Genomic DNA, 286,613 nt, shown 5'->3' on the forward strand with positions numbered 1-286,613 from the left:
TTTAGTGTGCACAAATCTAAGAGAGAAAACACAGGGGGACCCAGTCATGGGGAGGGGGCCCATTTTGGTCATTTTACTTCCTGGAACTCTGCAGGTTCTCATAGGAAATGTCAGAGGAAAATCCCCTAGAGTTTCCAGGAGGGGAGAGTAGAAGACGCGTTTTGAAACATGCCAGAGCATTCTGTTCTTGAACAAGATCTGCCCTCAGAGGAAACTTAACATTTAACCAGAGCCTAACCTGCTGGGATTTTTATCAGAGCCTAACTGACCTAAGGGAAGGGAAATACCCAACTCCAGCCAGCTCTAGCATTCCCTGTGGAGGAGAGGGAATAGAGAGGTCCAGCCTACTCTACTGGCTCTGCCCCATCTAGAAAACACGGGGGAGAGAGATAAGAACCCTGTGTGAGGTTCACAAGCCAGGGGCACACAGAATCACTGAAGCCTGCGGCTGAGTCATAGGATTACAGAATGCTGCCCTTCCTCCAACACCTGGCCACTCTTTCATGCAAAGCCTATGTAGAGGTGACTGGGTGGCTCAGTTGGTTAAGCATCTGCCTTCAGCTCAGGTCATGATCCCAGTGTCCTGGGATCAAGCCCCATATCGGACTCCCTGTTTGGTGGGGAGCCTGCTTCTCCTCTCCCTCTACTGCTCCCCCTGCTTGTGCTTGCTCTCTCTCTCTCTCTCCCTCTCTCTCAAATAAATAAATATTTTAAAAAGAGAAAAAAGGAAAAGCCTATGTACAGCAGTTCCTTTTACCCAGTCCATTATGTCCAGTCATCAAAAAATAATTATGAGACCAATTAAAGGCCAAAAATATGGTTATATATGGCAAGGATTATGGAATTAACAGACAAGGAATTTATTTTACTTTTTAAAAAGATTTTATTCACTTATTTGAGAGAAAGCATGAACAAGTGTGGTGGGGAGGGGGCAGAGGGAGAAGGAGAAGCAGGGCCAAGCAGGGAGCCCGATGTGGTGGGCTTGATCCCAGGACTCCTGGATCATGACCCAAGCCAAAGACAGACACTTGACCAACTGAGCCTTCCAGGTGCCCCCAGACAAGGAATTTAAAACAATGATGAGCAATAGGCCAAAAGAGCTCTGGTGGATAAAGTAGATAGCATGTAAGAATACATGGGCAGTGCATGCAGAAAGATAGAAATTCTAAGAACCAATAAGAAATACAAGAGATAAAAAACACAGGAAGAGAGATGAAGAATGCATTTCATGGGTGTATTAGTAGATTAGATACAGCTGAGGAAAGACTCTCTGAGCTTCAGGATTTCTCAGTGGAAATGTCCAAAACTGAACAGTAAATAGAAAAAAGACTAAAAACAAAACAAAAACAGAAATCCAAAAACTATCAGGGACTACCATACACATCATGGGAGTACTAGAAGAAGAGAGAAAGGAACAGAAAAAAATTTTTTTTGAAAAAATAATGACTGAGAATTCCCCTTAAATTAACATCACACACCAAATCACAGATCCAGGAAGGTCAGAGAACACCAAGCAGCATAAGTGCCAAAAAATATGACACCTAGGGGTACCTGGCTGGCTCAGTTGGTAGAGCATAGGATTCTTGATGTCAGGGTTGTGAGTTTGAGCCCCACATTGAGTATAAAGGTTACTTTAAGAAAAAAAATGGCACCTAGTCATATCATTTCCAAAATACAAAAAGTCAAAGATAAATTCAAAAATCCTAAAAGAGCTGGGGCAGGTGGAGTGGGGAAATGTAAGGAGAACACTTATAGAGAAGTAAAGATAAGAACTATAGGGGCGGCTGGGTGGCTCAGTGGGTTAAACCTCTGCTTTCGGCTCAGGTCATGATTTCAGGGTCCTGGGATTGAGCCCTGCATCCGGGTCTCTGCTTGGTGGGGAGCCTGCTTCCTCCTGTCCCTCTGCCTGCCTCTCTGCCTACTTGTGATCTCACTCTCTGTCAAATAAATAAATAAAATCTTTTTAAAAAAAAAAAAAGAACTACATCTAAGGGGTACCTGGGTGGCTCAGTCAGTTAAGTGTCTGCCTTTGGCTTGACTAATGATGTGGGGGTCCTGAGATCAAGCCCCGCATTGGGCTTTGCACTCGGTGGGCAGTCTGTTTCCCTCTCGCTCCCTCTCACTCTCCCTCTGTACTCTCCTTCTCTCTCAAGTGAGTAAATAAAATCTAAAAAAAAAGAAAAAGAAAAAGAAAAAACTACATCTGATTTCTCCTCAGACACGATACAACTGAGAAGAGAGTGGAGTAAAATATTTTAAATATTGAAAGAAAAAAAAACAATCTAGCATTCTGTACCCTATGAAATTATCCTTCAGAGATGAAAGAAAGGTGTGCCTGGGTGGCTCAGTCGGTTAAGTGTCCTACTCTTGGTCTCAGTTCAGGCCCTAATCTCAGGGTCATGACTTCAAGTTCTGCCTTGGGCTCCATACTGGGTGGAGACTACTTTTTTAAAAAATGGAGAGGGGTGCCTGGGTGGCTCAGTGGGTTAAAGCCTCTGCCTTCGGCTCAGGTCATGGTCCCAGGACCCTGGGATCGAGCCCCACATCGGGCTGTCTGCTCAGCGGGGAGCCTGCTTCCTCCTCTCTCTCTCTGCCTACTTGTGATCTCTGTCTGTCAAATAAATAAATAAATAATCTAAAACAAAACAAAACACGAATAAATAATCTAATTTTTGGAGAGAGGGGAAAATGGAGAAAGGTAGTCAAAAGGTAAAAATGATCCATTATAAGATGGGTAGGTTCTGAGAATATAATAAACAGCATGGTTACGAAGTTAATAATACTGGATTGTGTATTTGAAAGTTGTTGGTGGAGTAAACCTTAAAAGTTCTCATCATAAGGAAAAAAATGTAGCTATGTGAGGTAATGGATGTTAACTAAACTTGTGATAATCATTTCAGAAAATACAGTGATCTTTTTATTTTTTTTTAAAGATTTTATTTATTTATTTGACAGAGAGAGATTACAAGTAGACAGAGAGGCAGACAGAGAGAGAGGAAGAAGCAGGCTCTCCACAGAGCAGAGAGCCCGATGCGGGACTCGATCCCAGGACCCTGAGATCATGACCCGAGCCGAAGGCAGTGGCTTAACCCACTGAGCCACCCAGGTGCCCCTACAGTGATCTTTTTAAAAGTTTGATTTCTTTTTCCCTTTTTATCTTTTTTCTTTCTCCCTTTTTAAAAAAAATTTTTAAATAATCTCTATGCCCAACATGGGGCTTGAACTCATGACGCTGAGCTCAAGAGTCGCACACCCCACCAACTGAGACAGCCAAGGCACCCCTTTCTTTTTGCTTTTTAAATTGCAAATATATATAGTAGTCCTTATTAATATGTAAGTCCTTATATATTATTCTTATTAAGGATTGTCCTTATTAAGAATTCAAACCATAGGGGCACCTGAGTGGCTCAGTCAGTTAAGCATCTGCCTTCAGCTCAGGTCACGATCCCAGGATCCTGGAATCAAGCCCCACATCAGGCTCCCTGCTCAGCGGGGAGCCTGCTTCTCCCTCTCCCTCTGCCTGCCGCTCTGCCTACTTATGCTCTTCCTCTCTAGCTCTCTGTCAGATAAATAAATAAAATTTTTAAAAAGAGAGAGAGAATTCAAGCCGTAGAGAAGTTTGGTGTACTCCAGGGTTAATTTTATTGTTTAAAATAGGCATTATTATCCCCATTTTATAGGCAGGAGAACAAACTACCCTGAGGCCTTCCAGGCATTAGGAAACAGAGTGTGGACTAGAATTCAGAATTTTTTGTTTCTAAGGGCAGGGTTGTTCCCCTGGCTGTATAGCTTCCTGGCAGAAGGACCCTACCTCCTACCCTGAGCTAATCAAGAAGAAACCTGCAAAGGCCTTGGCAAAACTCTCAGCAGACAGGCCCTGATCCACATCGGACAGAACATTCAGTCTGATGCATGAGAGAGGACTGCCCTTGACTTCACCCGCAGCACTTGCTGTCACGCTGCACCTGTCTCACCCACCCAAGAGAGTGTACATATCTAAGTGCAAATATATAAGTTAGTCTAGAGGTAACTCTGAATTGGCTCTGACTTCATTAAGTGATTCAGGCCAACTACACAGCACTCTGTGATTTTTTTTTTTTTTTTTCCAAGAGGCTGCACACCCAGTGTGGGGCTCCAACTCAGGACCCAGACACCAAGAGTCACATGCTCTACTGACTGAGCCAGCCAGGGGCCCCAGCACACTATGGTGTTTTTAAACAAAATAAGCAGCAGGATGTCTCTCACCAGGAGCGTATGACAACTCAGAGGAGATGGGTAGCCCTGAGAGTGTTCCTGCCAGTGCTTCCCATGCTCGGCCTTCAGGGTTCTGATTTGCCTTTGCAGGAATCCCAAAATAGGGAGTGCCTCACCCTTTTACTTGTTTGTTTACTTATTTATTTATTTGTTCATAATTTTATTTGACCTTTGTCAAAGGATTGCTGTATCCAGGGAGCTATTACAGGTCACCAAACTTTGGTTTTCAAACGGGAACGAACACATTAGGAGCATTTCCTGGGCATTCGAGCTCAGATTTCTGCCCAGCCCCGCCAAGTTCCTACTGCGCGTGCACAACTGGAGATTGCTGGAAAGCTACAAGAAGTGGGAAGAGGTGGGATGAGAGAACCTGAAAGCTTTTGCCCCCATCCGGGTGAGCCAAACTGTAAAACATAAACTGGGAACTCTTCCCCCAAATCAGAATAGAGCTCACTGGCTTGTCAGAGCTGGCTGGTACTTGGTAATTCTCTTCCCCGGAGTGGGTTGTAACGGTGCCTACAACTCCCTATGGTATGGCATGGGGGTGTTCCCCAGCTTTCAGATGCCAGAGGGCGCAAGCTCAGGTCTCACGTGCTGTACTGTAAGTTTTCAGCATGTTGGGTGTCAAAATAATTGGACCCTGTGACCAGAAGTGTAATATATTGTGGTTTTACCCTTAACCCTGGAAGGACCTTGGACTGACTCCTCTCTGCAGGTTCTAGAAACTTCCCGCATGCTTCTGGGCATTGCCTTAACACCCTCCACCTCTACTCACCCTGCTGGGGAACACATGGCCCCCAGGGGTGTGATGCTGCCAACATGAGCAACCCTGTCTGAAAATACCAGTATCACATGGCCACCCCAGTAAGTGGTTGGTCAGGTGGGTATAAGATGGTTAGGGCTGTGCCCTCTGGTCTGGAGATCATTACCAGTATCACTTCTCCCCACCTTTCCAGCCAGTCCAGTTCACTTTCATCTGTTGCCTAGACTATTATAATATCCTTCTAATTTGGTGATTTTTAAAAAAGATTTTACGTATTTATTTGAGATAGAGAGCACAAACAGGTTGCGGGGGTATAGAGGCAGAGGAAGAAGCAGTTCCCGCTGAGCAAGGAACCCCATGTCAGATTCCAGGACCGCAGGATCATGTCGTGAGCTGAACACAGATGCTTAACTGACTGAGCCATCCAGGCACCCCTAATTTGGTGATTCTAAAGCCTCTGCCTTGGCCCTTCCAGCCAACTTAGTAGTCTTTTTTGGTTTGTTTTTTAAGATTTGTTTATTAGAGAGAGAGAGCAATTGTGCAGGAGGGGGATGGGCAGAGGGAGAGGAAGAGAGAATCTGAAGCAGACTCCGTGCAGAGCATGAGCCAGACTCTGGGCTCAATTCCACGACCTATGGGGTAATAACCTGAGCCAAAACCAAGAGCTGGACACCCAACTGACTGTGTCCCCCAGGCACCTCCTTCATAGTGTTCTTAAGCAACCACCTTTAGTGCATGTGATTGATTAACTCAGCCTTCCTCTGTATATCTATAGATCACACATTGTTTCCCAGAAAGACTCAGAACTAAACCCTCTGACACAATACTATAACCACCACTACTATATCCACCACCACCATCATAACCACAACTGCCACCAACAACGCCACCACCATCACAACCACCACCACCATCACAACCACCACCACCAACAACAACACCACAACCACCAACAACAACAATAGCATCACCATTACAATCACCACCATCGCAGCTCTGGTTCAGCCTCACCTGCAGACTCACCAGATGTCAACCTCAGGGCCTTTGCACTTTCTGGTCCCCGGCCTGGGACCCTGTGCCACTAGAAGCCTGTTCAGCTCATTCAGATCTCCGCTCAGATCCTCCTCAGAGAGATCTCCCCAAACAAAAGTAGCTGCCCACTCCTTTGTCACTCCAGCAACTTGTTCTGCTTCATTACTTTTCACAGCACTTTGGTTGCCTGGCTTGCTTTATTTATTTATTATTGCTCATCCCCTGCCCCTCCCTGTTTTAGTACAAGATCAACAAATGCAGGAACTTGCTGTTTTTGCTGCTACCTTCCCAATGCCTAGCACACAGGAGGCACTGAATGACTATTTGTTGAATAAATGAACTCCTCCTATGCCCAGCACTGAGTATTTTTCAGACTTTGTCTTATTTTACCCTCCAAAGTACCTCCACTATTGTTATCCTCATTTTACAGATGAAGGAACTGAAGCTTAGAGAGGTTTCATCATAGTGCAAGGTTATCTAGGGTATAGAGGCCACTTTAGGCAACAAGCTTGAGAAATGGAAAAGCTAAGTGAGGCCAGGGACACACAGTGACGACCGGGCTGAATGCAAACAGATTCATCAGGGAGCCCACCTCAAAATACCCACAGGCCCTCGCTGACCAATGGGGTACTTACTTGGTACAACCAGGCACAGGGACCAAAAAAGGGAATTCTGTACATTCCCATACCTGCTCATTGTTCCCCTTCACTACAGCCCCTACCCTTGCCTCCCAACAGATAGTCTCCCCTTGGCTGCCCTGCCCACTGCTCCCTTGAAGTGCACTAGATAAACTTCTGTCTTTGTTCTGCCTCAGGTGAATGCTTTCACTGCCCATGCCATCGCCTCTACCCGACTGGGTTGCCCCACGTTTGGTGGCCCTTATGGGGCCCCTCTGCCAACCTTGGGGACTCTCCTCAGAATTTCCAGGTATTTCTGGGGACTTTCCTTCAGGGGACTGAGTCTAGTACTCTTTGGGGAACTGACAGTCTCTGCTGAGGTTATTCCAATGTGAAGTCCAAGGAGGAACCTGCCAGACTACCCTTGCCCAAAAGCTTGAGGGATTTCCCCTCCTGCCCTTTGGAGGGATCCTTGCCTCCCTCTCCTTAGGCCCTTGGGTGGTCTAACCCTATCCCTCCTCAGATGACTGAAGATCTCTGGCCAGGGTGGCTCCCAAGTGTGCTCTGAAGGTCTAACAGTAGAGGGGTTGGACTGTCCCTGCCCGCGATGCTGAAGGACCGCCTTCCTCCCCTCTCCCACTCCATCCCTCCGGAGGCCTCCGTTCCCTCCCTGTGGCTCAGCTGGCAGCAGCAGCTCATCCAGGGTGAATCTACACCCGTTCTGGACTCAGTTGGGGTCCTTTCCTGATGCTGGCTGCCTCTCAGCCACCTTGCTTCTTTAGGGCCTTACCTTTCTTCCTTTGTTCCGACAGGGTCAGCTGCCATCCTGGTCTGTGGGCAGAATATGTTCCTAAGAGTCAGTGGCAGGTCCTCCTCGTCCTTTTTCTGACCCAGTTTGCTCCCCCCCGTGTCTAGCTTTCCCTGTTGCAGGGGACACCCCAGCAGGGATTCCAATTACCACTTGCCACCACCTTATCTCCTTGCTGGGTTGCCCCACTGGAGTCAGTTGCCCTGGGGAAAAAAGTCCTTTTTCAGGTCAATAGGGTCCCCGCCCCCCCGCCCCGCCCACTGAAATTGTGACCACTAGTTGGCGCTCCATTCCCTTTAGTGGGCAACTCTTTGAGAATCCCTCCCAGTTTGGGACAAATCCCCTCTATTCCTTTAGACTTGCCCTTTGGCTGTAATCTTTTTAAATTTTTATTTATTTATTTTTTAAAAGATTTTATTTATTCAGGGTGCCTGGGTGGCTGAGTGGGTTAAAGCCTCTGCATTCCGCTCAGGTCATGGTCCCGGAGTCCTGGGATCGAGCCCCACATCGGGCTCTCTGCTGGGTGGGGAGCCTGCTTCTTCCTCTCTCTCTGCCTGCTTCTCTGCCTACTTGTGATCTCTGTCTCTGTCAAATGAATAAGTAAAATCTTTTTTAAAAAATTTACTTATTCATTTGACAGAGATTGCAAGTAGGCAGGAGGCAAGCAGAGAGAGAGAGAGAGAGAGAGAGAGAGAGAGAAGCAGGGTCCCTGCTGAGCAGAGAGCCCGACTCTGGGCTCGATCCCAGGATCCTGAGATCACGACCTGAGCGGAAGGCAGAAGCTTAACCCACTGAGCCACCCAGGTGACCCCCTTTGGCTGCAATCTTAAACACTGGAACAAATTTGACCCCCCTCACAAAGACCTAAGGAAAAAGGTCTCATCTTTTTATGTAATGTTTCCTGGCCGCAGGGCGAATTCCCAGATCAAAAGGTAGGGCCCCTCCATGGAACTCTGTTTGATAAACACAAATACAAGAAAATGTCCATAATTTGATTTCAGTAGGCTTCCTCCCTTTGGGACTTTGCAACCCAAAAGATGGTTTTCCTGAAAAGGAACCTGGTCTTGGCTATCCTGGCTTCTTCCCTCAGGACCCCTGGCCTCAATAGCTGTGCTCCTAGTAATTGGTTCCCTCTCTTTAATCTCTTTGTTAAATGTGTCTCTTCTAGAATCCAACAATTCCACGTACAAATGATGATGGTTCGGCCAAGATTCCAGCCCATCCCACTGGAGGATCCTGTGGACCTGGCCACCAAGAAGTTTCACTCAAATCACCGATCAGCACGTTAATGTAATTCCATGCATTTGGTCTAACCCCCCCAATGGACCAACAAATTTAGGTAAGGACGGCGTGCTCCCCTCTTCCCCTCTGCCGCCTGGTCCAGCATGAAGCAGCTACTGAAAATGAGACCTTTACCCAAATGCCAAAGATTTGTCACTGTCAATCTGTCAGGGGGTGGGGGACTATAGAGGCTGCTTTTGGGCAGTAGGGTTGAGGAATGGAAAGCTGAGTGAGGCCGCCGGTCCACGGGGACAACTGAGCTGAATGCAAATAGGTTCATTAGGCAGCCCACCTCAAAATACCCAAAGGCCCTCGCTGATCAACAGACTACCGACAAATGGACACAGAACTGAAAAAAGAACATTTTATACATTCCTATACCTCCTCACTCCTCCCCTTAGCTCTAGACCCCACCAGTGTCTCCTTTGCTTGCCGGCAGACAGTCTCTCCTTGGTTGTCCTGCCCACTGCTCTCCTGCAGCGCACTAGATGATCTGTTGTCTCCTTTGTTCTGCCTCAGGTGAATCCTTTCCTGCCCTGCCACCTGCCTCCACCCCATCCGGTCGCCCCACCCAGGGCAGAGCTGGAATATGTCTCCAAGGAGGCGGACTTGGGTGCTTCTGTGCCAGGGCGACGGTGGACTGTGGACAGCACGGTCTGAACCTGAAAGGAAGCAGGAGGGTGTGGTGCTCAGGATGGTGGGAATAGGGGACAGGCAGCACTTCCCCAGGGGACCCCTCCTTCCCCCGTCTGGAGCTGGTGTGTCCTTGAGTCCTTATTTCTTGAGACTTTCATATGGTGATGGTAAGGCAGAGAGCAGGACAAGGAGGAACGATCTAGCCGCTCCTCCTCTCTGTCCTGCCTCCCCCGGTAATTCTTCTGAAAACTTCCCATTGGAGTACGGGGTGGAGCCTGGGCAGCTGTGACAGGGCAGCTCCAGGTGGAAAGGACTTCCAGATCCTTTGAGCCAACCCTTCTGTTTTGTAGAGGGCATTCATCCTGTGGTCTAGAAAAGGGGGAAAACATAGTCTGTATGTGAAGGGGATGAGCAGAGTTACAGAAATGGGTGAGGGGTATAAAACGTGAAAAGAGTTTGTGGAATTCCAAGAACATCTCTATGGGGATTCACTAAGTTTGTGGGGCCTGAGTGTGGAATAGTGGGATTGGGGGAGGGTACAGCTGAGGCTTTCCACCTCACAACCCTCTCCTCCGCTCACTGCCTTCACCTCCTGATGAATCAGTGCCCTACCCTGTACTTGCAGCTGAACCCAAATTACACGAGGCAGGGTCTCCCTCTCCGCCTGGGGAACCGTGCCCGAGAACCCGAGATCCGGCAGCCACTGGTACGACGCTGGAATCTCACAGGGCTGAGGGGTCTCCTTGGGAAGAGGCAGGACAGAGATAGCAGGTATCAGCTGTAGGCCAGGGGGTGCCTGGGTGGTTCAGTCAGTCAAGCGTGGGACTCTGGATTTTGGCTCAGGTCATGTGCCATAGGGCTCCGTGCTGGGCATGGAGCTGCCTGAAGAGCCTCACCCTCTCCCTCTCCCTCTGCCCCTCCCCAACTTTCCCACCCTCTCTAAAAATCATGAATGGATGAATAAATAAATGGAGGGCAGGATGTTTGTTCACTGTTATAATCCTAGCACCTGTACAGGGTCTGGAACACAGGAAGTATCAAATATTTTTTAGAAGAAGAAGTAGTTGAGGGAGAGGCACCTGTTGTAGTTGGAAGCAGAGGGCATAGAGGTGGGGACCCTAGAGTCAGAAAGAGGGTTGGGAGACCTGTAATCCTGGGGGAGCGGGTAGGTCCATGTCCAGGAGGAACTTCTTGCAGACCCTGGGAATCCCAGTTCCCAGCTGCTTCTCCCTACAGCTCCCAGCTTAGTTCTCAGGACTGACGCAGCATGTGACATGGCCACTTTCTGCCAGGAGCTGTGGCACCATGACCTTTGTGCCGTTTTGTCTATAAAGGGGACACTGACCTGGTGTGCAACTTCCTGGGTGGGGAGCTGTGTGTGGAGGCCTGGAAGCAGTAGGTGGGACATGGTGCCCCTGAGGAAGCCGGGTGGGCGGGGAAAGGTTACAGCCCTACATTCTTCCAGAAGTCAGCAGCCTGGGGAACGGTGCCTTGGGTGCCCCTCTGAATGGGGCTCTCCCTGGATACTTCTGCCTTAGAGAAGAACATTAGGAAGAGGAGGCCTCAGGAAATCAAAGGCCAAGTGTATCTTCCTTCCTTTCAGAAAACAAAGAAGACCTTGTGCTTCCAGCTATCTAAAATCTGAGGAGAGATAACTTCTTTCCAAAACAAGTTCACTAGCATTTAAATGTGTACCAACCTCTGCATCTTCAGAACCAAACCAAACCAAACCCAAATCTCCTTTCCCTTCCAGTTACAGCTCCCACTTGGATCTGGTTTCTGCCCCCTCATTCCACAGAAATGGCCCTCTCCAAGGTCACCACTGGTGCTGTCACACAGCCCAAGGCTTCGTCAATCCCTTCCTCTCTGGACTGCACAAAAGCATGGAGTCCCTCCATGCTCTTGGTTTCTGTGACCCTGCTTAGCTTCTAGTCCTCAACCTCCTGGGCCGGGCTGTTCCAAGGCACTAGCCATCTTGGAAGAAACAGAAAGAAAGAAAGAAAAGATTTTGGGGGGCCTGGGTGGTGCAGTTGGTTAAACATCCGCCTTTGGCTTGGGTTGTGATCCCAGGGTTCTGGGACTGAGGTCCGTGTTGGGCTCCCGGCTGAGCTTCTCCCTCTCCCCCTGCTGCTCCCCCACCCCGGCTTGTGCTCACTCTTCCTGTCTCAAATAAATAACTAAGTAAAATCTTAAAAAAAAAAAAAAAAGATAGTGGGTTAAGTGTCTGACTCCGTTTCAGCTCAGGTCATGAGTCAGCTCAGCATGGACTCGGCTTGACAGTCTCTCCCTCCCTCCCTGTCCCTCCGGCTCTTGCTGTCTCTCTCTCTCTGTTTTTTATCTCTATCTCCAATAAATAAATAAAATCTTAAAAAATAAAATAAAGCCTTTAATTTATTGGAGAAAGAGAGAGAGAGAGAGGCAGCCTCCCCACAGAATGGAGAGCCCTACTTGGGGCTGGATCCCAGGACCCTGAGATCATGACCTGAGCCAAAGGCAGACACTTAACTGACTGAGCCACCCAGGCGTCCCTATTTTCTCTCTCTCATTACTAGGTTAAATTATTTATAATAGATTCAGTGCCCCGCATGGAGCCTAACATGTGCCTTAACGCACGACCCTGAGATCAACACTTGAGCTGAAACAAGAGTTGGAGGGTTAACCGACAGAGCTACCCAGACCCCCCAAAGATTTTATTTTTTTCAAGTAAGCTCTACACACACCGTGGGACTCAAACTCACAACCCCAAGATCAAGTGTCCTATGCCCTTCCAACTGAGGCAGCCAGGAGCCCCGGGGCACTTCTCTCCTTAACTGTGAGCAAGGCAGCTCTTCTCAGGGCCCTGGAGCCTCTGCTCTTTGAAGCTCCCTCCTCCCCAGCACAGCCCTCCTCTTGGTCACTTTAGTCCCCGTCAGAAGTCCCACCCTCAGCTCTATCTCCAGCCACTTTAGCCCGGGGGCCAATCAATCTCTCCACCTGGGCGAATCACAGGTAACTTCAACCCCAAAACTGAACGCGCCATCACTGCCCCCAAACTCACTCCTGGTCTCCCTGCTTCGGGTGGGGGAGGTATGTCACCTGGGGTAGAGAATCCTCTGCTTTTTTCCCACTCATCTTTCATACCCCATCAGTTGCCAAAGCCCCACACTTTTACCTCCCACATCTCTGGTGACCTCATGTCCCTCTGTCATCATCACCACCCCCACTTCTGGCCTCTGGCAGCAGCTTCCTGGTTAGTCTCCCAGGCACTTCTCAGTTTGGGCACTCACCCTCTTCCCAGGGCACAGCCAGTGTGACCTTAAAACAATGACAGTGTTAGTATGTCACCTGTTCTACCCCACCCTTCAAAGGCTTCAGAGAGCCCTCAGTTTGTTTCTTTGTTTGTTTCTTGATTTATTGTTAGTCATCTCTACAACCAATGTGGGGCTCCAACCCTGAGATCGAGAGTCACATGCTGAGCCAGTCAGGCGCCCCTCCCTAAGCCCTCAACAGAAGGCTGACTGGGGCTGCTCTGGCAGGTAGCCTGCTCTGGCAGGAGCCTGCTACCTCTCTAGCTCCATCTCTCCTGGCCTTGCAATTCCTCAGAGATGTTCCGAGATGCCAGCATCATCCCTGTAAGGCTCAGCCCTTTGCTGGGATGCATCCTCTCTCTGTCACTCTATCTAGAGAACTACTCCTTCCATCTTCATAGACAGTTTTTGAATCCCTGGACTGGGTTGTAGACTCCCCAAAGCTCACTGTGATTCCCCATTTATTTATTTATTTATTTACTTACTTTATTAAAGATTTTATTTATCTATTTGTCAGAGAAAGCACAAGGAGGACGAGCTGAGGGCAGAGGGAGAAGCAGGCTTCCCACCAAGCAGGGAGCCTGATACTGGGCTCTATCCTGGAACCCTGGGATCATGACCTGAGTCGATGGCAGACGCTTAACCGACTGAGTCTCCCAGTGCCCCTGTGCTTCCCCATTTATTAACCTTTGTCACATTGGCAATTCGTTATTTGACAGCTGCCTTCTCTGCTAGTCTGTGAGCGGCAGCAAGCAGGCTCTAAAGGGCTTGTACTCCTCTGAGCTACATTCTAGGACAGAGTGGATGTCTCATCAATGATTATTTGTGGAAGAAGTGAGAGTTCTGCCCCGGTAGATGAGGGGTGGTGACTCGTAAGTACCCAATGTTCCATCTCTAAATTCCCTCAGAGCCAGAAGCTGTGAGAGAAAACCCAAAGAGGGGTTGGTTGGTCTGAAGGCTACTTAAAGGAGAAATCTCCTTGCAGAGGTTGTGGAGAACACAGCTGCTGAGTGACCCACTTCCGTGGTCTCCCAGATGGTGAGCCCCTGCCATCCCTGGTTCTAGAACAAACAGGCTGTTGGCTTCTTTAAAGAACAGGGGAAGATCTCATTCCTCATGACCAAGATAAGGCCACCCAACTCCTAACCATTGCTTCACCAGCACTTTCTCAGGATAAATGACTCAGGACTCAATCTGGGCTAGATCCTCCTGGGCATAGGGTGGGAAGCTCTTCACCCTTCAGTGAGTGAAAGGTGCCAAATAGGACCCAGCTAGAAAGAACTGGAGTCCTGGCTTGAGATCCCATCAGGACTGGTGTTCTGGACCTAAAGACAGTGGCAGTTTGGGGAACTGAGGAAAGTAGATGCAGTTAGAGTCCCCATTGCTTGGAGAATACAATTAGGAAGACCAAGGTGAGGGTCATAAAGTCCCTATTCAAATACCACCTTCTCCATCAAGCCCCAGACTTCTCCGTGTTCTCCCTCTCTCTCTATCCAGGCCACTGTAGAATAAGGAAAAAAAAAAAAAAAAAAAAAAAAAGAAGGTTACTACCTTTTCTGCTTTAAAAAAAGTTTCTATAAAATGTGAACTCTAGAATAGTGATTTTCAAAGTTTAAAACATATCAGCATCACTAGGAGGGTGGTGGGTCCCTGGGCTCCACCTACAGAGTTTGGGAGGTCTGAGCTGGAGCAGAAAGGAATGTGCATTTCTGACAAGTTCCCAGATGGTGTTGCCGGTGCTGAGTAGGGAACCACACTCTGAGAAACACTGCTCTATGGAAACATATACTAGCCAGATAATTGGTACTATTTCGCCTTTCTTCTGAATAGGGCTCAGGTGTCATAGTCCTCCAATATCAACCTGTTCAGGCTCTGGAGACATTCAGGTGCTTCCTGAAGAACACCCCTTTCTTGTGATCTTCCTCAGCTGGGGTAAGGTTCCCCAGAGGCTGGAGTCTTCCTCTCTGTGCAGAAGCAGAAGTCTGCTCCTTTTTTTTTTTTTTTAAGATTTTATTTATTTTTTTGACAGACAGAGATCACAAGTAGGCAGAGAGACGGTGAGGAGTGGGGGAAGCAGGCTCCCCGCTGAGCAATCCAGGACCTTGAGACCATGACCTGAGCCGAAGGCAGAGGCTTAACCCATTGAGCCACCTAGGTGCCCAGAAGTCTGCTTCTTTTGGGGGTGTATCCCCTTCCATGCACTTTCACTCCTCTTCTCCAAAGCTCCATGCTGCTCTCATTAATAAAGTGAAATCTGGGAAGAGGGAAGGGAGAAGACAAAATAGGTCTGTGTGATGAGGATAGACAGATGTCCGGATGTCTCCAGAAACTGCTGGATTCCAGGCAAGGTCCTGCCCCTCATTTGCTATGGGATCTTAATAGAGTCACTAACCTTTTCTGAGTCTCTATTTTCCAATATCCAGAGGGACCGGAAACCTTCTCTGGCTCTATCTTGCCTCCCAGAGTTGATGGGAGGGATCTGATCCTTGACATCGCTTTGGAAAGAGTAAACCTCAACACAGGTCTCACTTTAAGAGGCTTTCTCACATAAAGTTAACTTTATGGGAAAGCTACTTCCTCATACCTTTACCCATCCACTCTTTTTTGAACAGATGTTTCTGCTTTTTGTCTATTGTCTGCATCAAGATGACAGGACAAGATGACAGGACTACATATTGCATATGATCAATGGCCTATTAAAAAAGAAATGATTTGGGGCACCTGGGTGGCTCAGTTGATTAAGCATCTGACTTTGGCTTGGGTAACATCTTGCTCTCGGCGTCCTGGTATGGAGCCCTGCACAAGCCAGCCCAGGTTTGGGCTCTGTGCTTAGTGGGGAAGTCTGGTTCCCTCTTCCTCTCTCTCTGTCTCTCAAATAAATAAATAAAATATTTTTAAATTTTTATTTATTTATTATTATTATTTTTAAAATAGTTTATTTATTGGACAGAGAAAGCGAACAAGAGAACACAAGCAGGAGAAGTAGCAGAGGGAGAAGGAGAAGCAGGTTTCCCACTGAGGAGGGAGCCCAATGTGGGGGCCCATCCCCAGGACACTGGGATCATGACCTGAGCCGAAGGCAGACAGTTAACCAATTGAGCCACCCTGGGGCCCCAAATAAATAAAATCTTAAAAAAAAAAAAAGAAAGAAAGAAATGTGGGAACCTGGGTGGCTCAGTGGATTGATCATCTGACTTCAGCTCAGGTCATGATCTCAGGATCCTGGGATCAAGCCCCATGTCGGGGTTTCTGTTCAGCAGAGAGTCTGCTTCTTCCTCTTCCTTTGTTCTTTCTTTCTCTCTCTCAAATATATAAATAATATCTTTAAGAAAAAAAATAAGAAATGATTCTCTGGAGTTGATTCTCTTCAAGAGTCATTCATTTATTCATTTATTTATTCCATATTTTAGAACACCTAGTATGAGTCAATTACCATTTAGCTGATGGCTAAAAATTAAACAGCCCAAAATACAAGTAAACTTATTGCTATAGACTCGAATGTCTGTGTCTTCCAAAATTTGTAGGTTAATCCTAACCCCCAGTGTGATGATAGTAGGAGGTGGGACCTTTGGAAAATGATCAGGTCATGAGGATGGAGCACTTGTGAATGAGATTCGTGCCCTTATGAAGGAGAGCCCAGAGAGCTCCCTTGCCCACCATGGAAGGTTACATCAGAAAGATGGCCTGGCTGGCTCAGTGGGTGGAGCATGTGAGTCTTGATCTCAGGGTTGTGAGTTTGAGGTCCATGTTGGGTGTAGAGTTTACCTGAAATAAAATCTTTTTTTTTTTAAAGATTTTATTTATTTATTTATTTGGGAGATAGAGTGAGAGCAAGAGCGAGAGCGAGAGAGAGAGAGAGAGAGAGAGCACACAAGCAGGGTGTAGCAGCAGAGGGAAAGAGAGAAGCAGGCTCTCCGCTGTGCAGGGAGTCCCATGCAGGGCCGATTGCAGGACCCCAAGATCATGACCTCAACTGAAGACAGAAGGCAGAAGCCCAACTGACGGAGCTACACAGGCGCACCTAAAAATAAAATCTTAAAAAAAAAAAAAAGAAGATGGCCATCTTCTACCAGACACCAAACTTGCTGGTACCTTGATCTTGAACTTCCCAGCTTTCAGAATTGTCAGAAATACATTTCTGTTGTTCAGAAGTCGCTTGGTTTTGGTATTTGGTTATAACGGCTTGAATGGACTAAGATCCTTCTCAAAATACTTTTTAAAAAAATTTGAATCTGGATATTGTTTCATCTTTCACTACTCTAAAACAAACCAAGCACCACAGGGCAACAAAGACAAATATAGGCATATACCTATTTTTAGTGAGTGAATGAGACTACTTAAGTTCAGATTTTAGAGCTGGAATGGGCCTCAAAATAGAGAGGCCAATGTTTTATTCTAGAGATCTTTTGATATTATTTTCCCTGCAGATTCTGAATTTGGAAATTTTTACCTACCAGAAATTAATGAATTTAGTAAAAGAGTGGGGAAGGATATGCATTTTAAAATACTGAAAGCTGTTCATAGGACCCCAGTAGTATATTTGAGTTTAAGGATTCCTGGTCATGAACAGTCTTTTCAGGTCAGTGGGTTTGGCTGTTTAGCCCACCTTTTTTGGGAGCAGGGATGGGTGATTAGTTTAATGTATGTATCCTGGAAGAGTTTTAGCGAAAGTATTTCTCCTGGACCATTTTCCAGTGTTGAGATTTGTTTTCAAAATATTTTATTGGGGCGCCTGGGTGGCTCAGTGGGTTAAGCCTCTGCCTTTGGCTCAGGTCATGATCCCAGGGTCCTGGGATCGAGCCCCGCATCGGGCTCCCTGCTTAGTGGGGAGCCTGCTTCCCTTCCTCTCTCTCTGCCTGCCTCTCTGCCTACTTGTGATCTCTTGTCTTTCAAATAAATAAATAAAATCTTTAAAAAAAATAAAAAAAGATTTTATTTATTTATTTGACAGAGAGAGCCAGAGAGCACAAGCAGGGGGAGCTACAGAGGGAGAGAAAGAGAAACAAGCTCCCCACTGAGGAAGGAGCCTGATGCAAGACTTTTTCCCCGGCACCCTGGGATCATGACCTGAGCCAAAGGCAGATTCTCAACCAACTGAGCCACTCAGGTTGCCCTGAAAAATTTTTTAAAGATTTTATTTATATATTTTAGAGAGAGAAAGGGAGATGGAGGGGGGTGGGAGCTAGAGGGACAGGCAGGGAAAGAGAGAGAGAGAGAGAGAGAGAGAGAGAGAGAAGCAGACTCCCTACTGAGCAGAGAGCCCAGCAAAGGGCTTGATCCCACAGCCCTGAGATCATGACCTGAGCCAAAATGAGGAGTCAGATGCTTAACAGACCAAGCCACCCAGGTGCCCCCCAGCATTGAGATGTTTGACCCATTTGTTCTATAGGTAACATACAGCCTTCATTTGCTCACTGCTTTTTACCTGGTTTGTCTTTGCTCCTCCAAAGAGCGACTACAAATGACTGTAAAAGGCGGGGACCTTTTTTTTCCCCTTAGATTCCTAAAACTCTATGCTGTATTTGGCAGAGATTAAATGTTTGATAGACTTACACCTTAATGAGGGAAATATGGAGTGCTGAAGAGGAGTTTGGAGGACTATCCTCGACTTACGGCTCTTCTCCCATCTCCCATTCAGGATATGATGTGAGTTTAGGTCTCTAAGTTCCCTAAGATGATAGTAGAGATGAATGTTAGGTTAAAAATGTTAAGTCGAGGGACGCCTGGGTGGCTCAGTTGGTTGGACGTCTGCCTTCGGCTCAGGTCATGATCCTGGAGTCCTGGGATCAAGTCCCGCATCGGGCTCCCAGCTCCCTGGGGAGTCTGCTTCTCCCTCTGACCTTCTCCTCGCTCATGCTCTCTCTCACTGTCTCTCTCTCAAAAAAAAAAAATAAATAAAATCTTAAAAATGTTAAGTCGAGGGAAGGGAGCAAAAAAAAAAGAAAAAAAATGTTACGTTTAAGTTGGGGCTGAGATAGTTCCCTGAGAAGTCTTAATAATAAATGAACTAACTGCCAAAGGAGGGGTCCAGATGGGCAAAGGATGAAGAGTTTGGGCTCATGGTTCAGCTTCCAGGCAATCACTTCAAACAGCACGTCTCTAATCAGGGACGACACAGAAAATTAGAGCAGAGCCACAGATTCTGTCCAGCTCAGAATTCTTTCGGTGTCCTAAGTTGTATTCATCTGCCTAGAGCCCAGGCAGGCTTCTTAGACTTGCCCCAATTTGTTTGCAAGCATCCATTTAGATAATTCTAAAGAATCTGTGAACCAGAGGAATTGATATGTGGCCTTTCCTTTTACTTCCTAGCTTCTTCCTTGTTTTCTCATGAAAAGAGACGGGGGGATAAATAAAACTTAAATTAAATCAGAAACTCTATATAGTCCTGGGACAAATTTCCTGTTAAGGAGAGAATCTAATGATTTAAATGTAAACTCAACTGGAAAACACCAAACACACAGCAGTATTTTCAAAACCTGTACCACTTGGGTGTCTGGGTGGCTCAGTGGGTTAAGCTGCTGTTTTCGGCTCAGGTCATGATCTCAGGGTCCTGGGATCGAGTGCCACATTGGGCTCTCTGCTCAGCAGGGACCCTGCTTCCCTCTCTCTCTCTCTGACTGCCTCTCTGTCTACTTGTGATCTGTCAAATAAATAAATAAATAAATAATCTTAAAACAAAAAACAAAAAACAAAAAACCCTGTATCACTAACTCATAACACCTTGTCAGATGGCAGGTTGCCTTTTTTTTTTTGGTTTGGAGAATATCTGGTTGCTAATGGGCCATTGAATGCTACGGCTAGGAGGCAACCTGGGCAGGGGTTTTTCTGAACTACAGCTGAGAGTATGGTGCCTGAGCCTGTGAGCCCTAAAGCCTGACGGTTTGGGTCCCAACTTTAGTTCTGCCATTGACTAGGTATTTGACTTCAAGTAAGGGACTCAACCTATCTAAGCCTCCGTTTTATGATCTGTAAAATGGGGTAAATAACTCAGTCCCTACCTCACAGGGTCCTTATGTGTGGATGGGACAAAGCATGTAAAATTATACTGTTAGAACATATGGGGGGTGCCTGGGTGGCTCAGTGGGTTAAAGCGTCTGCCTTTGGCTCAGGTCATGATATCAGGGTCCTGGGATCGAGCCCCGCATCAGGCTCTCTGCTCAGCAGGGAGTCTGCTTCCTCCTCTCTCTCTCTCTCTCTGACTGCCTCTCTGCCTACTTGTGATCTCTGTCAAATAAATGAATAAATAAATAATATTAAAAAAAAACATATGGGTTAATTGAAGAAATCTACACATGCATAAGAATTCCAGCACCCCACAGCAAGTCTTTGGCTTCCTAGGAGTCAACAGCTCACAACAACTCACGAGAGCCATGTAATGCTTGTCCAATACCCTCAGAGCAGAGAAGAAGAGGGAAAAAATGGTCCAGGGAGGGGAAGTGACCTTCCCAACGTTACACAGAAAGTTAGGGGGACAGCCTGGTTTAGGACTCGGGTTTCAGAATTTCTCCATGAGCTTTTTGCAGTGTGCCTCCCTGGACATCCTCCCCTCAGGACAGAGCCACCAAAGTAATACCAAAGCCTGTGTACCTGGGGAGTTACAGCTTTGTTGCTAGGCAGTGGTGGTGGGCTGGAAGGAGATCAGAATTTAGGGTTAGGGTGTCAGGGAGTTGCTTCGGATAAGACGGAGAATCATAAGGTAGTCAAAACTATTGTGAATTGAATTTACTGAATCGCCTGATAAATGGGACTGAAAAACAGGAGCATGAAATAATAAAGCTTATATTTCTGCTTACCCTTCTTCCAAGCACCTCAAAATTTTTTTTTTTTAAATTTTTTTTTTTTTTTTTTTTTTTTTTTAATTTATCAGAGAGAGAGAGGGGGAGAGAGTGAGCACAGGCAGACAGAATGGCAGGCAGAGGCAGAGGGAGAAGCAGGCTCCCTGCTGAACAAGGAGCCCGATGTGGGACTCGATCCCAGGACGCTGGGATCATGACCTGAGCCGAAGGCAGCTGCTTAACCAACTGAGCCACCCAGGCGTCCCAAGCACCTCAAAATTAATAGAGTTCACAAAGATCTTAAAGTCTCAAAGTCCTTTGTCTTCTGGGTAAATTTACCTCCACCACCTGCAACCCAATTCAATAAGGTGTCATAAGGGTTTTGTTTCCTAACAGGTAGGTTTCCTCCTCCAGGCTATTTTAGGAAACAATTTAAAGAGTTTGTAAAGTTCTTCCAGAGCCCGGGATGCACAATTAATTGGAGGGTGAAGGACTGAAAGAAGGCTGTGGAAGGAGGCCAGGTGAGTAATTAACAGCTGGCTGAAATATCCTGTTTCTAAATACGTTTGAACCCCTGGATACATAATTGCTGAGTTACATAAGGTGATTCAATCCTTTGTGAAGGTCTCTAGTAAAATAGTTTGTCTGGGCGTGATTTCCTACTATGTCTTTCAGTAAAATGAAAAAGGTACACCAGATGATCTCCATCACCTCTTACAGTTTGTGAACATTCTACTAGTCTCCTTGCTTTCTAGTAGGGACAGAAGCCACCCAGAATTCTTGACAACACACAGTTGAAGGACTTTGATCTTCTGTTGCATGAATCCTGCAGGTACCTGGCTAAGTCCTCATGACAGGTTAAATTCTAGGAGTGTTATTCATGTAATTTCAAGGGAGGGACTGGTAGTGGGTTTAAGAATGTCTTGGGACAGCCCCAGTATAAAGTAGCAAACCATTTTCCTAGCAAAAACAGGCCAAAGTGGGGAAAGGCAACTCAGTTTTATTTCAACTTATTTTAGGAGCTCTCGGTTTGAGGGCTGAACTAGTTGTAGAATTATCAAGTTGACCTTAAATAGTTGACCTTTGTGGGTCTCACTTTGTCTTTTTTTTTTTTTTAAAGAAAAATAATAAATTACACAAACAAAACACGAATACATCCTCTTTGTAAACAGTTCAAACAGTGTGGTAATATATAGAATAAAAAACAAAAGTTCCCTTTACCCTTCCCCATTCCACTGCCCTCCCCAGGGATAACCAGATAACCACTGGTGTCAGTTTAATTGGGATGTGTATCTTCCCAAGCCTTTCTTCTTCTTTTTTTAAGATTTTATTTTTAAGTCATCTCTATATCTAATGCGGGGCTCAAACTCACAACTCCAAGATCAACAGTCCTATGCTCTACTGATGGAACCAGCCAGGTGCTCCTTTCTAATTTTTTTTTAAGCATTCAGTAATATGTAAATAGGGACAAAGTTATTTTTTCCTACTCAAATGGTAACGTACTGATTATGCTATTTTTTTTCTATTGTGCACCTTTTTTTTCACTTAGCAATAAATCTTGGAATCATGCCATATCAGTACATATAAATTTGCCTCATTTAAAAAAATTTTTTTATTTATTTATTTGACAGAGAGAGAGAGATCACAAGTAGGCAGGGAGGGAGGCAGAGAGAGAAGGGGAAGCAGGCTCCCCGCTGAGCAGAGAGCCCTGTGCAGGGCTTGATCCCAGGACCCTGGGATCATGACCTGAGCTGAATGCAGAGGCTTAACCCACTGAGCCACCCAGGCACCCCTATTTGCCTCATTCTTTTAAAAAACTTTATAGTATTCCATTATATGAATGTAGCATGCATTGATTTAAACGGTTCCCTATTGTTTCCAATTTTGGGAGGCCCCCTACATGATGTGTCAGTGAATTTCTAAACATTCCTATCTGTACAAATTTGCAATATTCACCTGGGGAATAAGTCCTAGACATGGAATTACTGGTCATTCAGTTTTGAGAAACTTGGCCCAAATGCTGCTATCCACAGAGGTTTTGGCAATTTTATATGGCAACATGGAATACAAAGGTGTATTCTTTAGCCTTGGTCAGTTTAAGGGGTCTTTCACTATTAACATTATAAAGTAAGTCTTCTTCTCTGTTTCCTCATATTTCAACATTCGTTTGTGTGTCTACCACACGGTAGGTGCTGTGTTAGGTGTTGAGAATATAGCTATAAATTAGACCAAAGCAACCCTTGCCCTTGCTGTATGTGGCGTCTCTGGGTCTCATACAGTTGCTTGAAAACAGAAGACACTGAGTAAATGTTTGCTGAAAGAGCTGGCCTCCAACCGAGGAAAGGCAGATGTCAAAAAGTATTTTGGACATTATGCGAAGTGAAATAAGCCGGTTACAAAAAGACAAATACGGCACGATTCCACCTATATGAGGTATCTGAAGTAGTCAAACTCTTAGAAATAGAAAGTAGAATGGCACTTGTCAGGGATTGGATGGAGGGAATTCGTAGTTGTTCAATGGGTATAAGAGTTTCTGTTTTACAAAATGAAAAAGTTCTAGAGATCAGTTGTCCAATACGCATATAGTTAATCTTACTGTACAGTACATTTAATATAGTTAAGGTAAATTTTATGGTAAGTGTTTGGCCACCATTTAAAAAAAGAAGTATTTTTAGACACAAGAGGTAGTGAGACAGATGGCTGGGAAACAAGCTGAGTCTAGCCTAGGATGGGGTGATGAGGAGGGTAGGTTTTCTCCAAAACATAGAAAAAACCCAACCAGTCCACACTTCGTTCCCGGTTCTCCCACCTTTGTCTGGAAACAGGTGACCCTAAAATCTTACATTCTGCTCTTGATAAATCGTAGCAAAGTTATGTTTCTATGCTTTTTCTTCTGAGAGCCTCTCTGATAACCTGATAAGTATCCGTTCTGATACCGCTTACAGGGCGTAAGCCAAAAGAGAATCTTAGCTTCCTATCTTTCTGTAAGCGGTCGCTTCTTCAATAGGCAGAACTGGATAAGGAGAAAGTTCTGATCAAGTGAGGCAAACTGGGACCAAGTAGGAGACTACATTCCCCAGCATGCGCTGCTCTCTTAGGACGCAATGACGGAAGAAGACGCGATACTTTAGCGCCAGGAATGGGGCGCGGAATGAGGGACAACTACACATCCCAGAACGCAAAGCGCCCCCACTCTAGTTACAGTCCGGCTTGCTTTTGGGTAACTGGCGTTCGCGGCTAAAGGGACGCGGGGGCGAAAATGCAGCCCCGCTGTGTACGGGACTTGACACTGCCAAAGAGCAAGGAGAGGCGGGGAAAGTGCCTCAAGCCCACTCAAAGTAGCTCCCGCGCACGTTGGCGAGGGTTTATGGGCCCCCTCCCTTATTTATTGTTTCTCAGAGGCAATGCCAGGCCCCTATTGGTCGAAGACCTCGAGGGCAGGTGGGAAGTCTGTGAAGCCCCAAATCGAAATTATCTGCGTCTCCCCATTGGTCTTCCTGTCGAGCGCAGGCGCGAGGGCTCCGTCTTCAATCCCCAGGGACGGGTGAGCGGCAATTGGCCAAAGCCCGCGAAGTAGGAGTCCGGATTGGTAGTTGCTAGCAGGAGCCTGGTTTCTTCCTTGACTTCTGCGAGTGAAAGTGTGTGATTGGTTTAAATCCGCGGGCACCTGGCGGTGATTGGGCGGGAGTCACGGGCTGGGTACGATCATTGGCTGATGCTCGGGCCATCCCTCCTCGGGCGGGCAGCGAATGATGAAATGGGAACGGGGAGGGGAAAGGCCGCGACGTGAGCGCGCGACCTCCGGCGCCATTTTGTAGAGAAACAAGCGGAGTTAACCGAAGAGGGGGTCGAGGAGAGCCGGAGTCGGGGACTCAGGAGTTTCCTGTGTCCAGCGCTGCCGGAACCGCCTGAGGTGAGGTGGGCCAGGGTCGGTGGCTGGGGCCGGCTGGTGGTGTCAGCTGCGGAACGCGAGCGCCGGTGGACGAAGGAACGGGGGTGGTCCAGGGGCCATTGGGAGCGTTCCCCGGAGCTCCGGGGAGTGAGGGGCAGTCGGGACGGGGAAGTGGCGAGGCGGGAGAGGGCGGACTCTTCCCACGGCTCGCGGAGTCTTTGGGCTCTGAAGAGCAGAGGCCGGGACGAAGGCTTCACGGAGCTGAGGGCAGAGCGCGGGGTGGTCCCCCCGGCCCGGGCCTGGAGGCTCTGAGGGCGGCGGTGGCGGCAGTTCGGGCGGCTGGGCCTCGCTTCGCGCGGGCTGCACCCTCCTCAGAGCCCACGAGCTCTTCAACTGCCCCTTTCTCTCTGGGCTTCCGGATGGGTGCAGTTGGCTTCGGCCCCCGAGGCCTAGTTCCAGAGGCGAGGGTCGGTGTTTGGAGTAGTTGCAGGCTCCTGGTTCTTTCTGGTCGACCTGGAGCTGGCAGTCCCCCTCCCTCTGCCCCCAGCACGTTGTCAAACCCCCGGTGTTTCGAGTATCCGCCGGTGGGAGGGGCGGGCGGGAGCCAGTACTTCCTCATTACTTCTTGCCACAGGTTTTGTTCCACTCGCGCGCCGGGGCGCTCAGACTTTTCTCCGAAGTCGGCCCTCACTCACTTGGGCCGGTGTCTGAGATGTAGTGGCGGTTTTGCTCTCCCACGGGAAGTGTTCCCTTAGAGAGCCGAACGTTTGTAGGCCTCGACGCTGGGGAAGGATTTCCTTCCTTCCTACAGGTCGTGTAGGGAGGTTGCTTAAGGCCAAACGAAACACTCTTATTCCATACCAGTCCCTCTTGCAGAATTCACCCAACTAGCCTCACACAGATGACTACCCCCGTTAGGAGCACGATTTGCAGTTAAAAATAAAAAAAAAGATGCCTGATAACCTGTGAGTTTGGAAATGCTGTGTTTAAAATAAACTTTGAGAAGTAAACTTTTACCCTGAAGCCACGCAATCAAACGCCACATTTCTTAGGACTCTAATAAAAAGTCTGCGTTCTTCCTGTAAGCTGAGTAATGATACTTAATTTTTCTCCTTATTTCTTTATAATTCTATTGCCTTGGGAGATTTATTTTAACAGCGAATAATTTGAGTAAATACACTTGAGTATTTTGCCGGGGGGGGGGGCGGGGAATTCTGGCCATTGCTTTCATGACAATCCGTTTGATAGGAATACGTAGGAACCCCCCCCCCCCCCAAAAAAAAAAAAGGGAGGACAGGTCAAAAATTAGAAAGCAGGGCAAACACATGAACAAACCGGTTTATGTTGAGGTATTTGGGTATAATATGTTAGTAATCTGTGGCTCAGGTTGACATTCTCACCCTTCTAAAGCTGGGCAGAATAGTATTTTAGCTATTAATAAGATATATGGTAACAGTTTAAATTGTCTTGTTTTAGGACACTGCAGATTGTTACCTTGTCTAAGGAGAAAATGAGCTGATGATACATAAAGTTTTAGGCTTCTAGTTGTACTTTGAAATGGTAGCATGTTGATAAAACCTGTTGAGTTGAGAGGGTTGGTCCCTTTTCAACAAGTGTGGGTCCCAAGTCCTTCATTGGAAAATTAACTCTAGAATCAAGGCACAAAGACTTGACCATTAATAACTGAAAACATTTCCCTTTCTTGCCTAAGATTGTATGTAACCTTAGAAGGCAGGGTTTTGTGGCATGTGGTGGAACTGAACTGAAATGCACTTGGTTTCTAAACACTCAGATGGATTAGTTTTTGGCTTAGGTTTTGTTCTTTTTTCTTTTTCTTTCCTTTTTTAAATCTCTCTCTCTCTCTAGTCTCTGAGTTTCTGCTGGGCTTGTTTAAATCCCGGTCTCTTCAACATGGAATCTTGTCAGGCTAAGTACTGTGACATTCTTCTAACTTGGGGTTATGTCATTTAAAAACAAACTACTGTGTGAAGGCAGGAGAGGAAATGCTCGCTATCTCTTCAAGACATTTCTTGAAGACTAATCGCATATTACTCTTGCATGTTGCTTTTTCTAAGCATGTTTTTGGTTAGATTCTGATAAGCAGTCATGAAAAGCTTTCTTTTTAACCAGCCTAAGGTGATGAACTTGAATTTTTATTTCATTCTACGAGGTAGCAAATCTTTTTGGCATTCAGTGCCATGGTAGGGAATTTATCCATAGTAATTCTAATTGAATGCTCACATGTTCTTTAAGATACTAATTTTTGGTAAGATGTTGTTTATACTTCTGGAATGACCGAAAATAATAGCCTGCCATTTTGAAATGATGTGTTTTATGAACTTAGTATCCTTTATTAAAGTACAAAACTAACTTTCAAGTCATTTAAAAATATTAGCTGAGGCACTTCTTAAATGGCTCTGTGACCAAACTGAACTTCCTGCTGGGACCTTTCAAAATGGCATCCCACTGAGTCTTATTTTAAGACCTTATATATAGAAAAATCCTACAGTTTCTTTTCTGTTTGCTCACAATTTTAAGAGGCGTGTTTCAAAGCTAAAATGGGCTCAAAACCTTTATGCAATAGTTTAATGTACTTTTCACTCTTACATTTGTAAGAATGTAGTAAAGCAAATAAATTGTTTATTGAAAAGCCCGTTTAAGGGACCCCTGGGTGGCTCAGTGGGTCAGTGTCTGCCTTCCATTCAGGTCATCAAGTCCCATATCAGGCTCCTTGCTCAGTGGGGACCCTGCTTTTCCCTCTGCCCACCATTCTTCCTGCTTGTGTGCTCTCCCTTTTTCTCCCTTTCCCCCTCTGACAAATAAATAAAATCCGGGGGTGGGGGGAAGCACCTTTAAGAACTCAGTAATTAGAGGTGTAGACTTAATCTGAAACCCTGTGTTGAGATTTGAAGGAAATGCAGCGTCTTTGGAAGTGTAGATTTAAGAAATGCATTTCTGTGTTTAATGTTGGAAAGCTCAGCATAAATCTCCAGGATAAAATGTTTCAGTTAATTTTGTTAACAGTTGTTAGGAGGAAATTCATAAAATGTTGACTGAGATGTTAAACTGTCTGCAGGAGAAGTGTGTGTGTGTGTGTGTGTGTGTGTGTGTGTTGTGCTAATTATATAAAATATAAAAGGGAGTGAAGGCATATTTTGAAAACCTCATCTTACTGTTCTTAATCCTCATCAAGAGCTCAGCATTTTCCATTTCAGATAGTTTTAAAGTTTGTCACCTTGGATTTATAACTCAGTTTTGAAATGCAATGTTAGTTTTAAATTTTTAGACTAATCATAAGAACAGTTAACCCTTCGTTTCAGACCCTTTCTTTCCTTTATCTATCCTCAACTTGGGCTTGAACTCATGATGCCAAGATCAAGAGCCCTGTGCTCTATTTACTGAGCCAACCTGCCCACCCCCCCAGCTTGCCTTTTTTTGCAATAGCTATATTTCTTTTCTTGCTTTTTTTCTTTTGAAAGAGCTTATTTATTTTAGAGAGAGTGCATGAGTGAGCAGGGGGAGGGGGCACAGAGAGGGAGAGAATCCCAAGCAGACTTGGGGTTTAATCCCAGACCCAGAGGTGGTGACCTGTCCTGAACTGAAATCAAGAGTTGGCACTCAACTGACTGAGCCACCCAGTCAGCACCCCTTTGCAGTAGCTTACTAATCTTCAGTATCTTTCCCTCATGATTTGTTTGTTTTTAAAATTACATACATAATATGTAAATGCATTCCAAATGTAAATAATTCCAGGAATATAGTTAACTCTTTACTGCCGAATTGCCTCCTAAATCACTGGTTTGAAAACAGTGATCCTCTGCTCAGAAGTCCTTCACATCCCATGCTGGGTGCTGTGTAAGTGTTGATCCCTCCCTACCTGTGGCATCATTTTAGTCTTTTTTTTTTTTTTTTTTTTTAAAGATTTTATTTATTTATTTGAGGGAAAATGAGTGAGAGAGAGCATGAGAGAGGAGAAGGTCAGAGGGAGAAGCAGACTCCCCAAGGAGCTGGGAGCCTGATGCGGGATTTGATCCTGGAAGTCCAGGATCATGACCTGAGCCGAAGGCAGTTGCTCAACCAACTGAGCCACCCAGGCGCCCATCATATTACTGTCTTACGCTATAGTCACAAGACTGTTTGTAGTTCCTAATACATCTTTGCCTCTTCTATATGTAATGTCATTGTGTCTACCAAAACATCTGTCATTCAAACTTGTATGTGTCTATATACATCTCTGCCCTGATTTTCCTATACCTCTTGGGCAGTTTCACTTACCTATAGCATATACTGTTTTGCCTTATAAGTTTTCTGCCTCATAGTGGGTAATCCCCCCACCCCCCCCAAACATGTTACTGCCCTGAATTGTAATTGAGTGATGCTTCATTTTTACACTTGGGTAGATTTATAGTGTTTTTCTTGGGACTGTATACTTCTAATTCTGTTGATATCTTTTAGATGGTTAAACTTTAAAAGCTAGCCATATAGAATTATGGTATCATCCTTTAGGAAAGTGAAGCCAAGGAAGGTAAGGTGACTTTCTTAGTTTAAGGTCAGGCAGACCAGGTTTTCCTGCTCTACCCTAATGCTCATTCCGCTTGAGTTCAGTACAAGGGAAAGAATGATGTATGAATTCATCAAAAAAGAGCATAGGGTCACCTGGGTGGCAAGGTCGGTTAAGTGTCCAGTTCTTTCTTTCTTTTTTTTAATCCACTGAGCCACCCAGGTGCCCCCTTCTTTTTTTTTTTTAAAGATTTATTTGAGAGAACTTGTCAGAGCAAGGGAAGGGGAAGCTGACTTTGCTAAGTGCACAGCTCAGTGAGGGGCTTGATCTCATGACCCTGAGATCATGACCTGAGCTGAAATCAAGAGTTGGATGTTAAACCAACTGAGCCACCCAGGTGCTCCAGGCGGCTGACTCTTGACCTCAGCTCAGGTCTTGATCTCAGGGTTGTGAATTCAAGCTCTCCTTTATGCTTTTTTTAAAATTTTATTTTATTTTTTTTTAGTCTTCGTGGTTAACCATTTGTTTTTTGAGAGTATCATTGTATAATTAAAATCTCTGGAGTCTTTAGCACATCATGACTATCTCTATTAATAATAATTCTACAGAATTAAACTGTTTCTTAGGTAATTACCTAGGGAGATTTTTTTTTTTCTTTGCTCCTAATCTGTGTTTCCCCCCATTTTATTGACATAATTGACTCACAGCACTGTATAAGTTTCATATGCATAGTGTAACAGCTTGACCTAGATATATTGTGAGATACTGCCAATATTTATTTGGATGAGATTTTCTTTTTTTTGGAAGAGATTTTCTTAGTTGTGACCAAAGCAAATACAGATTTTTTTTTTCCTCAGCAGTTTTTTTGTAGTACAAGACAAAAGATTTGAATGTTTCTTCTTTTCAGTGTGAAAATGTAAAACTCATAACTGACACAAAGATGGTCTTTCCTGTTACAGTTACTGTGAGTGGTCATATTTAACTCAGTGTAAATTAACTTGCACTTCCTTTAAGATCTCCAAAGTATAGGGAGGGATTTAGGTTTTAATGAATAAGTTTTTTCTTGGTATAGTTGCATATGTATATAATATATATATACTTAATATGTATATATTTAACCTATCTATATTCTTTTTTTTTTTTAAAGATTTTATTTATTTATTTGTCAGAGATAGAGGGAGAGAGAGCGAGTGAGCACAGGCAGACAGAGAGGCAGGCAGAGGGAGAAGCAGGCTCCCCACCCGAGCAAGGAGCCCGATGTGGGACTCGATCCCAGGACCCTAGGATCATGACCTGAGCCGAAGGCAGCTGCTCAACCAACTGAGCCACCCAGGCGTCCCTAACCTATCTATATTCTTAAGATTTATTTATTTGAGAGAGTGAGAGTATGTGTAAGTGTGTAAGGAGGGGGACAGAGGGAGAGAAACAATTCCACATGGACTCCTGAGCAGAGAGCCTAGCTCCAGCCCAATCCACCCATGAGAACACAACCTGAGCCAAAACAAGCAGTTGGATACCCAACCAACTGAGCTACCCAGGCACCTTGGTGTAGTGATATTTTAAAAGTAGCTCAAAGTCGGGGCACCTGGTGGCTCAGTGGGTTGAGCCTCTGCCTTCGGCTCAGGTCATGATCTCAGGGTTCTGGGATGGAGCCTTGCATCGGGCTCTCTGCTCAGCAGGGAGCCTGCCCCCCCCCCCCCCGCCTGCCTTTCTGCCTACTTGTGATCTCTGCCAAATAAATGAATAAAATCTTAAAAAGATAGCTCAAAGAAGGGTACTTTTAGTAGTCAAGTATATTGACTTATGTAGCTTTATAATTTTGTAATTACTATTACAAAATATTACTATAATTTTGTAATTACAGATGCTTCTGAATATTCAGTTGATTCCACAGCAGGAACTTGATTGTTTCCTAATTTTGTAGTAGACATACTTCTTGGTTCACTTTCTCAGTTTTTAAAAAATAGGGGTTTATTGGGGTTTTCGATAGGCTCAGTCTGTAGAGCATGGGTCTCTAGGTCTCTGGGTCATGAGTTCAAGCCCCACGCTGGCTATAGAGCTTACTTAAAAAAACAAATGAAAAAGATAGGGATTTATTTGCTAACTATGTCATACTGTGCTGGTGTATGGATTGGATCAAGTCTTGTAAAATTCTGGAAAGTATAAAAGACTATTAAATGTTCTTTAAGGGTTACTATTAAGATTCTATTGAGTCTGGTAAAACTGCTTATTCAAAGTAGCATGGTTAGGAAGCAGTTCAGCTCTTGCTCCATTTGTTATTCCCTCATTTCAAACCTGTTTACTACTTGTTGACCATTATACCTTTGAATATTTCCTTAACTCTTGTCAGGTGGGTTCCCAAAAAAATGTTTTATACTAGGCTTTTCTAAGCTCAGTAATACATAATTCTGGGATGTTCATGATTGGATTATTCCCACTTGTTTGTGTTCTTTAGTTTGGGTAATAGTTACCATGTGTATACCCACAGTTATGGCATGAATATATTTTTCTTTTTAAAAAGATTTTATTTATTTATTTGGCAGACAGAGATCACAAGTAGGCAGAGAGGCAGGCAGAGAGAGCAGAAAGCAAGCAAGCTCCCTGCAGAGCGGAGAGCCTGATGTGGGACTCGATCCCAGGACCCTGGGATCATGACCTGAGCTGAAGGCAGAGGCTTTAACCCACTGAGCCACCCACGCACCCCATGGCATGAATATCTCAAGACTATTTCCCTTCCCTTGGGTGACTGGCTGGTTCAGTTGGTAGAGTCTGTGGTTCTTGATCTTGGGGTCATGAGTTTGAGCCCCACATTGGGTGTAGAGATTACTTAAAAATACATACATTAAAAAAGGAAACAAATAGTGTTTAAAAAAAAAAGGGAGACACCTTGCTGGCTTAGTTGGTAGAGGTTTCAAATTTTCTTAAAAAAATTTTTTTTTTTATTTGAGAGAGATGGAGCAGGAGCTAGAAGGAGAGGGAGAAGCAGACTCCCGCTGAGGAGAGAGCAAAGCCAGATGCAGGGCTCTATCCTGGGACCATGACCCAAGCATAAGGCAGATGATTAGCCGACTGAGCCACCCAGGCACCCCGACCTTGCAAATCTTGATCTTGGGGTTGTAGATTTGAGCCCCATGTTGGGTATAGAGATTGGTTAAAAATAAAGTCTTGGGGGGACACTTGAGTGGCTTGGTTGGTTGGGCATCTGTCTTGGTCATGACCAATCCCCACGTTGGGCTCCCTGCATAGTGGGAGGCCTCCTTTTCCCTCTTCCATTCCCCCTGCTTGTGTTCCCTCTTTCAGTCTCTCTCTGTCGAATAAATAAATAAAATCTTTAAAAAAAAAATATGGGGAGCTTGGGTGGTTAAGTCAGTTAAGTGACTTGATGATTTCACGTCAGGTTTGTGAGATCAAGCCCTGCATCCAGGCTCTGAGCTTTGATGGAGTCTGCTTAAGATTCCCTCTCTCCCTTCCCCCACACCTCTGCCTCTCTCTCTAAATAAATAATAATGAAAATAAAATCTTAAATACTCCTCTTCCCTTTTCAAACAGGCAAACATGCCAGAGATTGTAGGCATTGAGGTTATCTGTTCAAATGTAAAATGTAGAAATTATATGAAAATATTTAGTCATGCCCAGTCACTAAGCCTTATGGCAACCACAAAACATTGGTACGATACCTTAATATACTAACTTAGTTGTGGAATATTTGTATAAAACTTTGTAGAGGTCTTCTGTGTGTGAGTTTCAGTGACTAATTCTCTCATAATGTGCTATTATTATCTACCTTGCTTCTACCCTTGGTCCCCTATAGTTTGTTTTCAGTTCATCATCTAAAGTGATTCTTCCGTTTTGAAAATCCTATCTTGTTATCCTGTTGAAAACCACCTGTTGATTCTCCATTTGTCTTTAGTAAAAGCCAGAGTCCTTCATTACTTACAGGATTTAACTCTGCCCTATACCTTCTCACATATTCTGCCTTCTCCCCAACTTACTCTCTCTGCCTCCTGTCCCCCCACCCCTATTGGTTTCCTTCAAGTACCCTTGGCCTCCTTGCTTTTTGCCTTACACATGCCATGCACTCTCTTAGGAAGCCTTTGCACCAACTGACCAGTCCTTCTGCCTAGAACATTTTTTCTCTGATCTGTGTGCATGGCTAACCCCCCCCCCCCCCCCCCCCGTCATCGGGGAGCCTGCTTCTCTCCCTCTGATGTGTTCTGTGCTTGTGCTCTGTCAGATGAATAAAGAAAATCTTTTCTTTTCTTTAAAAGATCTTATTTATTTATTTATTTATTTGTCAGAGAAAGACAGAGAGGGAACACAAGCAGTGGCAGAGGAGGAAGCAGGCTTCCCACACAGTGGGGATCCCGATGCGTGGCTCTATCCCAGTACCCTTGGATCATGACCTGAGCTGAAGGCAGACGTGTAATGAATGACTGAGCTACCCAGGTGCCCCTAAATAAATAAAATCTTTAAAACAAACAAAAAAAGACTTCTTTTTCAGTAAGGCTCTCTCTGGCCACCACACTAATTGCAGCCCTTCAGTCTCCCTATTTGGTTCCCTTTACCTTGCTGTTTTCTTGTCTGTAGTACTTAGCATCTCCTAACATGTTTCTCATATATATATATATATTTTTTTTTTAAATTTATTTTTATTAGAGAGAGAGAGGTCACATGTAGGCAGAGAGGAAAACAGAGAGAGTGGGGAAAGCAGGCCTCCCGCTGAGCAGAGAGACCGATGTGGGGCCCAATCCTAGGACCCCGAGATCATGACCCGAGCCTAAGGCAGAGGCTTAACCCACTGAGCCACCCAGGCACCCCTCATATATATTTTTTAAAGATTTCATTTATTTATTTGACAGAGCAAGAGAGGGAACACAAGCAGGGGAGTGGGAGAGGGAGAAGCAGGCCTCCCGCTGAGCAGGGAGCCTGATGTGGGGCTCGACCCCAGAATCCTGGGATCATGACCCGAGCCAAAGGCAGATGCTTAATGACTGAGCCACCCAGGTGCCCCTCATATGTACTTTTTAATATTTCATTTTTTAAAAAGATTTTACTTATTTGAGAGAGAGAGCAGAAGTAGGGGGATCAGCAGAGGGAGAGGGAGAAGTGTACTCCCCTCTGAGCAGGGAGCCTGATTTGGGGCTGATCCCAGGACCCTGGGACCACGACCCAAGCCTAAGGCAGATGCTCAACCAATTAAGCCACCTAGGCGGCTCTTTTCATTTTTTAAAGTAATTTCTCCTCCCATTTCGGGGTCGAATTCACAATCCTGAGATCAAGAGACATGCTATACTGACTGAGCCAGCCAGGTTCCCCCCTTTCATTATTTCTTAAGATTATTATTTCTCACCTCCAGTGGAAATGCAGTAATTTATGAATGTCTGTTCACCCATATGTTTCAAATACCTGACACATGTAAGTACTCAATAAATATTTGACTGGGTTAATAACGTATAATAAAGTTCCATAAACTGTTTTCTGTGATAAGTTGTGGTAGCCACTTAATATAAGTCGTATAATTTCTTTTTTTTTTTTTTTTTTAAAGATTTTATTTATTTATCTGACAGAGAGAAATCACAAGCAGATGGAGAGGCAGGCAGAGAGAGAAGAAGGCAGAGAGGGAGGAAGGGAAGCAGGCTCCCCGCTGAGCAGAGAGCCCGATGCGGGACTCGATCCCAGGACCCTGAGATCATGACCTGAGCCGAAGGCAGCGGCTTAACCCACTGAGCCACCCAGGCGCCCAGTCGTATAATTTCTTATTGTCTGATGAATTTAAGTTGTGCTTGGCTTTGTGTTAACTTTGTGGAGAGCCAGACTTGAGGTGCTTACATCTGGGGCTTACCCTACAGAAAATCGATGCAAAGCCATTTTCTTAGCAAGGGCACTATTGGTGTTTGGGCAGGATAGTTCTTTGTGGCGGTGTCCATCTTTGGTTATTTCATCTCTAATTCTCATTAAGTGCCAGTGTCTCTCCTACTCCTACAAATTTCGGAATGCTTTTGGAGATTACATTGCCTTCTAGTTTATTCCAGTAAATAACCTCTTGAGGAAGATTTCTTTTCATCGTTCTTTTATTTACTTTAGAGTCAATTATTTTTGGTGTAAATTACAAATTTCTTAAAATTGAATTTTGCAGTGTCCCAAATGAGAAAACTGCATGAAGAGGAGGAATAGTGTATTTCACTGATTCTAAAACATTGTCAACATTTTAATGACTCTGAAATTGGATGTATCATAATCTTTTTTTTTTAAATTTTTATTTATTTATTTGACAGAGAGCACAAGCAAGTGGAGTAGCAGGGAGAGGGAGAAGCAGGCTCCCTGCTGAACAAGGAGCCTGACACGGGGCTCAATCCCAGGACCATCAAGACCTGAGCTGAAGGCAGTCACATAATATGCCCACCCATATTTGGGCACCCCAATGTTTCATGTTAGAAAAGTATTACCAAGTAAACTTTCTTAATGACACATAAGTAGAGATGCTTCTGTAGTTAAAGACTAATTAATCTTGGGGCGCCTGGGTGGCCCAGTTGGTTAAGCATCTGGTTCTTGATCTCCGCTCAGGTCTTGATCTCTCCAGGTTGTGAGCTCAAGCTCTGTGTTGGGCTCCATGCTGGGTATGGGAATGGGCATGGGCACGGGCACAGAGCCTACTTAAAACAAAAACAAGACAAAGACTAACCTGAAATGAGATTATGGAAAATTATCTCTATTTCATGGGTGATGAAGATGAAAGAAGTTTCCCAAACTTTGGCTACATTTTGCTTGCTGTTATATCTAGTCAAATTGTATTTTAGGGAACTAGAAATTGATACAGTAATGGATTTATCAGGGTTCTGGAATGTTTTCAGTGCTCTCAAAGCCGGTTGGCAGTGATGGTGAGGAAGAGCTGTGGAATAAACCCAAGGCATGTATGTCTCTGGGAGCCAATGTAAGGGATAATACGCAGGAAACAATAGTGAGAGTGTGATTAAATTTTATAGTGCATCATAGATACTAAAGAGGAAGAGAGATAGATTAGTAGATTATCCTGTAGATGATCTGAAGTGGTTGGGGAGATTTTGGAGGGGCTAGGGCTTGAGCTAGGCCTGGTCTTATTACCTCATGCATTGTCCACTTACGGAGGATTCTTAGCTTGACTCCTGGTAACCACTAACTTCCCTCTCTTAAAAGTTATTAATGATCACTTAGTTGCTAATTCCAGTAATTTATAATTCCCATATACTTTTTGTACACTGCCAACTATACCTTTATTTATTTATTTTTAAAGATTTTATTTATTTATTTGACAGAGAGACACAACGAGAGAGGGAACACAAGAAGGGGGAGTGGGAGAGGGAGAAGCAGGCTTCTCGCTGAGCAGAGAGCCTGACACGGGCCTCCATCCTAGGACCCTGGGATCATGACCTGAGCTGAAGGCAGATGCTTAAAGATTGAGCCACCCAGGTCCCCCTATACGTTTATTTTTAAAAATATTTTTATTTTTGGGGGCGCCTGGGTGGCTCAGTGGTTTGGGCTGCTGCCTTCGGCTTGGGTCATGATCTCAGGGTCCTGGGATCGAGCCCCGCATCGGGCTCCCTGCTCCGCAGGAAGCCTTCTTCTCTCTCTCTCTCTCTCTCTCTCTCTCTCTCTCTGCCTGCCTCTCTGCCTACTTGTGATCTCTGTCTGTCAAATAAATAAATCTTTAAAAAAAAATATTTTTATTTTTGAGAGAGAGCAAACATGTGCATGCGGGTTGAGCGGGGAGAGGCTGCAGGAAAGGGTGAGAGAATCTCAAAAAGACTCCCTGCTTATTCACCTTGACATCCTTTGTTGTTTAATTCTTTAGAATCTTAATAATTTTTTTTTATCCTGAGAGATTAAACAGTAGACTTGTTAAGAAAACAAAAGTGAAAATGTAAACAAAATTTTAAAATAAAGTTAAAAAAAAAACAAACAACTCTCTGCTTAGTGGAAAGCTCATCACAGGACTTGAGATCATGACCTGAGGTAAAATCAAGAGTCAGATGTGTAACTAACTGAGCCACTCAGGTGCCTCTGACAACTATACCTTTGTAAAATCTCTCCCCCATGGTTTTCATAGCGTATGGATGTATAAGTTATTGGTTGTGGCATAGCAAAGTACCCCCAAATTCAGCCATTTAAAACTTGTTCTTTATTTCACAGACACAGTTGGCTGATTGCTTTTGACTCAGTGTCTTTCACAAAGTTGCAGTGCAGGTATCCACAGGCAGTAGTCAGCCCAAGGCTAAAGGGTGGAGAGTTCTTATAAACTCACTCACCTGGCAGTTGGCAGGCTTCAAATCCTTGCTGACTGTTGGTTGGCAGACATCTGTTGCTTGTCACATGTGCCTTCTCCATAGGGTTACTCACAGGATGGCAACTTGCTTTTCTTGGAGCACGGGCTCAGAGAGTTAAACAAGGTAGAAGTCAGTCTTTTTGTAGTTGAATCTTTGAAAGGACTGTTTTCTTCTTTTGAAACCACTCTTAAGTAAGGTCCATCCCACTTGTAAGGGGAGGGGATTACATAAGGATAGACCTTATCTATCCTTATGCAGGGATTGTTGGGGTTATTTTAGAGGCTGCCTGCCACAGTGGACATTTGTCAAAGATTCGTCCTTGGAACTCTTTTTAGGGAATGTTATCTGTTCATGGGTTTTACTTATTGCCGCAAAGTCGAGGAGGACTCTGCTTGGCTTCTGATAATATGCAGTCCAAGTTTCTTCTGCCTGTCTAGCTACTCTGCATTTCCCTTCTTGAGTTTATCTTATTTCTTTTCTTTTTAAAAAAAATTTTATTTAGTTTTTTATTCATGAGAGACAGGCAGAGGCAGAGGGGAGAAGCAGGTTCCAGGGAGCCTGTTGCAATACTCAATCCCAGGACCCTGAAATCATCACTTGAGCCAAAGGCAGACACTTAACTGACTGAGCCACTCAGGCATCCCGAGTTCCTTCCTCTTTTCCAGCCACCTTTAAAATGCTAAGCTTTGGGGCGCCTGGGTGGCTCAGTGGGTTAAGCCGCTGCCTTCGGCTCAGGTCATGATCTCAGGGTCCTGGGATCGAGTCCCGCATCGGGCTCTCTGCTCAGCGGGGAGCCTGCTTCCTCCTCTCTCTCTCTCTCTGCCTGCCTCTCCATCTACTTGTGATTTCTCTCTGTCAAATAAATAAATAAATAAATTTAAAAAAAAAAAAAAAAAAAAAAAAAAAAAATAAAATGCTAAGCTTTGGGGCGCCTGGGTGGCTCAGTGGGTTAGGCCGCTGCCTTCGGCTCAGGTCATGATCTCAGCGTCCTGGGATCGAGTCCCGCATTGGGCTCTCTGCTCAGCAGGGAGCCTGCTTCCCTTCCTCTCTCTCTACCTGCCTCTCTGTCTACTTGTGATTTCTCTCTGTCAAATAAATAAATAAAATCTTAAAAAAAAAAAAATGCTAAGCTTTTTTAGGATTCTAAAACCCTTATTTTCTTTCTATACTTCTCCTTTGCTGTTTCTTTTTTATTTTATTTTTTTACTTATTTGGGAGAGAGACAGAGACCGAGAGGAGAGCACAAGCAGGGGGAGAGGCAGAGAGAGAGGAAGAAGCAGACTCCCGACTGAGCTGAGAGCCTGACATGGGGCTGGATCCCAGGACTAGAGATCATGACCTGAGCCGAAGGCAGACACCCAACCATCTGAGCTGTGCAGGCTCAGATGTCTCTCTCTCTCTCTCTTTTTTTTTTTTTTAAAGGATTTTATTTATTTATTTGTCAGAGAGCAAGCGAGAGCGAGCGAGAGCGAGCACAGGCAGACAGAATGGCAGGCAGAGTCAGAGGGAGAAGCAGGCTCCCTGCGGAGCAAGGAGCCCGATGTGGGACTCTATCCCAGGACGCTGGGATCATGACCTGAGCTGAAGGCAGCTGCTTAACCAACTGAGCCACCCAGGCGTCCCTCAGATGTCTCTTTTAAATGTTGATAACTCCCAAATCTTTTATTTGCAGCTCACCCTTGCTGTGCTGCAGGCTGAAATTCTCAACCAACTGGTGGGTTTCATTTGTATGTGTCACTCCAGATATGTCCGAAATAGAATTCCTCATTTTCTTTCTTGCCATGTAAACTTTCTCTTCTCAGTTTTATGTCAGAAGTAAGTGGAACCCAGATGCTTAGTGGAAATGTTTTTGACTTTTCTTTTGGTTCACCTTTCTTGCTTATTCAGTTTCAGAATCCTTGCAGTTCTTTGCTGAATGCATTCACTTCTCTTCCCTTCTAATATGTACATTTTTAAATATTTTATTTATTTGAAAGAGAGCCCGAGCAGGGGTTGGGGCAAAGGCAGAGGAAGAGAGAATCTTAAGCAGCTTCCATGCTCAGCGGGGAAGCCCAGCATGGAGCTTGATCTCAGGACTCTGAGATCATGACATGAGCTGAAATCAAGAGTCGGAGGCTTAACTGGCTAAGCCACCCAGGTGTCTAGCTTCTAAATTTTTTTTTACCTGATCCTGTCCTTTGTTAGTAGGCAAAGTGGGTTACTGTTATATCAAACAACCCCAAAATATCAGTGGTTTAACAGAGTAGATATTTCTATTCAGATAACTTTCGTTGAGAATGTTCATTAGGTTACCTTTCTTGTGGTAATTCAGGAACCCAGGCTCCTTCCATCTTAGGCACTGCTTTTCTCTAGAGGGAGGGTCCAGAGTAGGTTTTATGGACAAGGTCTGGAAGTGGCTGGTATCATTTTTTGGCTTGCATTTCGTTGGCTAGAACTCGGGGTTTCTTGGCCACACCTATGCAAGAGAGTCTGAGAAATGTAATCTAGCAATTTAGCCAGGTAGAGGGAAGAGATTGGGTGAACATGTAGCTAGTTTCTCCTATTCCCTTATTCCCTAAAATATATTCCCTGTAGCTTCTAGGATTGTCTTTTTTTTTTTTTTTTTAAGATATTTATTTATTTGAGAGAGTTCACAAGCTGGGGGGAGGGGTTAGAGGGAGAAGTAGATTCCCTGCTGAGCAGGCAGCCTGATGTGGGACTCCATCCCAGAACCCTGGGATTATGACCTGAGCCAAAGGCAAACACTCAACTGACTGAGTCACCCAGGTGCCCCCCAGGATCATCTTTATGACAGAATCCAGAAGTCTGAAATGGGTTCTATACATATGAGAAAGGAAAGCCACAAATTTGGTGTCATTTAACTCCAGAAGACATTTCATTTTGGCCGGTGGCAGGGTTAGTGTGTGGGGGTTGTACTTAAGGCTGTGATTTATTACAGCAAAAGGATACAGAGCAAAATAAAAGGGAAAAGTCCTGTAAGGTGAAGTCTGAGGAAACTAGACTCATGCTTTCAAGCTGAACCTCTCCCAGTGCCTTTCCCAGTGGAGTCATATGGGGCATACTTAATTCCTCCAGCAAGGAATTGTGACAACACATGTGTGTGAAATGTTGCCCAGCAGGGGAAGCGTGTTAGAGAATCAATGCCTAGGATTGTTACTGGGGACTTGTCATGTGAGCACCTTTTGGCTACGATATACTAAAATTCGAGGTTCTCAGAAGGAAGGCCAGGTGTTCAGCATAAATCACATTTTTGGGTAGAGTTTAGGCACAGGGAGCCACTCTTAATTAGTTCTGGGAGTGGGGATTAGTTTTTCCCCATTCAAGTTATGGCAGCAGCCAAAGGCCAACTTGTTAAGTCTAAGGATAGCAGTCTCAGGCATTCTGTGTTAACTGTTTTCTGCTCATTGAATGAGGTGGATGGTCTCCATGGGAAGGGATTTTGTATAATCTTGGAATACGCAAAACTTTGTTGACCTGATATTTTACTTAAATTACTTTTCTATTTCAGTAGGGGGAAAAAATTGCAGTTTCCTTCCTAGCTCCTTTCATCTATCCTTTCAGATAGTTATTTTTGTATCATTTTAGATGCTCTGCATATAAGGACATATACATATGCAGAATGCTGTTCTGTAACTTGCTTTCCTCCCAATAGATAATTTCCATTCTTTCTAACTCCTTTTTTAAGTTATTACATAATATTCCTTTTTATGATTTACTTAACCATTGCCCTTTTGATAGATATTTAGGCCATTTTCAGATGCTATGATGTTAAATTGTTGTTTGTTTCATGGAGGAAAAGGGAATGAATATAAAGATGACTGCTGAGTATTCAGTGCAGAATTGGGGCTTTAGGGTTCTAAAACTCCTTTTACTCATCTTTTATGTAAGGTTGGAGATACCAGGGTTTGTTTGTTTTAGGAATTGGTATTAAATTCCTAAAATTGGTAGGAATTGGTATTAAAACAATTATTTAAGCAGTGATTTTGGAGGTGCAACACAGGGGGTTTTGTTTTTGTTTTTTGAAATCATCTTACCTCTGCTGTCCAGTTCTTTAATGTTCTCTTAAATACTGTCTTTAGGGATGTCTGGGTGGCTCAGTCAGTTTAGTGGCTGCCTCTTGATTTTGACTCAGGTCATGATCTCAGGGTTGTGAGATAGTTGGGTTCATTCTGGGTGTGGAGCCTGCTTAAGATTCTCTCTCCCTCTCCCTTTGTGGGTACCCCCCCCCCACCTCCCATTTGCTTGGAAGATCTCTTTCTAAAAATAAGCATAGAGATAGAGATATATATAGGTACAGATATGGAGGGGCATAAGGCTGGCACAGTTGGTAGAGTATGCAACTTTTGATCTTGGGGTTTTAAGTTCATGTCCCATGGTGGGTGTAGAGGTCCCTTAAAAATAAATTAAAAAAAAAAATGGTGAACAGGGGCACCTGGGTGGCTCAGTTGGTTAAGTGTCTGCCTTTGGCTCAGGTCATTATCCCAGAGTTCTGGGATCAAGCCCTGAATCAGGCTCCCTGCTCAGTGGAGAGCCTCCTCCTCCCTCTGCCTGCCACTCTTGCCTGCTTGTGTGCTCTATCAAATAAAGAAATAAAATCTAAAAAAAAAAAAAAGGTGAGCAAATACTTAAGTCTCATTATGCTACAATTTGACCTTGAAAATTCTCAACTCTGGAAAGTACCATTCCAATTTAGAAGTAGTCTAGCTGAGCGATTTCTTCTCATTTTCTCCAATTATGGAAATACATCTATATCTGAAATCAAGAGTCGTATGCTTAACTGACTGAGCCACCCAGGTGTCCCTGGGTGTTGGAGTTTTAATAAACTGGTAGTGTTGGGTCTTGCCTATTTAGCTTCTTGAAGTACCTGTTGATATTTAAACCTAGAGCAAGTTATGTGATAATGCCAGGATTGCTGGGTAAGTGCAATGGGAGATCAAATTGCCTTTACAAAGGTATCTTTGGCCCAACTGGAAGTTAAGGAGAGAAAAAGGAACAAATGTGAAGGGCTTTCCTTGTCATCTTAGTAGAGATTGCATTAAGGTTTGATACACTTCTTCTTCTTCTTCTTTTTAAAAGATTTTATTTATTTGAGAGAGAAAAAGAGAGAACACGAGAGGCAGGAGGGTCAGAGGGAGAAGCAGGCTCCTGGCAGAGCAGGGAGCTGGATGTGGAACTCTGTCCCGGGACTCCAGGATCATGAACTGAGCTGAAGGCAGTTTCTTAACCTACTGAGCCACCCAGGCACCCAGTTTGAGAGCGAGAGATCTCAAGTAGGCAGAGAGGCAGGCAGAGAGAGGGGGAAGCATGCTCCCCACTGAGCAGAGAGCCCGATGTGGGGCTTGATCCCAGGATCCCGAGATCATGACCTGAGTGGTTAAGCACAGCCAGAGGGGGAAAGGAGCAGAGGGAGAAGCAGACTCCCCCTGCCCTGTGTGAAGCCTGATGTGGGGCCCACTCCCAGGACCCTGAGATCATGACCTGAGCTGAAGTTAGACACTCAACTAACTGAGCCATCTAGGTGCCCTGGTTTGGTATACTTTTAAAAAAACATTTTCAGGGTGCCTGGGTGGCTCAGTGGGTTAAAAAGCCTCTGCTTTCAGCTCAGGTCATGGTCTCAGGATCCTGGGATCAAGCCCCTCATCAGGCTCTCTGCTTGGCAGGGAGCCTGCTTCCTCCTCTCTCTCTCTGCCTACTTGTGATCTCTGTCAAATAAATAAATAAAATCTTTAAAACAAACAAACACATTTTCCAGAGCTATTAGTAAGGTTAGTGGTTCTCAACCTTTAAAATGAGTAAGAGTAACCTGCAAAGTATGCTTAAAATACAGTGTTCTGGGGACGCCTGGGTCGCTCAGTTGGTTGGATGACTGCTTTCGGCTCAGGTCATGATCTCGGAGTCCCGGGTTCGAGTCCGGCATTGGGCTTCCAGCTCCACAGGGAGTCTGCTTCTCCCTCTGACCTTCTCCTCGCTCATGCTGTCTCTCACTGCCTCTCTCTCAAAAAAATAAATAAAATCTTAAAAAAAAAATCTTAAAAAAAAAATCTTTTAAAAAAATATTCTTTCCTCAAGGATTTTGATTCTGTTGGTGTAGGGTGGTGCTTAGGAGTCAGCATTTTATGTATGTATGTATGTATGTATTTATTTGACAGAGATTACACGTAGGCAGAGAGAGGAGGAAGCAGGCTCCTGGCTGAGCAGAGAGCCCAGTGCAGGGCTGAGCCAAAGGCAGAGAGAGGCTTTAAACTACTGAGCCACCCAGATGCCCCAGGAGTCAGCATTTTAAATAGGTCTCTGTCCCATCTCCCAGATCTTTTTTTCTTTTAAATTTATTTAAGTAATTCCTAAACCCAGCATGGGCCTCGAACTCAACCCTGAGATAAAAATCGAGCCACCCAGGCACCCACCCATCTCCCAGTTCTTAAACACAGTTGCCTTCGTTGCATAGCAGAACAATAAAATCTGTATTTATTCTCTTAAGCCCCTTGAGATAGTGTTTACTTTTTTCTGTAGCATCTAAGGTATTCATATGGAATGGAGTTAGGCTCAAGCATTTGAATTAATAGGAGTGCCATTGTTAGCAAATGAAGGTTTTTTATAGAGTGTCCTGGAATGAAATGGAAGGAGATCATTTGGGAAATTTTATACAATCCTTATGAAATAAGGAATGGTGTAATAGTAAATTTTTCTAATTAAAAATATTTTCATAGTTTAATGAAATTGAACTTGTTTCTGCAGTCAGGTTTATGTCGGTTTTATGGTTTGAAAAATCTACATACATTTTAATGATCTCCAGATTATTGACAGTTGTCGTCAGAGAAATTTCATTTGCATAAATGTGGTATATTTAAGATCTCTTTAGATCCATTCAAAGACTTAAAATTGGAATATTTAATGTTTATTTGAGAGATAGAATACAAGCTGGGGAAGGGGCAGAGGGAGAGTTTTTTTTTTTTTTTTTTTTTAAGGATTTTACTTATTTGAGAGAGCACCCCCATATGTGTTAGCAGCTGGAAGAGGCAGAGGGAGAAAATCTTCAAGTAGACTCTCTGTTGAGTGTGGAGGCAACACAGGGCTCAATCCCAGGATCCGTGAGGTCATGACCTGAGCCAAAACCAAGAGCTGGACGCTCAGTACACTGTGCTACCCAGGCAACCCAACATTGAAATACTTAAAGGTGATGGCCCTTTATCTTCTTTTTGGACAAAATATGATAATTGATTTTTAAACATTTTTGAATGTATTTGAGCCCAGCAGTAAAAATAATTAGGTAAAAGTAATGATAAACATTTAATATGAGAATTTGTGTACATTGCACATTGTAAGACATTACAGCTGTCTCACATGTTACCAAAACAGAGAAGACAAGAAATAATAGGAGTTTTAGTTCCTTCTCTCAAGAACCTGCTACTCAGCCTTTCCATATCATCATGCTGGACCAGTTAGTCACATCTTGGCTGGCCTGGCTGTACTCTGTGGCATATGTAAACTTCTCCAACAGTTCTGTGGGAGATTGACAGCTACTTGCTTTTCAGCAAACTCTTATAGCAGATGTTAGATGATAGAGCATCATCTATCTCATCCACTTTGCTTGTCCCGAATACTTCCTTCTGTTAACCAGCTGATGTTATCAAAGGGTAGACTGATTTGAGCTGCTCTCCAGAGCAATCTAGGAGACTGTCTTGAGGCCGTAGAAGATTGTTACCTCTCAGCCCTTAAAGATCTACCGTTTTGGGAAAGCTCTGCTTTAGATGAGGCCTTATTTTTACAAATGGGAGGGGGCGGTATAGAGGTTCAGTCACTTTTGATCTAGCCTTTTGTTATGTGTAGTTGCTTGTCCTGTGGGTTTAAATTTTGGATTTAAAAAAATTGCTACTACTTAAACTTCATTTTATAAAAACTACTTTATAGCCATAAAAGCTAAAATACTGTTGAGTATAAAGTCAGCTTTTAAAAATCTTAAAAAAAAAATAAAGTCAGCTTTTGGGGGACACCTGAGTGGCTCAGTCTGGTTGAGCTTCTGGTACCTGTTTTCAGCTCAGGCCATGATTCATGGTTGTGGGATTGAGCCCTGAGTGTGGTGCAGGGATTCTGCTTGAGATTCTTTCTTTGTCCCTCCCTCTGTGCTCTCCCTCTCTCTTGCTCTCTCTAAAATAAATTCTTTAAAGAAAGTCAGTTTTTGGAAATCACATTACATGCTTGTAATCTTTGTTTTAAGTTATAAAAGTAATACATGTCCCTCATCCCTAGTTTTATTTTTTTTTATTTTTAAGATTTTATTTATTTATTTGACAGAGAGAGAGTACAAGTAGGCAGAGTGGCAGGCAGAAGAAGAGGGAGAGGTAGGCTCCCCACTGAGCAGGGAGCCGGATCATGACCTGAGCTAAAGGCAGCCACTCAACTGACTGAGCCACCCAGGCCAGGTGTCCTATCCCTAGTTTTATTAAGAAAAATTTCACATGTGCAGAAGGATGAAAATAGTACAGTGTAGAGCAACATACTTGCTTCCTAGATTCAACAATTAACATCTTACCATAATAACTTTTTCTGTTATTCGTATATTTCTCTCTCTCTTTTTAAAAAAGATTTTATTTATTTATTTGTCAGAGAGCATGCGCACAAGCAGGGGGAGAGAGGAAACAGGCTCCCTGCTGAGCAAGGAGTCGGATACAGGACTCGATCCCAGGACCCTGGGATCATGACCTGAGCTGAATGCAGTGGCTTAACCGACTGAGCCACCAAGGCATCCCTGATATTCGTGTATTTTTTATTGAAGTATATTGGACAGTGTTAATTTCAGGTGTACAACATAGTGATGTGACAGTTCCATGTTACGCTTATCACAAGTGTTGCTACCGTCTGTCAACATACAACATTATTACTATACTATTGATTATATTCTATATGGTTTACCTTTCATTCCTTCATTACTCATTCTGGAACTCTGAACCTCCTGCTCCCCCTCACCATTTTGCCCATCCCTATTTATGTATTTTTACTGGTTTGAAGATACATACACTTGCATATATCTCCTGAAAATTAAGACATCCTTTTTCTTTTTTTTTAAGATTTTTTTTTTTTAAGATTTATTTATTTATTTGACAGAGAGATCACAAGTAGGCAGAGGGGCAGGCAGAGAGTGTGGGGGAAGCAGGCTCCCCGCCAAGCAGAGACCTTGATGGGGCTCGATCCTAGAACTCTGGGATCATGACCTGAGCTGAAGGCAGTCGCTTAACCAACTGAGCCACCCAGGTACCCCATGAATCAACTTTTTTAATTTAAAGATTTGTTTATTTGAGAGAGGGAGAGAGAAAGAGCATGCGGCGTGTGAGTGGGGCGAGGGGCAGAGGGAGAGGACGGAAAACCTCAAGCAGACTCCCTGCTGAGTGTAGAACCTGACTTGGGGCCTGATCCCACACCCATGAGATCATGACCTGAACCAAAACTGAGAATCAGACACTTAACTGACTGAGCTACCCAGGCACCCCTGTGATACAGTTTTGTTGTGTATAATCACTGTATTGTGTATTAGAGCTCTAGGACTTATTTATTGCAAATTTTTACCCTTAAACACTCATTTCTCCACCCCCTGATAACTACTTCACTCTGGTTTTTTTTTTTTTTTTTTTAAGATTTTATTTATGACAGAGAGAGAGAGGGAACACAAGAACAGGGTTGCTGGAGAGGGAGAAGCAAGCTCCCACTGAGGAGGGAGCCTGATACAGAGCTTGATCCTAGGACGCTGAGATCATGACCTGGGCTGAAGGCAGATGCTTAACAACTGAGTCACCCAGGTACCCCTTGAGTTTGGTTTTTAAATTATTTATTTATTTAGATTGAGATAGAGTCTACAAAGAATATTATAATAGTGTCAGGTATACAACAAAGAATGATTCAGTATTTCTGTATATTGTGATGTGATCACTCTGATGAATATAGTTAACATCTAGCACTATCCAGGTGCAGTTTGTTAAGTGTCTAGCTCTTGCTCTCACCTCAGGTCTTAGATCCAAGGTTCTTGAGTTCAGGCCCTGTGTTGGGCTCTGTGCTGGGCTCCACCCTGGGCTTGGAGCCTGCTTAAAAAGAACAACAAATCTACTACCTCCCATAGGAAAAACATTATTTTTCCCTTGTGATGAGAACTTTTAAGATTTACTCTATAATTACCATGGCCTATGTTACATCCTTAGGACTTAATCATTATAACTGAAAGTTACCTGTTGACCACCTTCATCATAACCACTACTACCACCATCACCCCCTTTTACTTCCCACCAACCACAATATTCTGTTTCTGAATTGTTTTTAAGATCCCATAATAATGGATATTATATAGTGTCTGTCTTATTCAGTCTTATTTATCTCAGCATAATGTTCTCAAGGCCTTCCATATTGTCACAAATGGCAGTATTTTTTTTTTTCCCTCCAGGACTGAAAAGTATTCCTCTGTGTGTGTGTGTATCTTTTTCCATTCATCTATTGACAGACACTTAGGTTGTTTCCATAAATTTTTTTAAAGAGTTTATTTTTAAATGTTATTTGATTTTATTTTTTCTAAAAGATTTTATTTATTGATTTGACAGGGAGAGACACGATGAGAGAGGGAACACAACCAGATACACCAGTACCTCGGCATCTATCTCTCACATGGTGAGAGAGGGAGAAGCAGGCTTCCCGCCAAGCAGGAAGCCCGATTCAGGGCTCAGTCCTTGAACCCTGGAATCCTGGAATCCTGACCAGAGCCGAAGGCAGACACCCCTAAACATTTTATTTTTAAGTAATTTCTATACCCAGAGTGGGGCTTGAACTCACAACCTTGAGATCAAGAGTCACACGTTCCAACTGAGCCATCCATGCATCCATGGTTGTTTTCATATCTTGATTATTAGAATATTGGTGCAGTAAACATCAGAGTGCATATATCTCTTCAGTAACATCTTTTCATTACCTTTGGATATATACCCAGAAGTGGATTGCTGGAATGTATGGTAATTTTATTTTTATTTTTATTCTTTAAGATTTTATTTATTTATTTGGCACAGAGAGCGCGATTACAAATTACAAGTAGTTAGGTAGAGATGGGGGGAAGAAGCAGGCTCCCTGCTGAGCAGAGGGCCCGATGCAGGGCTTGATCCCAGAACCCTGAGATCATGACCTGAGCCAAAGGCAGAGGCTTAACCCACTGAGCCACCCAGGTGCCCCTTTATCCTGATTTTGATATGCGTTTCCCTTGATGATTAGTGATGAACACCTTTGCAGATACCTGTTTGCTACTTTGATGTTGTCTTTGGGAAAATGTCTGTTTAGGTTCTCTGCCCATTTTTTAATTGGATTTTGATTTTTTTGTTACTGAGTTGTAGGAGGGTTTATTTAAATTTTTTAAAATTTTTTAAAATAAGTTTAGTATAGAGGTGCCTGGGTGGCTTAGATGGTTGGGTGTTTGCCTTTGGTTCAGGTCATGATCTCCAGGTCCTGGGATCAAGCCCCATGTCTGGCTTTGAGCTCAGCAGGGAGTCTGCTTCTCTCTCCCTCTGGCTTTCCTCTTGTACTCTTTGTCTCTCAAATGAATTAAATAAATTTAGTACATTAACCTCTTATCTGGTACGTGTTTTGCAGATATTCTCTCATTCTGTAGGTTGCCTTTCCATTTTGTCTTTTCTTTGGTTGTGAAGAAACTTTTAATTTTGATGTCGCATTTGTTATTTTTTTTGTTTGCTGTGCTTTTGGTATCATGTTAAAAAATGAAATCATTGCCAAGACTTGCCCTGAAAGTTTCCTTTGTGTGTTTGTTTGTTTGTTTAAAGATTTTAATTTATTTGACAGAGATCACAAGTAGGCAGAGAGGCAGGCAGAGAGAGAGGGCGAAGCAGGCTCCCTGCTGAGCAGAGAGCTGGATGTGGGGCTCCATCCCAGGACCCTGGGACCATGACCCGAGCCGAAGGCAGAGGCTTTAATCCACTGAGCCACCCAGGTGCCCTCCTTTGTATGTTTTTGTCTAGGAATTTGTTTGGTATCAGGTCTTATGTTTAAGTCTTTGATCCGTTTTGAGTTAATTTTTGTGAGTGGTGTAAGATAGAAGTCCACTTTGATTTTTCTGCATGTAGTTATCCAGTTTTCCTAGTACTGTTTATTGAAGAGACTATCCTTTCTCCATTGGTTGCTTTGTCTCCCTTACCAAGTACTGTTTGACTGTATGTGCTTTCTGTTCTGTTGTTTTGGTCTGTGGGTCTGTTCTTATGCTGGTACCATATGGTTTTAGTTGCTGTAGCTTTGTAGTACAGTTGGAGTTCAAGAAGTGTGATGCCTCCAGTTTTGTTCTTTTATTGTGAATACTTCATTTATTTATTTGACAGAGAGCAAGTGAGAGCCAGAGACCACAGGCAGGGGGAACTGCAAAAGAAGGAGAAGGAGGCTCTCTGCTGAGCCAGGGACCCTCATGCAGAGCTCAGTCCCAGAACTTTGGGATCATGACCTGAGCCGAAGGCAGATGCTTAAACAGTCTGAGCCACCCAGGAGCCCCTGGTTTTGTTCTCTTTCTCATGATTGCTTGGGCTTTTGGGGATCTTTTGTGGTTCCATACCAATTTAGGATTTTTTTCCTATTTATGTGAAAAATGCCATTGGAATTTTCATAGGGTTTGTGTTGAATCTACATGGCTTTGAGTGGCATGGACATTTTATTTATTTATTTTTTAATTAAAAATTTTAAAAGATTTTATTTATTTCACAGAGAGCACATTAACACCAAGGAGGGTGGGGGTGGGGGGAGAAGATTAGAGGGAGAAGGAGCCTGATGCATGGCTTGGCCCCAGGACCTCAGAATCATGACCTGAGCGAAAGGCAGATGCTTAGTGCACTGAGCCACCTAGGCACCCTTGACATGGACATTTTTTTTTCCAAAAAATTTTTAAAATATTTTATTTATCACAAGTAGGCAGAGCGGCAGGCAGAGAAAGAGGGGGAAGCAGGCTCCCTGCTGAGCAGAGAGCCCGATTTGGAGCTCGATTCCAAGACCCTGAGATCATGACCCGGGCAAAAGGCAGAGGCTTAAACCACTGAGCCACCAAGGAACCATTCAGTTTTTAAATTAAAAAAAAAAAAAATTATTTTATTTTTATTAGTTTTTTTTTAGTGTGGGAGGGAGGGAGAGAGAGAGGATCTTAAGCAGGCACCATGCTTACTGCTGAGTCTGATATGGTGCTCTGTCTCACAATTCTGAGATCATGACCTGAACGGAAATCAAGTTTCAGATGCTTAACCTGCTGAATGGGTGGTGTGGACATTTAAGAGTATTAGCTCTTCTAATCTATTAACATTTGTATCCATTTGTTTGTGTCATCTTTGATTTCAACAGAGTTTTGTAGTTTCACTGTATAGTCAAGGGCTTTCTTTAGATTCAACTAAGACTTTTTTTTTTTTTTTTTTTAAGATTTATTTATTTGGGAATGCATTGAGCCAAAGGAGGGGCAGAGGGAGAGAATCTGAAGTCAAGCCAACTCTCTGCTGAGTGTTGGAGCCCGTTGCTGGCCAGACAACCTGGAGATCATGACCTGAGCTGAAATCGAGTCTGACACCTAACTGAGCCACCTGGGTGCTCCCGAAGAGTTACTTTTTACTGTTTTACTTCACTTTTTCTTTTTACTGAGATAGACTTACCTGAAAATATGTGTCCTTTGAGTTCTTGAGGCAAAAAGAACTCATAGGTATGGAGAGATACTTTTTTGGGGGGCGGGGATACATTCCTAATAGTGGAATTAAAGGTTTAAGGATAGCGCAATAAACACTTTTTGTAGTATTGCCAATTTAAATTTCAAGAAATGTTGTACACAATACCGTTGTTAAAAGTCTGATGAGTCCTCTTTTTGCCTGTCTTCTTGTTAGTATGTTCTCGAACTTGGATAATTTTATTGGTCTGATACAGAAAATGAGCTATGACCAGAACATGAAGAAAGCTTCTCTAAGATTTATAGCAGGCAAGTCTAGTTGCATGTAATGGATAGATAGTAATGCAATTTGTCTTTAACTTCTCACATGTTATTTAGAATGAACAAAAAACATCTTGGCACATTTTCAGGCCTCTCCTATTCTTTTTTGAGGAGCACGTGTAGGGATATGGTTGGTCCAGCTTTTGCTGTGTATAACATGAAACAGAACAAAACAATGTAGTGTTTCTAATTCGTTTAGAAATTGTTAAAGGTAAAGGTTTTAAATGCCCTTAAGAGGGTCTTTTAATCTTTGTGAATTTTCTGATTGTAATGAAATTATGAGCTGATTTCACAGCATGAAGTTGTATGTAAGTTCATCTGTTTTCAGATTTTTGTGTTTCAGCAGCAATACTTGATGAATTCATAAGAAAAATTTGTGGTTTCCCTCCCCCTCACTTTTTTTGTAATACAGAATAGTTACTTGGACTCAGCCCATGGTTGGAATTAAACTGATAAGCATCCTGTCATTTTCTGCTTTGGGCTTCCCTTTCTAAATCTTCCTAGTAAAATTCTCATCAATGTGGGAAGGAATTTGGGTTCTGAAGCCCTTACTTGCCTTTGAGACAGTGATTCAAATACCTGAAACATATACCCTAAGGTACAGCTGTAGGACCAAACTGATTGCAAAACCGTGCATGAAAGTTAATGCACATTAACTTAGTTAAATAAATGGGATCTTGTAAATAGGCTGTAGATGCTCTGGGAAGAGGAACAGAAAATGGAAAATGTCAGATGAATGTTTTTTTCCATGAACCCTAATTCTAAGTACTTTCCTGTTTCTCAAGGGTATAGTATAAATAATCATTTTGAAGTAGATTTATAAATAGACATCCAGATAATACAGGTTGTCTTGCTAAACTCCAGCTTTTTAAGGGGGGATACTTCTTTTTATATTGGCCCTGCCTACTTTTCAGACTTGGCATCTTCTGTAATTGGTGGTTGAGACATACTAATTTTTTTTCCCTGAGTCTTTAGTGGGATTTCAGGTACTAAGATGGAGAGATGATAATGTTTTAACTCTTTTTCTCCTAGTAAAAAACTAAATAAAAAATCTGATTTTTATCCTTTTCTTTTTTTAAAACAGGTGCCATGTTTCAGAACAGAGTAATACCCCTGGTAAAGAAGAACTGAAGACACTGTACAGACATCAGATATAGGCTAATTACAAGGAAAGCATTAACCTGCCTCTGAGGTGACTAAAGGGGAATAATGGTGATTTTGCGCCGGGCTCGGCCGCCTGCTTCCGCCCCAACCAGCAATGAATCTTGACTCGCTCTCGCTGGCCTTGTCTCAAATCAGCTACCTGGTGGACAATTTAACCAAGAAAAACTACCGAGCCAGCCAGCAGGAAATACAACATGTAAGTAAACATAGAAAACAAGTACCATTAAAGGAATGAGTGTATAGTAGAAAGAACGTTCTCCTCAGCTTTAATATATAAAAGAGATTTTATCCCAATCTTTTTTTTTTTTTTTTTTTTTTTTTTTTTTAAGGAGTCACAGATACAAATTTTTCTGTAAAAATTATGAATACCTGACTTGGTTTAGTCTCATTTTTTTCTTATCTACATTTTAAAATTGAGAGAGAGATATATATTTCACAAACTGTAAAGCTCCCCCTTATAAAATGTGCAATTCAGTAGTTTCTAGTGGATTCACAAAGTTACTTAATCATCACCATCTAAATCTAGAATGTTTTCATCGCCTCAAAAAGAAATACTTGAATCCATTAGCAGTTGCTCTCCCTCCCCTCTCCAGCTCCTGGCAACCACTAATCTTTCCGCTTTTCTGGATATTTCATATAAATGGAGTCATAACAGATGGGGCTTTTTGTGCCTGTTTTCTTTCACTTAGCGCAATGTTTTTAAGATTCATACATCTTGTTGGGGCACCTGGGTGGCTCAGTCAGTTAAATGTCCGATTCTTGATTTTGGCTCAGGTCAGGATCTCAGGGTGGCGAGATTGAGCTACTCCTTGGGCTCTGTGCTGGGTGTGGAGTCTGCTTAAGATTCTCTCCCTCACTTCCCCCCCCCTTTAAGAAAAAGATTCATCTATGTTGGAGTCTGTGTCCATACTTCCTTCCTTTTTATGGGTAATAATACGATGTGAATATTATTTATAAGAATAATAGTTCTTTGAATATTCTCCAGTTTATCTGTAAAATGGATATTTAATTTGTTTCCATTTTGTGGCTGTTGTGAGTAGTGTGGCTTTCAGCATTTGTTTATGAGTTTTTGGATGGATATTTGATTTTAATTTTTTGGGTATATGTGAAAGAATGGAATTGCTGGGTTATAGGATAACTCTCACTTCCTGAAGAATTTCCAGACTTTATCCAGGGTACCACATCTCTTCATTTCCACAAGTAGTGAATGAGGGTTCCAATTTTTCCTCATCCTCACTAACACTCATTATTTTTTGTCTTTGTTTATACTCATTCTAGTGGATGTGAACAGGTACCTCATTATTTTGCTTATGTAGCTAATGGTGTTGAACATCTTTTCATAGGCATTTTGTGTATCTTTGGAGAAAATGTCAGTTCTCATCCTTTGCCCCCCAGTTTTTTTGCCATTGACCCCCTCCAATATTTACTCTTTTTAAAAGAAGATTTAATTTATTCATTAGAGAGAGTGAACGTGCTCATGAGTTGGGGAGGGGCAGTGGGAGAGGGGAAAGCAGACTCCCTGCTGAGCGGGGAGCCTGATGTGGGCTTCCGTGGGGCTTGATTCCAGGACCCTGAGATCATGATTTGAGCTGAAGACAGATGCATAATGGAATGAGCCACCCAGGTGTCCTGATTCCCCAAGTTTTAAAAATTAAACTGTTCTCAAGTACAAGTGTGTTTTATAGAGCATTTCATTCAATCTTTATGAGAGTTAAATAGTATACTATATTTTAGTTGAAGTGATGGTACCCCCTTTTCATTAATAAATGGAGTATTATACTTAAAATTGTATATATTATTAAATTAAAATTCATTAGTTGTGTGACAGTAGGTTATCTTCTCTGAACATTATTTTCCTCATTTGCAAAATAAGGCTAAGTATAAAATTTGTCTGACATCCTTCTTAGGATTAAATGAAGTTAAGAAGAGCACCTAGTATAGTTCCTGTCCTAAGCATTATTTAAAAAAAAGGAAATTCTCCTTTTTCTACATTATAAATTAACAGTTGTTACATAAGGTAGGTAGTACATACATACAAGTTGTAAATGAAATAGGTGCCTGATTATTTGAGCTAAATCTAAGAATTAATTGTTCAGGAGTTTTTTCTCCTTTCCTTGTTTTTGGGGTGTGTGTTTGGAGGTAATTTAATTTTTATTTTTTATTCTTTTTTTTTTTAAGATTTTATTTATTTATTTGAGAGAGAGAGAGAGACAGATCACAAGTAGTCAGAGAGGAGGAAGTAGGCTACCTGCTGAGCAGAGAGCCTGATGCAGAGCTTGATCCCAGGACCCTGAGATCATGACCTGAGCTGAAGGCAGAGGCTTAACCCACTGAGCCACCCAGGCGCCCCTGTTTTTTCATTCTTTTTTTTTTTTTTTTTAAACATTTTATTTATTTATTTGACAGAGAGATCACAAGCAAGCAGAGAGGCAGGCAGAGAGAGAGGAGGAAGCAGGCTCCCTGCTGAGCAGAGAACCCGATGTGGGGCTCGATCCCAGGACTCTGAGATCATGACCTGAGCCAAAGGCAGAGGCTTAACCCACTGAGCCACCCAGGCGTCCCTGTTTTTTCATTCTTAAAGATTTTATTTATTCATTTGGGGGAGGGAGGGATAGAGAGCACGAGTTGAGGGGAGAGGCAGAGGGCGAAGGAGAAGCCGACTCCCTTCTGAGCTGAGAGCCTGATGTGGGGGCTTGATCCCAGAACCCAGAGATGACCTGAGCCAAAGGCAGACACTTAAGAGTTTGAGCCACCCAGGCACCCTTTTTTTTTTTTTTTAAAGGATTTTACTTACCTGAGAGAGCACTAGCAGGGTGAGGAGCAGAGGGGGAAGCAGACTCCCTGCTGAGCAGGGACTCAGTCCTGGGAGTCCAAGATCATGACCTGAGCTGAAGGCAGATGCTTAACTGACTGAGCCACTCAGGTCTTTAAAATAGGTAATATTACTAACCTGATTACCCCAGCTACCCACTCTTTCTCTGCCCACAGGCAACTGATGTTTGCTGTTTCTTTTTCTTTTTTTTTTTTAAAGATTTTATTTATTTATTTGACAGACAGAGATCACGAGTAGGCAGAGAGGCAGAGAGAGAGAGAGAGGAGGAAGCAGGCTCCCTGCTGAGCAGAGAGCCCGATGCGGGACTCGATCCCAAGACCCTGAGATCATGACCTGAGCCGAAGGCAGCAGCTTAACCCACTGAGCCACCCAGGCGCCCCTGTTTGCTGTTTCTTAAATGTTCTTCCAAAGATGCTTGCACATAGAAAATAGTAAAATATTATTTTTATAAAGCTAAATCAGGTTAAATAAAGCTATTTTTTAAAAGTTAAAAGAAAAAACTTAGTAAAATACTTTCATTCTTTTTTCACATATTGGCATATGATAGTTTTCTGTATCTTGGTTGTTTCTTTTTAATTTTATTTGTTTATTTTAAAGATTTTATTTATTTGTTGGAGCACAAATTGGGGAGGGACAGAGGGAGAAGCAGGCTTCCCACTGAGCAAAGGAACCTGATGTGGGACTTGATCCTAAGACACTAGAATCTTGACTTGAGTCAAAGGCAGAGCATTAACCGACTGAGCCACTTAAGTGTCCCTGTTTCCTTTTTAACTTACCAGTCTATCGTAGAAATTATTCTTGGGGTGCCTGGCTAGCTCAGTCGGTAGAGCATCTGACTCTTGATCTCTTGGGGTTTTGTTTGAGTCCAGTTGGGCGTGGAGCCTTCCTTAAAAAAAAAATTATTCCTTATCCTGTACATAAAAAGTTTGTTCTTTTAAGGCTGTATAGGAAACCATTATATGGATGAAACATTTATTTCACTATTTATGGACATTTAGATTATATACTTTATTTTTTGCTTTTGCTATTGACAGTGCATTAAAACTTTTTTTTTATGTATGTGTTATGTAGGATAAATTCTTAGAAATTCATTCTTGGGCTACTCTTCTCCTTTCCTTTCTGATGGAAGCGCTGAATTCTTGGAATTACTCATTTCCTATTTGATTTTTTTTCTTTTCATGTAGTATTTCAGTGTATGTAGTTTATTGTAATAATCAGCTTTTTATGCTTATAGGGTTTATTGCAATTAATGCTTTGATGAATTACAGTGCTTAAGTTCATTGTTCTAATACCTTCAGGGGTCTTTTTAGTAGAGAACAAAATCTAACCTCCTCAATCTGAATTTCAGGGTCCTTTAAGTCATTCTAAATCCTGGAATTTTCATCTTTGAAGAAACAAATCCAGTAACACCTCATCATTAAAGACTTATCAACCTTTTTTCCTTTATTCAGATTAATTCCTTAGGATAAATTCTGAAAGCTGTGTTGGTCAGAATGTGCCCTGACAATTTTATGCCGCTACTATTTAATCATCTGCTATGTACCATACGTTAGTTTTTTAGTCACCTTTTTTTTTTAAAGGTTTTATTATTTGAGACAGCCAGCATGTGCATGAACTGGATGAAAAGCAAAGAGGGAAGGAGAGAGACATGCAGACTCCATGCTGAACATGAACCCTAATGCAGAGCTTGATCTCACAACCTTGAGATCATGACTGAGCAGAAATCAAGAGTTGGATGCTTAACTGACTGAGCCACCTAGGCGCCCCCTCTCACATTTTATTTATTTATTTATTTTCCTCTCTCACATTTTAATTTAAAACATGTTATGGGGTGCCTGGGTGGCTCGGTTGGTTAAACATTCTGCTCAAGTCATGATCTTAGGGTAGATTAGAAGGAACACTACTTGGGGCTCTGCACTGGGTGTGGATCCTGTTTGACATTCTCTTTCTCTCCCACTTTGCCCCTTCCCAGCTTTCATGGACTCATATTTATGCTCTCTCTTAAAAACAAAACAAAAAAAACAAAACAGTATTTTTTAAACATGTACTATCTAGTTAATACTCAAGTTTCTTGTTTTGTTTCATCTAAAAAATTTTTATCACACATGGGTTTGAATTAGGATCCAAATAATATGTATGTTGCATTGGCTCTTATCAGATCTCTTTTAAAATCTTTGGTTTTCCCTCACTCTTTTTTTCTTGTAGTACTTACTTTGTTAAATCAGATTGTTTGCCTTGTTTGTCTTGTAATTATCCAGAGTGTGAATTTTGCTGTAGTGGTGTTTAACATGTTCTTTTATTGCAGTTTCTATTTTCTGTAAGTTAGTATATTTAGAAATGCAGTCAGATTAAGAGTTTCCGCCTTTTAGGACGGTTTGTAGTTGATGATGGTGTGTACTTCCATCAGGAGCTTTGCAGTGTCTGGTTGCCTCTACTTCTGTGATTTTTAGCGGGCTTTGTTCATTGACTGGATTCATTAATTTGTTAGGGATTGTGAAATGTTGTTACTCTTATTGTTAAGCATTCTTGAAATAGTTATGTAAAGGGAAACTTACCCTTACCAACTATATGGCTACCTGAGATACATTGTATATAGGAAGGGCAAGATCAGTGCTTGATTCTCTATTTATTTGCCAGTTATCAAAGTAACTTCTTTCTGAGCATCTTCCAAACATGACCGATAAATGAGTTTTTTAGTATTCTTGGGAACTCATGTATTTTATTTAAGGTTTATCTTTTTAGAGAGCAAACATGCATGCATGCACGTGTGTGGATGGGAGTAGGGGTAGAGGGAGAGAATCCCAAGCAGACTCCCCTCAGTGCAGAGTCCGATGTTGGGCTCGATCCCACAATCCTGAGATGATCTGAGCTGGAATCAAGAGTCATTCACTCAACTTACTGAGCCACCCAGATGCCCCAGGAACTCATGTATTTTTAACATATTTGATATATTTGAGTTTATTGAAAAGTATTACTGATGAAACTCTTTGGCCAGTGAGTGCTTATTCTTGTTGGCTTTGGAGTCCCCTGTCCTCCTATTTTGTAATATTTATAGTCCTTGATATCATTTCAGAAGCACTGGAAACTAAAATATTCTAGAGTCATCTTGTGTATTTTTTGCTTTGGACCTGGAATTAGCAGTTTCTTTTTTTTTTTTTTTAAAGATTTTATTTATTTATTTGACAGAGAGAAATTACAAGTAGATGGAGAGGCAGGCAGAGAGAGAGAGGGGGAAGCAGGCTTCCTGCTGAGCAGAGAGCCCGATGCGGGACTCGATCCCAGGACCCTGAGATCATGACCTGAGCCGAAGGCAGCGGCTTAACCCACTGAGCCACCCAGGCGCCCCTGGAATTAGCAGTTTCTTTAAGAGGCCTTGGTTTTATTTAGTGGGAAATGGGATATGGAGATTGTCTCTTGAGTTAAGAAGTGATTAAGAGAGACAACTTAGGTCATGTGAAAAAACTTTATTTAGTACTTCATTAAGTGGACAATCCTCTTTAGGAGGACTACAAAATGGGGCAGAAGGAAAGAAGCTATTTTTATAGGATAATAAATAAAAAACAAGGAAGAGACATGGAAAACATCTGGTTGGTTGGGGCCACATAGTCAACCTTATTTAAGGTGAGAAGGCACAGAGTTGGCTTGACCTTTGGGTATTGGTTAACTGATACACTGATAAAAATATATTGCATTTCTGGTCGAGTGGAGCATTTATAGAGATTTGAAAGTTACCTAAGTTTTGATTTGCTGACACAGCACACTGGGTAGTAATGGCACCATTTTGGGCTTAGGAAGTTATTTCAGCGCTTGTGTTTGCTCACTGATGATCAGTTGTTCAGTATTAGGCCTTTCGATGTACAAAGCTAAAGAGCAAATATACGAAGAGTTCATACTGATACTTCTGATATTTCCAATTTATCTTTACTTTAAAAAAAAATTTTTTTTTAAGGTTCCATTTATTTATTTGACAGAGAAAGAGAGACAGTGAGAGAGAGAACACAAGCAGGGGAGTGGGAGAGGGAGAAGCAGGTTCCCACTGAGCAGGGAGCCTGATGCTGGGCTCCATCCCAAGACCCTGGGATCATGACCCGAGCGGAAGGCAGTTGTTTAACGACTGAGCCACCCAGGCGCCCCTTATCTTTACTTTCAGTTCATGATTGGAAATCTCTCTCTGTCTTTTTTCCCCATGCACAAAATTCCATTTTCAGTGATATAAAAAGCCGTTTACCCTGTTCCACACTGTACAGTCGAGTTCAGATAAAGAGTCCTGACGTTGTTAATAGCACTATGGTTATGGAAAATAGTTTACTTTTTTAGGAGGTAGGGGGGAAGGGAGGGGAGCTCTTAGGCTATCCCAGAGGTATTCCTAGACATATCTCAGAGATAAGGTGAGTTTGGTTCCAGGTCATTGCAGTAAAGTGAGTCAAGTGAATTTTAAGAGTTCTGTTATACTGTAGTATAGCCTATTAAGTATGTAAAATCATTATGTCTAAAAAGTATACACTTCTGTTAAAAAATACTTTATTGCTAAAGCATGTTATCATATAACCTTTGAGCAGAGTTAATCTTTTTGCTGGTGGAGGGTTTTACCTTTTGTTGATGGCTGCTGACTGGTCAGGGTGGTGGTTGCTGAAGGTTGGAGTGGCTGTGGCAGTTTCTTAACATAAGACAACAGTGAAGTTTGCCACATTGATTGATTCTCCTTTTATGAATGATTTCTCTGTAGTGTATGATGTTCTTTGATGGCGTTTTACCCACAGTAGAACTTTCTTCAGAATTGGAGTCAGTCCTGGGCTCCTGGGTGGCTCAGTTGGTTGAGCGCCTAACTCCTGATTTTGGCTCATTCATAAACTCTCAGGGTCCTAAGATGGAGCCCCACATTGTACTCTCTGCTCAAGGTGGAGTCTGCTGTTCCTTTTCCTCTGATCCTCCTCCTGCTTGTGCATGCTTTCTCTCTCAAATACATACATAAGTAAAATCCTAAAAAAAAATTTGAGTCTGGGTGCCTCGGTGGCTCAGTTGGTTAAGTGACTGCCTTCAGCTCAGGTCATGATCCCAGAGTCCTGGGATTGAGTCCCACATGAGGCTCAAGCTCTGAGGGGAGTCTGCTTCTCCCTCTGACCCCCTTCTTTTCATGCTTGCTCTCTCTCTCTCAAATAAATAAAATCTTTTTTTTTTTTTTTAATGATTTTATTTATTTGTTAGAGAGCGTGCGAGAGTGAGCACAGGCAGACAGAGTGGCAGGCAGAGGCAGAGGGAGAAGCAGGCTCCCTGCCGAGCAAGGAGCCAGATGTGGGACTCGACCCCAGGACACTGGGACCATGACCTGAGCCGAAGACAGCCGCTTAACCAACTGAGCCACCCAGGCATCCCAATAAATAAAATCTTTAAAAAAAAAATTAGAGTCCTCTCAAACCTCCTTCTTTATTAGCTAAATTTATGTAATATTCTAACCTTTTTTGTCATTCCAAATCTTCAACAGGAGTAAATTCCATCTCAAGAAACTTTGTTTGCTCATTCAAAAGAATCAGCTCCTCATCTGTTAAAGTTTTATCATGAGATTGCAGCAATTAAGTTAAATCATCAGTTCTGGTTCTCTTGCTATTTCGGCCCCATCTGTAGTTACTTCTTACACTGAAGTTTTCATCCCCTGAAGTCATCCTTGAGGGTTGGAATCAACTTCTTCCATTAACTCCTGTTAATGTTGGTATTTTGACCTCTTCCTGAATCTTGAATGTTCTTCTTGGATGGCATCTAGAATGGCAAATCCTTCCCAAAAGGTTCAGTTTACTTTGCTCAGATCCATTAAAAATATTGCTATCTGTAGTGGCTCTAGCTTTAAGAAATGTATTTCTTAAATATTAAGATATTTCTTAAATAGCAAGACTGGAAGGTTGAGGTGACTACTTGATCCATATAGGCTGCAGAATGGATGTTGTGTTAGCAGACTAGAAAACAATATTAATCTTGTTACACATCTTGATCAGAGCTTTTGGGTGACTTGGTACGTTGTCAGGGATCAGTAATATTTTGAAAGAAACCTCTTTCTGAACAGTAGGTCTCAACAGTAAATATTCAGTAAACCATGTTGTAAACAAATGTGCTGTCCTCCAGGTTTTGTTCGATTTATATAGTGCACAGGCAGGGTCACTTTAGCATAATTTGTAAGGGCCCAAGGATTTTCAGAATGGTAACTGAACGTTGGCTTCAACATACAGACTCCTGGTGCACTAGTCCCTAACAAGAGAGTCAGCCTGTCCTTTGATCCTGGTGCACTAGTCCCTAACAAGAGAGTCAGCCTGTCCTTTGAAGTAGGCATTGACTTTTCTCTAGCTGTGAAAGTCCCAAATGGCATCTCATTCTAATAGAAGTCTGTTTCCATCTTCATTGAAAATTTGTTGTTTAGTGTAGCAGCCTTCATTATTTGGCCAGATCTTCTGGACAACTTGCTGTAGCTTCTTTATCAGCCTTTGCTTTACCTTGTGCTTTTATGGAGATGGCTTCTTTCCTTAAACCCCATGAGCCAACCTCTGCTAGCTTCATATTTTTCTTCTGTAGCTTCCTCATCTATGTCAGGCTTTATACAGTTCGAGAGAGGTTAGGGCTTTGGCTTAAGGGAATGCTGTGGCTGGTTTGATGTGTGTAGACCCCCAAAACTTTCTCCGTACCAGCAGTAAGACTCTTCTTTCTTATCATTTGTATGTTCTTTGGAGTACCACTTAATTTCCTTTAAGAATTTTTTTCTTTGCATTTACACCTTGGCTAACATAGGCACAAGAGGACTAGCTTTTGGCCTTTTCGACTTTAAACATGCCATCCTCAACTGACCTTAATCATTTCTATCTTTTGATTTCAAGTGAGATGTGTTTGACTCTTCAACACTTAGGAGGCCATTGTAGGGTAATTAATTGGTCTAATTTCAGTATTGCTGTGTCTCAGGTAAAAGATAGAAGTTTGGGGAACAGCCAGTTGGTGGAGTAGACAGAACACACAAGATATTTATTACGTTTGCCCTTGTATATGGGCGTAGTTCATGGTGCCCTGAAACAATTCTAATAGTAACATCCAAGATCACTGATCACAGATGACCATAAGAAATATAATGGGAAAATTTGAAATATTGTGAGAATTACCAAAATGTGACAGACAAGAAGCGAGCAAATGCTTCTGTAGAAATGGTACTGTAGACAGTTGCTGTAAATCTTCAATTCGATAAACAAAAAACATTATCTACAAAGTGCAATGAAATGAGATATGACTAGTATCTCACTAGAGAGGTACCATCAGATTACTATATTATAGTTATTTAGAGTAGTTCTCTGCATAGTTCTACCACCAGGTGGATATAGTTCTGGCTTCATTGTTTATTTATTACTTTAAATATTTAGATAATACGTTTTTAATAATTTAGTTTTGTTTGATAATTATGTAAAATTTTTGTTCCCAAAGTTATCTGTAAAACTTTTATTTAAAAAGCGATTTAGTCTTCCTAGAAATGTGGTTTTTGGTTGTTTCAATTCTTTTTTTTTTTTTTTTTTAAGATTTTATTTATTTATTTGACAGAGAGAGATCACAAGTAGGCAGAGAGGCAGGCAGAGAGAGAGGAGGAAGCAGGCTCCCCGCTGAGCAGAGAGCCCGATGTGGGACTCGATCTCAGGACCCTGAGATCATGACCTGAGCCGAAGGCAGCAGCTTAACCCACTGAGCCACCCAGGTGCACCTCGTTCTTTTTTTTTTAAGGTGGGCTCCGTGCCCACCCATTGTGGGGCTTGAACTCAACTACCTGAGATCAAGAGTAGTGTGCTCCATCAACTGAGACAATCAGGCACCCATTACTGGAAATATATTATATATTGAAATGGATTCAAGTAAATCCAAAATATTTCATAGAAACCCAAAGTTATTCATACAGATAGGATAATGAAAACTAAAATCAGTATTTTTTTAAAAGTTAAAATTGTTTAACAAGTATGATAAATATGAAGATGCTTTATTACCTCTGTAGAGTGTATTACAGTCTAAAACTGTGATTATTGTAAGGTATAGAGTTACTGCCTTCAATTTAAATTTCAAAAATCTGGGGCGCCTGGGTGGCTTAGTGGTTTAGGCCTCTGCCTTCGGCTCAGGTCATGATCTCGGGGTCCTGGGATCGAGCCCCACATCGGGCTCTCTGCTCAGCGGGGAGCCTGCTTCCCCCCTCTCTCTGCCTGCCTCTCTGTCTGCTTGTGATCTCTATCAAGTAAATAAATAAAAATCTTTAAAAAAAAATTTCAAAAATCTGATACTTATTTTTGAAGTGGGGGAGGGGTTCTCATGACCCTGAGATGATGACTTGAGCTTAACTGACTGAGCCACAGGTGCCCCAAAATTGGTACTTCGTAGTTGTGTAGAATCTTGTTTTTTTTTTAATACCTTTGAGATAATCTGTTAGGTTTTGTATTTTTCTTTTTATAAGTCTTTTAGAGCGTTTGTGTGAAAATCTATATCCATACATACACACACACACACACACAAAATCTGCTTTTTGGCGCTACGTCGCAGGCATAAATCATCAGGTAACTGCTGATTATCAACATTCTACCCAAAGAAGAGTGTAACAAGTATTAATAGAGAGGGATTTTTGTTGTTTCTTACTATGGAGGTTACCTTTTGTGGACAACATTATTAGGAATTTTCTTACAGTGAGCTAAAATAAATGTTTGAGGCTCTTTCTCTGTATAAGATTAATTATTTCATGTAATTACCCTTCACACAATTAAATCTTTAATTCTTTCTCATGTGTTCTCTAGGGCAGATAGTGTCCCCTTTTTCTAACCATTTCACATGGTTTTCTGAATCTCTACCACTGTAAATGCACTGTTTGTTAATGTTCCTCTTAATATGTGATTGTAGATGAGAATTTGTTACTCTAACTACAGATCAGATCATTATAGAAATATTGTAGTTTGCTTTTGATACAGTTAATTTATTTTCAATGTAGCCTAAAGATTCAATTACCAGATTGTAATGTACTTAATCTAAAACTGAAATATTTTACTGGTCTCCCCTGTTCAGTGAGTGGAATGGTTTAAATTTTAAGTGAAAATGCATAGGACTTGATCTTGTGGGAGCAATGATATCTTATTTCAACATCTTTGCAATCCAAGACCATGCTTTTAAAATAGCACTTTAGTGGGAAAACAAAACAGGAAAAGTTTTCTTCTAATGAAGGGGCAGCGTGGTATCACTGAATGAACATTCTGTTTACCTAGCAGTTACAAAACACATCTTCAGATCATACCACTATCCTGCAACTTATGTGTGAAATTTGTTAGTCATTGCAACCTTGATTTTCTAAAAAGAATCTTTATCTGTATTAATGTGGTATTGTTTGTCCTTCCTAGGGTTGTTGGTAAGATTGAGTGACTGTAAAAGCAATTGTAAAATTACATAATATTGTAGAAGTCAGTGGAAGGATGAGAAGAGACAGTCATAAGATTGTTTATTCTAGTTAAAAATTTAAACATTTTTTTGTTTTTTAAAGATTTTATTTTTTTATTTATTTGAGAAAGTGAGGGTACGAGCCAGGAGGGGCAGAGGAGGAAGGGAGAAAGTATCTGAACAGACTTCCCACAACCTTGCTATCATAACCCAAGCTGAAACCAAGAGCCTGAAGCTTAACTGATTGAGATAGCCAGGCACCCCTGTTTTGTGTGTTTTGTTTTGTTTGTTTTGTTCTTTGGCTTTTAACAGTCAAGCAGAATATCTCTTCCATCTTTAGATTGGTGTAATAGCAGATAAGTTGGTAGGTTCCTTAACCATTATCTAGACTCTTGAACTTGACTCCCTCTGACTTTTTTTGTTATTAAATGCATTTGCATACTATCTACTTTTTTTTCTTTTAAGATTTTATTTATTTGACAGAGATCACAAGTAGACAGAGAAGCAGGCAGATAGAGAGGGGGAAGCAGGCTTGCCGCTGAACAGAGAGCCCAATGCAGGGCTTGATCTCAGGACCCTGGGATCATGACCTGAGCTGAAGGCTGAGGCTTTAACCTACTGAGCCACCCAGGCGCCCCTGCATACTATTTACTTTTTGCCTGAAATGATCTTTCCTCAAGCTCTTTCTGTGATTGTTGTTACCTCAGTATTTTAAATCTCAGCTTATATGTTACATCTTTAGGGAAGGCCTTTCTGAGGCACCACTCCCCCCCCTATCCATGTCACATAACCCTGTTTTGTTTTTTCCTATGACAGTATTATCAGAAATTCTTCATACTTTTTTCCCCTGTGAGATCATACTTCATGAGAGCTATAAAGCCCATTGCTCTCTCCTACTGCTACATTTGCTGTACCTTGCATAGTATCTAGTATGTGGTCAAATACTTGTTAAAGCCAGATGATCTCTTTTTTTCTTCCTAAAGGTTTCATTTATTTGTTTGACAGAGCAAAGCACATGCCCACAAACAGAGTGCCAGGGAGAGGGAGACGCAGGATCCCTGCTGAGCATAGACCTCCCTATGTGGGCTCGATCCCAGGACCCTGGGATTATGATCTGAGCCAAAGGCAGAGGCTTAATAGACTGAGCCACCCAGGCGCCCCAAAGCCAAGTATTCTTGTTCATTTTAGGGAGAGGTCCATTTGGTGGTTGGAGCATAAGTAATTTTATTCCTGACTAATTTGAATTGCCTCTTTAAGATGTTTTTAGCATTCTAGGGGATAGGGAAAAAAATAATCTCTGCTTTTATAGGACTTAAGGAACTGTAAGAGCCCAGAGAATCAATACATTGTGAATAGGTTCACAGTAATTTTTTGAGATGTCGAGGTTCTTATTATTTGATTTTATTGATTTTTAATTTTAAATATCTGTAGGACAGTGTAAAAATTGGTGTCTTATGTTTAACTACCTGAGTTTTCGGGGTGGGAAAAACTGAAACTGAAATAAGTTAATTTAACCAGGTACCACATAATTACGATTCAGTGGAAAGCATATAGGCTCTGGAGTTGGACTATGAATTCTGATTTCTCAGCTCATCCACTATGGGATTTAAGGCTCATATAATCTGATGCAAGTGTTCGTCTCTTCATCTATAAAATTGCAGTAAATTTTGACAGAATTGTTGAAGATAAAACCAAGGAATCTCAGTACCATACTTAGCCTAAAGTGTAAGAAAATATTACTTGTAATATCTCAAAAAAGCATTTGATAAATGATTATTCTGTACTTACTGTGTGCTAAGCTCTTTTCTAGGTGTGAAGAAATGAGTATCACAGCACAAATTCTGTGCTCTTGTGCAACTTAGTCTAGTGAGGGACATAGAAAATAAACAGAAATTATCAGGTGGCCATAAGCTCTACGGGGAAAAGTAAAACAGGATAAAGTGGTGATGGTGGGGCTGGTCATGTAGCTATGAAAGGAACTGAGAGAACAGCCCATATGTAGATGCCTAAAACTTTAAGTTAGAATAGCAAGTACCAACATTGGTAAATTTGAGAAACGGCAAGAAACTAATGGAGCTTGTGGGCAGCATCTAAAGATCTAAAGTACTGAAGTCAGACTTTATTTTTTTGTATTTATTTTTTTAAGTAAGCTCTATGCCCAGTGTGGAGCCCAGTGCGAGGCTTGAACCCAAAACCCTGAGATGGAGACCTGAGCCGACATCAGGGGCGGCATGCTTGACCCAGTGAGCCCACCCGGTGTCCCCAGACTGGTTTATTTAAGTCATTGCCTTGTCTATTTTAAGGAGTTACCGTTGCGTTAGAGTGATTTATAATGCATAGAAGAAGTGAAACTTGAATAAATACAGTTTGTTACAGAATTGTTGCCTTACAACTTTAAAAAAAAGAAAAAGAAAAACATTCTCTATTCTTATTACATGTCATTTTTGCTACTTTGTGTTTTGGTTTAGATACTGACCAAAGTGCACACAGTTATTTATATGAACTAATTAATTTATTCTATTTTTCCTGTCCGTGACTGTAGGAAACATTTAAAAAACAATTATAAAATATTGGCACCTCCATTTTATTAATTCCTATAACTCTTAATCAAAATGAACAATTAATGTATTTTGGGATTTTGCATAGAGACTTTTTTTTGTTAAATTCTCTTTAATGGTGACTATAAATTTATATTTTTGGTCTTTATAGATTGTGAATCGGCACGGTCCTGAGGCAGACAGGCATTTATTACGCTGCCTATTTTCACATGTGGATTTCAGTGGCGATGGTAAAAGCAGTGGCAAAGATTTTCATCAGGTATTGGGGCTTACAGAATTTATGTTTACTTAGATTTAATTGTTCAGTGAATTGCATCTTGGGCATTGTGTAGCAAATAACACCTACAAGTCATGCAGAGTCATCTTAGCTGACTGAATGAATGAAAGGTATTGGGACTTGTCCTTTTTTTTTTTTTTTAAAGATTTTATTTATTTATTTGACAGACAGAGATCACAAGTAGGAGAGATGCAGGCAGAGAGAGAGAGGAGGAAGCAGGCTTCCTGCGGAAGCAGAGAGCCCGATGCGGGACTCGATCCCAGGACCCTGGGATCATGACCTGATCTGAAAGTAGAGGCTTTAACCCACTGAGCCACCCAGGCGTCCCGGGACTTGTCCTTTGTTTTCGTCCTTCCCCTCTCCTGCCTGGCTGCAGACCATTAATAGCTACCTAGGTCCGGCTTAGATTGCTGGGGATCAGACCTGTCTGTGGGAAACAGGAATGGGGGAAGTCCTGCTTGACAAGTAAGTAAGGCAGAGAGGGGATCTCTTGTTCTAGATAGAATTTCTTTGGTTTGATTTTCAGTCTGGTAATGGTTTGTCATTATATTGTTCCTTACAGTTATCTGTCAAGGGAAACTATTTTGTAAAGGTGTTGATATTTAACTTGTTGCTAGTAGACTCTTAAGTAGTTTAAATGGGATTTTTAAAGAGCTAATTTTGATAAGGTATGGAAACAATATACAGTATTGGATTATGCTTTAATGTTCTGAGTACCTCTGCGTCTGTGAAGAGATGAATGTTAGTGCTAATGAAGATTCACTTTTTATTTTTAAAGACTCAGTTTCTGATTCAGGAGTGTGCGTCGCTGATTACAAAGCCAAATTTTATTTCGACGCTGTCCTATGCCATTGATAATCCATTGCACTATCAGAAGGTTGGTATTGCTTTTGTCTTAGTAGTCTTAAGAATATGACTTTCCTTTTTTTTTTTTTTTTTTTTTTTTTTAAAGAATGTGACTTTCTAAAAAGGCTTTAAACCTTGATCTCATAGTGATCTATTTTAATTTAAAATTTTCAGTAGTTTGGGTTTTTTTAATTTTCTAGCAAAATCAAGACAGTTTGATAATAAGTAGAGACTTACTAAAACCAGATCATGTGAAGTCTTAAGATTGTCATTTCACAGTTCTAGGATATGGGGTGTTGTTTCTGATAAGACTACAGAATTCTTTCACTCCTGTGTAGTACCTTGATTGAGTGAATAGGTGTTTTTATCTTGAAAATCATTACGTTCTTTTTTCTTTTTAAGTTCTTCTTGTTTTAAAATAAAGTTTGGTTTGTTTCAGAGTTTAAAGCCTGCACCCCACTTATTTGCCCAGCTGAGTAAAGTTCTCAAGTTAAGCAAAGTACAAGAGGTAAGTGATTTAAGAAGAGAGATAGGCAAAATTGGAATTAAAACAGTTACTTGACTCTTTGAACAACCTAATCCCTATTGTTTCAGGTAATTTTTGGCCTTGCCCTCTTGAATTCTTCCAGCTCAGATCTCAGAGGTTTTGGTAAGTTACTTTTTTCTTAAAGATCCTGTAGTGAAATTATTTCTTTAAAACCCATGAGTTTTTGAATCTTGAGGCTTCATAGTTTAGACTTCGTAAAATAATCTAAGATTATTTTCTTTTAGTTTGTCTTAAACATGAGCGGGTGAGGGGTGAGTTGGTGAATGAAGATGATGGTCATCTGTGTTCTGATGTGAGTTTTTACCTGTTGTGGTGCAAAAGTAACTTGTGGTTTTTGATTTACCTGACTTCTAGCTGCCCAGTTTATCAAACAGAAGCTTCCTGATCTTCTGCGTTCTTACATTGACGCAGACGTCAGTGGAAATCAAGAAGGTGGCTTCCAAGATATAGCAATAGAGGTCCTACATCTCCTCCTCTCCCATCTCCTCTTTGGGCAGAAGGGAGCCTTTGGAGTTGGACAGGAACAAATAGACGCTTTTCTTAAGACGCTGCGCAGAGGTAAAAGAGTATCTATTGCTTACAAAAGGTGATTTCTTAGGATGAACACAAATACATGACAGAAGGATTTTAGAATACACATGAAGACGATGATTTACTTTTCATTTTTTAAGAGAGAATTTTGTAATTTCACATATGAAAGTGATTAAAGCCCCATAGGAAAGGTATAAAATGAACGTAACTTCAGTAATCTTGTCCTATAGATAACAATCTCGGTTAAGACTTGGTATGTTTCATATAGTCTTTTTTTCTCCTTTAAGGTGATGGAGACTATGTTGTTGGGACATACTCTTTTTACTTAGAAAAAATTGGTCATTATTGATATGCCCACTTTAGTTCTTGGACTATTTGAATTGCTATGCTAAGATAACTCCTGGTCCTGTTGTTGATGTTCTTTTCTCTGATTTTTGTTTTGTGGAGCTGAGTAGTCTTCTTAAAACAAATCTTTGATTATACACTAACCACTATTTATTTTCACTCTTACCTTTTAAAAAAAATCTTTTAAAAGATAGATTTATTTATTTGAGAGAGAAAGAGAAAATGCCTACCAGCTGGGGGAAAGGGCAGAGGGAGAGGGAGAAAAGAAGCAGACTCCCCACTGATTGCCCAGCTGAGTCCCAGGACTCTGAGGCCATGACCTGACCTAAAAGTAAGAGTTGTGTACTTAACTGACTGAGCTACCAAAGTGTCCTTTAATTTAAAATATTTTTAAAGTACGCTTATCTATTTAAGTAGTCTCTGCACCTCATGAGAGGCTTGAACTCAAAACTCTGAGATCAAGAATTCCATGCTGTATCAACTGATCTAGACAGGTGCCCCCTATATAGTTGAATTTAATTAAAAAAATTTTTTTAACAGCTACTTTTTTTTTTTTTTTAAAGATTTTATTTATTTATTTGTCAGAGAGAGTAGAGGCAGGGGGAGACGCAGGCTCCCCCGCTGAGCAAGGAGCCGGATGTAGGACTGGATCCCAGGATCCTGGGATCATGACCTGAGCTGAAGGCAGCCACTTAACTGACAGCCACCCAGGCGTCAGTTTAATTTTAAACTGCATTAACTTCTCAGTGATAAGAAATTTTCTTCCTGAAATTGATAGTGATATTCTAATTGTCTCTGATGTCTTTTTTGTATGGAAACTGATAGTCCTACTGTGAAAATTTGAAGTAATATTTAGGATGTGACTTGGTCTCTAGGTGTTGTATTAGGATCCTAATACAAAACTTAAAAATATATACCCAAGCAAAAGCATCCATATTTTGGAATTGGTGTTAAGGTCCTAACTTGGATGAGTTGGATTGGGAAAAAACTTTGAAAATGAATGTGTGGAAGATTCAGGTTTGGGGGCTTCTAGAAAGAGTAAATGAGGATAGTTTGTTTTTAATCAGTATAGCAGTTGTAATCTTTTGTCCTTCAGATTTTCCCCAGGAACGCTGTCCCGTGGTGCTTGCACCACTTTTATACCCTGAAAAACGGGACATTCTAATGGACAGGATCCTGCCTGATTCTGGAGGGGTAGCTAAAACCATGATGGAGAGCTCCTTGGCTGATTTTATGCAGGAAGTAGGCTATGGCTTTTGTGCAAGGTTGGTATAAAACGTACTGAACTTCTGATTACTCTTGTGCCAGATATGATGTAATAATTCTTTAAGGCAAGTTCCTAAGATTAGTTAATGTGCCCTCATCTTTGTCTCTGAGTTTTGCTTCTGAATTTAATCTTCCACACATAGGCATACCTCATTTTGTATGCTTTACTTTGTTGTGTTTCACAGATACTGCACTTTTTCTCCAAACTGAAGTTTGTGGCAACCTGTATACAGCAGGTCTGTTGCCACCATTTTCCCAATAACATTTGCTTATTAGTTTGTCTTTGTGTCACATTCTGACATTTCTCACAGTATTTCAAACTTTTTCATTACTATATTTGTATAGTAATATAGTAATATTACTGTATAATGGTGGTTTGTCATCAGTGATTACAACTCACTGAAAGCTCAGATGATAGCTAGCAATTTTTATCAAAAGAGTATTTTTTAATTCAGGTATGTACATTTTGTTTAGATGTAATGCAATTGCACATGCAGTAGACCTGCAGTATAGTGTAAACATAACTTACACCGGGAAGTGAATAAGTTCGTTTGACTTGATCTGTTAATGGTTGTGTAGAGCTAAACCTACAAAATCTCCCAGGTATGCCTGTATTAATTTATATATATATATATGTATGTGTGTGTGTGTGTGTATATATATATATACACACACACAAATATATATATATATATATATATTTCTCAAATATATATATATATATTTGAGAAACTAGAGGAGGAGAGAGATATTTATATATATAAAATTTATATATATTTATATATATAAATATCTCTCTCCTCCTCTAGTTTCTCAAATTTAGAAATCAGAGGTTCCTACTCGAGTTGCAGATAGACAATTCTAGCTTTTATGGGAGAGAAAGCATTGAGACAAGGCTTCATGGAAATTTTATCCTACTTGATGTGTTTCTCTTTTCTCTTCCCTCACTGTACCTTCAAATCCCTACTGTACCTTCATTTTCTCCAGTTTCCTTTTCTTGTTTAACAAAGCTGCTGCTTCAGTGTTTTTGTCTCTTGCTAGGGACACCAAAGGAAATACTTTCACCCCTTTACTACTACTATTACTATGATAAAGTGGATTGTCAGTATTTTCTTGTAGACGACTTCTTCCTTTTTTTTTTTTTTTTTTTTGAGAGAGAGAAAGTAAGTAAGTGAGAGCATGAGAGGGAAGAAGGTCAGAGGGAGAAGCAGACCCCCCCTCCCCAATCAAGCTGGGAGCATGATGCGGGACTTGATCCTGAGAGTCTGGGATCATGACCTGAGCTAAAGGCAGTTGCCTAACCAACTGAGCCACCCAGGCGCCAGACTCAGTATTTTCTTGAGAGTTAATTAAGGGTATTACTATGTTCTGTTTTGACTTTGACTTTTTAATGTTTTTCAAACTTCACAGAAACCAAATTTCCATTTATTTTTGAAAATATATTTGTTGGGTGTGACTGTGTGCCTGGCATAAAACTTTTATTTAGTTAAAATTCAAGGAGCAAAGTAGAAGAGTTAGGATACATTTTCAAGGGTTTGTGCATATCAAAATAATCAAACTCACCTCGAGTTTCAGCATTTTATCTTACATTTTAAAAAAACAAATGTGTGTGTGTGTGTATATATATATATGTATATATGTATATATATATGTATTTTATGGCTGGGGGAGGGCCAGAAGGGAAGGAGAGAGAGAAGATTGATTTCCACACTGGGCTCTATGTCAATGTCATGACCCTGAGATCATATTGTGAGCTGAAATCAGGAGTCTGTAGTTAACCAACTGAGCCACCTAGGTGTGCCCTAAATATCAGTATTATAAACTTGATTCTATTGAAGGTGGAGGAAATTAATTTTGCTTTTGTGAAGGATAATCATTACTCCTGGCTTGTATTTTCTTCCATTGATCTTTTAAACCTTTTCCATTTTCCTATTTTCTTTCAGTTCTGTTGTGAAATAATTGATACAGATATACATCACTGTACAAGTTCAAGCATATAGCATGATGGTGTGATTTACATATATGGTTTGATTTACATATATTGGAAAATGATTACCACAGTAGATTGAGCTAGTTCTTATCTTTTTATATAGATACAGTGAAAAGGAAAAGTTTTCCCATTTTCTTAGTTAAGTAGGTACTTTTTATATTTCTAGCTATATAAAATAACATGGAATAAAGTCATACTAGGAAAAGTCCAAGGATTTCACTCAGGGCTTTTGTATATTAACATTTCTTAACCTTTGTATTGAAGGCGGAAGCGTTTTCCTGAGGTTTAATTTCTGTTTCAGTATTGAAGAATGTCGCAATATAATCATGCAGTTTGGTGTTCGGGAGGTCACAGCTGCCCAGGTTGCCAGGGTTTTGGGGATGATGGCTCGAACTCATTCAGGATTGACAGATGGAATTCCATTACAGGTAAATATAGAAATCAGCTGTTCTACAGTGTGAATTAATATCCTGTCCTCTTTACTTTCTTTATTAAATTATAGTATGATTGATCTGCCAACCAGAGCTGAACACATTAAGTAGTTGGGTTTGTTTAATTCAAATTTTACTTGTACAGAGTATCTCTGCTCCTGGCAGTGGGATCTGGAGTGATGGAAAAGATAAAAGTGATGGAGCACAGGCACACACATGGAATGTAGAAGTCTTGATTGATGTTCTCAAAGAACTGGTGAGTACATGTAATCATGATTTTATATGCATGATGTTAATATGATAGAGCCCAAAGAAATCAGATTTTATTTTATTTTATTATTTTATTTTTTAAAGATTTTATTTATTTATTTGACAGAGATCACAAGTAGAGAGGCAGGCAGAGAGAGAGGAAGGGAAGCAGGCTCCTGCAGAGCAGAGAGCCTGATGCGGAACTTGATCCCAGGACCCTGGGATCATGAGCTGAGCTGAAGGCAGGGTCTTTAACACTGAGTCATCCAGGCGCCCCAAGAAAGCAAATTTTAATAAATAAAATGCTTAGCTGAATGAGAGCAGCAGTGTTTTGGGGTTTCCCAACTTCCTTGGCTCCAAAGTAATGAACTTTACAAAGTGATTATCTTCTGGAGATAGTTCATAATTACATACCTGTTTTGTTCATTAGGAGTTGTTGCTGTTCAATTCTGAGTGACACTGCTGAGTTTGGTGAAGTCCTGGTGTGTGGTTATTTTGAAGAAACAAATTTAGTGCAAAGTAGTGATTTTATAAGGAATTACTGAGAAAGGAGGCCTTCTGAATGTTTTGTGGAAAGTACAACAAAAATTCTGCTGTCTTGTTCATAGTGGATAAGGATAATAAAATTCATATTTCTCTTACTACTTTAACTTACAGAATATCCATAAACTAAATAATTTGACCCCAGATAAACAAAGTATCTTTCCTACAATGTAAAAATGCTTAAGTAAAACATGTAGGAATGAAACCTTGAGAATTGGGGATGATAAAGTGTAATCAGTGGGGGAATAATGGAGTCAGGATGTATGTAATATCTTCATTCTCATCCATAAAATATCTAGGAACAAGATACAACTTTGAAGACTAGAGATATAGATATAGAGATATCTATATCTATATCTATATATATTTACAACATAATATTCCTTGTAAGGTCTCAGGACATTGATCCTAATTCTCATTTTTAGTTTTCTATGTTAGTGATTTATAGATATAATTGGGTTACAGACGACTTCCATGGATTTTTAAATTTTTCTTGATAGGTAGATTTATAGTATTCAGATTTATTCTCCTTTAGTAGTAGGAAAAAATAATACTTGATCATGGCACAAAATTTGGAAATGAAAAAAAATTACCAGTTTTATTACGTATGGATACCACTTTTTTATTTTTAAAGATTTTATTTATTTAAGGGAGAACACCTAGCCAGAGTGAGAGAGCACGAGCAGGGCAAGGGCTGGAGGGAGAAGCAGACTCCCCACTTAGCAGGGAACCCGATTTGGGGGCTCCGTCTCAGTACCCTGGGATCATGATCTGGGCAGAAGGCAGACACTTAACTACTGAGCCACCCAGGCGCCCCCCCAACTTACTGTTTTGATTTTATCTTGTGATCACGCATAAGTAAAAAATGCCCTTTTCACTCAGTAGTTCCATCATTGTACTATATTGCCTTACTGAAATTCTCTTTTAAAAATTGCAGATAAGGACAGTATTTCATGTTACCAATCCTGTTTGCTGTTTTCAGAGCGTGCAAAAGGCTATAAAATTGAGAGCCTGCACTGTGGGTTTGAACTGTTGAGTTAGTAATCTCTTTTCTTCCTTCTTGAGTTTTTTACATACTTTTTGTGGCAGGGAGCAGAAGACAATTTCATTTTGGGTCAGCAATTTGATTTCTCCATTGCCCAGCAAAGATGAGAGGAAGAAACCAAGGAGATTCTTACATCTTACCAAACTTAGCTCTGGATTTACTAAATTGTCTCTATGATAATGCTGTGTAATAACACATTATTGGTTCTGTTCTGTTATAGTCAGTACTTGAAACAAATGTTAGAAAGAAGAGAAAATCTTATTTTCTGAATGTTGTTGTTCCCTTAGAGTGAATACTACTTTTGAAGTTTGTTCTTTGTACCCTTGCTTTGTAAAGCAAGCATTGATGTCTTCATGGCTTGCAAGGAGTTGCCTTAGAGCAAAACTAAACTGTCCATGGTACTTCGAGGATTTTTTTTTTTTTTTTTTTAAAGATTTTATTTATTTATTTGACAGAGAGAGATCACAAGTAGACAGAGAGGCAGGCAGAGAGAGAGAGAGGGAAGCAGGCTCCCTGCTGAGCAGAGAGCCCGATGCGGGGCTCGATCCCAGGACCCTGAGATCATGACCTGAGCTGAAGGCAGCGGCTTAACCCACTGAGCCACCCAGGCGCCCCTACTTCGAGGATTTTTAAGTATAGAGTGTGCACAGCCTTTTTCTTTTCAAGCATAAAATAAATTTAGTACTTTGTGCAGAGTGTTTGGTAAATTATCTTCTGTAAACTTGCTTCCTTTGCTTTCCCCCTCCCCCTTAAGATTTTTATTTATTTGAGAGGGAAAGAGAATGAGAGAGAGTGAGCATGAGAAGGGGAAGGTCAGAGGGCGAAGCAGACCCCTTGCTGAGCAGGGAACCCAATGCAGGCCTCCATCCTGGGACTCCAGGATACTGACCTGAGCTGAAGGCAGTCGTTCAACCAATTGATTTCACCCCGGCGCCCTGCTTTATGTTTTCTTAAGGAGTCTTATACTGCTTTTTGGAATACCTTTTCATAGAACATTTTTTTTTTTAATGGCATTTTCAGTCATTTTGACATAAAGAATTTAGACCACTTTTCCTGATGCATACTTGGTATACTTTGTAGGGGAGATCTTCAGTTAATTAAGAATGGTATTTGGGAGGTGCCTGGGTGGTTCAGTCTGTTAAGGATGGATTTGATTTTGACTTAGGTCGTGATCTCGGGCTTGTAAGATTGAGCCCTATATCAGGCTCTATGCTCAGTGTGGAGTCTGCTTGAGATTCTCTGTCTCCCTTTCCCTCTGCCCTTACCCCACACTTGAGTGCATGTCTTCTCTATCTCTCTCAGTAAGTCAGATCTTTTTAAAAAAAAAATGGTATTTGGGATAATTGACTTATCTTTGCAACTTTGTTCCAAGGTAGTGGAATCTGGGGTGTAAAAACAGAGAGGCATTAATTGAGGAATTTTGCCAAACTGGGATGGGATTGTTTGTTGGACTAAGTTACCCACTCCCATTGGCTGTAAGTATGTCATGAACTAAAAGGTTGGAGTGCCTTGCTAGTAGAACCAATTTATTTTAAATATTAAGAATTGTTTTTCTGGGACGCCTGGGTGGCTCAGTTGGTTAAGCAGCTGCCTTCGGCTCAGGTCATGATCCCAGCGTCCTGGGATCGAGTCCCACATCAGGCTCCTTGCTCCGCAGGGAGCCTGCTTCTCCCTCTGACTCTGCCTTCCACTCTGTATGCCTGTGCTCGCTCTCACTCGCTCTCTCTCTGACAAATAAATAAATAAAATCTTTAAAAAAAAAAAAAAAAAAAAAAAAGAATTGTTTTTCTACGTCTTTATAAATTCCAGGTTATGATTATTTTGAGTTTATAATTAGAACATTTTAATTTCTGATTCAGTTTGGCTTTTTAGGTAAAGCATAGAAATATGTATACTTTTTGTTCATTAGGTTTCAAAATGTTTTTGTTTTAGAACCCGAGTTTGAATTTCAAGGAAGTAACTTATGAACTGGACCATCCTGGATTTCAAATTCGTGACAGTAAAGGACTTCATAATGTGGTTTATGGCATTCAGCGGGGTCTAGGTATGGAAGTGTTCCCAGTAGACCTCATATATAGACCTTGGAAACATGCAGAAGGCCAGGTAAGTGATTGCTGTTCATTTGTAGAAGGGGAGGCAAATAATGACTTCCTTCTTACGTAGTGTCTTCTGTACATTGGTTAAAATAATCTTTTTTTTTTTTTTTTTTTTTTTTTTTTTTTTTTTTTTTTAAAGATTTTATTTATTTATTTGTCAGAGAGAGAGTGAGCGAGAGCGATTACAGGCAGACAGAGTGGAAGGCAGAGTCAGAGGGAGAAGCAGGCCCCCTGCGGAGCAAGGAGCCCGATGCGGGACTCGATCCCAGGACGCTGGGATCATGACCTGAGCCGAAGGCAGCTGCTCAACCAACTGAGCCACCCAGGCGCCCTAAAATAATCTTTTAACGTAGAATTTGTCTTGTGCAGTACAGAATAGTAGAGACATTAGTATTTTGAAAAGGAGATCATCATAGTCGAGTACTAGTCAGACTTAAAGTGTAGCAAACCATTTTTCCAACTATTTCTGTCCAAGACCATTTTTTCTCCTACCTTTCATGTGTTTGAATTGTCTGTGGTTTTGAAGAGCAGGTAATTAAGATTTAAAACAGAAATTGTCAGAGCGCCTAGGTGGCTCAGTTGTTGGGCATCTGCCTTCGGCTCGGGTCATGATGGTGGGGTCCTGATATCGGGCCCTGTGTCGGTCTCCCTTTTCAGGGGAGGCCTGCTTCTCCTTCTCCCACTCCCCCTGCTTATGTTCCCTCTCACTGGCTGTCTCTCTCAAATAAATAAATAAAACCTTAAATAAATTGTCATTTTAATAAGATTAAGATTAGTCTGTGGAAAATACTTCATTTTCATAGCATTTGAATTCATTTATGGTAGTAAGAACTTTTTTTTCTCTTGTTCCAGCTCTCCTTCATTCAGCATTCCCTTATAAATCCAGAGATCTTCTGCTTTGCTGACTATCCCTGTCATACGGTTGCCACTGATATTCTGAAAGCACCACCAGAGGATGACAATCGAGAAATTGCCACATGGTAAAGACTCACCTCTAGCTTTTCTTGCAATACAGAATTAATAGGGAATAATTATGTAGTTAAAAATTTTACTGGAACAGTAATTTTAGTGAGCCTACTTAAACTTTAAATTTTATAGAGGGTTGTTGATGGATAAAAGTGTATTTTTAGTTTCCTTATCACTAGATAGTTATGTTTTTCCTCTGTAAGGTCTGCCAGTGGGTATTCTCTGAAACTGTCAAATATTGGAAGGAAGTTTGTACTTCTCCCTTAGTTTAGACCCCTTTCTTCTGTCTACAGATATGCTTGCTTTCTTTTCTTTGTAAGTAGTCACGATGGCCAACCCATCAATTCTAATCCTTTCAGCTAAATTACCTAGTTTATTTGAGTTCCAATTCCTAATTTCTGAGGGAGAATCTGACTCTGGCCCAGTACGTTTCTCCTGGAACTCAAGTCACTCCTCTCTAGGAATGTGAGGTAAGGATGGTGAAAGTACTTGCATTACTTTGAAAAACAAACAAACACACAGACACACACAGACACACACACAGACACACACACACACACACAGACACACACACACACGGTGAGGGGGGGGACATGGGCTGGATTGCTCCCCAAAGGTAACTGCTTTGTTTCTTAACTTTTTTTTCTAACCAGTTTTCTGAGACCCTTTCACAACATGGAACAAATGATTGAATTTTGGGGGCTCTGGGTGGGATTTTTAGGGCACTTTAAAGCCCTTTAGTTATTGCCAGAACTTCTAAAGTGAGAGATGATAAACTTCCTGTAACAGGTTAGTTAATACCTGGCTTTTCTGGCGAGATGGTCTCTGTAGCAACTGCTTGACTATTGTAGCACAGTATAAATTATGGGTGTAGTTCTTTCAACAAAACATTTACTGAAACAGGCAGTAGGTACGATTGATCTTGTGGATGTAGTTTGCTGATCCCTGTTCTGAAAGATTGACTCCCAAACAGTAGTTTGTTCTAGTTTGTCCTTTTCTCAGGTGCTAGCAACATTGGATATGCAGGCTTGATTGATATTTTTTTCCCCATCAATTCCAAGTATATAGCAGTATTTCTTTTGTAAAACTGCAATGTCATAGCTCATTTAACAATTCCTTAACATCAGGTTTTGTCTCAAAAATGTCTTAACAGTTTGTATGATAAAGAGTCCAGACAGGGTTTATATGGTTTCTTTCATTCTATAAATCTACCTTTTCTCATTCTCTTTTTTGAAATATAATTTTGCCGTTGATTTGATGAAGTAATAGGATTTTTTTATCCTTTAAACTATCCCATGGTATGGGGTATATGTTTCCTCATGGCATTTAATTTGATCTCTGTCCCCATAGTTTTCCTGGACTAAGGGTAGAGTAAGATACTGAGATTTGATTAAAGTCAACCACATTCAGCTTCTTGGGGCAAGAATAATGCATAGGGAATGCTGTGGACTTCTGAATTTTCTTGACATCAGAAGGCACTTAAGTTAGACCTTGGCATTACCAAAGTAAGTTTTCAGGCTCTATTTTTGTGTAGAATTTTTTGTGTGTATAAATTAGGTCTGTGTTCACATTTTGGGTTTATGACTATTCCTAAATAAACTCTGTGATGTTGTTTTTATTTTTTATACCAATTATAAAAATCTTTGATGGTATCTCCTTGGTAAGAATGATCCGTGATTGTATAAGTGGTCTGTGGTGTCCCCTCTCCTAAACCACTTTTTGTCAACTTGGACTGCCTTTGAAATTCGTATGAAATTATACCAGCATATGATTTTAATATGAACACCACCAATTTAAACACTTTTCGAGTTGACAACAACTCAGTTTTATTGTGATAGCTGGTAACACTTATTTGGAAAAGACATTTTTGTGTGCTTAGGTTTTCAATGACAGTATCTTACTTCCATTCTTCTTAGGAAGAGCTTGGATTTGATTGAATCTCTGCTGAGGCTTGCAGAGGTGGGGCAATATGAGCAAGTCAAACAGCTCTTCAGCTTCCCTATTAAACACTGTCCAGACATGCTGGTATTGGCCTTACTACAAATCAACACCTCTTGGCACACCTTGCGCCATGAGCTCATTTCTACTCTGATGCCAATTTTCCTCGGAAACCATCCTAACTCTGCTATTATTTTGCACTATGCATGGCATGGGCAGGTAAGAAATAGACATTTTTTTTCTCTTAATAACTGACATTCTTTGGAGCATGTTCAACTAAATGGTCAATCTTCAGTTATGACACTTTTGAAAAGTGGCACTTCCACAAAGCTTACTTTATCTTTTAGCATCATATGAATGTTAAAGTCTAAAACTTCAAAGAACGAGAGGGAAGAAGCAATAAACAAACAAACAGATAAATAATTCGGTACCACGAAAGCTCTGTACTACAAGGGCACCAGTGTGCTTTTGATAATAGTAAGGAGCTTAATTATTTATTATGGAGCCAGAAGGTGCTCATGTCACTTTTTAACAGTAAACAGAAGATTATAAATCAATTTACTTGACATTATTTTGTCTTTTATCCATATTTAGCATCTACATTTTATTTTAGATTCTGCTGAAATGCCCTTTAAGCCCTGTGCTTTCCCTCCCAAAGTCTTTAGAATTGATTTAATCTGTAAATATATTTTGTTCATTGAATTTTTTCCCCTAATGCCCTATTATATTTTTAATAATGACAAATTCAGAATCTGTAGAAAAAGCAGTTATTTATATCAAGTGCCCCCCTTTTTATTTTTTCATTTTATTTTTTTAAAGATTTTTATTTATTTATTTGAGAGAGAGACAGTGAGAGTGAGCATGAGCGAGGAGGAGGTCAGAGGGAGAAGCAGACTCTCCATGGAGCTGGGAGCCCGATGTGGGACTCCATCCCGGGACTCTCGGATCATGACCTGGGCCGAAAGCAGTGTCGTCCAACCAGCTGAGCCACCAAGGCATCCCAAGTGCCCCCCCTTTTAAAGATTTATTTAATATTTATTTGAGAGAGAGAGACAGAGATAGGGGAAAGAGCAGAGGGAAATAGTCTCTAAGCAGACTCCCCATTGATTGTGGAGCCCAACACAGGGCTCAGTCTCCTGACCCCGAGATCCATGACCTGAGCCGAAACCAGGAGTCAGACGCTTAACCAACTGAGCCACCAGGGCTCCTCTCACGTGCCTTTTTTTTGTTTTTTTTTTTTTTTTGGCTATTTTTTTCTTTAGTCATTTATATTCTCACTAGTTCACATTATATTACAAGTACTTTAAAAAATTTGTTACAGGGCGCCTGGGTGGCTCAGTGGGTTAAGCCGCTGCCTTTGGCTCAGGTCATGATCTCAGGGTCCTGGGATCGAGTCCCGCATCAGGCTCTCTGCTCATCAGGGAGCCTGCTTCCTCCTCTCTCTCTCTCTCTGCCTGCCTCTCTGCCTACTTGTGATCTCTCTGTCAAATAAATAAATAAAATCTTTAAAAAATAAAAAAAGATTTGTTACGAATCATTTATATTGAAAATGTTAAGTTTAGTTCTATGCTATTCAGTCAGCCCTCCATTTTTAGACTCAAATTACATGGTAAACTTAGAGTTTACAGAATGTTTAACAAGCATTTATCCAAAAGCTTTGCAGGCCAGGTATTTTTAGGTCTTTATCACCACAGGTATAAGGTAGAAAGGGCAGACCAAAAGGAGCTGCATCTCCTCACTCCTTGTTTCATTTGGATCTTCTGTCGCTCTAGGACCGTAACTGGAAAGTGATTTAGGTATAGTGATAGCAGTTGCCTTGCCATTCCTTCTCTGAGAACTAGTCACTAAATTCCAACTTAATTTCTTTAATTCAGCTGCAAGTCTTTAGATCAGTCCTCAAAGCCAGGCTGTTTTCTGGAAATAAAATTGGATAATTACAGAAAAACGAACATTCTCATTTGTGAAAATAGCTAGATGTTGTAAAATGTACGAGTACCATTCCTGGAATACTACACTGTGCAACATGAGAAATGATGACCTTAAACCAATTTTAAAAGCTTACAGACCAGTAATTCTCTAATTTAGCAATAAGGAATTTATACAGATTTGATGTATCCTCATGTTCACATTGTATTCTGTTCTGTTTGAAAATGTATTGGCAGATGTTTTATAGGATACATTTTTACTGAATGACTGTATGACCCAAGGTTTAGGGACAGGCTTTCATTTGGAAGATCTGGAAATAACTTGATTTTCTTATAGAGAATGTCTCTGCAATCACTGCTTGAGGATTGAACTTAAAGTCTGCACTGATATACCTCAATTTTACATATACATAGCAAATTAGATTAGCTGGGTGTTTGCAGTAGTGCCTATGAAAATGTTTAGCAGTACTGATATGTAACCCCCGTTTTTCTTTTCTTAGGGACAGTCTCCCTCAATCCGCCAACTTATTATGCACGCGATGGCAGAATGGTACATGCGAGGGGAGCAGTATGATCAGGCCAAATTGTCTCGAATACTTGATGTGGCCCAGGACTTGAAGGTGAGCTTGGAGGGACAGGCTAACACTTTTATTTATTAATGAGAAAAGAAAGCTTTTTAAATAAAGATGGGTTTGTTTTGGAGAGAGAGGAGGAGTATGAGCAAGGGTGGGGCAGGGCAAGTGGGGAGTGGCAGAGGGAGAGAGAAAACTCAGGTTGACTTCTTGCTGAGTGTGGAGGCTGACACGGGGCTGGTTTTATGACCTTGAGATCATGACCTGAGCCAAAATCAAGTTGGGTGCTTAGCTGACTGCACCACCCAGGCACCCCAGAAAACATTTTTCATGTAACATAGATGCCTTAGGAATACTTCAAATTTAACTAGTATTAGCTAGATTAAGTTGATATTTAGTTTGCCTTGGTAAGTACAAAGGGTTTGGAAGGAAAATGGTTTTAGAAAGGTAAGAAATGAGGGTGCCTTGGTGGCTCAGTCAGTCAAGTTGTTGGCTCAGGTCATGGTCTTGAGATTGGGTCCTGGGTTGGACTACTTGCTGAATGGGGAGTCTGCTTCTCCCTCTGTCTCCCTGCCCCCATCCCTACTTCTTGCTCTCTCTTAAATAAGTAAAATCTTTGTAAAAAAGTGAAAAAAATGTTTTCCGTTCTCAGTACATTTGATTGAGTTTTGTTTTGTCTTCTGTGATAGTTGCAAGGCTATTTTATTTTTTTATTTTTAAAAGATTTTATTTATTTATTTGACAGAGATCACAAGTAGGCTGAGAGGCAGGCAGAGAGAGAGAGGAGGAAGCAGGCTCCCTGCTGAGCAGACAGCCCGATGTGGGGCTCGATCCCAGGACCTTGGGATCATGACCGGAGCCGAAGGCAGAGGCTTTAACCCACTGAGCCACCCCGGTGCCCCAGTTGCAAGGCTATTTTAAAGCAAGTGATAATTCATGTAGTATGCTAGATATAATTTGTGGGGAAACTGGTTGGGTTTCACCCTTTTGGAAGTTTTATTAGCATTCATGGTATCTTTTGACAAGTAGTCTGACACTTGATGTCTTTGACCAGTAGGTGCATAGTACTGGTGTTGAAGTTGTGCTTAGGTTGGAATAAGTCTGAGTTTAAATTTTTAAAAATGGAGTATTGATTGTTTTTTATGCATTGTGTCTTGCTCTGACTTAGGTTGAGTTATTTTCAAGAAGCACAGGGTAAAGTCATGTGTTTGTCCACCTTTGAAATGTGATCTTATTTTTAGTAAAAACTAATATCACCAATTAATTATACTAAGCTACTTAAAAAATGATGACCAAGAAAATATTAGCAATATGTTTTATTTAGACTTGTTTGTGAAAGTTAAAGCAGGGAACAGAGACTAGAACAGAATGAGAGAAAGATACTTAATTTTAATTGCTTATATAACAGGTTTTTTTTTTTTAAGATTTATTAATTAAAAAAAAAGATTATTGGAGGGAGAGGGTGTGTGCATGTTGGGGAATGGGGAGGAGGGGGCAGAGGGAGAGGGATAAACAAAAATCTCAAGTGGACTCCCTAATGAATGGGGAGCTTGCTGTGGGGCTTGATCTCGCTGCTTTGACATCATGATCTGAGCCAGAGTCAAGAGTTGTAATGCTTAACTGTCTGAGCCATCCAGGCATTCTGACTTAAAGTTTCTGATATTCTTTTGTTTTAGGCCTTGTCAATGCTGCTAAATGGTACTCCATTTGCCTTTGTTATTGACCTTGCTGCACTTGCTTCACGTCGTGAATACCTCAAACTTGATAAGTGGCTCACAGATAAAATTCGAGAGCATGGAGTAAGCAGGATTTGTCCATTTATTAGTGCTTTAAAATTTTGATGGCTTAATTAGTTGAACAATGGCAATGAAGATATTATTTTTTGGATTTTAGTCATACTGTCTTTTAATAGTCTTTAATCTGAAAACAATTTATCTTAAGTCTCAAAGCAGTTAAGAGCAGTTTCACATGAACTCAAAGATTTTCTTTTTTCTAGGAGCCTTTTATCCAGGCATGTATGACTTTTTTAAAGAGACGGTGCCCTTCTATTTTGGGTGGACTTGCTCCAGAGAAAGATCAGCCCAAAAGTGCTCAACTTCCTCCAGAAACTCTGGCGACAATGTTGGCCTGTTTACAAGCTTGTGCAGGGTAAGAAGAGTATGTTTACATAGGACTGTTTAATATTGGAATTGGATTATATGAATAAATTGTTTGGGGAAAGAGAAGTTGAATGATTAAAAGTGACAGCAGCTTAGATAATCCAGTCATTTTTAAATCCAAAGTGCTGTACTAAAAATACATATTAGATCCACTTGAGTTGATATTTTTGTATATGAATGTAAGGTGAGATTTAGATTCATTGCTTTGCATATGGATGTTCAGTTGTCCCAACACATTTGTTACTCTCTTTCGAATTGTGTTCTGAAAAGTTGCCTGAAATGTGGGGGTTTATTTCTGGATTCTCAGTTCTGTTGATCTGTACATGTTGATCTTTAGACCAGGACCACGCCATCTTGATGCTATAGCTTTTCAATGAGTTTTGAAATTGGGGAGTGTGAATCCTTTTAACTTTGTTCCTTTTCAAGATTGTTTTGGTTCTTCTGGGTCCCTTATATTCCCATATGAATTTTTCTTCTTTCTTTTTTTTTTTTAAAGATTTTACTTATTTATTTGACAGACTAAGATCACAAGTAGGCAGAGGCAGGTGGGAGGGGGGAGCAGGCTCCCTGCTGAGCAGAGAGCCAGATATGGGGCTTGATCCTAGAACCCTGAGATCATTACCTGAGCCAAAGGCTTTAACCCACTGAGCCACCCAGGCACCCCTCCCATATGAGTTCTTGTGAAGTTGTGAAGATCATCACTGGAATTACATTGAATTTTATATCATTTTGGGAAGTATTGCCATCTTATTTTTTTTTTTAAAGATTTTATTTATTTTATTTGACAGAGAGAGAGATCACAAGTAGGCAGAGGCAGGCAGAGACAGAGGGGGAAGCAGGTTCCCTGCTGAGCAGAGAGCCCGAGTCCTGGGCTCGATCCCAGGACACTGAGATCGTGACCTGAGCCAAAGGCAGCGGCTTAATCCACTGAGCCACCTGGCGCCCCAGTATTGCCATCTTATAATACTAAGTTTTGTGATTCATGAATTTTATTTAGGTCTTCAATTTTTTTCAGTGATGTTTTGTCCTTTTCAGTGTATAAATCCTAATCTTTCTCTGTTGTTTGTATAGTTTCTTTTGTACAAGTCAGGTAATGGCGTGAATAGTTCTTTCTCCTTCCCATCTTTTTTTTTTTTTTTCCCCTACAGTGAACCTGCAGTCTGATGTTGAATAGAAATAGCCAGAGCAGACATTCTTGTCTTGTACTTGAATTTAGAAGGTGTTTAACCATTAAGTGTAATGTTGGCTGTGGGTTTAGATACCCTTCAGGTTGAGGTGTCCTTACCTTTAATTCTAGTTAGTTGCATGTTTTATCATGAAGGTATTTTATTAGATGCTTTTGTCTGTATCTCGTGAGGTGATTGTGTGGTTTTTGTTTATTTATTTTGTTATGCATATTAATTGAGATTTGGCTGTTAAAAAATCTTGCATTCACTTGGTCTTTGTGTATACGACTTTTTATATGTTGCTGAATTTAGTTTGCTAGTATTCAGTGAGGGTTTTTGTGTCTGTGTCCCTAAGGGATATTGTTCTTGTTTTGTTTGGTTTTGATTATCAGGGTAATAATAGCCTCATGAAGTGAATTGATACATGTTCTTTCCCTTTCCTTTTTAAATTGTTGTGAGAAAAATTGGTGTCAATTCTTTAAATGTTCCGTAGAATTAAGCAGTGAAGCCGTCTGGTCCTGAGCTTCTGTATCTTGTTACAGATGTAAACAGATGTATACAGATTTTTTTTTTAAGATTTTTATTTTTAAGTGATCTGTACACTCAGTGGTGCCTTGAACTTAACAACTCTGAGACCATGAGTCACATGGATCTATTGACCGAGCTAGTCAGGTGCCCCTAGGGAAATTTTCATTTTTTTTTTTTTCCTCTTTTGAATTAGTTTTGGTCATTTTTGTCTTCTCTAAGAGTTTGCCCATCTTGTTCCTTTATACAGTCTCCTTATACTCTTTCTCATTTCTTTCAGATTGGTGGTGAAATCCTGTTTTTCAGTTCCTGGTTTTAATAATTTGAATCTATTTCTTTCTTTCCTTCCTCCCTCACCACCCTTTTCTTGTCATTGTGGCTAAATGTATGTCAGTTTTGTTAACCTTTTTCAAAGAAGCAACTTTTGGTTTCGTTCTTATCTGTTGTTTTTCTTTTTTTCATTTATTTCAGCTTCTTATTTTGTGTTTAGTTTGAACTTCTTAAAATTTACTAAGATGAAAAGTTTGATTTTCTGTTTGAGATTGTTCTTGTTTAATTTGGGGTATTTATGGCTTTGAATTTCCACCTATGAAATGCTTTAAGTTTGGTATTAAGTCATCTGAAAATATTTTGTAATTTTCTTTGACCCATAAAAGTTTGTTATATTTAATTTTCACATATTTGGGAATACCTAGTTTCTCTTAACTAATTTTTAGTTTTATTCAGTTGTGAGTGGAGAATATGCTTTACATGATTTTATAGTCTCTTGAAATTATTGAGTTTTATCATGTGGCCTAACAGGGGTCTATCCTGGAGAATTTTCCATGTGCCCTTGAGAAGGATGTGTAAAGTCTGCTGTTTGGTACGGTGTTCTGTATGTTTGTTAGGATTAGTTGGTTTAATAGTTTTGTTGAAGTCTGTGTTCCTTGTTTAACTGCACTGTGGTTCTTTCCATTATTTTTTTTTTTAAATGAGGTATAATTGACATTGTGTCCTTTTGTGTATGTGTTGATTTGATACATTTATATTTTGCAGTATACAGTTAAAATAGTGTTAGCTAACCTGTCACATCATGTAATTATCATTCTTTTTTTGTGTGGTGGGTACAATTAAGATCTTGTCTCTCAGCAACTTAAGTATATAATACAGTATTGCTGACTATCAGTTATTGATAATAGAGTATAGAAGCCTCCAACTATTTTTGAGTTGTTCATTTCTCCCTTCAGTTTTCCCTTCATGTGTTTGGGGGCTCTGTTTTTAAAGGTATGTATGCTTATGATTATATGTCTTCCTGTAAGAAGGATTGGCCTTTTAATTATTATAAAATCCTTTTCTTATTTCCTGTTATGGCTACATTTTGTCTCTCATTAGTGGAGCTAGTGTAGTTCTCTTTTTGTTAATGTTTGCATGGTATCTTTTTTCATCTTTTATCTTCAAGTTATAGATGTCTTAATCTAAAGTGTGAGTCAGTTCTGGAAAACATATAGTTGGATTATTACTATTTTTTTAATCCATGTGATCATCTCTTAATTGGAGTATTTGATCTATATATATTTAATGTGATTACTGATAAGGTAATTTATTCATGTAATTTCTATTTTCCTGTATATTTTATGTCTTTTTTTTCTTTTATTTCTCCATAACTGCCGCCTCCACTGTTAAAACGGGTATCTTGTAGTATATCATCTTAATCCCCTTGTTGTTTCCTTGAATATATGCTTTTGAGTTATGTTTTCCCTTTGTAGTTAACCTGTTAAAATTAACATCTTAACTTAAAACAACCTAGTTCTGATTAATACCAACTGAATTTCAATAGAATGCAAAAATTTACTCCTATAGCTCTGTCCTCTTTCTCCTTCGTTGGGCTGCTATTGTTAGATTATACCTCTCTACAGAGTGGTATCATCAAAAAAGGTATAATTATTACCTTGTGCGGTAATTAAATCAAGCAAGAGGTAGGTCTCTGGCAAGCTGTTGACGCTGTTCTCTGTTTTGCAGGGTGGACTTTGTTAAAACTGTCAAGAGAAAGTCTTGCAAATGGATGTTAGAAGATGAGAGGGTATAATTGATTATTATGCTCAGAAACACTTGGTAATTTAGGATAAAAATAAGTACAACACATCCAAATATAGAATGATAGTTCAAGTAGCTAACAGAAGGATCATTTGTCAGATTGCTTATGCCACTATAGAAGGAGATATGATTGTTTTTGCAGCTTATGCTCATGAACTTCCAAAGTACAGTGTGAAGGCTGGCTTGACAAATTACGCTACAGCATATTGTACTGGTCTGCTACTGGCCTTTAGTAGGTTTGGCTTAGACAAGATCTGTGAAGGCCAGGTGGAGGTGACTAGAGATGAATACAATGTGGAAAGCATTGACGGTCAACCTGGTGTCTTCACCTGCTTTTTGGATGCAGGGCTGGCCACAACTGCTACTGGAAATAAAGTTTTTGTGGCCCTCAAGGGACCTGCGGATGGAGGCTTGCTGTCCCTCATAGTACCAAATGATTCCCTGGTTTGGAAAGCAAGGAATTCAGTGCAGAAGTACATGGGAAGCATATGGGTCAGAACATTGCAGATTATATGCATTACCAAATAGAAGATAATGAAGATGCTGACATGAAACAATTCTCAGGGCACCTGCTTGGCTAAGTCAGTGGAGCATTTATTTGACTCTTGATCTTGGGGTTGTAAGTTTGAGCCCCACACTGGGTATGGAGATTACTTTAAGAAAAAAGAAAAGAAAAGACAGTTTTGTCAATATATAAAGAACAAAGTAACTCTAAACATGGTGAAGATGTGTAAGAAAGCTCATCCTGCTGTATGAGAGAATCCAGTCTCTGAGAAGGAGCCTAAGAAAGAAGTTAGAATAGGTGGAACTGTCCCAAATTCTCTTGGCCCTGAAGAAAGATGCAGTAGCGCAGAAGAACTCAAACTTTCACAGAGCTTAGGAGCAGGCCACTGAGAGCTAATAAACCAAACCATAATTTCTATGAAGATTTTTTAGGTAAAGACAATAATAAACTTACCAAGCCAGAAAAAGAAAGATCAAGGAAGAGATTAAAAAGATATAAATTAAAAAACACACACTGTGTTTTATATTTATCTAGGTCACTGTGCTGGTGCTCTTACTTGTTTCATGTGAACTCAGGGTACTGTGCAGTGTCCTTTCATTTCGGCATAAAGGATTCCCTTTATTTCTTGTTAGGGTAGATTATTTAAGAATAAATTCCCTCAGTTTTGGTTTAAGTGGGGGAAGTTTTAATTTCTCCTTTGTATTTCGAAGATAGTTTTATAATACAGGATTCTTGATTGCTACGCCTTTTCCTTCAGTTCTTTGAATATGCCATCCCAGGGCTTCCTGGCTTCCATAGTTTCTGAGGGGACCTCAGCTGTTAATTTTTTTTTTTTTTGAGGCTCCCTTGTATGCACTACATTGCCTCTCCTTGCCATTAAGCTGCTTACGTTGTCTTTTTTTCTTTCACCAGTTTATGTTTCTAGGTTTAGACCTTGTATGTTTATATTACTTGGAGTTTGTTGAGCTTCTTGGGAGTCTAGATTAATGGTTTTCATCAAATTCAGGAAGTTTTTAGCTGTTACTTCGACAAATACTCTTTTTGCCCCTTTTCCATCTCATCTCCTTCTGGAACTCCCATTATATATGTCTTGATACGTTTGGTAGTGTTCCACCTGTCTCTGAGTTTATTTTTTTCCACTTTTTTCTTTCACTTTTTCAGGCTGGATAATCTTAGTTATCTTCAGATTCTTGGATTCTCTTGCCTGCATGAATCTGTTCTTGGGAACCTGTAGTGAAGTTGGCAGTTACTACATTTTTCTTTTCTCTTTTCTTCTTCTTTCCTCTTCTTTTCTCTCATTTTTTCTTTTTGAAGGTGTTTTTTTTTTTTTTTTTTTTTTAGAGAGAATGAGAGAGAGAGAGAGAGCGAGCGCATGCGCAGCAGAGAGAGAGAGGGAGATCCTGCTGTTGAGCAGGCAGCCCATTTCAGGTCTTGATTCCAGGACTCTGGGATCATGACCTGAGCCAAAGGGAGACATTTAACTGGCTGAGCTACCCAGGCCCCCCAGTTATTGGATTTTTCAACTCTAAAAGAATTCTTTCTTAAAAATTTTACTTACTTACTTAAGGAAGTTACTACACCTAGTGTGAGGCTGAAACCCATGACCCCAAGATCAAGAGTTGCATGCACACCAACTAAGCCAGCCAGGTGCCCCAAGAAACAATAATTTCTAGATGCTCTATCTTGAGGAACATCTTTTTTTTTTTTTTTTTTTTTTTAATTCAGAGAGTGAGAGAGAGCATGCTCAAGTGGGGGGAGGGGCAGAGGGATAGGGAGAAAGAATCCCAGGCAGGTTCCGTGTCGAGCCCCATGTAGGGCTCATTCCCACAACCCGAGATCAGGACCTGAGCCAAAACCAAGAGTAAGATTCCCAACTGACAGAGCCACCTGGGCTTCCCCTCTCCCCTCATAGGATTTTAATTTTTAAGCAATCTACACCCATCATGGGGCTAAAACTCAAAACCCTGAGATCAGGACTTTGTATATTCCACCAACTCAGCCAACCAGCCAGCCCTTGAGGGGCACCTTTTAAAAGTTTTTCTTGTAGTTCTTTTTAACATGCCTTACTTCAATTCTTTTTTTTTTTTTTTTTTTTTTTTTTTTAAGATTTTATTTAGGGGCGCCTGGGTGGCTCAGTGGGTTAAAGCCTATGCCTTCGGCTCAGGTCGTGATCCCGGGGTCCTGGGGAACTCTGCTTTGTGGGGGACCTGCTTCCTCCTCTCTTTCTGCCTACTTGCAATCTCTGTCTGTCAAATAAATAAAATCTTAAAAAAAAATAAAAGATTTTATTTATTTGACAGAGATCGCAAGTAGGCAGAGAGAGGGAGGCAGGCTCCCTGCTGAGCAGAGAGCCCTGTGTGGGGCTCAATTGCAGGACCGTGGGATCATGACCTGAGCTGAAGGCAGAGGTTTTAACCCACTGAGCCACCCAGGTGCCCCTACTTCAGTTCTTGAAACATATTGAAATAAGTGATTTAAAGTCTTTGTCTACTAAGGCCAGCATGTCTTTTTCTCAGGACAGGTAATCTCTCCCCACCCCCCATCCCCCGCCCCACCAGAATTTCTTACTAAATTCTGATTTTTTTTTTAAGATTTTATTTATTTATTTGACAGACAGAAATCACAAGTAGGCAGAGAGACAGACAGAGAGGAGAAAGCAGGCTCCCTGCTGAGCAGAGAGACCGATATGGGGCTCTTTCACAGGACCCTGGGATCATGACCTGAGCTGATGGCAGAGGCTTTAACCCACTGAGCCGCCCAGGAGCCCCTCCCAGGACAGTTTTTGATGATAGCATTTTATTGCTATGTGCAGGCCATGCTTTACTGTGTTTTTGTTTTTGTTTTGCATGTCTTGTAATTTGTGGTTGGAAACTGGTAAGTCAAAATAATGTTTCAGTTCTTGAAATCAGGCACCCGCCCCCACCTCTGTTTTTTGTTTTGTTGCTTTTTTTCTTTCATTTAGAGAGTTTTTGGAACTATTTCTGTCATGTTCATATTCTTTTTTGTCACCTTAGGCCATTGACATTGGGTAGCCTGGTGATCAGCTAAGACTTGGGTGATTTTTTTTTTCTTTTCTTTAAAAAAAAAAAAGATTTTATTTATTTAATTGACAGAGAGATCACAAATAGGCAGAGAGGCAAGCAGAGAGAGAGGGAGAAGCAAGCTCCCTTCTGAGCAGAGAGCCTAATATGGGGCTCGATCCCAGGACCCTGAGATCGTGATTGGGTGATTTTCTTAAATGCCAGAATGAGCAAGTTACTCCTTTTCCTGTGTTTTTTGTGTGTGTGCATATTGGGGCACATCTTAACACTAATCACTTGACAACTCCTTGTTAGCCTTTATTTCCTTCTTAGAGCCTGAACATCAACTTGAGGTAAGAGCTTGGTCCATTTTAGGTCTTTTTGTGGTAATATCAAAGATTGACATATTGGCGTTGCTCAATACATGTCCAAGGACTTCTTGATTCTCTGGGAAAATTAGAGTTCTCCATTTCACCCATGGGAATCTTATTCCCCAGATTTTCCTTTTAAGTTTTTTGTTTAACCTCTTATTTGCTCAAACTGTTTTCTTCCACCCTAGGCAGCCAGAAAATTAAAACAGTTCCCTTTAAATGTATCAACAAATATCTCGTGAGGGAAAAGGCTGTGCTTGGCCAACTCCTAGGTCAGATAGAGATAGTCTTGCCATTGTTGTCTCATAGGGTTCTCTGAGGATGAGGCTTTGGAGATGCCTCAATCCAGTTCTGAGCCCTGTCCTGTGATTGTCAGGCTGCTGGTTTTTCTCTGTAATGGTAGGTTTTAAAGGTTGCTGTCCAGCTGGAGGGGACGGCATGGAAGTAAAGCAAATTGAGATACCGGAAAGCTTTTATTACCAAGATTCAGTCTTTATGGAATAAAAATTTCCGGATTGTTCTATATCAAGAGTTCATGTATCATATATATATTATGTATCATATATGTAAGAGTTCTAATATAGTTGATTCCGATAATTTTTGCCACTTTTCTAGTTGCTTTTATAGAGTAGAGAATATTTGGAGATCTTTTCATTTCACCATTTGCTTATGTACTGTGTATATTTTGTAATTTCTGAAGCATAATAAACACCTATGAGTCTACTGTGCAGCTTAACCGGTAACATTTTTGGAGCTAACTTTGTCTTCCTCTCCAGTCCTGTTTTCGTAAGCTATCCCATATAGATCTTGAATTTTATTTTGCTTTTCTATGCTTTTTGAGAAATTTGCACACATATATCCCTAACTGGGTGTTCTCAGCTAGGGAGTATTTTCCTTCCTCAGAGTTATTTGATATTGTTATAGATTGTTACAAGCAGAGAGAAATGTGTTAAGGACATCTGGTAGGTAAAGGCCAGGGTTGCTGTTAAACATTTTACAGTCCACAGTAGAGCCTCCCAACAACAAAGAATTATCCATTCCATAGTGCTGATGGTGCAACAGTTGAGAAACCCTGCTCTGTAAGTTCTTGATGTTCTAAAATTTAGTTTTAGAATGTTGCCTTTCACATTTGTACATTGTAATCCACCTGGAAGTAAGTAAACTGGAATTAAATACTGGAAATTTAAGGGCATATTGAAATTGGATAAAATGTTTTGTATTTATTTGTAAGGAGGTGGTTTACCCAACTCCAGGTTTTAATTTCTTTTGTTGCTGTATTATAAGAACCTATCTTGTTGAAGAATTTAATGATGCATGTAAATGCCAAAGAAGGGAAGTTCTTCCAGTTAATAAATACAGAAATAATTATGATGGAGTTATAAACTTCAGTGGCTGCTAAAAGTCATGAAAGAATGTTTGAGGAGCAGGACAATCACCTGATTTGAGTCTCCCCACAAATTACCTTATAATAACAAAGGGGGAAAGAAGCAACATTTCAGTGGCGAAGCCTGGCATATGCCACATGAATTTATAGATCAAAGTGATCACCAGCTCTCTATATCATGTCTCCTAATTAAATGCACTGAAGGGACATCTGACTCTTGTTTTGAGTTTAAGCCCTACATTGGGTATCGAGATTACTTAAAACAATAATATAAACAAAAAATAAAATGCACGGAGAAGAATGTAATGTAACTTATGTGGTACTCCTGCAACAAACGCATCTAAAATACAAGATATCAGACAAACTCATATCAAGGGATATTGAATAAAATAACTTTTTAAAAAAATCAAGTTGGAGGAAGACAAATAACAGCTGATGAATTTCTCTAGTTCAAATAAGTGGTGACAGCAGTGCAGTGGATTGGATCATGACGCAGGGGAATAATAGCAGTGAAGTATCTTGTGGAAATGATGTAATTTGAATGTGATTTATTTGTGTTAAACTTCGACATATATTATTCTATGTAGTTCTATAAGAAAATGTCCTTGTTCTTAGGATAAATGTAGCGAAGTATTTAGGGACCAAAGATAACGTCATCACATACACTTGGAGGAGAGTATAGAAAGACTGGCTAAACAAATTGGGCAAAATGTAACTAATTGGTGAGTAAAGCATTTATGGGAATCCCTAATAATATTCTGGTCTCTTTAAGTTTGAAATCGTGTCAAATATAAGCAAGTTTTTTCCAAATAATAAGGAATATTTTAATTAACCATAGCCTGTCAATCTGAGATACCCACTGTTTAATATTTTAATATCTGAAATGATTCATATCATTAGTGATGTCTTAACAGTTGAAATTAGTTTATTTCCTTTTTGTGTTATTGTGTCTTAAAATTGAAGGCATTTTGTATTTATTGCAACATAGTGATTATTATTTACTGTTGGAGACCATTAACCCATGGCATAGATGTCTTTGGAATTATATATTTATTTATTTATTTATTTAGTTGGTTATGGTTTCTTTTTTTAACTAAGAGGGATCTTTGTGGCTCTTACTCCCACCTTGTTCTTGTTTGGTAACCATTTTCATTTATATTTGGGGGTTATCTTTGCATTTTAAAAAAGTATTCGTGTATTTTCCTCTTTACTACAGTGAAGGGAGAATATTGTATATTCTATTACAACATGCTTTCATTTGATCAGGTATCCTACAGTTTACTCCATAGAATCAAAAAACTTTCTTATTACTTGTAGTTGCTGCATAGTACTCCATTGAGTAGATGTTTGTGCTTTATTAAATCAGTTTCTGATTGGTGGACATTCTGATTATTTTTGCTATATATCATAAGTAGTGTTACAGTAAATAGTGTTTGCAGCCATCGTCTTTGCTAGTGTTTATTTGGGACCATTAGAAGCAGAGCCTATTGGAATAAATGGAAATGCATGTATAGTTTTATTAGTTACTGGAAAATTTCCCTCCCTAGGGAGTTTTTCATTCTATATAACCACCAGCAGTGAAAATGTCTATTTCCTCATAGCCTTGCTAGTGGAGTATTTGGTAATCTAAGAGATCACACTGGTATGTCCATGAAGTTTTAATTACATAGGAGTAGGCATTTGAACTTAGATATATGGAGGCTAGAGAGAGCTATTCATGTTTTTTTCTGTTTTAAATGTCTTTGTTTGCAGCATCTTTTAGAAATTAACAGTACTAAAGTAAATAAGTAAACTCAAACTTGTAGTACTTGACATCTCCCTCTTCTTTTCCATGATCTGTTAATATTTTTCTTTCCTGCTTTAATAGATGAGAAAAACCCCAACTCATTGTTCATTTAAATTCATAATCCATGTTGGAGCCACTGTGTCTTTCATATTGGTTCAAGCAAGAATTTTGTAGATTGTACTGTAGTGATTTGATGTCCAGTTTTATATTTCGTTTCCCAAACATGAAATAATGCTCTTCTCTGACTGACTACTTTTACTTCTTGATGGCAGTAGTAATATTCCAAATTTAGGAGGAAAGATTAAAGACAGAATCAAGTTTGTGTAGAGTTTAGAAATATAAGAGTTTTCTACAGTTTTATGAGGCAGTGATACCTTAAGATGAGAAGGTGGGTTTTTCATTAAACAAAACATTTATCCTACTTGACATTTTAGGAATCAGTTCTTTATGTGCTTGACAGGTGTAGTGACTACATGTATATGGTATTTTTATCTATACTTAAATAAATGTTTTGTATTTATGAGAAACTAGTATTGAGTTTCTTACCTGTTGGCTTTGCTATATTCAGGTTTGGGCATAATTTTTGGCAAAATGGGTGAGTATATGTAATGTTTCTTGGCGTGTTTTTTAAAATAAATTTGTTGTACCATACAAAAGGTTTAGTTTCAAGGGTATAAATTAGGTATCTCCACGAGAGAGCCATTGCTCAGAAAACCCTTGTTTAATGATGGATTCAAAGAATGGGGTATGGTGGAAATTTATGTTTTTTTCTGTCATGTTCTGTCAGGTTTTCTTTATTAGAAAATTAGGTATGGGGGTGCCTGGGTAGCCCACTTGGTTAAGCATCCGACTCTTGATCTCACCTCAGGTTTTGGTTTCAGGGTTGTGAGTTTAAGCCCCACATTGGGCTCCACACTGGGCATGGAGCCTACTTAAAAAGAAAATCAGGTTTGTTTCTTTAGGTGTTCTGACTAAGTGATATTTTTTGTTTCTCTTCTGTCGTTAGGAGTGTTTCTCAGGAGTTATCAGAAACCATCCTTACCATGGTGGCCAATTGCAGTAATGTTATGAACAAGGCCAGACAGCCTCCACCTGGAGTTATGCCAAAAGGACGCCCTCCTAGTGCTAGCAGCTTAGATGCCATTTCTCCCGTTCAGGTAAATGAATGCTACAACTGGTACATCTGTGTGTGTTCATAGACTTGGAATAGAATAAACTTCCACCTCATTTGTAATTTGTCAAATGAAAATTTGTCTAAATTTATTACCTTATAGATACCTGCATGTCTAGCATCCACTACTACATTTTAAAGGAGATCCATAAATAGGCATTATAATTGAGGATAGACTTTAATCATTAAATAGAACGTGACTCTGAGAGGAAAGGTACAAAACAATTTATTTAGGTAAATGATAAGGGCTTCTTTTTAAAATAAGAGTAACTTAGACTTGAGAAATAAGCACTGCCTTTGAACCTGATGTGTCTTGTTTGTAGCTTCACGGGCCAAGCAACAGTGCTAGAGCATAAGGACTTGTTATAACTGGGGCTCTTCAGCTCTCAACTGAACTGCTCTTTTAAAAACAAGGTACATATAAGTTACTCCCTGACACCAACCACCCTCCTTCTCTCTGGGAGCAACATATTCCACTTCTCTTTTCATCTGCATTGATTGGCAGATTGGGGTTTAAGAAAAGAATGTTTAGTGATTCTTCAGGGGCCACTTTATAAAAGGCATTTTGTGTACCATTTTCTATGTCATGAACGTCTGAAATAATGACACAAACTAAGAAGCTTGAAAATGCAGTTATAGATATTTTAAAAGATCTTTTGGTGAATAGCTTACCTTGTTTTTTGTTTGTTTGTTCTAAATTAGAGCTGATCTCCTCCAGCCCTCAAGATCTTCATATTTTGAGTAGATTTATTTGTTTTGACTGAAAGATTTATTTCTGATTGCTAAGTTTTTCGTGTTGAAAGTTAAATAATGTAGTTTGAGAGATTCTTTCTGGTATAAAGGGACTTATTGGAAATTTTGAAGACCTAACAACTGTCCTTGTGTCACTGCTGAGTGCTGGCTGCAGGGCAGTTCATCTTAAGTGTTACTCTTGAAGTTTTGTATCCCTCATTAACGGCTCTGATGCTTTGTTAGAGGCTAACTCTTGAAACCTACTCTGTGATATAGTAAGAAAAAAGACTAGCACAGTTGACTTGATTTGAGGATTTAGGTATTATGATTGCTCAGGGTTTTGCAGTTTACTGATTAAGCATATGAAGAGCTAAAGATTTCTTTACCTGTATCATATGTCTGTATGTTCTTAAAGTATGTTTAATTCATTTTTATAATGTTTTTCTTTAGATTGACCCTCTTGGTGGAATGGCATCTCTTAGTATAGGTGGTTCAGCTGCCCCTCACACCCAGAGTATGCAGGGTTTTCCTCCAAATTTGGGTTCTGCCTTCAGTACCCCTCAATCACCAGCAAAAGCATTTCCACCCCTTTCAACCCCAAATCAGACAACTGCTTTCAGTGGTATTGGAGGACTTTCATCACAGCTTCCAGGTAAGGGGGAGCAGTGGTGGATGAGAGTGCAGATTATTTGTAAATCTCATTGTGCTTTAGGGTAAGGTGTTCAGAGTCACTGTTGTAATGAAAGCTGTTTAAATTGTGAGGTGGTTTCATTCTTCAAAGCTGGGAAGAGAACACTATACTATTATAATATTAATTAATTCAGATGATAAGGATTCTGTTTTACCAAGTGATAATATAGACATTATCAAGTGTGTTATTGACATTCTGAAAGATGGAGGTTCAGATAAAGAATTCACAGCTTTATGAATCATTCAGTAAATAATAAAGGTAGAAAATATTTCACATAGGAGATTCACGTATATGTTCTGCTTCGTTATACCTCACCTACCTTGAAAATGATAGTAAATCCCTAAAACTTTTTTAGTTATTTTAAATGTTTTGGCTTTGAACTTTATATTGAAGTAAAGGTTAAGTTTTTTCCCCTCTCCTGTACCCACTTGTTTCCTCCTAAGTTATCTGCATCTTTTATCTTCAGGGTATAAGTTTCAGTGTACCAGAATTTAAGGACTGAAAATGTGATGACTCTGTAACCTGATTAGTAGTTCTTTTGTGTGTTCTAGCCCTGATTGTTGATTTATTTAAGTCAAAATTAATTTCCTTAATAAGGCCTTCTTATAAATTCTGTTGGCTATAGTTGAGTGGAATAAGCAGGTCCTGGCTCATGCTAACTGGAAGATACAATGAAATTCTTTAGTTTTCAATCAGTGTTAAAAGCAAACCAGTTCCTCTTAGTTTGACTGTCTTATATAGCATATCACCTATGAGAATGTACAGTTAAGGGTGGCTCAGTGGGTTAAGCCACTGCCTTCTGCTCAGGTCATGGTCTCAGGGTCCTGGGATCGAGTCCCGCATGGGGCTCTCTGCTCAGCAGGGAGCCTGCTTCCTCTTCTCTCTCTCTCTGCCTGCCTCTCTGCCTACTTGTGATCTCTCTCTGTCAAATAAATAAATAAAATCTTAAAAAAAAAGATTTCTATGTTAGTCTTATTAAGAATATAAATAAATGAATAATTCTATATGCTGAAGACATTTTTGTGTTTTCCTTTTTTTAAAAAAGATTATTTGAGAGCGAGAGCATGTATGTATGCACAAACGGGTGGGGGCAGAGGGAGAGGGAGAAGCAGATGCCCTGTGAGGGAGTCTGACACAGGGCTGGATCACAGGACCCTAAGATCATGTGCCAGGCTGAAGGCAGGTGTTTAACCAACTGAACCACCCCGATGCCCCACCTTGGCCATTTTTATCTACTTTTATTAGTTTAGATCTGTATAAAATTAAATATTGTTATAAGCGAATTTACAAAGACACTGTCTTTCTAAATAAAAACCTAGATCTTTGATGTAAGTAAAGAATATGAGTAATGATAAGACTTCTGGCTGCCTCCCTTTTTTCTAGTAGGTGGTCTTGGCACAGGCAGCCTGACTGGTATAGGAACTGGGGCTCTTGGACTCCCTGCAGTGAATAACGATCCTTTTGTACAGAGGAAACTGGGCACCTCTGGACTGAACCAGCCTACATTCCAGCAGAGTAAGATGAAACCTTGTAAGTGGTAGTGTTGTCTGTGATTGTGAAGTGTGACTGATGTACATAAAGCTTTTTAGATTTCCAGTTTGTTGCCCCTACAGTTATGTGGACAAAAAAATTGACTTAATATGTTGTTAGTAGGGGTGATTATTTGATGTGCCTTGTAGGTCAGTGGGAATTAATTGACTAACTTGAGTTACTGAAGTAAAAAATTGAGTTATCTCTCCACCATTGATGTGGATTGTTAGAACACTGTGATGGTTAATAAGAGGTAGCATCTTTTAGGGGTGTTACTCTAAAAGTAAGAAATACAGTAAAAAGCTGTTTTTAGCATTTAAATGTATGTATATAAATCTTACACTTATTCTAAAAATGTGTTGGTGGTGTTCTTTTGTTGTAAACAATTCAGGAGCAGCTATGAGAATTTCAAATTTTTGTTTCAGCCTGACAGTTTTATATAAGGCAGTTTATTTTAAGGTTAAAGCTTTATGGTATATATAGCCTTACATGTAATAATCATCGCATGACATATCTGATGTAACTTGGAAGACAGCTTTTAAAGTTTCACTTCCTTAGTAAGTTAATTCTCAAAGTCAAAAGTCCTCTTTGTATAGATGTAGGTATCATTTACCTATAAATCCCCATGTTGGGACCAGATATTCATTATATAGGATTTGAAAGTATACCAGTTGACTTGAAAACGTTAGTGTGAAAGACTTGTCTGAATGTTATGTTTTGTAGCATGCTTTGTGTTTACATCAGTGTCTTAATGCACATGCATTGATAATTCTTATATGTTAGATGTCATTTTTATTATAAAGTAGTAAAGACTTGTTAATGCCAAGTGAGGTTGTGTTAAGGACAAGTGCAGTGTGGATTTGAATGTAGTGAACTTTCATGGTTTGGTAAAATACTGAGGTAGAGCTACGTTTGTAAGGCACTTGTTAAAATCTTTTATATGTATGCAAAATACTTGAATATTGATCTTTGACCACTTAATAATTTCTTCATTTTCTTTTATTTTTTTTCCCCTTAAGATTAAAAGGGTATTTTTCTCTTTTTCTCTCTGTATAAAAGTGGGCCATTGGGGAAAAGGCTTAAATGCCCACTGGTTGCCTTTCTGTTTCTAACAGCGGACCTGTCTCAGGTGTGGCCAGAGGCAAATCAGCACTTTAGTAAAGAAATAGATGACGAAGCGAACAGCTATTTTCAGAGAATATATAATCACCCACCACATCCAACTATGTCTGTTGATGAGGTAAGTGTCTAGGATGTTATGGTTTATATAAATCTTAAATCCCCTTTCAGAGTTTTTAGAAATTCAGCTCAGAGTGTTTTGGTATGTGTATGTATACCCTTTGAGATATAATATTCATCTCAGGCTCAGTATATTGTTAAATATCTTGATTAAGAATCCTTTTTTAAAGATTATCTATATATCATATATCTATTTTTAAAGTATATCTATTCTTATCAGTAATCTCTACACCCAGTGTGGAACTCTACCCCCTATGTGGAGCTCGAATGCACGACCCCAAGATCAAGAAATGCATGCTTTTCCAACTGAGCCAGCCAGTCTCCCCCCCACCTTAAAGATTATATTTTTAAAAATATATTCTTTTTTAACAGTTCTTTGAAGAATATTTAAGGAATGCTTTTCATCATAGTTTCCTTTATGCGTGTTTTGTTTTTGTCTTGCTTTTTCTAGGTATTAGAAATGTTACAGAGGTTTAAAGATTCTACCATAAAGAGGGAACGAGAAGTCTTTAACTGTATGCTGAGGAACTTGTTTGAAGAATATCGGTTTTTCCCCCAGTACCCTGATAAAGAGTTACATATAACAGCCTGCCTGTTTGGTGGGATAATTGAAAAAGGACTGGTCACTTACATGGCACTAGGTCTGGCCCTGCGATATGTTCTTGAAGCCTTACGCAAGCCTTTTGGTTCTAAAATGTATTATTTTGGGATTGCTGCACTAGATAGGTTTAAAAATAGGTGAGTGAATAGGTTTCCTATGAAGCATTTATCTCCCTTTTTTAAAGATTTATTTATTTCTTTGAGAGAGAGGGCATGTGAGAACGGGAGGAGAGTAGAGAGGGGGTGGGAGAGAATCTTAAGCTGACTCCACACCAAGCCCTGGGCTGAACAGAGCCCCACATGAGGCTTGATCTCACCACCTTGAGTTCATGACCTGAGCTGAAACCAGGGTTCCGATGCTTAACTGACTGCTACCCAGGCGCCCTGGAAGCATCTTTATTTAATACACAAAGAAATAATAACTCACTTACCAAGTAATTCTTGCCGTGCCCCATCATTATATGTATCTTAACATCTGTATGAAGTAGGGGGGGGGAGTGAGAACAGTTTTTTACAATTATCAGATAAGTGGTAGGAAAAGTGTAAATTGACATAGTGTTTTTGTTGTTGTTTATTTAAGTATGCTTTAGTGAAAGGCACCATTTTAGATTACAGTACTTTGAGTTTTGCAGAATTTAGAACCACTATTACAATCAGAATCTTGAAAATTTGTTACTCCTAAGCAGTTCTCTTATTTCCCCTTTGTAGTTCTTTGACCCCTGGCAATCCTGGATCTGATTTCTTTCTAGTTTTCCTAGTGTTCTATAAGCAGAACCATGGAGAGTATGTATGAGTCTGACTTCTTACAGTTAGGCTGATGCTTTTGAAATTAATCTGTTTTACTCTATGTTTCAGTAGCTTCTTTTTATTGTATTGATTATGTATGTATTGGTTAACTGTGTTACTGTATGGATTAACTGTGAATTGTTTTTCCATCTAGCTGTTAATGAACATTTGAAATTGTTCCCAGATAGTGATTTTAATGGCTTGTTGTAATCAAGTTTTAACTGAAATATAGGACCTTTAAAAAACAAAGGATACTGTTTTCTGATGTAAAAAAAAGTTCATAGATATTTCTCTCCCTCACTCTCATGCTCTTATCTGGCAATCTCTTCAAGTAGGTGTTTCTTAGGTAGAATGGGGCAAGTGGCCTAGACTAGCAGTTGAATGAAAATCTGTTAATTTTGCTGCTTCTGTTTGTACATGAGGTGATGAATGAATGAATGAATGTTTTTGTTGGCAGATTGAAGGACTATCCCCAGTATTGTCAGCACTTGGCTTCTATCAGTCACTTTATGCAATTTCCACATCATTTACAGGAGGTAAGTGTCTTTAATACCTAAAATCTCTTTAGTAGGAGAGCTTACTTTGATTGATTGTGGATTTGCTGGGACTGGCATTAAGATTTCTTAATGATTGGCATTATATAAGCATGCATACTATTTGTTGCTCATTTTTTTTTATTTGTTGCTCATTTTGCAGCTTAATAATAGGTTATGAAAAAATTGTTTTTGGATGATATTTTCTAAGCAGTGGTTTTGCTTCATTTAATAAAGGCTTTTATCAGTTATTTTAGCCTGATACTGCTATTAAAGTATAGACATCATCTGCTGTTAATAAGAATTCTTGCATGGGATACCTGGGTGGCCCAGTCAGTTGAACCATCAGAGTCTTGGTTTCAGCTCAGGTCATTATCTCAGGACTGAGCTCTCTGCTCATTGTAGAGTCTGCTTTGGATTCTTTTCCCCTCCCCACTCACATGCTCTCTCTCAGATAAGTAAAGTCCTATAAAAAAAAAAAATCTGCCTGATTTGCGAATTCAAGCTTCATGTTGGGTATAGAGATAACTTAAAAAAATATATAGTCTTATTACCACCTGCTTAGATTCCTTTGATGTACTTGTTAAAAAGGAGGCAGTCCCTGAGGAAATGAACATGGGATAGTGTTCATTTTCTTAAAGATTTTTTTTTTTTTAAATTTATGAAAGAGAAAGTGTGAGTGCTCATGTGAGTGGGGGTCAGGTGAGAAGCAGAAGGAGAGGGTCAAGTGGACTCTGCACTGAGCATGGAGCCTGATGTGGGGCTCAGTGCCACCCTGAGGTATGACCTGAACCAAAATCAAGAGTCAGAAAAAAAGGCAAAAAAAAAATCAAGAGTCTGGTGCTCAACCAACTGAGCCACCTAGGTGCCCCTAGATATTATATGTTATAAGCCACTTTATGTGATTATTCATGAAATTTGTAAGCTTTTGTTCTAGTGATTGATTTTAGATTAATTGGTTAGTATTCATACCTTTGTCTTATCTTTGGTCAAAACCTTGCTTATAGAGAACAAGAAAGTTAATCTTTATTAACTTTGTTTTGCGTAAATCAGAGAAATGGCTTTATAATGTCATATTTACACAAATCAGAAAGATCAGAGTATGAATCTACTTTTAATTTTTATTAGAATTTAGTCCAGTGTTTTCACCAAGTCCAGCTGGGTTTGTTTGTAGGAGGGGAGAGTTTTTGTGATGGTTTAACCTAAAAGATCTATGGAGGGAAGCCACAAGTGTTACTCATTCAAGTGAGGGGTTTGGGGGAATATGCCATTACTGTAGTACAGTACAGGAAAGCAGAGTTTTGTAAGGCTAAGATGAGAAATGTGTTTGGAATTCAGAGCTGGGAATATAGACCTAGAGAGTGTGGAGACGAGAGGTGGCCTGGAAATGATCACACAAAGCAGTGATTCCTAGTACCTCCTATAACAAGATAGTTAGAGGGTGAGAGAAAGGTTATGTGTATTTCTGTACTTAGTCAATTTATTTTATTTATTTGTTTATTTATTTATTTATTTTTTAAAGATTTTATTTATTTTTTTGACAGAGATCACAAGTAGACAGAGAGGCAGGCAGAGAGAGAGAGAGAGAAAGAGAGAGGGAAGCAGGCTTCCTGCGGAGCGGGGAGCCCGATGCGGGGCTCGATCCCAGGACCCTGAGATCATGACCCGAGCCGAAGGCAGCAGCCCAAACCACTGAGCCACCCAGGCGCCCCAATTTGTTTATTTTTTAAAAGATTTTTATTTATTTGACAGAGAGGCAGGGAGAGAGGGAACATAAGCAGGGGGAGTCGAAAAGGGAGAAGCAGGCCCCCCACTGAGCAGAGAGCCTGATGTGGGACTATCCCAGGACCCTGGGATCATGACCTGAGCTGAAGGTAGATGCTTAACGAGCCATTCAGGCACCCCTTAGCCAATTTAAAGTGCTATACTTTATTCAGAGATTGTCTTTCCTACTTGAAAATGCCCTTTATTTATCTTTTTTTTGAAGATTTATTTTTTATCAAAAGCAAGGGAAATGATTAGAGGACAGAAAGTCTTAAGCAGACTCCCTGATGAACATGGAGCCCAACTCCTGGCTCAATTTTAGGACCCTGAGATCATGACCTGAGCCAAAACCAAAAGTAGGGTGCTTAAGTGACTGTGCCACTTTAGAAGCCTTGAGAATGTCCTTCTTAAATAAAGTTATATATCTAGATAGTAATTTGTTTGTTTGTTTGTTTATTTGTTTAGAGCTGGGGAGGGACAGAGGGGGAGAGAGGATCTTAAGCAGGCTCTTCACCCAGGGGAGAGCCTGTTTTGGGGCTTTATCTCACAACCCTGAGATGATACCTGGACTGAAATGAAGAGCCAGATGCTTAACTGACTGAGCCACCTGGGTGCGGCTGGGTAGTAGTTTTTGTTTTGTTCAGGCATGGACTGCTGGGAATAGGATTAGGAGCCTTTTATCAGTTTTCTAATTTGTGTGTGGAAAGGAGGTTGAGTGGTCTATGAAATGGAAAGAAGTCTGCCTTCCTGCTTCTTTGGGTCTAGCTGACTTGGCTTTCAACAGTGTGTTTCTTTGTTTCATAGTAATATAGTTATTGAGAAATAACTCATTTTTGGTCCTTAGGTTTCTTATCAGCATCCAGTAAAAGAGATCAATGTAGTATAGAAATTTAGGGGTGCCTGGGCGACTCAGTTAAGCAGCTCCCTTCAGCTCAGGTCATGGTCTGAGTCCTGGGATCAGGTCCTGCATTGGGCTCTCTGCTCAGAGGGAAGCCTGCTTCTCCCTCTCCTGCTCCCCCTGCCTATGCTCTCCTGCTCTCTGTCAAATAAATAAATAAAATCTTTAAAAAAATTAAGTATAGAAATTTAAAGATGTTAAAGTTTACATATATTAAGGGATTTATGAAAGTATATATGCAGGCATTGGTGGTGGCTGTTTTGAAAGTTGTTTTGCTCGTCTAGTTCCCTTATAATATTGTAAGACATAATTATTTTACCTTCCAAAGAGCCCTATGGTATCTACTTATGTATATTATGTATAGGAATATGGACCAGAATGGGGCAGGGAGTAAGGGACATCCCCTCTCAGAAGTTAGAGGAGTATAATTAAGCACTTTCAGTTTTGATTAAGAAGTCTTTTTAATGTCTTACCCTCTCCCTTCCCCTAGTATATTGAATATGGACAACAGTCTAGAGATCCTCCTGTGAAAATGCAGGGCTCTATCACAACCCCTGGAAGTATTGCACTGGCTCAGGCCCAGGCTCAGGCCCAGGTTCCAGCAAAAGCTCCCCTTGCTGGTCAGGTTAGCACGATGGTAACCACCTCAACAACCACCACTGTTGCTAAAACGGTTACAGTCACCAGGCCAACCGGAGTCAGCTTTAAGAAAGATGTGCCAGTAAGTACATCTCTTTTCTTTTCCTCGGGTCTGTTAGTGTTGTAATGTCTCCAGTAGTGAGCATGTATTTTAATTTTATTGTAAGTAACACATGTCTACTGAAAGTATAAAGACCAGCATTTCTCCCTCTGTATCTTCCCTCCCCAGATTTCTCAAAGACAGGCACTATATCAATACATATTCTGGCCAACGCTTAGAGTATATAGCTGTATATATCATGTGTATGTTTTTTTTTTATTTTGAAAGAATTGGTATGCATTTTTCCCTGGGATTTGTTAAGCAGGCATTTCAGTTTATGTTTCTGTTTTTTGTTTTTGTTTTTGTTTTTTAGCCTTCTATTAATACTACAAATATAGACACGTTGCTTGTGGCCACAGATCAAACTGAAAGAATTGTAGAGCCCCCAGAAAATATCCAAGAGAAAATTGCTTTTATCTTCAATAATCTCTCACAATCGAATATGACCCAAAAGGTGAGCATGATATAATAGCTTATATACCATTGTGAATGCTATCTGTTCTTACCCTAATAGGTTGGGTGATTTATACTTGATATTCTGCACCCTTTGTAATACTTTAAAGGTGGAAGTAATAGAATCAAAACAAAGGGAATGAGGATATACAACTAGTGGCTGTAGTTTTTGCAGACATTAAGTAGCATTAGTTTTGCAGCAAGTTTTACAGGCTTTTGAAATAAACTCAGTGGTCTCGTCATGGTGGAGGGTTTCATTTGTACCACGTTGCAAGTCATGTTTTCCCAGAGACCATTCAGAGCTTTTATTAGATGTCTAATAACTGAGGTAACTTTGTACAAAGCACAAGAAATGACCATTGCTTTTCAAGATTATATATAAGGCATTGGAAATGCCTATGTTAGCTGGTAATATTAGCCTGAACAAGTAATTTTTGAGATATTACACATACACCATCTTTCAAAATCCCTCCAGAATTGATTGGGGGATAAGCCTTTAGTGTCCTTTTGGAAGAGAGGTTTCCTGGAGTTGGAAATTTAGGAAAACATAGTTCCGGTGTTAGGTCTCTTAATGGCAGGTTGTACATTAATAATTTATGCAATTTTGGTCAAATGGAGAGTTGGGAATGGTGGAGGTGAGGGACTTCATGTTTTATAATTTTAAAGCTGAAAGGAGCTATAGATTTTTAGTCCTAGTCAACACACAGTTTGAGAGATGACTGTATACTAACATGGAATTGAATATACAGTACTTCATAGCATGTGTCTAATGTGGGGGGGAGATGAAGGGTGGCGCTTGAGCATCTGATTTTGCAAGGAGCCACATGCTACATATTGTAGTGTTCACAACAAAACCCCACAAAACTGTATTATCTTTTAATTGTGTACTTCTGTGTTGCATTGGTTGGCTAGGTTGAAGAACTAAAGGAAACTGTGAAGGAAGAATTTATGCCTTGGGTTTCACAGTATCTGGTTATGAAGAGAGTCAGTATTGAGCCAAACTTTCACAGCCTCTATTCAAACTTCCTTGACACGCTGAAGAACCCTGAATTTAATAAGATGGTTCTGAATGAGACCTACAGAAACATCAAAGTAAGATTTAGTTCTTGTTTTTTATTCATTACTGTTTTGAATTTGGAAATACTTGATTATACAAGTAGATTCATGAAGAATTTAGTTACATAGACATGTACTGTTTACTTGGAAAGTAATTCTCCTATTCTGATTTTGTTTTCATCATTCCGTGCATGTTTTAAATTTTAGCCCTGTTAATGTCTCCTCTTCACACTTGTAATATGCTCTGAACTTTAGTCCCTCAGGTTCTTTTTAATTGTCTCATAGAAATCCACTGTCTGTATATTTATTGCTGATGAATATTTAGATTGTTTAATAGTTTATGTATTATAAAGACAGTGCTGCAGTGAGCCTTTGATTTCTTATTAAGTGCCATGTATCTCTGTACCATAGCCTCAATTATAGCTGTTGTGAAGGATTCTCAGCAGTTCAGAGTCCGAGTTTTCCTAATGTGCTAACACTTGTTCCATAAAAGTAGGTATTTTATTTCTCAGGAAGAATAATGTTTCAAGAAAACCAGCATACAGCTGTCATCATTCTTTGATGAATCACTTGGGGTAGTGGTTTAGGAACTAGCACTATATTTAAACCTGTGGATGGGAATTTTCCCCATTCTTGGTTACGCTGTAGTGCAAAAGAATTCCTGGCTCTTTCTGTTGCACAGCTGACTTTGTGCCGTTCTGCTGTTGCTGGATAAGGTTAAGGAACATAACTATATTCACCCTTTTTTATCTGATTAAAATTATGATTGGGATATGAATGTACGTACATATTATGGAGCAGAATTTCAAGATTCTTTTAAACAAATTGAAATTACAACTTGATAGCCATAAATTTTAAGGTGTAACATGTTGCACATGGATTTGTGTACGTTCCCCCAAACAAACTCATGTGGTGGTTATATCCTGTTTAGGAAAGTAACAACTAGAGAATTAATGAAACAGATATTCTAGAAATTTTAAAAGAAGCGATTAATGAAATAAATAGGTATTCTAGAAAATTTAAAACAAGCATTTAAGCATTATTATACTGTATTTCAGAAAGCTATTTTAGTTCTCTGTAGAGATACATAGTGACCTAGATAATGCTAAAGATTGCACTCAGTACTATGATATTGGTTACATTTCTCCATATGCTTATTGTCTTGAATGACTTGGAAGCATTGGTTTATTATCATTTGAATTGAATTTGGCTCTTCAAAACTAGATTTGCAGTTGGGTGTCTGCTTCAAAACTCACTAAAACCTTCAATTTTCAAATACTTTTCTGTAGGACTATACATGACCCCTTAACCTTGTGTAGTTATACTCTGATAATACGGAATAGATCTAATGTAGGGCCATGTTCTCAGAATTGAGGGCTCATTTTTAACGTAGGATAAGGAGGAATTCCAAACATTCAGTTGAGAATTTTTTTTTAAGCTCATTTTCTATCTTTCTTAATCCTGTACCATTTCAGGTGCTCCTGACCTCTGATAAAGCTGCAGCGAACTTTTCAGATCGTTCTTTGCTGAAGAATTTGGGACATTGGCTAGGAATGATAACACTAGCTAAAAATAAACCCATCTTACACACTGTGAGTTTCAGGGGGTCCATGTAAAACTTGAGAATGTTCATACAGCATATTTTGTTTAAAAATCTTGACTTTAGGGGCGCCTGGGTGGCTCAGTGGGTTGGGCCTCTGCCTTCGGCTTGGATCATGATCCCGGAGTCCTGGGATCGAGCCCCACATAGGGGGAGTCTCTGCTCAGCAGGGAGCCTGCTTCCCCTTCTCTCTCTCTGCCTGCCTCTCTGCCTACTTGTGATCTCTCTCTCTCGTCAAATAAATAAATAAATAATCTTAAAAAAAAAAAATCTTGACTTTATTTGGGGCTATTTTATTTATTTATTTTTAAAGATTTTATTTATTTATTTGACAGATCACAAGTAGGCAGAGAAGCAGGTAGAGAGAAAGGAAGGGAAGCAGGCTCCCTGCTGAGCAGAGAGCCGGATGCGGGGCTCGATCCCAGGACCCTGGGATCATGACCTGGGCCGAAGGCCGAGGCTTAATCCACTGAGCCACCCAGGTGCCCCTATTTGGGGCTGTTTTAAAGATGATTGGGTGTTTGTAAGAGTTTGGCCCATGTTTTGAATCCACTTGCATCTCATGATCCTGCATTGCTAAGCGGGATAAGCAAAAGCCAGTAAGGTCTGACTGTAATCTCTTTCTGTAAGGCAAGAGTCATACTATATTGATTCCTAATTTGGAAATGAGTTTGGCAAGATAATTTTTTTTTTTTGGTACTTTGTGAAGGGTTTTGAAATACATGCCCAGTTTTTAAAAAAAATACTTTTCTTATTCTAGGACTTGGATGTAAAGTCTTTGCTGCTTGAGGCTTATGTTAAAGGACAGCAAGAGCTGCTCTACGTAGTTCCCTTTGTTGCCAAAGTCTTAGAATCAAGCATTCGTAGTGTGGTGAGTATATTTTAATATTTTATCGGTGGTTGATTTTTAAGAGTTAGCTTGTTTCAGCAAAAGTGCAAGAGATTATGTCTTTAGTTGCTGTGAACACAGAGCAAGTTTAGTCAGGCTTCCTTAGGGAAACTCGGATTTCGAGTATGAGAGGCTAAAGTAGCATGATTTTAAAGGATCTGGTGTTTTCCTAAAATACATAGATGGGAAACCCAAGGGTTTTGTTATGGCCATATGGGTATAAGTGCATAACTTTTATATTTTTTAATTCTTCAAATTTTATTATTTATCCTAAGATTTTTTTTTTTTCCATGTGATGAAGAGAGACACACAGTAAGAGAGGGAACACAAATGGGGAGAATGGGAGAGGGAGGAGCAGACTTCCCGCTGAGTGGGGAGCCCAATGTGGGGCTCCATCCCAAGACCCTGGGATCATGACCCCAGCAGAAGGCAGATGCTTAAGGAATTAGGACCCAATGCCCCTTACACCTGTTTTTGTTTTTTAAAATATTTATTTGACAGAGATCTCAAGTAGGCAGAGAGGCAGGCAGAGAGAGAAAGGAGGGGAAGCAGGCTCCCTGCTGATCAGAGAGCCTGATGTGGGGCTCGATCCCAGGACCCTGGGATCATGACCTGAGCCGAAGGCAGAGGCTTAACCCACTGAGCCACCCAGGCACCCTCTCTATAGCTGTTTTATGTAATACAAGTTAAAAGATGATTTTGGTGGCCCCCTTAACATAATAGCTTTTTCTTTAGGTTTTTAGGCCACCCAACCCGTGGACAATGGCAATTATGAATGTGTTAGCAGAGCTACATCAAGAACATGACTTAAAGGTAAATTTATTGCTGCTTTATCCTTTAGAACATTCTGTGTCGTCACATTATTAAAATTTATAGGAGAAGTAGAGGATAGTTGGGGTAAACCCTAATGTTTGGGTAAGAGTAGTATGTATTGTGAATAAATCTACATTAAAAAAAAATTCTTTTTGAATATTTGAATTATGCAGTTAAACTTGAAGTTTGAGATTGAGGTCCTCTGTAAGAACCTTGCACTAGACATCAATGAGCTAAAACCTGGAAACCTCCTAAAGGATAAAGATCGCCTAAAGAACTTAGATGAGCAACTCTCTGCTCCAAAGAAAGATGTCAAACAGCCAGAAGAACTCCCTCCCATCACAACCACAAGTAAGTGTCATAATTAGCCCTCTCCTTACCAGAAGGTTTTCTTAAATGGTACGTCTTCATGCATATAGAAAGTTGTGATTTTCCATGTAATGTGGTGCTAAAATTTTATATACTTAGGTGAGCCGCCTAAATTAAGTAAAAGTTAGTTATGTGTAGGCATTGTCTTAGGTATTAGAATTCATATGGTATTCTTAATTAAGCATCATTAATCATAACCCAACTAAGGTTATCTTTTACATTGTTTGAGGTCTCAGAAGAAACTGAATGGTATGATGGTCTCTGTTATTCCTCAAATTTTGGGCTGGCCAGGCAACCAGTTAGATCTGCCAGGGGTGGGGGGTGAATTATTATACTTGGATCATATAGATTGGAAGTGTGGGAGCTGTAGAAGTGTTGGGGAAAAAAGATTGGGAGGTGTGTTAGGATAAACCAGCTTTCATTCTCTCTCAGTCCTCAATGGCTAAGAATCTCCAAGTAAAACCAGGGAACAGCCTAGACTGGAAATAGATACCTATAAGAAAGAGTAATTCAACAAGGGTTGGGCTTCTTAATGAAGCATGTCCTCACAGTTGATGATTTGCTCTGGGGCATTGTCACTGACATAGTTTTACATACTTTGTTCAAATGTCTGTTTAAAACAATAGAAGTTTTCTTATAATTGAGGGTGGAAAAAATGTGACTTGTGCCATTCCCCCAAGTCCTCCAAGAGACTAATCTCTTTGAGAGCCTGCTAATGTTACAATAAAATCAAGAAGTATGCTTTTTATTAGCTTTTATTTTATCTCTTAACATTTAGCAACTTCTACAACACCAGCTACCAGTACTACTTGTACAGCCACGGTTCCACCACAACCACAGTACAGCTACCACGACATCAATGTCTATTCCCTTGCAGGCCTGGCACCACACATTACCCTAAATCCAACGGTATGTAAACACTGCTCCATACCCCATTTCCTACTTTGTGACAAGATAAACTGGTCACCTTCCTTTTCTTTTTGCCATTTCTTCTGGATTCTTAGTGTGTAGACTTTTGTGCAGAGAGCAGGAACTGGGAACTGCTCTGTAGTATAGCTTGGCTTTTTTCCTACTCTAAAAATAGTTATTGTGACTAGACATGGTCTATATTTGTTCCTCATATCCAAATCCTGAGATAGTAAGTAGCTGGCAGTCTAATCACAATCGCCAGGAATTCCTTCCATAGGTCAAAAGATCTTTAGTGTGTTTATAGCTTTTTGCTCTTTATTTTCATTATCATGTCACCCTTAGCCTTGCATTATGACCTTTCCTGGCAGATAGTTTGAACTGAGCTGATTCCCGTGTGTGTCTCTGAAATCTCCAGGTCAGGGTCTAGAAGTGGGACTTAACACTTTTAGTTATATTTCTTTAGCCTGGTTCTAGGAGGAAGTTTGATTTGGTCTATAAAATTCCTACATTTGAAAGGTAGTATGTTACTCTGTATGTTCAGAGTGATGATTATCTTTTATTCTGCTTACTTGTTCAGAATCAGGTACTTGGAGTATTCATGGTCTTTGTTTTTTAGAAACTGAAAATGTTTACACATATAGGAGTAACATGAATACAGTGAGCCCCTTTTTATTTAAAGAACATAAAAGGCTTTTGAAAGAGATATTTTAACCCTCATCCTATTTTTTGCTGGGGTTGGGGGCTAGATCTACAAATTGTGGTTCCCTTTATAACACTGTCAGTAATCTGAATACTTAATGTATCCCTCATGAGTATTTTTTTTTTTTTTAAGATTTTATTTATTTAACAGAGAGAGATCACAAGTAGGCAGAGAGGCAGGCAGAGAGAGGAGGAAGCAGGCTCCCTGCTGAGCAAAGAGCCTGATGCGGGTCTTGATCCCAGGACCCTGGGATCATGACCTGAGCCGAAGGCAGAGGCTTTAACCCACTTAGCCACCCAGGTGCCCCCCCTCATGAGTATTTTAAAAATTTCTTGCAAGGACCTTGAGTTAAAGAGACCAACTGAGTATTAGGGCATAGTTTGTTTTAGAGATAAAAGATTGGAAATAGTTTTCCAAGTGAAGCAAATTGGTAGTGTAAAATGTTTGGTATTCTGAGGAATTATTTGTGGTAGTGCTTTTTAAGAAATCTTTTTCTCTTAGAAATCTTTGATTCATTTGCATTACTCCAAGCAGCTAAAGAAGTCACTTTCTTTAAATGCCCACATGGGGCACCTGGGTGACTCTGTTAAGTATTTGCCTTTGGCTCAGGTCATAATTTCAGAGTCCTGGGATCCAGCCCCGTGTTGGGCTCCCTGCTTAGCAGGGAGTCTGCTTCTCCTTCTGCCCTGGCTCTTGTGCTCACTTGTTCTCTCTTTCTCTCTCTCAAATAAATAAATAAAAATCTTTAACAAAAGAGTACTTAAGGCACAAATTTTAACTAAGGAAGCAGGTAATGATCCAGTAATAAAAAATTTGCCCATAAGACTTTTAAAAAACCGAAGACTCTATCTCTTATCATATATCATAAAGTATCCGAATACTGCTCTCTTTGTAGCTTAGCTTCTATTTCTTGTGTTCTTCATTGGTTTAAGTAGAAATTGGTAGTTAATGGTTAATACTGAAGTAACTTCCAAAATCATGAGTGTGATTACTGATGAAAGTTGGGTTGTTGACTTAACTTGTTTTTTCCCCACCTAGATTCCCTTGTTTCAGGCCCATCCACAGTTGAAGCAGTGTGTGCGCCAGGCAATTGAACGGGCTGTTCAGGAGCTGGTCCATCCTGTGGTGGATCGATCGATTAAGATTGCTATGACTACTTGTGAGCAAATAGTCAGGAAGGATTTTGCCCTGGATTCTGAGGAATCTCGAATGCGAATAGCAGCTCATCACATGATGCGTAATTTAACAGCTGGAATGGCTATGATTACCTGCAGGGAACCTCTGCTAATGAGCATATCTACCAACCTGAAAAACAGCTTTGCATCAGCCCTTCGTGTATGTTGGTTATGTTTTTGGTATAGTACCTTACTGCTTGCCTGAAAGACGTTCTTTTTCTTCACATATCACCAGATTTGATGTCTTTCTTTCTCTTAGATTGTAAATTCTGTGAGGTGAAGCATCATGTTTGTTTTTGCTTACTATTATATCCCTCAACATAGTGTTTGGCAGGTAGTAGATATCCAGATATTGTTTAAAGAAATGAAGAATTTTTAAAAACGCGTAAGTTAGTAATCTTGTTTTTGTTTATCATTAAGAATTTAGATTAAAACACTTGGAATAAGACAATACAAAAGTGACTTTGTATGTATACACATAAACACAAACATGCACTCTTTCTTCAAGTAACTCAGTTATTAATTTTGGGTCTTACATGTCATGATTACTAATGACTTTTATTAAAAACTGCTTTACTGTTCACGTATTTGTTCACCATTTTCATAATTGCCTGATAAGTAAAATGTTTTGGGTGAGTTCTGTTTTTATCTTAATACAGATGAAGATGATGATTAGGCTATTTCATGGTCATAGCTAATAAGTCATAAGTCAGAACATGTAAAATTTGTCTAGGCACTGCATTTCTTGTTTTTTTACCTGTCTTGTCCATCCACAGAAAACTTTTTAAATTGTTTTCATTCTGTCTTTTCCCCTTCCAATAGACCGCATCCCCACAACAGAGGGAAATGATGGATCAGGCAGCTGCTCAGTTAGCTCAGGACAATTGTGAATTAGCTTGCTGTTTTATTCAGAAGACTGCAGTAGAAAAAGCAGGCCCTGAGATGGATAAGAGATTAGCAACTGTAAGTGTTTAGCATTTGCCATTTAAGTTTTTTTTTTTCCTGTTTAAGAAAATGCCTCATAACAAGAACCTCAGTGACTTTTTTTTATTTGCAGGAATTTGAACTGAGAAAACATGCTAGGCAAGAAGGGCGCAGGTACTGTGATCCTGTTGTGTTAACATACCAAGCTGAGCGGATGCCAGAGCAAATCAGGCTAAAAGTGAGAACTGGGGCTTTGTCTCTCTCTTGCCCATCTTTGTTTTCTTTCTGCTCTAGTTGCTTAAACTCTTCACCAAGACTAAGACAGTAGGGTTAAATGTTAGATGTTTCTGAGACAGATCCCACCTCAGCCTATCATTTGAAGGCCATCTGTGGAGAACACATGAAGGTGCCTTAGATAGGGGTGTCTGGCTGGCTCAGTTGGTAGTGTGTGACTCTTGATCTTAGGGATGGAGTTCAAGCCTCACATGAGGCATGAGGGATTAAAATTAAATTAAAATTACCTTCTCTCTCTCTCTCTCTTTTTTTTTTGGATACTTAATTATTTCTTCTTTTTTAAAGATTTTATTTATTTATTTGACAGCACAAGCAGGGGGAGTGGCAGGCAAAGGGAGAGGAAAAAGCAGCCTCCCTGGCTGAGCAGGGAGCTTGATCCCAGGACCTGGGATCATTACCTTAGCCAAAGGCAGACACTTAACTAACTGAGCCACTCAGTGCCCCAAGATAAAATTACTTTGAGAGATAACTTAAAGATAAAATCTTTAAAGGATGTGTGTATGTGTGTATTAATACAGATAACCTTAGATGTATACACCTCCCAGTTGTTGAAGTGCTCCCATAAAGAGTTCATGTCCCTGTTAGTTTTTGTGTTTCACAACTTGGTCTTCCCTTCTGGTACTTAAGTTTTTATTGCTACCTGTTGGTGAGAAGATGAGGTGAGAAATCTGATCATTTTTACCAGTTCCTTTGGAGAATTGCACTTGGTATGGTTTTATTTGAGGCATTTTCCAGTGGAAAAACTCAAATGAATTTATAAATGACGGGCACTCTTTACATGATTCAGCGAAATGGGAAACACTGTGAATTGTGTGCAGATGCGTGCATACTGAGTCATGCATCAAACATCAATATGTTGTAGTGACTCCTGTATCCATTCTCAGAAGAACCCCTGTGCTTACTCCCATGCAGACTTTCCACTTTGAAAAAACTTGCCTTTAGTTTGTGAAGAGGATCCTGTCAAAATAGGTTTTCTTCTTCACAGGTTGGTGGTGTGGACCCAAAGCAGCTGGCTGTTTACGAAGAGTTTGCACGCAATGTGCCTGGCTTCCTGCCCACAAATGATTTAAGTCAGCCCACAGGATTTTTAGCTCAACCCATGAAGGTAAATTGTTGCTTGGGATTAAGTCGAATGTTTAACATTTTAATTTGAATGTTTTTAGGTGTTAATCTGTCACTTGCTTCCTGTGAGCTTAAGTTATAGGGGGAAAATGTACCCACAGTTACTGAGCATAGCATATGTGCTGTGTTCATATGGGGGGTTTTTTAAAAAAAATGCATGAGGTTCATTTTCATGTTTGGCCTAACTAGAGGAATTTACATGGTGACCCCCACGGCTTTGCCTGTATTTTGTAAAAACATTTTCTAGTTTGAAATATATATAGAAAAGTTGAAGATGTAGGGATGGGAAAACATTTTCCCCCTAAACCATTTGAATACGAGATACCCTGATACCCCAGTCACTCTTGAAAACTTTGGTGTGTGTTACCTAAAAAGACATTCTGTAGTATAGCTGTTGAAATCAGGAAGTTACTACAAATACAGTAATACCTAATCCTTAGACCTCATTCAGGTTTTATGAAGTGTCCCAGTATCACCTTTTTATAGTAAAAGGACCTATTTCGGAATCATACATTTCAGTTAGTTTTATTTTTAAAATTTACCCTAGGTTAGTCTGATCCAGCACCTCAGTTTTTCCTCCTCTTTCATGACCTCAACATTTATGCAGATTATAGGCCAGTTATTTTTTAGAATGGCCTGATTTGCATTTTTCCAATATGTTGTCAGGAATAGATTCAGATCCAGCATCTTTGATATACTTATCACAGAAATGATGCTGTGTTCTTATTCTATCATGCTTTGACACTTGAACTGAGTACTATATTTTTCCGTTGTTCAGATTACCTAATTTCCTAGGCTGTGTTCTACCCCATTATTTATTTTGCTTGCTTTGATTGTTTGATTGTGTTGATGTCTGGTGGGGTTTCTTCAGTCAAATTAAATACCCCTCCCCTCATCCTTGCTTGCAGTGCCCCACCTAATGTTATTAAGATCAAATAGTTCAGGAAGGGGACTGGAAGAGCCCCTCTATGTTTTGATGGGGGGGGCGCCCCTGGGTGGCTCAGTTGGTTGAGTGTCTCCCTTCAGCTCCGGTTATGGTCCCAGTGTCCTGGGATCGAGCCCTGCGTTGGGCTTCCTCTTTGGTGAGGAGCCTACTTCTGAACCCTCTCCTCTCAGCAGCTGTACTCACTAGCTATTGCTGTCTCTCAAATAAATAAAATCTTTGGGGGGGGGGTTGTTTTTTAAAAACAAAAAAATTCAGGGATGTAAACATACTAAAAGACTTTTTAATTGATGTATAAGCCGGTGAAAAAAAATCTTAAAAATTATTGCTTATGACTTTCTTGGTTGTTTCCTTTTCTAAAACAGCAAGCTTGGGCAACAGATGATGTAGCTCAGATTTATGATAAGTGCATTACAGAATTGGAGCAGCACCTACATGCCATCCCGCCAACTTTGGCCATGAATCCTCAAGCTCAGGCTCTTAGAAGTCTTTTGGAGGTTGTAGTATTATCTCGAAACTCTCGGGATGCCATAGCTGCTCTTGGACTGCTCCAGAAGGTTAGTTCTTAAATGCTACTTTTAAGAAGAGATGAGTTGTGAAGCAAGGGCAGGAAGAGACTAGGTTTGTAAATAATAGTGACCCATGCCATCATCTCCTTAGGTTATCTTAAGATTTTAAAATTAAGGTAAAACAAGTTGTTTTTCGTAATAAGCAGGTAATTTTCTCTAGAATGTAGTTGTGACAGTTACTGATGGTGAAATGGGAACTTTTTTTTTTTTTTTTTCTATTAAGATCTTTTGAAAATACAGTTAAGAAACTTTAAAAGATAGCAGTTTAGATTTGGAGGAATATGTTGATACCAAGTACTTGGGTAATGTGGGAAGTTTGGCAGGGAGCATTAGACTTTGACTGTTTTGGGACATTGGGCCTGTCATGTGAAGAACACAGTGAACATAAACTAGATAGAATTTAGAGAGAGAGGGAGAGAGAGAGAGTGTGTGTGTGGGTGTTAGGGTAAGTGAAAAGCATTTTGGTGAGCGCATTGTTCACTGGAGGCTTTAGAGGGTGTGTTGTAGTTTTTGTTAAGGTTTGTGTTTTGTCTTTGATAGTTGGGTCAAGTACTATATTATCCATGTTTGTGAATACTGTTTTTCTTCCATAGGCTGTAGAGGGTTTACTAGATGCTACAAGTGGTGCTGATGCTGACCTGTTGCTGCGCTACAGGGAGTGCCACCTTTTGGTCTTAAAAGCTCTTCAAGATGGCCGGGCATACGGGTCTCCGTGGTGTAACAAACAGATCACAAGGTCGGTAACCATCTTAGAGAAGAGTACTGTTTATTGGACTGTTTCTAACATACATGCCCTGTTTATGTCCAGACATTTCTTTTTTCTAGAAGTTAAGCGAGACATTTGTTCCAGTCCTGAGTAGTGAGAATTGTTGATTGCTTGGCCGTTTCCACTTTGGTGCCTATGATGAATGTGAAAAACCAGTACCTTGCTTTGGGGGATAAATTGTGTATCATTGGTTTTTAAAGGTTTTAGTGATTTCATAGCAGTAGTGTTCGTATATAAATATTTCATTGTCTTAAATGGAATCCTTTGTTTTCTAGACTTTGAGAGCAAAGCTTGAGTTTTAACACTGGGTTGTCTTTTTTCTATTTTATTATTGGCTGTTTTGAATCTTAGATACTAATTTGCTGTTGGTTCTCAAAGCATCCTTAATTTGGAATAAATTACCATTGAGTAAAATTGTTTACTTGATAACAGTATGGTTAGGCCTTTAAAAGAAATACTTTTTCTAGGTGCCTAATTGAATGTCGGGATGAATATAAATACAATGTGGAAGCAGTGGAGTTGCTCATTCGTAATCATCTGGTTAATATGCAGCAGTATGATCTTCACCTAGCTCAGGTATGGAGGAAATTTTCTTAAACAGGAAAGGTACTCTGGTTAGTTGGGATGTGTGTTTGCTGTAAGTGTTGTCTATCTTACATTGTGCTTTTTGTGTTGCCAGTCAATGGAGAATGGTTTAAACTACATGGCTGTGGCATTTGCTATGCAATTGGTAAAAATCCTGTTGGTGGATGAAAGGAGTGTTGCTCATGTTACTGAGGCAGATCTATTCCACACCATTGAAACTCTCATGAGGATTAATGCTCACTCCAGAGGCAATGCTCCAGAAGGGTGAGGATGAAGTGTTTGGGGATCTTTGTGTATTGAGTCTATGAAGGAGCTTTGAAAATGAATGTGCAGACTTAATAAGTAATATTACCTGTAAAAACTTGCTGTACATATAGTATGTGGGAAGCTTTAGTTTGACCTAATATTGTCTCTTGAAGTATGAAGCCTTAACTAACTGCCCAGCCTTCTTGCTCTAGAGCAAGCATTATGTACAGTACTAGACTTGGTATCAAGAGCCCTGTGTTTAAGCCCTGCCTCTGCCACTTTAAAATTGGAGTTTTGATAAGTTGATTTACCTTTTCTTGAATGAAATAGAAATATCTCAAAGAAACGTTGAAATTAAGATACATAACAAACCATGGCACATGGTAGGCGCACAGTGAATATTTGTTGACTATGAACATCGATCAGCTCCATTTCAACAGGCACTATTTTTGGGGGGTTAAGAAGTGGCTTAACCAAGGTCAGTTATTTGTGTATTATGTGGTTATGAGTAAACAGAGACCGAGGATAGTTTTGTTTAAATATGGAAGTCACTGTTTTGGTTTCTATTAAATAAGCAAATTGTCCAACTGTGTCTGTCTGTGAAATCGCGACCATGAGTAGACTGATTTTCACTCTGGATTTATTGTACTAGATTGCCCCAGCTGATGGAAGTAGTGCGATCCAACTATGAAGCAATGATTGATCGTGCTCATGGAGGCCCTAACTTTATGATGCATTCGGGAATCTCTCAAGCCTCAGAGTATGATGATCCTCCAGGCCTGAGGGAGAAGGCAGAGTATCTCCTGAGGGAATGGGTGAATCTCTACCATTCAGCAGCAGCTGGCCGTGACAGTACCAAAGCTTTCTCTGCGTTTGTTGGACAGGTAGAGCTTTTGGAAAGAAAGGTGCTTTTTATTCAACATAAGTAGGGTGTGATGCCTCCAGTATTTAAGCTCAGTATTACGTCAGTTACCTCCATACTCATGTAAACCAAAAATTGTCGCCATCGTTACTCTGTTAAATTGATAAAGCCTATTTCTTTTCCTCATCTTTGGGTGCTAACCAGTAAATTCAACATTTCATGTTCTCTTTAGTTCTACTAATCCCATTTCATTTGTCATAGTTACAAAGTATGGGATCAGATAATGAATAATGAAATTGCTAGATGTATGTCATAATTTTACTGGCTTGATAACTAGGGCCTTATGGGCTAACAAAATTCTCACAATAGCTCCTTTTTTTTTTTTTTTAAAAGGTTTTATTTATTTATTTATTTATTTATTCGAGAGCACAAGTAGGCAGAGAGGCAGGCAGAGAGAAAGGAGGGGAAGCACGCTCCCTGCTGAGCAGAGAGCCTGATGTGGGGGCTCAGTCCCAGGACCCTGGGATCATGACCTGAGTCGAAAGCAGTGGCTTTAACCCACTGAGCCACCCTGGCGCCCCTAGCTCATGTTAAAAAAATAATAATAAGAAAACACTAAAAACTTAAATGGGTGGAATCTTTTCTTATATTTTCTAAATTAAATAGCTTATTTACTTAAAACTGACTAACATGTTCTTTTGGAAAATGGCTTTACTGTATTTGTTTTCATTTGATTTGATCTAAATTGAACTTTGAATTAAAGTAGGAGGCAAGTTCCTAGAATAATTAAGTTTGGAAAGAATGTTTGTGAACAGGAGGAACAGACAAAAATGTAGAAAGAGAGCTGCAGTACCATTTAGCATTCTGTTTTTGATCGTTACTGTCTGTTTTCAACCACTGGAGGGATTCATACCCAATAGTCAGTGTGTCCTAATCATACTACTTAAGGGCAAGAATGGTACTTGTGCTGACTGCCCTTAGAATTCCTTTAGTAGGACTATTGTAATGTTTATTCAGGGAGCGATATTTGTTTATCTGCTAATTTCTGCAGATTGACCATTGTATTTCTTTAAACTGAGATGAAAGTTTAGGAGTACTACCAAAGAAAGATTGCAAATTAGTTCTATTATCAGATAAATTACAGTGTGTAAGAGCTGATTTAAATTTTAGAAGTTAGAAATTGGATTTACTTTTTAAGATGAATTTTAACTTAGTTAAATAAATCATACAGTACAGTAGCTCTGTACCCAACAAAATTCTAAAATATACATTATTGCATGGATGTTACTGAATGTTTATAGTTTGATTTCTGATTTGGATAGAAGAACTCTGAATCACTTGGTTTTTGCGATCATCAATATTTCATGGGTATGGATGTGGCACCTGTCTCAGCTCTTCCTGCTGGCTTTTTTGCTCTTGTTTCTTCTCTCTGCTTAAGAAAGTATAATTTATACTTTTCTGTTCTCTTTTGTATCCTTTTGAGAATTCTTTCCTCCTTGTGTTCCCTCTTGATCACAGCCGTTTGTCTTCATTACCTTAACCCCCTGTTAGTTTTTCAGATTTCAATGTACCAGAAGTCCCTCTGCTGAACTTCTCTCTTGCCTAGAGTACATAAATGTCAGTTCAGTTATTTTATTGCTTATCAAGGGACAGTGATTTGTTTTAAAATTTCCAAGATAACGGTCAAGTTTTCTTTCTGGGCTTGGTTTCTTTAAGTAAGCACTGACCTCCCTCTCTCTCTCTGCACCCTTAACTCTTTTTGTACTGTCTTGTTTCATACTAGCTAAATAACTTTTCTGCTCTGCTTCACTTCCAAATCATATGTCATAAAATTTGTACTTCTATACTTTAAAAGAACATTTTATTTTAAACTGAATTTACTTTAAAATAGACTTCAGTTTTCCTTAAAATAGCCAGATTAGATCTGTGGCTATTTTTTTGGGTACCCATTTATCATACAAATTATTACTTGATTTTCCTGTTGCAGCTGGCTGGAGTTTCAAAAATTTTGTTATTGGTTGAGTCAGTTGGAAGAAGTTAAATTCTGTGGGAAAATAAAATACGAAATATATGGCATTTAATTTCCTACAAGGGGGAAGTATGAATTGGCTAGAATGTCTTTATATGATTTTAGTGGGCTTCTGAAAGTTGGTTTATTTGTCTACTTAAATTTCCACATTATTTGGCTGTACACTGTTCACGGTTGCCATGTTATTATCTCTTCTGTTCCATCTTTGCTGTTCTCCATTAAACTTAAAACTGAGGAATTCTGTCATTGATCCTTAATGGAGAAGTCATTTTCATGACACCTTTTTTAAAGTAAGAATTAGAAATGTGACAAAGAGTGAATAAGAGAATACCTCTTAAGCATGAAGATTAAAAATTGATGTGTATTATCTCATTTTTTTTGTTTTTATCTATCTATATATATTCTCATTATTGTTCCCTTGGTAGATGCACCAACAAGGAATCCTGAAGACTGATGACCTTATAACGAGGTTCTTTCGACTGTGTACTGAAATGTGTGTTGAAATCAGTTACCGTGCTCAGGCAGAGCAGCAGCACAATCCTGCTGCTAATCCCACCATGATCCGAGCCAAGTGCTATCACAACCTGGATGCCTTTGTCCGACTCATTGCTCTGCTAGTAAAGCACTCAGGGGAGGCCACCAACACTGTCACAAAGATTAATCTGCTGAACAAGGTCTGAACTTCTTTTTTGCCTTAGTCTTGGTATACTTGAAATCTGCGTCAGTGGTTCTCAGGGTCCAACCTATTCCCCCAGAACATTTTGTAAGATCCCTTCAGTCCTGAAATTAAATTTGTAGGTAGTAGTATAAACATAATCACTAAATTTTAGAAGAGTTTAGTACTTTAACTTAAGACCACAGGTGGTGGGGGGGGGGAGCAGTGTATTTCAGTATGTTAATGTTTGGTAATGACTACATCGGAAGATACTTAGATAGTATAAAATTTTCACCTGTATACAGAATCACTGTGAATGGAATACTAATAATACACTGATAATACAAAATAGTTTTCTTTTGACATACACAGTGGAGTTCCTGGAAATTTTACTATTAAAACTACAAAAACAAACTTAGGGTTTGTGGATAATTACCACACAGGTTATCCTGTCTCTTACTCTTTGGTGGGAAGATTAAGTGGAATGCAGGATGGCTCTTTGTATGAGACATTTCTGCAATTCAAAATCGTCTCTGGCCCTTCCATCTCCTAAATGTCAAACGTATAAACCATTTTGCCTCATCAGTTTCACATCAGACCAGAAAAATAAGGTTTTTTTAGATTGTAGTAATATAATGGAATATGATGTACCATGCCTATTTTCAGAGCTCTTGAAAAACCAGTGGGTTTGTGGAGAGTATACAGTTCTGGTTGAAGATTATTGAAATTCAAAGAAAATACAAAATTCTACAGGCCACATCAAACCAGTATATGGCCCCTTTGGCTGCCAGCATATAATGTCTATTCAGATGGCATGTCTCTTTTTCTTTAATGTGGGGCACAAGAGTATGGGAAAAAAAAGCATGTCTAGGGAGTGATAAAAGTGAATTATCTTCATGATTTATAGGCTCTAATCTGTATATTCTGTAGGTCCTTGGTATAGTAGTGGGAGTTCTCCTGCAGGACCATGATGTTCGGCAAAGTGAATTTCAGCAGCTTCCCTACCATCGAATTTTTATCATGTTGCTCTTGGAACTCAATGCACCTGAGCATGTATTGGAAACTATTAATTTCCAGACACTTACAGCTTTCTGGTGAGTATTACTGAATTTAATAGAGATTTCTCGTTAAGGATTGCTGTTCTTAGTGGTAAAATTCGAGAAGTAGTACTCTTGTGGATTTGAGGCATGTTGATTTTAAAACTAGCTTGTGTGTTTTCTAATTACACTGATGTGTTTGTATTTAAGTTGGACCTTGCTTCTGATGAAGGTTTTTGTCTTTCAGCAATACATTCCATATCTTGAGGCCTACCAAAGCTCCTGGCTTTGTGTACGCCTGGCTTGAACTGATCTCTCATCGGATATTTATTGCAAGAATGCTGGCACATACGCCACAGCAGAAGGTGTGGCTGCAGTTTATCTTCTACAGATGAAGACTGTAACTACTTGGAGCTTATTATTAGCACTCTTAGTCACTTAGTAATAATTGTACTCCTTCCAGGCTTAGTCAAGAATTATTTAATGTGGAGTAAAGTTATGGAGAAGGTTTAACCAATACTTGACTGCCTGTGCCTAGAAGTCATTCCTCAATGATTAGGGTATTGCTCCTCCAGGTCTGTTGTGAGCAATGTGTTAATCTTGCTTAAGAACTTTAAAAAAAAAAGTCAAAACCTTGGAGTAGCTTTAAATAAAACTTGGGTAATGGAGCTCTAAAACCTGCCAGTTTTACAGGTTCTCACTCTAAATGCTAAAGCTTTTCACTCTCAAGAGTGATGAATACCACTGGTCTGTATTTGAAGAAATTAGTATCAAGTTCTAGTAAAGAGTTTTTAAATTGTAATTACAAATAAACACAGTTAACATGAGAGGTTTCTCTCCCATCTTGCAATTTAATGGCATATGAATAGAAAGCATCCCTGATTAGCCCTTAAGAAAATGTGACTACTTACGTGGTTGGCAAAAAAGAGAGTGAGATAATCCTTAAATGGAGTGGGTTTTATTTGGTATTCCAGGAGGAGGAACACAGTAACATAAACTTGTCCAAAAGAACATAGTTTGTATAGTTGGGAGTTGATGACAGGCCATGTTTGGCTGAGAAGATTTGTGTTGTGAACTTTTTATAAACTGCAAGTTACTGGACAGGAGTTGGAAGTGGGAAAGGAAATGGTTGAGACCTAGGACTTAATTAAAAGAAGGAGTTAAGAAAACAAACCTCTGTCAGTTTCTTAATTGACTGTTTTGTTTTGTGTCTGAAATTTTCTGAGTTTTCTGAGTTTCCTTGTCCTCTTTAAATTTTGCTATAGGAACAAGGACCTCTATATATCCTGGAATTTCTGGAGGCACCCCCCCCCCCTTTTTAAAGATTTATTTCTCTTTAAAGAGAGAGTGTGAGCACATGCATACATGGCGGGGGTAGGGGCAGAGGGAAAGAAGCTCAAGCAGACTCCGCATGAGGGGGGAGCTGGACAGGGAGCTCCGTCTCCTGACCCTGAGATCACAACCTGAGCCAAAATCAAGAGTCCGGTGCTCAGCCAGCTGAGACACTGAGGCACCCCTGGAGCCATTTTGTTGTAAATATTATTTCTCACTGTTGCCATAATTATGCTTAGTCCCTTTTCATGCCAGTCTTTGCAGTATTTAATGTCCGTATTCTCTAGTTACATTAGTATGAAGATGATAGTAAGTCACAGTGTAGCTGCCTGGGCATCTTTTTGATGATAGAAGAGCAGCTGAGTATAATTACGGCTCATGTACATTTCTTTCTTTCAGGGATGGCCTATGTATGCGCAGCTACTGATTGATTTATTCAAATATTTAGCGCCTTTCCTTAGAAATGTGGAACTCACCAAACCTATGCAAATCCTCTATAAGGTAATTAATTTGCAGTTACACATTAAAATACTTTAAACTTAAAATTTTGAACACTGTCAACTGGGAATATGAGGCCTATTTTTTTTTTTATTAAGTAATGCTTTTATTTTTATTTTATTTATTTTTTTTTAACATTTTATTTATTTATTTGACAGAGAGAGATCACAAGTAGGCAGAGAGGCAGGCAGAGAGAGAGGAGGAAGCAGGCTCCTCACAGAGCAGAGAGCCCGATGCGGGGCTCAATCCCAGGACCCTGGGATCATGACCCAAGCCGAAGGCAGAGGCTTTAACCCACTGAGCCACCCTGGCGCCCCTAATTAATGCTTAAAACAAAACAAAACAAAACTGTATTTATTTATTTGAGAGAGGGCATTGGGGAGGGGGCAAAGGGAAAGGGAGAGGGACTTCTATCCAGGACTTGATCCCAGGACCCTGAAATCATGACCTGAGCTGAAGTCAGACACAACCGACTGAGTCACCCAAGTACCTCACTTTTCCTATTAAGTTTTTAAAGAATAACAGATCCTCAGGAAAACACAAAAATCAAGTGTATTTCATAACCAGTCCCCACAAAACATATTCATAGGTTCAACTTCAATAGATGCTGCTAGTTTTACAAAGTATATGTGTCCATTAACTCTTATACCAGAATATCCCTGGTATTGTCTGTTTTTTGTTTTAGCCATTTTGGCAGTTGTGCAGTTAGGATCTCACTGTGAATGAATTTTGCATATCCTTGATTTTTTTAATGAGTACAGTGGCCATTTGGGTATCATTTGGTGATGTTCCTTTTATAGTTTTTTGCTCATCTTTTCACCAGATAATGTTTTTCTTATTTTTAAATTGGAATTCTTCATATATTCTGGATATGAGCCCTTTGTTTAATACATAATCAGATTATTTCCAAATCACTCTTGTGGCTTACCTTTTTATTCCCTTAAAAATAGGTGTCTTTTGAGGAATGGAGACTTTCAATTTAATGTAGTAAAAATGATCCAAGTTTTTGCTTTCGTTAAATGTTGGCTTTTGTATCTCATGTTGGCTTTGCCAGTCCCAAATTGACATCTATTCTGCTTGTACTCTGTTCATTGCCCAAGAACCTACATTATTCTGGCTTTTGTGTTACCATAATATGATCTGTCTCAAATTTAATAATTGTGTATGGGTGAGGTTCATTTCCTCATCCTTCCTAGTAATGCCACCCCACAGTAAGTAATATAAGGCTTTTGAGTACCATTTTTTATTCCCCATTGAATTGATTGGGCACCTTTATCAAAATAATTGACCATTTGTGTATGCGTGTCTCTGTAGTTGATCTGTTTATCTGTTCCTAGGCCAGTACCAAACTGTCTTGATTTGTAAGACTTACTAAAAACCAGAGTAATGAGTAGAGTAAATTGTCCTCACTTTGCTTTTTTAAAGATTATTTTGGCTGTTTAATGTCATTTGCCATTGCATAAAGAACTGTATAGTCAGCTCAACTTCTGAAAGCTGGCTGGGATTTAGATTGAGATTGCAGTGGATCTATAGATCACTTTGGAGAGAATAGAGAACCTCTTAATAATATTGAGCCTTTCAATCTTGAACATGGATGTTTCAATTTAGTTAGGTCTTTAATTTTACTCTGTAATGCTTTGTAGTTTTCCAGCATAGAGGTTTTCAGTCTCTTTCTTTAGAATTATCCTTAGTTATTTGATGTTTTTTGTAAAATTGTAAAATACCTTTAAAATTTTTTCTTGTTTGTTGGCAGCATATAGAAACAAAACTGATTTTTTTTTTTATATATATATATTGCCCAGCTACCTTGTAGCTGTGTATCTAGCTACCTAACAAAATTTACTTTTTCTGAGAGTTTATCTGTGTCTTTTGTGGGGAGAAGTGTATTCTTTTTCTTTCTTTCTTTCTTTCTTTTTTTTTTTTTTTTTTTAAGATTATTCATTTATTAGCCTGCTCACATGCACAAGCAGGGGGAGCAGCAGGCTGGCTCTCTGCTGAGCAAGGAACCCAGTGTAGACATGGATGTGGGTTATGACCTGAGCCGAAGGCAGAGGCTTAACAGACTGAGCCTCTAAGGTGTCCCAGGAAGTATGTTCTATATACACAGTCAATTCATCTACATACAGCAGTGGATTTTTGCTTTATTTTACCTGCCTTATTGTCAGTGGCCAGTAACTCCACAACTGTTGAGTAGAAGATAGAGATAATGTCGTGTTTGTCTTCTTAATGATCGTAAAGAAAGCTTTCAGTAATTCACCATTATGTTTTTAAAAATCTACAGTTTTGTTTTGCAGATGCCATTATCTGAATAAGGAAATGCCCTTCTATTTATAATTTGTTGAGTTTTAAAATGTCATTAAATGGGTATTGAGTTACATTGAATGCTTTTTTAAAATGAAAAATTTTTTTATTAATAACTCCATCAAATGCTTAAGCTGCCATTGCATTTGGAACCATTTCATCATGATATATCACTGTGATTTCTGTTTCTAATATTTAAGATTTTTGTGTGATTTTTCACATCAAGCTTCGGTATCAAGAGTATGCAAATCTCATTAAAAGAATTGGAAAAAACTGAGATTGGGAAAATTGTATTCATTTTTCCTTAAGTGCTTATAATGAAGATTTTGCTGGTAAAGCCATCTAAGCCTGGATTTTAATCTTTTCAAGGATACCAGCTTTGTTTCGCCCTCCTTTAGTACTTTTTACAACATGTAATTGATTTTCCTTTTTTCCTTTCTTGGTTTTCATTAGTTGTTTTTTCCAGCTTCTGAAGACAGAATTTTTTGCCTTTTAATTAATTAGTTAATTTATTTTTGCCAGCCTCTTAAAGCATACACATAAAAGGTGTAAACTCCCCAAAGCTGGTTTTTGGTGATTTCCAGATGTAAATATTTTGGTAAAAAGCCTGTAATTTGTTACCGTAGTATATACTTTTGTCTTTTTTACTTACGGTAGTATAAATTTTACTCTTATTTCCTAACTTAATGCGGGAAACAGCCAATGTTTTTTTTGTTTCTTTCTTTCTTTTCTTTTTTTTTTTTTTTTTTTAAATAGGGTACTTTGAGAGTGCTTCTGGTTCTTTTGCATGATTTCCCTGAGTTCCTTTGTGATTACCATTATGGATTCTGTGATGTGATCCCACCTAATTGTATTCAGCTAAGAAATCTCATCCTGAGTGCCTTCCCAAGAAACATGAGGCTCCCAGACCCATTCACTCCTAATCTGAAGGTAAAGTTCCAAACAGTGCAAGGAGAAGTAAGTTATATCTTAGAATTTGAGCCCTTTCTCTAGTGGTAGACCTGTTTAACCCCTCTCTTCTCAGGCATATACACACACAAGTTGTTAGGTGAGAATGCTGTTGGGTGGTGGGGGGAGATCACGTTATTAAGCTTGCTGAATGTTAGTTCACAGTATTTGCCTAGCTGCTATTTTAAATTAATTTTGATAGTAAATTCATTTTTATAGAACCTTAATAGAGGTGTTGAACCAGTTATTTGCTGGGTGGCCCTGGTTTACAGAATTGTAGAACAGAACTTTGTAATGCTCATATTTCAAAGGTGTTTTTTGTATGTGTAGCCCTGATGTGGCTACTGTAATTTTTATGTATTTTGCACTCTTTTCTTTAATATGCATTATTTATTTATTTACTTGTAAGTAGCAAGTATGATCTGTTCTGCTGGGGCTTTTTTTTTTTTAAGATTTTATTTATTTATTTGACAGAGAGAAAGAGAGAGCACAAGTAGGCAGAGAGGCAGGCGGGGGGGGGGGGCAGGCTCCCTGGTGAGCAGAGAGTTGGATGCAGGGCTCGATTCCAGGACCCTGGGATCACAACCCGAAACGAAGGCAGAGGCTCAACCCACTGAGCCACCCAGGGCCCCCCCGCTTTAGAAAAAGATTTTATTTCTTTATTTGATCACAAGTAGGCAGAGAGAGGCAGGCAGGGAGGGGGGTGGGGAAGCAGGATCCCTGCTGAGCAGAGAGCCCGATGCAGGACTTATCCCAGGACCCTGAGATGATGACCTGAGACAAGGCAGAGGCTTAACCCACTGAGTCACCCAGGCACCCCTGGGGCATCTTTTTAAAAACTAGAACTGTTAGGATGAGGAATCTCCTCTGTATTCTTTTTTGAAATCCAAGTCCAGGAAACAAACTTTTAGTGGTATACGTTAAACCTCGTTGCAAAAGTTACCTAATCCAGCCTTAATTTAGGAAGGTACCCTGCCCTAATTTAGAAAGATATATATAAGAAAATTTATTACAGAATGAGAGATTTGTATCATGTTGGAGATATTCTTTTAATTAAAGATTAATAAAAAGTGGCAGCTCTCATCAGGACATTTATAATGTACAGTTTTGGGAAAACACTCCTACCACTTTTTATTTTATTTTTATTTTTAAAAGATTTTATTTATTTATTTGACAGAGAGAGATCACAAGTAGGCCGAGAGGCAGACAGAGAGAGCGAGGAGGAAGCAGGCTCCCTGCTGAGCAGAGAGCCCGATGCGGGACTCGATCCCAGAACCCTGAGATCATGACCTGAGCTGAAGGCAGCGGCTTAACCCATTGAGCCACCCAGGCGCCCCAATCCCACCACTTTTTAAGGCAGAGACAAAGAATTTACTATTAACTCTACACACACTTCTGGTTTTGATTATTTTATTTGTCTGCTGCAGGTGGATATGTTGAGTGAGATTAACATTGCACCCCGGATTCTTACCAATTTTACTGGAGTGATGCCACCTCAGTTCAAAAAGGATTTGGATTCCTATCTTAAAACTCGATCACCGGTCACTTTTCTGTCTGATTTGCGAAGCAACCTACAGGTTAACTGGTTTGATTTAAAACTTTTAGCTTTCATAGAAAGCATTTTGTAGGCATAGTCCCGTGGATGGCCTATTTGGGAACGAGTGTTTGTTTTGTTTTTTTAAGATTTTATTTGAGAGAGTGAAGAGGAGCATGAGCAGGGGGAAGGGCATAGGGAGAGGGAGAAGCAGACTCCTAGCTGAGCAGGGAGCCTGATGCAGGACTCAATCCCAGGACCCCTGGGATCATGACCAGAGCTGAAGACAGATGTTTGACTGAGCTACTTACGTACACCTGGGAGTTAGTGTTTTCAACTGGATTTAAAATTTTTAAAACATAAATGTTATTTCTACTGGTTGGATGAGATTATATGAGATTACCTGAATTATGCATTTTACCTACTTCATTTTATCACTGACACAAAGCTATTGCCTTGGAAGAGGCAACCGGGGAATAGGCTTGTTTTCTTTAAGAATAATACTGCTGATAATCATTCCCTGTCAGTCCTCCCAAGATTGTTCTAAATGGATTCTCGTTGTTGGGTGTACAGAAGAGGACTTGAAATTGTGTTATCTTTCCAGTCTTTCCATACCAGAAAACTACTTTTTCCCCTCCAAATATTTTTTTTCTCTAAGATTTCATTAATTTCCAAAATGAATGTGGGGCTCAGACTCACAGCCCGGTTATCAAGAGTCTCACACCACCTGCTAAACCAGCCAGACGCCCCTCCAGATATTTTAATGTAGTTGAGATAATGCATAGTCTGATTTACAAACTTTACTTGTTTGCTGATACCTTTTCAAGTTTTGGCTTCCAAAGGGAAATCGTTTTTGGTACTGACCCAACCATCCTTAGGCAACTATGTATTTGTTCAGCAACCTCACAAAGTCATGCAAATTTCTAAAATATAAATCACAAATGTTGAGAGCAGTTCAGCTCTTCTATGAAGGCATGAAAAGGGCTAGAAATATTGAATCCTGTGTGAAAATAAGTAGCTTTGTTTTGTTCGTTTAGGTATCCAATGAGCCTGGCAATCGTTATAACCTCCAGCTCATAAATGCACTGGTGCTCTACGTAGGGACTCAGGCCATTGCACATATCCACAACAAGGGTAGTACGCCATCAATGAGCACGATCACCCACTCGGCTCACATGGACATCTTCCAGAACCTAGCTGTGGACTTGGACACTGAAGGTGAGTGAGGCCAGCCAATTCTGAGAGTTAAGTTCTCTGCACCTTTTGCCATAGTCTGATCATAAAAATATTTTAAGCCACAACTGACAGTTATTTTACCAGTATGTTTATGGCTGTATTTTTTAAATTTCAATCCCAGTTATCAGTGTTACATCAATTTCAAGTGTATAGTACAGTAATTTAGTAGTTCCATACATCACCCAGTGGTCATCCTAAATGCAGTCCTTAATTTTCATCACCTGTTTAATCCATCTCTATACCCACTCCCCGTTAGTAACCTCCAGATTATTCCCTAAAATTAAGTCTGATTCTTGCTTTGACTCTTTCTCATTATTTTCTTTTGCTTGTTTCTTAAATTTGCCATAATGAGTAAAATCATATGGTATTTGTCTTTCTCTGCTGGCTCTTTTAGTTGTATACTATCTGCTTAATGCAAAAAAATTGGAGAAATGGAAAGAAATATCCAGAATCCCTACCACATTACTTAGTATTTCAGTTTGTATGATTACACTATTTTTTTTTTTTTAGTGTGAAAATGAACATTTTCTTTTTACTAGCCTCTCTTTAAAAATAAGCTCATCTTAGATTGTTTTGTTAGCCTATGTTTCTCCCCAGCATTTATTAGTGTCTGTTAGGCAACTTGTTAAATATTAGGTATATAAAAATTAACATAGGATTTTCCTTAACCTGCTTTTTGGAAAGTTGACAGTATAGAATTCTTCCCAAAGGTTGCATCTTGCCTGGTCGAATCACATTTCTTTTGGTCTTCTATATTCATTCTTAATAGAGACCCCAGTAGGTACTAATCAACTACATAGACTTGCTTATTTTAACACAAAAAAAAATTTTTTTTTAATTTATTTAAAAAAATTTTTTTTTGAAATTAGGCTCGAGCCCCACAGGGGTTTGAATTCAGGTGACCCAGCAATCAACAGCTGGATGATGCTTAACCAACTGAGCCACTCAGGCACCCATAACATACATATACTTTAAAAAGGATGCCTACTTTTAACTTCACTGTTACCAGTTCTGGAGGAGATAGTTAATCTTGATGCACAAGCACTTGCTTGTCTGTTTGTGAAGGGATCTGAAACAATAGAAAATCAAGATTTAACAAGACTGAACACCATTATGTCCATACCCAGCAAAAAAAGGGGGAGGGGTATAGCCTTTAGTGTTAAAGCTCACTTGAATAGCCTTATAAACATGAGTAATAATCAAGCAGAGGCAGACAACCAAATCCAGTTAATATGTATTTATTCCAATATAGTCTAAACTAGCAGTTCTCACAAAGTGTGGAGTGGAAGCCCTAAGGGCTGGTCATCCCCAAAACCCTTTCACATAAGGGCTAGGAGGCCAAAACTACTTTCACAATAATGATGTGTGTGTACTCAAGTTGTCATGAGTGTCCAGTGGAGTTCTCCAGGGGCGACATAAAACACAACATTGGAACACACTGAACATGGGGCAGAAGAATCCAGCTGTCTGTTAAGCGACATTAAAGAAATCTGTGAAATTGCTATTCTTCCCTATTTTTTTTTTTTTTTAAAGATTTTATTTGACAGAGAGAGATCATAAGTAGGCAGAGAGGCAGGCAGAGAGAGAGAGAGGAGGAAGCAGACTCCTTGCCGAGCAGAGAGCCCGATGCGGGACTCTATCCCAGGACCCTGAGATCATGACCTGAGCCGAAGCCAGCGGCCTAACCCACTGAGCCACCCAGGCACCCCAGTTTTTGTTTTTGTTTTTTTTTTAATTTATTTGACAGAGATCACAAGTCAGCAGAGAGGCAGGCAGAGAGAGAGAGGAGGAGGAAGCAGGCTCCCTGCTGAACAGAGAGCCCGGTGCGGGACTCAATCCCAGGACTCTGAGATCATGACCTGAGCTGAAGGCAGAAGCTTAACCCATTGAGCCACCCAGGCGCCCCTTCCCTAATTTTTTTAAATGCTTATATGCAGGGGTGTTTTTAAATATTTAAAAAAATGAAGATACAAAGTAACAACCTCCCATCCCAGAAATGGAAACACTGGGGACTCAAGACCTACTGGTTGAAACTAACGGATACTGTGAAAACCTGTATCAGAAATCCAAACCTTAGGAGTTATAGCTCAGTGGCAGAGCATTTGAGTGTAGAAATCCATACCTTAGCCCCTCAGAATGATTTGTCTTTTTATGTTGGCTTTTCATGTGAGACAAGTCTGCAATAAAATGAGTTTTCTGAATTTCTAGGTCGGTATCTCTTCCTGAATGCCATTGCAAATCAGCTGCGGTACCCAAATAGCCACACTCACTACTTCAGCTGTACCATGCTGTACCTTTTTGCAGAAGCCAACACTGAAGCTATCCAAGAACAGATTACAAGGTAAGGGAGATGTTTTTCAGATAATTCTATGTGGTGCCTCTTCCCCTTTGTTACAAAGATTTTTTCCCCCATGTAGTCAGTATTGAGTATCTTTTACCTGTTAAATAGGAGATACAGTTGTGAGCAAAATGGACATGGTTCCTGCCCTAGCAGTTGACTAGTCTGATAGACACAAAATGACAAGTAGAGAATTACAAATTCTAATCATTGCTAAAATAAAAGGTCTTTAACAAAAGGTACTGGCATTTTGATTGAAAGTCAGCAGTTTTTCCTCAGGTGGTGGTAGTGGTGATGATGTTTTTTCATCCAGAGTCCTGAATCTACAGTCCTGTTAAAAGCCATCTAAAGAACTTGGGCTTTTCTTTATCGTCTAGTCTAGGAGAAGTTTGAAAGAGAAATAACCAAATCATACGTGTTTTTCTTTCCCCCTTTTTTGATGTAATGGTAGTTTAGGAATCTGTGCAGACTGCTCAGTCCGCATAGCATTGGAGATTGGGCAGTGGGTAGATTCTGGTGAAAGAGATAAACACATTGTAAAAAGTGGGACAGACCTATTATCTGATACGGTTATTTTTACCTTAACTCAGTCTTCTAGACTAACTAATGGGAAGAGGGGCAGGATACAAACCCAGGTTTTCTAATTCCAGAATCCACCTGATTAACCATACTATATATATAGACATTACTCCCCTTGTCATTAGTAAAGCTAACCTTTACACGTAATTTCATAATCAAGGAGAAAAGTTAGGAAAAAGGGTAAAGGAGAAGTGGTCATAAATTTGTAGGTTTCTCTGTGCAGTAACTAACCCTTTTTTCCCCTTCAGGGTTCTCTTGGAACGGTTGATTGTAAATAGGCCACATCCTTGGGGTCTTCTTATTACCTTCATTGAGCTGATTAAAAATCCAGCATTTAAGTTCTGGAACCACGAGTTTGTACACTGTGCCCCAGAAATTGAAAAGTGAGTTCAAAGTCATTTTTTATTTAAGAATGAGAAACAGAAGATGGCTCTAACTGGGGTGGGTGATTAAGAAGGTTAATGATAGCCAAAGCTCAGGTGACCCAAGATACTGCCAGGTCTGAAGTTTTTCTCACAAACTTGTAACTGTCTCTCTTTTCAGGTTATTCCAGTCGGTTGCACAGTGCTGCATGGGACAGAAGCAGGCTCAGCAAGTAATGGAAGGGACAGGTGCCAGTTAGATGGATCTGCATCTCTGCTGTAAATGTGTCACAGCCTGGAGGTCCCACTGCACCAGGTTTATAAACTGGCTGAAGAACCCTTTCAGCTCCTCCTGACTTTCCCAGCCCTTTGGTTTCCGGGTACCTGCCCCAATTACTGTTTGGGTCAGCTTCCTATGTGGGCACGTTCCAAAGTTTAAATGCTTTTTATTGACTCTTGGCCAAAATTTAGAAGATGCTGTGAATATCATTTTGAACTGTGTAAATATATGAAAGATAAAACCTTTGTCTGGAACTTCTTGGGTTTGTGCAAAATGTGTCCAAGGCTAGTAGGTAAACTTGATACCTGCCTAGCTTGTAACTGAAGGCTGTTGATGCCATGCACTTGTGTGGGGATATAACATAGCTCCATGTCTCTGACATTCCTGGTGTCCCAAAGAATAGCAAAAAAAGCCAGTTTAAATATTGTGTAACTTATTTTTTTAATGTGGACAGGGGACCCTGAAAATCACAAAGTTGTTAAAAATGTGTATGTGCTACTATTTGGTATGCTTAGGGAACATGGGAAGAGCTCACAATCGAGAGCCCATGGATTTTTGTTTTGCTTCTTCCCCAAATCTGAAGCTGACTGCTGGGAGAGCATCATTTTCTCATTTCAGCTGGAGAACTTACCCCTTTAGGCCCCAAGATACAGTCAGCTCTTTTTATAAAGGGAAACCACATCACGCCTACAAGTGCCCCTAGCGCTCTCTTCATACTTGTAAATTGCGGGAAAGGGGACTAAAGCATATGAATTGCCCTTCCTCCTTCCCAGTGAATAGCCATATAGGCTATGTTGAACAAAAAAGTCAAAAGGACCAATACAGCCCCTTTTGTAAAGATTTTGAATGTTTTGTAAATGTATTGGTCCATGTGTTGTATTTTGTAGCCTTTCTAGCCCCTGGGCTCTAGCTCCCTTACTTGTATGTGTATGCATACTGTAGTCAAAACATTAAAGTCATGACATACGTGTGAGTCCACTGTGCCTTTCTCAGTAGCAGCAGCCAGTGCTGGTGGTGAGGAAAGTGGACAGCCCCGTCTCACAGAGCCAGGGGCCATGAGGAAACATCACTTCTTGTTGAATGATGAGATCTTTCCCACTAACCTGGCATGTTTCAACAGTAGAAAATCACTGGAGCAGGTTTCTGTGATAAAAGAATTACAAAAGATTTTTCATAGCCTTTCTCCTTGTGGGATTTTGATATATTTAAAATTTATGCCACCTAAAAAATACCTTACCTTTGATTGTCAAGTTCTATGGCCACAGAGGACAAAAAAGTTCAAGATTAAATAGAAATTTTAACAAGTAAGGTCTGAATGTCATTGGTGTCGTGTCTTAGGGTTCCTTCCCTTAAGGTTGAGCTGTGCCATCGCCATACAGCTCATCAAACCCTCAAACAGGAAACAGTCTTGGAGGGAAGAAGCTTGCTCAAAGTAGACCCAGGTCTACTTTAAAGTCCATGACCTTAACTACTTACTAAAGACCAAGACCTTACTACTGTCACATTTCTGCTAACTCTAGTTCAGACTGAGAACAAAGCAGTTAAATGATTTATTGGTCTTAGTAACCATCAGCAGTTTCCAATTTTAAAGACTGTGCCCAATCTTCAAACGGTTAGCCTTACCTCAGAGTTAACCCTAACATACCACCTTTGCTGCTTTTCCTTTTGGCACTTAATGAAAGGAAAAGTGAAGCAGAAGATCCAAATTCTCATTTTTTTCAAGCATCAGTGAATATTAGCTTAGAATAAAGTTCTTGTCGAGATTTCTTCAGGCAACACAAAACCTGCTAACTTGTCAGTTCCAACAACTGGTGTAAGATCATCTTCTGACCATAGCGAACCTGCAAGGCCTGCTGTTCCCTCCAGCTCAGTTTGGTGTACACCTCCTTGTTACCTAGTAAATCTTGTTCAGATTTTAAGTCTGTGGCATAGTTTTGCAGGGTCAACAAAACACTGTCCCGAAGAAGCTGTCTCCATGATGCTTTGAGTTTCGGGATATTTGTGATGGTCAGGCTGTCCTCTTCCCTTTTATTATCTCCCCATCCATCCTGGTCTTTACACTCTCTGAACTCCTCAGGAGACATGCACAGTACCTAGAAGCAATCATTGGGCCCTTTAATTGTGTATTTCTAAATTTAGAGAAGCCTATCTCGACAGCATTTAAGTGTGTTCTCCCTCCGTTCCACGTTTCCTTTCTCATCTAAGCTCTAAATATTTTTTGGCTATTCTCAGCCCTTTACCTTGAGTGTAGAGGTCAGTTCCTCTTCAGTGAGTATCTCCTCACGCCCAATCACAAAGGCTCCCTCTTCCCCAACCATCTCCAGTTTACATAAGAAATCCCAGCGTTCATAGAGTAGGAGCCTTTCAGCTTCAGCTTTTGTTCCTGTAGACGGTAATAGTGTTAATGTCTCCATATATCCAGCAGTTCTTATCTACTACCCAGTTTCCAAAGAATGGGGCAGCTGCTATTTAAGAGCACCTGGGGTGGGCAGAGACCTATCCACTGGTGTCGCAGGATTGCATCAACCAGACACTCACCCTGTAATGCTGCTTCACGAACTGTCACCATCTGAATGTCAGCTGTGTCATCCGTGTTGTCAGGATATGGTTCAACAAAACCATACATATGAATCAGTTGCCAATTAGCCATTTGCCCGTAAGTGTTGAAAATTTCATGGCCTTTAGGAATGGGCTGAGTGGCCACCATCCGAAGACAATTCTGGGGTGGAAGGGAGAAGCTGGGACTAGGCCCTTCCCTGGCCAGCCCCATGAAGATTAATTCCCTCTTCGGAAGATCTTCCCAGTGGGTACAGTTCAGCACTGGAATTGACGATACGCCTACCCACATTTTACTTTTAGTTCCTATTAAAGTCCTGTATAGGCATACCTCAGATTGTATAGGATCGGTTCCACACCACCACAAAAAAGCAAATACTGTTTAAAAAAAAAATGAGTCAAATGAACTTTTTTGTGTCCCAGTGCACATAAAATGTATTTCAAAAAACAGTTTTTTTGCTAAACAGTGCTAACCACCACCTGAGCTTTCTGGGAGTTTTATTTACTGATCAGATCACCAAAACAAATATAGTAATAATGGGAACTTTTGAAATATTGCAATTCTTACAATTTTAATTCTTCCCAAAATAGGACACACAGTCCTGAAACAAGAGGGTACCTGGGTGGTTCAGCCGTTAAGATTCTGCCTTCGGTTCAGGTCATGATCCCAGGGTCCTGGGATCGAGCCTTGCATCAGGCTCCCTGTTTAGCAGGAAGCCTGCTGCTCCCAAAGGGGGGGAAAAATGGCACCGATAGACTTGCTCAACACAGGGTTGCCACAAACCTTCAATTTGTAAAAAGCACAGTATCTGAGGTGAAATATGCCTATACAGTAGAATCAAAGAGTTGAGACTTACAAAAGGTCAAGTTCAGCCTCACTGCTTTATTAGGTGAATCTCTGCTCAGTCACCTGCAGTACTTAGAAAAAAGCTGCTTGTTTTTAGAAAGGAACAATTAAACCCCAATGAAAATGGCAGATGGGAGGCCAGGATTAAAAATAGCCATTCCCTAATTCCATAAACTTCATCTTTTCTTACAACATTCCACTTAGTAAATGGAATTGCTACAACCCTGGTATTATCTTTGACCTGATGTAAGCCCATCCGCTTCCCCTCCCTGCTTCTCCCCACGAAGTACTGACAGTATAGCCAACCTCTGACACCAAGAAAATGATGGCAGTAGCTTAGAAAAATAACCACAACTTTCTTTGCGGGTATTGAGGTTTTGTGTTTCAACTGTTCGGAATATGCAAACAACCTACATCACAAGAAAAGCTAACTTCATCTCTGTTTTTACCATGAGGAGAACGGGCCCCACTTAGCCTCTCAGACCAGCACAAATGACAAGCACTGGTTTGAATCAAATGCCTGATCATCAGTGCACATAAGAACAGTAACAGAGGGAGGCACTCACTGGAGAGTATTCTAGATTGGCATTATGATTGGCTAAATGGTTTAGTATGTCTGCAGCAGGCACCATCAAAGGGGAGTTTGGCTCCTTTTCATCCTCCTCTTCCTCCAGTGGTTCCTGAAAGCTGCCACAGAGAGAACTCTGCTAAAGCCCAGTGTAGGGTGAGAGACTGGGGTGCGGTTCGCCATTCTTTCCCCTCTTATCCCTCAATTCTAAAGGAAGAAAGTCCTTCAAGGTCTGCTCACTGACCTGTAGGCCATCACAAGAGCCACGAGCTGGCGGTAGAGTTCCAGGGAGCGAACCCTGGGGCTGAAAAGATCCGGGTGGGTTTCCATGAAAGGCAACACGATGGAATAGTACTCGCTGCGGATGTTGGCCAAGTCCTTCTCCACGGCCTCCGGTACACCTGTGCCCTGCAGCAGTCGCCTGCGCTCCTCCTCAGGCCTGCAGTGACACCCCACCCCCCACCGGGACTAGTGCCTGGGGACCCGGTCTCCGGCCAGGCCGGTTCGAGCCAGGCTCCGGTGCTGGTGCTCCCCACCCCCTACTAAGGCGCTCACCAGAACATGGGGTGCTCCAATCGGCCCAGCTCCGGCCAGAGCGCAAAGTAGGGGCTCCAGGGCGAGGCCGGGGCCTGCAGCTCGTGCAGCAGCGCCAGCAGCAGCGGCACCCAGCCCGACTGGCTCTGCAGCGCGCCTCGCTCTGAGGGAGACACGGAGGTGAAAACCCGCGCAGCTGCGCGGCCCGCCTCCCCGTCGCGTCCCCGCCGGCGCACCCACCTCGCTCCAGCAGGCCGCCAATGGAGCAGGTGTGCTGCGAAAGGAGGGCGGCCCGCGGCACGGCGAACAGCAGCTCCCCGGGCCGCACGCTCTCCCGGGCCACCATGCCGTAACCGGCCACCGTTCCCTGCCGGCTCACCGCCACCTGGACCGGGGAGCCGCGGGTCAGAGAAGGCGTGCGCCCCGCCCCCACCGCCGCGTACGCCAGCCCGCAGCCCCCGCCTCTTCACCTTGGGACTCAACTCCAGCCCAACCTGCCGGCACCAGCTCAGGAAACCGGGCACCGGGTCCGGGTCCGCGTCCGCGTCGCTGCCGCCCACAGGCTCCGCCACCTGGAACGAACCAGCGCCGTGGAGAGGGCCCGCCCGGGAGAACGCGCGGGACGCGGGAGCAGACCGAGGTGCGAGAGGAGGGAGGGTTCTCGGTAGGGGGAGGGGGCGCGGAGGGCAGCCAGGGTCCCCCGCAAGCGAGCGGAGCAGGGGAGCGGCGGAAAGGGGAGCGCCCCGCTCCCGTCTCCTGCGACTTACCCGCCGGCGCTTCGCCTCAGTCGCCATTGCCGAAGCTGCGCGCGTCAGGAGCGCTGCGCCGGCGTTGCCGCCGTTTCCGGCGCCTCTGGAGTCCCACAAAAGGCCCTTTGGGGGGCGGGGCCTACGTCCCCGCCCCGACGCCACGTGACGTTCGCCGGTGCCTCCGGCGACGAGTAGAGAGTTGCACCTGGTCAAATCACTCCCCCGGGAACGTTCTTCAGAAGCTCAGGAGTTCGCAGCTGGGTTTAGGAAACGGGCGGTCGGACGTCTCCCTGACTCGCCTCGAGCCTGGTTCCGAGCCAGGCCCAACTCTCTCCCCTTTGTCTCCAAGAGCTGAGACATTTCGGAGAACAAATTCAGTTTCTGGATACCAGCGCGAGGGCCTCCCGGGTGACCGGCTGTGGGCGCACCCAGGTGGGCGGCCAGCCTGCCTTCCTCATCGGGACTGGTCGTCAGCCAGGATAATCGAAGCTGTTCTTTGCGCAGAGCTGGGGTGCGCGCGCCTGCGTGCCCGGGCGCCGTGGGGCAGCTTGTGTGCGCTTCCGAGGGGCATGGGAAGGGTTCTCAGAACGGGAATAAACCACCTCTGCACGCACTCGCTGGTGTATCCCTGTTTTTCATCATACGCATATGGTGGGTTTTATTTTTATTTACGTGCTTTATTGACACGTAGCAGGAACGCTATGTTTATTGAGTTAATGAGTCAGAAGTGGTGGTTAAACATAGGAAAGTAGCATGCTGTTAAGTTTAGAAAATGAAGCAGGGTTTTGAAGTCCTGCAATGCTAAAGCCAGCTCCTAGCTTGGCTGCTTCTTAGGGCAAATCCCTTATCCTGAGCTCCGTTTCTTCACCTGTGAAACTATGATTATTTATATCCAGTGGAATTAATGTAAGGATTGTAGGGACACCTGGGTAGCTTAGTTAAGCATCTGTCTTCAGCTGGAGGTCGGGTTCTCAAGGTCCTGGGATCGCCCAGCCCCGCTTTTCCCGCCACCCCGCCTGGCTCCTGCTTCTCCCTCCGCCTCCCCGCTTCCCCGCTCCATGGTCTCTCTCTCAAAAAAAAAACAAAAAAAAAAAAAACAAAAAAAAAACAACGTAAGAATTAGTAAGATAATGTGAGGAGACCTGGAAATAAGTGGGGCACCTGGCTGGTTCATTTGGTAGAGCAGGTGACTCTTGATCACCCGGTGGTCCTGAGCTCTAGCCCCAAGGTGGGGGTAGAGTTTTAGGTAAACAAACAAACAAAAAAATCCCCAACAAAACTGGAAATAGAAACATGGATGGGAACTCCTGCGTTTTCAGTCCCATCTAAGCCCAAGAAGCACCAACCTCAAGGCTGCCTTTTCAAAAGCTTCCTGTGATGGGCCTGACGTCACCATACTCGAATTCTTCTTCATTTCTTTATTAGTTTGCCAGCACAGTTAACTTTCTACTTTGACAAGGGTTTTATTTGTTTTACATTTTGTCATCTCAAAGTTTCATGACATCAGCCACTGGAATACACAAAATTAGGTTCTTCACTTTATACAGAGAGGAAAATAACTCCATTAAAAGTTCACTTTGACCAAAGAGACAACCTCCGATGGAAAACCACACGCAGGAAGACCCAATATACATATATATATATAATGTATAGATATTTATAGATATCTCATCTGAAAGAACACAGGAAAAAAAAAATCCAAGGTCTGCAGCGCTATCTACAATAAGAGAGATTAATTCTACCAGCTTTTCAAACAGTCACATTTGATATTCAAAGGAAGCACGTGAGTGAATAGAACTGGGGACAGACTAACACTCCACCAGGCTCTAGAGCAGTCTAGTAATGGCTTAAGATTCTAGAAGGGGGTGATATGTGCCAAGGAAAGGTGGATGCAGGTGTCCGCTCAGCCTCAGCACCCCACACGCAACTGTCCCCTCCACAGCCCTGCAGTTCTCATTGCTCTCTCCCCTCTTGTTTCAGGTTGTGTGGCAACTGATTTAGGCCCCAAGACCAGTGGCTCTGGTTTCTGGGTCAGGAGATTCTCCCTGATAGTGTGGGTGGGTGGGATGTGTATGGCACAGGCCTGGGCTTCAGGTGAAAAGAGGAGACCAGGGTGTGTGGAGAGCTTTTCTCCTCTGCCTGGCCCCTGTTCACTTCGGCAACCTTCACTTCCCACCCCAGGACCCAGTAAGGCCCAGCCCAAGCCACTCCAGACGTCCTGAGATGGCAGTGGGGGCCTGCAGAAGTCTCGCTACCTTAGACCATTTCTCTCCAAATAAACTCTCTTCTTTCTTAGTGATGTCCACAGAAAATACTGGCATAGCTTGACCAGGACCAGAGATAATACCATGTTTCTGGTGGTTCTGGACACACTGCTGCTGAGTGAATTGTCCTCCACGGAACCTGTGGGCAAAAACCTTGTCCTCCACGGAACTGGGACTCTCAGCCACCACTGTCTCCAGCCACATACTGGCTCCCGAAGGCAGACACCATGAAGTTCTTGGGTGCATCCAACCCTCCTGGGCTATCCCAGCATTTAAGCTCAGTCCCCAAATCAGGTCCCAATGGAGACAGAGGATCAGGCAACTTTCTACCTCTGGGCCTTGGCTCAGACACGGGCCAAGGCCAGGAGGTGGTGGAGTGTTTGGGCTAAGACAGTCTATGGGGTTCTTGCCTTTTAGGTCCTCTGTGTTCTGTCTTCCTTGGGCAGAGAAACCCTGTTTGGACCCTGCCTGCCTGGCCCTACATCACCAGACCAGCCCAGAGAGCACCCGGAAAACTGCTGCCTGGTGGGAGCGCCCCCTTGTGGCTACGGTTCAGATGATTGTCATAAGTGCAAAAAGACAGAAACAGATGTGCTTGGTGGAGGAGATGGGGAGAAAGGGGCCTGCAGAGCTCCAGGATTCCTGCCTCCCAATGCCCCCCAGTGCCTCCTCCTGGTTGTCCCCTCAGTACCTGAGCTGGACCCTGTGGCTCCTGCTGTCCCAGCACACCACCTCAAAACCACGTGCCGTCTCCAACTGCCCGCCCAAGGGGGCCATCCCGTGCTTTCTTCAGTCTAGGATATTATCCTGGATCCTGCCCAGAGAAGCACTCGAACTCTCTCCTTAGCAAATCCCCTTCCTCCCTGTCCCCCGCCCTGACTGTGGGAAGTTGGAAGAGGGGGTCTAAGTCAGCCAAGGTGACAAGGTGAGTGAGCTGGGGGCGGGGAGGAGTGAGTCTCTCAAACCACCCGGAGACTGTTCTGCAGCATCTAGGATGGATCCCCTCATCCTTTTAACAAAAGAGAAGTAAACCCATTTCCTCCCCTTGGCCTTCACAAAAATAAACTAAAAGGAAAACGAGCCGGCGCGAGGATGGCAGTGGGACGTTGAGGCGGGCGGGGGCAGGTGGGTGTCTCTGCCGGGCCAAGGGCTTCAACAGGACACCTCCATGGTGTGATTGACCTGGCCCAGCCCCTCACTGCTCTCCGAGTGGGTGCAGGCCTGCGGGCGGCTGCCATCCACCGAGCTGGCACTGGTGAGAGATGCCGTACGAGAGCGGGCGAGGCGGGTCATGCTGGCCGAGGGCACTGTGGACAGAGATGGGAGCAGGCGTGAGGGTGGGCGGGCAGGGCTAGGGGCCGGCGGGTGGGACAAGGGTTGACGCAAGCGAAGCGGCCAGCCAGACCCGTTCTTCCAACGGCGCGGGGGCCCGTCTCAAGCCGCGGCTCTGGCATCTACCCTGTCAAGCCGGGGGCATGCATCACCAGCACCAGTGACTGAGCCCAAGAGGCGGGGGGCCGGGGGCCCCCGCAGAGGCCAGCAGGACCCATCTCATGACAGCTGGCCGGAGCTACGGCTAGAGCAGCGTGGTTGGACTGGGGCCCCCTGAGCTGGTGCGGGGATGGACAGATTTCCCACGATGCCTCCCTCAAGAGGATGACGGGACAGGGGAGCACAACTACTTCTGTCAAGGAGGACAAGGTGCAGAGGCCACAGACTGCCTTAAATCCAGTTTCTGTCTGTACTCAGAGTTGCACAAACAAGACTCTTAGGGCGAATTCCACCTTCCTGAATGCAACTGGCCATCCATCCAGCTCGGGCATGGCCGGACACCCCTGCTCCCAGGGCTAGGCCTGGGCTTCCGCTCTGTGAGGCTCTGGTTCCAACAGCCCGAGCTCTGAAAGCCACACGGCCCACGGCATCCCATAAGCCAGACTGCTCTAAACCCCAGCCACTCTAGAGCCTGAACGGAGGACACAACCCACTGGAGTCCAGGATCCGTGACAAAGCAGGACTCTTTCAGACTTTGGAGGCAAGCAGGACACAAGAAAGTTCCCAAGCCCAGCAAGACGAGGCCCGGCTGCAGCACCGCACAGAGGAAGGAGCAGGGGGTTGTGGGGCAGGGGTCCATGCATGGGAGGGGGCACAGGGCTACCTGCTCCTCCACTCAGCCTTCGGTCCTTCAAGTATGCAACTAAGAGAGAAGACAGAGCCAGAAGGGTGGGGGGTGGGGGTAGGGGAGACACAGAACTCGGGTGAAGAGCGTGGCCCCACAAGGCCAGGGAGAGGAGACAACAGGACAGGTACAGAGCAGGCCGGGCCGGACCACAGCCTCAGGAAGCCCACTCCTGCCCGCCCACCGAAGCAGCCCCTGAGGGAGCCCAAACGCCATGCTGGGGACACTCCTCTTGCCCCCACTTCTCTAGTCTGGGCTGCGGCCTCATGGCGAGAGGGGCTTTGGGGCCCATATCCCTAGCAGCAGCACTCTCCCCCTTCTTCTGGGCCTCAGTCTCCCCAGGCCCAGACTGGGGGAGGCCTGTACCACCTCCTAAATCCTGCCCGGCTTTTGGGCTGCCCAACGACATTTTTCACAGGGCCCTGAGAACAGGTCCCAGCCACCCATCCCTCAGACGTTTGCTGGGAGCTCCTGGAGCTCAGGCCTAGCCTCAGAGCTCCTGCTGTGTCCCTCTGTTGGCTTGGGCCTCTCTTTGCCCTACTTCTCCCCAGAGAGGCTGGCAGGCCCACTTCTGGCTGGGCCCCCAGCCAGAAACAGTTTTCCTTCCCTGTCTTTCCACAGAGGCACAAGCTCCAGAGGCTGAAGGCTGGGGGGAGACACAAATTCAGGGAGAGGAGTTCCAGCAGGAGAGCCAGGTATATTGGTGGGGGCGGGGGGGGGGGGGATCAAGGAGATGAGAAGTTGTGTGCGTGCACGTGTGTGTGCGTGTGGGCTGGAGGCACTCCTGAACAGTCTGGGCATCTCATCCCTGCTAAGAGGCAGTCGGCAGAGGGGAGGAGGGTGGCCATTGCCACCCTACAGCCCCTGTTACCTTGGGGTCTTCACCCGTGCCGCCCCCAGGTTCAGCTGCCTTTAGCTGTCCCACATGTTTTCCTCAGGCCCCAGCCCACGAGCCCCCTCTGACGCCCCCGCTACCATGCCACCCTGTGGCAAAAGCCCTTCTCAGGTGCTGTGGGTCTGGCAGGGGAGCGGGTGGTGTGCAGGACTCAGCTTTACGTGGGCTTCGTGGGCAGGACCCAGCCCCGGGCTCCGGTCCCCCAGGCCTGAAGAAGAGCCTACCGCCCCACATCGCCATGAGAACAGTGTCCCAAAGCCTCCCAGAGGGCACAGGAGAGCCCAACACAGCCTGGGATCACCTCCTCACAACTCAGATGGAGACTACCTGGAGTCCCCAGTCATGGTGAGAATGTGTGGGGAGACGCGCGGCCTCCAGGCCGGGCGAACACAGAAGTCACACGCCAGCAGGCTGCTCGCCATCACCCCACACGGTGTGCCAGCCCCCTTCTGTTGTCTGCCCCCCGCCCCACGCTTCTAGGGCAGGGTCGGGGGAGGTTGACTTACTGTAGCCCATGCCTTGCAGGAAGTATTTGAAGGCCTCAGTCAGCTTCCCTGGCTGCAGGACAGAGAGAAAGTCACGTGCTTTGATTGGCTGCCTGAGACTGGGGAGAAGGGAAGCCTCCCGCACCGGCCTACATAAGGGAAGGAGGGCCAGGAGTCTCACCTGTGTGACTTGGGGGAGTCCCCCGGAATCTGCCATCTGCAGGGAAGAGAGGGGGGGTGAGCTGAGCAGGGGTCATCCCACACCTTGCCCAGGCCCTGTATACCTAAATAGGCTGCCCTGAGCAGACACACTGTCCGCTCCTGCCTCGGATGGGACCCCAGGCACCCGCCACTCCGAGGGTGGGCCCTTGGCTGGGGAGCTGGCCTCCAGCAGGGGAGGAAGGCCTCACCTTCAGGAAGGTCGTGGTGGTCGGATCCAGCTTGGAGTTGCACTCCACCTAAGGACAAGGTCAGCAGAGTAAGGCAGCCCCGGCCCTGGGGGAGTCCCCTAGCCCCAGTTGCTAAGGCAGGTTCTGGTCCCAGAGCTGGGAAGCTCTACTGGTGAGGGAGGGCATGCAGGCTGCCTTCAGAAAGTCCCAGCCCCTCCAATCAGGAAGCGGTGCCCCACCCCCACCCCGAGGGACCTGACACCCCTGGACTCCACTCACAACTGCTGGCAGGGCAGGAATGGGGCAGGGGCTGGGCCATGTCTTTACAGGAAGCTGGGGCCACCTCGCCGGGCGTGGCTGGGAGAGCTCCAGGGCCCACAGGGGTCAGGCGGTGAGATGAGGGAGGGTCAAGGATCGTTAAGAGATGGGGCGGAGGCGGAGGGGGGGTGCTCTGCCTGGGTCCAGACAGTCTGGACCCTATTCCTACACCTATTCCTCTGGGCCCTGAGGCACAGGGTAGGTGTCCTTGTTTTGGGCACACTGGGGGCAGCCCCAGGTACTCCTGGACCTTGAGGGCTCTGTGCTAACGGGGACATGAAGCCTTGGGCTGCCTGCTTCCAGAGTTTCAGTGGGGAAGGTGATGATCCCCAAAGGCAACGGGAGCCATGGCTAGACCCAGGATGCACGTGCTCAGGGATTACTGCAGAGTAAATGAACCAGGCTGCAGAGGAGAGAGCTCAGTCTCTGGGCCTGAGGTCGGCAGAGACTGCGGTGGAGCTATACTGCTGGGAGGGACGGAGGGAGGGGGTGACTGGCAGGTGGTCCGGCCCCAGCTCCCTCCATCTACACGCCTCCCTCACCTGAAGGGTGGGCCTGCCTGGTGGAGATGCATGGCAAGATGGTGGGGAGGTGGGCTGAGAAGTCAACATCCAGGTCCTGGTCCTGCCGGCCAGAGGCCAATGATGCCCTTACTCCCGCCTCCCATACCCCCACTAGCCAGGGCGCAGTCCCTCACTCACCACCCCATCCTCAGCGGGTGCGTTGTCCCCCACCACCAGCATCACTGGGCAGCTGCAGACACAGAGGAAAAGGGCTGTCTGGCCTGAGCCGGGGGAGGAGGGGGCAGGGGCAGCCTGGGGGGCGCAGGGCACTCACCGGAGCGTCTTGGCATTGGGCACTGTTCCGGGCCGGTTAATGTCCAGGTCTCTGCGGCTGCAGAGAGAGAGGCAGAGTAGAGACAGGCAGCTCAGGATGGGATGCCAGGGATCGTGCGCACCAGGCCCCACCCCAGCATCCCACAATGGCAATAGGGCCTGACGTCCACGTCTGGGCCCAGAATTGGGTCTTATGGTTATTGAATTGTCAGCTATGGAAAAGGCCTCCCAGATCCCAGCTGACAGGGAGACAGGGATATAGCCTGCACAAATAGGGTGTCTTCAGGTGTGCCCTCATATGGGACTTCTCAGACCCCCCAATTCAGGCCAGGTGGGCCCTCAATTTGACTGTCGCTCCCCCTCTAAGCACGGCCCCAACATGTACCACTGCCCATGCATGCGGATCCAAGGTCAGAGAGGCAGAGCCTGGTCCTCTGGCTCTCCACTGTATAACCAGCACCACACATACAGCAGGAGCTTAATAAATGTTAGTAGGAGGAAGGAAGGAGGGAAGGCCAGTGGGCTCCAAGGAACACAGCCTGAAAACCGTGGGCTTCATCCAGCCTCCTCCCCACCTACAGATGTCAGCCCGGAGGTTCAGGCCGTGGGGGTCAGGGATGTTGCTGGCATCCCTCACCACCCCTGGCGGGACCGCAGTGCCCCACGGGAGAGGGCATGGAAGAGCCCAAGCACCCGAGTCCGTCCACAGCCCTGCTCTCTGTCTGCCCTTCAAGGGGGGTGACTAGAGCCAGCAGTGACTCTTCTCAGAGCTGCACCCAGCTGCCCACCTGCAGACTGGGGAGCGCACGTGTCTGGCCTGTCACTTTCCCCGAGCCCCAGCAGAGCGAGCACTCAAGTGCCTGGGGCCACAGAGCTGAGCCCCACACCGCCCGTACCTGTTGTACATGTTCCAGAAGAGCTGCAGGTTGGCCTGGTTCACCACGTTCCCGATCTGCTGCCGGTAGCTCTGCACCAGCTCTGTGTTGTTCACCAGCTCCTCCTGGGCCCGGGGGACAGATAGGGGAGGTGCGTGGAGGGGAGCAGACAGACGGACAGACGGGGATGGGGTCTCAGAGGCGGCTTGCAGGTAGCACAGCCTGCAGCCTTCTTCCCATGGGGAGGATGGGGGCAGTGCCTCGTGGAGTGAGGGGAGGGCTCCATCCGGCAGTCAGAGGAGCAACCCCATCTGTCTCAGCCAAGCGGAGACAGGTCAGATGCGCCAGAACACCCACCCAGACCTCCTCCTCTTGCCTGGCTGTGAGGGGGTACAAGCCCTGGGCACCCCAGAGAGTGGGTGGAACCAGGCCCTCTAGAGGCTCCCAAGACCCCCAGGTCAGCCCCCAGCGCAGCTCCCATGGGGGCCCCACCCCCTTACCTGGCTGAAGAGGTGAGATAGCACCGTGTCAGGTAAAGTGCTGGTGAGGCCAGAGAGCTGGGGGGGGGGGGGCAGAGGGGGAGGCCGCATGAGTGCAGCCCCTCCCCCGCACCACCCACAGGGCGCTGTCAGCACCCGCACCCCTGTCTACCAGGACCACGCTCACCTTGGTGGCCGCCCAGTCGATCCAGCCTTTGCCGTTGGGGTCAATGTTCATCAGCACCAGCCCCTCCACCAGGTCGGGAAAGATGAGCTACGGTGAGAGGGAGACAGGGTGTGGGAAGCAGAAGGGTGTGGAGGGAGCCTGTCTTCCCACTCGGGCTCTAGGTGCCTGCCCTGCCTATGTCGCAGGTGGCTGGGGGGTCCGAGAAGAAGAGTCCCAGATGACTCAGGGCCCAGCCGGACCCCTGCCTGGGCTCCCCTGCCTGGGCTCCCTGCCTACGGTCCCTGCTGATCCTCCTCCTGCCCTCTTCCCCTCCCCTAACCTTTCACAATTCTTTGACTGATTTGGAGTCTATGTCTGTGGTATTGTTTTCCACGCCTTTTAGTCAGTCTCTGACTATGTTGCTGATGTAAAACTGAGGAGTAAACATCTTCAACGAAGTATTCTGTTTCTTTGCTTTCACAGAGAAAAAAAACCCTAGTGAAGAAGGAAACCGACCTTTCCAAAGCCTGTGTTGTGTTCAAATGTAAAAGAGACTCGAATGATTTCTTCAGTGGAAAGCAGTGATATAGATACGATTCTGCTATCCTATCAGTGTTCCTGGGGCGGATGGGGAACGGTCGGCAGCTAACAAGCGGTAAGTGCCGAAATCCACACGGAGTTCAAAATGCATGGCCTTTTCTTTTGGAAAAAGAAGTATTTAAACAGAAAAAAATTTTTGAATCCTGAAAATTAAGTTTTTGTTTTCAGATATGAAAAGCCTATGGGCTCCTACTCAACGTGATGTTTCTGAAATGCAACTTCCTTTAAACCTTCCAAACTGGGGTGCCTGGGTGGCTCCGTCGGTTAAACGTCTGCCTTCAGCTCAGTTCATGATCCTGAGGTTGGGATCAAACCCCGCATGGGGTCCCTGCTCAGCCAAGAGTCTGCTTCTCTCCCTGCCTGCTGCTCCCCCTGCTTGTGCGCTTGCATCTCCAACAAATAAATAAAATCTTTAACATCAGAATGGCAACTAGAATGTCACATTTTTGAAAAAAAAAATTCTTCCAAACTTAACATAAGTGTAATTTTTGGTTAAGAAATGACTCCCATTTATGGGGCACCTGGGTGGCTCAGTGGGTTAAGCCTCTGCCTTCAGCTCAGGTCATGATCCCAGGGTCCTGGGATCGAGCCCCACATCAGGCTCTCTGCTCCGCAGGGAGCCTGCTTCCCTCTCTCTCTCTGCCTGCCTCTCTGCCTACTTGTGATCTCTGCCAAAAATCTTTGGAAAAAAAAAAAGAGAGAAATGTAAAAGGGTAAAAATTACCCTAATTAGTGTGTAAGTGATTAGGAAAATCCTTGCTTAGTGGCTAGACCAATTTGTTGTAGAGTTTGTGGCTCACAGATATTTGGGTTTGGGCTAATGGCTATGCAAGTTACCATTTATAGTCTTTTGAGGAAATGTATGGAAAAATAGCTTCTTTTTTTAAATCTCCTGGGATGAAAAAGAAAAAAAAAGGGGGGGATTTTCTAAGTGAAGAGGAAGTAGGGGGAGGGGGAGCAGCAGGAAGAAAGAGCCAATGTTCCTGTGGCTGTGGCTGAAGCGTTGCAGGGAGAGGCCAGCCCTGGGAGGGGGGTGGGAGGAGGGACACTCACGGCAAACTTGGCCAGCACGTAAGCTCCAGCTCCCACTCCGATGCCAATCACGTACTTGAACCTGGCGGAGAGCACGGCTGGTCACTCCAGGGCCAGGGAAGGCGCTGCCCGAGACTGCCCTCAGCTGGTGCCTGCTGGCCCTGCGGCGGCACGGGACACCCTCTGGCCCCCAGCCCAGGGAAGGGTCCCGGTGGGACTCACCCGAAGTGCTGCACCACGCTGGGGAGCATGGCTGCCAGCTGCTCCATGGAGGGGAACTGGTACCTGCGGGTGGAGCAGGCGGTCAGGGCCGGGCGCGGCCTGGACCACGGAGCCGGGGCGATCTGGAGTGGGGAGTGCTCCCTGGTACCTACCCCTGGGGAAACTGCGACGCCCCCACCTGCTGCCCGGGGGCGTCCACGTGGCACACCACGAAGTGCTTGGTGATCTCCTGCATGTCCTCGAAGTTGAAGAAGGTGTTGAAGCACAGCTTGTCTGCAAAGACACACGTGGCAGCTGTGGCTCAGCAAAGGGGTGGGGAGGCCTGCGGGCCTGAGAGGGAGGGAAGGTGGAGGTGACCCGCCTCGTGGTCCAGCAGGGACACCGAGGCCCAGACGGCGAAGGTCACAGAGCTGCGCGTGAGTGGGGACGTCGGCGGCCCTGTGGGGAAGGAGGGAAGGCCGAGGCAGGCAGGATGGGGCTGGGGTGCACTTACGATTGAGGCCCACGTCATGGTAGGTGAGGATGGCCGGGCGGTTCCCTTTGGGAGAGCCCCGGATCACCACATGCAGCAGGCCATAAGGTGTCTCAATGTCATGTTCCTGGAGGGAAAACAGCACAGGGGCAGCCCTTACTCCTGGCTGTGGTGGGCCCCCCCCCACCTCCCAGCAGGGGGCATCTTAATCGCCTTGGTGGGGGGAGCACCCTTCCCGGATGGCTGGCATGCACAGGGAGGTCTGCTAACCAGTGGGGCGGCCTGCCACTGCCCAGGCCCTGCCACTCTCGGCCCTGCAGGGTCCAGTGACCCTCATTCTCTCCAAGTCACTGCAGCCCCCGCTCCAAGACAGCACGGCCACTCCAGCCTTCAGAATCCTTCAGGGATTCTGTGGAGTGGAGTGGCCACTCCACTCAGAATCCTTCAGGGCTGCTGCCGAAGGTCAGTGGCCTGGACAGCCCCACCTGAAATCTGCAGTCACACCCCCCACCCCCCCAGCCAAGCCCAGCCTCCGGCACCCACACTGTCGCTGGCTCCCACCTCCAGACTCTTGCTCGCGTTTTTTCCTTCCACCTTGAATGCCCATCCCCGTGACCCCCAAGGCCTCGCTTCCGGCAGGGCGTGGTTAGAACCCAACCCCAAAGGCCTTCTGCAGTGACCACTCTGGGATCCTCTTGGTTCACTCCCTTGATTTTGTGGCTTGGGGTTGCCAGTCCTTTGAGAACAGGCGGTGGATGCTGTAGGAGGAGGCCGATGTGCGCAGGCATCCTTGAGCCTCGGGGAGGTGCCCTGGGGGCTGGTCTCTGCAAACTAGTCACTTTTGGCGGCTTGATGGTCAGACTCCAGGAGGGTCTGTCAGAGCTGAATTGACAGCCTTGCCCTGCACCACAGGTGTCAGTTTGCCCTGTGAGTGGGAGGTGGGGCTAAGGTCAAGGGCAGGAGTGACGGACCCCCAAATGTGTGCCAAGCGCCAAGCATGTTATGCATGCGTTTTCCACTTCTGCACGTGGAGAACACTTAGGTTCAGAGAGAAGCCAAATTCCTGCTCCTGATGGAAAAGGGGGAACTCAAGACAGGAGACAGCTTCCTGGGGTCCCATCTTCCTGGGGTCTCATCTTCCTGGGTCAGGGCTCAGAGGACCCCTGTGTCTCAGCAGGGAATGACAAAGTGGCACCAACCCCACAGCCAAAGGCCAAACCCTGGGACCCACAATTCTGCTGTGAGGCCTTGTTCAATAAACCTGATGTCCTCTAAGTGGGTCCAGGGCCACCACAGGCTCCCCCCATCCGAGACCTGTCCCCAGGGCCAACAAAACAAGGAACGCTTCCTGCTCACTGATGGCTGACCATCGTGTGCTTCATTTACTTTTCACAGGGACCCAAGTCCTGGAGGAACAAACTGAGGTTGGGAAAGGAGAAATGACTTGCTCAAGGTCAAGCCCAGAAGGGGTAAGCTGGGCCTTGCCAGGTGCCAGCCTCCGAGGCCAGGAGAATGCCCTGAAGCCTCCGCTCCAGAGATTTCCAAGCAGGCAGCTGTCCACGGCTGCCTGTCCCTGCTTGGGGGCCATGCTCTCTGGTCCCCCAGCCCCCACACTACTCTCTCAGCTCTGGAGGGCAGGGGGTGGTGGGCAGGAGGGGCGCCGATGCACACAAGAGCTGCAATGCGCTTCCTGCAGCATGAAGGGCGGTTCTCCACGGGGGTCAGCGCTGGCCCTGGGGTACCTGTCAGGGCCCAGGGCGGCAGTTGTCCACCCGCACACCTCTGCCGCCCGTCGCTGTGCGTGGGGGGTGTCTACTCGCTTCCAGCCCTGGTGTGACCGCGCGTCACCATCAGCAGACCCTGGGCCTCGGGACTTAGGCACAGTGCTCTCCTCCTGCAAAGGCTGGTCCTGTGCGGCCCAGTGACTTGGCTGAACACCCACCCCCACCCCGCCACCGACCCAGAAGCTCTAACCCAGCTCAGCCAGACAGGAGCCCAGTGTCCCCGTCCCTCGGGGTGCAGCACCAGAGGGGCAACCCAAGGGCCGCAGCCGGATGCGCTCTGAGCCCCCAGCCCCCAGGACCGAGCGCTCTCATTGGCTCCCGGTGACGTCAGAGCCCCCTCCCTTGCTGCAGCAGGGCGGGCGCCCACCTGGAGGTGGGGGCTCTGACGTCCTCTCTTGGTGGGTCCATCTCCCCTCGCTCATGACCTTGAGAGCTGGGGTGCAACGTGTGGGTGGGGGAGAGGGGCTAGAGGGGGGCGGCTAGTACGATTCATTCCATCAACCACATCAGCGATTGGGCCGACCACTTGGGGTAGGCGCTGACGTGCTGCATGGGTGCGGGGCAGCGGAGGTGGGGGAGGAGGAGTGGTGCTGTGCCCCGGCAGGGCAGGCTGGGCGTGGGGTGGAGAAGACTTGGGCCCTGGCTTCTCCCTCTTTGAGGAAGAACAGAACTCCTGGGCACTGCTGCCCGGGGCCCTTACCCCAGCAGGATCATGGCTCCAGCACTGCCTTTCCCTACCCTCTAAATAAGACACAGCAACCCCTCCTCGTCTCCTCTCTTGCAGGGACCTCGGCCTGAAGGCTGTGATAGCAGCCGGCCCAGACCTCCCCGCCTCAGCCGGACTGGCACCAAAGTTCCCTGGGGACCGCAGCGGAGGAAGGAAGGAAGAGGCTGTCCTTCCGTTCTCACTCCGGTGCAGCCACCCAAACAACCAGGACAACCCTTGCGGGGTCAGGAAGAGTGACACCCTGACACGTGCAGGGAAGAGAGCCTCCCCCAGGGCTGAGGCGGTCGTCACAGGCCCGCGGCAGATGCCAGCCGGGCACCTGCCAGGCCAAGGGCACACCGTCAGTGGGAGGTGCGTGCGCCTCATTCCGCTTTCTGCGGCTTTTGGCCCTTCCCCGCAGGCCCTGACTAGCAGCTGACCCCCTAGCCACTGCTGCAGGCCAGGGGCACCAGGGACTCTAGAACCTGCCGCCGGCCTTGCCTCGGTGATGCCCAAGGTGAGGCGACCAAAAGCAGCTCCGCCACCAGAGGCACCGGGCTGTCCCTTGCTCCCTACCCACCTGGCCGCCCCCAGAACCCTCACTCACCCCGTCCCAGCACTCCGGCATCTTGCCGAGCGAGAAGGCGATCCGCCTCTACCAGGCAGGGCAAACAAAGGCCTGAGTCACCAGGGTCCAGAGGGAGGGGGCAGAGCAAGGGGGAGATGGCGGTGCTGTGATGGGGTGCCGCTCCCTGGGCCATTTATATGCAGAGCCCAGCCGATGGCCCGCCCCGCCTCCCTGCGGGGTTTCTGAGCAGCCACTCGCTCTCCCCAGCCCCTGCTTCCAGATTGGCGGGCAGGAGGCGAACTGGGTTCTCATTGGCTTTCAAAGTCCTCACTCACCCCAGCTCCTGCTCCTCCTCCTGCTCCCCCCACTTCCCAGCAACACAGCATCCTCGCTGGTCCCCAGGCCCTGCATCCTGCCCACCCCCAGCACAGGCACCCCACCCCACCCCAACCCCCAGCCGCATGCGGGGATCCTGGGAAGATGAGACAAGAATCTACCCATACAGGTGTGTCCTGTGTCAGGGACTCAGGAGCCGCCCATGGACACGCACCCCAACATACGGCAGGGCACACAGACATGCCCTGGATGGCACAGCCCTTGACCCGTTCCCTGGGGAGCAGGGGTGCCTGAGAGGGCTGGGAGCCCAGCCTCCGCCTCAGGTAGGTCTGGATCACTGAGCCTTACAGGATGGGGGAGTGACTGGCTATCTGGGGCAACCTTCTGTGGTGACCCTGTTCCTGCTCCTCCTCCCCTCCCCAGGGTCTCCCTTAGGGCAGCCCCCACTCTACCCACATGTATGCCCCGTGCCTGCCCACAGGGCCATTGGCAGGACCAGCGGCATGGTGGGCACACACCAGCTCTGCCCTCCCATCTGCATCCTACAGCAAGGGGCTGGAGGCCACCATGGGAGAAGAGGAAGAGGAGTCAGCCTGCCCAAGCAGCCGGACCCCCCGCCTCCTGCAGACGCCCCAGCTCTCTGTTCTGGGGCCAACCCATGGTGGGGGCGGGGGGCGGGGGCAGGACGCACGGCCAGCACCCGTGCCCTGTCCTCCTGAGCAGCAAGGACTTGTGTGGGGAGCTGGCTAGAGACCCTTGGATAGAGTAAACTGGGAAGGAGGAGGCAGAGGAGAGAGGAGAGGAAATGGGTCAGGGAGTGGAGCCTAGGAGGGAGCCCAAGGACCGAGAGAAGCAGGAACGACTCAGGAGGGTGCTGGGCGCCTGTGCCCCCATTCCGTCTCTTTCATGAGGGAACGCGCCACTCAGGCCAGCCTGCTCTGCCAGCCCTGCATGCTGGCTGGCAGCCCTGGGGCGAGGGGGTCGCCTCCCCATCTCTGGGCATCCAGTGACCTGGTATCACCTGCCATGGGTGCTAGTCCCAGCCATGTCCTCTGCCCTGGGCGCACCAACAACTTTCCCTGCCCTATCTGTGACCTCCGGCTCTGGGGACCCTGTACTCTGCACTCTCCTAGCACAGCGAGGGTGCAGAATGGGGTATTCCCCTGCCCCTTAGAGACGGGCCATGCTCCCTAGTCCCTGAGGCCACTCTGGCACAGCCCAGCCCCTGCCCTGTTCACCTGCTCCTCCTACCTGCTCCTTAAAGGGGATGAGTGTTGTCCTCCCACTGCTCTTCTGTGGTCTCCATCCAACCTTATGCCCAGTCCAACCTCTGACCCTCTGAGGGGCTCTGCCACCCTTGGTCCCCAGGGAGAAGCTAACCCTGGATACTGCCCACTCCCAGCCAAGGCCCCCATTTCCACTCGGCTCGCTGGCTTCAAAACCACAGACCTGAGTTCAGGTCCCGTCTCCCCCACCCACTAGCTGGGTAACTCCAGGTAAGGCTTTACAATTTCTCTGTGCTTCAGGCTCAACCGTAACACAGGAATCCAGCCTTCCTGAAGAGTTGCTGTGAAAACAAGCAAGAGCTCCATGAGGGGCTCCGAACCTGACCTCGTGCCTGCCCAGGCCCTTAGGGGAGAAACAGGGCAATCCACGTGTCTTTCCACACTGTGGTCCTTTCCCTGGACTGTGGTCGGATAAGGCAAGGTCAGGTCCTAGCTAGCCAAACCTTGGCTCCACCTGTATCTCTGCCCCTTCTCTGCTGTGTGACCCTGGGCAAGTCAGTCAACCTCTCTGGGCCTCCACATCTGTAAATGGGAGAACAGCTGTGCTGTCTGCAAGGATAACACATAGTCCTCACGCGGCTATGGAAAAGGATGAAAAAAAACTAAAGCACAGAGAAGTTTACTGTCCCACTTAGCTAGTAAACACGGAGCTTTCCAGCACCTTAGCACTCAGGGCCTGGGGTCACATTGTTAAGGGCAGCAAATGCTTATTAGCATATCTCCCACTTGCCAGCCTCTTCCAAACACCTTGCACATGTCATCTTATTTTATCTCCTTAACATCCACGTTACAGATGAGGAAAATGAAGCACAGAGAGGTTCTGTCACCTGCCCAACACCACACAGGAGCAGGGACCACACCCAGGCTGCCTGCCTCCGACTCCACACTCTGGAGGCCACCGTCACTGGGAGCTCGGGATCTGAGTGCTGGGCATCGGGCATCACTTCCCGGGGAGGTCTGAGCTCTCTGTCCTCACTGTGCAGGTAAGGTAGTGACAGGCTCTGCAGGTCACACGGCCCACAGGTGGAAGGGACAGGCCCTGGACCCAGGTCTGTTGGGCTTGTTTGTCTTGCCTCCCCCACTGGCTGGGTCCATTGAGGCAAGGAATGAAAAGGGGATAAACTTCCTGCCAGGCCTTGGCCCAGATTAGGGCCATGCATCCTCTCAGCTGCTTTTCGAGGGGAAAAAAAGAAAAAAGAGGCGGCAGCCTCTGGGGGTGTAAGTGGAGTAGAAGGGCGGGAGCCTCTAACACCTGCTGTCCCTCTACCGAGCAAACGGGCCTGAACACAGCTGGCCAGCCAGCTTGGCCTGGCCCATGGGGCACAGGTTCAAAGGACCCCAGGATTCCCCTGGCCCCTTTCGTACTCCCCAGCTGTGTTTTGGGGGCTGGCGGTCGACACTACTGGTCTGGTAGGTCCCACCTGCTGTCAGCCAGGTCTAGCCGGGCCTTTTGGGGATTTTACTTCTCCAGCCCCCTTCTGGCGCAAAGGGGCTGTCTGTCCTGTCCTCCTCCGAGCTGGGAGAACAAGAAGTCCCTCTTGAGGTTCCCCAGCTGGGCCTGGGCCACCTCCCGGCCACATCCCTCCTCTCCCTGCTTCTGGGCTCCCTCTTGTTCCCCAGACCCAATCCCGTCCTCAGCTCCAGACCCCTTTGTGTTTGGAACCGGTGCTCCCAGGGGACAGGAGCACATGCACGTGGGCGGCTCCAAGGCCTCCTCTGGTGTCCTTGAAGGGACACATGACCCAGGGCCTGACGCACAGGCCTGGGATCCGGGTCCCTGCTGCAGCACGGGGTGCTGGGGGGAGGAGCCTGCCGGCCTCCCCACCTTGCGTCACCCTGGCGTCCAGACCTGGAGGCTGGGGCTATGGGGGAGGGGGCGGGCTTCCGGAGACCAAACCAAACTGAAGGCAGGCTCAGGCGAGGGGCCGTTCTGGCCAGCCAGGAGGAAGGTCCTAGAAGGGTCTGATTTGGTTCAGCAGCTTTTGATGGCCAGCAGCCCTTTGGAACCTGTGGAGGTTCCCGCCGCGTCTACCTTCAGATGTTTGCTGAGGCCCGGAAATAGAGGGCGACGATGGGACTCAGAGGGAAGGAATGGCACCATGCAGAGGAATAAACACAAAGAACAATTTCAATTTTCACAGGGAACCTGGCATCAAACTCCAGAGGACACGGTTGTCCCGGCGACGGTTTCCACGGAAACGGGAGCTATTTCGGAGCGCCAGCCTCACTGGAGGAAAGTGCTGATTCAGATGACAACATCCCAGCTCCATCCTCGCTTCCCCCAGGCCTCACCCCTGCTCTGGTCCCAGCAGGGGAGCGGAGGCCTGTCTCTACTGAGCAGGGAGCAGGGAAAGCTGGGGTGAAGAGGGGGGGGGGGTCCTGGAGGCTGTGAGAAGGGCGGTGACCCTCCTCTGGGACCAGGCTGGGCAAGGTCAGTGGCTGGCGGCTGGCAGTCCCCGGTCTGGGGAGGTGGAGCCGAGACCTACCTTCCAGTCTGTGTCCACAGCCAAGAGGAAGGTGTCGGAGTTCTCCTGGGGGAAGAGAGAGGAACACGTTAGGCCCTGCCTGGCCCAGGGGCTCCAGGGGCTCGGGCGGCTCAGCCTGGAGCAGATTCACTTGCTGTGTCCCCGGGTCCAGGTTAATGTTAACAAAGGCGACCCAGGGCTTGCCAAGCAGCGGGCAAGTTAAGTGCCTTGTGGATAAGCCTACAAGTAGCTACTCAGACCAACTTTACCTATTCATTGAAAATGTGGAGATGTCTATCTTACAGGTGGGAAGGGAGAGGCTTAGAGAGGCTGACTCACCTGGCCAGAAAGTGGTGAGAACTCTGGAGCCAAATCCTTGCTGGGGGTCCCTCTGCCCTGCTGCCCCCACAAAGTCAGACTGCGGGGGCTTCACCGCAGAGGATGGCAGGGAAGGTGAGCAGAGAGAGGCAGGACGAACACACCCACATTAGGGATGGGGAAGCTGAGGCCCCGCAAGGGAGGAACTTGGGGCTTTTTCGAGCTGCACAAAGGCTCTGTCTGGGTCTGCGGCTCCTCCCACCTTTCCAGACCTGCCTGCTTTGGGCTCTCAAAGCACAGAGGTCCCCTGCTTTCAGGCTCAATGACACCATACAGTGGGAGTCGCTGGGGCCCATCCTTCCCGCCGGGCTGCAAGTCCCATGAGGGCAGGACCCCATCCGGCTCTGCTCTCCCCACAAAGCCTGGGCCGGAAAGGGCTTCCCAAACCCAGACAGAGCTGGATGAGCGTCTGCTTTTGCAAATGAGGGGAATCAGCTTGGAAGCACCCACTGTTTGCAAGGCAGCCGCTTGCGATGCGGAGTGGAAGAGTGGGCTAGAACCCCACGTGTGTGTCCTCTGTGGGTCTGGTCTAGTGAAGGAAACCTCGTGGGGTTAAGAGGGGAGTGGCACGTGTCCAAGAAAAGCAGAGACCCTGGCCCTCTGCCTTCCTCTCTGCTGTGCCTGTCTAGAAACCTCGGCGGTGACACACGGGGCAGGCCACCTGGCTTCTCGGCCTCCATGTCCGCGAGGATTAAAGAGAAGCGCGGTCACTCTGTCCTTTATTCTCCTGCACTTGACCTTCTGGGCTGCACAAGGTTCCAGGAGGCTCTACCCATGAACACGTGGATAAATGAGACAGTCAGATCAGGACCAGGATGTTACCCGAGGACGGCGAGACAAGGACTGCTCCGCTAATGGACAAGACGGAAGACGACGCCAAATCACGGGAGTTAAAAGGAAAAGAATGAAAACCAGCAATTCGGATGTTTTACTCTCAACATAAGGATAAGTTCAACCTCCTGCTTTCTGGCAGTTAAGGTGGTGGGGGCGGTGGACAGAGTGAGCCGGCTGTAGAGGGTCTCACACCCCAAGAGGAAAGCCAGATTTCCCGTGGCTGGGACTGTGGCATACACAGTGTCTGTCCTCTGGCCTCACCTCCCTGCTCCTCCAGGGCCTGGGGGTTCTGGCTGTGGGAGGGGTGGAGAGTGCCGAGGTGGCCAGGCCACTCCTGAACCTCAGAGGGAGGGGCTGGGGGGTCTCCGGGAAGGGGACGAGGCTGGTGCCTGATGAAGCCTCTCACTGGAAGGTCACGCCCGAGCCGGAGGGCAGGGAAGGAGATCGGTGAGATTTCTAGACGCAAGACCCTAAGAGCGGAGAGGAGGAAGCAGTTTTGTGAAAAACAAAATCAACACGAAGGATGAGGCAGACAAAGGCGGGGCCTGCTGTGCGCTTCCAGCGGGCTTGGGGGGGGGGGGGTCGTCCCCGGGAGATGGGAAGGCCTTGGAGGGGCAGGAGCCAACGAAGAAAGAGCAGGGATGATACACGCCAACCCAGGGCCCCAGGAGGTCCTGGAAGGAGAGCAGGAACAGTCTGAGGCAGACGGGTGGGCGAGAGGGCCCAGCTGGAAGGAGGCCCAGCAGCGGCTTGGGGGAGTCGGAGGATGGGGACAGGGCAGGGGCAGAAGGAGCAACAAATCCCCCGCGGAGCCCTGGACACGCCTGGCATCCGGGTCTTCCAAGGCGAGCAAGCCCTGAATGGTGAGCTCGATGGTGGGTGAGGATGTGGGACTCTGCATTCCCCGGACGCAAAGAGTTGGCGCCCAGCAGACCGGAGAAGGTTTAAGAAGCGAGGGGACAGACACCTTCCTGTGCTGCAGCTAGGAGAGAGAACAGGGGGAACGGCTGGGAAAGAGAGGGCCAGAATGGCTCTGGAAGCCCAAGAGTGAGGTCAGGAGAATCTGCAGTGGCCGGGCTGGGAGCACACGGGTTCCCCGGGCGCGGGGGATGGGACCGTTGATGCGGATGTGACCAGGGCTAGAGCACGAGGTTTGTGCCAGGCCAAGGGAAGAGAGAAGCGGTGGGGGGGCTCAGGGCTGAAACGCAGATCCTTTGGCAGGGAGGGCACGTCACGGTGGCAAACTCAGGTCCGGGTCCAGGAGGGATGAAGGGGGACACCAAATACAGCAGACAGAAGGCAGGGCCAGGCTGGTCAAAGGTGCCGTGCTCACCAAGTCAGGGCGGGAGGGGCAGTAAGGACCGGGCCAGGCTGGCAGGGAAGGGGTGTGGGGGCATCGCTTGGGGTGTCCCGCAGAGGTGGAGGGTGGGAGAGCCAGGCTGGGAAGCACGAGGCCAGGGTGCCCTCAGATCTCTGTGCTGCCCACAGACACTTGGTACCTGTAGACTGCGCCTCTGGGCAGTGACTCCAGAACCCCCTCGCCTCAGCTTTTGCGGCAGGGTGCAGGGGTCCCCAAGGGCACCCTCTACCCACCTAGACTCACAAGCAGGGCGGGCTCTGCTTGACTCGAAATGGGGGGGGGGGTGGTTGTGGGGGGGGACTTTTTCAGGAAGTTCTGGGAAACTTCCTTCTTCTGAGACACATCACAATCTGCGATGACCTCGACTCTCTTCACCGAAGCCTTAGGTGTGCAAGGCTCCGCTAGGCCCTGGGGAGACCAGTAATAAAACGGACAGGATCCCTGTTAGGGGGTCAGTATTGGACCTGGAGTTGGAGAAGGCCTCTCTGAGGAGGGGGCATTGGGACAGAGCCTAAATAAAGTGAGGACAAGTTTGGAGCAAGGTAGCCCAGGGGAAAGCAGCAGCTGGGGACAGGGGTGGCTGGTTCAAGGAAGAGTAGCAGGCTCCTGGGCAGGAGAGGAGGCTGGGGGGTGGGGTACAGACCTCCTCCTGGGCCTGGGAAGGGCGGCGGTTGCAGCTCGAGCCAGGTGGCAGGCACTGGCCAGCTTTAAGCAGAAAGTGACATGGTATATTTTAAAAGGCTGTAGAGTAAGGAGAGCATGAGGGAGGCTCCTGGCAGCCCCGAGACAGGAGATGGGGGGCCTTGGGACAGGCCGGGGAGACAGCTAGAAGGAAGGCGGCAGCTCATCAGCCGCTCCCTGACCATTCCTGGGGGCTGCCCCCACATATTCAGGTCTTGTTCATTACCCCAAGATTCTGTCTTGAAGATAACGGGCGGGACTCCCAGCCTGGTGTGGCTGGGCCCCCGGAGCTCTATCCAGCCACTTTGTCCCAACACAAGGCACCCAGCGGTTCTGGTGCTCAGGTCCTGGCCGGAGGCTGTGAGAGGATAGGGCAGAGACCAGTGTGCCGAGGTTTTGGGGACAGGGCTCCTGGCTTCCCCATCTGTAAACGGAGGGGTGAGCGGCACAACCAGCAGAGACCCGGGGTTCCCACGCTCAAGGATTCTCTGAGCAGTGGATGCACAGCTTTTCTTTGCAGGGAGGGAAAAGGAGGCTGCACCAGGCATCACCACAACAAGAAAATGTGAGGTACAAACAACTCTGGAGTCTAACACCCAGTGCCCGGGAGGCAACCCTTGGGGACAAAACAATCTCAAGTGCCTTAATCCCACTGCTCTGGATGACACGGCTGGTCATAGCTGCCCTTGGTCCTCAGAAGCTTGTGAGGAAGGACAGAGAAGTCCACAGAGGAGGAAAGGCCCTGCCACTGCCCAGTGGGTACCCTCTTGGGGCTCCATGGCCTTCCAGAACCAAGGGTTGAGCATGGCCTCCTTCCCAACAGCTCTGTGACCTTGGCCAAGTCAGTTAACTTTCTGTGCCTCAGTTTTCACATCACTGAAATGGGACTCACTCTCCTAAAGAGCCTCCCTGCCTCAAAGGCAGCAAAAGCCACAGCGCAGTGGGCTGGGTCTCAGGGTGGCGGGAGGTGCCGGGCTCCCCAAGGAGGGTCCCTGGGCTCCAGGCCGTCGGCAAGACTGGAGGGAAGACACGCGGTTTCCTTCTTGGCCACGAGGTGGCGCCCTCTACCCCAGGACCGCAAAAGGCCACTCACCAGCTCGGCAGCGTCCTGGCCCCGGAGCAGTGGCTTTTCCTCGGGGAATCGCAGCTCCTGCAGCCCGGCCATGGTCACGTCGTGGAGCAGGAGCCCTAGGGAGGGAGGACGATGGTCAGGCCCTGCTGCGAATCTCCCCGGTGTAGAGGAGGACAGCACAAGCGCCGTGCAGGGGCAGAGGGGGCCACACCCACCACTTCGTTTCTGGAACCCCGGACCCCCTCCCTTCCCGGTTCCTAAGTGCAGCCTCAGCGCAGGGCTTCGCACGGGCATCGAGGCTGCGTTTGCAAGACCCGCCTGTTTAGCTCAGAGGCCGTCATTCTATTATTTGCTCTGAAAAGTTAAAACACGCTTAGAAAGAATAAAGAAGAGAAAAAGCACCACAGGATGATTCTTAAAACAATGTCAAGAAAAATTCTGCATTCATTGAGATGAAGAGGGATGGGTGTGGGGAAGCCGAATGCAGGCGCAGAAGCAGACAGAAGCCCCCTGTGGTTGGAAGTGGACAGTGGGGTCCTGGAGGGCACAGGGAGGAACAGAATCAAGGGCTGCCTTGGAGCCTGGGAGGAAAAGCCTGGCTGGGGATGGCCCTGGGAGCATGGCAGGCAGAGCATACAGTGAGGTTGAAAGAGGGGGTGCTGAGCTAAATGTTCCAGCCACAGGGAGGGATGACCGCTCAACCTAAAGCCCCCAGATACTAGCGCCCAACCCCTAACAGCTGGGTGTCCCTGGGAGACCAAGGCTTCAGTCTGAACCTCAGGAAACGGTTATGTGTGCACATGTGTGTGTGCATGCCTGGCTGGGTGTGTACATTTGGAGGAGCCCATGGTGAGGGAAGAGGAGTCAGAGACAATCTGTGGAGCACCCCCCCCCCCCCAGGATCACACCCAACCCCCCAACCACCCCCCGACACCCGTGATCCTTGCTTGGATCTTATGAGGGCACAGATTAGAATGCACTAGGAGAAAAACTAGCCAAGGAGGTGAACTGGAAATCTGTAAAATGATTAAAATTGACCAATAAATACACGAGAAAATAAAGCTCATGAGAAGTCAAGGAAATTAAAATTAAAACAAAAACAAGATACTTTCTTTTTTTTCTTTTTTGCCCATGGACTTGGCACAGTGTCGGCAGTGCTGGTAATGACGCACGGAAGCCAGCGCTTCTCGTGTCCCACCTGTGGGTGTAGAAACGGCTACCTCTTTCTGGAGGGCAGTTTTGCAGAATGAATTAAAGTGATTTAAAAGGTTCATGGTCTGGGACTCAGCAGTCCTCTCCCTGAAGGCATTTCCTAAGGAAACCAGACAGGGTACCTCGTGATTTATCTGTAAAAATGCTCACCTCAGGGCTTTCTTGAATAATAATAATAAACTAGAAAAAGCTAAAAGTCCATGAAGAAGGCACCAGACAAACTGTGGGTCAATCACTTGTGAATGATGATGTAATACTATGGGGGAAATTACTGTATTCTAATAAATGGAAGAAGAAGTTACAAAACATACAAGATCATTGAGATCACAAAATAGGACCAGCCCCGCAGACAAGCCTGGAAGGATGCACATCGTGACGTTTATGGGCATCCTTTCTGGGTGGAGGACTGAAAACAGGGGTCCACAATCTGAAATCTAGAAAAACCAGCAATTTTTAGAGACGATATGAAGAGCCCCGTCAGTTCCTTCTTGCAAGCATTTCACGGCTCATGAAGTACTTCCTTGTGCTATTTAACTTCAGCCTCCAGGAAAGTGAGATAAGGAAACCAAGAGGTTCCCCGGCATGCCCAGATGGCGCCAGGCCTGGGAATGGGGCCTTTTGGATTCCTACTTGGGTCTGGAACTCATTCCTTAGGGCCACAGCCCCCTGACCAGGAAGGGGATTCTTAGCGGTCCTCCCGTTTGTCTGTCCTGCTTCAATTCTATTTTCATCTTCTCAAGGGGGAAACCCTTGAACCTTCCCTTCTGCCCCAAAGGCTGACAGTCCCACCAGCTGGTTGGTCAGAAGGCGCACCCCAGCCTCCCCCTGCCTGTTCCTTCTCCCTGTACAAGACCCAGTGACCGCGGAGTTGGCGTGGTGAGTGCCGGGGACTCGGGCACAGGGCCTCAGAGGGAACCGATTTCTGTGACAGACGGTCAGGACACCAACGTGCAGCTCCAGACCTTCCCTGGGCTTCCTTCCCTCCTGTTAGAAGCAGGAAGCATCAGTATTAGGAAGCTAGTGCCTCGAGATTACACGGGAGTCCCCACGGGAGCGTAGTTTGGGGTTCAAATAGGCTGAGGTTGGGCTGGCAGCTGCCGGTCACCCAGGCCTCACGGACATAATGGAGAGCTGCAGAGAGCTCTTGGGAGAGCCCCGTCCTCGGCATAGGGAGGTCCCTGCCCGCTCAGGCCCCAGGTCCCGCACCTCCGGTGGTGCATTCTCTTCCCAGTGGTTTCCGGGGAAACCAGCTAACACAGGGCAGATGGGCTGTATTTTTAGAAAGGCATCCTCTCCCCTCCCCCCTTTCTCTCCCATCCTTTCTGATGTGTGCACACTCATCCACGGCGGAGGTGGGGGAGGGGGACGGGCAGCTGAAAGAAGAGCCCCCTCCTTGGAAAACTCTTCCCCCATTAGGACTTTTTTTTTAGCAGCCAGTTTCCGGGAATAACTACCTCGACTGAACGCCCTGGCAGCACTGGGGTGTCCCTCCCCTCACCCAGGCCGGTTACGAAACCCTCCTCCCCAAGGATGGAGCTATTCAGAGGACTGAGAGTGGGCAGCACAGGGACAGATGGCCCAGGATCGAGGGGGCGGTGGGGAAGGGGGCTGGAGAGAAACCTGATAATCCAGGGAGCTGGGAAGGCGCGGCAGCCCCGGGAAAGCACAGGCAGCCCAGGGCCCCGCAGGTGGTGATGTGGGGCTGCAGACCAGAGACATTCCGACTGGGCTGGCATAGAGGCTTCTTCCCGGGGAAAGTTATGGTTAAAAAAAAGAAGAAGAAAAAAAGAAAGAAAAGCACTAGATGCTAAGTTAAAGGAAAATGTAATTCCTTATGAAGTCAACACATTGTACACCTCAAATGTTCATAATGTTAAATAGCAATTCTATCTCAGTTAAGCTGGGGATAGGAGAGAGATTCCCACTAACCTCCTGCAGAGGTAGCTGGGTGGGGGGGGCTCAGGTGGTGGGGGTGTGGGTGGAGGGGTGGGTGGGGGTGGTGCACGGAGCTGGGGGGCAGCTGGGGGGATGACCCCAGGGGTCTGGGAAGCAACAGTGATGGTTCTTCTCACCCCCACCCTTTTTTCTCCCCTCGGATCTCTGACTCCCTAAAGGCAACCCAGCATGTTCGATCCAAACAAGCCTGGGACCATTCTAGCACTCCGCTTTCTTGCTCTGTGTTGAGGCCTGGAGTCATCGGAACACTGGCCGATACTTCTTCACTCGCTGCCTAGCTTTACTTTGGGCGAATCACGGAAAGGATGCTTATCTGTAAAATGGGAACCCAAGCATTCCTGATTCCTCTGCCTGCCTCAGAGGTGCGTCAGAGACAACAGACAGAAAATGCTTTTTCAAAGGAAGATTTTGGTATCCATTTGGATGAGACAAAAAGAATTGAGAATAGGGCACTGGGGGCTTCCTTTACTTCCTCTGCATACTGAAGGCAAGCCTGGAGCTCTTTTCCTGCTGTCTTCTGCTGGAGGAGGGATCCCTGCTTACTGGCAGGGAGGCTACACTAATGTTCGCTATGGAGGGAAATGGCCTTTTGGTGTGACAGAGACTGTCCGCACAGAGGAGATCCGGGACTGGTGACAGGGGCTCCTGGGCAGCATGAATGGGGGTAATCACCCCCATTTGCAGGGGTTTGGAGGAGTTTGGAGCCCTATAAACCCTCAGATGAGTTAGGGTTAAAAATACAGGGGCGCCTGGGTGGCTCAGTGGGTTAAAGCCTCTGCCTTCGGCTCAGGTCATGATCCCGGGGTCCTGGGATCGAGCCCCGCATTGGGTTCTCTGCTCAGCGGGGAGCCTGCTTCCTCCTCTCCCTCTGCCTGTTTCTCTGCCTACTTGTGATCTCTGTCTGTCAAATAAATAAATAAAACCTTTAAATATATATATATATATATAAGTGATTGGGGGTGCCCTCCTGGGTGGCTCAGCAGGTTAAGTGCCTGATTCTTGATCTCGGCTCAGGTCATGATCTCAGAGTGGTAAGGCTGAGCCCCGGTTTGGGCACGGAGCTCGCTCTCTGTCCCTCCCACCTCTCAAAAATAAAAAGATAAAAAAAATACATATATATGTAAGTGACTACTATGGTCATTCCTGAAACTATTCAATGTGTCCCTTAAAGTGATCAGCAGTAGCTACATCAACTAATAAAGCAATTTCGGAACGGAAACACTGCTCAGACAGTGGAAGGGCATGTCTGGAAATATACTGTGGGGAGCTTTGTTGTCTCAGCAACTGGGGACCCCTACCAGTATTAGGGTTCAGGAGCCAGACAGGACAAGGGTGCCATGCAGGGACAGTGCTGCATGATGAAGAATCACTCCCCACTCCAGGAAACCCCTCGCTGTCCCACTAAGCCACACAAGAACTGAAGCCGCAGAACGTTAAGACAGAGAATGAAGTCAGCATAGGCAGGAGAAGCCCTCCAGGTGAGCCACACCTTGTGGTGCAGGAAGAAACTGGACTGAGAGAGGAGGGGCAAGAGTGTGTAATGGTTTGTATTCTTTCAGCTCTAAGAGTGAGGGGGCCTCTGGCAGGTCATGGTCAAGGTCACAGTGCAAGGTGCCCTGTGGATACTGCACTCCTGAAAAGTCCTAGTTATAAGATCCCATTATTACAGGAAAAGTCACAAGCAAATGAAGTAAGTCACAACCAGGAGCAGAGTCCGAGGGGGCCTGGCCAGCTCCACCAGGGGGAAGAGATCTGGGCCATGGACAATGACACTGCAGAGGGTGTGCTTGTGACGCATGTCCAAGCCTGTGCACCCAAGCGCCTTTCTACCAGTCTCCCCATGTCAGCAAAGTAGTTTGAAAAGAATCCCCAGACACCGGGGGACAAGAAATTTCTGGAGGGACCCCAGAAAATGAGGAATTCTTCCAAAGGCACTATCTAGGGAATTTGGAACCATACCTATAGCTGGCCCCTTCCAGCCCTCTCCCTGTCCCCATCCTGACCTCAAAAGGCTGGGACAGCACCAGGGTCAGAGCCTGGATAGGACGAGACCTTCCTTCAGCATCCCTGTTCCACGGATGAGAAAAGAGGAAGGCGCAAGGCGGGAGTGACAGGTGTAGGTCCCTTGTGGCAGATCAAGGAAGGGAACCCAGAGCCTGTGCTCTTGAACCCACACTCCATGTACCTTCTGCCTCCCTCGGGAGATGCCTGACAGCAGGATACGGGGGATGGCACTTATTGCTGGCCAACCCTTCTAGATCTTCTCTCTGGCCATGGTCCCTTGATTCATACCAGTCTGAACTAGGCCAGCTCTGTTTTCCCCTTGATTTGGGCCTATGAATTCCCATTGCCCCATAACTGCAGCCACCCTAACAGCACACACCCTTATCCTTCCAGCACATTCCACTGGGCTTAAGGCAGCCATATGTGGATACTGACACTCACAACTGAGGTCCCCAGCAGACCCAGTGGACACATTGCTACCCACAGGAAGCACGTGCCTTTGCTTGTGCTGTTCTCTCCAGCCCGAAGGCCTTTCCCCATCACATTCCCTCATGACCCCAAAACCAATCACGAATCTTTTCTGAGAGCACCTGATATGTTTTTGTTGAATGAGGTGAATGACTGATTCTTCACTTTAGACTCCAAAGTATCAAAAGACAGATAGCATTTAGCGTGGGTGAGGGTGTGGAGAAACAGCACAGGGTTTTATAGACTCTGAGGTCCGATTTATATACTCTTGGTTGCACTGCAGTGGGCTCAACTTTATTTGGAGTGGAACTTGGTAGTTTATAAAAAATGCAAATATCTGTCAACTCTGCAAGTCTGTCTTTAGGTATTTATCCTAATCACAGGATACACTGTGAGGCAGGGTGTGCAAGGATGCATTGTTTGGAATAGGAAAAAATAGGTGGAAACAACCCAAATGACTGTCAGGAGAATGGGACATCTACACCCCGAGCACCATAAGCTATTTAAAATATGCGGTATTTCTGTATTTCCGCTGAAATGGAGAAAGCATTCTAAAATACGCAGTCAAGATAAAAAGGGATATCACAGAATATTAAGTATAAACAAACCCATTTAAGCAAAACATATGTGTACCACAATACATATATTTGCAAATTTAAAAAAGAAAAAAAGACAGGGGCTCCTGGAGGCTCAGTTGGTTAAGTGTCAGCCTTCAGCTCTGGTCATGATCCCAGGGTCTGGGGATCAAGCCCCACATTGGGCTCCCTGCTCAGTGGAGAGTCTGCTTCTCCCTCTCCCTCTGCCCCTCCTCCCTGCCTGTGTTTCTTTCTCTCTCCCTCAAATAAACAAATAAGATCTCTTTTTTTTAAGGTTTTATTTATTTATTTGACAGAGATCACAAGTAGGCAGAGAGGTAGGCAGAGAGAGAAGGGGAAGCAGGCTCCCTGCTGAGCAGGGAGCCCAATGCGGGGCTCGATTCCAGGACCCTGGGATCATGACCCGAGCCGAAGGCAGAGGCTTAACCCACTGAGCCACCCAGGCACCCCAAAAAATAAGATCTTAAAAAAAAAAGTCCTCACCTTTGTCAGGGGAGCTGTAAGAGTGCTTGTCTCTAGGGAAGGATATGGTTTGGAAGGTAGAGCAGGAGATTTTTACTCCACGCGGCAGATTTGATCAAATCTAAGATACCACTGATTCTAACTCACACTAACATTTTATGTATCGACAGACGTGAAAAAAACATTGCCAGTTCAGACATAACCCACCCCCCACTTTAAACATTTTATCCTGAAAGAATTTCAACTTTCTAGAGAAAGTGAAGAAAAAACAAAGCCCGGAAATTGCCCACACCCCCATCACCCGGCTTCCCCTAATGTCATCATGCTACAAGACTAACACAACTAGGAGAAACTAGACAAGGCAGGAAACGAAACACTGCCACGATGTTGTGAAGTCGTCTACAGACCTTGCATCAGTTTCAACAGTTTTCCCAATTATGTCCCAATCCACAATCCACGTTGCTGGCAGTTCTTGTGGACTCGGGGACAGTCTGTCTCTGTCTTTCATGATGCTGACACTTGTGATGAACATGGATTGGCTACCTCTGCAAGACGCCCCTCCGTTCGGGCCTGCATGCCGTTTCCTGAGGCTCAGGCAGAGGTTACGCATTTTTGGCAAGAACAGAACAGACACCATGTGCCCTTCTCCTCGCATTCCATTAGTAATAGGTGATGTCAGTCTGTTTTACTGCTGGGGATGCTGACCTTGACCCCTTGATTCAGGTCATGTCTGCAGGTTTCTCTAAAGTTACTACTTTCTCTCTGTAATTAGTCAGTATCTTGTAGGAAGACACTTTCAGATTAGGCAACCTCCCGTTTCCCATCACAGTTTCCTCCACTAATCGTAGTAGCCATGGACGCCTCTTGCCTATAGTTAATTACTGTCATGTTTTCTTAGGATACTTTTCTGTTTCGAGCATCCCTTCTCCATTCATTAATTGGAGTCCTCCTGTGAGAAAGAGCTCTCCTTTCTCTTCCATGTATTTCTTCATTCAATGACTCGCTTACATCTGTATGGACTCGGGGATAGTTATTCTATGGAGTGGGTTGTAATTCATTGCTATCATTATTTCATTGTTTAAACTGTGTCAGATTGGACCATTGCGGGGCGGGGGGTGGGCGGGGGTCCCTCCATGTTGGCTTCTCCAAGTTGGGTTCTTTAACTCACACCCATTACTTTCTGAGTAGCTTCTATTTTCTAGCCCCTTATGATGTTCAAAACTCACTTCGTATTTTCTCTGCCGGAATCCTGGAATCAACCACTTCTCCAGGGAGCCCAGTCTCCTTGCATTGCAGGGTGCTGTTTAGAAACCAAGATTTAGGCACTAGGGATGCTCACCGCCACTGGGGTGCCACTGTTCTAGGGGGTCTCAACAGGCAGAGTTAGGATATGTATGTCAGTAAATTAACACACACACTTCTGTATCTATCTGAGTGTGTGTGCACAAATCTGAAATTTATACTGATTATCTTCAATTCCCAATTCAACACCAGTTTTTTCTAAAGAAATTTTTCATTTTCATTTTTTTTTTAAAGTAGGCTCCACACCCAACATGGGGTTTGAACCCATGACCCTGAGATTAAGAGCGGCATGCTCAAAAAAAAAAAAAAATTTTTTTTTTCTAATTTCCCCCTTTTTTGTAATTTTTTTTCTGTCATGGTAAGAAGTCTGGCCCTCATCCTCCATAATATTTTTGCTTATTTGTTTACTCCTAGGATACACACAACGTAGTTATTTATTTTTTAAAGATATAATTTATTTCAGGCAGGGAAAGAGCAAGAGAGAGCATGAGTGGGGAGGGGAGAGCAGGGGAAGACGGAGAAACAGGGTCCCCCCTGAGCAGGAAGCCTAGTGCAGGGCTCCATCCCAGGACCCTGGGATCATGACCTGAGCTTAAGGCAGACACTTAACCAACATAGCCACTCGGGCATCCTCACAAAGTAATTTTAGAAGAGCTGCTCAGATAATGAGTTCTTATTATTCAGAAATCTTTGTACGTACTTTATCTAGTTTTTTGTCCTTTACTCTTTTAGACTCATACCCAGATTTTTAAACTTTTTGTTTCCTTGTTTGAGAAGGGGAGAAAGGTGGAGAAAAGCAGAGGGAGAGGGAGAGAGAGAATCTGAAGCAGGTTCCATGGAGCCTGACGCCAGGCTTGATCTCAGGACCCTAAGTCACAACCTGAGCCGAGATCAAGAGTCAGACGCTCAACAGACTGAGTCACCCAGGTGTCCCAGACCCATATTTTTAAAAGCATCAATCACTCTTGTAAATTAAAAAGGAATGTACACATGAAATAAGTTCTTTAAGGTCTTCCTAAAACCTTTCTACATTCACAGTCCGATGCCCCTGAGTCACTCTGTCTCGGAGTTGTTGCAGCCGCGTGCTGTTCCATGCAGTCCCTGCTCCTCTGACGTCAGCATTTGACATCAGGGCTTCCCTATCATCCCCAGGATTTTCCTCCCACTGAGAACTCGGAGGTGCGGAAGGCAGCAAGGACAGCTGCTGAGCCCGCCTCACCGACACAGACTGCATTTTAGATGTTCAAGTACGGAAAAGATACGTGTCTCGGAGTTGACATAACAGAACTCTTTCATAAAATTTCCTTCTGCTGAGGCTCAGCTTCTGCTGGAGCTCTGTTTCGGTGTACATCATGGCTCCAGGGATAAAACACAGGCCTACTAAACCTCCAACCCCAGACCAGGACCAAGGAGAGATGGAACTAGAATCCCAGTAACACATTCCATGTGGGCAGCTGCTGTAGGGAACCAATAAGAGTGTCCCACTGTGGCAGAGATTAATTGTCCACCAATATCAGCTCTCCCTGTCTTCCTTAAGTTTCCTTTTTTTCTTAAACTTGGTATTCATTCATTCACTCACTTATTCATTTATTTAATTATAGTATGCTCTACACCCATCCTGAGGCTTGAACTCACAACCCTGACATCCAAGAGCTGCATGCTCTACTGACTGAGCCAGGAGCCCCTACATCCCTACATTTCAGATGGGCAGGTGGATCACAGGAATAAAACTTATTTTTGACCACATGACAACATTCTGCCAATGAGATGTAAATGGAAACACGAGATTTAAAGGGAGGAGACATGCCATTCTTCAATCCACCCTCCTTCCTGCTGACTGGAATATAGATGTGACAGTGGGAGCTTCAGCAGCTGTTTTGGACTCTGGGGCAGGATATTAAAGAGTCTGGGTACCTGAGAGTCATGAAGCCATCATTCTGGGTGGCCTATCTTCAGATGCTGTTTATAAAATAAATACACTTTTATCTTGTCAGTCTATCATTATCTTGGGTTTTCTGTCCCATTCTGTTCAAACTATCTAAACATGGGACATTTTTCTTGGAGGCCCACCCTAACATGCTGAAGGAGCAGGAAGCAAAGGGAAAGGAAAGGGCTTGCCCAAAGGAAATCAGGGGGATGCTAGAACTCAGCCAGAACTTGCAGCTTCCCCTTTCCTGTGGGCAGCATAATCCATGAAGCAGTCCTCTCTGTCGCTCTTCAGCAAGTGAGCCAGCTCCTTCTCCCTCATCCCTCATAGGCTCACAGTAGCTGTGCTGATATGGGTAACCATGACCTACCTTAATTAGCTGAAAAGCCCAGTTTGGCTTTTTTTTTTTTTTTTCCCCCACAGATTCTCAAGCTGATTTAACACCAGTGCTTGAATTCAGCTGTGTATCTGCCTCATTTGGCAAGTTTCCCAGAAACCAAGATATACTTGTCCTGGATCTTTGTGCAAGATTTAAAGAGGTAAGCTAAGGCAACAAGCCTCGTCCAGCTCAAGGGGCTGCAATATGGTCTGAATTAAAGAGAGAGTAAGAAGCTTTCTTCCTGGGCATTTTCCCACAGGAAGCCCCGATCCCCCCACAATGCCGTCATGCATTAGTGTTTCCAGGAACAGCATTCCCCCAGCAGAGAAGGGCTCACTCCACGCGACTCCCAGCGTCTTTCCACTCCAGACACAACGTCTCCAGAAGGGGCCTTTGAGCATGGACCCACTCAATACCTAGGTCCCTTCTTCTCGTCATGGCACCTGGTTTCTCTTTGGGAGACATCCCCCCTGCTCTATTCTCAACCCATGGGCTTCAGGTGTGGAGAACCACAGCTCCAGACACGTGGCTCAGACCAAAGTCTTTTTTGCATTCATTTATTCACCAGATACTGACTGAGCACCTACTGTATGCTGGGCACCGTTCCAGGCACTGGAGACCATTACAGACAAGACATCCTACCTCTGGGGAACTTTCTAGTGGAAGCAGCAATCAACATGTCTGAGTAAATGAATACACAGTGTGTCAGATGCGCCAAGTTATCTGAGGAAGCGGTGTCAGAGAAGGGACCAGACGGCAGGTTTGGGGGGCTATGGTCTGAAGGGTGCACGCAGGTAAGGGAGAGGGCCCTGCGGATGTGGAGAAGCCCTCAGGGCAGAGAGAAGGGCAGAGGCTTGAGGCAGCCGTTTGCCTGACGAGTGCAGGTACATGCGAGGAACCCGGCATGGCTGGAGGGGCAGTGGCGGGGAAGGACCTGGGGACAGAGCAGTAAGGGCAGGAGCATCAGACCATATTGTGCCTTGAATGTTGTTGGAAGAACACTGGTTTCTCTGAGTGAGGGGCCCTGGAGCCTTCTGGAACTTTAAAGACACCTTCTACCTGCTCTGTGTGGAGCAGAAATGGGGGTGGGAACACGGAGACCAGCTGCAGAGATCCAGAAGAGACTCGAAAGTGACAGTGGAGGTGGAGAAGTCCTCCGATTCTGGGTGCGTCCTCAAGGCAGGGCCGGTGGGAGCTGTGGGCCACTGGACGTGAGGCATGAGGGAGGGACAGGAGTCAACAGTGACTTGGGTTTTGCTCTGAGCTACTGGAGGAAGACAGCTGGGAACAAGAGGCTGGGGGACAGCTTGGGGACAGGTGTAACCTTGAGTGGATGTAGCTGCACCTGTCTGGGCTGCTGACATCACCACAGAGTTGGGGCCCAAACTCATGAGACGGGATGGGGCCAGCTAGGGGGTGACTGAGCCCAGAGAAAGGAGAAGAGGGGAAAGCAGGCGTGAGGCAGGAGACGGGAGCTGGGAACCGTGTGAATGCAACAGAGGGCCTGGCCTCAGAGACAGACAGGAAGGGCTGTGAGCTCCAGTCAGGGCCAGGCCCTTGCTGGCCTCCTTAGGGGTAGAGAGGTGATGAGAAGGATGGTCTGCGAGCCTGCCGCCATCTTGCCATCTTTTTTTTTTTTTTAAGATTTTATTTATTTATTTGACAGACAGTCATCACAAGCAGGCAGAGAGGCAGGCAGAGAGAAAGGGAAGCAAGCTCCCTGCTGAGCAGAGAGCCCGACACGGGGCTCCACCCCAGGACCTTTGGGATCATGACCCCAGCTGAAGGCAGAGGCTTTAATCCATTGAGCCACCCTGGCACCCCCGTCATCTCGCCGTCTTGAGGCAGGGCCTGACTTAGAACCTAACCAGCTCAAAGGACTGAACAGGCAGGAGTTGGGGGGAGGGGAGAGAGTCTGGTGGCCCTGTGTGCCCTGGGTCCACTGTGCTGTACAGACACTCCCAGTCCCCTCGGTGTCACTCTATGTTCAGTTTCTGCAAAGAAGAGTCCTCACACAACGTCTACGGTCTTCTCCCCCACATGGTCCAGTGCTCACACAGGGGCCGCGGGGCCCGGGTCGGGGAAGGGAGGCTCACAGGCTTGGAGGCAGGAGTTCATCTCCACACTCGAATGACATCGGCACGGTCCACTCCAGCTGCTCAGGGCTTTTTCAGCCCAGCACACCTTGGGGCCTCCAGGCCTCCTAGATGACCACTTCAGATTGCAAGGGACTTCTGGGTGGCCATAACAGCCCCCTCCACCCTGTCCCAGGATGCCAGCAAATATTCTGGAAGTGGCTAGGCCTTTGGGAGAGGTGGGCTGAGAGCTCTCACCGTAGGCACGAGGGAAAGCACGTGCAAGGACTCAGGGTTTCTCCAGGCAGCGGGTGGACGGGATTCTCCAGGCAGCCTCGTGGACATCCAGCTAGCCTCCCTGCTCCACTCCCAGGCCCTGGGCCCCAGCAGTCCATCTCTACTCCTCAACACAAACACAGGGAAGACTTCGGGTACCCTCAAGCCCGGCCCCCAGAGCAGAGTGTCAGGAAACGCTCGCGGCTGCACAGAACAAGATCCTGGCTACAAACTGCGGACTTGGCTATGGGAACCACCCGCCCCCCCCCCCACCAGACTAACTAGATTACAGGCCAGAAAGAGTCCCCCAGGAGGCTAGGGTCCCCCCATCGCACCTGCCAGAGACAGGGTGCATCACCAGGCACACAGCACCTGCCTGGCCTTGTCTCTCCCAAAAGGTGAACTGAAAAAGCACTTAGATCCTCCAAGGCATTTGTTGTGGGGCTTACGATGTGCCATCGCTCTGGCTGGAGCGTGCCTTTCATCTGTGGTATGGGGTTTCGAGCGCTTGATGACTACGACCAGAGCTCTCTGTCCCCATGCAGAGAGGGGTTCGTGTCAATGCTCATGGGGTGGTCTTCTGCTTACAGAACAGCATCACGGCACTCTCAGCTGACCCTGCCGGCACGACAAGGGGCCACAGGGCTGGGGCTGATCAGAACCAGCTTCCCCCAACCAACCCCACGGTCTGTCTACCCCCCCCCCCATGCTGCCAGACTCTGCAGAGGCTCCCAGTCGGCTCTGCACGCCAGACTTGGGTTCCTGGGCTGCTTTAGCCAATCACCACCATCTCGGAAGCTTTAAACAAGACTTATTTATCATCGTATCATTCTGGTGGTCAGAAATCCAAACTCCATCACACTGGGCGGAAATCAAGGTGTTGGCAGGACCATTCTTCCTCTGGAGGTTCCAGGGGGAGAATCTGCTTTCCTGCCTTTTCCAGCTTCTAGAACCCTCTTCCTTGTGCTCCTTGACAGATGGCCTGTCCTCCACCTTCAAGGCCAGGAGCATGCAAGGGAGGAGTCTGGGTGCCCCCGTCACCTTCTTCCACACTCTGCAGTCAAATCCCCCTCCACCCCCCTTCCCCGTAAGGATACATGTGGTGCATTTAGGGTCTACCTGGCTATTCCAGGAGAATGACCCCATCTCAGGTGCCTTAACTGAATCACACCTGCAAAGTCTCTTGTCCTAGAAGGTAACATTTCTAGGATCTAGGGGTTAGGATCTGAGTATCTTTGGGAGCCGTTACTCACCTAACGCATCCCCCGCCCGTGCTGTGGTCTGGCCGTCCTTGTGTGCGTCTGACTGTTGACTGTGCCCCGGGTGACTTTGGTGGCTTTCTCCTCCCTGCACTTACGGAAAACCGACTTCAGTATCCACCTTGAAGGACGGCTCTGCCCTCAAGTTTTCCAAGAACACCCCCTCCCTAGCCCTGGACTTCAGCCCTTCCTCTGAGTTCCCACTGGGTTGATTTCATCAGAATCCCAGCATTTAGCACTTTCCCCTCTGCGTTTGTTCATTTTTAGTTTTTAAAAATAGAACTCGAGTTTCATGTAACACACATTCCCTGAGAAAAGTCAGAGACACAGAAAAGAAAAAAAAAAGTAAAAAGCACATAGAATCCCTACTCGCCGAGGAAACCACCGTTGACATTTTTCCTTATGCCCTTTCATCATTTTTCACTGCTGATCAACATGCTGAAGAGGGATTTTTCTAAAAACAAACAAACAAACAAAAAACCCCTGCACTGTTTGGAAACATATTTTGGGACTCTGGAGCCAGATATCCTGGTTCAAATTCCAGCTAGCCACTCACCATCTGTGTGACTTATGGCAAGTTATTTAACCTCTCTGTGCCTCATCGGCCTTAGCTCTAAAAAGGAGGAGATAATAGCGCGTGCCTGCAAGGGTTGTTAGAATACACAGAAAGTGCTCAGGGCTGGGCCCAGCACGTGCCAAGTGCCGTACAGGTGTGAGCTGTCATCACTGTTATCATTATCATTAGGAATGTAAGGGAACGTCTGCTCAGGTGGCCCAATCACCTTAGGTAGCATGATTTGCAGCTGCTGGGCTTCCCTGGTAGGACGGCACTCGCATCCATTTATCCTCTCTGTTGTTAGGCACTTACATTGTTCCGTTTTTTTTTTTCTTCTTCTCTAAACAACTACAGGATAAACATCCTTGAACAAACACCTCTGCACACATCTTTATTTGTTCCTAAAAATTCAACTGCTGAGTCACAGATCACACATGTGTTTGAACTTCTGATACATCACTGCCAAGTGCCCTTCATAAAAGTTGCCCCTCCCCCAAACTGGGGCCCTGGGCCAACTCTAAAGTCTCTTCTGCCTGCAGACTAGCCTCCCTACCTGTCTGGGTGTCCCCCGCACCCACCCTTGCAGTTCCCCTGCCCGCCCCGGCGAAATCGCGACGTTTGCTGAAATGGATGAACGGGAGATGAGGTTTGGGGATCCTATTTTCAGCCTCCTGGGATAAATCTATGCTTCTCATTTTCCCCCACATGTAAAATGTGGGTCAACACACCTGCCAAGACTCAAACACTATTTAAAGGTCGTCTACGAAATTGTGTGGGACTACATATTCCATGCATTAAAACGACACTGAAATTCCAGACAGAACAGGCAAAAGTTTGGCTTTTTAATCACACATCAAGTGATTAAATTTGGGCATTTTTAAGCCACTTCCAGCATCCAATATCAAGGCTCCCAAGGGACCACACTAGGGTCCCAAATCCGCCCTGTTAGAGCTCTCTCTGGTCTCTAAGCCACCCTGGAGGCATACTGTTTGCGAACAAATGCACACGAGCCATCACCTTCTTCTGTGCAAGCAGATTGATGGCCCGCTTGCCCCCACCACAAAAGGCACGGAGAGTCTGCCTTCGAGGATGGTAGCAAGTTTGTGCATGGGCCTGGCAGTGTCCTGGGCTCCTTTTCATGGTGGTCATGAGGGACGGCCCCTATTCCCATTTTGCTGGCCAGGAGACTGAGGCTCAGAGAAATTAAGAATTTTCTGAGGAGCTGAGAAAAACAAATGAGAGCCTGACATTACATTCTCTGGTCGCCAAATCCCTGCCCTCCCCACCCGTCAAGACACCGAGGGCGTCTGGAAAATGCTGGTCACCGTGGGCATCGGTCCTCCGTGAGACTTCCTAGAACGGCCCCTACCACCCACTTCTCTCTGCAACAAATAGACATGCTCAGGCTCCGTGTGACACCTTCCGGACACCTTCCTGACCCCACAGGAGAGGGGCACCTGGCTTTCCGCACCTGATGTCAGAGCTGTGATGTCACTCCAGATGCTGTGCCCCCAATTGTCCCATGTGACAGGAACCTGAGATCTTAGCAGAGTCCCCCAGGGGCACACCTCAGGGCAATCAGGATTGTGTGGAGAAGCCAGAGAAAGAACTGGAACATTCCAGAAGACGAGACCCCAGGACATGGAAAAAACTTGGGGACATCAGCCCTACAACTACCATTTGCTGACTGCCTGCCGGACACTGCCCTCAGCATTCATGCCTGTTCTCACAGCTCACTGCTGAGGAACACGAGCAGGTAGGTGCTGTGATGATCCCATTTTACAGATGGGAGCAGTGTAGAGCAGCTCAGAGACTGGCCAGAAGCCAGGCAGTCTGAACACACAGGATGACTCAGGACTCAGGGCCGCAGCTGAGCTCCCCCTCTTCCCAGCTGTATGAAGGGACTGACCTCACTGGGAAAATGGGCATACTAACAAACGGGGAGAATGTGAAAACTATAAACAAGCTGGAGAAGTAGGCATTCAGCCAACAGGTTTAATGAATCATTTGCTAATGCTGACGTGGGGGGCAGGGAGTTACAGGTCTCTAAGAAATTATCCTGGAGACATCCTGGAGACATATCAGATGGACAGGCTAGGTGTGCCCGGGTTCCGCCGACAATTATGGGGCACTTGCTATATGCCTCCACAATAAACTGGGCACTGTGCTGACCTTGACCTGCTCATCATCCAACGATAGAGGCGGGTCAAAATCTCACAGACGCAGGTGAGCAGGGTAAGGTGGAGTAGGGACAGAACCAAACTTCCTAGGGGCCAACCAGCCAGGGGAAGGGGTGGGGGGGACTCTCCATTACAGGAACAGCAAAGATTAAGGAACCAGAAGGAAGATGAAGCCTCAGAGGTGCCCACTGGGGCGAGGCCCCTCACCTGTGCTACCTCAGAGAGCCTCATGACTCTCAGAGAGGAAGGGGTCAGAAGTTCCATCTCTAAGAGGAGAAACCTGAAGTCAGAGAGGTTAAGCTGGGGAGCAGTGGGGTTGGGATTTGAACACTTGTCTGTGGGACAAAGAAGAGGATGGGAAGGGGTTGGGGGAATGGCTGCAAAGACCACAAGGCAGAGAGTGAAGGGATGCACTGGTTTTCAGGCCCTGGTGAGAGGTGCAAGGGTGGGGGCCCGTGACCCACAACAACAGTGTGACAGTGCCTAAGGGGATCCTGTTCCAGCTGGCCAGCAGGGAGGGCGGGGGAGGAGGCTTACAGAGTCTGCCAGAATGCTCAAGCCTGTCTGATGAGGGAGGGAGGGGCCCTGACCCCAGTACTCAGGAGATAACAGCGCACTGCCCCTAGGACCCCAAAGCTGGACCCCCCACTGGAGCCCCCACACATGCCTCCTGAGAGCATTCTTCCTCCAGGTCCTTCTGAAGCCAAAGACGGGAAGGGGAGGATCCAGAAGTTCTGCCTTCCATGTAGGGCTCCAACACCCACAGGCTTGTAAAAACTTCCCTCAAGGGCATTAGCAAGTGCAGTGGCCTGTGCGGTTCCCTTTAAAGTCCTGTGGGCTGGCTGGCCTCAAGTGAGCTCTACAGGGAAAAGCTCATAAGGGAGGGGAGGGCCAGCACCGGTGGCTAACTGGGCTCAGAGGTGGCCCCGCTGAGCACCTGGGCAGATTTTCCAGGGCTTCCCTTGTGAGCCTGTCGTGAGCTGCAGGTGAGTTAGCTCTCCCTCACAGCCGGAAAGTGCACCAGACCTCCTTCCCCCTGTGCCCGCCCCTCCGCATCACTCCCAGGGCCTGTGTATGAGCAGGTCTCTCCATCTGCAGCCTGGAATGCCACCTCTCTCTCCAGTAACAGAAATGGTCTTTTAGGGTCCAGTTCAAACACTGCCATGCGCTCAAATCTCTCTGCTTCCCTCCAGCAACCTCAGACTCCAACCTGTTTCCTAAGTGCACCCCCACACTGCTGCCCCCTTCGCTGTCTTGTACCAGGGTTCCTGTGCTCTGTTCTCTTGCACCAGACGGTTTCAGTCCTGGAGGTCAGGAACCAAAGCCTGCCAGGTGCCAAAGGATGGGTACAGGACACAGATCCCCCCCAGTTCACACTGACTGAGCACCTCCACCATCCAGGCCCTGGGACTGGGGCAGGGGGGTCCAGGATGTTTCCCTTTCTAGCCCCCTTCCCCCTGCCTGAGTCTCTATGACCTCATGCCTGGGAGAGCTCTCCCACCTTCCAGATGCCAGCTCCCTTGTCCCTGCTCTCTGTTCTGCCTCCACTTCTGGGCATACCCAGCGACCTCTGTTGATCTCCAGCCACAGCAACCTGGAGGTGGTTTCCACGGGGCCCCAAGGCCTAAGGTCCCCGCCAGCTCGGTCCCATCTCGCTTCCCACTTCCCAGACCACTTGGCCTCTACTCCCAGGAAGAAACTTCTCTTGCTAGGGAGAGGCGCTCAGATCGTCGCGGCGGAGCAGGAAATAAGAGGCCTTTGGCAGGGGTCCTGGGGAGAGAGCCCAGAGAGCTTTTTTTTTTTTTTTTTTTTTTTTTTTTTTTTTTTTATAGGGGACACTGAATGGAAGGCAGGGGCTCTGAGCTCCCTTTCGATGACCTGACTAGTGCTCGGCTAGTCGGAGACTCCAAGGGGCCACTCCCCTGGCCCACGCTCCGGCCGGCGAAACGCCGGCCCCATGGGCTGGAGCACAGCCAGGCAGAGCACAGCCCCACGTCCTCTCCCGCCGCCGGGCTCCGCACAGGAACAGACCTCGCACAAGCTTGGAATCAGCTGGCAACCGCACCCCCTCCTCCAGCTTGAGCCCGAGCCGCCCCAAACCCCGGCCGGCGCGCGGGGCTCCCGCTCCAACTCGGAAAGTAGCGGGCGGCGAGGGCCGCGCTCCGGGGCGGCCGCGGGCAGAGCCGGCGGTACCTGTCAGCAGTTCGATCTTGTGTCCCAGCACCTTCATCTCCGCGCTGCGGCGTCGGGGAGCGCGCTCTGCCGGGCCGGGAGAGGAGCGCGGGAGGCGAGGAGCGGAGCAGCAGGAGAGCCAGGAGCGAGGCAGGCGGAGCTGCCGGGAGCCAGGAGCGCTCTCGCCGCCCCCCCTCCTCGCCGCGCTCCCCCTCCCTCCAAAACGGGTTAAAAAAATCCACCAATTGCACGACCGCGCACCCCTAAAAGGCGCGCGCCGCCACCTGGTCGGGGTAAGCTCCGGGAGGCGGAGGGAGCGCGCGGGGTGGGTGCGGGTGACACTCCCGGCGGCGGCGGGCGGGGGGCCCCGGCGCCTGTAGCCCTAACAAAGAGGACTTGCCGCCCGCTCCTCCCCCACCGCGACACCCGGGGGGTCCCCAAGCCTGGCGGGAAAGGAGGGAGGGGGCGCCACTCTCGTAAGCAAAATGTGGCGGGAGCGAAGGGGCGCGCGGCTGGCGAGTCTCGGGGCCCGCGGGGAGGAGGCTCCGGGTGGGTGGACTGGCCTCAGCCGCCGCGGCAAGGGGGGAGTGGGGGAGAAGGGCCGAGGGCGCCGCCGACTCACCGAGGGTGATATGAGCGAGACAGACGCGCAGGCGGGGAGCGGGGCCTCGGCGCCGGGGCCGCCAACGCGCGGGTGCAGGTGCGGGCAGCCGGGAGCCCCTCCGCCGAGCTGCCGCTGCGGGGGGCGGGGGCCGGGCTGGGGGCGGTGCGCCGCGGGGGGCGTGCCCACGTGGGTGTGGCGGGCGTGGGCGCTCCGCCGGCTGCCTGGGCCCCGCGGGCTGGCCGCGCCGCAGGCGGTCCGGGGCGCTGGGTTTCCACCTCCTGCGGTGGCGGGAGCGCCCAACGGGCGTCGGGGGGGAAGGGGCCCCGCCGCTGAGTGCCCGCGGGGTGCGGTGGAAGGCCCCCGCCCGCGCACCCCGCTTGTCCCCCTGCGGTCGCGCGGCGTCGGGCTCCGGGGAAGGGGGGAGACCTTGTGTCCGTCTTTGTTTAGATTCCCGAGGGGAAGCCTGGCCAGCCGGTGGGGACAGCAGCCTCCGTCAGCCCCGGCGGCTTGGCCCCACCCGCCGCCTCCTGGGAGCCGATCGGGAAAAGCCCTGGGGGATCGGAAAGAACCTGGTGCTCAGGGGCCCTGGAGCCTTGTCCAGGTTTCAGAGCCCCAGGGTTTCCTTGGGGGAACTCGTGGGGGGTGATGATCTCCCGGTAAAGGTGTTCTGGGCCCCCAGGGTCCCGCTCAGAGTGTCAGCGTCTCTGCTCTCCTCAGGGAGGGGAACTGGCCCAGCCCTGTCTTCCTCAGGCTGACTCTGGTCTGACCCAGTGACGTTGCTCTCACCTGTCACTCCAAATGAGGCAGCGCCAAAGCCCCTAGATGGAGTCCAACTGTAGGGAGAATGGAAATCTAATGACCTGAATGAATTTACTTGGTCAAGACAGCCCAGAACAGTGCTTGTGGAGACGGCAAGGTGGCTCTGTTGAGGCCCTGCTGGTGACCTTGCTCAGGGATCTGCCTTCTCCGGGATTCCAGCCTATTTTTTTTGCAGAGCCAGTGAGTTGGACCAGTCATCCGGGAGATCCAGGATGACATTGGGTGGGAGGTCAAGAAGATCCTACAGCACTTCCTCCCCTTCGTCTGGGCTGGCTTGGGCTTCGTCTGGGCTAAGGTCATGGCTTTCCCTCAGCTCCAGGCTATGTTGGAGTCTGCCAGGGCATTGAACTGACTCTTCTGCCTTGAAGAAACCGGTAAGACTTGGCCGCCTGAGATGGGGTGCATGCTCCTGCTTGGGGTACAGTATAAGAATCACATGGAAGGCAGCAAACTTGGGTTCTCCTTACAGCCCTGGGGCTCACCTTGGGGAAATCCCTGCCTCTCACCTTCCACTTTTGTGAAGGGGATGGGTGATGTCAGTGGTGACAGAGTGGCCCCGTGTGACCAAAACATCCAGGAGACTGTGGTTCTATATATACAAGTCTGGAGCCAGTCCTTAAGAGCACAGGCTGGGTGGTTAATTTCCTGGCTGTGTGATGTCCAGCAAACTACTCACCTCTCTGAGCTTTCGTGCCATATTCTGAAATTGGGGTGATGAACTTTCAGAGGGTTCTTGTAACAATTAATTAATGGGGGGGGGCGCCTGGGTGGCTCAGTCAGTTAAGCTTCTACCTTTGGCTCAGGTCATGATCCCAGGGTCCTGGGATGGAGTCCCGCGTTGAGCTCCCCGCTCAGTGGGAGGACTTCTTCTCCTTCTGCCTGCCACTCCTCCTGCTTGTGCTCTCTCTGTGTGTCAAATAAATTTTAAAAAATCTTTAAAAAAGAGTTAAATGATGGCTCATAAAGAAAATGCTTAATGTGGGGTCTGACACGTGGTTTAAGTGATCACTGAATAGTTGCTGTTATTGATGATTAAATTGTTATGATTGTATTAGAGATTCAGGCTACCCTGAGTTCTGCCCTTTTTAATAAATTCACACCTAGTCATCAAACAAACCTCACTGTGGATATTCTAGTAACATAATTCATGGGGCCTGTTCTGAATTCCTTGAAGGGAACACAGGCCCCAGGAGGGTCTCAGTGCTGCCTAACAAAAGCGTTGACACTATGTCATGTCTGTCTGTGTGCAGAATGGCATCTGCCATGGCCTTGAACTGGGACACACGATCCAGGAGGCTCAGGTAATTCATGAACCCCAGGTGGGGTAGGTTACAGGTTTGAACCCTTAAAAGTGGATACTTAATTGATGGTGAAGAAATATAATTGCAAGAACCCCTACTCCCCACCCCTGAGGCGAGGGGCTGTTGCACCAAACATAGGTGCTTAACTTGGGGAACCAGCAAGTAGAGGGGGCCCCGGCCCCTTCTGGATGGGATGGTAGTCATGCCAGGAAAGGAGGAGTCCCTGCTGAGTCAGCAGAAGGGCCAGCTCTCAGTCCCTTCTGCTCTTGGGCTCCCTTTATCTTTAACACACTGTGCCGGAGGCAGTGCTGTTTGAGGACGGGCCAGATGGCAGGGCTTTGAACAGAGGAGGGCAGAGCCCGGCAGAGGGCCAAGCTGGTGGCTGGGACTGGGGCCTCTAAGACGCATCCCCTGGCCTTGCTCCTAAGGACCTGAAAGGTGTTGCCTGAGTCACTGCCTTTGCTGGACTTCCCCTCTGCCATCTGTAAAATGGGCAGGAGAGCAGCCTGCACCCCTGCTGGAGACGAGACACAGCCTTTCTGAAGATGCCTCTGAGTCTTGTTTCCCCATCTGGAAATTGCAGCTAATGCAGCAGTCTCGGCAGCTGCAGCAAATAGAGCCTGACGATGGCCAGTTGAAGCAGAAAAGCCTTTGCCAAAAGGAGGGCAGGCAGCTCTGGCCCAATGCGGCAGCATTGGTCTGGTGTCAAAGCCACCACTGCCATCCGTGGGCACAGCTGCTGCAGTTGGCACTGCCCATGGACAAGGACACCAGACACTCCATCCAGCGGGACCATGGCTGCCTCTGAAGCCTCAAGTGCTGCTGCCGCTGCTTCTGTGTCCTCGTCAGCATGGTCTCCCATGTGGCCTTGTCTTCCTTGTGCCATTCATTTCTAAATCATGGTCAAGCATGTGCGTGTCTAATCGGAGGCACCCAGAGCAGGTCGTCTGCCAAAGCTGCAAGGGAGGCTGGGAGAAGACGCTCTGTGATCCTCTCGAAGGAGGTGGGCTCTGCCTTGTAGGAAGGGCAACTCAGGTGCTGGTGGCCAAAAGCCTGACGGTGTGCGCTTCCGACCACAGGGCACATGTGAAGCCGCGATGAGGCCACCGTGTAGGGAACACAGCAGCTCAGGTTGCTGAGATTCACGGTGCTGCAGGTCTACAGTGTCCACGGTGGTGCGCCTCCATATTTCAAGTCTTTGATTTTTCAGCAGGTGAAAGACGAAAGGACCTTGAAAGCAGTATGGCTTGCTGCCCTTCCAGACGCAGAGGCAGCTCCGGTCCTGTTGCCAGGAGGACAGGTGACTGGGTTTTTCCATTGTGGTGATGAATTGGGCTGAGTCACCATTCCTCTCCAGTCCCCTCGTGACCATGACTGGAGCAAGTAGAAAGTAAAGTAAAAGAACTAGCAGGTGGGGTCGGAGGCACAGAAGAGCCTGGGGCCACGGAAGCTTGCGCTCTTGGCAGGGAGGGTGAGGCAGGAACCACCCCCACCCCCCACTCACACTCTCCACTCACTGTGAGCCAAAGGGCCTCAGGGGGAGAAGAGTGGATCCTTTCTCTTCTTTTATGGGGTTGGTTGAGTGCCTCTTTGGTGCCAAGACCTGTGCTGTGGAGTGCATTGGTGAACTAGAGCGGATCAGGTTTATGCACTGATGGAGGAAACCAGCTTAGAGTCCCATAATCTAGGTACTAGGCCAACTCTGCTAACATGCGTGATTGAGGTTAGCATGCAGTATGGTGGGGGCCTGCAGGAGTCAGCAAGAGCTTCCTGGAGGAAGAGGCATCTGAGAGGTGGAAAGTCAGCAGATAGAGATAGGAAAAGGGATGATGGGGGAGACACCACCCATCCTTCCTCCATTAGGTCAGCCAGGCCTTCCACAAAGCTCAGGGAGGCTCAGAGCTCAACCCTGCCAGGAGTTCCTGAAAGGAGGTCGAGAATGCAGGGTGTGTGTGAGCAGAAGGTAAAGAACCAGGAAGTGGGTGAGAGTGAGTGTCAGGCCTCAGCCTGGATCTGGAATTTCAGCGGGCACCAGATTACCTGCTCCCTGCTCCTGGGACACCCTGGACCATGCACTGGCAATGTTGCTGCCCCCTTTCTTCCCTGCATGCAAAGACCCACTCCTGCAGGACCAGTTCTTGCTCTCCAGGTAACTCTGGACACCCTACCATCTCCTCCCCCACCCCAGAGGGCAGCAGGACCCCTCCCCACCCCACCCCCCACCGGAAGTCTCACCAGACACACAGAGCCTGAGTTTGTGCTACGTCAAGACAAAGGGTGGATCTGGCAATATTATTTAAAAATTCTAGTAGTCCTAATAGAATTTAAGAATTCTAATTAAAAATTCTAATAAAACTTATAAGATGCAGAAGGAAAATTAAAATCTCTCATAATGCCATTGTCTAAAGATAACCAGTGTTAACATGTTAATATCTTGGGGGTTGATATCCTTCAGCAGTTTGTGTGTGTGTGTGTGTGTGTGTGTGTGTGTGTGTTATCCCCCAAAGAATCATACTGCCTGTATTATTTTTGCTGCTCTTTTTCCCTCTTGCCAGTATATCATGAACATTTACCCCGATAAAAGTTATTCTTCTACAACATAATCACAATAGCTATATTATCTTTACTGTGTGGGAGTGTCATTATCTCCTTGGCCAGTCTCAATCACTAGGCATTCAGGATGTTAGCAAGTTTTCATTATTGAAAGCTTGTTGCAAGCAATCCCAATCCTCCCAAAGACAGCTTTGCCCACATCTCTTGGATGACCTCCTAAGGTCACTCTGCAGCCTCGTTTTGCCTGGCTACTTGGTCTCTGTCTTCTGCCAATGCCAACCCATCCATCCTCAGACGGGGGACAAGGCATGCCTAAAAGCCCTCATTGTCTTCACACCTGTGCAAGTTTTGGGGGGCATTCAGTGAAACTGATGAATTGGTTGCCAGCCCTCACTTTCCTGATTGTGCCAGTATCATTTTAAAGCCAGAGGTTTTGATCTTGTAAAATATTACCATTGCAGAATGCTGAGTGAAGAATACACAGGACCTTTCCTTTGGCAACTTCATGTACTTTTTTGCAACTTCCTATAAATCTATAATCATTTCAAATAGCAACTTAAAAAAAGAAAAAACCGAGGCAGGCCTGGGGGTAAGCTATTTGGCCCCAATCTCAGGAACCAATGTTTTTAGTTTGGTCACAAGGACCAGAGCGAAGTTTGGCCTAATTGAGCTTGCCTCAGTTTCCCTCAAGGGTAGGAATTGTTCTAGGGAAAGGCAGCCCTGCTGGTGGGGTGGCCCTCCAGGCTGTCCTCTATCCAGCTCTAGGGGTCAGGGGAACCCTAAGGGGCAGAAGGAAGCAGATTTCCTGCGGGCTCCAGGGAGCTCCAGATAGACCGGAGTCTGGCAGGAAGCAGACGAAAGCTGAGATGCTCTCTCTGGGGGAGGCAGTGTCATTTTTCTTTCCAAAGAGGACACACGTGGCTGGAAGAGCCTCTGTCCCAAAGTTCTGGGGAGAAGTGGCCCCCTTTCTGCAGTGTCATTGTCCCAGCCCCACCCAGGCTTGAGTTAATCAAGACAGGTGCCATTCCTACACCTGGGGAGGACTTGGCCCTGTGGCTGGACCGCCCGCGGTGGGGAGGGGTGGGTGGCCTCCCCTCTCCAGGCCATGGTGTCCCGCAGAGTCCTCCGCCCCATAATGACCAGAGGCTAGAAACTGAGGAAGTAACCAGGGTCCCCAAGGCTACCCTCGCGCTCAGCGATTTGCACAGAGAACTCCCAGAACTCAGAAAAGCCATCACCCCTCACCATTACCACTTATTTTCACAATACGACATGGAGCCACATCAGCAGAGAGAAAACGTGCAGGAGCAGCATGCGGGGCCCGCAGGCGTGAGTTTCCAGGGGCACCCCCCAGCCAGTGGAGTCACACGGGACAGGCTTACTTTAGGTGCCAGGAGCAAGAACATGTACAGAGGACTAGTCAGGCAGGCTCACCTGAGCCTTGGTGTCCAGAGTTTTATTGGTCCCATAAGAACGCAGCACCAGTGTGACTGAGCTTAGCCGATCCATCTCTGGACCCCAAGAGGTCCACCTATGCAGCAGGGCCCAGGGCCTTCAGTGATCCCAAACCAGCATTCTCCATAAGTCATATTATTACTGTCATCCACCTGGGCAAACCCATACAGTGTGGCCCATGGCCCCAGACGTACCCAAGCTGCAATTAGAACATTCCAGAGGCTCAGAGGTTATCTACCTCCCAGGAGCGGGAGGGAAGGCAAGTACTGTCTTTAGAATGTGCAGGATCTGAGCAACCCAGGCCTGCTGAGCTGAACCCTAACTGCACAGATGCCAGTAGTTTAACTCCAAGAAGGTAGGCTGGATATCATGATGTGATACAGGTCAGGGGTCCCCAAGAGAAAAGAGGTGGCCCAAGTTTGCTAGCTTTGAGGACGAGGGGTCAGGAGCCACTGCCCCATACCAGGAACCCCCCACGTGCATTTTTTCCCTTTAGTCCATCCAGCTTTGTCCCAAGGTAAAGAACAGAGAACTGAGAGGCTCCCTCTGGCTCCTGCACTAGCTTGAGATCAGCTGTCCCTGCCCTTGGGAAAGGCCAGGCTCTGCTGAGGGCGGGAGGGCAGGCTGGGACTCTCCCTTAAGTGTCCAAGCCAGGGTCTCCTTTCCGATCTTGGGGCTTGCTGCTGTTGCAACTTATCCTGGGAAAGAGAGGAGTGTGTTCTTTTTAACAAATGCCCTGGCCTCTGCCCTGGCCTTCACCCCAGGCTCTGGCCCCCCCTAAGTTGAATCTAGGGTAAACTAGCTATTTTTCAAAAGTCTCTGCCTCAGCCCGTTTTCCTCTGTCCGGCCTCCGTGCCTGGGGCTGAGCCATCAAAGCCTGGGCTGCCGGCCTGTGTGGCCCTCCTGATGGGGAGTCAGACAGCCTTAGGTTCCCCCATCTATTCCCTGCATGACGTTACGCAAGTTTCCTCCTCTTGCACATGCGTCTAACTATAAAGCCATGAGGAGAGAAGTTGTGAACTGAAGAAGCACTGGTCTAGGACCTGGCACCTTGTTGGGGCCCACTGGTTAATGGCTGTTAGGATGCCAGATTTTGTGGCTCCAGGCCACACAGTGGGACAACAGTGAGGATCCTTGTGATGAGTAAAGTATGTATAGTGAATCATTCAGCCACCTTGGAGCTAGATGCTAAGAATCCAGGGGATCCCTATGGCTTCTGGACCTTTGGGGAGGGAGCACAACTCCTATACATACATAGCGGCAAGAGACCTGGGGTGGTATGAGGGTCTCATGAGGATTGAAGGTCCTGTTCACCACAGGGCCTTTGCACATGCACTCTCTCTCCCTGGGGACCCTTTCTTTCACTTCCTATACTTCCCCTAGCTAATCCTGCTTATCCCTGGGGTGTCAATTTGGACCTCATGTGACTCCATGATTCCCTGACTCCCCTCCTTTGTTGCCCATCATACCACATGCTTAATAATAATATACCAATATTAATAATCTTCCATTCATTAAGCCCCTACTGTGTGGGAGGCATACTTCTAAGAGGGTAGGTACATATGCTATCGCATTTGATTCTCCCAACATTTGGAGAGAGAGTTGCCACTCTATTTTTCTGAGACCAGACAAGATCCAGCATGTTGAGGGTGGTATGGCCATAGACTAATTTTCTGATTTTACACAGGAAGAAACAGGTGTGGACACATGAAGTGAATGACTCAAACACCCTCCCTAAAGCCCGTACATGAGTGTCTACGCACGGGTCCCTCTCTGCCCTGTACTGTGAGCTTCCTGAGGGCAGGGACTGTGTCTCACTGGCTGCTCAGCTTTAGCCTCCGGCATTGGGCCTCATATGCCAATATTGTTGAAGAAATAAGAGAGGGAGTGAATGTTTGTAAGCCACCCACCCGGTGCTGAGTTTACCATAGACAACCCACAAATGCTAGTATCTGCGGTAGACAGACCGATCCCCCACATCCCAATGGGTCCGCGTCCTGATCCCGGGAGCCCGGGGATAGGTCGCATTACTTGGCGGAAGGGAACAAAGGTAGCAGGTGAGATGAAGTTGCTGATTACCTGATTTTAACATAGAAAGATTATCCTGCATTTTCTGAGGGGTCAAGATGTGATGACAAGGGTCCTTCAACATGGAGGAGAGGCGGGAGAGAGCAGAGATGGTGGTAGAAGGATGTGGCCTGCAAGCGCCGCTGCAGGAAGGCCACAAGCCAGGGGAAGCAGGCAATCTCTACATCTGGAAAAATCAAGGAAGTGGATACTCCCCTAAAGCCTCCAAGAAGAATGCAGCCCTGCGGACACCTTGAATTTGGCCCAGTGAGACCCATTTCAGACTTTGGACCTGGAGATCTGTAAGGAAATACATCTGTGTGGCCCTAAGCCCTGAATGTACTCAGCATTCCCAGCAGCAATCAAAACCTGGCCTAGTCCCTCCCGACACCGGACCACACCTGGGGGTCGTTTACTCTATGACCCTTGAACTGAATTGGTTTATGACCGTAAGCATCGCACGTCCTATCTGAAAAGACACGTGAAGTGTTTTTTTTTTTTTTTTTTTTTTTTTTTTTTTTTTGTATTTTGGGTTTATTACATCAGAGGCTTAAGTTAATTGGAAGGTCGCAAGTCTGAAGATGGGTTAGAGTTCGATCCTGAGACAAAGCTGGCTGGGTTGGTTGGGGCTGCAGGGAAGACACGAGCGGCCTTCTAGGGGAACAGAGCCTCTGGCTGGTGTGTGAGCACTGAAGCTGGGCAGGGAGAGTCGGCATCCTGGACCACCCACAGCCTCAGGCCTAAGATGCCATTTCTGGGCACCGCACCTGCTGCCTCCATAATCATTAGGGACAGCACACAGGGCCGGGCAGGGTCCGGAGCGCACCCCACCACCGCCCCCACACTCACGTCAGCTTAACTGCCCCGTCTTAGGCATCTCCCGTCACTCTGACAAGTACTACAGATTGGGTGGCTTGTCTGCAGCTCTGGAGGCTGGAGGTGTGAGACCAGGGTCCAGGGAGGGCCTTTTGGGATTATAGACAGCAGCAGCCTCCCGTTGGTGGGGAGCAGAGAGAGCTCTCTGGGGTCTCTTTTATGAGGGCGCTAACTCCACTTAGGAGGATTCTACCCTCATGACCTCATCACCTCCCAAAGGCTCCACCTCCTACAACATTTACCCCTAGGGTTAGGATTTCAATATATGAATGGCGGAGGGAGCAGGCACACAATGAGTCCTAACAGATCCCAGCACCACGAGGGTGCCCGACGGCCAGAGGACGGGACAGGCAGCTCTCGGATACTTCAATGCACTGGGCACTGTTCCAAGTGCTAAGCATCCTTAACCCCTTCAGTCCTCTTCGTAACTCGATGTGATGGGTGCTATCATTATGTCCATTTTACAGATTGGGAAACTGAGGCCTAGACAGGCAAAGTCACGTGCCTGCTCACACAGCCAGTGACTGGGACTGAAGAATGGCAGTGTGGCTTCAGAGTCTCTGTTACAGCCCACTGCGACCTCCTGCCTCTCTAGAAGTCATAATAACTGTAATAGCAGGAACACTGCCTCCCATTTGGAACAGACCTTTCTGTTTGCACACATTCTGTCTCGCTGTCCTCCCAGTGGGTGGGCATCAGGATTAGTGTCCCAGGCTTACACTGTGGGAAGCAGAGCTCACGAGAGGAAGGCACCCAGCCTTTCCAGGCAAGGGTGGGCTTCCCGCCCCTGTCTCCTGGCTCCAAGTCCAGAGTCTCTCTCCTCCTTCAGCTGCCCCCTGCCTTACCCTGATGCATTATTTATGACCCATTACTCACCTCCCACAGGCGCCCAGATGCTGCCTGCCAGAGCTGCAACCTCGCTGCGTGCCCCGGAGGGGACCAAGGGCAGCTCATTGCCCTCATCTTCCCTCTCTTCTCTCCCTTCCCCCCACACAGCTTCTTTGGGTCTCAGCAGGATCCTGGTGTCTGGCACAGCCTGTCCCCTCTTCCCACCCACGAGAACCACCCTGTGAGCAGTTTCCTCTTTGCCAAGCCAGCCGACACTTTCAGCAGGCTCCCAGCTTTCTGAGCAAAGCAGTGGCAGCAGCAAAGCCCAAACTCACTGTCCCCCGCCCAACACGGCTGCTGTGTGCGCTGGTGTGGGTTGCCGGTGAGTGTATGTGTGCATGTGTGTGATGTATGGTGGGGAAAGAGATAAAGCACTAAGAGGCATGTCTGAGTTTTCTCTTCTGGGTCTTGGAGCAGAAAGCCCAATGGAGAAGGTTCATCGTCCTCCCCCTTCTCGCCACTGGGACCAGGAGAGGCGCTCAGGTATAGGGTTAAGGTTGGGGACAAGACGCTCCAAGGCTGTCGCAGCCCACTGCTGGGAGTTGTGTGACATTGAGCAAGTCGCTCCATCTCTTTGCACATTATTTTCCTCCTCATTAACTATCTCACTGGATCCTTACAGGACTAAAAGAGACAATGTGCATAATGCAGTCAGCAAAGAACTCAAGGGACAGTAAACACTGATAAATGTCTTGACAGTTCCCTATATCTTGCCTCCTGTGGGCCAGGAAGGATGGGTTTGGATCGAAGCACTTGGGAGGAAGGGCTCCCAGAAGAACGGAGAAGCCAAGGGTTCCACAGGACCAGCTGGCTGGCCTCGAGGCGCCAGCAGCGCCACCTTCCCCTCCTTCTCCACGTCTGTAAAATGGGTAGTAGCTCAGTTTAGTGGGGGCATAACATCATGGCTAGCACCACGGAATGCTGGAAAAGGAATTAGCACATAAAACCAGAGAGCAAGCATCTGTTTCTCCTCCCTGCTTGTTTTCTTTTACAATGATTTTTTAAAAAAGCAATCTGTACACCCAACGAGGGGCTCAAACTCACAACCCCGAGATCAAGAGTCACAGGCTACACCGACTGAGCCAGCCAGGTGCCCCTCTCTTCCCTACTTTTAAGCTCAAAACTCCTGGGTCCTGAGAGACCGGCTGAGGTTCTCAGAACCCTCTGGAGATGCCGTGACCCACACAGCCGCTGCTCTGACCCTAGGATCCTGGTTAGTACCAGCTAGGGCTACTAAAGAACCTGTGTCTTTAACCAGCTTCCCCAGTGATTCCAAAGCAGGTGGCCCATGGAGAGAAATGCGAGGCCAAGCACTCTGCCAGAGATCATGCCAGATGGCTCCAGAACGAGGCCAAGAATTCCAGAGTCCTGTCTTCCAGGCTCTTTTTCCTCCATCCTAAGACCTTGCCGATGGAAGGGATGGGCTTCCCCAAACCTTGCCACGACCCCCTTCCTCTGACTTAGCTCCCTGGATTCTGTATCTTGATCAATTTCCCATCACCAGAACTGTGCTGGACCCAGGGCAACTGACATTTGCTTTGCAGAGGCCCCTCTCAGGAGGCACAAGAGAGCGAGTGAGCGGAGCTAGATCCACAACATGCTGTTCCTCAGAAGGAAGAGAGCACGGGCTGAAGAGCCTGCCTGCCGGCAGCGAGACAGCTGAGTCTGTGTGTTCAGTATCCAGGGAGCCCCACGTGCCAGCATCATCATTGCATTGGCACTTGGTGCCGCCAGCTCCGGGGACCCAGACACCCAGACACCTCCTGGTCCATGGGGCTGCTTCTTTCGGCTGGGAGAGACTGACTGCTGTGTTGTTCACCAAGTCTTCCTTCCCTGCTCTGTCCTCTCCCACCCCAGGGCAGTGTAACGTCCTTTCCCTGCTGACCCCAAGCTTGGCCACATGATTTGCTTTGGCCAATGAAATGTCGGCAGAGGCCACCTGTGTGCTTCTCAGGTTGGGGGGGGGGTGGCCCTTGCTGTCTGTTGACTTGAAAAGGACACATACTGGGTAGCCACTGCCCACAGGCCAGAGCCAACAGAATAAGATGCAGGGAGCAGGCCTGGCAAGGCCCTGGGGACCAGCGCAGAGCCGTACCAGCCCATCTGCAGACCCCTAAGCAAAGCAAAGCAAACCAACCCAAGACACAAACCCTCACTGGCTGTAAGCCCCTGAACTTGGGGATGGTTGTTATCCAGCAATACTGCAGCAATCACTGACTAGTTCACCAGGATCGATCTATTTCCCCAGAGGCTCTTGAGCTAGCTTTGCGGCTTTGAACCTCACCGCATAATTTCTTGCCTACAGTGAATCAGCAAGAGCCTCGTTCTAAGATTCCAAGTCATTTTGGTGAGCTGCGTGGTCCTCAGTCCCTTCCTTCTCCAGCATCAGCTGCAAACCTCCTGGACGCTTGCCTGCCCTTGTTCTGTCTCATTCATGATAGGAGCAACCACAGCACTCCCCTGTAAGCCTTGGGTGTTCACCACAGACTGCTAATTCCTCTGCAACCTTCTGTATATTGGTCACCACTATCCAATGAAGTAGCAGTCTAGATTATCTGTGTTTGCCGCAAGGGAAAACCAAGGCGTGGGGAAGTTAAGAAACGTGCTGGCAACCCTAACCGCGGGTAGGTGGGAGAGCAGATACTGGCCCAGATCTCCCAGCCCGTGCTCTTACTGTTCTGCCCAAATGCCTCGCGATGCTGGGACCCACCTGGGCCCGCCCCTCCCCCACCCTCAGCTTGCACAGCCCTTCCCCAGGGCCACCTTCCAGTTTCCAGCCCCAGAGCCACCTCCCACTTGCTGGGAACGTACTCCGCGCCTGCCGCCAGAAGTTAATTATTTCCAGAAAGACATTTGGAAACTCAGCTCTGCCCTGTCTAATGTGTTCCCTCTTGCTAATTTAATAACTCTGTTTTTCAAATGTGAATGTACTTTTAAAATGTGTTCATTGGGCTCTTTGTCATTTTACTACCCTCCAGATATTTTCCCACTGTTGCTGTTTTTCGTTGGAACTCCCGCTTATAGGAGCTCTGCGGATTTCAGAGCTGGGACTTGCGTCCTGTGACTGGGGTGGCTGTTCACCAAGGGCTCTTCTGTCTGTGTGCCCAGGCTCAGCAACCAGGCAGGACAGTCTGAAATCATAAAAAAATAAAAAGCATTGGATCATTTTTAAACGAGGCACCAGCTTGGGTTCTTACTGGTACATTTGGTTTACCAAATGCTAACAGTGGTTATTTTGGGGTGGTAGGTTTTTTTTTTTTTTTTTCCCAGATTTTATTTATTTATTTTAGAGAGACCCTGGGAGCAGTGAGAGGTGGAGAGCGAGGAGAGGGAGAGAATCTCCAGCAGACTCTGTGCTGCGCATGGAGCCTATGTGGGGCTCGATCTCACAACCCTGAGATCATGACCTGAGCAGAAACCAAGAGTCTGATGCTCAACCGACTGAGCCACCCTGGTGCCTCTGAGTGGTGGGTTTAAATGAATTTTGGGTTTCTTCTTTATGTGTCTCTTGTCTGTTTTACTTACCATGGTTTTTACATAAAAGAATGTATGATTTCAATAATAAAACAAGAATAAAGTTAATATCATTAAAAATAATGTGCGTCAGATCCTGAAGGAATCTGATTAGACCCTCAGGGAGACCATCGAGGCAAGTCTGGCTTTTGTGAATTTGTGAGATGAACTTCTATAAACTTGTCAGATGAACTTTTATGAACTTGTTAAAGCCAGTTAGAGAGGCAGAAAGTGAGCCCAACTCTGCTTAAAAAGAGAAACAAGACCCAGACTATTATGTTCACTAAATAATTTTTATATTTTTCAAAAATGGAATGGAACCAAGTTTTAATTTTTATTATTTTTAATAGATTTGTATTTCTTCATTTGACAGAGAGAGAGCACAAGCAGGAGGAGCCACAGAGGGAGAGGGAGAAGCAGGCTCTCTGCTGAGCAGGGAGCCCAATGTGGGGCTCGATCCCAGGACCCTGGTATCATGATCTGAGCCGAAGGCAGATGCTTAACCAACTGAGCCACCAAGCACCCTAGAACTTAAGTTTTTAAAATGTTAACTGTGTTTGTTAAACTTCAGATACGACTTTTCTTTGCCATTGTAGAGCGGGTCTGTTCCTCTATGTTTTTCATGCAACAAATATGGATTGAACTTCACCCAGTGCCAGGCAATGTTCTAGGCTCATAGGATTCAGGAAGGAATGGGGGTGGATCCCTACCCCTGAGCAGGTCCTAGTCTGGGAGGGAAACAGTTATGCCAACAGCAGCTGGTAGGATGAGTGCTCTGGGAGGGCACTGGGGAAGCCCAAATGAGGTGGTCTTTTTCTCTGCCTCGGGAAATCAAGGAAGGTTTCAAAGAGAAGTTGACTGACGCTTAGAATAGTTTAGCAGGAGGAGAAGGTGGGAAGATATTCCAAGTAAAGAGAAGGTGTGCAGAGTCACCTGAGTGTATGAGGGGGTGGTAGGAAAGCTTGAAGTGTGTTCATGAAATAGCCAGTTGCTGACTGTGATGACAATTTAGGGTAGTAATAAGTGTTTGGATGGTGAAGAACCTTAGATGACAGGCTAAGAAGTTTATCTGGCTGGAGATGGGGAGCAGTTAAAAGGTTTTAAGCAGTGAAGTGGCCTGATCATATATGCTTTTTAGAATAGCTGCTCAGGGCATGTGAAGGTCCACGTTGAGACAGAAACCACATCAGTTACTTGAATAGAAAGAATATAAGAAAAGAATTAACTAGGTGTATCTATCTGTCCATCCTTCCTTTCACCCATCCATCCATCCATCCATCCATCCAACCATCTTCTTTCTTAACTGTCTTTCAAGGGAAACTGGGCATCCATGAGACCGCCCCCTCCCACACTGAAGCATGCATGCCATTAATTAAACTTCAATTTTTTCCCTGGTTTCTCTCTTCATGTAAACTTTACGATGAAATGCAAAAATGTTCAGCATATGTTTGCTGAATTTTGACAGATGCATGCATTTGTGTAACCCAAATTGCTGTCAAAATATGAGACATTAACATCAGCCTAGAAAATTCCTTCTTGCCCAGCCTCAGGCAATCCCTGTCTCCAGCTCCCAGAGACGACCACGGCTCTGATTTTTCCCCACCATGAGTTAGTTCAGTTGAGGGATCTCAACCTCAGGGCTACTAATATTTTGGTTCAAATGACTCTTCGATATTTGAGGCTGCCCTGAGCTTTGGCTAGCCTCTCCGAGACCTTCATGTCATTGGGACAAATTCTTTTTCATTTGGCTTCTTCCATTAACATAACGTTTATGAGATTCATCCTGTTGTTCTCTGCATCATTGTTTGTGCCTTTTTTTATTTTATTTTTAATTTTTTTAAAGATTTTATTTATTTGACAGAGATCACAAGTAGGCAGAGAGGCAGGCAGAGAGAGAGGGAAGCAGGCTCCCCACTGAGCAGAGAGCCAGACTCAGGGCTTGATCCCAGGACCCTGGGACCATGACCCGAGCCGAAGGCAGAGGCTTTAACCCACTGAGCCACCCAAGTGCCCCTGTGCTTTTTAAAAAAAGAAAAAAAATAAAAGATTTTATTTACTTATTTGTCAGAGAGAGAGAAAGAGAGAGAGAGCACAAGCAGAGGGAAGCAGCAGGCAGAGGGAGAAGCAGGCTTCCCACTGAGCAGGGAGCCAGATATGGGACTCGATCCCAGGAGCCTGGGATCGTGACCTGAGCCCAAGGCAGACGCTTCACTGAATGAGCCATCCCCGTGCCCCTGTTTGTGCCTCTTTTACTGCGGAACAGTATCCCACTGTCTAGCTACCCCACGCTCTATCCACTCTCCTGTTGATGGCCACTTGGGCCATTTCCAGTTTGGGGTTATTATGAAGAAAGCTGCTATAAACATTCTTGTACAATTTTTTTGAGCGAGCATATGTCTTCATTTCTCTTGGCTAAATAGCTAAGAGGAATTGCTGAGTCATAGAGTAGGTATATAATTAGGTATTTAAGACACTGTCATTCTGTTTTCCTAAGTGGTTGAACCATTTTACATTCCTGCAAACTAGTTGTAGAGTCGTGCTGGCTCTACATCCTTGCCAACGTTCGGGATTGTCCCTCCTGAATTTCAGCCTTTCTGCTGCGGGTTAGCTTTTCACTGTGGTTGGAATGGGCATTGCCGTGATGAGTGGCAATGCTAAGCCCTCGTGCTGTTGGCCATCTGTCCATCTTCTTTTGCAAAGGCTCTGTTCAAGTCTTTTGCCTATTTCACATGGGACTGTCTGTGATGTCGTGCCTGCCTGAAGAGAGGAGCCACTGTGAGCCGGCCTGGGACCGAGCTGAGCTGGTGTGTTTCCCTGAGGGCTTGCTGAGTAGCATCCTGTTGAAGCCCCAGGCAGTCTGGGCCAGGAGAGTTTTTGCTCTGCCTCACCTCCATCCCTCTTTCTGCCCCCAACACTGTGTGCCTCCCTGGAGACCCTTGTGAGCAGTCCCCTGTGTCACTTCCTGGTGCCTTTGTCTTGGGCTGGATTGTGTCCTCCCCCAAATTCCTATGTTAAAGTCCCAACCTCCAGGACCTCAGAATTGAGTATCTTTACAGATGTGATTAAGGGACACCAGCCTCTGGCTGTGGCTCAGTCGGCTAAGTGATTAAGCGGCTGCTTTGGGCTCAGGTCATGGTCCTGGGGTCCTGGGATCAAGTCCATCATCTGGCTCCCTGCTCAGCGGAGAGTCTGCTTCCTCCTCTCTCTCTGATGCTCCCCCTGCTTGTGCTCTGTCAAATAAAGAAATAAAATATATTTTTTAAAGATTTTTAATTTATTTGACAGAGACACAGTGAAAGAGGGAACACAAGCAGGGGGAGAAACAGGCTTCCTGTGAAACAGGGAGCCCGATGCAGGGCTCGATCCCATGACCCTGGGACCATGACCTAAGCTGAAGGCAGATGTTTAATGGCTGAGCCACCCAGGCGCCCCAGAAAGAAAATCTTTAAAAAAATAAAGAAGTGACTAAGTTAAAATGAGGTGGTTAGAGTGGGCTGTAATCCAGTAAGAGTGGGGTCCTTATAAGAAGAGGACACATGGGGGCGCCTGGGTGGCTCAGTGGGTTAAGCCTCTGCCTTCAACTCAGATCATGATCTCAGGGTCCTGGGATCAAATCTCACATCGGGCTCTCTGCTCAGCAGGGAGCCTGCTTCCTCCTCTCTCTCTGTCTGCCTCTCTGCCTACTTGTGATCTCTGTCTGTCAAATAAATAAATAAATAATTTAAAAAAAAAAAACAAAAAACGAAGAGGACACATGGACACAGACAGAAGGAAGACCGTATGAGGACACAGGGAGGAGGCAGCCATCTACCAGCCAAGGAGAGAGGGAGAAACCAAACTTGCAGGCACCTTGATCTGGGACTTCCAGCCTCCAGCATGCTGAGCAAGTACATCTCTTATCTGAGACCCCAGGTCTGTGGCGTTGGCTCCCGCAGCTCTGACATGCTGGTACAGCCTCACCAGAGAGCGGGGGCCTCGGCCACCATTGTCCGTCCCGGCAAATGCTGTTCTCGCGGCGCTCACCTTGGCAACAGCATCAGGACGCCCCTCAAGCAAGTGTGGGCTGGCTGATGGTCCTTCTTATTTATGACGAAGCCTTGGCTCCCTTTGTTCACTTTCCACCTCCCTCTTGGTGTGAGCCAGGTCTGGGGGGGAGGTTTCTGGGTGGGGCGTGTGGGCACCTTCCAGCCCCTGTCCCCAGCCCCTGTCCCCAGGGCCACACAGGTGGCTTTGCCTCATGATGCTCACAGGCAGGTCCATGGTCTTCCTGCTTCCCTGTCAGCGAAGTAGGATTGACCATAGAGCCAACCTGGAAGGTGGGGGGGGGGGGGTTGCTCACGGCCCTGGCTCACAGGTCTCTTCAGTTTTGGCCCATTTACTGCCACCATGAGGAGCTACTGCTGCCTGGGTGGGGTTGTCGTCCACAGCTGCATTGTAACAGTGAGGAAGCCCAGTCAGAGACCTGCAGCGGGACTTCTAAGTGTCTAAGGGAAAACTCTCTATAAAACGCTGGGCGTTGCTCCCAGGAATGCCATGGGCAAATCAAGCCTGGAAGACTATCTGAGGTTTTGACTCCATAGGCAAAAGAAACCAACCCTGAATCAGAGACACAGTTTCTTACAGCAAAAAAAGAGATTTCGCCATGAATGAGAAAGGCCCTGGGGGAGCAGACAGACTGGGTCACGGGCAAACCAAGGCTGGTGGCCCTAGGCCTCTTGCTGCTCAGACATGTGCTTAATGATTTCTGCAATGGTCACTTAAAAAAAAATAATTGCAAACATTTAGAAATCAGGGATTCTCTCTCCTTCTGTCTGTCTGTCTGTCTGTCTCCCCGCTCCCCCGCACAACACAACACAGAGTCTAGGTATCAGTCTTCTGAAGGCTCAGAAGATTGGACAATACTGGGGAGCCACCAGTGGGGGCTGAAAGCAACTGGCCTTTGTCGGGCAGGAGTGCCACAGCCCACCCTGGCTGTCCTTCACACGGCTCATAAGGTACTTCATTTGGCATCTCTGACTCTCAGGTGTTAATGCTGCCTTTTGCATTTGGGGGTTGTTTCTCAGATAGGATCCTCAATCTGGCAGCCCCGGGTCAAATTCAGGGGTCCTGTGAATTTGGGTGGGTGTATTTGGGAGGTATTCCTGATGTTTTCACATCTGGGGACTTGCTGAGCCTCAGGAGAGACTGCCCCTCCCGGTGTTAGCTAATTCCTAGAGATGGCAAACGCCAGGCCTGTGAGTACGTCTCTCAATCAAAACCCATCTAAATCGAAAACCATACACCAACCACCTCTTTCTTAGGGTCATTATTCCCCCGTCTTCATTTCCCCTTGGGCAGGCACCAGACAACTGGAAACCCTACAGCTCAGAGCCACTGAAATGATCGTAAGCAAGCCTGTCTGTCCTGCATCACTGCCTCCTCCCACCCCAACCCCAACACAGGCTCTTGGGTATGGTTTTCTCCTGCTCCCTCTGCCTCCCCACTGACCCCAGGGCCTCCCTGTGTGGCGCCGCCTCCTTGAAATCTGGAACACACTACCCCTCCGGGGACAATCATCTCCTAATCTTTTGCCTTTATTCTACCTGAATAATAAAATCTAATCTACACTTTATGTAGATTTTTTTGCCAATGAGCAAAAAAGATGACACCTTTCTTTCAACGAACCTCTAAGTGCAACTGACTGTAGGCATGAACCCCATGTCAACAGTGCCAGGGACCCCGTGCAGGGCCACCAGACCTTTTCATGCCACACTACGGTTGTTGTAGATGATTTGAAATACTTTGTTCAGCGCTGCTTTGAAATGATGGCAGCTGATAAGCCTGTAGCAAGATGGGGAGCTGGACAGGAAGGCTCTGAGCAGCCCAGCCTGGACCCCACACCCCTGCTGTTCATCATCAGCAAATCAAGCAGCGGAATCCAGGACCAGGACTTCAACCTAAAGAAAGAGGGAGGAGATGGTCCCGAAGGGGAGCCCAGAGGGGCAGCAGGACAGGTCACTGGAGCAGCTGGGGAGGTCCCAGCCTGGAGTCTGCAAGCCATGGATTTGCTGTGTCCTCTATTCCTGTGCTGTTCTGTCCCCGCAACCCAGGACACACACCTCTTAGGATGCACAAGATGCACAAGATGGTTTTAAGTGGTGCTATATCTCACGGGAAGTTACTCCTTCCAGTGCTGATCATATAAAGGGACAGTCTCTGCTTGGTGCTGGTGGTCTTTAAAACCTCTCATCAGTTGTTCTTAACAGAGAGAGACTGGCTTAGAATTATTGCCTCTGTGTTGTAGAGGCACATGCCGTAGCACATTTAAGTTTTTATTAATTTTTTAAAAGGATTTTATTTATTTGCCAGAGAGAGAGAGAGAGAGAGAAGAGCACAGGCAGGCAGAGTGGCAGCAGAGGCAGAGGGAGAAGTAGGCTCCCCGCCGAGCAAGGAGCCTGATCTGGGACTTGATCCCAGGATGCTGGGATCATGACCTGAGCCGAAGGCAGCTGCTTAACCAACTGAGCCACCCAGGCGTCCTGCACATTTAAGTTTTTAAAAATCCAGTTACTTGCAATAAAACTAGTGGCATGGAAATGTGGCAAAAAAAAAAAAAAAAAAAATCTGAATGACAGATTTGAGACAAACTACACCAGAGGTGACATCCCAAGGTCTTCTGAGGTCTTGGGAAATTCCCTGCATAATAACCACCTCCACACTCTGCTCTTCGGGGAGGTCTGCTCATTCATTCATTCATGTCTTTGGAAATACCAGTTTACTGAGCACCTGCAGGTGCTGACCCCATTAGCTGACAGAGATCGAGCAGCTTCCTAACATTCCTCATCTGGACATGGTTTGGCTGTTTTGCCAACTTCCATCTAAAAACTTTTGTACCTTTCCTGGTCCCTCTCTTGATCTGAGAATCCTGTTCCTGGAGGAGTAGACTGCCTTAATCCTGGGGTCAGTGAGCCTACCTGGAGCTGGGGTCATCCCAGGCTATCGGGGTGGGGGCCTGGAGGTAGCATGGAGTAACCAGTCTGCCTGGGGGGCCACTCACCAGAGGGGAAAAGGTCAGGCTTGCGCGGGTGTCCACAGAACCACTTAGGTGAGCAGCTTTTCTGCTGACATCAGATAGTCTCCAAGCTGATCCCAAACCTGCCCCTTATCCATAGTCCCTGCCAACTCCGAGGAGTCAGGCACAACCTGCAATACCTTGGGCGTATCTGTGCTCCCATTTAAGAAATCTGCAATTCGTTTGGATACGTATGTTAGAACACTTGTACGTGACAGAAACCTAACAAACAGGCTTCTAAGAAATAATTTAAGGGGTGCCTGGGTGGCTTAGTCAGTTAAGCATCTGGCTCTGGATTTCAGATCAGGTCATGATCTCAGGGTCGTGAGATTAAGCCCTACGTCAGGCTCTGTGCTTAGTGGGGAATCTGCTTGAGATTCTCCCTAAAATAAATTTTAAAAAACTAAATTAAATTAAAAAAATGATTTAGAGAAGCTCTTAATCTGTTCATTGAGCTGGGAGGTGGGGTGGCGAACCCAGGGCCACCAATGCCATCAGGCCTCGGTTTCTCCTCCTCTCTGGCTTGTGCTTCTCCTGTGTTCACTTCGCTTTTGGGTTTTGTTTTGTGGCCAGATGGACTCAGGAGTTTGGGCCCCTACCCATCCTCTGGTCTCAGGTCTACAGGAACACACCCAGGGCTGCGTCCAGGGCTCAGACTTGGCGGTGACCCTGCTCCAGTCACGGTCAGGGGAATGGAAGGCAGGGACTGGCCTGGGCCAAGGAGGATCCTACGCTCTCTCCCTGGAACTGGGCTTAAAATAGGCTTGTCTAGGACTACAGGAGTCACAGGAGTCACAGGAGTCACAATGGTGGTTTCCCAGAGGACAATAGAGGTAGAGATATCAGGGCGGGTACAGAATGGTGACAGAGAACAACAGATGGGGGCACCTGGGTGGCTCAGTGGGTTAAAGCCTCTGCCTTTGGCTCAGGTCATGATCCCAGGCTCCTGGGATCAAGCCCTACATCGGGATCTCTGCTCAGCAGGGAACATGCTTCCTCCTCTCTCTCTGCCTGCCTCTCTGCCTACTTGTGATCTCTGTCTGTCAAATGAATAAATAAAATCTTAAAAAAAAGAAAACAACAGATGGCTTGTCATGGAGGCTAAGTCAGGGAATGAGGCTTGGATGTGACCCATCTATACCCCAGAGTCCCTCCCTTCCGTCCCCAACTCCTGTCCAGCAAACAGCAGCCACTTAACTGTACGGTGAGTGCCTTCCCTGTGGCTGTGTTCTGCTCCCCTGCCTGGTGGGAGATCCTCTTTCTCTGGAAAGCCACCCAGTACCTGGCTTCTCACCCTCTAGAAATCGGGTCCTGTCCTGAAGGTGAGCCCCTTTCAACCTCCCCTCTGCTTTTGCAGCAAAGCTTGGTCTGGAGTGAAACGTCAGAAAAGAACCCAGCCTCTTGTGCTGGGGACACACACACACATACACACACACAGCCTGCAGGATCTAGACATGCTTTAGACTTGGGGGAGAGGGGAAGGCGCTAGGGCGGGTTCAGATTCCTGGGAGCCCTACAGTGGGCTTCCCCTGGAGCTGGGCTTGTGGGGACAGGGACCTGGTACCAACCGCACCTGTTCAGGGCTGTGTGCAGGGAACCTGATGCCAAGTAGCCGGTGAGGTAGGTGCAGAGACTGGATGGCAGAGGGGCACTGCGGTGCCAGTCACTGGCCCCAGGGAAACATGAACAGCGGCTGCAGCTCCCTGGCTGAACCTATTCGAAGAAATGAGCCAGAGGCCATGGAAGTGCACCCCATCCCCATGCCTGGAGTGAGGCCACAGTGGCACAGGCTGCCGCAGCGAAATACCAGAGGCTGCGTGGCTTCAACAGACGTGTACATCTGGCGCTTCTGGAGGCCAGAAGTCCAAGATCGAGGTCCTGGCAGGGTAGGTTTCATTCTGAGACCTCTCTTCTGGGCTTGGAGGGTGGCCACTGTTTTGTGGCAGGCCCACAGATCCTCTTCTTCGAGTGTGCGTGAAGAGGTAGGAAGGAGAGACGCAAGCTCTGTCTTCCATTAGGGCATGAATCTCAACACGAGGGCCTGCCCGCATGACCTCCTCAAAACCTCCCTCCCTCCCATAGACCCCACCTCCAAATGCCATCACCCCGGTGTGTGTTGGGGGGGAGCACTTTGACATAGGAACTTAGGGGACACTTCCAGTCCACAACACATGCCGAGTTCCTCCAGTCCCACATCCAGCCTCGCCCGCGTGGCCCCCTATGCTGCTTTGCAGATGGGAATGCTAAACTGGAAGGGTGGGAGACAGGTCCAGGGCTCAGAGACTGTGCTGGCAGAGCCAGGATTTGAACCTGGCCTCACCTGGCTGCAAGCCCACACACTGAGTGTTGGGCTCTGCAGTCCTCCCTCGGAGGGCCAGAACTCCACACTGACCGCGGCTTGTAGAAACCAGACCTGCCGCAGGGAAGCAAGACTGGGGCCAAGCGCCACCACCGCCTTACTGTCTGTCTGAGACCGGAAACCATGTAGCAGGGCCTCCAAACTTAGGGAAAAAAAAAAAAAAAGAGAGAGAGAGAGAGAGAGAGAAAGACTTTGATCCCCTTTGTTGGTGACAGGCTAAGGGGCTCCTGCCCTGGGTCATTGCATTTCTGGCGACACCACGTGGCATAGGCTCGGAGCTTGGTGGATGTAGGGGAAGGAGGAGGGAAGGGTGGGGAGCGCCTCTGATTTGGACATTTGGCCCCAGCTGAGAGCTCTTTAACCCATGCTTAAGGTGCAGAGAGTTGTTCCTTTTCCTCCCTTTCCTTCTTTCCCCTCTATCCCTTCTTTCTTTCTTTTGTTTGTTTTTTTCTTCCCACACTCAACTCAAACACTTGCGGACCATGGCCGTTAGCCTTTGTGGTTGTTTTTCCTTCCAGTCCTGGCTTTGTGATGCTCACCTGCTTTTGTAATTTTAACTCGGGCATTCAATACATGCTCCACGTTTGAAGAGAAGGTGTCATTTGCAGCGAAGGTCTTATAATTCAGTACATCTCGTCCGCGGGGAAGCTCCCAACTTCGCCCTCACATCCTGAAAACACGTGCTGGTCTGCTCTGTGAGGTGCATCAGGGCACAGAGAGCAGAAGCCCAGGTCCTGAGAGAGGCTGGGGTCCCCGGGAGGTAAGCACAAGGGGGTAACTCGTGCTCTTTGGGTTCCCATCCTCATTTTACAGATTAGGAAAGTGAGGCCCAGGGCGAAGAGCTATGTTCCAGAGGCTCCATCTGGTTTTATATGTGCAATGCTATCTGTCCAACTCTGCCCGCAGACTTGACGGCTCTTCATTTGCCTCTCCAGATCTGCTGACCTCCGTTCGCAGGCTACTCCATGCGCTGGCCGTGGGACCCCTGCGTCCTCCATCGCCCAGCTTCCCTTGCTTCCCTTCCCATCGAGGACACGGAGGGAGGTGCGAATCGTCTCCGGATACCTTGCCTTCCAGGCCTGGTCTGGTGGGGTTGAGTCCTCTCCTGCAAGTCTTCCTGGTTCCTGGTGTGGGGTCCTCTCCTTGACCTTTCAGCCAGGGGAGATACTGGCATCCCCGTGGGGCTAGTCCTGGCTGCATCCCTGTGCCCACACCTCTGTATAGCCCTTCACCAATTCCCTCCCCTCGACCCTTGGAGCAGGCCAGGTCTGGGTGCAGCTGACTGAGGGACCAGACTAAGTATGGCCCCTCTTGCTTGCTGCCTGCGCTGCCATCATATGCTCTTCCCGCCCTGATCATTCTCAGAAATTAACTGAGGTGCTTACTCTTTGGGTTCTTGCTCCTCCCCATGGAGTGTGAGCTTCATAAGACCAGGGACCTTGTCTGCTGTGCCCACCACTGTAGCTCCAGCAGAGTGGGAACCCAATCCAGAGTCATTGGAGGATGTATCCTAGAATGGCAAAGTCACTGAACTTGAGTCTTGCCACTACTAATTCAGCATACTTCCAGCTTATGTTGTAGGCCAAAGAGTCTGATATCAGACCGGTCCTGAGGGGGTTTATTACTCTAGTAGAATATAATGATTATACAATCATACTGTGAAGATACTTAATGTTCACTAGATGCTGGTCTAGTTCTAGCTATTAACTCTCCCTTCTCCGTCTCCTGTGGACTTGATCCTGAGGGTCAGAGACTTGCTTGCTCTTCCTGGCCAGTCACCTGCAGGCTCAAGGGCCTCAACAGCAGTGAGAGAAGCTCTAGAAAGGAGGAGCTGTCCCGTCCACTGCTGTGGCCCACAGAGCCTTGTGCATGTCTGGCTGGCTCCCACTTAGCCTGGGCTAAATGAATCAATGTTCAATGGATGGAGAAACCAAGAAATTACTCTAATGGCAGTTGGCGGGAAGCCCTCGGAGTTGGTACGGCCCCTTCTCCAGCCACTTTGGTAAAGCAGCAGAGGATTTCTCCTACTCTGTAGCCTGCTTAAGCCCCAAACTCTGGACATGTCTTAGCACATTTGTGTGCTATTTGAGGGTACAGGCTCTGCAAACAGTGTTGAGGGTCAGCAGAATCCAAGGCCAGCATGTTGCCAGCCTGGTTACCTGCTTGAGGTCACAAGGCCAAAACTGTAGAAGAACCAGGACTTGAATCTAGGGCAGATTCCACAGCCCCAATCCTCGTCTATCTTTGCTTCAGAATAGACACAACCAGGGCCCTCAGTAGCACAGTCATTGTGGAAACTTACAGATTTCTCTGTAATCTCATGCTCATGTCCCCTGAGAGGGACCCGCTCAGACTTACTTCCTCCTGGCCATTGTGGAATGGAGTACCAGGGGTCGGGGAGTGAGGCTGTCTGCCATTCTGAGGTCAAATGGAGAAAGGCACAAGGCTAGGAGCATGTTAGGCTAGAAAGCTTTCCCATATAAATCCCATCTTGGGCCCTCCAGTTGAGCCTTTTTTTTTTTTTTTAACTAGAGAGGCTTTTACCTACTCTATTATTTATGATGTTGCCGCTATTAGCTTCCTTTCTCTGAGATTTAAGGGCCCAAATCTACCTACTCTTCTCATTCTCCAAAAGCACGTGGAACAGCAACAAAGAGCTTGTCAGCCGTGGGATGCAGGACGTGCTAATATCTCACCGCATATTTAGATGGCATGGAGTTTAGGAGGAGTCAAAGTCGGGTCCTGCCCCAAAGTCAAAAGCAGACCAAGGATTCAAGAATGGGATAGAAGAGATGTGACGTTTGAAGTTTTAGGTGTTCAGTTCATTTCCAGCTTGATGAGCGTAATTTAATGTGAGATTCCCAGATGCGCTGATCAAATCTACCAAATGATTACTTTGCTCCAGTCAGCAGGGTCTGGAATGATGGGTCATTCTGGAACTGACCTTTTTTTCTTTCTTTCTTTCTTCTTTTCTTCTTCTTCTTCTTCTTCTTCTTTTTTTTTTTTTTTTTTTTTTTGGCATTCTGAGAAGGACACAGATACCTTAGAAATTATCTGGAAGGCAGGGCCTGGTATGGAAACCATGGTTATATGAAGGATGATAAGTGAATGGGAAAATGACCTTATCTTTTGAACCAGCAATGTTATTTCAGGTCTCCTGTTGAATTATTTTCTCATTGTTGCTATAACAAATTACCGCAACTAGGTCAATTAAAGCAATACTTATTGAAAGGATTCTGGAAAGATGGTAGAATAGGAAGTACCCAAGGGAAATAGGTCTTCCCATCTAGACAACAGTTGGATTGGCAAAATCTGTCTGATGTGTTTTTGTAACTCTGGAGTCTGTTGAAGGCTTGTAACTTCCAGCAGACAGGTTTGGACAGGGAAATTGCAGTTAATTTGGTCAGTTTCAGCTCTGAGTTTAGAAGCACTCATCCCCATGGTAGACCATTGCGCCCATATTCCTGAAATAGCTTATATAACCTTTTGGGGGTTGAAGAGGGTGAAAAAGGACCTTGTCCTCTAAATAGCAGAGACCTGCGCTCTGATCACTGACTACTGCTTTTGATCAGATTTGATCAGATCACTGCTTTTGTGTAGACAAAGGGGCAGGGAGCCACTGTTGTGGCACCTCCCCCTGTTACGGCAACCCCACCCCCTCCAGCAGAAGTGACTTCCAGGGGATTTAAAGATTTTTTATTTATTTGACAGAGAGAGATCACAAGAAGGCAGAGAGGCAAGCAGAGAGAGAGAAAGGAGGAAGCAGGCTCCCTGCCAAGCAGAGAGCCTGATGCGGGACTCGATCCCAGAACCCTGAGATCATGACCTGAGTGGAAGGCAGAGGCTTAACCCACTGAGCCACCGAGGCACCCCTCCATCTGAAGGAGCCCAGCATCCTTCCGCTCACAACTTTCCTCCTTCCATTTTACCTTTTTCTACTCTTGGGAGCCAGATATTAAGACTGAGACATTGTATTAGAGTTCTCCAAAGAAAAAGAACCAATATGTTACATGTATAAATAATAAATCTCCTATATACATGTATCTAAGAATTACCTCATGCTATGGAGGTTTATAAGTCCAATGATCCCTGTCTATAAATTGGAGAATCTGGAAAGTCGCTTGTATAATTCAGTCTAAGGCTAAAGGCCTAAGAACCAAGGAGGTGGGGGGCTGATGGTGTGAGTCCTTGAGTCTGAAAACCAGAAGGTTTAATATCTGAGGGCAGGAAAGGATAGATATCCCAGCTCAAGAAAAGAGAGAATTTGCTTTCTGCTACCTACTTGTTCTATCTGGATCCCCAGTGGACTGGATGATGCCTGCTCACATCAGTGAAGATTGATCTTCTTTATTCAGTCTACTGATCCTATTCTAATCTCTTAAAAAAAAACACAAAACCTCACACTAACACACCCAGAAATAATGTATACCATTACAATTTGGACATCCCTTATTATAGTCAAGTTGACACATGGAATTAACCCATCACAGACATTCAAAAACAACTGCATATTTGGGGAAAAATTAAAAATGATCATGCATACCCAAAGAAAGGCTAAAAAAAGACCCAATACCTTAAATTTACACTTTAGAGTGATCCTTAGCAAAGAGACATTCTATAATAATTAAAGGGGGGGAAGCTATAAACAAAAGTTAAAAAACAAAAGATGGGCAAACCCTGGGGAAAGGGGAGCATCTGATCTCTATAGTTACCACATTATTAAACTCAAATGTCCCAAGTTTTTCTAAAAAACTACAAAGCCTACAAAGAAATAGAAAAGTACAGTCCTTCAAAAGGAAAAAATCTATCAACATAGTCTCTGACAAAGACCTGGTGGCAGAGATACTAAATAAAACCAGTCTTAAGGGGCGCTTGGGTGGCTCAGTTGGTTAAGCCTCTGCCTTTGGCTCAGGTCATGATCTCAGGGTCCTGGGATCGAGCCCCACATTGGGCTCTCTGCTCAGCAGGGAGACTGCTTCCTCCCCGCCTCTCTCTGCCTGCCTCTCTGCCTACTTGTGGTCTCTCTCTCTAAAAACAAACAAACAAACAAACAAAAAAACCCAAAAAACAAAAACCACCAAAAAATAAAAAAACACCCCTCCCAAAACCACAGTCTTAAAACACTTTAAAGAGAACTATCTTAAAGATACTCAAAGAACTAAAAGAAAGACGTGGAGAAACTTAAGAAAATGATGGATGAACAAAATTCAGACATTAATAAAAAGATAGAACCTAAGAAAAAAAGAATTTGAACTGAAAATTACAATAATCAAAGTGAAAAATTCACTAGTGGGATTCAAAGGCATATTTAAGTGGGCAGAAGAATCTTGACTGGTCTTGAAGATAGGACAAATGAAATGATGGCGTCTGGGAACAAAAAGAGATTGAAGAAAAGTGAACAAAGGCTGAGAAACCTGTAGGATACCATCCAGTGGACAAGATACACATTGTGGGAGTCCCAGAAGGAAGAGCCAGCATGAAAAGGAGAAAAAGAATGTGTTGGGGGGAGGGCGCGGAGAAGGCAGAGAGAACGTTGGAAGAAATAATGCGTGGAAGACATGAATATAAATATCCCAGAAGTTCAACAAACTAAGTAAAATGAATTCAAAGAGACCCAGGACAAAACACATCAACCATCCAAAGACAAAGACAATCTCAAAAACAGCAGGAGAGAAAAGCTGCTTGTCATGCACAAGGAATACTTGATAAGAATATCAGCAGATTTCTCATCAGAAACTTTTGGAGACCAAAGGTCAGTGAGCGGATGTATTCAAAGTGTTAAAAGAAAAAACTGTCAATGAAGACTCCTATATCTAGCAAAACTGTCCTTTGAAAGGGAGAGAGAAATGAAGACATTTCCAGATAAACACAAGTGGAAGGAGTCTGTGACCAGTAGACCTGTCCCTCCAGAAATGCTGAAGGAAGCCCTACAGGGTGAAATGAAGTGATGCTGAACAGGAATTTGAGGCCAGATGAAGAAACAAAGATCTCAAAGGTGAACACCTGGCCAATTATAAAAGCTAATATTATTGTAACAATGGCTTGGAACTCCTCTGCTTTCTGTGTGATTTAATATACCAATGCAAGGGTGCCTGGGTGGCTCAGTGGGTTGAGCTGCTGCCTTTGGCTCAGGTCATGGGATCCCAGGGTCCTGGGATCGAGCCCCACATCAGGCTCTCTGCTCGGCAGGGAGCCTGCTTCCTCCTCTCTCTCTGCCTGCCTCTCTGCCTACTTGTGATCTCTCTCTGTCAAATAAATAAATAAACTCTTTTAAAAAATATACCAATGCATTAAAAATAATTATTAGCTTACATTTTGGGGTAGATAATGTATGAAGGTATAATTTTGTGATAACATTAAGGGTGGAGCTGTAAAGGAGCAGAGTTTTTGTATACTATAGAATCTGGTATAAATTCAAAGTGGAGTGTTACAACTTTAGGATATCAAGTGTCATCCCCATGGCAACCACAAAGAAAATAGTTGTACACAAAAGGAAATGAGGAATAAAAAAAAAAAAGTCAACACAAAGGAAGGCCGTGGGATGGACAAACGAATGACCAAAAATAGCTCTAAGTTGTATAGAAAACAAACAAAAATGACTGAAGTCCCTCCTTACCACTAGTTACTTTTAAATGGTCAAAAGACGGAGTTGGCAAAAAGGGATAAATACATGTGATCCAACTATATGCTCTCTGGAAGAGACCTACTTTAGACTTAATGACACAAATAGATTAAAAATGTAAAAAGGTATTCCACACAAATAGTAAAAGAGAATAAAGTGGTTATACTAATATCATACAAAAGTGACTTTAAATAAAAAATGGTTATAAGATAGGGTGCCTTGGTAGCTCAGTCAGGCCTCTGACCCTTGATTCTGGCACAGGTCATAATCTCAAGGTCTTGAGACTGAACCCTGCATTGGGCTCTGCACTCAGCATGGAGTCCACTTGGGATTCTCTCTCTCTCTTTCTCCTTCTCCCTCTGCCCCCTCCCTGCTTGTGCTCTCTATCTCTAAAATAAACAAATAAAATATATTTTTAAAAATGGTTATAAGGGGGCGCCTGGGTGGCTCAGTGGGTTAAGCCGCTGCCTTCGGCTCAGGTCATGATCTCAGGGTCCTGGGATCGAGTCCCGCATCGGTCTCTCTGCTCAGCAGGGAGCCTGCTTCCTCCTCTCTCTCTCTCTCTGCCTGCCTCTATGCCTACTTGTGATCTCTCTCTGTCAAATAAATAAATAAAATCTTTAAAAAAAAATGGTTATAAGAAACAAAGAAGGACAATAGAAAATAGAAAGAGGCAGCCCAGCTGGCTCAGTCAGTAGAGCATGTGGCTCTTGATTTCAGGGTTCTGAGTTTGAGCCCCATACTGGGTATAGAGATTAGAAAAATTAATAAATTAATAAATTAATAATTAATAAATTAATGATTATTAATTAATAATTAATTAATAATAATCAATAAATTAATAAATTAGAAAAAATTAGAAAAATAATAAAAATAAAATCATAAAATGGAAAATAGAAAACTAGAGGGGAGGGGAAAAAATCAACAAAACCAAATATTGGTTCTTTGAGCAACAAAACTGACAAACCTTTAGCTAGATGGACTAAGGGAAAAAAAGACAAATGATGAAAAAGCTGAAAGAAGGGGGACATTACTACCGATTTTATAGAGATAAGGAGGACTCAGCATACTATGAACAATTGTAGGCCAACAAATTGGAAAACCTAGATGAAACGGATAAATTCCTAGAACCACAAAACCTACCAAGACTAAGTTATGAAGAAACAGAAAATCTGAACAGACTTATAACTAGTAAGGAGACTAAATCAGTAATCAAAAATCTCCCTCAAGAAAAGCCTGGATCTAATGGTTTCACTTGTGAGTTCTACCAAACATTTAAAGAACTAGTAGTCTTCCTCAAGCTTCTCAAAAAAAAAATTGAAGAGGGGGCGCCTGGGTGGCTCAGAGTGTTAAAGCCTCTGCCTTCGGCTCGGGTCATGATCCCAGAGTCCTGGGATCGAGCCCTGCGTCGGGCTCTCTGCTCTGCAGGGAGTCTGCTTCCTTCTCTCTGCCTGCCTCTCTGCCTACTTGTGATTTCTGTCTGTCAAATAAATAAACAAAATCTTTAAAAAAAAAATTGAAGAGATGGTATTATTTCCTAAGCCATTCTAGGAGGCTGGCATTGCCCGGATACTGAAGCCAGAGATACTACAAGCAAAAAAATAAAAATAAAAACGAAAAACAAAACTATAGACCAATTACCCTTATGAACATTAGTGGGAAAGTCCTCAACGAAATATTAGCAAGCTGAATTCAGCAGCATAGGAAAAGGATTATACACCATGACCAAGCAGGATTTATTCTTCCAATCCAAGAATGGTTCAACATATAAAAACTGATCAATAATTAATATACCACATTAACAGAATGTAGGTTGGGGAGGTAGAACCACATGATCATCTCCATCACTGCTGAAGAAGCATTTGACAAAATTCAACACCCTTTCATGATAAAAACACTTAAAGACTAGAAGAAAACTACCTCAACATAATAAAAACCATGTATGCAAAACCCACAGCCAAGCATCATACTCAATGGTGGAAGACTGAAAGCTTTTCCTCTAAGATCAGGAACAAGAACAAAGATGTTTGCCCTCACTACTTGCATTCAATGCAGTACTGAGAGTTCCAGCCGGAGGAGTTAGCCAAGAAATAAAGAGCATCCAAATTGGGAAGGAAGTAAAACAACCTCCATTCACAGACGATAGGACCGTGTATTTGAGAAACACTAAAGACTACACAAGGGAAGAAAACCCGTTAGAATAAGTGAACTCAGCAAAGCAGCAGGATATAAAGTCAACACATTAAAGTCAGTTGCATTTCTGCACATTAACGATGAACAATTTTTAATTATAAAAATTCCATTTACGATAGCATCTGAAAGAATGCCATACTTAGGAACTAACCAAGGAGATGAAAGATCTGTACAATGAAAACGACAAAAAGATGCTGAAGGAAAATTAAAGGAGACATGAATGTAAACAAATCCCATGTTCACAGATTAGAATACCTAATACTACTAAGAGGTCATTACCACTCCATGTGATCTGCAGATTCATTGCAATCCTTTGAAATCCCAGTGATGTTTCCTCAGAGAAAGAAAATCCTATTCCAAGATTCATATGGAATCTCAAGGGACCTGGAACGGCCAACACATTATTGAAAAAGAAGATCAAACTTGGAGGACCTGAAATCACACTTTGTGATTTTAAAACTTACTACAAAAACACAGTAATCAAAACAGTGTGGCACTGGCATAAAGACAGACATATAGAACCATAGGCTAGACTCCCAGAAATAAACCCTCAAAAGTCAAAAGACTTTTGACAAGAGTAACAAGACTATTCAATAGGATAAGGACAATTTTTTCTAAAAAACAGTGTTGGGAAAACTGGATGTCCCCATGCAAAATGATGAAGTTGGATCTTCCCTAACATCACGTTCCAAAATTAACTCAAAAGGGATCGAAGGCCGAAATGTAAGATCAAAAACTGTAAGGCTCTTGGGACGCCTGGGTGGCTCAGTTGGTTAAGCAGCTGCCTTCGGCTCAGGTCATGATCCCAGCGTCCTGGGATAGAGTCCCACATCAGGCTCCTAGCTCAGCAGGGAGCCTGCTTCTCCCTCTGCCTCTGCCTGCCATTCTCTCTGCCTGTGCTCGCTCTCTCCCCCCCCCTCTCTCTGATAAATAAATAAAATTAAAAAAAAATAAAAAATAAAAGTTAAAAAAAAACAACTGTAAGGCTCTTAGAAGAAAAATAGGACAAAAGCTTCATGACATTGGATTTGGCAATGATTTCCTGGATAAGACACCGAAAGCAGAGTCAATAAAAGGAAAAACAGATCAACTGAACTTCATGAAAGTTAAATTTTTTGCATCAAAGAACACCAACAACAGTTTAGAAAGACAACCCACAAGAATGGGAGAAACCATTTGCAAATCAAATGTATGATTAAGATTTAATATCCAGAATATAGAGAGAAAACAACCAAAAAAACCCGTGATTTAAAAATGGGCAAAAAGACTCTGGAAGAGACATTTCTCCAAAGATGATACAGGTTTTCCCCCACAACCTGGAAGTAGAGCCTTCCTATGAAATCTTTCGGAAGCTGATGTGGAGAAAAGCAAAGCAGCAGTTACCATTAATTCATACGGAAAAATTTTTGAGCATGCCTAGACTCAAAATATAATGCTCCTTAGGCTTTTCTGATACCTTAGGACACATCTTGCCAGGAGATACACAGAATAAATGGAAGTAAAGTGCAGATGCTCAGAGACACAGTTCAAAGCTATGTCAGCTGGATGCTGAGTGTGGTGGGCTGTGCAGGCTGCAAGGTGCCTTTATGAAGGCTCATTGCAAAACACGTGCCCAACGCTATTTCTGCTTTTTGCCTTTTCTCGTAAAAGTGAAAAGCCTCTTCATATTTCTTTCGGTTACTGAGAACAGGTGCTAATGTAGGGGTTTCATAAAAGTGGCATCATATGAACTTTTGAAAAGCAGGGGCTACTTATAAACACACAGCCAAAGAGCACAGGAAAAGATGTGCAACATTACTCATTGTTAGGGAGGTGCTAATCAAAACTACAATGAAGGGTGCCTCGGTGGCTTGGTGGGTTGAGCCTCTGCCTTCAGCTCAGGTCATGATCTCAGGGTCCTGGGATCAAGCCCAGCATCAGGCTCTCTGCTCAGCAGGGAGCCTGCTTCCCTTTCTCTGTCTCTCTCTGCCTACTTGTGATCTCTGTGTGTCAAATAAATCAATAAAATCTTAAAAAAAAAAAAAAAAGGCACAGCAATGAAAAGAATCCACAGCTACCAAAATCTGTAGAACATCTGTGGAAAGGAGCTGCTTTCTCTCAACGTTTAAAGAATCTCCAGGATTTTACACACTAGTTCTTGACCCACCAAGAGCACAGAATTTCTCAACTATGTTTGCATCTCCAATGGCTGGTAGAACCCCCTAGTAGTTACCACGTGTTTTTTTTTTTTTTTTTTTTAGTATTTTACATCAAGTCAGCTTTGCTCTAACCCACTTGTATTTTTTTTAAAAAGAGAAAAACAGATTTGATCTTCTTCTAAAAACTGTAATAAACCCTTGTTAAATTTAAATATCACAAGTTAGATAAAATCGTCACTGATTTTTTTTTTTTTCCTGGATATCGTTACATTGTCAGCTGGTTTTTCTGCTTAGAAGCAGCTGCCGTCTCAACTAAGAACACCTGACTCAGTTTCCTCTGGAAATCCACCACCACATCATGGAATATCATTCAGCCTTAAAAAGGAAGGAAACTCTGACCCCTGCTATGACATGCATGAACCTTGAGGACATTATGTTAAGCGAACAAATTCAGCCCCCAAAAGACAAATACTATAGGATTCTACTATGTGAGATTCTTAGAGTAGTAAAATCAGAGAGATGGAAAAATGTGGGTTGGCAGTGGGGAGGGAGGAAGGGGGAGGGGAGAAGGGGGAGAAGGGAGGTCTAGAGTTTCTGTTTTACCAGCCAAGAGCTCTGGAGGTGGATGGTGTTGATGGTTGAACAATATTACGAATGTATCTAATGCCATTGAACAGGATCCTTAAAACACGGTTAAGATAGTAAATTGTACATTACACATATTTTACTGCAGGAAAAAAATCTGAAAAAAAAAATCCACAAACTGATTTTCTTACAGTTCTGGAGATCAGAAGTCCAAACTAGGCTTGTAAGGCTGCATTCTTTCTGGAGGCTCTAGAGGAGAAGCCGTTTCCCTCCGTTTCCTGGCTTCTAGAAGCTGTCTGTGTTCTATTGGCCTGTGGCCTCCTTCTGGGAGGGCCAATCCTCCAAGTCCTGCTTCTTCTCCTGTCACGTGCTGTAACTCCTCTTACACAGAATCCTATGATTATACAGGGCCCACCTGCTAATCCAGAATTCTATGATTATACAGGGCCCACCTGCTAATCCAGAATTCTATGATTATACAGGGCCCACCTGCTAATCCAGGAGGTGCGCCTCATTAGGAGGCTTAACTCTCACACCTGCAAGGCCTTTGCCACTTGAGGAAACAGACCCCCAGGTGCTGAGGCTTTGAATACTGAACACACAGACAGCCCGATGTCTGGATCAACAAAGGCTCACACGTTCTGTAGGACACAATATGGCCATAAAAAGAATGAGCTAGATGGCATGAATAGATGTCCATGGTACCTTTGAATGAGAGAGAAATTTCAGAAATTCAAAATTCATTTGTTACACAAATGTTTTCAGGGTCCACATGTGCCTGGAGCTGGGGACACAGCAGTCAGTTCAATAGGAGGACTAGGTAGTCCCTTTCTGTATGAAAACGGTGTACCAAAATACGTGTGTGCATGGGGAAAACATGTCTGGAAAGTAAACACTAAACTGTTAAGAGTAATCTGGGAAAGGAAAAGCAGGGAGTGAATGCAATGATTTGCTCTTGTATTTGGATGTTTTCACAGTATTCCTTTTTTCAACAAGCATTTTTTATTTCTGCTGAAATAGTAAACTGAGACACAGTTCAGAGGACAAGTTTTTCTGTCTTATCTCATTTCATCATGAGAAAACCATACTGTTTGCAAAACAGAAAGGAGGGGGAGGGAGGGAAGGAAGAGAGACCATGGGGGAGGGAAAAAGAGAAAGGAGGAAAGGAGAGGTGGGGGGGGGGGGGTGGGAGAACAAGCTGCTCGGTGTTCAGTGGGAGAAGGCAGGGCTCGCGGGGCACTGAGCCAAGCATCTCGTGGAGAAGAGCGCCCCCTCCCCACCGGCAGGAGCTGGCAGCTCCCGAAGGCACAGACCTTTATAGCCCTCTGATGGCGCGCAGCCCTGTGCCTGTCAGTGGTAGGTAATCGGTGACTTGTCGGCCACAAGCCAAGTTACAAAAGGGAGCTCCCATCAAGGTGTAGATGAAGCCTGGGCAGCACAAGCGAGCATTCTGCCAGGGCTTGGCCTTGACCCCACGTGGCAACAGGCACCTCCTGTTCCACACCGAGATCCGTCCCCCTCCTTTAGAACCATTTGGTCCTGCCCAAGCGCCTGGGATGTTCTCATTTATCCCCAGTGGAGGTTTTACAGTTCGAGGAATTGGGTGGAAATTCAAGGTCACGATTTCAGCCGTGGTGGTCCCCAGCATGAACCTGCGGTTTGCTACTTCTTGGCCCTGAACTGCAGCCTCTGCAGAGCCGGCCACTCCACCCCCGCACGTGTCTCTGGGGCTGGTGCTTCGTAGGGTACAGGGAAAAGATGAGGGGGGAAGCCCGGGGTCCAGGGACCCTCACCCCTCACAATGTCATCTCAGACTCACAACCCCAAATTCCCCTGGTGACCACTGTCTCCAAGCCACACACCTGGGAAACAGGCTGTCCGGGAACACAGCCCAGTAACAAAGAAAACACGCTTGTGTCTTTTCGTTTTTCTTGCGGTTGTCACTGTTCTGGGAAAAAGAGACTGGATTTGAGTATCTGAAACATTCACTTGTTTGGCTCAGACAACAAGGAATCTAATTTTCTCAGGGGGAACAGTGAGAATTATCACTTCCTTTCAGCATAGACTGCAACAAGGAAAACACAATTCCGATTTGTCCTAAATGTCTCCTTGAACACCTACCTCACCCTTCCTAGACCTCTAGTTGCACGAAAGCAAAACTGCTCCGAAAGTGGAGTTGGAGTCAGGCTGCCCAGCCCTCTGCGACATGTTCTTGCCCTCCGCTGGCCCTGTCTTCTCTCCTTCCAGGTCCCCCTAGTGCAATCCTGGCACCTTCCTGCCCCAGGCCCTTTGTACTTGCTTTCCCCTCTGCCTGAACACTCCTTCCCAGCTGTCCTCATGTTTGTGTCCTGCCTTTAGGTCTCTGCTCCAGTGTCATCTTTTCAGGGAGCTTCACTGACGACCCTCTTTAGAACGGCCACCCCCATGCTGTCCCAGCTTTCTCAACCCCGAGCCCTGCTTACTTTTTCTCCATAGTATTTGTCACTTGCAAATAAGTTACTTCTGTATTTTGTTTATTGTCTACCCACCTTTTAATGCAAGCTCCACGATGGCAGGGAGTTTGGTCTGTTTGCTAACCAGTGTAAACCCAGTCACAGGATCATTACTGAATCTGAATCTTCATAGAGGAGTTTTGCATTATATATCTCAAATCTTATAAATATGCTAATTCCACCCAGCTAGTCCCTATCTAGAAATTTATCCCTGGGAAGTAATCACAGATGTGTGCAAAGATATAGTTAGAAATGTTGCAAAAGCAAAACATGGGAAATAATAAGAGCTGACATTTAATTAGCACTTACCATGTGCCAGACCCTGTTCTAAACATCTTACGCACACGAACCCTTAAACCACACACTACCCTATAACCCATCTGGTATTGTTTGGATTTTTCAAGCCAGGACACAGACAGACAGAGGGACTGAGGAATATGAAATAGAGCCAGCACTTGACGTGGTGTCTGACTCAAGAGCCCATATTCTTAACTATTCTATGCGTTAAATAATCTGTGTTCCATCCACACTGAGGCTTTCAATGCAAGCATTTGAAGTGGTGGTGTAGGGGCACCTGGGTGAGTTGGTTAGATGTCTGACTCTTAAGTTTGGCTCAGGTCACGATCTCAGGGTCATGAGATCGAGCCCTATGTCAGGCTCCAAGCTGAATATGGCCCCTGCTTAAGGTTCTTTCTCTCCATCTCCCTCCTCCTCCTCCTCTCCCCCCTCACATGCTCCCTCTCTCTTCCTTTCTTCCTTCCTTTCTTTCTAAAATACAAATATAAATATATATGTTATATAATATATATAAATATATATTTCATATATTTATATATAATTACATTACATATATATTTATATATAATTACATATAAAATATATTTTTAAAAGTATATATATAAACAAAATAAAATGATGGTGTAGACTAGGAATTTTTTGGTAAGGGGAGGACAGACCCCTGGAATTACATACAAATTATGTGCTCAAACACATTGCAGGGAAGAAAACAGCTTCACCAGATTCTCCAAGATGCCCAAGAACCAGGGTTGTAGAATAATTTTTTTACAAAAACAGATTCATCTGAATATATCCTACACATGGGTTGTTAGTATTGTTCTCAGCACAGCCTTCCAAAAAAATTCTTTTTAGCTTCCCTCCTTCCACATAAGTTTTGCTTCTCTTGCCCTCAAACCATGTCAGCAATCTCAAATGTCACTGAGGAAGAATCTTGAATGACTTGGAAAGATCTTTGTGATATCTAGTTAACCGCAAAACACATGTTTCTAGAAAGGGTATCCATTGTGACCCCATTTTCATAACAATTCATGCAACAATTCATGCCCAGCCAAACCATGCAGGGCATGATAAAAGGACTCAAATAGATCACAGGTGAACAGTTGTCATTTCTGGGTAATTGGATGATGAGTGTTTTGACATTTATTTTCTGGTCTTGTTTGTATATTTTAGAGCTTTTATAAGAACTTGAATTATTTGTGTAATTAAGGAGACTTTTTTTTTTTTTAGAGGAAAAGACAACTTTTAGGAAGATAAAAGCATAGCCGGTACCCAAATTTCAGGCATATATTCCCTTTTGAAGGAGTAACTCCATTTCCAGGAATGTGCTCTAGAGAAATCTTTGCAATGTGAGTCTGAATTCAGGTCCCATGATATCGCACCATTGTGAAAATTTCTAAAAAGCCAAAAACCTTCAGAGAAGGTGAGTGGTTAAATAAAATATGATTATCTTCATACTCTAAAAACTGCATAGCTGGGACGCCTGGGTGGCTCAGTCAGTTAAGCGGCTGCCTTCGGCTCTGGTCTTGATCCCAGGGTCCTGGGATCAAGTCCTGCATCAGGCTCCCTGCTCGGCGGGGAGCCTGCTTCTCTCTCTGCCTGCTGCTCCCTTGCTTGTGCTCGCTCACTCTCACTCTCTATTTGATAAATAAATAAAATATATTTTTTTTAAATAACTGCACAGCTGTTAAAGAGGGGGGAAGGAAAGTCTAAATAGATAGATCTCTGACACATATTGTTAGGTCAAGAAGGGAAGGAGCAGAACAGGTTGTATAATGAGGTCCAACAGACGTCAAGGACATGCGAGAGGGTGTCAAGGGAGCTGCCAGGCCTGGCAGAAAGCCATGTGTTTGTTGACGGGGCTTGTCTAAGGGGAGGGGCCGGGAGCTGGGCGCGGGGTGTGGGAGGTGGAGAAGGAGGGGACCTTATGTTTTGTCCTGCCTGATCTGACTCTCTCACGAGTCTGTATGTGCAGGAACACATAGTATTTATGTAATCAGTTAAAAAGCACACGGTCAAACTATGAAATCATTTTAAAATAAAAAAGCCTCCAAACTCCCAAATGCCCCACCATTGGCCACTCAAGAGTTCCATTTCCAAGCTAACAGTAAGTCTCAGGAAGGGCTGGGATCTTGGTTACTTTTGGGACTAGAAACAGGGTCCGTCGCCAGCAAGGGGCGAAGGGGTCTCTAAAGGTGGTGCAGGTGGGGCTGCGTGGAGACTAAGCCACAAAAGTCAAGTGGGACACGGCACAGCCAGAGGGACACGCGCATGCCCAGGGACAGGGGCCACAGCGGCTTTGGGAACCTGATGGGATCCTCTTGTCTCGCCCCAAACCTGTTTTCTTCTGGGGCTTTCTTGAACCTGTGGGTGGTCTGGACTCCACCTGTCTCTCATCCCCCACAGTCCATTAACCTGTGTCTATCCCAGCCCTTAAGTTGTCCAGGCCTCAGGCTCTGCATCGCTGTGGACAGGTGCACTTTTAAAGGGAAGTGTCCTGTTTGCAAGCAGAGAATTTTCTTTTCTAAAGAACCCAGGGTTGGGGGGAGGAGGTAGTCTCAGGCTTGTTCTTAGCCCCATGATGGGTCTGCTTAGCAGGTAATCTGGCAAAATCCTCAGCAGCTGGTCTTGAGTTAGAGGAAGTTGAGCATAACGCCATTTCCTGTCTGCTTTTTTTGGTTTTTTGGTGCCTGATTTTTGTAACTTGAAGCTGGTTTAAAGGCTTCCAACCTGCAGCAGCAAGGTTGCTCTCCCCACCCCGCCAGGGCCCCAGGAAGCCAAGTGTGAAGTTGCACCCAGGAGAGCTGGAGGGATGCATTTCTCTCTACCTTTGCACCTCGAAGTCAAGTCGGCTACACTCCCATGTCTGCTGGTGCGTGGGGCCCACCACACTCCCCGTATCTTAACACGGGAGCACCTTCTGGAACCAAAGGGCTTGCAATTCAACCATTCCGTAACAGAACACTTTATGCAAGGTTCTGTGCTTGTTGTTCTGGGGGATTTGGTGGGCCTGGGGCGGGACCCGAGAATTTTCATTTCTCATGAATGCACAGGTGGTGCTGACCCTCTTGGTTGAGAACCACACTTTGGGAACCACTGCTTTAGGGTTTTGCTCAAATGTCAACCCTCCTGAGACACACCCTGACTGGGGAGGGTGCTCCTGCTGTAGGTTCTTAGGCAATCTATATGGCCTCTCCCAAGCTCTTGCTGGTGATGATTTAGTAATGTCTCCCACCCCCTACCTAGAGCTTCATGCACGGGGTGGGAGTTTGTTGTGTTTACCCCTCAAAGGATCTGGCCACTATTTCCTACCACTCGCCTTCCAGGCTCCTACCACCCATGCCTGCTTTCCTTCCTCAGAATAGGCCAAGCTACAGACCTCACTCTTTCCTGCCCCAGGACCTTGGCACTTGCTACATTCTGGGCTCTTCACTTGGCAGGCTCCTTCCTCAGAGAGGCCTTCCGTGAATATATCATGGTTCCTGCTCTCAATGAAACCCATTCTGGAAGAGGCCAGAAACCAGCCAGCCTTGTCCTGGGGACTCTTCTTTCTGTCAATCTCCCTTCCATCAGGCCAAGCACCCAGCACTTTGTTTTGAGCAAGGCATTGGGGCGGGGACAGAGGGGAGGAGAGGGGAGTTTTGGGAACAGCCAAAGTTGCAGATTAGACACCTACAATCACATCCAGAGGGCTGCACTGTGTTCTGCCAAGTGAGATACCAAGAGCCCCAGGGGCAAGACGCCATGCAAAATATCTTTTCAAAAATAGCAGCGTGCAATCTCAGGAATGAGCATGAATTGTCAAAGACACGAGCAGTGTTGTGAAACAGAGAGAGGAGTCCTATTTATATCGCAGATAGTGGGGGGGAAACATGGGTCGATGTCCCCAGAGGAGACCCTTTGGAGGTGGGGGGCATGGAGATGCCTGCAGAAGTTGTGTTGGAAGGACCATGGCTGAAGAACAAGACATCTGGCGGTGTGCGGGGAAGAGGGCTTCCCGCACCGCTTGGCCAGGCTCTCCTGCCCACGGGACAACACTGCAGTGCTGTGAAGAGCTCAACCTTCAGATGCAGCTGGACCTGGTTCCAGTCCTGGGCTCGGTGCTTGTTGCTGTGTGACACTGAGTAGTGACTTAACCTCACTGAGCCACTTTTCCAGGAAAATGAGAGAAAATTAAAATAAGAATAAAAATAAATCACTATTTATCCCTCAGGGCTGTTGTGAAGAGTCAGTGAGATAATGCATAGAAAGCTGGTGTCACTGAGTAAGTGCTCAATAAATGACAGCTATTTATTAGCCATAACATTTAAAAAATTTTAAAGAATTTAAATTGTGGTTAAAAATAGGTAGCATAGGGGCACCTGGGTGGCTCAGTGGGTTAAAGCCTCTGCCTTCGGCTCAGGTCATGATCTCAGGATCCTGGGATCAAGTCCTGCATCGGGCTCTCTGCCCTGCAGAGCAGAGAGCTTGCTTCCTCCTCCTCTCTCTCTGCCTGCCTCTCTGCCTACTTGTGATCTCTGTCTGTCAAATAAATAAATAAATAAAATCTTAAAAAAAAAAATTGGTAGCATAGGGGCGCCTGGGTGGCTCAGTGGATTAAGCCACTGCCTTCGGCTCAGGTCATGATCTCAGTGTCCTGGGATCGAGCCCCGCATCGGGCTCTTTGCTCAGCAGGAGCCTGCTTCTCTCTCTCTGCCTGACTCTCCGCCTACTTATGATCTCTCTCTCTGTCAAATAAATAAATAAATAAATAATCTTTTTAAAAAAAAATAGGTAGCATAAAACTTACCATCTTGACCACTTTTAAATGTGTAAGCTCAGTAGTGGTATATATTCACTTTGTTGTGCAACTGATCTCCAGAACTTTTTAATCTTGCAAAATTGAAATTCTATAGCCTCAAACTCCCCATTCCTTCTGCCCCCCCAACCCCGAGCCCCTGACAACCGCCATTCTACTTTCTAAGAGTTTGACTATTTTATTAATTTTTAAAAAGATTTTATTTTATTTGGGGGGGGAGAGAATGAGAAGGGGGAGAGGCAGAGGGAGAATCAGACTCCCCACTTAGTGGGAAGCCCCATGGCGGAGCTGGATCCCAGGACCCTGAGATCATGACCTGAGCTGAAGTCAGATGTCCAGTCAGTTGAGCTACCCAGGCGCCCCCGAGTCTGACTATTTTAGATGACTCATATAAGTATTTATCTGTCTGTGACTGGCTTATTTCACTTACCATGATGTCCTCAAGGCTCATCCCTGTTTTAGCAGGTGTCAGAATTTCCTGTTTTTAAGGCTGGATAACATCCCTCTGTATGATTAAACCACATCTTATTTACCCATCGATCCAGAGATGGACACCTGAGTTGCTTTGAGCTCTTGATTATTGAGAACAGTGCTGCGATGAACAAGAGTAGGCAAATATCTCTACAAAATCCTGCTTTCAGTTCTTTTGTGTGTATACCCAGAAGTAGGATTATTGGATCATGTGGTAATGTCATTTTTAAGTTTTTGAGGAAACTTTATACTGTTTTCCACAGTGGCTGCACCATTTTACATTCACACCAACAGCGCACAAGAGTTCCAATTTGTCTAAATCCTCACCAACACTTGTTTTTGTTTTTGTTTTGTTTTGGGCAGTGGCCATCCTAATGAGTATGAGGTGCTGTCTATCTCACTGTGGTTCTGATTAGCATTTTCCTAATGATGAGGGATGTCGAGCATCTTTTCATGTTTGTTGGCCATGTGTACGTCATCTTTAGAGAAAAGTCTATGCAGTCCTTTGCCCAACTTTTAATTGGGTTGGTTTACTGTTGTTGAGCCGTAGGAGTTGGTTATATATTCTGAACTTTAACTCCATCTCAGACACATGATTTGCAAATATTTTCTCCCTTTCTGTGTTTTCCTTTTCATGTGTTGATCATTTCCTTTGATGTGCAGAAATGCTTCATGTTTGATATAATCCCATTTGCTTATTTTTGCTTCTATTGCCTGGGATTTTGGTGTCAGGTCCAAGAAATCATTACCAAATCCAATACCATAAAGACTTTCCCTATTTTTCTTTAACTAGGAGTTTTAAACTTTTAGGTCTTATGTTTGGATTTTTAATCCATTTTGAGTTAAATTTTGTATATAGTGTTAGGTAAGGGTCCAACTTCATTCTTCTGTAGTAATTATTTTATATTGGAATTCCTATCACTTCATTGTGCCTAGGCTCTCTTCTATTAAAAAAGCAGGTTAAGAACTTTTCTCTTCATCAACAGATACAACAAAGAAAATTAAAAGACAAGCCACAAACTGGGAGATATTTTTGCAATATGGATAACTGACAAAGGATCAGTATCCAGAATAGTCCTGTAGATCAATAAGAAGAAAAACAACCTAGTAGAAAAACAGGTAACCCACATAAAAGGACATTTCAGAGAAGACTGAGCATGAATGGCCAGTGAATATATATATTTAAAAAGATCAGCCTAGGGGCACCTGGGCGGCTCAGTGGGTTAAGCCTCTGCCTTCTGCTCAGGTCATGATCTCAGGGTTCTGGGATGGAGCCCCGCGACGGGCTCTCTGCTCAACTCATTACCCCTCTCTCTCTGCCTGTCTCTCTGCCTACTTGTGATCTCTCTCTGTCAAATAAAAAAAAATCTTAATAAAAAATATTTAAAAAATCAGCCTCATTAGTGTTAAGTAAAATGCAAATCAGCATCACAGTGAGTTATTTTATACCCATTAAATGGGCAAAAGTTAAGAACTCTAATAGTGAGGACAGCCGATCGGAGAGGAGATCGCTACCTTTCAGCACCATCTTGTGAGGTCAAGCAAGTAATTTATCCTACAAGCCAGCAGTTTCGCTCTTGGGTGAAACTCATCCCTGAGAAACTCTCAAATAAATGACCCAGATGCATCGAAGAATGTGCACGGTGACAATGTTGATGATAGAGCAAAAGACCGTACATGAACCAAATGTCCAGTGTTGAGAGAAGGCTTCTGGAAACCATGACATGTTCCCACAATAGGCTGTATCATTCCGTGGTAAAAGGGAGCTGCCCCAGGGTGGCCGGAAGCTCAAACCTAAAACTGAGAGAGGCCAGGTGCACGCAGCGTGGTATTTGACGAAGCTTGAAACCAAACCAAAACAATGTATTCATTAGATAGATAACACAAGGGGGTCATAAACATAAAGTCCAGGAGGGTGGTTACTCCGGGGGAAGGGGGCAGCAGGGACCATGCAGAAGGAACCCAGAAGCATTGATTATGTTCCAGAACCTAAGTGAAGGGACATTCAAATACTTTATAATCTAAAGATATGGCACATTTTTTTTTACATGTATCAACATGTAAATATAACATGATAAAAAAGTATTTTTTACAGGGGCACCTGGCTGGCTCAGTCTGTGGAGTGTGCAACTGTTAACCTCAGCGTCATGAGTTCGAGCCCCACATTGGGTAGAGAGATTACTTAGAAAAAACTAAGTATTCTTCACAGCCTGACCTAGTTAATCCTCATGCACCCCTTTGGCTCTAAGCTACTGCATCACAGCTACCAGTTTAGCAAGGTCTGATAGGAAACACCCCATTATTCCAGTATCTGTTTATTTGGGGGAAGAATTTGGAAAGAGCAGGCGTGTCACCGCCTCCAGAACAAATTCGGGTCCCAGAACCCACAGTGGAGGCTGGAGTGGTAAGATGAGGTACCAGGCAAGACCCTGGGGCAGGAGGAAAGATGACAAACTGTGCCCGACCCAGCGCCCCACTACCCCTAGGATCACTAGAACTCCTTAGGCTGCATCTTCCTGCACTTTGGCCAAAGTCAGACAGAGAATGAGTGGGTCATCAGGCAGCCATCTACCATTACATTTCTGGGAAGGAACAGGGATAAAATCACTAAACAAAGGGGTCCCACAGAGAATGCTATCAAGAAGCCACCTCTATAAGACTTCCCAGAGTTAGGGGCACCTGGGTGGCTTAGTGGGTTAAACCGCTGCCTTCGGCTCAGGTCATGATCTGAGTCCTGGGATCGAGCCCCGCACTGTGCTCTCTGCTCAGCGGGGAGCCTGCTTCCTCCTCTCTCTCTCTGCCTGCTTGTGATTTCTCTGTCAAATAAATAAATAAAATCTTAAAAAAAAAAAAAAAAGACTTCCCAGAGTTAATGACCACGGCAGGGGTCTGAAAACATCACCTCTTTCCTGACAGATCTGTTGTGCGGTGCGGGACCCCACAAGAACACTCGTGGGCTAAATGGAAGGAGGTGAGCGTGTTTTAGCTGTAATTAAGTGAGGCAATACCCTCATCGCCACGTAACTCAGCTTCACCACGTTCTCTCGACAAATACATATAGGTAACTGGACACATTTTTTCCTGTGGTTTTTCTGCAGTGCAGAAAAGCCTTTTAAAATCACTACAGTCTATGCAGATAACTAGTCTTTCAAAATGGAGTGAGGTTTGTTAGTTTTTATTAATGTCTTTTGAAAAATGCCTTAAATGTTGCAGAACTTAATTTTCACTGCTGGCCAATAAACATGATGTATCATGCTATGTGGACAGCTCCCCCTAAAGATCTTTGAAATGATGTGGACATTTAGCCAGGAGAATCCTCTGGAATGTGGATCAAGGCCTGAGCTGGCTCAAAACCTGAGAAAACCTCTCTTGGACTTCCCAATGATTTGAAAAGAGGCACATTACTTAATATTTATCTGGAAATCTTGGATAAAGACATGAACGTGAAATGCTAAATTAGAAAATGACAGTGGCTTTTGAAAAGTTTTGTTAAGTGTTTTGCTCCTGAGCCTACAAGATAGCGGAGTGCCAAGCCCTCTTGTTCGCATTAAGATAAGGCCACTCTCTGGGAACAACTGTTGTCGCCTCTTCCAACCTATGATTCTGGCAAATGCCAAGTCTTATTACTGGTTTCTGTCCCTAGTCTTCAAGCGTCAACATGCATCATTCCCACACATTCCCTTCAATAAATCACACCCCTTTTCTCTGACCTGTCTCATTGGTTGCCCTTGAATCTATATTCCTTAGTCACTCATTTGCTTTTCTGGATCGAAAGAAAAGAAACTCTCCTCAGGGAAGAATGTTCATTGCAGAAAGGGAGACATGGAAATTGTGTGGGAATCAAATAAACTTTCAAGGGTGATACAAGAACAGAGAATGACATAAAGATTAAAAACTCTGAGGTTTTTTTTTTTTCTTTTTCTTAATTAGGCATAGGTGGGAGATGTTTGCAAGGATTAGCTGGTTCTGTGTGCTCCCTTTATGGATTCTGAAACACTAGCAGTTCCCAGGACTATTTTCAGAGCTGTCCTGACACTTGTTAATAATATTGGTGTATAAAGCTGTGCTCTTTTTAAACTCATTTAGACACAAAGAAAATTAGCTAGTATGTGCCAGAAGGGAAAGGGGAGAAAATCAAGTCATTGCTGTCAGAGAGAGAATGCGAAAGCTTTAAGTAAAATCAAAGAGACCTTTTCCCAACAGATCCAAGTATCAGTGAGTGACATTTTCAGGTGAAAAGCTAATATTCTCCCTTTTTGATGAGCTGACCTGCAGCTCATTCCTGGGCAAGGCCCAACAAGCCCCTAATTGGCCGCCCTGACCTAGATCAATGCAATGAAATGTTTCCAATAAGCTGAACTCCTGAAATTAACATAGTTCAGAAGAGTCTGCTGTTCTTTTTTGCTTTCAAAACAGATTGCCCCCTAAATCCAACGGAGGATTTTTTTTCTTTTTTTAAGATTTTTAATTTATTTATCAGAGAGAGAGAAAGGGAGAAAGAGCAAGCACAGGCAGAGAGAATGGCAGGGAGAGGCAGAGGGAGAAGCAGGCTCCTTGTCGAGCAAGGAGCCCGATGTGGGACTCGATCCCAGAACACTGGGATCATGACCTGAGCCGAAGGCAGCTGCTTAACCAACTGAGCCACCCAGGCATCCCCCAATGGAGGATTTTAAATTGCATTCTGAACAGGAAAAGGACATTAGTGGAAAAATTGGTGAAATGTGAATAAAGACCGTGGCTTAGTTAGCAGAGTTCGATAAATTAACACGGTTACATAAGATGGGGGGGGAACACTGGGTGGAGGATATAAGCTGCCTCTCTATACGGTCTTCAGTGGAATGGTGCCCCATCAGTTGACCTGACTCTGATCTCTGAAGAGCAGACAAAGGAGACCTCTGGCTTTGGGGAGGAGCCCCATTTGTACCTTCCCCTAAACCACAGCATACAGACAATGGGAGAGGGTACCCTGAAACGAGAATGTTCATGTCCCAAGGAAGGCTGCCAGCCGAGTGGGCTGGGTTATGGTGTCTCTGTGCTAGACAGAAATGCACAGGCCTGGAAAAATCAACAAAATGAGTTCAAACAAAAGCAGGCTGGGCCTGTCACCTTTGTTAATCATTTGCTCTCAGTGGGAGAGTGTGGTTATACATGGTCTCAGGATTCCCCTTGATTCACTATTTTAGTGATTTTATTCACTATTCATTAAGGAGGGGAATTTACTGCTCACTCAAAATAGTGATATCAAGAGTGAGCAACAGAATTCCAAATTCAGACAATTTCTTTAGGTTTTAGGGTATTTAATTGTCTTTTAGAAATTATCTGTGTGTATTTGAATTAAAAAATTTCAGCCTACCCATATGAGGTAAGGATTGTAAGATTAAGTTTCTTATTGTTAAGCATTTATCCTATATTTTATTCAAGTTATTTCAAGTATAGATTTTTCTTTTAAACACAAAGATATCTGCTTTCAGAAACACACATACAGCCTCTGCACAGTTATTTTCCTTTGCTAAGATGTGTAAAATATTTTCATTTAAGCACAACTGTTTCAAGCACAAAGATGAACAGCTCTTTTGGGGTTTCTTGAAGGATGGGGGAACAGAACAGACAGACTCACAGTGGGGCTGACCTGAGTAAGTCACTCAATACTTCTGCATTCTGACTGCACTACTTCAAAAGCAGTGTTCCGGAAACTTCTCAGGTCCAGTGGTGCTGAGAGATTAATGAGAAACTCTGTAAGATACTGAGAACTCTCTTAGGCAGAACATGCAATTTATATTTAAAATAAGAAACAAATTTATTCGGCTACAGAAGCATTAAAAAATTTTTACACCACGGGCGCCTGTGTGGTTCAGTCAGTTAAGTATCTGATTCTTGGTTTTGGCTCAGGTCATAATCTCAGGGTTTTGAGATTGAGCCCCGCCGCAGGCTCCATGGTCAGTGGGGAGTCTGCTGGAGATTCCCTCCCTCTGCCCCTCCTCCTGCTCACTCACTCTCTCTCTAAATTAAATAGATAAATCTTTTCTTTGTTTTTTTTTTTAATTTGACAGAGAGAGATCACAAGTAGACGGAGAGGCAGGCAGAGAGAGAGAGATAGAGGGAAGCAAGCTCCCTGCTGAGCAGAGAGCCTGATGCGGGACTCGATCCCAGGACCCTGAGATCATGACCTGAGCCGAAGGCAGCGGCTTAACCCACTGAGCCACCCAGGCACTCTTAAATAGCTAAATCTTTTAAAAAAACAGATTAAAAAAAATTTCTATGCCAAATCACTGGGGTTAAGTGAACTTTTTTAATAAAAGGGGCTGGGATGGTGGAATGGTCTTTTTCTTGGATTTGGAAGGGCTTTGAGCTGAGAATAAATAAGATCTGACTTATTTTTGAACAAGACCACTGTGGCTGCTATGGTGAGAAGTCTCAAGGTGGGGTGGAGAGTGGGTGCAGGGGGCCATTGGGAGGTGACCACAACCATCTAGTGCGAGACTGGCGGTGGAGGAAGACGTGTCAGATTGTACAGGTGATTTGAAGATAGACCCAAAAGATATGGAGAAGGGCAGGGCCAAGGAGGCACCCAGGTTTTTGTCCTGTGCAAAAGGGAAGGATGGTGTTGTCTGAAACAGAGAAGGCAGAAATTATAGGAGGAGCAGACTGAGGCAGATTAGTTCCATTTCAGCCAAGTGAGGTCAGACGTTGAAGTAGAATGTCAAGTAGGTGGTGGGATCCAAGTCTGGAGTTGGAGGGTCTGAGCTGCAGATCAAATTTTGGGTAGCACGTAGATGGTATTTAAAAAGCTTGAGATAGGATAAGATGCCCTCACGAGAGAGAATGGCTAGGCTAGGAGAGACCCAAGGACTGAGACTGGGGCCATCCAAAGTTCAGAGGTCAAGGAGAGCAGGAGGGAAGAACCCAGGAGTCTAGATTTGCCCCACTCCCCTGGCAGCCCAGATGGTCCCAGGGAAAAACCTGAATGTGGTGAGGTGTTTGCATATAATTAAGGCCTCAGTTACCTGGGAACAGAGCCTTAAGGGGAAGGGACACACATTTTCTTGCTATTGATTTTAAGAGCAATTTGCTGTGAGTCATTTTTGGACTCATTTTGAAAAACTCACCTCTTTGAAGGGAACAAATAGTGATCTATAAGCCTGATTTGGGGAGGACTGCAGGGGAGAGGGGTAGTAATTGAAAGGCTTGAAGGCAACCTTGTAACTGGAAATAGGTTTCAAAAGCTACTTATAATAATCCGTTCAAAATGTAAAACAGGGAATAAATTCTGCACATGCATACCCACTTACTCCTAGCATGTGACTCCAGCATAATTTTTTTTCCCAATAAGAGAAAAAAATGGACAGACTTTAAATACAAAGCTATCTGTGAAAACAGTGAATCCAAAAATGACACAATATACTTTCTCCCTCTGACTGTGCCTTGTCTCTGGGTCCTGGCTCTATGCAAACACCGTGCTAGCAAAGAAAGGCCCACCTTTCTGGGACACAAATCATTGCTACAGAGAACGTCCCTCAAATTCATGAGTCTGGTGCAAACAAAAGAGCAGCCACGGAAGCAAGGATTTAGTTGGGCATTATTGTCAAATACGATCAAAGACAAAATTCTCTGATCGCTTTGTCTGATCATCTGTAGTACTCGAGTTACAGAAATAGTACTTGTACAGAATGTATTCATGTGCAAAATGGATCATTTATTTAGCACCAAAATCAAATTATAAAAACACTGTTTCCATCTTGAAACATGCATTTAAAAAGCCGTTCTGGCATTCTAAGTTTGCAGGGAGACATCTGCACAATTTGGATCCCCAAATCCCTCTATATTTTCTAATGACAAAGACAGTTGTCACTCATGGGAAGTCGGCGCAGAGACAACTATCCTTCAAATGGGTGGCCTGCAGGGAACAAAGCTTCTTACTCAGGCCAAGGTTTCCGCCTTGATCTCTGGGGAAGAGCTCTGTGCTTGCTGAAACAGATCCTCGGTAAACGGTCAGGAATCCTCTAAGTAATGATGCTGCCGAATTTACTGAAGGGGGAAAACATCGTTAAGATCTCCCGCCTACTTACATTTGCCCCGTGAAGCTTCTCAAATGGGGCCCTTCCTAACCAGTCACCCTAAAGTCTGGTTTTCAATGTAAGAAAAGCTGGTATACACCCTTTAATAATTACTTTGCGATTCCAAATGACTCCCTGACAGCTGCTCTAGGGAGGGAAGGAACTGCTGTGCTGGGGGCTCTGAAGATCTCAAGACAAAAGCCAGGCTCAGGTTAACCATTTCCCCTCCAGGCTGCCTGCAGAGGTTTGTGCACCTAGACCCCAAAGCCCTGGCTACAGAGGAGGAAGGCAATGTGTAAAAGACCCTTCAGTAAAAGCCCCACCATTCATCTGCCTGTTCCTTTTTCTTCTTTATTCTTGGCTTGGGGTAACTCCCCATAGGCAGGAGACACAAGTAAGGCCGACATCCTAGGGCTGCCTGCTGTCCTCTGAGCACCCATGAGGAAGATGGAGCAGTTACGCTCACGTGAACATTTGTGAGCAGGCGAAGACGGCCCATTTGTACCTATCCTTTGGAGCTAGTGAAACTGGACATTGGAGACTATTACATTCCCAGGCACAAGGGTTCCCAGTTCCAACTATACTGCGATGCATGTATTAACCATCCTTCTTTATAAGGGACTTTGGTTTCTCTCCAGCTGGGGGTTCATGGGTTAAGTAGGCCTGGGCTGTGGGTCAGCAGGTTGGGATAGTCTCATATGCCTCATAGGTCAAGGACCTCCTACAGCACATCCTTTCCCACACGGACTGCTGCAGGAAATAAGCCATGACATAGGACACGGTTCTCGTCCTATAGAAGGTCAGCAAGGCTCCTATCAAGGACACACAGGGTGGTTCCCTCCACCAGGAGCATTTCTGTGTTCTTCTGGCCTTCAGTTGTCCATGTCAGTCAGTTTTCTCTTCTTATAGTTCTGAACGAGGCTGGAGGCTGTGATCTGAGAAGCCTGCCCCTTCTCCCAACACTGGAAGTCATTCAGTCCTTTCTGTCCTGTTTGAAATAAGCCCCTCTCCATCTCGTCCAGCCTGGCTACCAGTGCTGAAGTGTCTTCATTGTAAGCGTTCTGGGAGGAGTCCATGATGCGGCGAAAACGTCCGATGAATGTCTGAAGGAGAAGCGAATGAGAGAAATCAGATCCATTTTTACCCCTATACATTTTTGTTTTAAAGATTTTATTTCTAAGTAATCTCTTCACCCTTTTCAAGAAGGGCTTGATGTCACAACCCTGAGATCAAGAGTCACGCGGTCCATTGACGGAGGCTGCCAGGTGGCCCATCCCTGAACATTAAATGTCAAGAAGGGAAAGTTTGGACTCAGTCGGAAGGAGGTCTGAGGCCACTACCACTCAAGTTGTATCACGTTGCCACATCTCAATTTCCCCGTCTGCGAAACAGACTATTAGGAAAATCCAATGGGTTATTACGAAAACCAGTGAAGGAACACCTGTAAAGCATCTCACAAATGACTGGCAAGAAGAAGCTCCTCAAAAAGCATTACCTGTTATTGTTTTCAGGGACAAAGGCCATAATAATGCACAGTGACACGTGCAGACAGGTTTCAACCAAAGAAGATTCCTGATCTAACTGAACGCATTTTCTACTTTTTTCAGTCTGAGAGCAGGACAGAGACACGTGTGATCTAGGAGTATCACTCCACCCTAGGGCTCCGAGACCAAGCCACGAGCCCTGGCTTCAGTTTCTTCCACGGCCTTGTGGCGATGTCACCTTATAAGTCAGCAACTTTACAGGACTTCAAAGCAATGATGGGAAAAGAAAACAAAGAAATCACTAGCCAAAGGCAGTGTTCCAGTTCAAGAACATGTCCTGGAGACACTGTAAGACAAATGAGTTTTCCTCACTTTTAGCTTCCTGCTCACAAGAGTTTCCTAAGCTCCAATGGTCTACAGTCTGTGTATTGGCTTCTTTATCTGAATGGAGAGCAATGAAATGTTTCTTTCTATCCACATTAAAAATTGCACAAGGACACATTAGCCCAACACCGGGCAGAAATGTGTCTTTAGCCACTGGTACTTATAAAGCTAGAAATGAAGGAGTAAAACAAGAGGTAGCAAAGGAGGTTTCTTCTAATATTAGCAGAATAAAAAGTTAAAATAAGATCATACCTAAAGGATGGTACTATGTGCATAACACTGTCTTGTCCATGGAACACAACAATAATAGGTACCATTTATTAAATAGCAAAATATAATGTCACTGTGATGTGGTAATTTTGGCATTATTGTATCTCCACTTAACAGGCGAAAAATTGAGAAGCCTAGAGAGAACGAGCAGCTTGACCAGATCACCGTGAGGACACAGTGCAGATGCAGAGCCACATCTCAGCCCCAGAGCAAGGGAAGGGAACAAGTAACAGGTACATTCCTGACAGGCGCCCTCTGGCCAGTCCCAGGGCTGGGCTGGTACATTTGGGAGCCTGTCCCTTGTTGGTCAACCATCATCCCTTTCTTTTTTCCAGGACTTTCTGTTGGTCCCAAGTCTTAACAAGCAAATATGAAAAGCTGCAGACCAATCATTCTGAAGTAGGTATATAATTGGCAAACATAGTCTAACTGTTGGCTGATGTGGAATAACAAACGAACCGTGTAAATAGTACACTTCCCCGAGGATCAGTGAAGTCTGCTGGTGACCACACCAGCTCTGAGGGCCCGTGCAGTGCCTTAGGTTTTCACATCAATCACTTGCCTGCAGGAGAGACTGGGAAATATCTGCATTCTCGGGACTGTCGAAATGCAGGAGCTGGGAGCCAAACCCATAGAAATGTGGCCCCAGCTTGTGGAGGTCCACCACATTGGCGTCGGCACTGAACACTGTCCTCCAACCTTGTTGGTAGATCTTGGGAAGTTCCACGGAAATAATCCGCCGCTTGTTGTCAAAAAGTCCCTTTGCCAGCCACAAGGGGAGTTCAAGCTTTGAGCCCTGTATCAGACAAGAACACAGATTTTAACAACAAATCACATAGTAAGCATGTGTGCTAGAAAAGAAATACACACACCACTGGCAAATATCAGTGTTGGCTGTTCTCTTTGGTGGCAGGGCTACCACGTGCAGAAGTCTGGTTGTGACCTGAAAAACTGAACCGCAGGTGCTCAAGTTCAATTTCATGATGGAATGGCAAAAAATGGATTTATTCAACGAAAGCAAAGTACAGAACAAAACCATGGTATTAAGGGAAAGTTTTCTAACTCAGAAATAAAAACTCCCAATTGCATACACTTCAGAAATATAATAAACATTTCTGCTTTCTCTGAATATTCCATATCTGTTTCTCATATACACTGACTGGGGGAGGGGGGGCTGCTATGTGCTAAGAAGCACACCCTGGGTGCCAAGGGCTAGATGGAAAAACAGTATCAGCCTGACCTCAGACCACAGGCCCTCTGTATCCCACTTCATAGTTTCAGAGATGACAGAAGAGATAAATTTATATTTTTAAAGCCTTAATAGAATTGGAAAATATGGTGAAGGGGCCACAACAGACCAGAAATTGAGATAAATATCCAAAATATAAAAGTCAAACCTAACTAAGTCAAAGGAGGTACAATAGCATAGAACTCTCATGGAGGAGAACTGCTACGAAAGGTGGGAGAGGCTTTGCAGTGTGTATGAGCAGAGCTTTTTGCCAACCTCCCAGGGCCGGGGAGACAAAGGCAGAGTTCAAGGCTTCCAAAGAAGCCAGAATGTAAGGGATCAAGATTTGAGAAGAAAAGGATAGTGAGAGAATGAAGTCCAATTTCTGTACCAAATATCAAGAGTAATTAGGCAATGGCTTCAAAACAAATTTTAAAAAATCAAATAGAAATTCCAGATCTGAAAAATGCAAGAATTGAACTTTAAGAACTCAACAGGGGGGAGCGCCTGGATGACTCAGTCGGGTAAGCATCCGATTCTTGATTTCAGCTCAGGTCATGATCTCAGGGTCCCGAGACTGAGCCCCCTATTGGGATTCTCCCTTTCCCCCTCTCCACTTAAAACCAACTCAATAGATTAAGTTACATTTGACTGGCCTTCCAGATTTGACACAGATAGAGGGTCATGAATTTAAAAAAGGGTGAATAGAAAATATCCAACTGAAGCATAGAAAGAAAATACAGGAAACAGCATGAGAGATGTAGAACATGGTAGAAAGGAAGTAAGTCTAACCTGCACGTAATTTGAAGCCCAGAAAGAGAAGAGGAATAGATTGAAGCAAAGGAAGTATCTGAGAAGAAAATAGTCATGGAATTTCCAAAATTTAAGAGAGATATCAAATCACAGATTCTAGGAACATTACGAAGCAGGATAAATTTTTTTTTAAAGATTTTATTTATTTATTTGACAGACAGGTATCACAAGTAGGCAGAGAGGCAGGCAGAGAGAGAGAGGGAGAAGCAGGCTCCCTGCTGAGCAGAGAGCCCAATGTGGGGCTCGATCCCAGGACCCTGAGATCATGACCTGAGCTGAAGGCAGAGGCTTAACCCACTGAGCCACCCAGGTGCCCCCGAAGTAGAATATTAATAAAAACCACAACTTGGCACATCTTACTCAAATTGCTGTAAAACGAAGACCTAGAGAAAATCTTAGAAGGCACTGCTGGTGGGGGTAAGAATACATCTTTTACAAAAGGAGCTAGAAGAGTCAAAGCCAACTCTCAACGGAAATGAAGGAAGACACAAAACAATGAAAATGGAATGACGTCTTTTATTTTTATTTTTTTTTTTTAAGATTTTATTTATTTGAGAGAGACAGTATAAGAAGGGGTAGGGCCAAAGGGAAAAGCAGGCTCCCCACTTAGCAGGGAGCCTGATGTAGGGCTCCATGATCATCAACCGAACCGAAGGCTGAAATTTAACTGAAATAGTCAAGCAGGTACCCCTGGAATGACATCTTTTAAAAAGGCCTGAAATAACGGCAAGTCTAAAATTCTATACCCGGTGAAAATATCCTTTAAAAAATAATAGGAAAACAAAGGTATTTTCACACAGGAAGTGTGCAGAAAGTTAACAAAGCAAGCCTCAGACTGCCCTCCTTAGAAAGGCCTGCTTGCAAGGTTGGTCCTTGGTGGGTGTCCTTGAATCTGGGTTTCAGGAGGGTTCCCACTATTCTCAGAATGGATACATGTGCTTCACTGTGCGTAGTTTGCACAATGTGGTTTATACTGAATACCTGCTTTCCTTCTGGGAGCCTGGAATCTTTGTATATGTTAGGTAGAGTGCCTGTGTAACTAGCCCTCTACACCTTGGGTACTGAGTCTCTAATGAGCTTTCCTGGTACACAAATGTTTCACACATGTCACAATGCATTACTGGAGAAATTCAGTGCATCCTCTATGATTCCGCTGGGACTTGAAAGCTTGTAACCGGCTTTCTGCAAACTTCATTCTCCACACCCTTTCCCTTTTGCTGGTTTTACTCTATATCCTTTTATTGTATTAAAATGTAAACATAAGAATGACTATATACTGAGTCCTTTGTGTTCTTTTACTGAATCATCAAACCGCGGATTGGTCTTGGGGACCCCCTTGTACAGACAGAAATGAAGAATTTATCAACAGAAGTAAATCTTGAAGAATGCAAATGATCCCAGAAATAAATATGGAAATACAGGACAGACAGTTAATAGTAGGAAGGCAAAAATAAACACAAATATATCAGTAATTAAATTAAATGTAAACAAGTTAAATACACCAGTTGGAAAATTGTCTAACCAAATAAAAACAAAATCCCAATATATGCTGCTTAAAAGAGATGTACCTATTTTTTTTTTGTATTTTATTTATTTATTTGACAGAGAGAGAGATCACAAGTAGGCAGAGAGGCAGGCAGAGAGAGAGCGGGGGAAGCAGGCTCCCTGTGGAGCAGAGAGCCTGATGCAGGGCTTGATCCCAGGACCCCGAGATCATGACCTGAGCGGAACGCAGAGGCTTTAACCCACTGAGCCACCTGGGTGCCCCAAAAGAGATCTATCTTAAGTAAAAAGACACAGAAAATTTGAAAAAAAAAAAAAAATCATGTAGATAGTAATAAAAAGAAAGGAGACTAGAGATACAATGAAAAAAGGGTCATCATATCCACAAGAGAAATAGGCATCTGCTAAACTGACAGAAGTTAAAGGAGAAATAGACAAATTCATAATTATAGTGGGAGACTTTGGCATATCTCTTTAGATAAGTAATAGCCAAAAACCCCAATAAGGATTGAGAAGTTCTCAACAAAATAGCAAACTTGACCTGACTTACATTATTTATCACACATCATGACTTCAAATATATATCTATTCAAGTGCATATAGAATGTTTAAGTGGATTTTATGCTGCAGTATAAAGCAAGCTTTCTTTCAAAAGACTGAAATCTTTCAGACTACATTCTCTAGCCACAGTGTAATGAATTAAACTAGAAATCAAAAACAGAAAAGATGAAAAGCAAAATCCCAACATGTTTGGAATTAAGCACTGGTCTTCTAAATAACTATGAGTCAATGAAGAAATCACAATGGAAATTAGAAATTATTTTGAACTCACTGATATGAAAATAAAATACAACAAATCAAAATTTGTGGAATGCAATTAAAGCTCAGCTCAGAGGAAATGCAGAGCTAAAAAATGCATAAAGGAAAGCTGAAAAATCAATCACCTGGGGACCCATCTCAAAATGCATGGGCAGGATTGTGGTGGGTAGGAAACAATAGAAAATTAAATCCAGGGGCGCCTGGGTGGCTCAGTGGGTTAAAGCCTCTGCCTTCAGCTCAGGTCATGATCCCAGAGTCCCGGGATCGAGCCCCACATCGAGCCCCACATCCGGCTCTCTACTCAGCAGGGAGCCTGCTTCCTCCTCTCTCTGACCACCTCTCTGCCTACTTGTAATCTCTGTCTGTCAAATAAATAAATAAAATCTTAAAAAAAAAAAAAGAAAAAGAAAATTAAATCCAAAGAAAGTAGCAGTAAAGAACTAATTAAGAACTTAATAACCTAAAAACAAGGGTATAAAGAAGAAAACTGAGAGAGTTATAAGTTAGTTCTTTTAAAAGACTAATAAAACAGATGAACACATGAGGGGGGGGAGAATGAGGGAGAGAAAGAGAGAGAGAAGGTAACAAACCATAGGAGATTCAACAGTAGAGAAAACAGGGTTGATGGAGGGAGGGAGGTGGGGGATGGGCTAGAGGGGTGATAGGCATTAAGGAGGCATTCTGATGACACTGGGTATTGTATAATCACTTAATTCTACTCTTAATCTCTTAATTCTACTCCTGAAACTAATATTGCACTGTATGTTAACTAACAAGAATTTAAATAAAATTTTGAAGAAAATAAAAGACTAATGCAATTGATAAACTCCTAGGAAGACTAACAAAAGGAGCATAATTTCTCCATATCAAAAATAAAAACTGGGGCACCTGTGTGGCTCAGTCATTAAGCATCTGCCTTCAGCTCAGGTCATGATCCCAGGGTCCTGAGACACTGGGATTGAGCCCTGCATCAGCTCCCTGCTCAGCAGGAAGCCTGCTTCTCCCTCTCCCAAACCCCCTGCTTGTGTTCCCTCTCATATCGCTATCTCTCTCTGTCAAATAAATAAATAAAATCTTTTGTTTGTTTGTTTTAAAAGATTTTATTTATTTATTTGATGGATAGAGATCACAAGCAAGCAGAGAGGAAGGCAGAGAGAGAAGGAAGCAGGCTCCCTGCTGAGCACTGAGTCCCATGTGAGACTTGATCCCAGGACCCTGAGATCATGACCTGAGTTGAAGGCAGGGGCTTATTAACCCACTGAGCCACCCAGGTGCCCCTAAATAAATAAAATCTTAAAAAAAAAAAAAAAAACCAAATAATAAAAACCAAGACACCAATATAACCCTACAGATGTCGGAAAGATAGTAAAAGGATATTTTGAAGATTATACCACTACATTTGGAAATCTGTATGAACTTGTCCAAATTCCTAGGGGAGAAAACAATGTACCAAAAAAACACAGGAAGAAACAGAAAGTCTAAATAGTCCTGTATCTATGAATGAAATTAAATATGTCTTTAAAAGCCTTCCTACACAAATCTCCCAAACAGAAGAATTCCAAATAATTTATGTAGACACCGCCCTCAAAGAGGTAGAGCACAACGCCCCACTCCTTACGTGAGGCTGTGTATAATGACTCCCTCCCAAAGAGAACAGTATGGAAAGATGGAAAAAAGTTAACTTTTTTTGGTGCGGGGGGTGGGGGAGAGAGAGAGAGAGGGAGAAAGAGTGTGTGTGACAGAGAGAAAGAGTGAGACAGAGAGAGAGAGGTGGGGAGGGGCAGAGGGAGAGGGAGAGAATCCCAAGCAGGCTCCACACCCAGGACAGAGCCTAACTCGGGGCTCAATCCCATGACTCTGAGCTCAGGATCTGAGCTGAAATCAAGAGTTGGATGCTTAAGCAGCTGAGTCACCCAGGAGCCCTGGAAAAAGTAACTTTATGGTGAAGAATCCTGACAAACACTATCTTAGCCAGGTGATGGAGGTTCCTATCAGTGATAAACCACACCCCCACTATATGCCCTTGATATGCCGCCATGAAAATAGCACTTCACCTCTGTGATCTTCCTCCTCAAATCAGTCTAACCATGAGGGAATCATCAGACAAATCCCAGCTGAGGAACATTCCACAAATTACCTGACCGGCTGGCCACAAAACTGTCATGGTCATTAAAAACAAGGAAAATCTGATCAACTATCACAGCCAAGAGCAGCCCAAGGATGCGGGATACTAAACGGAACGGGGGTGACCTGGATGGAATCCTGGAACACAAAAAAGGCCATTTGGGAAAACAAAGGCAATATGAATAACATATGGGCAGCACATCTCTGTTTACAAGGGTGTAGGAGAACACAATCCTTCTGACTATAACGCAACGCTAAGAAATAACGTCTTAATTTTCTACAAATAACAAAAAAGCAAGCTCACGATTATTATTTAAAAACACTGAGGCAAATCCTGAAGAAACGCTTTAAAAAGTCGACAGACCGGGTGGACCTGGCAAGGAAAACTGGGGGGGGGGGGGGGGAGCAAAGCAGGGGTCCCCTAATTTTTGTTAGAAATTTTGTCGTCCCCATTTGACCTTTGTATATGGATTACTTTGATAAAAATGGAAACAAACACGCCAAACTCACACACCCTTCCAAGCAAAATGTAGGTTAAAGAGGAAATAACAAAATAACCATCTCGAGCCCGTTCCTGGGGCGAACTAGCTTGTGAAGTCCCACAAGCTCCGGGCTCCAATCCCAAGCTCACCACGGGCAGTGGGACCCTGAGCAAGTTACACAACCTTTTTGGGCTTCAGATTCCTGGCGTGTAACCAGATCCAACTATAGGGTCAGGGAAGGATTAAAGGAGTCACAGAGGGGAAGATTCCCTCCCCCACACCATCCACGCCGGCACTAAAGCCCTCGGTAGACGGTTGCGCATACCGTCGTCGCTGCGCAGGAATCAATCTAGCAATTTGCGGTTCCCACACGTATCACATCCTCTCACAGAACCCAAAGCTGTCGTTTTAAGACAAACGTGATCAGAACCCCCCATTCTGAAGTCGTCAGTAGTAGCCGGTCCTTTAAGCCTCAGACACAAGACGGGGCGAGTGGGGGCACGGCTCAATTTGGACAGCTTCAAAAACGGTATCAGACCACCTAGGATAAATTCGGTTTCACACCGGAGGCTACCGCTAAGAAAGCGCTTCAGCGCGCCGCGACCGGCGATTACAGCTGGTTTGTGCAGAAGACCCGCCTTCCCCCAGCCAAAACGACAAATCCCAAGGCGGGGGTCACGGTTTCGGCGCGGCGGCCACGCCCAACGGGAACTGTGGTCTTTCCCCGGGAACGCGCGTGGGCAGGCTTACCTGAGGGATCGCGTGGTCAGTCTCCGGCCCTCCGCTCCGCTCCAGGAAGAAAGCGCCGAGGCGAGGCATGGGGGTCTCTGTGCGCACCGGGAGCTTCTCGTGGGACATCAGGATGTCGTCCAAGGATAGAAAGTTTTCCTCAGGCCCCAGCGCCCCCGACTCCACCCGGAAATAAGCCTCAGACATGGCGGCGGCGGCTTGAACGTCTTCGCTTCCACTCGTGGGGTGCCGGGAGTCCGAGAATGTAAAAGCCTGAAAAAGCGGATGCTGGTCAAGGTCGTGAAGAGTGTGGAAGTTTGCTGTGGCCGCCAGGCTGATTGAAAATTTTCCCGCTCTGCGGACGGGCCAGACTGGAGCAATCGATCCCGGTGGGCCTGCCCAGGCAGAAACAATCGACAGCCTGCGGGCTTGGACCCACGTGATCAGGGGCGGGGCGCAGACCCTACCTACGCTGGGGAAGAGTTGTACCCTGCAGAGTGTGAGCTCAGTGTGGGAACTTACTTATTTTTTTGGAAAGATTTTACTTATTTGGCAGAAGGAGGGAGAGCACAGCAGGAGGAACAGTAGGCAGAGGGAGAAGCAGACTTTCCACTGAGTGGGGAGCCTGATTTGGGGCTTAATCCTAGAAGCCTGGCCGAACGCACGGAAGTACCCGGGTGCTCCACTGTGTGGGAACTTTAAAAAGGAGCTGGAAATGCCCATTGAAGTGTCTGGATGATTTGTACTAGATTTTATGTGGTCCTTTAAATGTTTACATGAAGTTAAAAACACTTAGCAACATATTTGGGGGCTTATAAGTGGGCATCATTGTGGCCTCTCCTAGGTCTGATCAAGTCAGACCTATTTACAACAGTTTTGTTAGTGAATCTGTTAATTTTCGTACTTCAAAGAAACATTAAAAAAACAAAAATAAAAATAAAAGAATAAAACAAAACCTCCAGCACTAGCCCCAGATAGTCATGGACTGTTTGTAATATTTTGGCTTGGGTAGGGGATGGAGTCGGAGGAGATGGGAGAAAGCACTGGGCTATGTCTGGCTCACGAAGGTCCTGAGTTTACTTCAGAGCCTCCCAGTTCACCTTACTACCCACTAGAAATCTCCTTTTGCAGCTCTTAATTTGAATCCTTAGAAGAGGAAATCTGATTGGCCCAGTTTGTCTTTTTGAAAAAGATCGAAAGAGGCCTATGTTGCCAGCCACCCTATAGACTGGATGAGTATCTGTGTCAGGTGCAATCCCTTGTCTAGTTGCGGGGTAAGGGGTAGGGAACGGATCATGGTTATGTGAAAATTAAAGAGAAACCTCAATAAAATGGAGTCAGGAGATGCAGCAGGGGGAGCTCTCCTGCCCTACCACTCTTTACCTATTGCAAATCCAACAGGGAGAGAGGAACCTTGCACATGGATACCATTTTACTACCTTAGCAAGAGGAAGAAAGGCTTTCCTCCAGAGGCCCAGACAATGAAAAACAGTCCCAACTCAGCCAATGAAAAGCCACTGTATTTGAACTCCCATTTTATTCCAGTGGATTTCTTGTTTATCACAGCTTCCCCAAGTGCCCCTCTCCTCCATAAATGAGCCAAGTCTCATGTGTTCTCTGGTCTTGTCTTTGGTTTTGCCATAGCTTGCTTGCCCTGGATGGGCATTCTCTGCTATTCCTGAATAAACCTATTTTTGCTGGTAAAATAACTGGCAGTTTTATTTTTAAGGTTGACAGTTATATGCCACCAGACTTGGCCACAGTCGCCCCTGTGGACAGTGGCAGTGTTGAGAAATGTACTGTAGAACTTCATACATAAAGGCATTTTCTGGGGTCAGGAGAGCTATGAGCAAGGGGCTCATGGAAAGGAGATATGTATTAGTCATGTTTCTTAATTTGCTGCATTTTAAGGCGCCGTGACATCATGGGGCCTTTGACCCCCTCCACCCCAGGAGCTTTCCCTCTTTGGATGAGCTAATGTCTAGAGTAACAAACAATTTATCTGTGGACACACCTTCCATTAACCAAATGGTTGAGAGCCTATATCCCAACCACTTCCTTTAACTCTCACCAAGCCAACAGTTACCCTGTCCTAAAATCATTCCAGGACTGAGTACTGGACAATGAGAGACACCTTTTATAGCCCAGAGTCCACAGACATTATTCAAAGTATCCCATCCTAAGCTTGCTCAAATTTGCCTACTCTGTCTCATCCATTTCTTCCTGCAAAAACCACAATAGAGGCTCTGGGTCATGTTCTCCCTCTCACTCCTTTTGCTTCCTTTCTGACCCTGGTACTTCCTGTGTGGCTCTGAATGGCACGATGTGCCCCTTTCTCTTGGGAATGGTGAGCAATAAAAGTTGTTTTAATGGCACTGACCACTCTGTCATTACACAGTCACCCTTATGAATTAAATCCTGGTGTAACTGAAACAAGAGGTGGTGGGGGAATCGGGGCCTAACTGTGGAAAGACTTTAGCACTAAGGCGTTTAGGCTATTCCATAGGAAATAGAAAACAGTAAGATTTTTGAGCAAGTGACAACATAAATCTGACAGTGGGGTGAAGAAGGGTGTGATTTGATACAGGGAAGTCAGTTTGGAAGTTCAGGGGGCAACACCTTGCAACTAATTGGATATAGGAAGAGAAGGGCAGAGAGGGGTCAAAGGTAATTCGAGTTTTTAACCTGGCTGACCAGGTGGATGGAGATGTCACTAACAGATACAGAGCACAGGAATATGAGCAATGTGGGGCCACAGATGAGTTTGGGATGGCACTTACAGTGGAGTCCAGGGACCACTAGAGGGTAGGTCTGCAGCTCTACGGAGAAACCAACAGTGAACCTTTAGTCTGGCCTCTGTTCAGAGGCAGTTACAGGACAGCCTTGAACTTGATCATATTTTAAATGTTCAGTTCGCTACACTGTCCAATGTAAAAGTAAACATAATTCATAGTCACAATTTATAATTTGATGAAGTGACTGTAGGGCCGATACAGTGAGTGCGTTAATTTGTCTAATTGAAGGCAATGCAGGTTATTTACAGATAAGGCCAGTAAACTATTTTTGATGTTGAAACCATTAAGATGGATGATTAATGATTTATCAGTGCCAAGAAAGTCATTATTTTTGTACAGAGACCATTGGCTCTAAACTCAAATACCACCGCTATTTTAATATTAAAGTAACAGGCCCGTGTTTAAGATAAAATCTAATTATCTTGTTTTTCTTCTGTGATGTCTTGGCTCACAATGAAACTCATTCACTGCTTGTGTATTTTTGTTCTATTTAATCTGTCCTCTTTTTGAACTACTGAGTAAGCCAGAAAGAGTAAAATTAAAGTTTGAGCTTGGGATGCTAAATAGTTACATTAATTCACTTGACACAAGCAGTACATAGTTTATCAAGCATAGATCTGTTTATAGCCTATATTTTAAGAGCCAGGAATGTTCCTTTTCCCTCTGAAAGCTTGTGTTCCTTACTACCCAGCCAATCAATCTATGTACCAGAATTGCACTAGACAGAATTTCAACATATTTATGATATTCAGAGTGTGTTTAATATATTTACCATATACAGAATTTCAGTATTCCAAAGGTGTCTGTTGGATCCCTGGGAAAAAAAAAAACACTAATTCTCCCAGTGTCGTCATTTCAAGACTGCAGAATCCTAGAACCATGGGACACACACAGACTCTAGATCAGCAAAACCACAGGCAGCTTTAAATCTGTTCTTTTGAATGCTGGTGCTTTCTAAATTTCTTCCACTGAGTGGGGAGGCTGTGAAGCAAGTGACAGAGATCCAGATCAAGGGGATGGGGGAGGATCTATGGAGGGATTAAAAAAAAAGAAGAAAAAATATATTGGACTCTATCCTTCCAGTTGCTTCCTAGGCCAAAAGTTCTATGGTTTTTCTTGATTCATCTTGTCTTGTACTCTGTAACTGGTCCATCAGCAATTGTTGGCTTTGTCTTCAAAATATTTCTAGAATCTGGTTATTTCTCATCACTGTGGTCCACCCCAACATAATCTCTTGCTTGGATTTTTGCAACAGCTTCCTGTCTAGTCTTGCTTTTGCCCATGACCTCCTTATGGTTGAAAGCTCCAAGCACGCTCATTTCTCCGGGCTTGGCTCTGTTTGTTCCTACTCCCTGAATTGCCTTTTTTTTTTCTCTATTGAATTTCCACATGGGTGGTCCCTTTCAAGTCTTTGTATTCAAAGTCATCCTGTCAATGAGGCCTCCCTCATCACTGTATCTGAAATTTTAGCCTTCCCCTACTGAGTCTCTCTCTCTCTCTTGCTCTTTTTCCTTTAGGACGATCACGCTCTTATGTACTATATATTTTCCTTTTAAAATTATTTTTATTTATTTGTCCAAGAGAGGGAGAAAGAGAGAGAGCACAGCAGGGGGAGCAGCATGCAGTGGGAGAGGGAGAAGTAGACTCCCCGCTGAGCAGGGACCCTGATGCGGAACTCCATTCCAGGACCCTGGGATCATGACCTGAGCTGAAGGCAGATGCTGAGCCGACGGAGCCCCCAGGCCTCCCTATATTTTACTCTTTTCCTTGTTGCTTGTCTGTCACCCCTACTTGAACATTAGCTCCATGAGGGCAAGGATTCTTGAGGTGTATTTTTCATTACTGTATCGCCACTTCCTCATGCATATTAGGCACTTCATATATATTCGTTGAATTAATTAGTGGTTCTTTATTTATAGGGGTGATATTTTCCTCTAAAACATTAGGCAAAAAACAATGAATCAATTATAAGCAAATAATAGTACAAGTGGTGAGCACCTGTTACCACAGTCCCAAAGCATAGTAGTGAAACACAGAGAGCACTGAATTAAAGGGGTAAGAAAAGTGAGGTGCCTGGATGGCTCAGTCAGCTAAACATCTGACTCTTGATTTTGGCTCAGCTCATGATCTCAGAGTTGTGAGATCGAGCCCCACATTAGGTTCCATGCTCAGTGGGGAGTCTGCTTGAGATCCTCTTTCTCCTTCTCCCTCCATCCCTCTCCCCCCTCACTTACATACACTTTCTCTCTGAAATAAATAAATAAATAAATAAATAAATAAATAAACTTTTAAAAAAAGTAGTATCTTAAAATCTTAAAAAAAAAAAAAAAAAGTTTGCCAAGGTACAGATTAGGTTACATAATCTTCTAGATTTGTGGACTTAAGTCACTGCTAAATGCCTTGAAGAAAACTCATTAGTTGAGCTCCCCTGATTCAAAGTTGTTGAAGTTTTAGTAGAACTATACTGAATTTCACCTTCGCGCCAACTCTAAATAATGAATGCGTAAGCAAAAGAAGTGAATGGGATTTAAAATGGTTTAACCCCCTACCCACAGAACACAGCAGCTGTTTATACTCAACTGCTGTGTGACTTCTGGGATCTAACAGGCCTGGATAGATCCGCTTCAGTTGGCTTTGTGACCTGGCGTAGTTACCCATCTGAACCATGGTTTTTGCACCTGTAAAATGGGGACAATGATGGTAGGAGTGGAATGAATGAGCCAATGCACACAGAGCACTTAGCTCAGGGCCTGGCCCATACATGGCAAGGGTTGGTAAGAGTCCTTCTTATTGTCATTATTCAGGTGCTATGTCCTCTGCACCTCAGACGACACCTGGCACATAGCACACACTCTGAGGCTCAAGGGTATCATCGTTCATTACTATTGTCATTGATCTAGGCAAGGTTACGCTTGCCTCCCCGTCAATTCACATTTCCAAAAGGATTTGAAGAGGGCGGATCAATATTCTTCAACTTCTTCTTGCAAAAATCATATAGAACTTATCTCTCCTGAGTTCAAATTATTAAAGGTGGTTTTTTTTTTTCATTTTTTTGCAATTACAGTACTATGTTTGAAATGTTATTATGTAAGGTTAATGGATTTAAATCACTGGAGTTCATTTTTGCATAATTTAAATGTTCTTTTGGTTGAGCTATTTCTTGAGCACTGCTCCACACGCCTTCAATGAGATCAAAATAAATTGATAGGCATGATGCGACCTTATGTGTGGGTAGTGCCGATTTTGGATTCTTCCCACAGTCTTTAGCAGTACGAGGAGACACTGTAAACCCATCTCATACATCCAGAGAGACTCAGTGTGTGTGTCACCCTCCTAACTTGGCAAAGGAGCAGCGATCACATCATTATAATCAAGGTGCTTACTTGATCCAACTTTTCTTTTTCTGTATTCCCAGCTCCATAAAAATACCCCTTCCTCGCGTTCCTGTATTTTCATCTTTTTTTGGGTAATCTTTATATAATTTAAACCATGATCTGATAGCCAGAGTTTCCCTCAGTCCAAAGTGGATGGAGTGGCAAGTAAATTCATTAGTATGAGAAGAATATGGGGGAAGAATAGCCTCTCATTTATTTGTCGAGAGGATCAGCGGCTACAGGTCCTCCTCATGTGGACATGGAAAAAGATACAATGTGTTCTGGACTGTCTAGGAGGCTGGTGTCCAGTGGAGGAACTAGTAACATGAGGTGACAAAAGCTATGATAGAACTGTGTCCAAAATATTGTGGAAGCTCAGAAAGAGTCGTGAATTCTGACCTACGCAGAATAGGGGTTCATGAAGGCTTTACAAAGGAAGGTGCATAAGAATGGGGCCTCTGGGTGTGAGGAGGACTTTTGGAGGGGGTCATTCCGGACCCAAAAATCAATTCTGAGCAAAGGGGTGGGACTGTGATAGTTCAAGATGAACCTTCTTTCCTTTCAAAGGAGCCCCTCCTCTTGCCTTGCATATGTGAGTTAATGGCTCCACCATTCACCTGATTATCCGTTATCCATCTGGCGAGTCACAGGAAAACACAATTCAAACCTGCTTAAACGTCAGCGGATTTCTAGACTCCATAACTGGAGAGCCCAGGACTTCATGGTCAGTTGATCCAAACGTGTCCCTGGGGATCTATCTTTGCTTTGCTCTGCCTATGGTCAGCTCTAGTCTATGGTTCCTTTCCCTGGAGTCACCAAATGTTTGCCAGTTAAGTCGGGCCTACAAGCTTCCTTGTTCTTGTTCAGTGGGGAGAAGCATTCAGTCCTAGCCTTCCAGTCGAGGGCTTTGACATTCACTGACAATGTTTAGACCATATGCTCACTCCTGAACCAAAAACTATAGCCAGACCAATGCAATATACTAATTAATGTAAGTCAGCCAAAGCCCACCATTAATGCTGGGACAGGGTGAGCTTCCCCAAAGTACACGGGCTACACAATAGGGAAATCTGGGGTCAATTCTGGAGTGTTCTTCGGATGGGGGAAGCTGGGTAGGAAACAAATAAATGTGCACTACAATCACCACCCAGTCAGGAACCCAGGAAAATTCACTACCACTTCCTTTCTCCCTTCCCCATATCCAGCTGGTCAGTACAGTCAACTGATTCTACTGTCTTACATTCTTTTGTCTGTCCAGTTGCTCTTGTTTGAGTCCTTATCATTTCTTACCCATACTCTTAAAATCCCTCCTGACTGTTTTTTTTTTTTTTTTTTTTTTTCCCTGTCTCTACTCTCTCCTTCCTCCAAAGTCCCTTTGTACTTCTCTGGCAGGAATCTGTCCAAAAGATTTGATCCTGTTACTCCCAGCTTACAACCCAAATCACCCCCTACTGATTGCAGAATACATTCTAAACTCCTCAGTAAGTCTTAGGTGTCTTCTAAGAGCCGTGTATTAGTTTGTGAGGGCCACCATCACGAAATACTGCAGCCTGGGTGGCTTCACCAACAGCAATCTTTCTCACAGGCCTAGAGGCTGCAAGTCCAAGTTCAAGGTGTCAGTAGGGTTGGTTTCTTTTGAGGCTCTTCTCCTTGGTTTGCAGATGGTCACCACCTTGCTGTGTTCTCACATGGCCTTTCCTCTGTACATGCACATCCTTGCTGACTCTTCCTCTTCTTCTTCTTCTTCTTCTTCTTCTTTTTAAGATTTTATTTATTTACTTGAGAGAGAGAGAGGAAGAAGAGAGGGAGAGGGACAAGCAGACTCCATGCTCAGCACAGAGCCCAACACGGGGCTTGAGCTCACAATTCTGAGATCATGACCTGAGCCGAAATGAAGAGTTGGATGCTTAACTGGCTGGGCCATACAGACGCCCCTCTCTTTCTCTTCTTATACTGACACCAGTACTGTTGGATTAGGGCCCCACCTTTATGACCTCATTTAACATTAAGGGCCTAGGCTTACTTGCAGAAGACAGAACAAAACTGGGAGGAGGTCTGAAAGATTAGCATGGGCCCTTGCAAGGACCACGTGACTTTGTGAAGCATCCCGTATTCTTCATAGTATGACCCACAGGTTGCACACTAATCACAGGGAGGGAAATGAATTTCTACAGTGGAGAAATTGTCTAGTCACCACCACATGGAAGTGCTCAAATCTAATACACGAACAGTGGGACGGTACAAGCAGCTCTCTGAGAGTCTTAAGGGTGTGCTTTGTAGCTCCTCTTAGCTCAATAGCTGTGCTTCGAATACAGGTATGCTTCATTTTATTGTGCTTTGCAGAGACTGCATCACTAATATTATTATTAATCTTTTTTTTTTTCAAATTGAAGATTTATGGCAACCCTGTATTGAGCAAGTCTGTTGGTGCCATGTTCCCAACAGCATTTGCTCACTTCCTGTCTCTGTGTCACCTACTGGTAATTATCACAATATTTAAAAATGCTTCATTGTTATTATATTTGTTATAGTGGCTGTGATCATATTTCTTTTAGCAATGAAGTGTGTCCTAATTAAAGTAGTACATTCTTTAGATAGTTATTACACATTGAATAGACTACAGTAGAGTAAATATAAATGTTGTATGCACTGGGAAACCAAAAAATTCATTTGACTCACTCTGTTGAGATAGTCAGAATTGAACCTGTAATATCTCAGAGGTATGCTTGTTCTCCTAAGGATGTGGTCCAACTGAATCTTCACAGGGAGCCCAGGATAAGGAACAGCATCTCTCAAAGAACCTGATCCTGTTGTCATAATGGGAGAAGATTCTGCAGAAGTCCTTGGAAAAGGTGTATGTCTTTTGCAAGTGAAAGAGAAGCAAATAATTTATGGCTGGAGAGCACGATGGTCTCACGGCAATTTTTAAAAAAAGATTTTATTTATTTATTTGATAGACAGAGATCACAAGTAGGCAGAGAGACAGGCAGAGAGACAGGAAGGGAAGCATGCTCCCTGCTGAGCAGAGAGCCCAATGTGGGACTTGATCCCAGGACCCTGAGATCATAACCTGAGCCAAAGGCAGAGGCTTTAACCCACTGAGCCACCCACCCACCCATCTCGTGGCAATTTTTAAGACATAGTTTCAAATTCTTTAAATCTTTTTGGGTTCTGTGACTAGTTCTAGCAATGCAGTGTGATGGAAGTGATGCTACGTGACTCTGAAGCTAATAAATTAAAATAATAATAATAATGATAATGATAATGATAATAATGCAGCTTCTGTCCTGATTACATTGTTCCCAGATGAAGAGCTATTCTATCAGAACACTGACCACAGTGAGGCCACTGTGGTAGAGAGAGACTCCATGGATATGCTCTGGTGGGCATTCCCAGCTGAGCTCAGCCTTCCAGCCACCCCAGCCCAGGTCCTCCACAGACACACAAAGCCAACTTGGACCCTCTGGCCCAGTTCATCTTCCAAACAAATACCAGCCAGCAATTTCTATCAATGTTATAGGTAATAGATGACTGGGCCCTGCCTGGATTCATGATTCACAAAATTGTGAGATAGAAACAGTTGTTTTAAGGGACACCTGGCTGGCTCAGTCAGTAGAACATGTAATTCTTGATCTCAGGGTTGTGAATTCACGTTGGATGTAGAGATTACTTAAAAATAAATCTTAAAAAAAATTAAAATAAAAAAATAGTTGTTTTAAGCTACTAAAGTTATAAAATACTTTAAAATTTCTTTCTATAGACAGCCAGAACAGAATGTGGCTCTTCGGAAAGTCAAAGTCATGTGGGGGAAAAGATGGGTCGGTTTAAAGGACTACAGCAGCCAAATGCAGTAAGTCAGCCCTGATTGGCTACTGGTTCAAAAATTAAATTGCTTTGGGAAAAACGGGGGAGACTTGAACATGGACTATTTGATAGCATTTAAAAATTATTGTTTATTTTCTAGATACAATCATGGTTTTGCAGTTATGTAGAAAAATGTCTCGATTTCTAAGAGATACTTCCTGAAGTAATTATGGATCAAATGTCATTATGAGGGGCGCTTGGGTGGCTCAGTGGGTTAAAGCCTCTGTCTTTGGCTCAGGTCATGATCCCAGGGTCCTGGGATCGAGCCCTGCATCAGGCTCTCTGCTCAGTGGGGAACTGCCCTCCTCTCTCTCTGCCTGCCTCTCTGCCTACTTGTGATCTCTGTCTGTCAAATAAATAAATAACATTTTTTTAAAATGTCATTATGATTGTGATTTACAATATAATGCGTCGGCAAAATAATCAGACATACACACAAAGCAAATACAGCAAAAGGTTAACAATTGCTGGATTCCAGGTACTAGGTATATGGTTGGTTGTTCATCATACAGCTCTTTTAACTTTTCTGCACGTGAAAATTTTGTAATAAAAAGCTGAGAAAAAATTATCAGGGCAAATTAACTTATGAATCAGAGTATGTGGCAGAATACATGGTAGGTGTTCAATAAATGTTGTTTAAAGTACTTAGGGTGGGGTGCCAGGTGGCTCAGTGGGTTAGCTGTCTGCCTTTGGCTCAGGTCGTGATCTCAGGGTCCTGGGATCGAGTCCTGCCATCAGGATCTCTGGTCAGTGGAGAGTCTGCTTCTCCCTCTCACTCTCCCTCTGTGTTCTCCCCTGCTCTGTCTAAATAATAAATAGAGAAAATCTTAACAAAAATAAATAAAATATAAAGTACTTAGGATAGTCAAATTCATAGAGAAAGCAAGTCAAATGGTGGTGGCCAGGAGATACCGGGAGGGGAGAATGGGAAGTTAATGTTTAATGGGTATGGAGACTCCATTTAAAAAGATAAGAGTTCTGGAGCTGGATGGTGGTGACAGTTGTACAACATGAATGTACTTAATGGCACTGAGTGTCCTCTGAAAAGTGCTAAATTTTATGTCCTGTCTCATTTGCCACAATATGAGTAAAAAGGTTTAATGTTGGATGGCTGGTGTGGTAAACAGAATATTGTCCCCCCAAACACATCAAGACCTAATACCTGGAAACTGGAAATATGTTCCATGACAAGGGGGAATTAAGGTTGTCAATCAACTGACCTTGAGATAGGGAGATTATGCTGGATGATTCAGTCCAACCCATTGTAGACACATGGATCTTTATAAGTGACACAGTGAGGCCACAGAGGGAGCCAGAGATTTCAAGATGTGGCTCTATTGAAAAGGAAGAAGGGGCGATGAGCTAAGGGATGCAGAAACTGGAAACACAAGAATTCTCCCTTAGAGCCTTCTGAAGGAACAGGGCCCAGCCGACATCTTGGCTTTAACCCCATGGAACCCATTTCAGACTTGTGACGTCCAGAACTGAAACATAACAGACTTGGCATAGTTGCAAGCCACTAAGTTTGTGGCAGTTATTAGTACAAAGGGCAAGACATAATTAGGAGAAATGTTAATGCATAACAACATTTGGTCTCTATCACTATGAAATATTTTAGGCACGCCAAAAAGGCATAACCATCTGAGTACCTGAATATCCAGGCTTGTGCAACATGGAAAGAGAAAGCAACAAAAGTTCAAATATGATCATTTTCTCCTTACAGCTATCAAGGGTTCCTATAGACTGTAGAAGAGCTTAAATCTTTGCTTCTAACTGGGCTCCTGCTTGAATTTTCACCTAATCCTCGGCCTGGCCCCCTAGAAATGCTAAATTTCTGGTGTTTTCATTCCCCAAGCTTGTTTGCTCATGCCTCAGTGTCTTTGCCTATGCTGTTCCCTCTGCTTAGATTGCCATTCCCTCCATGGTGCACCCAGCTAACGTTCATTCCTTCTTTACTGATCAACTCAGCTCAAAGTCTTCTCTAACCTCCAGGTGCAGCTTAGCTCCTTTTCTCTCTTTCTCTATTTCTTTCTCTTTCTTTCTTTCTTTCTTTCTTTCTTTCTTTCTTTCTTTCTTTCTTTCTTTCTTATCTTTACTATAGAGACAGTGTCTACAGGACACATGGGGCTTGATCTCAGGACCTTGGGATCATGACCTGAACCAAAGGCAGATGCCTAACCAACTGAGCCAATCAGGCGCCCCTAAATTTGATTTCATTTCAAGCAAAGTTTAAACTCATCTTAAAACTCAGCAACTATGACCACAAAATCCTTTTTTTATCTATCAGATTGGCAAAGATTTTAAAAATTTGAGAAGACACTGTTGAATGTGATTGGTCCAACCTCTTTGGAGGATAATTCAGCCACTATCAAGATATAAAGTGAACATATATACTTTTTAAAGATTTTGCTTATTTATTTGACAGAGAGAGACTCAGTGAGAGAGGGAACACAAGCAGGGGGAGTGGGAGAGGGAGAAGCAGGCTTCCCGCTGAGGAGGGAGCCTGATGTGGGGCTTGATCCCAAGACTCTGGGATCATGACCTGAGCCAAAGGCAGGCACTTAATGACTGAGCCACCCATGTGCCCCTAAAGTGAACATATTTTTAATGCAGTAATTCTATGTTTAGGATTTTTTTCCTATAGTTTCCTGTGCATGTGTGAAAAGATATGTACAAGGACATTTATTGAAGCGTTCCTAATAATAGCAAAGGATCAGAATCAAGTAAAAGCCTACTGATAGGACACTAGTAAAATAAATTAAGGAGATTTTACTATAGAACACTACAAAACCATTAAAAAGAATAAGGCAGATCCTATTAGTGATTGATAGGATATCCAAGTTATATTCTTTTAAAAAACCATTGATGAGGGCACCTGGGTGGCTCAGTTGGTTAAGCGACTGCCTTCGGCTCAGGTCATGATCCTGGAGTCTCACATTAGACTCCCTGCTCAGCAAGGAGTTTGCTTCTCCCTCTGGCTCTCCCCCACTCAAGCTCTCTCTCTCTCTCTCTTAAGTAAATAAATAAAATCTTAAAACAAACAAAAAAAACCCATTGGTGATTTTATGGACAAAGATAACACTAACTGATAAAGAATGCAAGCCAAAAGTATACTTCTGAAGCAATTAACTTTAAATATTATTTACTTAGTACTACTTCTAGGTGAGAGATTAAGTATAATTAGTGATATAAGCCAAATGATGTAGGAATCAAATTCAGTGTGCATAATGCTCTTCACAGCTTCAATTGAATTAAGAAGTTCTTTGAAGAAAACCAGCGAGAATGTTTATCAAACAATGGTCACTGATGCTAGACAAATTGCAGGCCCTCTCGATTTTGACACCAGCTTTCCCCATTTAAAAAAAAAAAAAGGAGGGAAATCCTCAGCTGAAAAATATCATGACTGAAAGTTTATGTTCTTTTTTTTTTTTTTTAAGATTTTATTTATTTATTTGGCAGAGGTCACAAGTAGGCAGAGAGGCAGGCAAAGAGAGAGGAGGAAGCAGGCTCCCCAGCGAGCAGGGCTCGATCCCAGGACCCCAGGATCATGATCTGAGCCGAAGGCAGAGGGGGGGGGAAGAGAGAGAGAGAGAGAGAATCCTCAAGCAGACTCCCCCCTCCTTCCTGTAAAGCCCAGCATGGGTCTCAATCTCATGACCCTGAGATCATGACCTGAGCCGAAATCAAGGGTCAGATGCTTAACTGGCTGAGCCATCCAGATGCCCCATAAAAGTTATGTTCTTAAGTGAAGCAACAGCAACAGCAATAACACTGTGAGAAGGCAAGAAAAAGAAATAGAATATGTACAACTTAGGAAGGAAGAAATAAAACTCCTTTTATGCAGAAAAAGTACTGACAAACACCAAATCCTGCGAGGGTGCAAAGAAACTGGGTTGCGGGTGGAAATGCAAAGTGGTTAAAATAGAAGTTTGGCAATTTCTTATAAAATTAAACATAAAATTACCATATGGCCCAGCAATTATACTCTCGGGCATTTACCCAAAAGAAATGAAAACTTACGTTGACACAAAAACTTGTGCGTGGATGTTCATAGCAGCTTGATTCATAAGAGCCCCACACTGAAAACCACCCAGATGTCTTCCAACAGGTTAATAGCTAAACAAACTGTGCTACATCCACACTGGGGGACTCTGCTCAGCAATAAAAAGGAACAAACTGGGGCACCTGGGTGGCTCAGTCAGGTTAAGATTTCTGCTCAGGTCACGATATCAGGGTTGGAAGATCAAGTCTTACACAGGGCTCAACACTCAGTGGGGAGTCTGCTTGTCCCTCTCCCTCTGCCCCTCCCCTGTCGCCCACCCATGTGCTCTTTCTCTTTTTCAAGGAAAGAAAGAAAATCTTAAAAAAAAAAAAAAAAGGAATAAACTGCTCAGACATGCAACAGTTTAGATGAATCTCCAGGAAATTATGACAAGAAAAAAAGATCTAATACCAAAGGTTACTTACCATATGGTTCCACTTATGTAACATTTTTGAAAAGACAAAATTCTGGGGTTGCCTGGTGTCTGGCTGGTTCCGTTGGTAGAGTGTGTGACTCTTGATCTTGGGGTTTTGAGCTCGAGCCCCACACTGGGTGCAGAGATTGCTTTAAAAATTAAAATTTCAACTAAAAAAAATTAGAGAGAGAAGACATTTTAGAAATAGAGATTTGTGTTTGCCAGGGGTTCAGGATGAGGAAGGGGCTGGGAGGGAGTCAGGTTATAAAAGCATCCCCAAAAGAGATGTTTGTGGTGATGGAGCTGTTCTGTCCTCACTGTGGTGGTGAATATATGACCCGGCACATGTGATAAGCTTGTGCAGGGCTGATTACATATAAAGGATCCCAAAGAAAAGTGAGGAAATCTGAATAATGTGGATGGAATGTATCAATGTCCATATCCTAGTTGCTATAGTGTCAAACAGTTTTGCAAGATGCTACCATTGGAGAGAACTTGGTAGAGGGTACATGGATCTCTCTGCATTATTTCTTATAATTGCATGTACACCTACAGTTAGTTCTCTTTAAAATCTCAATTTTTATAAAAAGCAAAATTCAGAACAATGTATATAGCATGCTACCATTTTTGCAGACCTGGGGGCTGTCAATTTACAGATCATCTTTGATTGTCTTTGCATAGACCATTTCTGGAAAGGTATTCATTAAAAATGGTAACTGGTCTCCTCTAGGAAGGAGAAGTGGGGACTGAGGGTCAGAGGAGAAGGGAGACTCAATTGTCATGGCATAATCTTCTGCACAGTTTGATATTTTAAAACTGTGCATGACTTACTTTTACATTAAAAACTCTAAGAAATCTAGGGGTCCCTGGGTAGCTCAGTCAGTTAAGCATCTATCTTCTGCTCAGGTCGTGATCCCGGGATCCTGTGATCGAGCCCTGCATCAGGCTCCCAGCTCAGCGACGAGTCTGCTTCTCCCTCTCCCCCCGCTGTTCCCCTTGCTTGTGCTCTCTCTCTGCCAAACAAATAAATAAAATATCTTTTTTAAAAACTCTAAGAAATTTTAAAATGAAGTAAGTTTGAATACCAAATATATATTTTTGTAAGGAAAGCAAAGATGAGCACTTATGAGCCATCATTTTACACATCACAAGGATCCTATGCCCCTCATAATAGGGGAAATCAGGACTTTCATTGGGAGGAAGGGAAAGGACTTCTGGGCAAGCTCCAGCAGCACGCACCCCTGCCGGAAGGCCACTGTTGTCTCCTACTTTGTAAGTTCCAGGCAGGAGGGCTGTCCCGGCACTCCTTGTACTGACAAGAACATTGCCGACATTCTGCTGTGGGCTGAACAGACAATCCCATGACTCCACGTTTAAGCCCCCCTGGTTCAGTCCCAGGGAAAACTTTCATCTTCCAAAATATCATTACACATAATTTAACATTTAAAATCCATCATCCATCCCCGCTATGTAGGTGTTCTTATGTATTAACATGTTGAGTTGGAACGTGTGCTGAAGGTGAAGAAAGACCCCCGCTCCCAGGGGGAACCAGGAACACCACCTTGACAACTCTGATCCTCATAGTGAAGCTCCTTAGGTCTGTTTGAGCTTTAGAAATAGACCTTTTTACTCAGTTTACAATGATCAATACCACATCATCTTGACTGAGCTCTTTTTATTTTGTTAACCCTGATCATGTTCACCTAATATTCGTTGGTAAGACCTTTTTTTAGGAGTAAAGATTTTTGTTTAAACAAAAATAGAAAAATTAGCCGAGCAGTCTATAAAAATACACTAAAAAAACCTCCCGCATCCCACACTACCAGTAGACAAAAGCCAGTATCACATGGTTGAAATTTAAAATGTGGGATTCAAAGAACAAAAGTACTTATTTCTTTAGAACTTTTCTTTCCCTCCCCCCCCATCTCCAGTGCCATCAAAGACTGAAAATATTTCAGACCTGAAAGATGCTCAAATCTGTCAGTGTCCAACAGTTGGGAGGATGATGTGAGTAGAACGTTACGCTTCCCCAAATCCTATTGTTCCTCTTCCTACCACACAACAAGCCACATTACAGACCATGAAAAACAGAAGCCCCTGTTGGGTATGCTGACAGTCGTACCAAAGAACATGTTTATTGCCAGAAAGTGAGCATTCGGTTTCTGGACTACACAACCACGGTGAAAACCATGCATAGAAAAGGGATACCTCTGGCAGCTACACGTTTAAGAAATAATGCATAAAAACACAAAGGAAGAAAGTGATCACAGATTTACTGAAAATGCATGATTGTGATAAAGTTTTTAATTAATGGAAAACACTCTTAGCTTCATGAGTTAGGTCTTTGATGCACCGTGTTTGCCAATAAGGTCAGGTTTAGGCAAAACTGACTCCTGTGGTGTGAATGTGTGAGAGCGTTCTTTGGTGTTCCCTTTGTTTTGTTTTAATTTATTTATTTATTTATTTGACAGGGAGGAGCACACAAGCAGACAGAGGGAGAGGCAGGGGAAGAAGTAGGCTCCCACTGAGCCAAGAGCCCAGTGCAGGACTCTGGGATTATGACCTGGGCCGAAGGCAGAAGTTAACCAACTAAGCCACTCAGGCAACCTTGGTGTCCCCTTTGGACATGGGTTCTGTCACTGAGAACTGGACAGTCCATTGGAGGCCTCTGAGAGTCACCTCCCTTTAGCCTGCTCGGTCTTCTGAAGCTGTGTGGGAGAGGCCACCTTTCCTGGAACCCAGAAATCGTGCTCTGAGTGGACAGAGCTCCAGCTCACCAGCTTGGGCTGAGGTCCCAGCTTCCAGTGTGTTAGCTGGGTTCCTGTCCAGGGTGGGTTCCTGTCCCAATTTGTCTGGGACTGAGGGGTTTCTTGGGACACAGGACTTTCCATGGGAAAACTAAGCACTGAGGACTAAAGATTTAAACAGAAGACTGGAAACTGTAAAACTCCTAGAAGAAAGCATGAGGGAAAACTTCATGACAATGGTCTTGGCAATGATTTTATGATAGGACACCAAAAACACAGGCAACAAAAGCAAAAATAGACAAGTGGGACTATATCAAACTAAAAGGCTTCTGCACAGCAAAGGAAACAATCAAAGAAAGAAATGGCAACCCATGGAATGGGAGAAAATATCTGCAAACCACATGAGGACCGCAATGGGATATCACCTCACCCCTGTTAGAATGGCTGTTACCAAAACACCAAAAAGGAAATAAATGTTGGCAAGGATGCAGAACAATCAGAACCTCACACACTGTTGGCTGGAGTGCAAAATAGTGCAGCTGCTATGGAGAACGGTATGGAGGTTCCTCAAAAAATTAAAAATAGGACGACCAGATGATCCAACAATTCCATTTCTGGGTCTATATCCAAAAGAATTTAAATCAGGATCTTGAAGAAAGAATCTGCAATCCATGTACATTGTGGCCTTATTCATAATAGCTAAGATGTGGGAACAACCCAAATATTCAACAACAGATAAATGTGCAAAGAAAGTGATATTCCATGCAATGGAATATTATTCAGCCTTTAAAAAGGAAGAAAATCCTATGATTTGGAACAACACGGATGGGCCTGGAAGACCTTATGCTACGTAAGTCATTGTGAAGTAAGTCATCACAATGAAGACTTAGTGATTCCCACTTACATAAGTCTATAAAATAGTCAGACTTACAGAAGCAGAAAATAGAATGGTGGTTGTCAGGGAATGGGGGATGGGGCTCCGAGAAGTTGCTGTTCAAGGAGTATGATGTTACAGTTATACAAGATGAGTAAGTTCTAGAGACACACTATAGCATAGTGCCTATAGTTAATAACGTGGTGTTATGCACTTACAAAGTCTAGAGCATAGATCTTATGTTGAATATTATTCACACATCACACATACACACACACACACACACACACACACACACACAAAAGCAAAGGGACACAAGGAAAATTTTGGAGGTGACAAATACACTTATTTTCTTGATTGTGGTCGTAACAATATCATAGATGTATACATATATCCTAATTCATTAAAATGTATACTTTAACTACATATGATTTTTTAATGTCAATTATACCTCAATAAGGCCATAAAGAAGGGGGCATCTGGCTGGCTCGGTCAGAGGAGCATGTGACTCTTGCTGTCAGGGTCATGAGTTTGAGCCCCACTGGGGTTGAGAGATTATTTAACCAAATGAAACTTTTTTAAAAAAAGCTATAAAAAGGAGATAAGATATATAATTTTATGAAAGCTCTTTGGTCAGTCAGTGTCCTACAGCAGATGTGTATAATCTTGATGCTTTTGATACAGAAATCTGCTTTATGAAATCTTCAGTCCCTGTCTTAAGATTAAAATGTTAGAGTTTCTTTGAAAAACATTCCCATTCACAGTAGCCAAAAGGGGGAAGCAATGCAAATATCCACCGAATACATCCAAATACATGGATAAACAAAATGTAGTATGTCCATAAAATAGACCATGACTTAGCCTTCAAAAGAAATGAAATTCTGAAACCTGTTACAACATAGACAAACCTTGAGGACATGATGCTGAATGAGAGAAGCCAGACAGAAAAGGACAAATATGGTATGATCCATTTTTGTGCAGTACTTACATGGGTCAGATTTCTAGAGATGGAAAGTAGAATGGGGATTTCCAGGGGCTTGGGGACTGAGGAGTTCTTAAATGGGTGCAGAGCTTCTGTTAGGGAAGATGGAAACATTCTGGATATGGATGTAGGGATAGTACAACCATGTGAATGTACTTAATTCCAATGTGTCGCTTAGTATACATATTCTATACAGAATGTACTGAATGCCTCTGTACACTTAAACTTGTTAAAATGGTAAGTTCTTTTATGTATATTTTACCATCATAAAATTTTTCTTAGTTAAAAAAAGAAAACCAAGCCAGTGCTAGACAAACTGGGACAGTGGGCCACCCCTGTCTTGCACTTTTGTGCTTTTCCCCCCTCCGCACCTCTATCATACAGTAAATGTATTTTGATTCACCTGCTGCTCACGCAAACTGTTACCCCACAGGTGGAGGATTTCCTGGTCTCAGCCCCTGTTGTTCGAAAGGGCAGGTTCTAAAGCACCAGATCCCATTTTCCCTCTAGCCCTGGATATAGCAGATTGGATGCGGGGACCGTTGGTTCAAACAGAGCAAGACTCATGGTGTGGCTTGAAAAGATGAGCTGGGCCAGTCAAATTTGCCCTTATTTGCATGATAATTCTCCTGTAACCTGGGCTACTTGGACAGGATTTCTTCCCCCAACTCCCCAAAAAGTCAGTTGTACTCACTGAGAAACCTTCTGGAGTTAGAATCACTTGATAAAATTGGATTTTAGCTGCATAATTACAATAAAAATAAGCCTGGGAAAAATCACATAGCCTAGAGCAGTGGTTTTCAACAGGGGGTGATTTGGCTTCCCAGGGGATATTTGCTCATCTTGAAAGTTATTTCTGGTTGCCAGAACAGAAGGGAGAAGGTAGGTAGGTGTTACTGGCTTCTAGTGGGCTCAGGCTGGGGATTTGCTGAAGATACTACAATGCACAGGACAGTGAACTAAGCAAGGAATTATCTGTCTCAAAATGTCGATAGCGGGGCGCTTGGGTGGCTCAGTTGTTAAGCATCTGCCTTTGGGTCAGGTCTTGTCACAGGTCCTGCGATCGAGCCCCGTATTCAGCTCCCTGCCGGTAGGGAAACCTACTTCTCCCTCTCCCACTCCCTCATTTGTGTTCTTGCTCTCTCTTTCTTTCTCTGTCAAATAAATAAAAATAAATCTTCTAAAAAAATGTCAATAGTGATGAGTTTGAAAACTCTGCTGTGGAGGATTGGAATCTTTAAAAAAGATGCATAAGAACTTATTCGGATCCTAATTTCCTAAATTTAAATAATTTAAAACTATTTCCAACCTCCAAGATGAAGGTGATGGAGGACACGAGCTGTCTTTGTTGCTCAAGATCCATTCACTTGCAGGACCTCCTCCCCACCTTCTATCCCCACTCGCCATGCTCAGTCCCTGTGGATTCTGTGAGGTTTACCCAAATGGTCACGAGTCTCGGGCTGGCCAATCAGAATAGCAATACCTTCTTCCCACCACCATCTTCAAAAGGGATCAAGGTAAAGAGATGGGTTTGTGACTAAACCAGAGCAATCCTGGCACCAGGAGCATTATCCCCCAGTGAGGGCTGCTGGGAAGATAACTGAGTTCTTGGCCACATGGAAGGGAGTGCCTGCCTAGCCTGGGAGCCCACGGAGACAAGCGAGCTGTGAGGTGGGGTGAGGCTGGGTTCTCTTGAAGGCATTAGATCTTGCTCTGCTCCCTCCCCCGCAGTTTTCAGTGCCATGAGCTGGTACGTTATAATTTTGACTTGTGCTACTTGAAGTTGGGTTTCTGTCACTTAATATGGAGACACAGCATGGCTCAGAGAACATCTCAGTCATAGGTTTACCAAAGCATAGGAAAGACTTTCATGGTAATATGGAGAGAGAGAGAGAGAGAGAAGAGCGTGTGTGTAGACACAATTATATATAATATAGATACTCTTTGGAATCTTGCTTTATTGTTTCTCCCAACAGAAGATCCATATCCTTTGATTCCACCCCTACCTATTTTATTTCCTGTTGGTTTCCTCCCAATTTCATCTCCTCTCACAGCTGCATCACCGTCCTTACTGTCTTCAGCCCTTCATGCCTGCCGTGCCCTTTGTACCAGTGTTTACCTGCCGGGTCAGTGAACCGAATGTTCAGCTCATACTTCCTGAGAACCTGCTTGGTACCACTCTCAGGGCTAAGCTCTGCATATACATGGCCTCATTTGATGTGCATAAAAACCTTCTGCCTCGGTACTATTACTCTTTTCACTCCACATGTTGGGAATTTACTCAAGACCTCACAGCTCATAAGAGGTTGACTTGGGATTTAAACTCTAAGCCAGGTGCGTCCTACTGCCTGTGGTCTTAACCAGTACCTCACACTGCCATCTGGTTATTTAGAAAGAGTAATTACTTAAGCCAGGGGGGAAAAATATTCTATGGGATTAAACCAATATATTTCTGGGACATTTTGTCCTACAGAGGCTTAGATATAAAGAAATATACAACTTTTGTGTCTCTCTGGATTGGGGTTCATAATCGCGAGCATTTTTAAATCAAATACAGGCTCCCAAAGTTTCCACAGAAGGAAATGGAGCTTCCATAGTTCTGGTCTGGTCTGCCAGCCGTATACCGCTATGCGAACTTTTAAATCACTGTTTGACAATGCATAGGCGATGCTTAGTAATCCATGGTGTCACGTGGTTGTTTGTCTGCGTTTCTGAGTCACAGCCAGGTACCCAGAACGGCCAAGTGACATAAGCTCTAATGGGGTCTGACTCACTTCGTAAGCTCATTAACTCAACAGAGTTTGAGTTTATAAAATTGAAAGGGACTGCCCAAACTTTGATTTTTTTTCATGTTTATATATAACAATAATAGGAGTTCAAAATTATCCCTGTAGCCTCCTGTGACTTCAGTTTAGTCATTGCTTAATTGCTCTCCTTCATCTTGAGTGAAACTTCTCAAAAGTGCAGCACATCCTCGCTGTGCCTACCATTTGCTCCCCAGTCAATTTTGTTTTGTTTTTGTTTTTCAAATATTTCTTAAAATTTTTCTAATTTAAATTCAATTTAGTTAACATATAGTGCATTATTAGTTTCAGGAGTAGAATTTAGTGATTCATCGGTTGAATAGAACATCCAGGGCTCATTCCATCACGTACCTCCCTTAATGCCCATCACCCAGTCACCCAAACCCCCTCCAGCAACCCTCAGTTTGTTTCCCATACTTAAGAGTCTCCTATGGTTTGCCTTCCTCTCTGTTTTCATCTTATTTTATTTTTCCTTCCCTTCCCTTATTTCATCTATTTTGTTTCTTAAATTCCACCCAGCCATTTTTCCTCTATGCTCCACAGCCTGGCTCTCTGGCTTTTGTTCCTTCCATGTCATTGAACTTACCCTAGTTCTCCTAGACCCAATGAACCTTTTCAGATCTTACCTGGCTTGCATTTCAAGATAGCTTGCTCCCTTGATATGGCTCTTGCCTTTTAGCGATAATTTTTAGTCTCTCTTGGAGGCTTCATCCCCTACCCGCCACCTTTCTATAGTCCTTATACTCCTTTTCCTTTCTAGTCTAACCACCATCTTCTAGAATTATAACCCCCACCCCACTGGCCTAGAAATCTTTCTAATATAACTTGAATAAACTTGGGGTCTCCATTGTCCATCTCAGCTTGGTGTGGCATTCAAAGAAACACACCTCAGTGAGCAAAGGAAATGAAAAACCCTTCAAATGTTCTCTTCTAAATCTTAAAGGACATCAAAAGAGGTCTTATTTTTAATCCCAAACATTGCCTCCCCAAATCTTCTTTCCCTATTATGCAGACATTTAAAGAATAAGGTAAATTGATATGCACTAGCCTGGAAAGCTAAAATGATTAGCATACTCTTAAATTAAAGAAAAAACTCACAAGTTACAAACAAAAATAGAGACTACATTTCCATCTATGTTTTCAAAAGGTATGTGTGAGTATATAGAGGGACAGCTCAGCATGAAATTCACAAAACAATTAATAGGTAGTGACTTTAGGGCAAGGTGATGATAGAGGGAGGGAGGGAGATAGAAGACTTGAGGGTTTTATACACACACACACACACACACAACATATTATGGATCATTTAAACTATTTTGTGTTGTTTAATAATTTTTTTAATTCTCTGAGAGACTAGAGGCTCTCCCACTAAGATCCAGAACAAGGGAAGGATGTCTGCGCTCATCACTTCTCAATATTATATTGGATATCCTAGATAATGCAATAAGACCAGAAAAATAAATAAAAAGGAAGAAAGAAATAAAAGTGTCTCCATTTGCAGATGACATGATGGTTTATGTAGAAAATCTGAAAGAGTCCCCAGAAAAATCCTCCTGGAACTAATCAGCAATTATCACAAGGTTACAGGATACCGGGCTAATATACAAAAGTTGCTTTCCATTCATATGGGCAATGGACAAATGGAATTCAAAACTAAAAACACAATACCATTTACATGACCAATTCCAAAAATTAAATATTTAGGTGTAAATCAAACAAAATATGTACAAGATCAGTATAAGAAAAAACTATACAACTCTGATGAAAGGAATAGAAGAACTAAATCAATGGAGAGAAATTCCACATTTGTGGATAAGAAGACCCAATATTGTCAAGATACCAATTTTTCCCAACTTGACCTACAGATGTAATGTAATCCTAATTAGAAATCCAAGCAAATTATTTTTTAGATTTTGACAAATTGGTTTTAAAGTTTTTATAGTGAGGCAAGGACTCAGAATGGGCAAACACAATGTTGAAGGAGAGGAACAAAGTCAGAGGACTGACACTACCTCATTTCAAGACCTACCATAAAGCTACAATAATAAAGATTTATTTGGCAAAAAGAATTTGGCCAATTTGGTATTGGCAAAAGAATAGGCCGATCAATGGAACAGAATAGGGAGCCCAGAAATAGGCCTACATGATTCAACTAATCTTTGACAAAGGAGCAAAGACAATACCATGGGGCAAAGACAGTCTTTTCAATGAACGGTTCTGGAACAAGCAGACATTCACGTGCAAAAAAATGTGATTTGAGACACAGACCTTACATCCTTTATAAAAATTAACTCAAAATGGATCACAGACCTAAATGTAAGTGCACAACCTTAAAACTCCTAGGAGATAGGAGAGAAGCAAACCTAGATGATCTTGGGTATGGTGATGATGTTTTGGGATACAACAACAAACAATGAAGGCATTCCATGAAAGAAAGAATTGATAAATTGGACTTAATGGGAAAAAAAAAACAAACTTCTGCTCTGTGAAAGACATGAGAATTAGAAGACAAGCCACAGACTGGGAGAAAATATTTTCAAAAGACAAAGACTGGTATCCAAAATACATAAAGAACTCTTAAAACTAAACAGTGAGAAAACAAGTAACCCAACTTAAACGTGGGCCAAAGACCTGACAGCTCACCAAAGAAAATATACAAATGGCAAATAGGCAAATGAAAAGATGCTCCCCATCACACCACATTAAAAAATGCAAAATAAAATAAAATAACAATGAGGTGCCACATCTCTTAGAATGGCCACAATAAACAATAAACAAAAAACAAATACCATCAAATGCTGGCAAAGATGTGGAAAAACAGGAACTCTCATTCATCGCTGGTGGGAATGCAAAATGGTGCAGCTACTTTGGACAACAGTTCAACATTTTCTTACAGGACTTAAAATACTCTTACCATATGATTCAGCCATCACACTCTATGGTATTTACCCAAAAGAGCTGAAAAACTTGTGTCCACACAAAAACCTGCACACAAGTCTTTATAGCAGCTTTATTCATAACTGCTAAAAGCATGGTAGCAACCAACACATCTTTCAGTAGGGAACGGATAAACTGTGGTACATCCAGAGAATGGAATATTATTCAGTGCTAAAAGGAGGGGTGGCTATCGAAGCCATAAAAAGATACCGAGGAACTTTAAACGCACATTACTAAGTGTCAGAAGCCAATCTGAAAGGCTGTATGATTCTGACTGCATGGCATTCTAGAAAAGGCAAGACTATGGAGACAATAACCACCATGGGTGCCAGGAGTTCAAGGAAGGGGAGGATGAGTAAGTGGAGCACAGAGGATTTTTCGGGCAGTGAAACTACTCTGTATGATACTATAATAATTAATACATATTGTTATACATTTGTCCGAACCCATAAGTACAACGTCAAGAATGAATCCTAATGTAAACTACGGGCTTTGGGTGATAACGATGTGTCACTGTAGGTGCATCAGTGGTAATAAATGTACCACTCTGCTGGGGAACTTTGATAGTTGGGGAGGCTGTGCATGTGTCCGGACAAGTGGTATGGGAAATATTCTGTACCTTCCACTTGATTTTGCTATGAACATAAAACTATTTTTTTTAAATTTATTTATTTGAGAGAGAGAGAGAGCAAGAGAGAGAGAGCAAGCACGAATTCAGGAGGGGCAGAGACAGAGGGAGAGACAATCCCCAGCAGACTCTGCACTGAGCATGGAACCCGAAGTGGGGCTGATCCCATGACCCTGAGACCATGACCCCAGTTGAAACCAGGAGTCAGATGCTCAATTGACTACAGCAGCCAGGTGCCCCAAACCTAAAACTGTTCTAAAAAAATGAATTAAAAAAAAAATCCCTGTGTACCATTTGTATAGTTCTCCACCCCCCTCCCCACATACACACCCTTTTCTACTTCTGCCTCTATTCTTTTGGTCTTCAGAGGAAAACCGCACACCTGTAGACCCCACCCCTGGAGCATCAGTGGCAGAATGGGATGACGGAATCAGGAAGGGAAATAGGGACATTCCTTCATGAACATTCTGCTCTGGCTATGCCAAAGTATTGCTCTCCACCTTAAAGCCCTCCAGTGGACACAGGAGAATACTTGTGACATTCATTGGTCCCCTTGGTCTTGCCCTTCTCCACTGAACTTTAGCCCATGCTGCCTTTATGCCAGGCACTCAGGGCATCTCCTCCCAACATCTATATCACCCACATGAAACTTCTACATGCTTCCCTCACTCAGCAGGGGAGCTCAGGGAGTCAGGGATTTAATCCATCCTGTCCACATCTCCTTGGTGCCCAACACAGTCACTGGAACACAATACATGGATGTTCTAAGGGTAAGAGCAGACGTGTTGAGTGCCTACTGTATATGTGGGATTTGAACTAGGTTAAGATGGTACCAATTCTCCTCAGTCCTCCTATCTTAAAAACAAAAACAAAAACAAAAACAAAACTGTGTCCTAGTCATTCAGAGGGAATAGCCACAGGTGGCCACTTTCTGCATCATGAAATCCTACTCCTGCGCCATAGATCCCCAACCAGGGAGGAGAAGCTGGCTCAGACCAGTCCACTCAGAGAGGAGAGCACCCTATGAAGGGCCCAGCTGAAAATACTCTACCCAATCAAGTGTAGGGGGCAATTAGCTGTGCTATGAGATTCTCTCATGGGAACTCCATCTGGGCAGCAGTCCCCCTACCACAAAGGATGTCAGTGTCCATCAGGCCAGTTAGTGGCTCTTTCTGTGAGCTCCTGTAGGGGGCAGTGCCTGGGTGAGTGTCCCATCCTCTCTGAGGCTGAGACCTTCATGATAAGCCCCATTACCTGCCTCCAGCCGTGTTCTTCTGCAGACTGTCTGGTAGGGATGCCGCTTGGGTTCATTTTTATCAGAACATGGAGGGTCCAAGAGGGACCCCCTGCCCCAAAGTGGTGGATCTGGGCTATGAACTCAGGTTCCCTAACTGCAAAGTTCACGGTGGCACAGCTCTATCCAGGCATTCTATTGTCTAATGCCTTCATTGACAAGGCAATGAATAAAGCAGAGTCAACTCCAGTCTCTTCCCAGGCTATGCAATGCAGACTCTTACTCAACACAGGCTTAGCTTTTATAAGTCATATGTTTCTCTTTGCAAAAACCTGCAGCTCTTCATTAATCCTCATGATGACTGTACCAGATGGTGTCCCAAGCTCCGTGGGTATGTAACCAGCTCAGTTTCAATTTGGTAATGGTGATAACAGGAGGGAACTAGGAAAAAGAACACTAGATCATAATTATGGTTGTTGAAGATTGGAATATTCAGTTACTGCTTTGTCTGCCCTGAACCTCTTTTCCCTCTCTTTCCTAGAACTGTCTCCCCTCACTCCAGCCATATGGTTTGGATGAAAGCTGGCCATGACAGATTCGCCACCCTTGGCTAGAGTTAATTGGGTCAGGGATGGGTATGTGATCTTTCCTTCTCTCCTGAAGCCTGGGAAAATCATACTGCCCCCATCCTGTTCACCTCTGATTGACTCACACATGGGCATTTCCAAAGCCCTGCCCATCAGAGCCCTTCTCTGGGTTTATCAGTCTGAGATCAACTAAGAGGGATGTTTAAATGTGTGGAAAAGGTTTACTCTCTCTCCACCACAAATGAGGTGAACTCTACAATTTATTGTGGTAAAATACACATAATATAAAATTTACCATCTTACCCATCTTAAGTGTACAGTTCAGTAGATTTAAATGCACCCATTGCTGTGTAACTCATCTCCAGAACCCTTTCCAGTTTGTAAGATGGAAAGTCTTGTGCCCATTCAACAATAATTCCCACTTCCCCTTTCCCTCCACTCCTGGCCACCACCCTTGTCCTTTCTGTCTCAATGTGTTTAACTACTCTAGGCACCTCCGATGCATGGAATCACACAAACGCTACAGTTTTGTTGTTGTTGTTCACACTAAAATAACGACTTAAAGAAAAGGAACTTTACTGAGATGAGATTTCTTACAGTTTATAAACACTCTAAATATATTATAGTCTGATTATTTAACCACTGTTAAGATTATCAGCTTATATTTTACTTTTTGGAATTTCCCAAGCGAGCCACAGCAGACAGCTTCCTCATTAATCTTCGTAATGACCACACCAGATGGGAGCCCAAGCCTTGCGGGTATGTAACGGGCTCAGTTTCAACTTGGTGACGGTTCTGCTTCAGTGGCTGAAATCATACACCAGTGGTCCTCCACTAGGGGCACTTTACCCCCTCAAGGGACATTTGGCAATGTCTGGACACATTTTTGGTTGTCACAATTGGGGAGGGGTGCTCCTGGTGTCTGGTGGGTAGAGGCTACCGTGTACAGGTCAGCCATCCATGACAAGAAATCATATGGCCCCAAATGTCCATAGTACTGGACTTAAGAAATCCTGATCTGCACAGTGGCAGCATTTCCCTCCACCACATGGACCACACCTTCTCAGGGAAGGACTCACAGTCAACATAATGGAATTGAAAAGGGTCTTCTTTTTCCCTAAAGGAGATCTAGGAAGGTTCTAACAGCTTCAGTTGAATACTGACAAAAATGATTCTGAACAGTTATGTTAAAAAGTTCTCTCGTTTGGGGCACCTGGGTGGCTCAGTGGGTTTAGCCTCTGCCTTCAGCTCAGGTCATGATCTCAGGGTCCTGGGATAAAGCTCTCTTGGGCTCTCTGTTCAGCAGGGAGCCTGCTCCTCCCCCCGCCACCCCGCCTGCCTCTTTGCCTCCTTATGATCTCTGTCTATCAAATAAATAAATAAAATCTAAAAAAAAAAAGTTCTCCCATTTAATGGTTCCAAAACTTGACCTTCCCCGACGCTTTTACAACCTCTTCCGACATCTTACTTTGTAGGCATTTTGTTGTGGAAACCATAAGTTGTACCAATATTCTAGCTTCTTGGGGAGGTGACGGTCAGAATTCTTCCCTTTAGCTATTGAGCAAGAACATTTTCAAGAACATTTTTGACCATATGGTGATCTGGAAAATAGATATAATCCACAAATTTGTTTGTTTACAGCAAATATCTCCACATTAGCAGCACCATGTAGCAATGAATCTGAAATATACAGGACCCAGGTAATAGCTATCGGCCACCATCACAGGATAGAAATCTTCAACATTCCAAGTAGTGGTATTTCCCTGATTTCTTGAGAGCAAAGAAGGAAGTGAAACTTCAGACCTTCTTGAAGAGTTCTAATTCGGAGGTAATCAAGACTCACCCCCAGAAACCACGGAATAGTCAGTGTCAAAGGAATCTCTGTTTTTGAGTGAGATCCTTTGTGATATAGTGAGCTTCACCGTATGATGCTGTGAGTACTTTGTAGCAAGTTACGGAGGGACTGTATTGTCAGTTAGGATTCTTGTTATTGCAAGTTTCAGAAGACCCAACACTAACTGAGAATATACTGACATAACCCAGCAGTCCTGGGGCAGCTGAGTTATAGATCTTAAAGTGATATGCTCAGGCCCCCACCTCTTGGTCTGTTGGCTCTGTTCTCTCTGGGTGTTGGCTTCCTTTCCAGGCTTCATGTTGAGGCAAGGCGGCTGGGCTCTACCCTCCCATCCTTCCAGGTTCAAGTCCAGCAGGAAAAGAGAAGAAAGAACTCTGATTACTCCACTATAACTGCACCCCAAGCCACAAGGCCCTCACTGGACACCAGCTATTCTGCCGACAGACTGGCCCCTGCTCTGGGGCGGAGGGTGAGGTCAAGTGTACCCAAGCACAGGACAGAGAGTGCTGAGGGCTGCCCTAGAGGCAAATTTGCTGACTGTTATCTGAAGAGGAGAAGGTAATGATACTAGGCCATCAAGAGAGCAAATGGCCACTAGTGTAAAAACATTTATAATAAATCATAAAACAGAGCGAAAGAAACCGTTGAGCCACCTAACTTTTCTGTGTTTCAAAAATTTTGAAGTGTATTTATGGCAGTTTTCCTAGTTGTCCTTAGCAATATTCCCGTGACTCAGTGACAGCAAGCACAGATACTCCCTCTTCCTAGGGGAGGGATCTCAAGCCCTACCTGGCTTGTGTGATGTCCTTGGTCACCCCAGGGCAGTGGCCTGACTAGAAAGCAGGTCTGGGGACCCTAACATTTCTTTCTATTCGTTTGGAGGTGCTCTGTTTATAGATTTTAATGTGAGTTTTTTTGTGGTTAAAAAACTTTTCGGGGAGCCTGGGTGGCTCAGCTGGTTAAGCAACTGCCTTCAGCTCAGGTCATGATCCTGGAGTCCCAGGATCGAGTCCTGCTTCAGGCTCCCTGCTCAGTGGGGAGTCTGCTTCTCCCCTCTCATGTTCTCCCTCTCTCCTTTTCTCTCTCTCTCTCTCAAATGAATAAATCTTAAAAAAAAAAAAAAAAGTCTTTTCAGTAGCAATGGCTAAGTTTATACTTCAGGTAGACAAAGGAGTCTACAACCCAGATGCTTAGAGTTCTTTTGGGAATCATTTTATTTCCCGAGTCTGGGCTTGAAGAGTTCAGAGAGCGTGATGAAGATGTGAGCAAAATATATTTGACTTTCAGATTGTCTGTGAAGTCCTAAATGTCTCAGTAAATTATCGATGCGCTAAAGTCTTTCAAGAGATGCTCGCTCCCTGCCCTTGCTTTCCGTGTGAGCTGTCCATCAGGGGCAGCCCTCTGCAGACAGGTGGTCCTGGTCCCAGACAGCATCAAGGTTTGGGCAAGAGAACAGCCACCAAGTGGTCATCTCTGCAGTAACTGTTGGCCTTTTATTGTTTAAGGGGTTGAACTCTGCAAAGGTGCTGGCTGGATTGCGCCTTTGTTTGGTGGTGCTCTGAAAACGTCTTCTCTGTTCCTAATTTTAGAGCTAGCAGCTGTCACTGCTTTGTTCTAACAAGTTGGTAATTTTCCATTCCCCTTGCTTACTCCTATCCCCTTTATATATCCCGTCATTCATTTTGCAAAAACTTCTAACTTGGTCTTATCACTATTTTAGCCCCAAGGAAGGATATGGATGTCATATATCCTGTCACTTGGTATTTCTGTAACTTAGTCACTGCTTAAAAAAAGAAATTTCTCTCCTTCAGACCCAAAGTATCACCTGTATTTCACCTGCATACTCATATATATAATAAGAACATTCTCACATGACTTCATAGATGGAGGTTTTTCCACCCCATGTTTTATAGGGTATGGCATTCAATGCTTCTTCATCTTCATAGTATGGAGGTTGTTTTTTGGTTTGTTTTTGTGTCCATTAGGATACCAGGTGTGCTCCTGGAATTCCGTGGAGGTGTTTTAAAGGTGGGACCATAAATTTATTTTTCTATTTTAATTTTGCGATATCTGAGATTTGCTACAGAATAACCCAGATTGTGTGGGTGCCTGGCTGGTTCAGTCAGAAGAGCATGGGACTCTTGGTCTCGGAGTACTGAGTTTAAGCCCCACATTGCGCATAGAGATTACATACACACATACATATATACATAAATACATAAATAAATAGACAAACTCTAAAAAAATTCAGATATTGGAGAAGGGGCTATGGCCCAATAAAATAAGACTGGCCATTGTAAGTTTTGAAGTGGTTGGTGAGAACAGGGTAGTTCACTATAGTACTTGCTATACTTTTATGTATGCCTGACATTTTCATAATAAAAAAGTTCTATAAAATTTTTGCAAAAAGAGGATTTCTAATTATTTCTAATCATCTGCCTTTTAATAAAGACCATGTTAATAGTATAAAGATTGCCACCTATATGTGGAAAATATATTACATTTACATTTTTCTTTGACTCAGGTAGGTGACAACATCAAAGAGACAGGAAAAATGTATTATAATCTCATTTCCAACTTAATAAGTAATAACGCTAAAATGCTACTGCCATTATTATTATTTTTCTTTTTTTAAAAGATTTTGTTTATTTATTTGAGAAAGAGAGACAGAGAGAGAGCACAAGTTGGGAGGAGAGGGAAGCAGCCTCCCAGCTGAGCAGGGAACCCAATATGGGACTCGATCCCAGGACCCTGGGACCATGACCTGAACCAAAGGCACATACTTAATGGACTGAGCCACCCAGGCACACTGCCATTATTATTATTTTCCTAAAAGTCTCTGTGCATATGAATTGCTAGATACAACTCACATACATTTTACTTTATGACAATCCCTCTTTTATATATGAGTAAGTCTAGTGTTTGAAAAAGGTCAGCTCACATTTTAATATAAAGATTCATGATGATTTTTAAAAGTTTGAAAATCCCAAACCAGAATATAATTAAGAATGTATTTTTTCACACTTCTCATGTTTTTGGTGACTTGAGAATGAGTCTGTATTTTAAGTCCTCATATTCATGTAAGCTTGGTATTTTCATGTGAGTTCACAAAAAAGAAAAGTTCTTGTTTTCAAATTTGGGGAAAATGTAGGAGAAACTTAAAAATCCTATAGCGTAGGAGTACCTGGGTGGCTCAGTTGGTTGGGCGTCCAGCTCTTGATTTCAGCTCAGGTTGTGATCTCAGGGTCATGGGATAGAGCTCCGCATGGGGCTATGCACTCAGCATTGGATTCTGCTTGAGATTCTCTCTCTCCCCCTTGCCTCTTTCCCCCACTCTCCTAGGGTAGGCAACATTATGGATACCATAAATGAGTGACAAAATAAAATACCATGAATGTTATAACAAAATAACATTCCCTTCTTAAATTGATGTCAAATTTCTTATATTTTAGGGCTAGAAACCATTTTGGGGGACTACACTGTACTACCAAACTGTTAGCTTATTTTTGGATAAGACATTAAAAGCACAGATAGTGCAAGAAAAATAGATAAATTGGACAATAGCAAAATTAAAAACTTTTTTTGCATCAGAGGATGCCATCACAAGTAAAAAGGCAACCCATGAAATAGGAGAAAATATTTGTAAATCATACATTTCCAGATAATTTAAACAACTCCTATAACTCAATAGCAAAAAAACCCCAATAACTTGATTTTAAAGTGGGCAAAGAATGAACAGACATTTCTCAAAGAAGATATGAAAATGGCCATTTAGTTTATGAAAAGATGCTCAATATCACTAATCATTAGGGAAATGCAAAGCAAAACCACAAAGAAATACCTTTTCACCTCGTTAGGATGACCATCATAAACCAAGACAGAAACAAAACAGCAGAAAATCACAAGTGTTGGGGTGCCTGGGTGGCTCAGTGGGTTAAAGCCTCTGCCTTCGGTTCAGGTCGTGATCCCAGGATCCTGGGATGAAGCCTCACATCTAGCTCTCTGCTCAGCAGGAGCCTGCTTCCTCCTCTCTCTGACTGCCTCTCTGCCTACTTGTAATCTCCGTCTGTCAAATAAATAAATAAATAAATAAAATCTTTAAAAAAAAAAAAAGAAAATCACAAGTGTTGGCGAGGATGTGGAGAAACTAGAACTCTAGTGTACTGTGCGTAGGAGTGTGGACTGGCATAGCTACTATGGAGGTTCCTCAAAAAATTAAAAATGGAATTGCCAAATAATCCAGCAACCACATTTCTGGGTATATACCCAAATAAATTAAAAACAGGGACTAGGAGGCGCCTGGGTGGCTTAGTGAGTTGAGCCTCTGTTTTCGGCTCAGGTCATGATCTCGGGGTCCCGGGATCGAGCCCCATGTCGGGCTCTCTACTCAGCCAGAGGCTGCTTCTTCCTCTCTGTCTGCCTGCCTCTCTGCATACTTGTGATCTCTCTCTGTAAAATGAATAAATAAAATTAAAAAAAAAAAAAAAACAAACCCAGGGACTAGAGCAGATATTTGCACACGCATATTCATACCAGCACTAATCACGGTAGCCAAGAGGTGGAAGCAACCCACGTGTCCATTGACAGATGAATGGATAAACAAAATGTGAGCTATAGATACACAATAGAATATTATTCAGCCTTAAAAAGAAAGAAATTCTGACACATGCTACAACATGAATGACACTTGAGGACATTATAAGAGGTGAAATGAGCCAGTTACAAAAAATACAAATACTGTACAATTCCACCAACATGAAGCACTAGAGTTATCAGATTTACAGAGTTTGACAGAAAATAGAATGGGAGGAGCTGGGGGGAGGAAAGAAGAGGGAGTTACTGTGTGATGCCTACAGAGTTCGAGGTTTGGAGGATGAGAAAAGTCCTGGAGCTGGTTGTACGACAATATGAGTGTACCGCTACCACTGAACTATACACTTAAACATGGTTAAAATGGTACATTTTAGATTCTGAACATTTCACCACCATTAAGAATGTATAAACTAAAAAATATTATTTTGAATAAAATTTGAAAATTAAAAACTTGTTCTGTTATTGAAAAAGGAGTATCATCTGAGAGAGAACTTACAAAGTAAAATGCTATCTAGAAGCATCACATCAATCCTTACCAGTTCTGTGACTGCTCTTCTCAGTAGCCTTTAGAATTTCTCCATGGGCCTAGCACACCACCACTGACGTGGATGCTGGAACACGGGAAACATTAGCCTGGCCTGGATGCTGGAACACGGGAAACATTTCCCCTGGTGGGAAAAGAAGATGTGGTACATGAAACAGTAGGAAGTGGCTGTAGGTGACAATACTTCTACTGGGTGTCACAGAGAAAAAGTAAAAGAGGGAAGAGGAGAACCTGCAGGACGCCTGGTTGCGGGGAGAAGAAGTCCTAAAATTGAGAAGTCTGAAAGATCCTGCCATTGTTTTCAATTTTTGAATCCAGTCTTTAATTCAGAGCCATCTCAGTTCAAACAACGAATACTTCTTGGACATTAACTGAGAACAGGAGGATATTATCGAACTTATAGGAATAAATATAACCCTTTCTCTGCCCTCAAAGAGCTTTACACTCTTGTAAAGGAGCCAATATATATGTACAAAGAATAATTCCCTAGAAATCTCTTTTATTTATCAGATTATGGTCACGAGAAAAAAAAAAACCCACAAAATATTCTACAACTTCACCATTCCTTTTGTTTTCCCATAATGGGAAGTAAATTCTGTCAGTGGCCCAGAAAGAACTCTCTGGGGAACTTGGTCATGAGATGTTCGTTCCAAGGCAATTTTCAATGTGCACAGTCCCACTGAGCTGGGCTTAGGCACTTGGGGACGCAATGGAAAAAACTCCTAACTAGACATCAGATCTGCTGCGTCTAGCTCAGCTGTGTGACCCAGGGTGACCCAGGCAAGTCACTGGCCCCCGCTTCTGTCAGCGAGGGAGTTCGACCATCTGAGTCCTGTCCTTCCCAACTCCAAAGTTATCCATGGTGGTTCTTTACTTCTTGTCACAGCCAGAACAAAAGGATAGCCACGATGGTTTTCTGTGAGACGAAAACATGGAGCTCAGTCAGATTCGGGGAAAAGGCAAAGGCAAGAGAGAAGGCTCCCTGCGGGCAGTGAGGCCGCGAGGGGAGGACCGCTAGGGGAGGACAGAATTCTCTCCCAGAAGGGTCTGAGTGAGACAAGCAGACGCTCGCTCCATCCAGGAATCTCTTCCTGTGGGTTGATCATCTTTTCAAAAATAATTTAGATGACCATTTTCTCCTCTGAAGCTTGGGTTTTTTTGAGCTTTCATTTACCATTCAAGCTTACAAACGCTAACTTCTGTCAACGTATTCAAACTGACCCCAATGTGGTCTAAACACCATTTTTGTAAAGAGCTTCATCTTTGCCAGTCTTGAAGTGTAATCCCCACCCCCCCAGCCTCTCTGTGCCACTCGACACCCTGGGTATTTGTGCCATTACTAGTTTTTAAAGGTGTTTTGTTTGTTTTGTCAGCAACAGAGAATTTCTATCCCATAGAGCCTTGCCTTCAATCTCCATTTCAAAGGCAGGCGTCCTCCTCAGTCTCCTGGGTTCACAGGCTGTCCATGAGATTTGGGGGGGGGGGGGGGATGAGTAGCAGCCAGAACCCCAAGCTTCAGTGAAGCAGATAGAATGTTCTAAACGTTGCCACCTGGTGAGGGGTAGCAGCCGCAGACACTCATTTTCCTGCAAGACCAGTGTGCCTGTCCAGTCTCTACTTTGAGAATTCATTTAAAAGGAAAACCCAGATGCTAAGCCACCTTGGAAAATGAGGGAAATTCCGGCTACCTGACATCAGTGAAAAAATCCCCAACCCGCCGAAATTGTAGTTCAAGTTTTAATTAGTTGAATGTAATAATACATTTTCAATACGTCGACCAAAGCAAGCCATTCTGTTTCCTTTTTTAAAAAGCAGTTCCTTCTAAAAACAGTGATTGGAGACCAGAGAAGGTGCATCTGCTTCTGACACTTTTTGCTGTCACAAATACCAGCTTCTCTGCCAAGGAGTGAATAGCGCGGAAACCTTTTTGGTTCACTTGCCTCAGGCTGCACCTGGCTGCCCTTTGGAGAAACCTGGAAGGTGGAATGTCACGGGCAAGATCGCCGCCTGCTGGCTGAAGTGACCACCGCACGCAAGTGCCAGGGTGCCCTGCACTTGGCCTGGCAGCTTGCGGGTGGAAACCTTTACCTACGGAAGTTCCCTGGCTGGACCTGCTAGGACCAGGGATGGGTGATAATAGGTATGTGGTCACCTCGGGGAAGAATGACAGCCCATAACTTTCCCACTATTTCTGCTGCTACTCTCTGGGAATCCTCTTAGTCTCTGGAACAACTGGTGTGGTCCAAGATGAATAATGTTTTACAAACTCACCCTGTGGAATAGAATCTCTGAAGAGAGGTCACTTTATGGATTTATGAGCTATTAAATCTGAAGGAGCAATCTAAGACCAGGTGGGACGTCACCACTGACCAGATCTCTCCCAGCACAGCTCCCACCTGCTGCGGGGCCAGGTGCTGGCAACGAGGGATGTTCCTTGGGTCCTTTGCCTCCCACAGACGGCACAGTCTAGCACTTAGCTTACATCATGTTCTATTTTTTAAATACGCCCAGTAGATATCCTTTTTAGATCCTTTTTACCGCTCTGAGTGGGCACAGCATCTGTGCAGATCAGTAGGTCATTCTTTTCTCAAAATACATTTTTTAAGAGAATATTTGTATTTAGAGCACATACTTTGAAGTCAGATCTGGGTTTGTATCCTAGCTCCATTTCTTAATAGCTGTGTGACCTCGGGCAAGTTGGTTAACTTCTCTGGGCCTTAATTGCCCCATCTTTAAAATGTAGATAATAAACTCCACCTCATATGGGAGTTGTGAGGATTAAATGAGATAATATGTGTTAATGCGCTGAGCAGAGTTTGGCCCATGGTACGAATAAATGTTATAAATATTTTGACATGTAGATTAGATATATTAAGCTGGTTCTGCTCTGTGACTTATAGGACTTAGTTGACAGGGGAGCATTTTCAAACTTCTATCTTCTAATGCTCTAGCGCTTTAGAGCTGCTTTGACCCCCATATTGAGGCGAACAAGTTGGCTTCCCTGGTTTTTCAGTTCTCAGAGGAGGAAAGGGGGTGCCTTGTCCTGCAAGAGGTCACACCAGGTATGTTTGTGAAGACTCACAGAGGCTCCATGATGTCCTTGGATTGGACACTCGTGCCAGAACCTCTAAAATTTTGGTTGATCTAAATAACCAGTACCCATGGACTTCAATGTTGTTGTTGTTGTTTTTTAGCTGGAGATGTAGTTTTTGAAAGTGGTCAGTTTTCTGTCTCAGAATGCTGTGATCACTTTTGGAGCAGCCTCCTTTGCTTAGAGAAAATCTCCAGGATAGGCCTTTTAGTGACAAAAATAAAAGATTCTTGGTGACAACTGAGTGGTCATGTGTGACCAAAATACCAATGTTGGGGGCTAGGATATCCCAGGAATGAGACAGGTGACTGGTGGGAACATCTATAGCCCAGGTCTGTCCTTACAGAGTCAGAGGTCTCTGGGGCATCAGGATCAACCCAGACTGCATCATCTCTGAAAGTGAGCATTTGTTCTTGGGGAGATGAGAGTGTCCAAGAAGCTCCCACAGGAGATCAGGAGCAAGGGCTGGCCTGGTCAGGAAGGATGAGCAGATCTCTGCCTCACCTGGAGTGGGCCCCAGAGGCACCAGCCTGGGGGCGCTGAGCTGGGGGAAGAGGGGAAGGGGTTGTTCCTGCAGTTGATAAGCTGTGCATTGTCAGAAGCTCTACTGAGGCTGATAGGTATGCTGGTCTGTCAGCACGGAAAAAGGAGATGCCAAGGTGGAGAAGGAACCGGAAAGAGATCCCTCGAGCCACTAAATTACACTGTCCAGAGCAAGGCCCGGAAATCTATTAAACCAGAACCAGGGGCGCCTGAGTGGCTCAGTCAGCTAAGCGTCTGACTCTTGGTTCCAGCTCAGGTCATGATCTCGGGGTCATAAGATCCAGCCCCCTGTTGGGCTCCAGGCTTAGTGAGGAATCTGCTGGAGGTTCTTTCCCCCTCCCTCTCACTCCCCCTCTGCTCCTCTCCCTCCCCTCGGCTCTTGCTCACTCCTGCACCCTCTCTCTCAAATACATACATAAATACGTACATAAATAAAATCTTTAAATCAAAACAACAGTTTGGGAACCACTGTCCCAAATCAGCCATTTGCAGCCTTGACTCCATGTTAGCATATTTGGCGAGCTTTTAAAAACTACAGATGTCCATTGGGGAGGGTATGTTCTTTGGTGAGTGCTATGAAGTGTGTAAACCTGGCGATTCACAGACCTGTACCCCTGGGGATAAAAATACATGTTTATAAAAAAATAAAAAATTAAAAAAAAAAAACTACAGATGTCCAGTATATACCCAAAAGGACTGCAAAGAGATGTCAAACATTCGTGTGCCCAATGTCCACAGCAGCACTGTTCACAATAGCCACATGGTGGCAGGAAGCCACATGACCACGGACGGGTGAGTGGATAAACAAATTTTGGAATATCCGTAAGATGGACTATTACTCAGTCATAAAAAGGAATGATGTGTTGACGCCTGCTACAACATGGATGAACCTAGGTGACAGAAGGCAGATATAAAATGTCCCATTTGTAGGATTCCTTTTATGGGAGCTATCCTGAATTGTTAAAATCCATAAAAATGGAAAGCAGATTTATGGTTGCTGGGGGCTGGGGGGAGGGTGAAAGGGGGAGTGACTGTTTAACGGATACAGGCTTTTATTTTAGGGCAATGAAAATGTCCTGGAACCAAATAGAGGTGGTGGCGGCAGGGCACTGTGAATGTCCTAAATGCCACGGAATCGTTCGCCTTGAAACGGTTAATTTTGTGTGTGACTGTCACCTCAATAAAAATAGATGACATTTATAAAATACACAAATGCCCAGCCCCCACTGCAGACTACTGAAACCACAGCTTCTGGAGGTGGGGCCAGAGATGAATGTGCTTAGAAGCCCCCCCCCCACCCCCGCCCAGGGTTCCGGAAGCAGCCCAGGCTGAGAACCACATTCACGAGGGTTTGCCGCTGTGTCTCTGAAGTATAGCACTTGGCTCCTACCTGGTCCCAGTCCGGTGTCCCCTCCTTGAGAAAGCTGTCTTCGCGGCTGCTCCCTGCGAGGGCGACACAGGACACAGGCGACGTGCTCCTCCCGCCGCGTGCTCCAGGATGCCCAGCGCTTCTCCTAGAGCACTTTTCGTACTCAGTTGCCACACTCCAAGCTTTCTGAGCGGGACACCAGGCCTTCCTTCCGACTTGGTTTCCCCAGGGCCAGCCCACGGGGTGGGGGGGGGGGGTCCTTAGAAACATTGAGTGCCTGTATGAGTGAGCAAATGAATGCTGAGCGGGTGAGGGAGGGAGAGGAAGCCTGGCTCCCCTGTGTCTCCTCCACCGACTGAGCCCTCCTGGAACTTTCCCAGCCACACCGCTCAAGGGCTCCTTCGGGAGCGGGCCTTCTGTTCCTCCTACAGGTTTTTTCCTGCAAAGTCTAGCGGCCTCAGTGCTGGCAGCTGGAGGTGTTTGCCACTTCTTGTCGGGCTTCTCCAGCGGGCCCTTACATCAGACTTCCCTGCACATTGGGACCACCTGGGGAGCCAAGCGCCCCCCACCCCCAAGCCTCTGACTCAGGTGGTCTGCAGTGGGACCAGGGAGGGCATGGAGGTTTGGCGAAGCCCCCAGATGATTCTAATGTGCAGCCAACCCCACAAACCCCTCGTATTTGGTTGCAGTATTCTTGAATAATTTTATTCCTAAAATCCCAAAGCATTCAGAAACTGACGGTCATGTCCTCTCACCTGGAACCAGAAGGACGTTTGGCACAACCATGATAGAAGCCTCGAATTTGCTTTACAGTCACCTGCAGGATGGGATGGCCTCTGGGGGGAGCTGACTTGCCCCCCTGGGCCCTGGCTGAGCCCCCGCAGTCCCTGGGTGAGGGAAGAGATGGGGCAGCAGCTATGGAAGTGAGAACTCTCCCAGGACTTGAAGAGGCTGGAGGATAATCTCCCTTCCCTAATCTGTAAATAAAAAGAAGGAGCAGGGGGAAGCCAGCCTCCTACCCTGACGTTCCATGCCCTTCCCAATCACTCAGATAGCTTGGTCTATGGAAATACAACAGCAGCACGTTTCATGTTTACAGTGAAAACAGTTTTTGACTCCATATGTTTGTTTTGTTAAAATTATTGTACCTTGCTGTTGAAGAAACAAAATGCCTAAACTTGTTTTAGTTAAATACGCTTCCATATTTGCCGTTTTAGGTGATAATTTGCTGGTAGTGTTTTGTTATTTCTCTTAATACAATGTGACAATAATTCACTTAAATATTCATGACTCATTCTTAGAATAGATATGATCCCGTCCAAGGACTTCACAAATACCAATTTGGATTTTTAAAATTACGATTGGAGTAAAGCACACATAAACTTGACCATTTTAACCATTTTAAAGTAGGAATCAGGGGGCACCTGGGTGGCTCAGTTGTTAAGCATCTGCCTTCAGCTCAGGTCATGATTTCAGGGTTCTGGGATGGAGCCCCATCTCAAGACCTGCACTGGACTCCCCACTCTGTGGGGCATCTGCTTGTCTCTCTCCCCATCCCTCTCCCTGCTCATGCTCTCTCTCTCTGTCTAATAATAAATAAAATCTTAAAAAACAAAAAAGTATGACTCAGTGGCAGTCAGTAGATTCACAGTGTCATGCAACCACCTATTGCATTCCAGAGCTTTCTTAACGCCCTGTACTCATTAAGCGATCCCTCCCCCTTTCCTCTCTCCCCACATATTGAATGGTTCTATTTATACGAACTTTCCAGAATCCTCAAACCCAGAGACATAGTGGTTTCCAGGCACTCGGGTGGGGTTGTTGGGGAGAAACAGAGAGTGACTACTGAAGTGTACAGGTTTTTTTAATGGTAATGAAAATGTTCTAAAATTGATTGTGGTGGTGGGTGCACAAATCCACAAATATCCTAAAAGCCACCGAATTTTAAACTTTGGGTGGGTGAATTGGATGGAATATGAATTATATCTCAATATACTTCAGAAAAAACCAACAGAACAGTAATGTCTAATTTACTGAGCTCTGAATAAGCTCGGAGTTGTGATATTCGTAGGTTTGCTTCTTTGCGTGTTTTGCTGGACTAGAGCTTTGACTCTGGGGAGGTTAATAAAAGGGGCACCTTGTTCAGGGAGCCCCCAAAAGAAAAACCACATTTCTCATCCCTGCTTCTTGGGCAAATGAGGTTGCCTGCTGTATTTTAGATTTCTTTCTTATTCAGTAAGGAGTGCGCGAGGACTACCCATTTTCCTCAGAGTGCAGCTCTATCCATGAGTTTTGAAGGCGATGCTTTCGTCAGCATTATTTCCCAGAGTCTATGACTTTACTTTTTGTCCAATGCTAGTTTGATAGAAAGTCCTGACATTCTTGAATGGTTGATGTTTTGCTTCTACTTTTTAACTTATTTCTAGGTTTATGGTGTTATGATCAGAGAATGTGATTTGTCCTATTTCTAATTCATTATGTACCATGCGTTTTCCTTGGGTTCATTTTTATAAAATTTTTCTGTTCATACTCGAAAATAGATCTACTCTTTTCAAGAAATGCAGTTTGGAATATTTAGTTACTCATTACATTATTCTTTCAGATTATTAATAAACACATTATTACTAATATATAGTATATATAATTTTATGATATAAAATATATTTAAATAATCATATTAATTATATTATCATCATCTATAATTTTCTTACCTTTTCCCCACAATCTAGTCTGACAAGGACTGACATAAGTGGGTGAAAGTCTACCTCCACTGTTGTATTTCCGTCCATTTTGCTTGGTTATTCCTGCACTTTGTTGTTATGTAAGACATAGGAGATTAAAATGGGACTGCCTCATTCCAGCTTCCTCTGAGGACCCAGAGTGGGGTGAGGCCAACGCAGCAAATGCCAGGAACCCCCCTCCTAAGCAAGGGGCAAGATTGCCTGCACAGGACACGAGAAGAGGCTGTAAAAAATGTAAAGTATAAGAATTACACTTCAATTAATCTTACAGTTAGGAAAAAATGAGGCAAAGCTTAAAAATAACTTATAGTTGCTTTGTGTGACAGAATTTTATGCCACTGTTAATATTAACATATTTGAAATATTTTGGTGAATAAGGACATGTGGACAAGATCATAACATATTAATTCTAATTTTATGAAATAAATGCACATGCAGAAAAGAGGAAATACATATCCTAATTGAGATTTCAGGTACTTTTTCTTCTCAACATTCAGGCGACTCTTAGAAATTTCCTACAATTGGGGTGTCTGGGTGCCTCAATGGGTTAAGCCTCGGCCTTCGGCTCAGATCATGATCTCAGGGTCCTGGGATCAAGCCCTGCATCAGGATCTCTGCTTCCCCTCTCCCCAGCCTGCCTCTCTGCTTACTTGTGATCTATGTCAAATAAATAAAATCTTAAAAAAAAATTTCCTACAATAAATATGGATTGGTTTCTTTTAAGTCATTTTTATGTTTAGGAAAAAAGAGTTGCATATATATATATATATATATATATATATATATATATATATATATATATTTAAGATTATTTATTTATTTATTTGACAGAGAGAGAGAGAGAGAGAGAGAATCACAAGTAGGCAGAGAGGCAGGCAGAGAGCCTGATGCAGGGAGGACCTGAGGACCCTGAGATCATGGACTCTGAGGACCCCTGAGATCTCAGGACCCTGAGCTCATGACCTGAGCCAAAGGCAGAGGCTTTAACCCACTGAGCCACCCAGGAACCCAAAAAAAGAGTTTTATTAAAAAAAAATAATGAAAATGCCTAAGTAATCAGCTTCCTGTGCTACCTTTACTTCCCAACTTAAGACAAATACATGAATGAAGAGCCATGGATTTG

At 44.4% G+C, this 286,613-nt stretch overlaps 5 protein-coding genes, 1 long non-coding RNA gene and 2 other non-coding genes across 22 annotated transcripts; 5 read left to right on the plus strand and 3 right to left on the minus strand.

The window, feature by feature from the left end:
* Window positions 1-24,209: 24,209 nt before the first annotated feature.
* CNOT1 (CCR4-NOT transcription complex subunit 1) lies at window positions 24,210-135,999 on the plus strand. 7 transcript variants are annotated; one of them, XM_059152689.1, is made up of 49 exons: window positions 24,210-24,366; window positions 52,212-52,487; window positions 67,254-67,361; window positions 68,158-68,256; window positions 68,665-68,733; window positions 68,820-68,874; window positions 69,127-69,330; window positions 70,745-70,913; window positions 73,206-73,332; window positions 73,481-73,591; window positions 77,105-77,275; window positions 78,121-78,248; window positions 80,151-80,391; window positions 82,598-82,717; window positions 84,346-84,468; window positions 84,666-84,817; window positions 96,665-96,815; window positions 98,012-98,213; window positions 99,636-99,782; window positions 100,898-101,022; window positions 101,473-101,759; window positions 102,865-102,943; window positions 106,093-106,323; window positions 106,655-106,795; window positions 107,707-107,886; window positions 109,326-109,442; window positions 110,211-110,321; window positions 111,075-111,152; window positions 111,326-111,503; window positions 112,300-112,430; window positions 114,169-114,465; window positions 115,128-115,268; window positions 115,363-115,467; window positions 116,509-116,628; window positions 117,954-118,145; window positions 118,751-118,893; window positions 119,391-119,499; window positions 119,603-119,772; window positions 120,407-120,659; window positions 123,071-123,319; window positions 124,231-124,394; window positions 124,585-124,702; window positions 126,069-126,170; window positions 129,225-129,398; window positions 130,844-130,993; window positions 131,988-132,168; window positions 134,395-134,527; window positions 135,352-135,486; window positions 135,647-135,999. In XM_059152689.1, the coding sequence occupies exons 2-49, from the start codon at window positions 52,386-52,388 to the stop codon at window positions 135,723-135,725; spliced, it is 7,152 nt and encodes a 2,383-aa protein (XP_059008672.1). In that variant the 5' UTR covers window positions 24,210-24,366; window positions 52,212-52,385; the 3' UTR covers window positions 135,726-135,999. The 7 variants fall into 7 exon arrangements, with proteins under 7 accessions (XP_059008672.1, XP_059008677.1, XP_059008675.1 ...); XM_059152694.1 differs by having other exon boundaries at window positions 120,407-120,638; XM_059152692.1 differs by having other exon boundaries at window positions 99,636-99,767.
* On the plus strand, window positions 87,501-90,405 carry LOC131818338 (large ribosomal subunit protein uL18-like). The gene is given in 2 exon segments (XM_059152703.1): window positions 87,501-89,004; window positions 89,007-90,405. Coding segments are annotated over 2 exon segments (519 nt in total). The 5' UTR covers window positions 87,501-88,652; the 3' UTR covers window positions 89,174-90,405.
* Window positions 97,116-97,251, plus strand: LOC131819020 (small nucleolar RNA SNORA50). Its single transcript, XR_009349024.1, has one exon. It is a non-coding gene; the product is annotated as a small nucleolar RNA SNORA50 (small nucleolar RNA).
* LOC131819019 (small nucleolar RNA SNORA46) lies at window positions 108,443-108,580 on the plus strand. The gene has a single exon (XR_009349023.1). It is a non-coding gene; the product is annotated as a small nucleolar RNA SNORA46 (small nucleolar RNA).
* Window positions 136,000-137,282: 1,283 nt separating the features above from the next.
* On the minus strand, window positions 137,283-141,616 carry SETD6 (SET domain containing 6, protein lysine methyltransferase). The gene is made up of 9 exons (XM_059152697.1): window positions 141,018-141,616; window positions 140,721-140,822; window positions 140,491-140,635; window positions 140,272-140,413; window positions 139,961-140,155; window positions 139,715-139,835; window positions 138,284-138,464; window positions 137,986-138,128; window positions 137,283-137,838 (listed from the first exon to the last, which is right to left on the minus strand). The coding sequence occupies exons 1-9, from the start codon at window positions 141,042-141,044 to the stop codon at window positions 137,533-137,535; spliced, it is 1,362 nt and encodes a 453-aa protein (XP_059008680.1). The 5' UTR covers window positions 141,045-141,616; the 3' UTR covers window positions 137,283-137,532.
* A 781-nt stretch (window positions 141,617-142,397) lies between these two features.
* NDRG4 (NDRG family member 4) lies at window positions 142,398-183,265 on the minus strand. Of its 5 annotated transcripts, none has more exons than XM_059152701.1 (17): window positions 183,125-183,265; window positions 163,700-163,794; window positions 159,375-159,419; window positions 152,230-152,335; window positions 151,889-152,009; window positions 151,737-151,799; window positions 151,536-151,596; window positions 149,904-149,990; window positions 149,738-149,794; window positions 149,259-149,362; window positions 148,364-148,420; window positions 148,228-148,279; window positions 147,230-147,277; window positions 147,001-147,036; window positions 146,841-146,892; window positions 145,419-145,457; window positions 142,398-144,570 (listed from the first exon to the last, which is right to left on the minus strand). In XM_059152701.1, exons 2-17 carry the CDS (start codon window positions 163,769-163,771, stop codon window positions 144,416-144,418), a joined length of 1,155 nt encoding a protein of 384 aa, XP_059008684.1. In that variant the 5' UTR covers window positions 163,772-163,794; window positions 183,125-183,265; the 3' UTR covers window positions 142,398-144,415. The 5 variants fall into 5 exon arrangements, with proteins under 5 accessions (XP_059008684.1, XP_059008681.1, XP_059008682.1 ...); XM_059152698.1 differs by lacking the exon at window positions 183,125-183,265 and adding an exon at window positions 182,524-182,700; XM_059152699.1 differs by lacking the exons at window positions 145,419-145,457; window positions 183,125-183,265.
* Window positions 182,806-187,801, plus strand: LOC131818339 (uncharacterized). 5 transcript variants are annotated; one of them, XR_009348787.1, is made up of 5 exons: window positions 182,806-183,202; window positions 183,554-183,707; window positions 183,990-184,299; window positions 185,100-185,226; window positions 185,655-187,801. It is a non-coding gene; the product is annotated as an uncharacterized LOC131818339 (long non-coding RNA). The 5 variants fall into 5 exon arrangements; XR_009348783.1 differs by having other exon boundaries at window positions 185,176-185,226; XR_009348785.1 differs by having other exon boundaries at window positions 182,806-182,978; window positions 185,176-185,226.
* A 45,452-nt stretch (window positions 187,802-233,253) lies between these two features.
* GINS3 (GINS complex subunit 3) lies at window positions 233,254-243,890 on the minus strand. Its single transcript, XM_059153022.1, has 3 exons — window positions 243,493-243,890; window positions 236,336-236,569; window positions 233,254-234,738 (listed from the first exon to the last, which is right to left on the minus strand). The coding sequence occupies exons 1-3, from the start codon at window positions 243,676-243,678 to the stop codon at window positions 234,508-234,510; spliced, it is 651 nt and encodes a 216-aa protein (XP_059009005.1). The 5' UTR covers window positions 243,679-243,890; the 3' UTR covers window positions 233,254-234,507.
* Window positions 243,891-286,613: the final 42,723 nt, after the last annotated feature.

The sequence above is a fragment of the Mustela lutreola genome, chromosome 16 (assembly GCF_030435805.1).
Source record: "Mustela lutreola isolate mMusLut2 chromosome 16, mMusLut2.pri, whole genome shotgun sequence".
NCBI classification, from domain to species: domain Eukaryota; kingdom Metazoa; phylum Chordata; class Mammalia; order Carnivora; family Mustelidae; genus Mustela; species Mustela lutreola.

Bases quoted from the DNA above. Each gene is read 5' to 3' on its own strand.
- CNOT1 (XM_059152689.1), top strand. From the start codon at position 52,386: ATGAATCTTGACTCGCTCTCGCTGGCCTTGTCTCAAATCAGCTACCTG. The intron at 52,488-67,253 runs GTAAGTAAACAT...TGGTCTTTATAG, and splicing joins GCCAGCAGGAAATACAACAT to ATTGTGAATCGGCACGGTCC. The intron at 101,023-101,472 runs GTAAGTGTCTAG...TGCTTTTTCTAG, and splicing joins CAACTATGTCTGTTGATGAG to GTATTAGAAATGTTACAGAG.
- SETD6 (XM_059152697.1), bottom strand. From the start codon at position 141,044: ATGGCGACTGAGGCGAAGCGCCGGCGG. The intron at 140,823-141,017 runs GTAAGTCGCAGG...GGTTCGTTCCAG, and splicing joins CTGAGGCGAAGCGCCGGCGG to GTGGCGGAGCCTGTGGGCGG. The intron at 140,636-140,720 runs GTGAAGAGGCGG...TCCCCGGTCCAG, and splicing joins GGCTGGAGTTGAGTCCCAAG to GTGGCGGTGAGCCGGCAGGG.
- NDRG4 (XM_059152698.1), bottom strand. From the start codon at position 182,560: ATGAAGGTGCTGGGACACAAGATCGAACTGCTGACAG. The intron at 149,363-149,737 runs GTAAGGGGGTGG...CCCCGGGCCCAG, and splicing joins TATCTCACCTCTTCAGCCAG to GAGGAGCTGGTGAACAACAC. The intron at 147,037-147,229 runs GTGAGGCCTTCC...TCTTCCCTGCAG, and splicing joins CCACCACGACCTTCCTGAAG to ATGGCAGATTCCGGGGGACT.
- GINS3 (XM_059153022.1), bottom strand. From the start codon at position 243,678: ATGTCTGAGGCTTATTTCCGGGTGGAGTCGGGGGCGCTGGGGCCTGAG. The intron at 236,570-243,492 runs GTAAGCCTGCCC...TGTCTGATACAG, and splicing joins CTGACCACGCGATCCCTCAG to GGCTCAAAGCTTGAACTCCC. The intron at 234,739-236,335 runs GCAAGTGATTGA...CTTCTCCTTCAG, and splicing joins TTTCCCAGTCTCTCCTGCAG to ACATTCATCGGACGTTTTCG.